The sequence below is a fragment of the Numenius arquata genome, chromosome 3 (assembly GCF_964106895.1).
Source record: "Numenius arquata chromosome 3, bNumArq3.hap1.1, whole genome shotgun sequence".
In the NCBI taxonomy this organism is placed as follows: domain Eukaryota; kingdom Metazoa; phylum Chordata; class Aves; order Charadriiformes; family Scolopacidae; genus Numenius; species Numenius arquata.
The window spans coordinates 65,926,425-66,214,782 of NC_133578.1; the positions used below are offsets into that span (position 1 = coordinate 65,926,425).

The following is a 288,358-nucleotide window of genomic DNA, read 5'->3' on the forward strand; positions in this document are numbered from 1 at the left end:
AAATAAAATGGAAACATCTTGTCCTAGAGCTCTTGCTGCCTAAAACTGTTACAAAAAAGAAGTGGATGAACAAACTGACTGGGGTGGCAATGAGGGAATAAAAAAGATGGCTGTGATCTGGAGTCTCAGACCAGTTTTGGTTTGTTCCTTCTGGCTCCCTTCCACTGATATCCTCCAAGTAAATCACTGAAAGTCTTCTTCCTAGCCAAGGTTCAAGCCTGCACATCATCATCATCCTCATCCTCTCTGACGTACCTGTTGCCCCAACACTACTATTAAACACTTGTGCTTTGATACCTTGTCGCATTGGACATCATGACTTTTTTATGCTCTTTTTCTCTCAGTCTAGACTTTCTCCCAAGCATCTCTCCCCAGAGCTCTTCCTCCCACCTCAAAGTGAGCTCCCTCAAAACTTCTTGGTGCCCCTTCCACCCCACCCTCTGTTTTCTGTCCTTGGGTGACCTCCTATGCTGATGTGGATGTAACTATTACCTCTATGCCAAGTACCTTTAAAATACTTATCTGCTGCTGATCTTCTGCACATTGGTTTCGCATCTCACTGCCTCTCCAGTGCTACATCCTGACAGACAGCTTGCTACCGAGCTCACCGAGATCCAAAAAGGAGCTCATTAAAAAACAAACCCAACAACACAGCTTTCCCTAGCTTCCTGGCTGGCAGCCAGGGTGTGTGTCAATTTAAATGTCTTTGATATTTAAATTTAGCTCTCCCTGACTGCTGATACCATTTGGCAGAAGGTGTACTTACAATATTATTCCCAAAGCTATTCACCAGGCATCTCTGCTACACTCAATCCTTCCCAGGAATTCAGTTCTGTGAATAAAAAAAATGTAGGGATGAGCAAATTAACAGTGCTGTCCTAATTGGCTAAAGGGATGATTTTCTTGTTTTCAATCTCTTCTTTCTTCTCTTTGTAAGTTTGTATGCCGTATCAAATCTTCCCTTCTAGTCAAGGACTGTCTTTAATTGTTCATGACGTATCTTCAGGTTTCTTGGAAAATTAATGTGTGTTTGTGTGCTTCTTTCATAGAATTACAAGGAAGAAAAAAGTATTTTGGTAATAGGACAGTATGACTGTACAGCTGCAATGCTGAAATGTGGTATCAGAGGCAGATGTATTATCTGCCTGAGAATGTTGAACTTCTAGGTCCCAGATTTTACACTAGTTGTGCAAGATAGTGCAGATTGGACTAAAGCTTTTCACATTGTTTAAGAAGAGAAAAAAACAAAGTTACCTGACAGCTAGACTCAATAAGACTCTTTCGATTATTTTTATTTATTTTTTTTTAGGAAACTTCAATGCTCCAGTGTTGTGCAAGTATTTCCTTCAAGTACTTCTTAACTTACGAATTATTCTTCATTGAGGTTCCTAATTTCTCTTTTGAGAAGAGCCTGAAAAACGATTACTCTTGGTTTACTAGGACTCAATTTGTAAAATTTTAAGAAATTACAGAACATTGAAGTTACACAACTGGAATTCAAGTGATTCTATGTCATTTTAGGTGTGTTTGACCAAAATATAGATGCTATTGGTTGTAATAAAAAGAGAAAAATTAGTGACAGTTACTCAGATATTGCCAAAACCTGAAGATATTTATTGTGCCTTGTTACTAACATCTATGTCATTGCAGCACCCAGATACTTTGAATTTAGACAGAAACCCAACTAAGATTCAGGGGACACGTTTTTTGCCTTTCCTGTTTCACCTGCAGGATTTGATATGCTGTATATGCTGAGATCCAATTCCATACAGTCATGGCTGAAAGAGTCTGCCTTTTGTCCATGATAGCTCAGAAGTGAGGCATTCACCTTGACCTAATTCTTCTCCAGGTTAAGTGCTATAATTGCTCAGCTATTCAGGGGAGAAGTTCTAAACTTTGTTTTCCATAAAATGCTTAAATAGTAATAAGAGCTGGGCACAACACCCACTTCTTGAATGCTCTAATGACCATACTGTAGTATCATACTTATTTGCTTTCCTTGTCCTGCTGAACATTCAGGTATGGCACACAAAGCAGAACTTCCACAGGAGACCAGAATGTCCTGCAGCAGATGGGTAGAGTGACAGCCAAGAGGAAGGAGCTCTGGATTTAAACCTCCTCCAGAATAATGGCACCTGGACTTCAGTGTCCCACATCCTGGGTGTCTCACCCGGGCAGCTGGATAATTACTGTGAGCATTTAGGTAAATGGTCAATTCCTGGCTCTCCTTTGAAAGGGCTGATGACCTTCGTGCTATCTCAAAGGAGTTTTTCCCAAGAGGAGAATTACACCTCAGTATGGGCAGAATCAGAACCCCAAATGCAAACAGTTAGAAAGCAGGAGGTACAGTAAAGCTCCCATTGGTAAAGTCTTGCAACTAGATAATTACTCTCTTACGAATGACTGCAAAAAAGGTCTCCCTTTCCTCTTCCTAGCACTTTTTTGTTCATTAAAGCCTTATTATTAAGGTTAGAGAAGACCTGCTCCTTTTAGCTCCTTGGAACTACCCAGCAAGAGCTTTAGCAGGGGACACTTAAAAATGCAAGTTACATTAATTTTATGTAGTAAATTTGGCAGATACAAACATTCACTGGTTCTTCCCGCAACAGCTCAAGAATAGTATTTAGCTGCGAAGTCACCTCTAACCTGTTCTGTATTGCAACTTTTTCTTACATGTTTTTTGTTTACAATATAATCCAAAACCTGTTAAATTCACTGGAAACTGTGTTGTTGCTTCTGTTCCTAAACTGGGGAGTTTTTTTCATGGTGCTTTAAAAGCTCTGCAGAAATACAAGCAGGAAAGTTTCAGTCTGAGAAGACTGCTTGCCATAAATTAATTATTGAACACATATTAATATTCATAAGGGACCCAATTATCCAGGAAAGTCATAGTGATCTTATTTGCTGATTAGCAAAGAAAACACTGACATGATATTTTTCTTAAGTTCACCTTGTTGACTAAAATTTGTGTCAATGAGCAAGTGCAAGGTTAAGATGGAATAAGAGGATAATCACACTGGTGAGGTAATGACTGCTGAATTAAAAGTGATTCTGTGATTGATAGAAATGCAACTTAGTGATTTTTCAGCAGGTAAGAATCATAGAGTTATATGATAGTTTAGTTTGGAAGGACCTCTGGAGGCAGGTTGGCCCAACTCCCCCAACAAAGCTGGGCCAAATTCAAAGTTACGTTCCTCGTTCCTCAGGGCCTGCAGTGTTTACAAAACACGAAACGGGAAATGCTTGAGCAAAGGAGATGGATATAATTAGGTATAAAAGGCACACTTAAGGGTGGTTCTTCGGAGTTTCAGCCAGGGAAAAATGTTTTTTGAAGTCATCAAGCTGTCCTGTTTGGCTAGGCCGTGTTAAAAGTGAGATAAAAGGCTGAAACCTTACCTAAAATGAGTGCTTTAACTCTGATCCCAACTTTTGCTAAAATAAACCTCAAACTTCCTAGAAAAATTACAGTATTCAGGACAGCCACGAATGTAGTAAGTAGCAGCTGGGCCTTATCTAACAATTTAATTGAATAGTCAGCATCCCCCAAACCTCTGGATCACTTACTGAAGGGCCACTGCAGAAGTGGCTGCCAGGAGACACTTGCCACAGGTCTCCAGGGATGAGAAGAGAACTTCACAGCACAAAGGTGTAGGAAGAACGGCCAAGCTGTACCAATGTCATCCTGAGACCTGGCGTGTGAGGAGGAGCAGCCCTACATTCACAAACGTCACTATGTAATGAAAAGCAGCGCTTCCTGCGCACACACACGCCTCCTGACGCATGCTTACCCTCCTCTCCATCACATATATTAAAGCCAGAGAGTGCTGGTTTATTCCCATTCCTGAGAAGGATCACCACCTTGAGATTTTACCTAGGATGCATTCAACCTTGTTACAGCTCTGCCCACTGCTAGTTTTCTGACTCACGTTGAGGGTGAGAATCAAAGGCAAGTGAAGTTCTTGCGGGAGCTGACCTTGTTCAGTGGGGCTCTGCCATCTTCAGACAATTTTCAGGTTGCCTCTATACAGCAGGAAAAGGCTGACTCATTTGGTTGTTATGATGCAAAAAAGGTACTCAATATCTTCTGGGAAGTTTAAAAACTGGATTTGGGTTTATATTATTTCCACACTGAGAATGTTGCCCTTTTTGCAGCTGAGACTGGGCTAATTTGAAAGCTGGCAGGGGGCAGAAATTGTAAAGATTCTTACGGAACAACTTCGATTTTTTTCCCCTATATCACTTACAATTTTTTTGAAAGCCCCAAAAGTAAAAGATTGGGAAAATAACTGACTGATGTGAGACTTTGTGAATGCCTAATTTCTCCTTACATTGGCTTCTTATTTTTCTCCCCATTGTTTGCTTTCTGTTTTGAACTCCCCATGCCAGCACAGCCTCACATCCTTGTGGATGTTTCATTATTTGGGTCTGATGTATTGGTGATGAAATTTTTGGGATCTGCCAGCTCTTCTATTGTCTCATGAAGTGCTGTAACACTTGCTTTAATTTTGCAATGAAGGATTAAAAAGACTGCCAGTCAGAAAGGCATGTAAAAGTCTGATTAAAAGGTTGTCTTTCCAGTGGTAGCTTTTTGGATTTATGTGAGAGCCATATACTGAATTTTTTGTCATTTTGATATATACCAAGACATACGATTATTTTTGTAACGTGACTTCTCCAACACAAGATTTATCAAAAGACTACTGTGGGTACAAAGGGAAGATTCTGAATAATGTTAATTTGCAATTATAATATTGCTAAATTAATCTCAAATAGTGTCGTCTTCTTGCTGTTTTGAATTTAAAGCATTAGAAATTCCAGACTACCTCCCTGAGAAGATCAGCCCCTCAGTCCAGATCTGTTTTCAGTTGGACAGGAATGTGTGTGGCCAGAGCTAAGGAAGATAAATTCGGAAAGGTTTTAGCAGTTGAAAAAAAAGAGGATGGGGTATGGCCTGTAAGCTATGAACATTAACAATAGAAAGGCAGAGGAAAGACTTATGGGTGTGATCTTGAGAAGGAGCTGAAAGATGGCTTTTTTGGGTCCAGGCCCTGGAGTCACACACACCCAATTTTATGGGCAATGAAACTTCCTACGAATGTTTGCTGCTTCTGCCTATGCAGAAACAGGATTTATGCACATTTTTTGCAAATAAACAAGGTTATACCAAGAACATATCTAATTTGTATCAGCAATTTTTATTCAAGTGGGAAAAATATCCTTGCAAGGCCTTGCAATTTGATGATCGACTTGAGCAAAAAGGGCGACACTAGTCAATAACATCTTAAATGCAAAACTCTTCAATAGACCTTGAAATGCTTTGAAGAGCTGAATTTTAGTTTGTGTGTTGCTCTGTGACAGTCACAAAGTAAACTAAAACATCAGACTGCATTTCTGTTTTTTCTCAAATACTGAAGAACAATGTGTGTGATTATGCACAATAATACAAGACTGAAAGGAGAATTGCTCAAACTGATCTTCAGAGCAGGCAAATCTGGACACAGCAGACAAGCAAAGAAACTGAAAAGGTTTGGGAAAGAAATAAATAAGAAATCAGCATAAAGTCTGAAAATGGACCAGAGATCTCGCGCACGTTTGGTACTGCCACAGCTAAGGCAGGACTTTACATAATGAGAACTTCTACAGAACTAATTGGAAATGCTAAAGAAAATTTTAGGAAAACAAATTTCCAAATTCTTAGTATTTATGAATACTGGACACTTGTGAGATACTGAGAGAAATCTTTTTTTGTTTTTAAGGGAAATATATGCTTGTGTGTGTATACACGTATGATTTATTTATAGATAGAAAATTTCAAATTGTGTGAAGCTAATAAAATGAAACATTCATTTACTTCAGGAAAAAGGATAAAGTTTTCATAAATGACAATAAATCAGATTAAAACAAGATTTTCTTGCATCTGCAGATTCACCTTTAGGTGTCTGACACATATGCAGTGACAGATTAAATCTGGTTGGCTGAAATTGTTGTGTCTCTGGCTGTCTGCCAAACCTTTACAGCAGAGCTAGTGCCACGGCGTTTTAAATCTAAAATACGAAAGCAAACTAACCTTAAACACAACCTGCCTTATCACAGTAGCCTGAAAACTGCGGTGGTCCAAAAGCTGCTTTACTTGCCATTTACTTATCCCACACCAGGGCGAGGCACATATGTGGGGTGGGCTGAATCTGCCATCAATTTTAATCTGCCATCAATTTTAATCTGCCATCACATTGTGCTTAAGCATTAAGTACAGTTCTGCTGCTGCCAGCGAAGAGGAAACTTCAGCCAAGAAGTGTCATTGGACAAGACAAACGTGAGAAAAAATGTTCAGTCTGATCTGTGAGGAAAAACACACTGAAAACAAGAGCCAGAGAAGCTGAAGTTTGTGGGTGAGATCGGTTCTGTAAAAGGTGTTAATTTATCTTTAACTATTTAGCCCATCACGTGTATCTTGGAACAGGATGTAGAGGGAACAACAAATACCCTTGTTCATGTAGCTAACTCTTTTTCTTTATAGCACAGTAGCATGAATGTGGCCAAAACCATTTCGACCTTAGCTAATGACTTGTTTCACAGCAGAACTGCCCACTAATTCAGACACTTCTTGCACGGTCTGCTTGTCATTACAATCCCTTGCATGGTTTTGAATGTGAAATCAGGACTTCTCCGGGACCTCCTCTTTGGCTCTGGCTCCAAATGACGAGAATGCCTGCTGGTGTCCCACGCAGGGGAAGTTAATGGAGAGACCTCACTTGACTTGACTCTAATGACCGTATTTTGTCTTCATCACTCTCTCAGTAAAGTCCCAGCACTGTTTTCTCAGACCAGATCTCCCAGGAATATTTGCATCGGTACAGCCCATTAGGTAATTATAGACCAGGATTCTTCAAATGCCAGAACATGGTCTGTGTTCAGGCTGTGTGTAAATCAGCTTATCAAGGCCTGGCAAGCCTGAGGAACAGCCAAGACCATAGGGAAAGCTCAGTCAGCAGCGCAGTAGGCACTGTGCATAGGAGAATGGGCTGCTTGGGCAGCAGGGAGTATCCTGCAACAACTTCCCCGAGGAGCACCCTCTGTGATCCCTACTTGTCCAGTACTGGCTCTCCCGTCAGAGCACCCTTAGGCCCCCTCTCAGTCCCTGCTGTTGCCTGTGTTTGGCCCTTTGGTAAAGAGCGAAGGATGAGGCTCATCTTACTGAGACCCATTCTTAGTAGAAGCACTTCAGCTTTGGCACAGAAGCTGTTGTCCTTCAACACATCGCTTGCTTTCACTCTTGAAGCATGCCAGCTACCAGCCAACAGGACTAGAGACAGCGTGGCTAACAAAATATTAAAAAAAAATAAAAATAGAATATTTCAGTTGGAAGAGACTTAAAATGATCATCCATCCAACTGAGTCTGAATGTTTTCTTGACTCTGGCAGGCTTGAGGAGTGGGCCCATGCCAATCTCACGAGGTTCAACAAGGCCAAGTGCTAGAACAGGTTGTCCAGAGAAGTTGTGGATGCCCCATCGTTGGAAGTGTTCAAATTCAGGCTGGATGGGGCTTTGAGCAACCTGATCCAGTGAAAGATGACCCTGCCTATAGCAGGTTGGACTAGATGATCTTTAAAGGTCCCTTCCAATCCAAACTATTCTATGATTCTATGATTCTTCACATCCAAGCCCAGACTGTAGCAACAGAGAGTAGATGGAAAACAGACGTTAGTAAAAGGGAATTGCTGTAGACAATAAAATGGAAGAGGTCCCCTTTTTCTAGTCTCTTATTTGTTCCTCTGATGCATTTGCTTCAGACTTGCCTTGTTTATTCTCATCTTCTTGCAGTTACTGTATGTCTCTTTACAAGCTCAGCTCAGATACTTGCTTACAGAAGAAGCAGTCCCTCTCTTTCATTCCACTGGTAGGGTCATGCTCATCTTCATTTCATTATGTCAGCTATCAAGAAGTAATAAACTCACTCTACCCTCTGAGGGGCAAAGCTGCATTTTGCTTTCAGGTTGCCAGCCAGCATTTTCAAATAGGATGTTGTAACACTCACCTGCTACTCTGCTTGTACCATCAGATCTGACATTCACATGTGTCTCTGCTACAGTCAAGTACTTAGGTTTTTTATTGGGATTTTTCCCAATTTTTCATTTTTCCTAATATTTCATTTAATTAATATCCCTTGGCATTTTATATAGATGCTCACAGCGTATCTCAGGAGTGCGAGGAGAACTCCTTCCTTCATTAACTCTACTTCCCTATCACACTGGTAAACAGCTGGTTTTGAAACCACAAGAGAATACAAATTCATAGAATTACGTTCCAGGAGGGGACACAGTCATTTAAACTGTCACATGTAATACGAACCATCTTGTGCCAACCAGTTACCTCTGTATTTAACCCAATTACTTATGTTGAAAAAAAGTATACCTTGTGGTTGGCTAAAATATGTACAACATGACACCTGATTTACAGACATAAAGAGATGGCTCTATTATCTCTCCTGAGATCGGTGCCAGGCATTAATCATACTCAGCATTAAACATTTGGGCCTTATTCCTCATTTGAATGACATGGATCAGTTGGCAGCCCCTGCTTTTGAGCCACTGCTGCTTGATTAAAGAAACCATTGGCACACGGGATTTTTTTTACCCAAAGGTGTTTTTCTGCTATAATCCAGTTACTTTTCAGGCGTTTATTTGACAAATTCAAGACAATGAATTTCTTAAATATCCTAGTGAGATGCATTTTTTCCAGTCTAAAAAATCAGGTGTGGTGCTCTTTTGCCTATCTTTTTTTTTCAATTTTTAAGGTTGATTTTTGCCCTTGAGACCACAAATTCCCATGGGCAATTCTGGTATCATTGTCAGCAATGCCATATACCGCAGTAAAATCATTTTACTTTCCCTACCCACTCTTCTTATTTATACATCCAAAGATTATAACTTTAATACCTCTTGCTACAGCCACAGCTATTGTCATGGATATGCATGTTTAGTGATTTTCACAGTTGTTTCTTTCCAGAACACAGTCCTCAATTTATATTGACTGAAGTGTCAAGAGAGCTTCGAAGCCCTAAAAATACAGAAAGCATGAGATGAGCCTCAAGTACCCATTAGTTTTTCAGAAAATTCTGCATCAAGTAGTTAAAAGAAAACTAAAAAAAACCAGAAAAAGCTAAAGACACAGATTGAGAAGTCCCAATAAACAGAAATTAATGATTAAATTAAAGTAAATTGAATTCTTTTACTGAAATCACCTCCCGTCTAGCTTTGGCTTGTTCATATTGCAAAGTAGCACATGCAGGCAGCAGCGTGGCTGTGCATCAGACCTTGATTTAGAGACAAAATATGGGAGAGTTTGGGCATGTAATTTAGCAAAACTCCACAAGAGGGGAGTACTAGCCACAAGCAAAGACTGCTCAGGAAATATGAATGGGATCTGACTGGGTTGTTCTGCTCTGCTCTGGTTTTGCAGGAAGCTTAACTTCCATGGCAGCACTTCTGGGGGCTCTTTGGAGATGGAGATCCAGCCCCGCTGTGGTTGCTGCTTAGACAGCCCTACCTAGTTGTTTTTATGATTCTAAAGCAGCTGAAATACTTTCTATGTAAAATAGTTGATAATTACATGTATTGAAGTAAATGTTGATTGAAAATTTCCTGTTGGTCACTTCAGCTTTTGAAAAATCCCCTTTTTTACAGGGAATGTTACTAAGTCAAAACTAGAGGTCTCATTTAAGCCAACACTGTTTACATACAACTGCACTATACAGAGCAATACTTAAATCCATTTTTAACCTGTTTTCTTACCTTTTGGCCCTAGATACTTTGTGTGGGTGTTTTCCAAACTTCAGAGTTTGAAATGAGAAAGTCTAAAGCTTGAGTCTTGTAAATCTGTATTACATGTCGATTTTCAACACACTTTTGTTCTCTTTTTCTCAATGCTGCATGCTTAGCAGAGAAGTACTTCTGTGATGAGGACTCTCTGATAGCTTTTTATCTGCGGAATAAAAAATTCAACATTAGAGTCCTGTTGGGCTCATTTCCAGACAATCCAGTACATATCGATTTCTCCAGCACTGATGGAAGCTGAAAGCAACCAGTGTTCTTGAAAATCATCCCAGTTTTAGCTAAGAAAAACAAATTTGAGATTGTACCTGAGAGAACCTTTGGGGAAAAGTGCAATTTCAGATAAATTCAGCGTGTTTATGTTTCTTGATGTTTATGTTTCCCCTGCAATACACCTGTACTCATTACACACTCCTTTCTCCTTTTGAAAGCTCCATGATTGCTGCTCATCTCTGCTGATGTCCTGGAGATTAAGCCAACCCGCAGCTGTTGTAACTCAGACCTATTACAAGAGATTGCAGTGGGAAATGCAGTAGCTGTAGCCTAAACTTCTGATCTGGAGGAAAGGGACATGGGCTGCTGTCCCACTAGGTGACTATCAGCTCATCACATGCAAGTAGAGTCCTGTAGGAGACCACAAATGTTGTTAAAGTGCTTCCTACAAGGGTTTCATACAGGAATATCCATCTACAGTTTGACAGTGGGGCTTGAGAGCATCTAGAGAGTGACCACACTCTACCATGGGTACAGCACTTTTGGAGACACTGCCTGTCCCACCAGCCCTTGCTGTGTACCTGCTAACCACCATGCTTTTTCTCCTTGCTCTCAGAGAACAAGCGAGGGAAGGGAGATTACCCAACTAGAGTGTGAGTCCTCTTAGCCTTCCATCAGTCCCCAGTGCCTGTGTTTGTGGCTGGTTGTAGCGGGCAGCTAGAATACAGACAGCAGCTCTACAAAGCCTGCCCTCCTCAATGGCTGTAGGAGGATGTCCATTGCCTGCCCCACACATCATTTGTGAGGGACCTAACCTCTTCCCAGAGGAAGAGGCAGGCCAGGAAGGACTATCAGCAAGCCTGGTTCTGCTCATCAGCCTTGACTGTGCTGAAAGAGGCTGGCATTCTTGAAAATCAGCCTGGTCTGAAATGCAGAAGAGCAAATTTGGGAGCCAGGGACCTGCCCTAAGCTAGGGGAGACAGAATCCGTGGGACATGGACTTGGTATTGACAAAAACATATAGAAGAAGCTAGAGAAGAGGTAGAGCTAGAGCAGGACATTCAGCAGTCACCATGTAGAGGTGGTGGGGTGGACAAGAACGCAAGAGATAGGCTGCAGTTTTGGCAGCTGTTTATAACTGTAGCAGTGAAGCAGCCTTGAGCCATGGTTGTGGGTACCTGAATAGTCCCATGATAGAGAGACCAGGAAGTGAGCTTTCTTTGAGGCAGAGGTAACACCCCTCTGGTGGAGGAACAGTAAGTTAGAAGGCAGTGCAACCTCTCATCTAAGGGTTCCTCTGTCTCTCATCCAAGGCCAAGTTTGATGTAGCACAGCTGAGTGAATTTCTGTCACTTTTATTGAGAAAATTGTTAAGAGGTGAAAAAATACGTGAACTAAAGCCTTGCCAGATAAGAAAAGTAAAAAGCAGAAGTGAAGCTGTTGAAATTGTTAACGGTTATCAGCATAAGGATTAGAGGAGAATTCTGATATGGAAGACATAAAATCCTAAAAAAACAAATCAGGATATCAGAAGACTGCAACTCAGCAACACTAAAGGTGTCTCTGCTCCACAGAGCAGCGGAGGTCAGCCTCTCCCCACCTGACTGATGATCTTATAGAATGCAAAGAGTCATTGGGCACCTTACTTGGGGCAGTGAGCACATGCTTAGACCAGCAGCTCATTAGTTCTAACTCTCTATTTGTTATGTATTTTGGCCAACAAATTTTTGGGTTTTGCTCTTGTGTTTAGCCTGTCTAAAGAGTTTTTGCTTACACAGTGAAGTTACCTGAGCAAAGTGGCCTCTGATACCCTCATTGTCAGGGTGAATCGCTATAAACCAGCATCCTTAAGGAGGTGAAATGAGAGATTAGTGCTACTAAATTTAGTTTGGACTTCAGAGGAAAATATTCAGCTCTATGAACCAAGAGTATTTTGTCTAGGAGTACTTTTTCCAGTCTTTAAAGATCAAGAAGCACCTCCTAATGAAAAATTAGAGTAGATGCAGAAAAGACTGAAAAGAAACAGGGAAGGTGGACAGCAGAGAAAATATACAGAACTGGGTGAAAGAAATTATCTGCACCTTGAGACTATGAATTTTCCCAAGTTTTTATCACATGCTCCTGTAGTCTAAATAGACAATATTTGGTTTACAAAACAACCAACCAACCAACCAAAAATCCTGCTAACTGGAGCTTGCCAGCTGTGTGGATTCTCTCTATCAAGTTTTGTAGTTCAGGCATCTTGCTGTAATGTGCTCCTCCAGAGCCTGTAATTACAGGCTGTCACCATTTTTACTGACAGTTCCAAATCGTAATTTTCAGTGATAAACTTTACCTATCCTTGACATTTATAGATGTCGAATGATTTATGTGTAAACCACTTTTATTGGCAAGCAATATTTTCTGTTATGAAGTCCTGTGGAATTCAGTATGTGGCAATTAACCCTCTTGGGAAGTAAGTTAGCTCAGCAGCAGGAAAAGTTTACTCACAGCAAAGTTGATGTGAATTAAATCCTGTCTCTTAAGTTTTTTTTTTGTTATATGCTAAGCTCTCTCTGCTGTTCCCTTCCGGTTGTCTGGCTTGTCCTGTCTATCTGCCCTCAAGAGCTCACATGTTCTGAAATTCTAGTGCATGGATTGATTATTGTTGATGTGTAATTTGCAATTCCAGCTGATGGGAATTCACAAATATCAGCTGCTTTTCTGTTTATAGAGCTAGTGCATGTCTTGCTTCAGCATCGCTCTATACTGAACTTGGTTGTCCTGTGGGTGAATCTGAGCCCTAGCTATGCAGAAACAAGCTGCTCTCTGAGCAAATGATGGAGAGAAACAGCCTCTGGGATCCAAGCAATGTCTGTTGTAAAGAGAAAGAACCACCTGGACTGCATGTGAAAAGAGACATCACAGAGGCAGCATTTCTGTTAAATCCTGTGTAGCTGCACAAAGACTTCCTTAATAAATGTCATTGCAACATTGATATGCTGCTCCACCCTGCCTCTGTGTTCTGGTTCTTTAACCTCTTTATCCCTTTGTCCTGGTTTGAGGTAAAACAGGTTCTCAAACCAGGACACCGTTTTTGGTGTCTGTAGTCTGTCTGCTATCTATTAACCCTATTCCCATATTGCCACCTTCACACTATGGAACAGAACTTCAAACTCAGATTAAAACACAAAACTCTGTCACTGCCCATGTGAGGATTGTAATTTTTTAAAATAATGAGTTAGCCTTTCCTTTTCCTCCCTTCTGTTCCAGTCAGCTGACTTGCGATTATGAATATCATTGACTGAAACCTTGCCCACTCTGTAGAGTAAGAAAAAGAGGTAAGCACATTGATAATATATTAAAAAATCACAACGTGCAATCCAAGAGATAAAATGATACAGAAATGGACAGCATAATTCCCACCTTATAGGGAAAACAGAACCAAGAAGGGGACAAGTGCTTATAGATGTAGCTGTTGGGGCTGAGACACGGGTGTGTGGCCACTGGCTATACCACAGCCTGTACTGCCTGTACTCCTCAAGCACAAATAACTTTCAGTTACAGCCTGTACTCCCCAGGCATTACAGCTTTACCCTCAAAGAGGTGCCCTCAAATATTCTGTACTATCAGACTGCAAGGAACATAATAGCTACTGGCTTTAATTCCATAATTATGCATTAATGAGAGACAAATTACTTTACAGTCTTCCTGCTAGCACTGAGAGAAAATATTGCTAAGCATCCCTTTGAACACTTTATAAATACAGTATGTCATCAGGATGAACTTTCATGATGTGCTGCATAATATTTTATACTTAGTGGAATTCCAATTCATGCATTACATATATATACTTTATAATGTTTTTGCTGTTGCTCAGACATTAAGCTGTATTTTTTGACATTTATTAAAAACATACTGAAAATATCTGCATAGTTCTTCATTGCGATAGGTCTTGAAAATACCAAACAGTACTGCACTACTTGGTTAGAAAAATTAATTAAGCCACCCAACTTCTCAATATAATAAAAACCCCATGAAGGATAACAGTTTTGTGTTCCTTCACACACCCACTGATATATATGCACCAATGACAGCTTTTTACGCAAGTGGCCTCTTGCTTAAAACTCAAAGAATCTCTAGTTCTGAATAACTGCAGTTTCATATAAGCGTCCTTCTCATTTTTCAGGAACCCTACCACTTTCCTCTTCCAAACATTTACCAGGTTCTGCTTCTTCTCATGATGATTAATGAAACATAAGGATAGATATCTTTCTTTCATCTTTTAGTCTACACACCAGACTTTCTCCACCTACTTACCGGTGTGGGTAGATGACCGCTAACACACACAGTGAGACCAGGCTCTACATCACGTGTAACATGCCCACAGACAGCCAGGCTCAGTCTCGTACAGCACGTGCTGGTCAGTGGTGCAGGATATAAGCAATAGGTCTGATGCCTCCGATATTGGTCCTGATACGTGTGACCACGAACTGGGGGCGCACCTTGTGTGTTACGCGTCTGCATCTTAAGATGGCATACATATGATGCTTGCTTCTGCAAAACCGGCAAAGTCTTCATCAAGTGATTTATTTTTTATATGCTGGAGTTCAGCCAACCATTTCTGGTTGTTCCAACATCACATTGCTGCCCTGCCAACTGCTGGCTGTCTGAGCCTGGAAACAGCATTTCGCTGAGTGAAGCTGCTTCTGGAGAAGGGCTAAGAGGAAAGTCTGCTCAACTCCAGCCTGTTCTCGGCTGCCTTTATTTCCTGGTTGTGAAGCTGTTATGGAATTTCAGAAATTCTTGCTTCAGCCTGTTCATATTTGTCACTGTGAGACTTAAATCATTAAAAGTTGTTTCATAGTCATCATCTTAACAGTGCTTCACAAGTGAAGCAAGAAGTTCCTTATTCTAGAAACAAAATTCTTAACAAAGTTCAAGAATGCACATAAACACAAAAAAGAAAAAACAGATTGTTTTGTAAAGTTGGAAAATAAGGCCATAGCAAAAAAATCAGTAGCTCTACCTAACTATCTACAGAAATACCTTTTGTTTACAATAATGTAAGTAACAAAAGGTAGCTTTTATGGTGAACAAAGAAATGCAAGTATGTCAAGCTCTTCACCCTAGCCAGGACAGCGAGAGCAAATTAAGAGGTAGTCGGGAGCCACTCATTTTCGCTGCCTTGGCTGGAAATATGGAAATATTCTGATGACATCTGAGCCTCCAACAGACGCATCTGTGAGCATTGCAGTCAAAACCAATATTCTGTAATTGCTTCAATTCCCAGCGTTAACTACTCCAAATATAAGTACCAAGAAAAATGACTCATGATTTACATAATCCTGAAAGACATTTTGCATGAATATTTCTTTCATCAACAGGAGGTGATTTCTTGGTGTGGAAGGAGAACAAGCATGCAGTTTTGTTGGTCACCTAATAAGATCTAATTACAGCCTGCAGCCGCAGAGACACCCACACCCACTCCTCCGTACCAGCCATGGATTACTGCCCTCTCCTCTGGCTCAGACATGGTGGCTACAGGGTGACTTCAACGAGACAAAAAGTTGATGTTCTGTAGTGGGTTACATTCACATGTTGTCACATAGTCAATGCAAGTAACCTTACAGCTGCATAAAGCAGGATCCACGGCCGGTGAACAGGTGTTTTGGGTAGTTTGTAGTAAAACAGAAGATGAAATTTTACTCTAATCTTGAAATCATCATACCATTACCTTCACTCACATAATTCTGCTTCAGATTGTTTTTTTCAACACCCTTCCTCTTTCTGTTAGCCACTGAAGCTGGCACTGGTCCTTGTTACAGTTCTGACTATGCACTTGGTATTATTTCCAGTAGTTGTTGGTTCATGTATGTCAATTGACATATCTTAGTCTTCAGGAGGTTTGTGTTGGTCCCAGTAACTTAAAAGCTTTGGTTCTTCTTATGTTTGGTCTCTACCATGAAACACCCAGAAGGGTTAGACGCAGTCCAATTTGCTCTTACAAAGTACTAAGTGACTCTGTGGAGCTCAGTCCATAAAAAAAGGCATTTTTAGCAGGCACAGGGCACATCAGTAAACTGAACATAGGAAATCAAGTGCAGATGTATTTAAGAGGCTCAGTCTCAAGTGGTTTAAATATAAAACTTTCTGACAGCTATAATAACCCTAGTTCAACCTGGGGAAAAGTAGCTCCTGGTGTGAACAAGTTTTTACAGGTAGATGCCTATGAATGCGGATGCCTCTGCTGCAGCAGAGTTCATTTCATCGTTGAGGGACTAAGCATCATTGCTGGATAAGACCCATGTCTTTACCATATAGAAAAACCTGTGCTTGACTCCTTTAGCTGACAGGATCTTTACATGTAGCCTAAACTGACTGAACTGATGAATGACACAAAACACCTTCTCTTACTGGCTCCTGCTTTTGCCTGGATTCATTCAAGTCTACACATTTGTTTTCAGTCTCCTTTTTACTGTATGAGAAACTACTAGTCTTTACCCTCTTCCAAATCCACTCCATTCTGCCACCGCAAGCATCCTGTCTCCTTTCCCAAGCTGGAGCGCACCACTCCAGTTGTGTGCAATTCGTTTTACTCGTTCTTTTTCCAGTTCTGCTGGAGTGGGGTCCTGACATGTTACGTAGCTTCATCACTTTAGGTATAACAGAGAGACCTGTCCAATACCGTTGCGCTGCAACAAGTACATAGCCCAAGGAAGGTCCCTCTCCCAGAGAAAAGGGAGGACCAAAGGGGCCTCTGGCGAGTTCAATGCTAAAAAAGGATCATTTCAGTTTTGTTGGTTTTGTCCAGCCATACAAATCATCCCAGGAACGAATCTCCAAACCCCCCTTCCCGTCGGTAAGGCTGAGGCACAGCAGGCTCTTTCTTATCTTTCTCCCTGCCATTTCTCCCACTAGTTTTGCATTTCTGTGCCCAGTCAGCAGCAGGGCGGCTGCCAGCCTGCCCCTGCCCCCTCGGCTGTCCCGCAGCCGCACCCTTACGGCCTTCCCCTGGAAAATGTTTTAAAATCTCCTCAGGTTGCAGGACGGTGCCGTTCCTCAGGACTGACCAGCGCAGGGACCAACGATGGCCGCTCCCTTCGCCCTTTGAACTGCTCGCCCTCAGCCTCCCGCGCCCTGCAGGCGCCGAACTGAGCACGGGAGACCGCCGTGCCGCTGCCTGAACGCCACCGTCGTCGTCCCCGGAGCTGCCCGCCGGCTCCCGCCCGCCGCCCCCTCAGGCACCGGCGCTCCCCACTGCGCGCATGCGCGGCCGGCCTTCGGGATGAACGCGCGGCATCTCCCCTCATCCCGTCACCATGGCAACCCCGGCGCGCCCGCCCCGCCCCATCCCCGTCGTCACATCGCCCTAGCAGCCCGGCGGGCGCAAGCCCCGCCTTTCCCCCGCTCTGATTGGGTGCCCGGCCATAGCGCCATCTCGGCATAGCAGTGCCGATTGGCCAGCTGCCGCTGAGGCACGGGGCGCGCGGTCCCTGGAAAGAGGCGGAGACGATTTCTCATTAGCATAGCCCCGCCCTCCATCTGGCGGCACGCTTCCCCCGCCCCTCGCATCCCCGCGCTGGCTGTGAGGTGCCGCCAGGACCGGGGCGCCGGGCCGGGGTTTGCCGGGCGGCGGGGCGGGAAGCCGGGCCAGGCGGAGGAGGAGAAGGAGGAGGAAGAAGAAAAAGAAGAAGAGGAAGAGGCGCATCCTCCCTCCGTGCGGCGGCTGCGGGCGGCCTGAGGCGAACAGGTAGAGCATCAGTCGCGCCCCCGCCCCGGATGCGTCACGGGCGGCCGGGGCGGCCCCCTCACGCCGCCGCCGCCTCCTCACTCACCGGGCGTGGAACCTTCGGCAGCACCGCCGCCAAGGGCTGCGCATCCCTCCCGGCAGCCGGGGCGGAGGGGTGAGCCGGAGAGAGGAAGCCTTACGCTGCCTTGCGGAGCTCGGTGATTTGAAGACGTTTTATATTGATTGTTTATTTTTCGCATTTTTGGAACCTCTCTCTTGGCTCCCGTGACAGCCCGGCAAGGTGGGGCTTGCTCCTCTACAGGGTTCTGTGAAGCTCCTCTTTTTTTCGTTGAGACCGACCTCCCTCCTTCCTTTGCATCGCAAAGGAAGTCTTTACGTCTCTATACGTATATTTTTCATACCTTGTGCTGAAACCCATTTTGAGCAGCATCTGTTGACAGGAAAGCTTTTGGAGGAAGCAACCAGGAACTGTGACCAGTCCCCTCACGATGTGGACCTTTCTGGGTATCGCCTCCTTCATCTACGTGTATAAAAAGTGCGGAGACCTCATGACTTATGCTAATAAGGAGGTGCTACTCTCTGTGTTAGTGTTTTTCTCCCTTGGCTTCCTGCTATCGTACAGGTACCACTTCAGGGGTGCTAAGCAGCAGCAGCAGCGGAAGACCCACCTGGGGATGCTCTCTGATGTTCTCTCAGCTTTACCGCTTGTTGGTTTCTTCTGGGCAAAACCCACCCCAGGATCTCAACAAGTCGAACAACCCAAATCCAGAAAGGTAGGTTCTATTCAGACGTGGCGTGTGGGGGTGCAATGTCGTCGTGCTGTTCCCTCTGACTGCTGACTCTCTGCCCTGGTGAGGGAAAGGAGTTTAGGATTGGAGAGGGTTTGTGTTTAGATGCTGGATGTCTGATTTGTCGTGCTTTGCATTAGTTTTGGATGTCAAAAGCAGCAGTGAGACTTAGTTACATGATAGACCAGGGGGTTTGTAGAGTCAAATCAAATGTGTTTGAAGAAAGAATTGTAGTAAAGAATTATTTTACTAGCAGAAAAACATCCTCAGTTGCCAGGCTGATGTAGAGATGAAGGACTGGAGCATCTCTCCTTTGAGGAAAGGCTGAGAGACCTGGGACTGTTCAGCCTGGAGAAAAGAAGGCTCAGGGGGGAACTCAGCAATGTATGTAAATACCTGAAGGGAGGGTTCAAGGAGGACGGAGCCAGGCTCTTTTCAGTGCTGCCCACTGACAGGACCGGAGGCAATGGGCACAGACTGAAACACAGGAGGTTCCCTCTGAACATCGGGAAACACTTTTTTTCCAGTGAGGGTGACCGAGCACTGGTACATGCTGCCCAGAACAGTGGTGGAGTCTCCATCCTTGGAGATACTGAGAACCCAACTGGACAAGGTCCTGGGCAGCCTGCTCTAACTGACCCTGCGTGAGGGGCGGCGGGGGGGGGAGAGGGTTTGAACCAAATGTCTCTTCCAACCTCAGCCATGCTGTAGCTCTGTGATCAGCCTCCTGTTATTTCTGGATAAAACACACATGACTAGACATGCAAATAGATTTATTTGAAAATTATTGGTAAATTATTGCTTGTACATTAGCTACAGGACCTGAGCTCAGATAGCCAGCCTGTTCCACTGAGACCGGTGTGAGACTTGCCGTGAGACAGTGGAAAGAGCTGTAGTTCGTGGCTGGAACTTAGCTGGAGTCCTGCCATCTAAGACTCCCGACTGGACATGCATATTCAGTACATCTGTGGGTCAGCCCTGTTTGGCTACTTTCCTGTGTGCTTCTGGGCATTTTCAGCTGGGCACTGACCCCTTGCACAAAAGAACTTGAAACTGTTTTTGGCTGCAAGTGAAAGGTTCGGGATTTTTATTATTATATTTTTTCTAGTAAAGCCTGCCTTTTATCTGAGTTCAGATAGTTTTTGCACACCCTTGCTGCGTTGTAGATACAAACACTACAACACTATGCCACTAGAAATCCTGGTGCCACTGTTGTTCTGGGCACTTGTTTCCCTGATGCAGTCGTATTTTTACCACTGTCAGCACTGTAGTGCTGAGCCATTTGTGAAAGAGTGAATTGGACTCTATTCTAGCAGCTGGAGAAATGACTTGCAGGTTTGCACTGGAACTGTCCTTACAACTTTTTTTCCCTTTAAAGTTTGTGTACTTAGATGCTATTGGGAAGCTACCATAACATAGTTTGTCTTCAGGTACCAGATTATATGTTAATTGATATGTAATTGATGTATGTCAATTCTTGACAGTTTTAAATGTTATCATGTGGTAATTTTGCCCATACTTTGACTGTCTGAGGAGTTTTCATTTTAGGAATACTTCTTTATAGTGTTTCCCAGGTAGCTGCTTCTGCTGGCACTTTTCCATGCTGAATATTAGCATAAGCTGGTTTTTTGGTAGGTAGGTGCATTTACAGTAAAACTAAAAAGAAATGCATTTTCCAGTGAATCTGATAATTTTTTCATTGCAAAGTGCTAAGGCCTCCATGTAGTGACAGCTCACTGGTATGAAGGCATTGTTATGTTACTTTATAGATCAAGAGTGTGGGGCAGCCTTGACTCACTGTCTAGGAGCTTGACTTTTAGCCTATCTGAAACTATGTTAGTGGTTTGACTTTGATCAGCAGGGCAGTTTTAAGCAAGTATTTTGATTTTGTTTGGGGAGGTGGTGTTTTTTTCTTTTCTCTGCTTGTTGTGGTTTTGTTGCATTGTAGAGTACACCTGATTTCATTTTGGACAAAACTAAACTGGAAGATGCTCTCCAACTACTGATGTGCTCTCAGTCCCCTGGGTCAAAGTAGAACGAGTCCAAAGTCAGCTCTCTGATGGGGTTATGGTACAGATACATTGGCACATGTAACTTTGTTGGCTTTCTTTCCTAAAGGGTAAAAGAGAAGTAAACTTCTCAGATGTATATCTGACAGAGACTGCTGCAAATACAACGTTATCGCCTCAGTACGATCCAGAAATCATCATTGTGGGATCAGGCGTCCTTGGTTCTTCCTTGGCCACGGTGCTGTCGAGGGATGGAAGAAAGGTGACTGTGATAGAGAGGGATCTGAAAGAACCTGACAGGATAGTTGGAGAATTGTTGCAACCTGGAGGTTTTAATGCACTTAGAGACCTGGGTCTTGAAGGTGAGTGCATTTCAAAATGTATATATATCTATAATACAACAGTTACTACACTCAATTATATTTTTAGAAAAAGCTTGCCTACCAGGAAAGTGAGGAAATACATTACCTGTGCTTAATATTTGAACTATAATTGCTTACGTATTTCCATTCTGCCATTTTGCAAATATTTGTCCTTCAACATGTGTGTTTTGATTAAGAAAACTGGACTTTATGTGTAAATAAATACTTTTAATACATAATTAAGCTTTCTTAAAGACTTTTTGTAACTCATCTATTGGCTTATATTTTGCAGATACAGTGGAAGGTATTGATTCACAAACAGTAAATGGTTACATAATTCATGACATAGAGAGCAAGACGGAGGTTGAAATTCCTTATCCAACATCTGAGGATGGCCGCGTGGCGAGTGGAAGATCTTTTCATCATGGCCAGTTCATCATGGGTCTCCGAAGGGCGGCTATGGGAGAGTCCAAGTGAGTCACCTTGTGAATGTCACAGTTGGGATCCAGAAGTTCAGAAGCACTGTTCCCAGCATCCGTGAGATTCCTTAACCATTTCACTGTCCCAACACGGAAGGCTGCAATGAACAAGACTGAGAGGATGTAACAGCTATAGTTACTTGCTCTGATTTCTGTAGACATGTTCATGAGTTGTGTATACATCATACGTTAGCCTTTGGGACAGGTTAATCTTTAAACTACGGAAATACAGGCTTTAAATATTAGGCAAGGTACTGTCCCGTCTATGTGAGAGAACAGTTGAAGGGTAAAGGGTTGATTCTCTTCTACTAATTCTGGGGTTTGGCATTTTACAGAAGTGACGTCTTTTCAGTGAGCAATGCGTAGAACTTCTTTGGTCAAGAAACGAGTGACAAATTTGGTATCATTTCTTAGAATCATAGAATGGTTTGGTCATCTAGTCCAACCCTCCTGCAATGAGCATTGGTGGAAAATATAAATGTCCCTGCTATCTGCAATGCCAGAAATCAACTTTCTTTTACATTGCATGTTGTTCTGCTTTTTCTGATAGCAAGAATTCAAGCAAAATAATGAGAAAGGAGCAGTTAAAGGAAGTAGGTCTTCCAACAGTTATTAACTTCTGTCTTTCAGAACCTTGAAGACACCTTCTCCTTCTAACGAAATAAAAATTAGTCTTTAGTATTTCCTCTTTAACTGATTGCTTTCTTTTATACAAGAGATGAGGAGGAAACTTTTATTTTAACAGAATAGATTCTAGGTGCTGTTTTCTGTGGGGTGTTTTTTTTGTTTTGTTTTGTAGTGGCTTTTTTTTCCCCCTAAACAATGCTTACAAGGGAAACACACATGGCATTATCATCTTTACACCTTACATGTCTTTATTCTTAACTGCAAAAATGCTTTCTCCTATCATAGCTTTTATATCATATGAATTATTAAAATTAGCACTAAAAGGTAGTAGCTCTGTAGTACAGTTAACATTAATGAAAACCATTTACTAGGTATAAAAGCTAAAGCCTTCTTGTTGAGGCTTCAAGTTCAGTGAAATTTGGGCACCAGTTTGTCCAAGTTACGGGAAAACTCTAGTAGCTGTACAGTCTTTGGAGCAGAAACTTACAAAAGCTGATGTTTGTGATTTGAATTAAATTCTTTCCTCTTTTTCCATACTCTCTTTAATGTTCTTTTTGTGTATGTTTGCTTTCCATTTTAATTGTAGCAGAGAAAACTGCATGTTAAATTTAGGTGCGGGAGAGATTAAGGACTCTTAATACTGCCATGAGGCTTTGTTTTTCATCTCATAACTTGTGAAAATATAGGGAGTAATTATTAGTGATTAATATATTCTCTTTATAAGTACTAGGCAATACGAATTGATTTCAGATGAGTAAAATTAATTTTGCAGAGGAAAGAGGTAGGGCATCATTAGTTAATTATTTTTATAGTGGGTGAGAACTGGAAAAACAAGTGAGCACTTGCTTAGATAACTGAAATGACAACTATAATAGAAATGTAAAGCTGATAGCTGATTGATAAAATCATAAAGCTGATAAAGATGATAGCTGATTTACCTGCTATTAACCTGGCATGTTGCTGCACTCCCTTGCTGTTGAAGTTTCTGTTGTGCTTACTCATTTACCATTCGTATTTTGGTACAGCCAACCTGGCTGTGGCCTGGCAAATTAAGCCAGTCACAATCTGCTTTGAAATTCCCGTGCTGTCTGACATGTAGAAAAGACATAAATTCAATTGCTCGTGTTCCCTCTGAGAGTCTAAAATACCAAACTGTTGTATTCTCATGTGGACCTTTAGCTCATTTCGCCAAGTTGTGGAATTTCATCTGGGTATGAAAATATTTGTGAGGGAGAGAGGTTGTCCATTTCAGGCTGCTAAGTCTGAACTGCTGGGATCGGGTCTAACAGCTCAGACTCAATAAGGGATATAAGTTTACAGAGATTTAATTTGTGAACCCCAGATAGCTCTGGTTGGGAGGTAGAAGTAAGGGATGCTCAGTTCAAACTCTGAACATAAGCATTAGAAGAACTTCAAAAGCATAAATAGTGCCCAAAAGAAAAATGTATCCTGAATTTCTGAACTGAAAAGCTAGATGTCTCTGTCCTAAACAGGTTAGATTATTTTGGACTACTCTGAGAACTAGGTACCTCACTTTTACGTACTGTGCATGCCAAGTGTTGAAATGCTACTTTGGATCTTGCTCCTGAGTTCTGCCTGGAGTTAGGTCTCAGCCACGCTGTCAGCATTTCCCACTGTTCAGCAGAGAAGGCTCACTCAGCTGCCTGATTTCTGACCGTTAATAGTTGTCCGACTCCTCTCTGCATGTCTCACACAGCCGTGGAGCACCTGAAGCACAGCTAGGGATTCAGCTAAGTGACAAGGTGTTTAAGATAAGCGCTACAGATTTAGAATATTCTTGTGTCAAACTAAATGGTAGTATTGAACTGAAATTAATGACAAGCATTTTTTGATATTTAATGTGGCTTCTGAAAGTGGTCGAGAACACATCTTTGTAAAGTTTAAACAAAGCGTTTGGGTTGGCAGAGACAGGATTAATTAAAATCTGGTTTTCCTTCTATGCCTCGTGCCTTGAAATGTTGCATCATTAATCATCTTCCATTCTGTTCTAACACTTCTATTTTATTTCAGTGCAAAATTCATTGAGGGCACTGTGTTACAGTTGCTTGAGGAAGATGACTGTGTTGTGGGTGTTCAATACAAGGACAAAGAAACTGGAGATACTAAGGTGAGACAGTTCTCTGTTACAAACTTTATTATTGAGAGAATAGGGGGTTTATATATATGTGTGCGTGTGTATAATTTTTAAAAACTCTGCTGGTGCAGAAATAATGCAGTTATCAACAATGCAAAAGCTTTAATTAAGGGAGATTACTTTCTAGTGGATACAGTCCCGGCGTATGGGAATTCTTGTTATAACTCATTGGGCAGCTTCTGCTTTCATTGTCTCTGGAGAACTCAGTTCATTATTTATTTCAATATTAATGTCTGGATTTTAAAATCTTTTGAGAGTTACTTGTGGAAAAAAACAACAGATTAAGATTTGTGCTTTGCCTGTGTGTAGTGGCCTACATTTCCACATGTGCTTCCACCATTGACTGAGGTGTCTGAAAGTAAGAAGATAGATGCCTATTCATAGAGATAGCTCTGTCTAGTCATTTCTTGGATCACAGGGAGAGAGTTCTGGTGTATTTTAATTGCATTGCTGACTTGGTTAACGTTCTTTGCTTCAAATAATACTAAGCTGTTGGCTAAACACTATGAAACTGCATGAACTTACAATAAAAGGTTTAGGAGAGACCAATGTGGTACATGGGTACCGGAAAGATAGGAGGTTTGGAGGGGGGGAGGCTTTGGGGAAGGGGTGTTGTTTGTTGGGGTTTTTTTCCCCAAATCCAATTGGCTTAATCATCCAGCAATATAGAAGGGGGTGGTTTTTTGTTTTGGGGGTTTTTTTTTGGGGGGGTGGGGTGTGTGTGCATATTTTGCTTTGAGATATATTTTCCAGCTTTAGGCATTTATGGATGATGTTTTTGTTGTAATGTTAAGTATGACTTACTTGACCAGCAGTAAATGTGACCAGTGTTTTAGCCTACATCTTTTCCAACAGCATGGATTTTGTTCTTAAGGCTTTGAGTTTCCTGTCTGTGTAATGAGGATAAACAAAGCCATGTGTTGCTTTGAATGCTGAAGTTCTGTGGCTGGAAAGAGCTGTACTATTTGCTGGCCTAGATCTCCTTTGATTGTAGAAATGTAGTATGAGAAATTTCTGCTAAACTTCAGTTCTTCTAAATGTGTTTCCCTCCCTATCACTTTTTACAGCTGGGAAACTACTTTGGAAAACAAAAATAAAAAATAAAGTCTGTTTGCATTCCTTAGCCTGCTTTCATAAGCAGAGGAGGTTGATCTATGTTGTGACTTGGGTTTTCCTGTTCTCTCCATCCCCGTTGTCCACTATGATACCTTTGAGATTTTTATTCTCTTAAATGAGGTTGAAATTAGCCAGTATGCTAAAGGTAAAGTTACAAAATTTATCAAAGCCAGGCGACTGATTAGGGGAAAGGTCTTTAGTATATTGACTGGAAAAATTGTAGCATGAATTAGACACTAGGGAACCCGTATGGGCAGGTGACCTCCTTCTAACTGCATGAATAATTATAGAGCTTGCAATCATCTGAGACATGAATCCATAGGAAAGGTTTTGTTAGCTCTGTTGTCTCTTAAACTGTTTCTGAGCTCACTTCTATGTGCTTAAAGACCAGAAGTGTGTATTATTTTACTCAGCTGTATGATCATCTGGTTTTGTCTGACTTCTCTTCAACGTAAGGATCGTGTGTCACAAGTGACTGAGTCCCGTTCCTAAGCAGGAGAGAACTGTTTGTGGAGGAACCTGTTCCAGGCAGGGATTTACTATTCACATACTGGCTCACCAGATGCTTCCATCCAATAGTAAAATATCTTCCAGGAGTACTAATGAAACACAGCATGCTTTTTTGCCTTGTTACTTACAACCTGAAAGCTTAGAAGGAAAATATTTTTTCCTGCTCATGCCAGATGTATGAGATTATTGAAGGCCAAGGACTAATGCTCAATATAAATCTATAACCATTTGCAGTTAAATCACTGAATATACTGACAATGAGAAGGCTGTAAGTAGAAGGAAACATCTACTTCTAAATGCTTTCCGGTATAATAATGTTGTTACATTACCATAACAATAAAACACTCAAAAATATATTTTAATGATCAGAATAATTGGCTCATATTAGAGAACAATGTGTGTGTTAAACATTAGGAATTTGTGCATATATTCAGGCTGAACCTAATCAGTTTACTCAGATTATATTTTATATTTTGTCTAGATATGCTATTTGTGCTTATAGTTCTTAAGTATACTAGGAACTGCTCAGAGTTCACTGCTCGGCCTTTTAAAGGTCTTAGTACACTTACTGCATTTCAGTTTGTAACGATTTGTTTCTATTTAGTTGCTTATGCATGGGTCTTCATTTAAAATGTCTTTGTTTTCCTTTTTTTTTTTTTCCCTCCTGAAGACTGTTACAGGCTGAAGGGAGCGATTATTCTACTTTCTTGTCTTTGTTTTATCCACGTTTCTACACAGTGACCATAACTATGTTATCCGAATGCACGTCTGAAAAAGCTGGAGTGTACTGTTAGGCTAACTCTTAGAGGAAATAGAGTTAAATCAAGATGAGGAAGGCAAAAAGCAAAAAAATACTTTATTTCTTATTACATACATTTTAAATTTGGTCTGTGGTCCTCTTATTGTTTTCTAGAACATCTAATGTGCAGTTGAAAATGAGGGCTTGGGAGTTGTTTCCCACTGTTCTGACATAAAATTGAAAATGTCATATCTCTTTTGTGGTTTTTTTTTTATCTCCTTCTTCCATGCTGCAGGAACTTCATGCACCACTTACTGTTGTAGCTGATGGACTTTTCTCCAAGTTTAGAAAAAACTTGGTCTTCAACAAAGTTACCGTTTCATCCCATTTTGTTGGTTGCATTTTGAAGGTAACTTTCATGTATAATACCATATAAGCCAGTTTGCTGCTGTGTCTTAGTGCAGGTCCGAATTTCACTGGTTATGTTGTAGTTCATTACCTTTGTGCATATGCTTTGGTATGTTGGCTGTTTGTGGTGTACCCTGAGAAATGAGAAGAAAAGGGTCTGATGTCTTAGAGAGGCCTTGCAGCATCTAAACGTTCTTGGGAAGATCACTGCAAGGTGATACCGACACCTCCTGTATTTAGGTAATACTAAATACAAACTGTAAGGTGCGTAAATTGCTTTTACTTTAAAAGGAGTTTGAGTATCTGTGCTGGGGTAGGGACAAGGGGTAACAATCAGTATTTCTTAGAGCACCTTTTATTCATTAAGCTGTTGTTATCAACAGAATCACTGCAATTATTAACGGCAGATAAGTATTCACATACTTCACTCTTGCATTCCCAGCTACTTGATTGGGCAATCCTGGGGAGGCCAACCCTGACTATATACTCAGGAGAAGCAGGTTGTAGGGGCATTCCAGGGACTTCTAGTTGGTGTTTGGAGAGTGCCTCAGGTGTTTGTGTAATCCTGCACGCTGTGTTCTCTGTCTCATACAGCAGCCACCACCCTCTTGGTGGTGTCACACAGGCTGTTGTTGATGTGGGCTGGTGGCCTTGTACCAATTCAGCAGACACTTGGTGTCCTAAGTATATTAGCTCTTCTAGATTCCCCAGAATTGCTGGTCTCCAGGTCTTATCAGTCCTTGGAAAACTTTTGCATGCTGTCTTCTCAATACATATTTTTTTCTCTGTTTAGTGGGGTTTTGTTTTGTTTTCCATCCAAATGTATAGGTACCTATAGAACCCTTTCATATGAGATCATACAGAAGAAACTTTTACAGCAGAGCTTTTTAAAAGTGAGAGAAATTTTCAGAAGTCTATGGAGGAGATTATGCAAGAAAGACTTGTCAAATATAGTTGTTAAATAAAGGCACAAAAGTTTATATAGAGAATATGTCTATATGAAAGACAAACTTTTTTTTTTTTAAAACAACCATTGACATTTTGTTCTAAGGACTGTCTTGAATTCTAATATTAAATGTTTTCCAACAGATTCAGTTAGAACTATGCTTTTAAATATTTATCCAGCTGTTATATCAGTTTCTGTGTCCCTTTGAGGAGAGCTTGGAAATTTTGGCCTATGTTTTTAACTCATAAATTATTGATGCATACGCTTTCCGAGGTCTAGGATAGCTCAACTTGTTATGTCAGATTTAAATATTTGGTACAGTTAAAGATCAGGCTTTCAACTCTTAAAACACTTCTAACTATGAGGCAGATGTAAAAAAACCCTTTTTATTAAAGGTTAGGTTTCTGGTTTTAAGAACAGAGTACAGTGTTAATCTAAGCATATAGTTGAACAAGGGAGTGTTTAAAAAAAACGAATTTAGGATTCAGCATAGCTGGTTTAAACTGAGTACTGGACTCACTGGACCAGTTTATGGAAAATTGTTTTTTTAGGAAAAAAAGTTTCAGCATCTCATATAAGGTAGTGCTATGTGTGCTAGTAGTGCTATATCTTATATAGCACTAATCTGTGGATTAGAGGTAGGCACCATGTAAAGTTCGAACCCAATTTGTAAAATTATTTCCTTGGATATAGGTGCTTTGAGTGGTTTGTGCTAAGGTCTCGGTAGCTAAGATGGTGACACTCATTTGTTCACAGTACTTACAGCACTTGTTCAGGGAGCGGAAATCTTGAGTTTTAGATCACCCTAGCCGTTGTGGGTGAAACCACCCGTGTGTTATATTCCAGAAGAATACCCAAACCGTGCTCCTGCCTGAAGGTGGGGTGCCTTGTAACCGGGTACATAAATACCTTCAGGACCTATAAACTTTAAGAGAGAAAGTGAGAATCAAGGTTGGTAGCTGGGTGGTTGGAGAACCCAGGTAGAAATCCTGGCTGGGCCCTCTGCAGCTGCTGCAATAACCATTGGATTAACAGCACAAATAATTAAGCAGAAGGAACCAAAGCTACAGAACTTTCACTAGACTGGGAACACTCACTTGGAGGAACTTGAGCAGTTCTTGGGTCCCTGCCTCTATAGTTATCACTGCCCAAGTGCTTCCTGTTCCTCTACTTTTGGAAACTTAAGTTTAAGACCTAGTTAGATAGGACCGTATGATTCTTCCTCAGTTGGTATCTCCGTGTAGTTGTATTGAAACTGGTGTATTTCTTTCCCTCACACCACTTTATGAAAAGCAAACAAAGTGATCCTACTGAAAACTACTACCCTCATTACAGGTTTTCAATGGCATGTATTACATATTAGTGAGGTATTAAAATGAAATATATGACTAATATATTCTAGTAAATATTAAAATGCCCTGCCAAAAGACTTGGAACTACACTGAACTTTCTTTTGAAACCATTTCTCTTGTCCATTTGAAGAGAAAAATAACACAAACTTAATATGATATGGAATTTTATTTCAAAGCATTTCAGAAAATGAATTTGTGTATCTGAAGTTTTAATATCCTTTCATTAATCAGTCTTAACCTTTCTTCCTCTTCTTATCTTTTTAAGGATGCACCACAGTTTAAAGCTAATTATGCTGAACTTGTTTTGGCTAAAACTAGTCCAGTGCTAATCTATAAGATTTCTTCAACTGAGACTCGGGTCCTTGTTGATATTCGAGGGGAAATGCCAAAAAATTTAAAAGAATACATGATTGAGAACATTCATCCACAACTACCTGGTAAGACTAGAAAGATTTCCATCCATAATTGCCATACAATTAAATGTACCAAAAAAAAGGCATCTTTCATTGAATCCATCGAACTGTGTGGGCTTTTTCCATGTGCACAGTTACTGTCAGTAACCATTCACTCTTCTTTGATTCAACATCAAATAACACTTTGTTCAGCTCACATCCGTGAGGTCAGCAATTCAGAAGGGTTATATCTCTAAGAAGAGGTTAAAATAGGTTGCGTGCAAATTATTTTGGACTCTTAAGTAGCATAACTTAAATATTTTATTATTGCAGATCATTTAAAGGAACCATTCTTGATAGCGGTTCAGAATGATCGTTTAAGGACCATGCCAGCCAGCTTCTTGCCTCCTTCAGCTGTTAACAAAAAAGGTGTGTATTATGAAATAAAAGGAGGGAAAAAGACATTATAAATTTTTTCTGGGACTTGCAGCTTTGTTTTCATGGGTATGTTTGTTTTTCAATACAACTATCTCATAATTCTATGAAAAATAATATTTTGAAAATGCGTACCTTGGGCATAGTTTAACTGGGATGTTTATATTGATTTCAGACTCCAAATCAGTGCCTGCTTTATTTTTAAGTTTAAATTGTTCAGTTGATCATACAAGTGTGATCTTTTTAAGGAAAACTTGATTAAAAAAGGAAAGAAATTACCTTGAAAAGTGTGTGTGTGTTTGTGTTCTTAACACACACATGTGTATCTATCGGAAAAAGGATTTTGACCTTGATCATCTTAAAGCCCTTTTAAGCCTATTAATTTCAAGACATTCTTCTTTTTTCTTTGCATTTTTCTTTTTTAATTTCTAGTTGTTATTCCTCATATTTTCTGGTGGGAATGAATTCTTAGTAAGTTTGATTTTTAAAAAACTAGAGGGTTTGAGTTCTAAGATTACTTAATGGTCATGCAGTATCCCAGTAATTTTTCTCCTCTCTCTAGGTGTTCTCCTTTTAGGAGATGCATATAATATAAGACACCCTCTAACTGGTGGAGGAATGAGTGTTATTTTAAATGATGTTAAAATATGGAGAAGTTTGCTCCAGGGTATTCCAGACCTTTATGAAGATTCTGATGTTCTTAAGGTAAAGCTTTATTTTGGACTTATTTTAGGCAACTTTTGCTGCAATTTAATGACACACTTTTAATTTTTGGGCAACTTTTGGACATGGAAGTTATTAGTGAGACACAGCAGTTTTCAAAGCTTTGAATAGATAAATCATACCAGAACATGTTGACTTGGCTAAATGAAAGCTAGAATAATTGCAGACTACGAGTAAATGATTCAAAAAGTGTATTTGGAAATTGAGAAGCTATTAGAGGGACTCTGAACATCAATCAGGACAGCACAGGACTTACCTGACCAAATGCAGATACATCTCAGCCAGTCACCTCAGACTTCCAGTTATTTCCTACTTTGTCTCAGTTGACAGAGAGAACTGCGTGGGTGTTACCCTTCAAGTTTCTGACCTCTCCCAGCCACCTGCTACAGGATGAGATGAAGCACACCCTGGAACTACCTTTTTTTCCCCCTATATTTAGTGTAAGAGGAGCCTAGATAACTGGTTTGACAAGTTATCCGAAGTTCCTTAATGACCTAGTTTGGAACCCAACTAGTCTGTCACTAAATCCACTCTACCTTTTCCCATGAGTATGACTCTTGCCACCTCTTTGGGAATCTTTTGAGTGCTCATCTGTGTTTACTGACGGAAATATTTATTATTTTTTTCCTTTTTCAGGCAAAAAAAACATTTTACTGGTCAAGAAAAAAATCTCATTCTTTTGTAGTGAATGTTCTTGCCCAGGCTCTTTATGAACTCTTTGCTGCCACAGATGGTAAATACATTTTAAAGATAACTTATGACTAATTACAACTTGGTAAATAAATATGCCTGGGGAGGGGATGTGTATGTGTATGAGCATATATCCATGTGTTTGTGTGTGTATGTATATATGTATATTGATATATATTAAAAATATATTTAATGAGTTAGCTTGTGTTCTCTACCTAGTTGTTTAGTTCTAGCGTTATGTAAACTGAGTTCTAGCAATGTGAAGGGAAGTCTAGAGTTAGTTAGTATTTAAAAAAGCAGACAAAAAATGCACCAGCAAAGACAGACAACACTTATTCTTGTGTCAGTGTATTGAAGAATATGCAGGTTTATAAGACTATCTTTTAGTTAAGTAAAAGTAGCTGAATTTAGCCGAACAACAGCTACCAAAGTTCTAGACTTAATATGCCTGTTGTGTATGCTGAAAAAGTTTTTGGTATGCGTTGAATATATTTGTTGAGTCATTTAATTCCTTTTGTAGATTCCTTGCATCAGCTAAAGCAAGCCTGTTTCCATTACTTCAGACTCGGTGGAGAATGTGTCTCAGGTCCTGTAGGATTGCTGTCTGTGTAAGTTCAGTGCGTGGGTCACAGTTAACGTGAGCAGGGTCGAGCTTTGTGAGCCTCTTGGAGGATCTGATCCCCGGGGGTCAGTACTGGGTCCAGTCCTGTTCAATACATTCATCAGTGACCTGGATGAAGGGATAGAGTGTACCCTCAGCAGGTTTGCTGATGACACAAAACTGGGTGGAGTGACTGATACACCATAAGGCTGTGCCACCATATAGCGAGACCTGGACAGTCTGGAGAGTTGGGCAGAGAGAAACCTTATGAAATTCAACAGGGGCAAATGTAGGGTCCTGTACCTGGGGAGGAGTAACCCCCTGCACCAGTACACGTTGGGGGCTGACCTGCTGGAAAGCAGCTCTGCAGAAAAAGTCCTGGGAGTCCTGGTGAATAACAGATGACCATGAGCCAGCAATGTGCCCTTATGGCCAAGAAGGCCAATGGCATCCTGGACTTCATGAAGAAGAGTGTGGCCAGCAGGTCAAGGGAGGTTATCTTCTCCTTCTACTCGGCCCTGGTGAGGCCCCATCTGGAGTACTGTGTCCAGTTCTGGGCTCCCCAGTTCAAGAAGGACAGGGAACTGCTGGGGAGGGTACAGCAAAGGGCTACAAAGATGATAGGGGGACTAGATCTCTCTTATGAGGAAAGGCTGAAGGACTTTGGGTCTTTTTAGTTTGATAAGATCCCCCCCTCAGTCCTCTCTTCTGCAATGCTTATAAATACTTAAAGGGTGGGTGTCAGGAGGATGGAGCCAGTCTTTTTTTCAGTGGTGCCCAGTGACAGGACAGGAAGTAATGGGCACAAACTTCAACATAGGAAGTTCCATCTAAACATGAGGAGGAACTTCTTTACTTTGAGGGTGGCAGAACACTGGAACAGGCTGCCCAGAGAGGTGGTGGAGTCTCCTTCTCTGGAGACATTTAAAACCTACCTGGACATGTTCCTGTGCAACCTGCTCTGGGTGGACCTGCTCTGACTGGGGGATTTGGACTAGATGATCTCCAGAGATCCCTTCCAACCCCGTATCATTCTGTGATTCTGAGATCTGCTTTGCCACCCATCAGTCAGCTCTGCACAGGGAGAATGGTCTGCAAGAGCCTCTATTTTAAGGATTATATTTCTTGTGTAAGGATTATACTAAAGGATGGAGCTTTATTAGAAGCTATGTCTTTAGATGTTGACTTTTTTTTTTTCATAAGTGCCACTAAAAGCTGGAGAGAAGTTGATGTAGATGGCATGGGAGTTAGAAAGGTTCAGACAAGCAGAGCAGCTGATGGAGACGTTTCATGCTTACAAGTTGAGAACAGTGAGGGCTGAGGTCTCCCATAGAAGAACATAAGGAACAGGGAAATCTGTAACTATCAAGGGGTTTTGAGTGACCCCTCAGAAAGTAATGAATACACAATAAATCATACTACTTCGAACATGTGAGAATCTGTGCTCTTATATTTCTCCCTTTTTGGAACGAGAGCTAAAATCGATAGAGGCTGTTGAGAATAATCCCCTGGGGGTTGATGAAGGCAGACACAGAGCTGGAAATGAAGAGGCGGCAGCAGCCTGTGTTGGCTCTGCTGCAGAAAGGAGCACAGGGTGTGTAGCAGCTCCAAGACAACCAAGTTCATACTTTTTAGTTGAGATGGCGGGACCGGAGCTGCCTAAATCAGAAGACAGTGTATAATCTTGAGTGGAGATGTCTATTTGTAAAATGAAAATTTGTCAGTGCTTTCTGATTCTATTTATTTACGTGTTTTATCTTTTTATTTTTAATGCAGGTTATCTCCTAAACCAATGGTACTGATTGGCCACTTCTTTGCCGTGGCTTTATACGCTGTTTATTTTTGCTTTAAGTCAGAGTCCTGGATCACCATGCCTCGAGCGTTTTTCAGTAGTGGAGCTATTCTTTACCGGAGCTGTTCTATAATATTTCCACTTATTTACTCTGAAATGAAGTGTTTGGTCTATTAAAATCCAGGGGGAAATGACTGGAGGAAGAAAACATAAAAATCACGATGCCTTCAAAATCTTTGGACATGTACTATTTAATATTGTATTATGTTTTCTTCTCTTCAAAATGCAATTTCCTTGATAAGGATGTGACTTAATTTTGGTTTTGTGCTTATATACATATATATTATATGTAAATACTCTCTTCTTTGCAATTAAAGTTCAGAAAGGAGTTAGCTGTTTACAAGGACCGTAATTAAGTGTTGACATGTAGTAGATAATTGCCAGTTTTGTCAGAATTTTATTCCTTGCTTTATCCATTGCCGAGTGCACCACTAATATTAATAAACTGAAAAGTGAAAACTGTAAACCATATGCTGCTATTATCCTTCATGCTTTTTTTCTGTTCAGTAGTTCCACAGACTGTTTCTTTATTACTGTGAAATGTTGTAACATTCTTGATTTGGGTTATTTCATTAGGAATTGCCTCTGTTCTTTTTCAGTTGCAGCTGAGATACTAGTCTTCTGACACTTAAAAGGACACTGTAAAGGATTTCAGATCTTGAAGTGTCACTATGTACAACTTCAGTCACTGTTGCAAGTGCCATGTCACTCTTGCAAAATCATTATTTACACCAGAATTAATTTAAGCAAGTAATAATCAAAGCATAGTTATGTTGGCTGCTGCACTGCACTGCACTCAGGTACTGAAAGCACATGGTTTCGAAGCTTTCTTCCTATTTCCCTTCCTTTTAAAAATTTTGGGGGTTTCTTCTGGTTGACTTGGGGTGTGTGCAATTGAAGTTTAACACTGCCACGAACTGAAGCACAACAGCAAACCACATCCACTGAGACAAATTCAGTCCAGGCTATTTCCAGTAGACACTAAAGTAATCTTTAATGCTACTGCTTAAAATTCATGACAAGTACCACGAAAGTGTCCTTTTAATACTTGGAGTATGGTTTGTTTCCTGTGGAAGTTAGTTCATGCCTTTTGCTGCTGGTCACTATTCCTCTCGAAATTTTCTTGATCAACTTGCTTTCCTTTGCTCTCCTGCATTTTCATTTTTCCTTGCCTTTCTTAGGATGGCTGTGTGTATCCCTGTGTGGCTCCTCTCTTGGCTTGCCTGAGCAATCTCGCATCAGCGCAGCCAACAGCTTACAGAGCAGGAAAAGATCATGTTTTTCTGTAGTGATGAAACTTGGACTGTATCTGGAAAATGACAGATTGCATAAGTTGTGTATAAACATATACATTTTATGTTGAACTGTGAAAAAAATCTCTGGAGAGGCTTTTTTAGTGTTTTATTTGGTGCATATTTCTTTTCCGGAAGCAAAAGTATGTATATTTTTCTAACCATATCACTTTTGATATCCTCTTGAAATTACACGTCTCATGAGTATGTCTATGTTTAAACTTTAGGGTGAAGTACTAATGCTTTCAAATATTATTATACACGGTAACTAAATGATGCCCCTTTAAGGGTATACAAAGTTTGCTGAATTTATATAAGTGTTTTCAAAATTTGTGACAATTTTGAAAATATTGATTAATTTTACATTTTCTATTTTTTTATATTATTTGCAGTCAGTCTCTTTTAAAGTCAAGGATAAACAATCCTGAGCCAAATACGTGTCCTCAGCTAACTTAAATAAAAAGTTGTGATACCTGTAGATTTTTTGTTGTTGTTGTTGTTGTTGTTGTTGTTGTTGTTGTGTATCTCTAGTTAATGAGTTTTGTTAGGTTCTGATTTATCAGGAAATAATTTATCAGGAAATGTGCTTAAATTTACGTATATGTTTAAGCCCTTTTTTTTTTTTTTTTTCTTCTTTTCTTTTCTTGAACTCGGTGCCTGGTTAAGTGTCTTGATGGTCAGGGTAAGGATCGCTTCCTGTTGGAAATTACCGTGGGGGAGAGAAAAATCTTGCGTATGTGTGTAAGGAAGAGCAACCTGAAAATATGACTGATGAAACGGCTACATGCCTCGTCCTCAGGACAGGAGAGCAAGAAGGGTGAGGTTGGCAGAGAGCAGGCAATGTCTATGGGTAGAACGGCATCTAACGTTGGTAGCCAAAGCATGCAGGAGACGGTCTAGTCTGCAAGAGCCCTGGTTTTCATTTTCTACATCTGTACGCAGCGAAGGGAAGTGCTGGGCCAGGAGAGGTGTGTCACAGGCATGATTCGGAATCTGAGAGGAACACGGTGCATGCATAGACAGCTCACGAGTTGCATCACATATATACCTGCAAGCTAAAGAGGTTCGTTCGGTGGATTTTCACCCTGCAAAATTTGATACCACCCTGTACCCTCAGGCGTGCGCTCTGGTAAGGGTTGCGGACGTATCATGCGTATGTGGCTGTCCCCAGATTCCCGGACCAGTGACAGCTACATCTAACCCAGAGCAGAAGGACCGAGAGAAGCAGCAGTACCTGGTGGTGAGATCGTAGCTCCTGACATGGTGCGGGACTACGGAAACTTGCTGGTGGCGGGGAGGAAAGAGGAAGCTGTAGCTGCCTTCTCTGCCAGTCTGGTGGTCTGGGAGCTTGTTCGTAGGTGGGGAGTTGGTTCGTGCAGGCAAGTGTCCCATTTCTTGGAGCTTGTTTGAGAAATGTGTATCATGTAGGTTAAGTGTTCTTGGTCTTCTGGGTTTTGGGGTTTCCTTTGTTTTGAACGAGCCCTTTACTCGAAAATATATGAGGCATTGAGAGGGGTTTTTTATTATAACTTTAAAATGGCTGCTGGTGCCGGCATGCAGTGTTGGATTTCACGTGAGGAGTCTGTGCCTGGGCTTAATGCCTCCTCTCGCTCCAGCGCAACCAAGGGAAAAGCAGAGCGGTGGTAGTTTTCCTCCCACCTCCGCTTTAATCACCTGGAACAAAGAGAAAGCATTTGGTCAGTCCTGGATCAGCTGATGGATTTTGTAATTTATGACTGGACTGTGCTTCTGAGACAGTGTGATGTTAGAAACCTCAAGCATAATTACAGTGTCTCTCTGGGGAAGTGCATCGATAGAGGCTTAAATAGTCCGTTCTGCAACTGAAGAAAAGAGGAGCACGTAATTTTCTTGAGGTGTAAATGACTGTTAGCGATGTCTGAATAGCACTTGGAAGACTTTACACTTAAAGCTATCACATTGAAATCTGCAGTACACTCAGGGAAAAACAACCACCAGTAACAGGGACCAGGTGCTGTTCCTGTTTGGTTGTAATCAAGCTGTTCCAAAGTCTGTGCGACATCAGTGCTGCTTACTAGGGTTTCCAAACATCTGTGGAGATCTGGAAAAAAGGGGATGATTAAAACAGATTGCTCCCTCCCTGATAATGCCAATTTCTGTGTTGTCTTTCTCCCTCGTGTGACGTTGTGGGCCTGATCTCTGCCTTCTGCCGCCCAGTTGCCGCAATACGGGCCCGGGCTGCCGCCCTGCGGAAAGGCGAGATGGGAAGGGTGCGCTGGGCGCGTTGCCTGCACCCGTTTCCCATGTGGAAGCCGTGACCTGTGCTATTTCAAAGGCTGCTCGCATCTCCTCAAAACCTCCGTGTCGGCGTTGGCTGTAATACTGTTGCTGCACGCGGGTTGTTTCGTGTCAGCGGGGCGGTAGCTGACGGTTGGCTCACAGCGCTCGCGCGTACCGCTCTCCTGAACCAGCTTGTGTTTGCTGGAGAAAACCAAAATCCGTTCAATCCAGAATCAATATAAGCAGTTGATAAATTATGCATCCTGAAATTCTGGCTGGCTCAGCGTGACGTTACTACATGGAAAATAGTGTCAGCAGTTCCTAGATCGTTCCCGGGGGAGCTCCAAAGAGCTGTGCAAGCTCCGGTGCTGTGCGCGGTGAACAGCAGCGTGACAGTCTGCTGAGATAAAGTTATTGAAGGTACTGACAATTAAACCTGACGGGGTATTTTAAATAGTTATCCACTGTTAATATAAGCAAAGTAACTAAATAGGAAAAATAATCCTGATGGTGGAACTGGGCTGTCCGTGTCCTGGAACGGCCACGACTGGTCCTCTCCAAGCTCCTGCTCAGTCCACAGTGGCAGTCAAAAAGGTAAACTGGATGTTGGAAATTGTTAGGGAAAGGCTAAAGCAAAAACCCACCCAATTCTGCATTAAATGAACCGTTGCCCCAGGTGCTGTACGGCAGAGCAGGAGGAACGCTTCGGGCAGCGTCAAGAGAAACTGCAGAGTGAAGCTTTGGGCCTTGGCTGGTAGCGGTTTCCAAAGGTAAAGAGGGAGAGGAGAGCCATGGAAGAAGGATCTCCTGGTATCACAGCCAGGTTTTAGAGCTGGTCTTTGTGCAGGGGTCTGCAGACCGGCCAGGCACAAAGAGCAGACCCACAGGTCAGATGCTGAAATGCTTGTTAAGGCGATAGGTACGTATGGAGTGAGCAATTCTGGAGAAGCACCGGGCAGCTTAGTGGGGTGTGTTGCATTCTCATACGTGATTTTAAACGGTTCCACCCATGCTATTAGAGTGGCTAATTTGTTTTTTTATGGGAACATTTGGGTTTTCTTCAGTTTAGCACCTTGTTTACCTGTGGGTCACTCTTAGGCAACTACTGCTTTTTCAGGTTTCTGCGATGCAGCTGGTTTCCTTCAGATGCAGATTCACTCTCCTCAGGCAACAGCATCTTCACGCTGTCTTCCCAGGTGTGGTTTCTGATAGCCCTTATGTAGGGGCTGATGCCTACACCTGGTCCTGAAAATTGACATTGTGTAGTAAAAGCATACAGAATTGTATGTACAGGTACCAACTTCTAAGTGCTGGCTGCTTATGGCCATAGTGTTGGTGTGGGTTTGACTTTATGGGTTCTTCCAGGCCAGGAGATGGGATTTGGGGAGGGACTCTATCAGGGAGAGTAGTGACAGGATGAAGGGTAATGGTTTTAAACTGAAAGAGGGGAGACTTAGATTAGATACTAGGAAGAAATTCTTTACTCCAAGGGTGGAACACTGGAACAGGTTGCCCAGAGAAGCTGTGGATGCCCCATCCCTGGAAGTGTTCAAGGCCAGGCTGGATGGGGCTTTGAGCAACCTGCTCTAGTGGAGGTGTCCCTGCCCATGGCAGGGGGGTTGGAACTAGGTGATCTTTAAGGTCGCTTCCAACTCTAACCATTCTCTGATTCCACGATTCTCTAAGGGCAGGACAGGAAGGGGGAGGTTGCAGTGTTGAGTGTCCATAGTCCCAGCTGCAGCTTGTTGGCGTGAAGGCTTCATCTGCACGGGGGAACACACCAGGACCACAGCTGGCTGTCCCCCTTCACTGGTGACACTGTCCATAATGGTCTCGGCACAGGCCAGTTTGTGCTCTCCCAGGCGCCTCCCGGGAGTGATGTGGAGGGGAAGGGGACTGGTGTGGAGCAGCAATCGTTGCCAACACTGGGTGGATCAGGCCGCCCTGCTCTGTGTGGTGCCAGGTGGCTCCTACATCACAGGATGGGTCCTGACGTGTTTTATGAAGTTGTGGAGTAAATACTGAGATCCTGGCCCCAAATGTCCACATGGGGTTCCTGGGCACAGGGCCAAGCCCAGCAACGACTGGTTCATACACTTTTTGTGTGGGAAGCGCGGCACAAACATATCCCTCGCCTGTATTTCAACATCAATAAAAACCTGCTATTAAGGTTTTAGGTTACGAAGCGTTAGCACCTTCCTTAGGACTGGATATATTTGCTGCCTCTGCATTCTCCGTGCCAGGACAGTGGTCGTTTCATCAAGTGCTTTGTCCTTGTCTCTGCTGGAGGAAACTTGCAGAAGAGGACGCTGGGAGCAAGAAATGGGTTGCTATTTTGGGAATGCGGTGGATGTGCTTTGACCTTGGCTAATCTTTGCTTTGCTTTTTGAAATGGTGGATTGAAATGCATTTTGTGGATGATGATCACATTGTGATGCGCATCCCGTTGCAGGCATTTGAGATGAGATAGTGTTGTGTGCAGGAAACCTTCTGGGGTGTCCCTGCCTCCATCTTCTCTGGAGTCCTTATTGCCACCTCCGGTGGCTGGGAGCGATTCTATTATCTTGAGTCTTACACTGGCTTTTTTAGTCGAGTTTTCTCTTTCAAGTGGGAATCTGCAGGAGGCAGGAGAAGCCTCTGCCGCAGGCTGCCTTGTGATGCCGGGGGTCACTTGTGCTCCCTGGTACCTCACCCCATGCCAGGAAGCTTTTCCGACCAATGACTGCCACATATATTGCGTTTTTCTCCAAGGTCTCCATTTTTTCCTGCCATCACCAGGCACGAATCAGATCCAGTACCTAGTTTTCAACTCCCTTTGCCTTTATCTCTGTCAGAAGTGAGCTGTAAAGCCAGGAGGCTCAGGTTTGGCCGGTAACCACAGGTAATGATGTGGCGGTGGAAAGTGGATGTTGATTTACCATGGTTTCCTCTGTACACAGAGTACAATCGCTAATTGCTATAGAGCATACACGGAGCAGCTCTGTCTCTCAATAATGTATTTGGTGTCTGCATTTTTCATCTTGTCCAGAGCTATTTTCTCCTGCAAACAACGTCTGGAAACAGGTAGTGTGCATAGATGTTATTTGCAAGACCAGCTTGGGGCACTTAAATCAGACGTCTCTTGTTTTCACGTGTCCAATCATATCAGTATCACCCGGTGTCATTCTCCTCCATATAGCGCCTACAGGTACCTGTCAGCTTCTGTATTTGTCACATGCCATCTTTATAATCAGATAAATTAAAGCCTGTAACAGGCAAGGCATTTCCCCTCTCGGACTTCTGCATTGCCAGTCATCTCTGCCTGGTGCTGCTGAGGAGAGTCTTTCAGCACCCTGGAACAACACTCTGGGGAGCTGCTAAAATATCCTAAATAACTAAAATACCTTTATAACCTGCTTTTAAGGACCAGCCTCCCTGTAGAAAGGATCATCTTGATTTTGTTCAGTTGCATTTGGACAAGTAAATGGAAGTGTTTATTCGCCAAATGTGAGGTAGAGAAGAACACAGCATTCAAAGGTTTGAAAGACAGGAGCGTGTGGAAATGAGATTGTGTCTGCATTAGCTGGTGTGTAATACTAAAGATCGTCTTTAAAAGCCCTCTGTGATCCAGCTTGAGGCTTCGAAGTCTTTTCTCCTGGTACAGCCACCGCAGCGCTGGGGAGCGGCCAGGGGGGTGTCCTGCACTGGGGCAGGTTTCTTTTTTAATGCCAAAAGAGTCTCGATGGAGGTTCTTGCCTGGGGCGGAGATGCCTCCTCTCCCCTGGAAATCGTTGCAAATGCCCCCTTAAGGTGCAGGCTAATAAATGCCAGCATCCCCTGGGCACACCTGGGTGTGAGTCCTGTTCTCAGAGCTTATCTGAAGGCAGTTAATGAGCTTCCTTGGGCCTGGGTAACCAACTAAACAATGGATAATGGTGCTGGGAGACAGCACTGTCTGCCACTGTCAAAGCTAAAAGCAATATATCATGTCTTTTGTTTCATGAACCGGAGCTGAGAACTGTATTTTAAATATATTACTAATAACTTGCTCTTAGTTCCCACCAGTGCTGCTGGGAAACAAGGAGCTTGTGGTGGACCTGGCTGTGGGTGGGCTGGGGGCTCTGGGCAGCAGCAGGATGTGACCCCCTGGCTGAGGGGGGGGGGCTACTGCCACCACTGCTGGGCACCCCAGGGATGGGGTCTGCAGTGGTGTGAGGTGACTGGTACCCTCTGCGCAAACCCTCAGCACTCCGTCCCTGGTCCCTGCTCCAGTGGCATTTCCTGGGAGACAGTAACTTAAGTGTTTTTTTCCTCTTGCCTGATACAAATCCTGGGGCTGTGCTGGCGTCCCCAAGGCAGCCCCCGGTGCCGCTTGAAGGCTACAGGCTTGATGGAGGGATTAGCACGATGGTGGGAGCCACAGCCCTCCCAGCCTCCAGGGGCCAAGCTGGGCAGGGACCAGGGGAATATTATGGAATAACATCCCCCACTGGCATTCCCACAGCAGCCCCCAGCAAGAAAAATATGCCAGGTGTAAAACATTCCATACCAAGACTGAAAGTTACCTGAATAAAGACCTTGTCCCCAGCATCAGTCATGCTGGGGTTGCACTAGAAGAAATACTTGTGACTTTTAAATAGCACAAAGGGACTTCTCAGCTATGGCTATTTAATTATTTTTCTGTCCTCTGTAGAGGAAAATTAACTTTCTTTCTGCAGAGGCAGACACCAAACCTCTTTTCCCTGTATATTCAACTCTCACTAATGGTTCTTTTAACAGGAAAATCGATACTTTGGAATCCTCAGTCCTGGCAAACTATCCAACGCCTTTATTTCCAATTTCATCGTTCATTTGTGATAGAAAAGTCAAACTTCCACAAACAGTTCTTCAGAACAAAAAACTAAGTGATTTATACATAAACAATTACATACAGCATTTATAATGCGCAGTACAAAATGTACACTGTTGGGATGAGATACAAATTGCATATTCATGCCAAGTTTTAAACAAGCGTTAATTATATAGACTTGTGCTGATGGTTACGCTTCATAGAGACAGTCGTAGGTACTGCCTCAAAGAACAGAAAAGATACTTCTCTCATCCTCAGTCCCCGACTCCCCGTTTCAGGGGAAAGGCCTGGTCCTTCTCCAGATTCATAGAACAGTTCTGAACTCATCAAAAATGAAGCTTGGCACATGGGCTTCAACCACCTGAAGTGAACAGGAACCACAGTCAGGTATTTTCTTCATTATTCATTCCTATGCTCTATTCAGCCATTAACGAGCGTTTCTAATTAGAAACTAAGCACACAACACTGTTGACCTGAACGACCCTGGCTTCGGGATGTGCTCCTGGATGTGTCCTTGCCTGGAGAAGAAGGGAGGGGGAAAAGGGGAGGAGGCAGCAGATAGATGAGCTGCAAGACTGACATGGGCACTTTCTACTATGTGGCAGTGTGGGCTGGGAAGAAGAGAGAAACTGGAAGAATCCCTCTCTTTTAGCTCTGATTATTCGCTGGGAAATGGCTTATTCAAGAATCACCGAGGTACAGCCTAGAGCAAATGGGATTATTACTTATTTTTAATACTATGTATAAATAATAGATCATCTTCAAATGCAATTAAGTTGCATTTAACCCTAAAATAAACAAGTAAACAAACAGACCCTAAAACAAACGCTCTCTACAAGCCCAGACGTTCAGAACTCCCTCTTCAGAGACTCAGAACAGACTCAGAATTTCAGAACTGGAGATGGTTGGAACTAGATGATCTTTAAGGTCCCTTCTAACCTAAACCATTCTATGATTTTATGGTTTTTCACCAAAATTTAGACTTGCTAATTAGCTTTTTTCCCTGCATTTAGAATACTAAGTTTGTTACTACTTAATTCTGCAACATCTCAGAACTTCTATTTTATTTCTTCCCTTCCCAAAAGCCCCCCAGCAATGTACATGATTCTCTGAAAATTAAATGGAACAGACTCTTCTTAAATCTGCACAAAACTGAAATCCTTTCTGTATTTTGTATCCCTTTTGTATTTTCTAGGTTATTTTTTTTTTCCCCCGTAAGGAAACTATGACTAGTAGAGGAAGTTACACAAAGTATGGAAGTAACACAATTTGTAGTTCATACAGGGCACAGCACTCGTTATGACCCACTCCGATCAGGTAACAGATTCTTCATCTGTATTTCCTTTTGGCAATCTTTTCCAGAACATCTGAAAAGGGTCAATACTGCTTTTTAGGCAGGGTTAAGAAGCCCATTATTTTGGATATTTGTTTACAGATGATGCCACATTGCAGAGCAGATACCTGTGATCGAAGTGCTAGTCCCTAACAACGGCATTAGCTCATGTGAGCAGTTTTCCTGCTCAGCGCCACACGCGGGAGAATAGGAATTCTTTCATACCTTTCTCGGTAACTTTGTGTAGCGAATGTAATCCTCCAGGAACATGAGGGCACCCACTACATCCGCAGGCATTTCTGGTATCTTCTGGCTAAAATTAAACCACGGGGAAGATCATGCTCATGCTAGCTGAGCAGTTATTTGGGTAAAATTACAAGAAAATGCCAGCCTTCAAATAACATCGTTTCCACTAGGTACCACATCATTCCATTACAAAAATAAACAGTATTTTCACCTGATATTTAGTCAAAAACATTGTTATTATTATGGCAAATATACTCTGCTAGAAAAACATACTGAAAAAGCAGCAATACTACTGCTGAAGCCCTCATCACAGAGGTGACACTTAGGGAAAAAGTAACACCCAGGTACCTTGTGCACTGCTCCATCGTTGAACGAATAAACTGACCGATCAGAGCCAGAAATTGTTCTGTGTATCTCGAGTGAAACTGTTTCAGCAGGGTGAGGAGGCCCAGAACTAGAGGAAGCCAGTCAATTTGATCAGCTGGCCGTTTGCACACCACTCCTGCGCAGAAAACACACCCCAAAACATCACATTTATAAACCGGAACATATTCTTCTTAGCAGAGGCAGACATATCAATATGCTCCTGATTTTTTTTGCTGTGCCGCCCCTTCTGCTTGCCCACACATAAAAATTAAAAACTAATGCAACAACTGCATTTCTTTCATAGCAAATGGATTGATATTAACTAAGGCATAGGTTGGAATGAGAAAGTCAGGAGTTTGGATTCCGATTCCTACTCCATTGTATTTGGCTTCAATATTATAATAAACCTGCCCAGACAGGATGGACTAAGCTCAGAAACTGAGTATTTTCTATGCAGATAATTTTACATAGGTTTACATCTTCTCTACAGGTAATTTCACATAGGTTTTCATTAGATTTAGACGAACAATAACTTATTCAATACCTAAATTTCTGTTGTATTGAAGTTTCGGAAACTGGGAAATGAGAAATAGGAAGTTGACAGTGGGAAAATACGGCAGACGTTTTGTTGTTATGTAGATCTGAGGGGAAAAAAGAAAAGAGGAACATAGTTCTTCCACGTTAATTTTTTCTCAGTTTTTTTATTTTCAATAAAATAGAAAAAGCAAACTGTACCAAGCACTGGAATGTAAGCCTGACCTTATTTAATGGATTGTGAATGCCAGCTGCTTCCAGATAAGCTGTGATTTCATATAAAAGAGTGTTGTCTTCTTTAGGATAAGGTAGTGATGGGTTCTGATAATGTGCTTCAATGTCAGCCAGTATTGCTCTAAAAGGAAAAGAAATTCGTTACATTAAATACTTATTTAAACTATCCCCAAATTAACCTTACAAGATGCCATATGTCATATTAATTTAAAATCTTCACAGACACAAAACCTGTAAATGATTACAAGGAAGAATAAAACACCTTCTTCGGAATGTCTTTTTACAAACAACATATTTGTTTCAAAATCAGCACCACACATTTTCATTGTTCTTACTTCTCATCCAAATATGACCTCAAACCCAGGTATAACCAAAGACAATTAAAAGCTGTGCTGTCCACTAGCACGTTCATACAAATTACTTGCCAAGTTATTTATTTTTAATGCGGGTTTTTGGGTTGAAATTCAAACAGTCATCAACAAAAACCTGAATACAATTCGACTCCACATTTTGCTGTATTTTAGATTTTAAGGGTTGCCGAATTGGTAACAACTACATCACAGTGACACAAGCAGCTCTTCAGCACATTTTCCTTCTTACTTATTGAGATTTTCCAAAGCAGCAGCCAAATGCTTGGAGTCAAACCTGCAGGAGTAATTTAACTCATTGGTAATCTGTCTTCTTAAAATCTGCATCTGACCAACCTGTTGAAACAAAGAAAAAGAGGGTGAGGTGTTTATACTGAACGCAACTAAGGAAGAGTAAAGTCAAACTAAGGAAAAACTTCATGAGTAACGATTTAGAGTTGAATAGAAGACACAAAGTCCTCATTACACCTAATGGCCTTTGTGGCACTGCCACAGGATTTACCTGTGAACAGGATTACCACAGAACAGGATTTACCTCTTCATTTTGGTAACAGGGCAGCGATTCAGGCCTAGGGGAGGAGCAGTCCCAGCACTCAAGATTTACACACAGCTCACGGCAGCAAACACAGGCAGTGCGAAAAGGGCACGAAAAAGGTGGCGGGTATAAAAGCCCAGTTGCTTGCTTGTTTTTCAGTGGTCAGTGAAAATGCTTGCGCTCTTTCCCCACCCCTCCCTAGACCTTAGGGTCAGCAATGGGATAAAAACCAGGGAGGCTTGTTGCAGTCAGCCTTCCCCTTCCCTTCCTGACCCTTCCTCTTCCCTTCAGTAACACAAACATCCACAGTGCTCTGGAAAACACTGGTTAGAAAAAGTCATCACAAAGACAAGATAGAGCCATGCTAAGGGGACAGCTTGTTTAATCTTGGGCACGGTAGGCTGCCTTCTGTGTGAACAAGGCAAGTTCAGAAAACGCTGAATGAAATGAAACTGCTCCAAACTTTAGCCTTAAGTACATTATGTTCCCGAGGCTCTGTGGGGAGTCTCAGAGCTCCTGACACTGAGCACTAACTCAAGTCTTCCCGCATCAGGTCTCTAGCGCCACATTCCGTTTCGTTACATATGAATCTCAGTGCTAAGTGCTTTGTGGAGTGTGAGCTGTCTGTGCAAACGGAGCTCAGGAGCTCTTGCAAATGCAGGCCTGCTTCACTTGCGATGTTACAGAATTCCAGGTCAACATAATAAACGTGGTAAATAAGCAGATTAAAGTATGTAAGCAAGGAGTCCAGACTGAATTTTCCGTATCACTAAGTCACGTAAACCAACCTTCATTATGGAGTCTAAATACGCTGTCCAGATCTTCTGAGTTTTTGCAATTGCTGCAGAATAAACCTTGTTTGAATTCGCTGAGAAAAGAAAAAGGGTGAGGCATTAAAGAAAAAAGAATAAGTACAAAGAGAAATAAATGCAAGTTTACAGAGACAATGGCTTTCTTCCATCTTAACCAGCAAGCACTTACCTATAATTCCTTTGAGAGGGCTGACAGCATTCATAAGTGCTTTTAAGGTATCCTGTACTGTCCTGTCACGCAATATATTTTTCTGAAACATGCTGAGGAAATTCTAAATAAAAGAAAGAAAAAAGTAAGTAAAGTCCTTACACGTATACCCCGTGCTTAATCTTGGTGGTACAACAGCCACATTTTTAACAGCAGGGAAAGACCATTTCCACAGATGAAGAGTTGAGGAATTCTGTAGTTAGACTTTGCGCTTTTCTGAGTTATGCTAATCAGTGTTAGGACAATTAGCAGATCCCCCTCATCAACATGTAATACCCACTGTTGACAACTACTAATTCAATTTTTGAGGAAGAACTGTCTTCATCAATACTTATTTTCCTTAAAACCTTTAACCAGGCTAGAACTGGATTCTTCTCAGAAAACAAAAAAACTTGGTTACACGTTTAGGTATTAGGCAAAAATCATTCCACAGAACTCCTTATTTGTATCATGGCAGACCCAAACAATCTAATTCTTTGTTGATCTCTAGAAAGAAAAATAGAAGTTGACCCTAGATCAACTTTTGAGTATACACAGTGTACTCCTTCAAAAGGGATTCCTTGCAAACCACCATTTAATGTAATGCAGAACATTGTGTTACACAGCACCATTTACTCAAAAGCACCAACTTCATAATTGTATCCGTAACTGAAACTCTCACCTTTGGGTTTGAGCACGCATTTTTCTAATTCTCTTCATTTTAATTTACCATTTAAAATTTTAACAGATTTTTTTGTTTCACTAGAAGTTATTAAACATTAGAAGCATCATGACTTCGAGAAACCAAAGTTCAAAAATTACCTGCAGTTCCTTTACAATCATGAAGCACAGCAGCCGGTCCAAACCATTGAGACCAAATGTGCCTAAAGTGTTTTGGATCTCTGAGAAGAGGCGACTATTGGTTACTTCCTGATGAGTTTTGATATCGTACCAGGTGTTCATCTGGTCAATGTAACACGTGATTCTGAAGAAAAATTAAACAAACAAATACTACAGAATAAGCCGCAGATAGGTCCTGTGATAATCTCAGTAACGAGTTCTCTTATTCGGGCAGAGATTTTATAAAGACTCTCTAAGTATCTCAGGTGATGTCTAGTTGCTCCTCTCTCCGCAATGCTTTTCTCACCCTTCCCTGGTTTCCCTCTCTCTTCCATTTGTTCTCCTTCTTAGACTAAAATCACAACTTTTCTAGACTAATATTTAAAATGTACAGGATGGACTGGGTAAATTGGGTTTTAGATAAAGATGGTGATATGACAGCTAAGGAAAAACTATCTGTTGTGTATTTTGTTTGTATATGGTGGAACTGGAGCAATCCACTGCACGGTGCCATAATACAAGCTTGTAACACACAGTACTTACTTTGGGTCCGTGATCCTCAGGATTTCCCTACAAAGCCGACCAATAAATGTTACAGATTCATCCACAGGAGTGAATTTTGGTATAGGAATATGAGTAGACTGGTATATGCTTTGCCAGTCTTGAATCTGAAAAATAAGTTTGAGAGTAACTTGCAGGGTTACCATTGCATGCTTTTGATTCACTTAGAAATTTTTTTCCTTTTGTTTCATTTAAAAGTAGTACACTGTAAAACAATATTGGAAATTACACCAAGCGGAACACTATAAAAACAGAACAACACAAAGAGAAGAATGAGTCTTATCACAAAGAGCAAGCAGAAGATAAGTGTGGAAGGTTGAGAGAACTACCTACACTCCTGGTGAGAATTCCACCTGCTGCTTTCTGCAGTAAGAGTAGCCACCATTTGTTAGCTAAATTTAAGATCTATTCACTCCACCACTTGTGAAATATCACAAAAAGAGCTACTAACTACTGCAGTCTTTCTAAGCCTGCATTCTGATGGAAAACAAGATACAGAGAGAACAACTGCCATTCAAGTAGTTATTTCTGTTTTCTTTGAGACACAGGAAGGATATTGTTCACCGGCAAGAGAGATGAAAATACTCTGGGGTACTTTGCTCTTCTTACATACAACTAATGCAGGGGGGATGCCGAAATCACTCAGAAAAAGCTGGGGGCAGATGTTTTACACAGCACAAGGACTGTGCACAATGGGGTATATACACTCCGTCAGTCACAAGCCTTAACATCCAAATATAAAGACATTTATCAACTTTCTACGCGTTTTTGAGTAACACCTTTGTTCTTAAGAAGTTATTGCACTCCTGTTCCACATTGTAGTTAATAATACGAGACACTTCCTCTTGCCAAATTTTTAAACCATATATGTTGACGTAATCCTGGATATATTCAAATGATCGATGGAACCCATCCATTGTAGCCGCCATTTCTTTCAGTTTGGGCATCAGCTCACTTGGCTAAAGATGAGGGGAAAAAAAACCAAAAGATAAAAACAAAACTGTGAACAGGTTGAACACAATGGAAATGTAAAAAGCTTCTAAATGCCTTTACACAACAACCTCTAGAGGATTTTACTATGTTCCAGCCAAAACTGAGAAGCACTGAGAAATTTCAAAGATACCCAAGGTTATTTGATATCTGAAGTAATTCTTCTTACTAAATATTTTTTCTTCCTGCTTTTAACGCTAATTTTAGGCTTCAGCAGTACTATTGATTGATCTGGGAGACAGATTCCAGAATCTGGACGGGATCACAACAAGGAGTCACACTTCTTATTCTATCATTGCCTTTCTGTGTTTCGTATGTTCTATGTGTAAACATAGAACACATCATGTGTTATCACCAGTTGTCACAGACAAAAACAGAATTGTGAACTCAGAACTGATGGGACACTTGGTAACAAAATAACAATTTTTTTGATTCTACGTACTCTTAGCAATTTATAAACTCACTTTAACATCAAATAAGACATTCCAAATAACCTTTAGGAAGTTCAGAAAGTGTACGTTTTTACAAAAAGGAAATCTGTACAGAAAAGTACAAATTATATTCTAAAAGGTCATATAATAAAAGAAGTCCCAACAATCCCAAGATCTATAAAAAAATCAAATCAAATCAAGCTGTTACACACCTTGGCTCTAGGATTAAAGATGAGTCCCCTGTGAAGAGCTAGAGCTACCCGTTTTACTAGCTCCTTCCTTATTCCATCCTCTAGTAACTGTTTTGGGTCCACCTAAGTAAAAGAAACATTTTTTTTCTTAAAGTCAGAAAGGCATTAAAAAAATATAATGGATTTCGTTTGTACGAATAAAGACATTAAGTACTAATGATGTAATAGGAAAGCAGTGCTAACAGATGCACTTTCCCAGCAGCGCCTGTCCAAAGAATAAATATTTATTACTTCCACCCAATATAAACGATTCCTTTAAGTTGAATGGCAAAGACCTGTAGATCCCATATTCAACCTCTGTTAATTATCTGTTGAGAACATTATACAGTTATAAAAAGCCAGAATGCATTAAGAAGTATATATTTCTTTAAGAATGCTTACTTCTGAAGTCCTGAAAGAGGTATCTTAATGTAGGAAGAGCAGTCTTTGCCAATGGAAGGAATAACTCTTTAGAAAAGCTTGCAGTCATTTTTCCAGTAAAAATTTTTAAGAAGTGTCAATTAAGGTTGATGAATCTATGTACAAGGAAAACTGTGTTCTTAACAACCTCAAATAATACAGTTCTTATCTGGAGGCCAAATTATGCACCACCGTTTGAAAATTTGTATGCTAACTTAGTTTTTCTTGTCTTTTTATCTTTCCTCAAAGTCTTGCTTCATGTGCTGAAATATCTATGCTAAAGTGCTAACTGCCACCAATGACTTTTTCCTACTGGAATAATGGAATATTACCTTGATAATACCAACTAAAGTAGTTTTCATCATGAGGATGCCTTCAGTGAAGATTGAAATTGCGTGGGTTAGCTTGGCAACCTTTAACAGAAAGAAAAAATACAATTTGTTGAAGCAATACAATAGATTCAAATAATTACTCTAAAAAGATATACATCTTCACCAGTGCTAGCTTCCTATTTTAGATTAATTTGCACTGATACACTTTCAATTTTGCATCTTCTTCTAGACTTATAGTACAACAATAATCTTTCTTTTAATTAGATCAATATTGGTGTGTTACCAGTAGGAAAGGACAGGTACCTCTCAGAGGCTTTACAGAGTTTATGGGAGGAAAGACCCAGCCGGCTACATCACATGTGTATGAAACATGATGGAAGAAACTATGAGTTGGTCTCTTTGAGCAGGGCAGGGGCATAGATTGAAGTGGTTATTCCATAATAAAACCTGCTGCCAGCAATGAATCCACTTTAGTATTTCCACTGATTTAATACAGGAGTGCATTCACTTAAGTTTTAAATTATTAGTTGAGCAGCCTTATGCTCAGAGTTCAGACAAGCCAATCTTTTGCCTTCAGGACATTTACAACATAGAATAGAGACAACACAGTTCAGACTTACAATTCTACAGCAATCAAAAGTGAAAAGCTTCTGTGTAAGGTAAGTAGTTTCCCCTCTACCTCCTCGAAATAAATATTACTGAATACTGCCTCCTCCTCCATCCCTGCCCCCACACAAAATAAACTGACTTTACAAAGGTTAATGGGGGTGTCTAAACCTAGTGTTCAGGTCTCAACACCAGCTTAATCAGAGACAGCCAGCTTGTTTGTATAAAACACCTAACAAGTGAGCACTTTGGCAAAAACTGCTGCAAAAAGCTGGCATCTTAACTGATAACGGGAGATACATCCTTTGAGAGAAAGACTTACTGGTCTACTGAGGTTTTTGCTCCTCCTCTTTCTCTCTTAAAAATAAACCCAAGTAATTTTAATATTTGCTCACTCTTCCAGACTGATAAAAGTGCAGGAAAAAAGCCACAGACAAAAAGCCTATAAGCAACAGCAGCTTTATCTGATCAAATCCACATGCCTCCATCCTGTCTTCACATTTGAGAGCAACAAAAAGCTTAACCCTGCTGCCTTATTCAGTCTTCAACCTCCTCCTCCTCCTGGAGGAAGCATTCCAAATGCGGAGGGCTTCATTTCAGACTTGGGTTTTTCCACTTTCCCTGCTCCCTGTCCCCAAAAAAATCCCAAAGCCTTTAACCTCATTTATAAATATATTTAGTTTTCCTCCCCTCTTCTACAAGATCAGGAGCTTAAACTTTTACAAACAGAAGAGCAAAAGTTATTCATCTATCCTCAGGAAGCCTAAGATATAGTCTCGATAACACTAGTCAATTAATCCTTACTCAGACAACAAATCCACCTTCACTGTTAAAGCATAACTCTATGGAGCTGTACCTATTTAAACTTAGGTTGAAGTTGGCCACCTATAAGGTATGCTTTTTCAGAATTCCCTATTTCAACTGCACCTCGTATCGTGGTCCAAGCTGAGCATAATCTCGTAGCTTGTCCTTATCAAGGCGAGTAGGCACTTCAATAATATCATGAGTCTGAAGCTTTATAATTTTGAGAAGAGATGTAAACATGCTTTCTGGAATTATCTGAAGAACCTTTGTAAATGAGAGAAGAAACAAACAGTTAATATATTCTCATTAAAAAAAAAAAAGAATCCTCAATTAAGAAAAAGCAATTACAGAACAGGACAACTGTGCTTCTTCAAATGCTTACCTTTCTGACATAGGAAACCAACTCGCCAGAATAATACTGCGATACACTGAGAAGATCGGGACTGTTTGCTTGATTGATGCGGAGAAGTGGCAAGTCAAGAGCAGAAGCCAGCTAGAAATGAAGTTAACGTTTTAACTTCACGTTTCTGTTTTTCTAATATAAATTACATGCGTGATCTCCCCAGCTCAGGCTCTTAACCTACAACTCAAAGCACTAGATTCTTCCTAAAGAGCAGTGTTACATCAGGTTTGCCAACAGAAGGAAAAAAAATAAATTGTTGAAAGTCAAAAAAGTCTAACAGTCGATAATGCTACATTTCCCTTATTATTTTTTTTAGATCTTACCAGTTCTGTGAGACACTTTATCGTTGTAATTTTACACTCCCCCCATGCTATTTCCCATTCTTATTTTTAAAGAAAATATTTTCATCTGATGCTAGATCATCATGACAGACATAGGTTGTAACCAACATAACTTTTGTAATTCTTTCAGCCTCCTCTGATACATATGCAGAGGATCCCATTTATGCACCAACGGCTCCAGCAAATAACTGTAACGAGTAGGGGCTGGATGATGGAACTGATTTGCCTAACAGCAGCAATATAACTGGTTGCATAAAAACCCCATGCAAAACTTGGTTTTATTTTCTTCAAAACTAATGTTGAATTAATTTAATAGAGTCTAAAAAATCTGGATATAGAAAATGTTGGTAAAAGGAAGTTTTGACTCTTTTGTGACCTCACAGCCTGAAGGCTTATTTAACAAATGCCTTGGTTGACCTGCAGTGTTCAAGTACATTCAACTGCTGTTCATGCTTACCTTCAGGAAAGTGGCTCTGAGTTTAGTTACCATGGATGGGCTGACTCTGATGCTTTCCTGCATAATAGATGTAAAGCTGGGGTAGGAAACAAACAAAACAAATCAGCTTCTTCCCCTGAAACTTATTTTTCAACTGTTAAATCATATGTCACCAGCACCAGTGTAATCTCGAAATGGCACCGGAGATCAGTAAAGAACTTCACTAAAGGAGGATTTTGGTCTGAAGAGATATTGGTTAGAAAAAAACCTACATGATAAAGGAGTGGGTGGGGCAAAAGAAGAGGGCATCAGGGAGCCAAGACAATGAAGTAGCAGCTCAGCAAAATCACACCACGGAAAAGGAATTCTCCAACATCTGCCTTTCCTTATTTATTTTTGGTTGAAAAAGGATCTCCAGTATTTTGGATAACACTTAACTAGACTAAAGTCTGGAGACAGAAGCTTAATGAAATTTTTCTAGTTAGAACAGGATAGACAGACAGATAGTAAGAAGTTACACTATCACTTAACCTGCAGGTAACAACATGACAAGGATGGCTGCTAATTCTTATTCAAGTTGATGAGAGTTAAACATACCCAACAACTCATAGAACAAGGATTCAAAACTGTTTTCAAATTGGTAAGTTTATAGTATTAATAATACTTCTACATGTTATTTCCCACAAGTTTCACAAATGATGATTGACTTGGAAGAAAAAGCTCCTGCTAAGATACCTGTCAATTAACTGCCAAGCATAAGAAAGATCACCAACTATCTGCATGGTGATCAAGACCTCTTCTTTAATGTTGATGGTTCGGATCATCTGATGGAGAAATTTGCGGGTGTCAGCCAGAAACTGGCAAACTTGCAGGTTAGATTCCAGCTGGTGAAACTCTTGGACCTACATTTTAAAAAACAAACAAACAAACCAACTCCATAAAACAACTCCTTATTTATTTTTTTTTCTATTCATCTTTAAGGACAGCAATACAAATAGAATCAGTAAACTGACAGATTTCTTCAGGATGTTATTACACTAAGACACTTAATAAATCCTGGCCTACTTTAGAGTGTGTTAAACAGTAAATTTACTCGAGGAGGTGTACTGTGAAACACTGTACAGAGTATTCTTTTATACCCTGGAAGTAGAAGAAATGTACACAAAACAAATATGGATAATATTTTGCCTTTCAAATTACCCTCTCTAGATTCAAATTAATTTATTTTTGGAATTTCTAATAAAACAAATCCTGTTGTCAAATAATGTTTAACACAATTTTTTCAAAAAACCCTACTAACCCTCAGCTACAGGTGGCATGATTTTTCATGATCCCTTATTTTACAATTATAAGGTCTATAAGCAAGTCCTTCTGATTGCATATATAAAACTGCAAAAATCTAAAGGCTTAAACCATCGTTAAAAAGCAGATCTCTTTTGTAACTCATCTATTGGAAGTCAGTGCACATGTATCAAATGCTGTTTTTCAAAAGGATGAGGTCATTTATCTCAAAATTTCTTTGCCATACCTCCTCCAGTGCCTGTATTAGCTGTACAGTTTTTCTGCCTGCTGCAGTGGAGTCATCGTAGTTTAGAGACATTATTTGCTTGGAGATTTCTCTGAACCAAGCCTGAAGATTTTCTATGGAGGAACAGGAAAAAATTAATCAAATCTTTGCACATATGACAAGCAACAAAGACACAGGGAACCTGCTAGTCAAAACAAACAAGCAAGCAAGCTATACGTGTAGGAGATTATTTAAAAAAAATTCATCTTATTTCCATTTCTAGTCTTTTCAACATGTAGACTTGTAAAGTGGCAAATGCTCAGGTAAGTTTCACATACAACAATAAAAAAACAACTACCAAAACAAATGGGCATTATAAAATCTATACACAGATGATAAAGCCCTAAAATCATAAATTTTTGGTTTATGAACTTTTTTACAGTGTTAATTGCCTTGGCGTTTGCAATTTCTATGTTTTAGCTACAAGTTTGCTGACATCAAAAAGACAAAGAGAAATACTTCAGTAAGGTTATTACTTTTAAGTGGAGCAAGTGAGAAAATTGCCTGTATTTTAAGTTGGATGGGTTTGAGTTGATCACAAACATTGCCCTTACATTGACACTTTATGCAGTGTTGCTGATGAAATCAGAGAGTGATTTAAAATTCTTATTCCTACACCACGTTAAGAAAAAAAAAGATGTTTCAAATCAGAGAAAGAAATCTGGAAAGAAATACAGATTCGACTCTTTCAAGTCCTTGGAGAACACCACTCGTGCAGACGAGAAGTAGAAGCAGCTTTGAAAAAAAATGCTGATACAACAGAAATCCAGGTTACAACAAGGGAAAGAATAAGAAGAGAGATTAAACCATCCCCATATTTAATGGGCGTGATCTTCGCATTCCTTTGCACATGGAACACAGTCATGTGAACTCCATTATACATAGAAAAGCGAACTGGCATTTCATAGTCTTACCTGGCATATCTAAATAAAGTGATAAAATATTTTTAAAAATAGGGCCAGCTAATTATTAGGTACCTAAATATGGCTTACATATGGAATAGATGCAGAAAATCTAAATAAGACAGCACGTAAGAGACCTCTGCGGCAGCTGAGGGATGTGAACATTTTTCTTATTATCAATATTAGCCTCATGTACTTTCTTTTTGTACCAGCTTAGAAACAAAAACCAGAATTATTTTTCCCCGCTGTTTAGTTCTTAATGATTACCATTTTTCTCCACTCTAGTAAGAGGTTTAACTCCTGAGAAGACATCAGCAAGTTCAGTCATCCTTTCAGATCCCTCTTTTTTATAGTTCTCCCATTTTGTTTGTTTTTCTGACAGCATATGCTTGAACATCTATTGAAAAATGAAGCATTTGGTTTACAAAACTGACAAGAAGACACACTGCAATAGATGAAATAAAATACTGAAAACAGACGGAACTGACTTACAGTGACTACTACATAACTTCAAGGTCTTGCCAAAATACTAAATACAAAATTAAAAATATTAAGAAATTCAGCCAGTGTGGTAAACATACAGTGACGGAAATTAATTGTATTTTAAAAAACAGTATGATGCAGGTATTGTTGATTTTTAGTCACTTATAAAAATATCCAGTAAATTTTTTAGCTTAGAGATTCTAGAAGACTCTGGTCTAATGTTCACTTACACTTCACAGACATCTGAGCCTATACAGAGAAATCCAAGTCAAAAAAGCATGTAGGTGAAGTTAAGCATACTCTTAAATAGTCTACCAGGTTAGTACCAGAGCATAACGGGGAATCTTTTAGAAATGGCAGAACTTCATATATAGGTGTAAGAGTTTTCTTAGAAGCTTATCTTCAACATACATAGGCTTTCACCTCTGTTTAAGAGAAAGCCTGAAAAAGAGAAGTATGGCAGGATAAAAATTTTATCAGGATGTTCATACAAAATTCTCAGTAAATATAAACATGTTGGGTAAGAATGAAAACTGTCAATTATTGAGAAGACTGCAAAAGTCACTTTCAAGCAATAGTAGTTTGTAATTTTCTATAGAAAACTCACAATTAACAAATCAAAATAATTGTTCTTTATGTAAGTGGCGTGTGTGGTAAATGTACTACTACTATTCAAGTCGTCAGTTCTGTTCTGCCATTCAGGGGGAAATGCTGAAGAAGGGAAGCAGCACATTACCTCTTTCAAAATGAATTCAAATTGAGCTGTATCCAGAAGAAGCTGGAAAAGGATCCTGGGATTGTACTTGGAGTCTGTTAGAATTTGATCCTTTATCTGGCGGAGACGTTTGTTATTTGGATCACAAGCTGAAAACAGAAAGACATTTCTCCATTGTTACAGAATTTGGCCAAGCTTTTCAATCTTTGTAAATAGACTCTTTTTTTTAATAGCTTGAAAGCAAAAACATTTTATTCTGATATAGAAGTCCCTATTTGTTCTCCATGTGTACCCTTTCTTAGAATAGGAAATTATTAAGGTTTCTGTGGTGCTTCAGCCCTCTTAAAACTCTTCTGTGGGCTTCTGCAAACTAAATGTGAGTTTAGTGCAGCTGAATGAGAAACCCAGAGATCAACATTTCTAAAATGATTACAGAAAAAGCAAGGAGGTGTAACAGAAGCCCTCTCACATACCAAGAAGCCTCAAAGACAACAGAAGCATTCAACAAAGGGAATGTCTAAACAGGTAAATTTACAGACCCAAACTCATGTCAGAGACATTATTCAACAGTTTCAGCTGAATTTCAGTTCAACAAAACAAAAACCTTGGTTTTAAACCATTAATTACTAATATATTATGAAGTTGGCTACTGCTTTCCTTTTGGTGCTAGGTAAAACTTTCAGAATGATACTTTAATTGATAAGACAGAAAAAGATAAAGTTTCCAGACTTTTTCTGCAGAGTACTATTCAAAAGGGTCATGATTTCTCATACTACTTTTTATATCTGTGTCTATCTCACAAGAATTAAGGAAATCATAGAATGGTTTAGTTTGGAAGGGACCTTAAAGATCACCTAGTTCCAACTCACTGCCATGGGCAAGGACATCCCCCACTAGACCATGTTGCTCAAAGCCCCATCCAACCTGGTCTCGAACACTTCCAGGGATGGGGCATCCACACAAATGCACGTTTGCTGTTTCAGCCAAAGACTTCAGGAGACTGTTAGCAAAAGAACAGTTCAACAATGTATTGAAAACAGTAGATGAAACTCCGCTGACTTCAAAAGCAGCGCACACTGAACTTCCCTCCGGATGTAACGTGAAGCACCAGGATAGCAGGGCTGACAGCTCTGTAACAGAAGTCTACTGTGAAGTCTTACCTGTGTCCGCCGTGTGAAGCATCAGCCAGCGGATCGCGACATTGCAGTCTCGCAGGCAGTTCAGCAGCTTGGGAATATTGTCCAGCACCAGCTCCTCCCTGAGACAGCCCTCTTTGAGAAACTGCTGCACCTGAGTGTGCACTCGCTCGGTGACTGCAGCGTATCTGCTCGCCTTGGAATATACAAAGCTTCTGTCAATTTAATCCTTGTCTCACATCATGTACGATGTGACTGTGGCTTCCCAAGAAGTTAAAGGGCACACAGATCAAGAAAGTGCTATAAAAATTATTATCATTACTAGCAGGCAATACCATACACTGCAACTGCATGACAAAGGATGGAAGCTAAATTTTAAAGCAAAGAGCCTATGCAGGAAGCATAATGTTTCAAAAATGTAGACTTGTAAACTTCCTATGTTCACTTATGTACTCTCTAGAAATTATTCCTAAAAAATCATACTAATATTTTATTGCCTAATGGGAAAGAACAACAACAAAAATACATTCCAGAATGGAAATACGTATTATGAATTAAATGTCAGTTCTACTTCATGAACTTCTTTCCCTAAAGACTAAGGAAAAGTTTCTGTTCATATTTCCTAAGTTTACTAGACAATATATAGCACAAGTCTCCTGATTAGATACTTCGTTTGTTCTTTCCTGAGCACCGGGGTCAGATTCTAAGGAGGCATTTAGCTGTCGTCACTCAACTGACTTGTCGATTGGGCAAACAATCACTCAACGCAGTATTACTCACTGTTTTTTAGGCATGGAAAATAGTATTTAATGTAAAAAGAACTAACTGTATGGCCCCATACAACGTTCCAGTATCATTCTTTTAAATAGATGCTTTTTCCAGATTATTGTTTATTTAATTTGGGAGACCCTATTTACAACTGACTGAGTGCCACACTCTGTCAGCATAAATGTGTAACTTCTAAAACTGTTATCTATGGAAGACAAAAGCTATGGTCAGCTTAAGACATCCCAATACCGAACAACATGGCGATGACTGCTACCATCTATTAAGTCAAGTCACAGCTCTGAAACTTTTAGGGGAAAAAAACACCGCAAGGAAGTGAAACAAGCGGCGCTGCGAAGACCAGATTTTGAAATTTTGAAGTATCTTTAACTCAAAGTTATGTACTCAAAGTATTGTACTTGAAAGTAATGCAAATAATTGTATGCAAAAGACCCATGCGTTATTGATGTCATATAATACACTTGAGATGCCCATACAGCTTGAATCTTGCTAAAAATATTGAACTCTGGCTTATGTACCTGCTCTTTGACATTTGAAAGATCCAGCGTGTAGTTGAGGGCAGTTTTAGCAGCTTTGTAGGGCTCCCATGCTTCTGCTAGATTTACAGTGATTCCCATGTAAATGCTGATAACCTAAGATGGGAAGCAGAAAACAAGAAGTTGCATTTATATTTTTATTAAGGAAAACACATACTTTTTACCTAGCAATGTGAGTAGAAAGTGATATGCTGTGGGTATAAATATGAGAGAACTAAACTTTTTTGGTAGCAGTACTTCTTGCTCCACTACCTTTGGAAATCAAGGAGTAAGAAGACTTTAAAATAAAAGGCACACTGTTAATTAGAGGTACCGTTAATTAGAGGTACCGTTAATTAGAGGTCTGAAAACAAGCTGACAGTTCTTTCACTCACTATGCATGAACCTTGGCCTCTATTTTTTCCCCATGAACTTACAACTTCTATTTCCACGATGCTATGCAGAAGACTGATGAAAGCAACTGGGGAAACGACTATGATAAGGGTGTAAAATGATCTGAATGAATCCTACTCTGAGAATGCCCAAAGGACCAAACTGAAATGTAAAGCATCCTCTATGGTGAACACAAACAGAAGGAAATTATGATTCCATGCTGTGATTTTTAAGGAGCAAAGAGGAACTGATTTCAGGCCCCTAACGCAAGTTTAAATGTGATTAAGTGTGTTTGACTTACAAGCATTTGTAGGATACTTGATTAAAAATGAAAGCCTCGGTGTATCCTGACAGATGAAGGATACAGAGAGCTGTGGCGTTACGAGCTTTACCACACCATTGCTCCAATATTCCTCCATCCAGGAATGATCACATCTAGGGGGACACTGTCAGCCTTTGAGCTCTTCTGACAGTGACAAAAAGGCAGCCAGTAAAGGCAAATGGGACACTGGTCTGCTGATATGAGGATCCTGCTCATGTTGCTGAAGTGAAACTCATTATTTCCTGTGGATGACAGCTCCTGAAAAGGCTACACTTCAACTCCTAACGCTCACTTGAAACCAGCCCAAGAGCCAAGTGTTCTGTACGATGCAGCCAACTCATCCATACCTGATTACAAGAAGATAGGTGTTGTCTTAAAATAAGTTTGTATTACAAAGTCAAGTGAATAAAAATGCTGGCATAATCAAAAATTCACAATGTCAAGTTCTCATTTCTAAAATTAGCTTCCCGTGGGTTCTGATGGGTTCTAAAGTTTATTAAAATAGCTGGCTATTACAGTTTCTTCCTTCCTTTCCTAACTGTTCCACTTATGGTCCAGAAGAATACAATTTGAAAACAATACAGATACACAAATTATTTTACAGTTTGTTTAGTCTGATACCCTTTGATATAGACTACCTGGGGACTCTGTTGTTCCATGCCAGACTATTTCAGTAGCATTTTTTGCAGACTAGGACTTCTGGACAGAAATCCTAAATCTCAGTACTGAGACGTAGTAATTCCATTTTGATCACTGCATCTGAAAAGGTCTATAGCATTGCACAGAGTCACAGGTTTTGCTTCTAAGTTATTTGGACAATGGCACAGAATAAATCCTTAAACAAGTTTTCAAATAACATTGGGGGGGGTAGAGGGGTGGGGGGCGGGATTTGTTGGAGAGCAATCTGTCATCCAGAGCAGCCTTGACAAGCTGGAAGAATTCACCAGCAGATACCACATGAAGTTCAATAATGATAAATACAAAGTCCTGTAATTGGAACAAAACCAAACTCTTGCAACAGCACAATCTGGGAACTGACTGCCTATGTGACAATTCTGCAGAAAAGGACCTGGTGAACAAAATGAACATGAATCAGACATGCAGCCCTATGACAACAAAGAGTAATCGTGTGCTGGGCTACGTCAGCCAAACTGTAGCCAGCAGATTGAGGGAAGTGATTCTTTCCATCTAATCAGCCCTCATTTGGAGTAATGTGTCCAGATTTGGGCTCCTCAGTACAAGACAGACAAGGACAAACCAGAATGAATCAAACAGAAAGCCAGTAAGACACTTAAGGGGACCCACTGTGTGAGTAGAGGCTATGGGAGCTGGGTTTGCTTTACCATGATGGTATTAGAGTGTAGTTGATTTAAGGTAATTGATACTTTCAAATTGTTACTTCCATGCTTATCCAGAAGGTTTGACTCAGACTGCTTCTCTCTGAACAAAGTAAAATTTCCACAGAGAAGAATCTATTCTAGCTTTAGGACATTATTATTTTCTACGATGCATATTGTAAAAACAAGCTAAATTGTTCCTATAACATTAAATCCAGGGAACAGTTTTAAAACAGAATTAATTTTTACCCAATTATCTGGAAAGTACTTATCCACTATCTCTCTCATTTTTGCTTGTTGAGTGTGAAGAATAGAAGGGTCGAAATACAGTATCACATAGAGCATCGCAGCCTGAGTAGCCAGGGCAGTGCTGCGGTGTTCTGGTAATGGATATGCCGAAACCTAGAAAAAGGGAACAAAACAAAGCTAAGCATAACATAATGCAACATAAACCACTTGAAAATATTACGGGGCACATTAAAGAGTACAGTAAACAGATACTAAGAGGCAAGGAGGATATTTAGGTAAACTGGATGTGCTTACACATGCAGCATATTTACCAGATATATTTTCTGGAATATAAAAGCTGACTGTGTAGATGTTTGCTAACTTTAACAGGCTTCAGTAAGATTTTACTATGCTGTAAATGAGTCAAAGGAGGGATGAACCAAAGACCTTAAAATGAGTTGAAAGGAAAAGAGCTAGAAATAAGTATTTTATATGGACTAGGCATGTTTAGTTATTCTCAGATAGAAACAAGGATTAATTTAACAGATTAAAAGAAAGATCAAAAAGATTCAAATTATCAACTGAATTTTCATTTAAAAAATACATAGGATAATATATTAAAAGACGTCCATACTAACAAGAAAGTTGGCATCAAAATCACATTCAACATATTCAAAGGAAAACCATTCTCTGCTTTTATTTAGTAACATCCTATTTTTCTTTAATTTTGTTTGGTTATTTTATTAGGTTAAATGTTCAGACTAGCAAGAAAAACCAGGAGGCTTCTGCCCATTGCCATCAAGTATAAGCTGCAAGTATCAAAGGAGATAACACCTCAGACATAACACAATTTAGTAAAACAAGCTGTTTTAAAAAAACAAAACTAAAAAACTAAAAAACACCTAAAAAACAAACCCCAGTTTGGGTTGAGCTGAAGATTTCTACCCTACTTTTTGTACTACTTTTCCCAAAAGTACATTGGTTATACTCATGCTTTGTGCAGAAACATTATGCCTTTCATTATCAACTCTAAGTCCTACAAAATAGAAATGAAAAATTGCAGAATTATTTTAACGCAAAGGCAATAAACCAAAATTATTATATAAAAAAGAGGATAAATAATCTTGATACAAAGTATCAGCTGATTTAAGTAAAATTTCTAGATTAAGTACAAGAGCTGAGTTTCACAAGCACTTCATGGTTTCCTATCAGAGACAGATTATGTCCTAAAATGGGCACTCTTCACAGCTCACCAAGTTATCTTTTGTCTGTTTCTAGGACGCTGCACAGCTGGAAAGGCATTTTTCCCCCTTGAAGGTTATTATGTCTGTCCATAATTTTAAAGTGTTTTCTCTAAGGTCTCTACTTTTAAATTATTACTCCTGCCTAAAGATTTAAAACTTTATTTCTTATAGTCATTCATTAATCTTCAAATGCTGGTTTTCTGGCATCTATAAACTGTTTCCATTATCCAGGATTCCCTAAAAGTGGGCCAATAATTACAGAAATAAGATTGCCTGTCCATTCTGAAGACGGAAGTCTGCTCAAAAGCAAATGCTTTGTTAACGGTCTCTCAAAGGAGTCGTATTAGAGGAGACTGTAAATATAATAGCCATTACTCATACTTCGCTGCGATTATCATTCTTTTCCTTTATTAATACAATTGTCATAGTTAAGAATTGCAATATTAGTATCCCTTTGTAAATGCATTTCTACTAAGGGAGGATAAATTTCTGCAGTAACTAAAAGAATGGGAATCTCTGAAGGAATTAGAATTATTAACAATGAGCAATCATTTATGATTTAAAGACACTAAGATTTAAAGACACTTGTGTTTACAAAAGGTTTTTTTTTACTGCAAGGTTGGCCAAACAGTGGAGCAGGTCGCCCAGAGAGGTTCTGCAGCCCACACCTCTGCAGATACTCAACTGGACACAGTCTGCTGACTCTGCTTAAGACTAGGTGATCTCAAGGACGTCCTTACAAAGCTCCATGGTTCTGTGATTGAGCTTTTTCTGGACTTCCTGGTTGAGTAACTAACATAGGACACCATTTTATATTCAGTTTTAGATCCCTTTTTCATCTCACAGTAACTTACCTGGTTATAAATGTCATCTGACCGTAAGCGGCCAATAACCATGCTAATGAACGTTTCACTTATGGGTACCCTGCTGAAGTAACTCTCGGGGTAGTTTGGAGGTCTTTTAGCTCCAGGTTGGCTTGAGTATCCAGTGCTTCGAAGCAATTTACAGATATCATCTAAATTGGAATCAGCAGAGGATCGGGCTGCACTGTTTTACAAAAGAAAGAAACAAAAATCGAGCTGCGTGACCTAACTATTTCCTCCCCCTCCTCCCCTTGTAATCACGCCTTTCCTCCAAGAAAATGATCAGACACTAAGGTCAGGGAGATTTTTGGTTGTTTAATCCATGAATATAATGTTGACCATATTATAGGAGGACACTGACAAATGTCCATACTGGAATCCCAGATAAGCATATAAAGCACAAACAGAAAAATTAACTTTAATCAGGGACATATACCTTTATATTCAGAGGAGTTTTGTTACAGGGTGTGGTTTTTTGTTTTTTATTTTTTTTTCTTTTTTCCTCCCTATTTCTGAATTGCTCTTGCTGATCCACTTCTACATTCCAGAGTTAAGGAATCCTCTCTCATTATATACTAAGAAGCATAAACATAGTCAAAGAAGCATTGAAACAGATAACTAATTTTTTATATGTTTTAAAGGATTTGCACTGATGCCCTTTGAAATCCTGTCATATAACAAATCTGTCAACCTACCCTGGAAATTCATTATTGATTTGACTAAGCAAGCGCTACTGTAACTACTGAAAAGTAACTTCTTTTCATCAAGATTTGCTCAAATTTTTGGGAACCTGCGATACTTTCATAGCTGACACTTGCAACACTAAAGCTTTAGCTGGAAGTTTATTTGTCAGCGGATTTCAAATTTCTATTGTGACAGCATGAAAAATCTGTCACTCCAGTTTTGCAGCTAGACCGGGAAAACCAGCTAATGCAAGGCTCTATTAACATGCAGAGAGCCCTGCAGAATTATCAGAGTCTATCTGTATGGTCAGACAGTCAAAAAGTTGCTGATTTAACTTAATAACCTAGTTAACTGAATGTACTGCATGTTACATCCTTGCAGTCTTGAGAGCTTCTGAAAAACAATACACATTACCTGTATCTGTAGTAGGAAACCAACATTCTTTCTCTGACTTCTCCTTCAATCTTCTGATCAATGACCAGTAACATGACTCCATATAAATAGAGTGCTTCACACTGTTTAGAAAAAGGAAGAATGAATGGAAGAAATCACGTAAATACTATATTGTAGTAACATACAAAGACAAACAGGTACTGGCAAACTAACCCAATGTCAACTGCATAGTCAATACAATATGAAAAATGGTCTTTGACCTCCTAAAAGTGACTTGTAGCATTTCCATGCATTCAGTAAATTTAAATCTATTGTCTAGTTTGGCACTAAATTAATTGGTTCATTTTCCACTATTGCAGAATTGTTCAATACTTACCAGAAGCTGTTTTCCATCTTCGTTAAGGAGGACCGTTTCTAATGTTTGCTGAATGTAAATTCCTTCATTGAGGTCATCTAAATATCTAGGAATCATAACAAAGAGTTGGTCATTGCTCTCAAATTATACGTCCTCAGAACTCAACTGGTCAATTTTCTCTGAAAGCCAACAGACACACCAGAACATTTCCCTAGTACAAGCAGGACAGAGTCTTTCAGACAAAGAGATGCTCTACTATGAAATGAGAGGCTGGAACTCCTGGCTAGAGCCAACCAATTGGCAAAAGCCTCCTCCATATTCTGATGGTGTATATGGAAGACACTAGAGGATACTTTGTAATTTACAGTTAACATCCTCTTAATCTTCTTACGGATGGATAACAGCCTGAGAAGAGAGTACTGAGAAGGCCTGCACTCCAAAATTTAGTAAAACTGCCATATTTTCAAGTTTCCTCAAAAATATCTCCTGGAAATACCATAAATTGATCTCAATTGGAGTATGTCCATCTCGATTAACAGAAGATATCTTCCTATTAATTAATTCCTATTTTCCAGTTACACTACTTTCTAATAATGTTAAATGTTGAATCTTGTAATTAATCTTTTCATATAATCAATAACAACAGCAATTTTTACGCTTAAGATTCTCTGGAATGTTTGCTTAGAGTATTTCATAAACCTTTCATATTGTTTTTAACAGGTAAGAGTAGTAAACTTGAGAATATGACAACTCCACTGAAAAATTAAGGTCATGAAAATAATGCCAATGAAAGTTAAAGGAAAAAACCTACCTGACATTCTGCTTTGCAAGATCACAAAAAACTTAGTTTAATAATGTGGAGTCTCCTTTTATTAAAAAAAAATCTTCAAGACAATCTCAAGATAAAGGAGAAAAACTAGCTCTAGCTTACAACTGAGGAAATGAGGTAGAGAGGTTAAACGTTTTCAAGTCATACATTAAGCTGGCAAGCAACAGCAGGAGTAAAAGTTAAGTGTTCACTCCAGCAACCCAGGTTTCCAGGTGCATGTGAATATGCTTCAACAGCGGGCACATTGGGTCACTAAGGAAAAACCTCATTATCAAGACTAAACAGTACTCTAGTCTTTAGGAAAATCCACACGTACTTAAGATATCATACCTGTTTAAATCTACAATGTATTTATGTACACTCTGAAAAGCTAGATAAAATCTTGTCAAAATTTCAATGTTGTTTTCACGAAATTCTTCATCTAAGTCCAGTAACTCAGGTTTGGCTTCCAGTTTGCCTTCACATGCCTCAGGCCCCTAAGAACAGAAATTAATTTTTAGAGACAATATTTGACTTCTATTTGACCTCTCTTCAGTAGGACACAGAACACTCGCAACCACCACTGTGTGCACAACACCAGAACTAACATTGCTTACTAAAACAAGGATCTGTAGTTTTCAGAGCTGCTTTATGATTGAACATTGATTCCATAAAGATGCGTTTTACACTTTGTTACGATCTGTAATGATTTAAAATATGGTTTATCCCAGGTAACCAATGCAAAAGAATAATTAACACTTATGGGTAAAGCCCCAGTGCATCTGAAGTCACTGTGTGCATTTTATAGTGCTAACAATCTCCCTGATGGATTTTTTTTCCTCTACCCATTTAATCTGTTTAATTTCTCTGACAGAAATAATAACATTGAAGGCTCACAAAGCTTAGTACTTTCTCATACATTTAAACTTCTTGAAAGTATTAGAGTTCCTTGTTGGTTTTTTTTTGTTTGGGTTTTTTTTTGGTTTTTTTTTTGTTTGTTTGTTTTTACAGACTCTGTACAGTTTACAAACTCTACAGATCTAGCTCAGTGCTAGTCCCCCAAATTAATGCAGAAACTGTCATTAACAACCATGGAGGAAAAAGGGTTGGGATGAAGAGCCTGAATTCTCTAAAGCAATGATACAAACTTTTCTAATCATTTACCGTTGCCAGCATTTCTTGTAACCACCATTTGGTCTTACCATCATGATTTAAATGAAGATACTCTTAATGTTCAGTTGAAAATATTATTAACATCCAATTGAAAATACTGTTAACGTCATTCCACAGACCACTTATGACAGCATGAGATCATGGCTTAAAAGGATTTAGTCAACATGAACTCCATAAAAATAACTTAAAACAGAGTTAAAATAAATTATCAAGCTTAATACCCAGCTGTTATTTTTTTGTGTGGTTTAAAAAATGCTCTTTGCTTCTCTTTTTGTGCAGAATACCTACATAAAATAAAGGATAAAAGCAGGCCCCAAACTGCCCATGAAGTTCAAATGCCCGAAGTAAACAGCCTGAATTTTCAAAATCTCAAATCTCTTCTCATTAGGTAATTCTAAGAATCATGAATATGGGACATTCACAATGAAAATATCTGTAAACTCACTAATCTCTGCTTTATAAGTATGTCTTTTCTAGACTTTTGGGGTGATTACTCTGAAAAGCAGCAGCACTGTTGTGCTTTCTTAACATTCAAAAAAACTTACAATTTTAAGGATAATCTTTAAGGATAATTCTCTCTAATTATACCTGCCTGCTTTTAAAATTTCAAGTAATTTGTTTAAAAACAGCAAGCACTTAGATCTAAATGTATCAGGGAGATAACTTGCGCTCAGGGTTTTCAGTGTCGAAGGCTCATCGTTAATGCTTAAAATTTACAACTCTCACTAAAAAAAATAAATCCCTCCCCCCTTGCTTTACTATTAACACTTCTTGATTGTACAATCCAGATAAAGTCAGATTAGATAGTCTCTGTAGTTCCTTCTTAATCATGCTGGAGAATGGCAGAGGGAAATAGGTACTACAAGAAGCTTAATTTTGTAAGAGAAATAAGGGCTTTTCATGGACACTACTCTTTGATCTATTTGTTTATTCAGCACATGTGACAAGTCCAGTGAATGAACAATCCCAGTACTGTCAAATAGGAAAGCAGAAAGCAGTTTTCATGGCTGCAAAGAATAAGCTACAGATAACCAAAGGAAGATGGGCATACTGCCCGCAGCAGTACTGCTCCAAAGGAAAACAACCAACTGCACAGGCTCAGAACCTGCTGGTGAAAGTATAATTTAACAGTCCTGCAGGAAAATAGTAATAATAACAACAATAACACTACACACCCCCAGCATACAATAGTCAAGTTTTATATAATCAGTATCCATCAAAGTTCACAGGCTAGATGACTGATAAAACATTTTGAAAGGTATAGCTGGGACTGCTCTTGAATGCACCTAAAACTACTGCCTGCTTCTTGCCCCAATACTCTTAGTACTGGTACCAGTTATACTTATATTCTGCCTACGGGGTCTAAGCACAGAACCTTCCCCAGACTCTCTCTGCTCACTGGAATGAGTAAGATGAGGCTGAGTATGACCAGAAGTATATAAAATACAAGACAACCCAGGAGCAGAACGTTAGCATGCAAGCATGTCCCAGTTCCTATCACAGTTCAGTGAATTTTTGGTAAAAACTAAGCAAGTAAGAAGTCTCAATAGTCAATTCTGAAGAATGCTAGTCATAAACACAATAGTTAGGAATGGCTGTTTCATAATGTGATGCATCCTCATTCATGACAGCAATGCTTTAAGGAGAAGTTTAATAATAAAAGGATTTACCTTAAAATAGCTGAAATCAAATATGATGTCCCCATACTTCTGTTGATCAGCCTTGTCCTTTAGCCTGAAAACACCAGGAATAAATTCGGAAAGTCTCAGAAGTTCTGCAATGATGGCATTTCCACAGGAGACAATCCGAAGAATTGCCTGACCACAGAGATTGTTTTCAGCTAGAAAATCAACCATTGTGGAGCTGGATGTGACAGAGCAGCAGAAGTCCCGCAGTCAGATTCCGACCGCTAGTGTTTAGGTTATTTGAAGAAGGAAGTCTGATGAGAAAACTAGCTGCGCCATTAATAACCTGCAATAACAAAATGACACGCATTCAGAGTATTAACATTTTTGACAGAATCTATATGTATTTTTAAGCATACTCTCAAGTTTTTCAGTTTATGAAATCGAAATTGTCCACAGCTTTGTAAAATGAAAAAAAAAAAAAAAAAAAGCACTGAATTAATCTTCAGCACATACCCTGTGTTTGACTCAGTCACTTGTGTGACCAGGCAAGGAAAACACGACCTTTTGTACCAGAAAAGTTGAAGAGAACTATTGAAGAAGGAAACCATCACAACTGCTGAAGCAGCTGAGACCACGCAAGGAGATGGCACCAAGGAATGTAAAAACATGTTACAAGATGCGTTTGTAATAGCCATCCACTTTAGAAATACAGCCACAGTGATCTTAACAGGCTTTAGCAACAAGGAAAACTTTTATAGCAAATGGAAACAATACAGCTCCGCTCCTTTATGTACTGCCGCAGGGCTGGTCAGTTTCCACGCTGTGCTTGCGTTTCCTGGTCAGTTTTATTTATTGACATGTTTCCTGCAAGATTCGGAGTGCAAATAAGCTTTTGCATTCAGAAACATGTACGGGAAGTTAGGAGTTGACTTTTCAGCGACAACCTTCCAAACCACCGAGACGAACTGAAGATGACAGTGCCTCTTCTGCACCGAAACGGGAACCGGGAGCCCGGCCTTCCCGCCCGCCGGACACCATTACCGCCGCAGCAACCTCCTCGGCGGGCCCCAGAGCCCTCGGCGGGCTCAGAGCTACGTCCCATCCCACCCCGCCACCGCCGGGCTCCGGGCCGCCCCGGCCTCCCTCCCCCAGCGCTCTCCCTCACGGTTCCAACCCCGCCTCGGGGGGGGCCAGACCGCCCGCCCGCCCGCCCGCCCGCCGCCTCCCCTCACCCGGCGGCCTCCCCGCCGCTGCCAGCCCCGCTCGGCGGCGCTCACCCTCCCCCCGCCGCGGCTGCGCTGAGCGGCGGCTGCCAGGAGGGTGCTGGGCTCCGTCAGCGCCTGAGGTGAGGAGCAGGCAGTGGCAGGGAAGGAGGGAATGAGGGAAGGAAGGAGGCGGCGGCCCTCTGTGCGGCGCGGCCGAGCCCTCCCCTCACATGATGGCGCCGTCATGTGGAGCGGCGCCGGCTGATGAGGCGGTTCCGCCGCCCGCCCGGCCCGCCTCCCCCGGGCCCAGCTCGCCCGCTTGCCCCTGCTGACGGGAGGGTCGGTGCAGGGGGGACACCGCTGGGTCAGGAGCCCCTTCGGGCCTCGGCGGCTGGGACTAGGTGAGGCGCTGGTGAGGGTGGCTGTCTTCGCCGCCTCCTTCCCTCCTGGCCGAGGGAGCGGGGAGAGGCGGGCGGGAAGGGAATATGGGGCCGATGCCCCTCTGTGCATGGCTGAGGAGGTGCAGGGTGGGCTGGGGAGTGAGGTGGGGGGCGGGGGTTCCTGCCCGGTGGGCTCTGCTCCAGGCCTCTCTGGCGGGGGGAGTAACGTCTCCCCGTGGTAGCTGGTCACCGGGTGTATGTAGGGGATAGGCACCGGTCCTGGTAGTCAGTGAGCACTTGTCACCTCTAGATTTTGTGTTACAGAAGTAACTCTTCCTTTTTCTTATCTCTGCTTCATAATTTGGGATGTTGAAGCATGGAGAAATTAGCTCATTTTCTCAAATATTTAAAACAAGTGGCAGAATAGAACCTGTAATTTAAGCTTGCTGCTTGGTAGCCCCGTCTGGACCATTTGGTCACTAATTATTGAAAGAAAAAAACCTGCCTCAGTAGTCTCACTTGGTCACCTTTTCAACTCTGATTTTGCTGGTTGTATTTTCCAGAAGTGAGGGGGTTTGGGGGTGAGAGCTGCAAATTTTAAGTGCTTCATTGATGCACCCGTTGAAGACCTTCCTGGCAAAAAAGAATGTCTTAAAAACACCGTTGTGAAACCAGTTCCAGTGAGGAATGTGGCTTTTTCGCTGAAGGCAGATGGACAGCTGGAAGCTGAAGAATTCACTTAGAAAATTCAAGAGTGAAATCTTTGCTTGGGATCATAAACAGTTTCTAAGAAAAATAATAGTTTATTTAAAAAAAAGGAGTCCAAGAGCACTAGGCAAATTGAGATTAAAGTACCAATGCAATGGTGTGATTTAATATTGTAAACAATGACTTCTGTTCCTGTGTAGTTTGCTCAGTGCTTCCTCAAATGTCAAGAGAATGAAGAAGGCTTTTAACTTTTCACTGTTGTTTTTTTTCAGATTCCTGCCTTTCACAGTGTGTATCTGAAATTTCCAAAAGAACAGCAGGCTTTCTCAGTGAGTGAGATTTACGAAGTTCAAGAAGGAAATTAGGTTCTCACTAAATGGGCCCAGAAAGATAAAGCTGCTAACGTGGTTTTACACACTATTAAATAGTCAGGTATTTGGATCACAGAGGTTCTATACAAACAGCTTTGCTAAGACGCCAAACAGGTGCTTTAAAAAAAAGTACTGTAACAGCTGAAAGCATTTGTAGGTAAATCTTTTAGAGCATCCTTTTCCTTTATTTTCAAGGAGTTCTGTAAGGAACTTTTTCCTTGTCTTCTGTTGTTAGTTTGACAGCCTCTAAAGATCTCTAAAGGTAGCAATTGCTGTCTTTTGGCGTGGAGAGTGTGAGCTGACATAACAAGCTGCTGTTGAAGGCTGCTGCCTCCTCTGTGGCAAGATGCACCTTTAGAAGGGCATAGAGAGGAAAGCAATTTGTTTGTAATCAAGAAGTTCAAGTATTGAACTTGAACTGTTAAAATGTAGTTGGAAGCACATGACCTAAAAAAGATAGTCTTGAGTGGCCAAGGACATTTTTTTAAATGGAAAAAAGAAAAGATACGAAAGAAAACCTTAGGATAGAAGAGAGCACGACAGCAGGTGTTCAGGTCTCAGAGTCTGCATCATACTTGTGAGGAATGTGGCAATGTCGTTCAGGTTAGGGTGAGAGCAAGATTTAGTTCTGGAATACCAGGGAAAGTAGTAGAAGGAGTATGGCCTTAGGTATGCAAAGCTTGGGCAAAGCTTTGTCCTTTCTGTGAAGATATTTTCCAGATTTCTGTTGGATTATAGCCTGTCAAAGGCTGTTGTTGATAGGACAACTCATTCCCCTGGTATTTTGTGTAGAATTCAGATAAAACTTCTGGTATAGCTGAAATTTGGTTGTGGATTCTGTTCTCCCCCAACACGATCTCAGTGTAGTCCTTGAACTACCAGTTATTCTTTACATGGACTAATGCAGTATTTCTGTCTATCCAAGACATCTGTTTTTGTAAACAATGGTGTATCTAAAGCTAAGCAGAATTTTTCTTATCTCCTGCAACTTACAGTATAAAATTCTGCACACCGGGTTTATGTTTCTTATAATAGCTACATGTTGTCCGAGCAAGTTATGGCAAAGCATGAAGAAGGAAGAACAGAAGTTGGAGTTTTTGAGGATCATGGAATCATAGAATGGTTAGAGTTGGAAGGGACCTTAAAGATCACCTAGTTCCAACCCCCCCTGCCACGGGCAGGGACACCTCCCACTAGACCAGGTGGCTCAAAGCCTCATCCAGCCTGGCCTTGAACACTTCCAGGGATGGGCATCCATTCTCTGGGCAACCTGTTCCAATGTCTCACCACCCTTGGAGTAAAGAATTTGTTTCTAGTATCTAATCTGAATCTCCCCTCTTTGAGTTTAAAACCATTACCCCTTGTCCTATCGCTACCCTCCCTGACAAAGAGTCCCTCCCCATCTCTCCTGTAGGCCCCCTTTAGGTACTGGAAGGCTGCTATAAGGTCTCCCTGGAGCCTTCTCTTCTCCAGGCTCAACAAACCCCAACTCTCTCAGCCAGTCTTCATAGCAGAGGTGCTCCAGCCCTCTGATCATCTTTGTGGCTCTCCTCTGGCCTCACTCCAACAGGTCCACGTCCAGAAGAAACCAGCTGATTTGAACAGTTTGCTTACGCTGTGGGTAGGCTTATGCACGAAATGCACTCAGAGGCTGTAGTAACGACAGAGGAGAAGCAGTTAATCGCCGAAAGGCATTAGGTTGTGGGTCTGTATTAGAAAGGAAGACAGCGGTAAAGAAGCTAAATATGATTCCTGTGTGATGCTATTCTGTGCTAATGGAACGTTTGTAAAAATTTGTAGCATCTTTGGGGAAAGTAGGCATCTGTAAAGTGGGTTTTTATTTAAAAATGGTGCTAGATGTTTTACTGTTAAGTACATTCTTAGAAGAGTGGCCCTTTGTTAGATTACTTTTTCCAAGGGCCAACTGTTGAAAGAGGCTTGTATTTGGTGAGGCTGAATTGGATGCAAGAAGTTATATTTTTTTCTAGCCTAATTGATAATATGCCTAGAAAACACAGACAAGTTTTTGGGCACATGGGCTTTTTTGGACCTGAAATAGAGCAGTAATTTTCAAGTGAACATAATCACTGAGTTTGAATCTCATTGTAGTTTAGCAATAGGAATGAGCAGATGAAAACTGCAAGTTGCTTTCTGTGTTGTAGTTCTGCTAAATAGTGAATAGGAGGTGAATTGGAAACCTCTGGTGAATTGCAGTTCCACTGAAATTACTGGCATCTTGGGAGCTAAGATTTCATCCCTGCTCTCTGATGTTTCAGTGGTTCTGTTGACACTGCTTTATGGGTAGCTATCTGTACTTCTGTTTTCTCTCCCAAATTCTTTGGGTGTAAACTGCATTATAGAATCAAAGAATCATAGAATGGTTATAAATGTTTTATCTGTTATTTCTAGAGTAACGATTTCAAGATGCCAGGCAGTGCAAGAATCTCATTCAACTCTGTGGATTCCTCACTTTCCTCTTTGAAAAACTGCCAGTCTTACATAAATACGGGAATGGATATTGCTACTCACGTTGCCCTTGACCTTGTGGAAAGTTACAGTAAGTATATTCTCTCTTGTATTGCATCCTCAACCTGACAGATGAGTCCTAAACCTACGAATTTTGACTTAGTTATTGTCAATATCTATCTTCATTATAGAAACTGTAGCTCTTCTGGATAGACCGGGGTATTTTCATTCCAATCACTTCATAGTCTTAAATGCTAAATTCAGTGAAAATGTAAATACCAGGCAAACATTGTCCCAGCTTTTGTAACACCCAAGACTAATTCTGTTCCAGTGGTTGTTACCCTACAGCTTTGTAAAAACTTTAATGCTGCTGAACAAGATGGAGAGGGCCTCTTAAGTGGGTGAATAAAATGACTTTTCATTCTAATACTTTGTGTGTGTTTATTTGATGTTTAGGGCAAGATGTATTAAAATAATGCTAATGATTTTGAGTACAAAGCTTGAGACACCTATTAGGGGATGCAATTTTTTTAAATGTTGTCTCTTTCTCTGCTGAAAATCAGGCCCTTTTAGGGTGCTTCAATTTGAACATTTGCAAAGTAGGGTACCGTAAATCTGCAATCACTTCTAACGGTCTCGTCATTGCTATTGCACAATAACAGGTGCACTGCAAAGCTAGTTTTCAAAGGCAAACATTAGGCATCTCATTTCTCTAGAAGTCTTCTTAGATCTGTGATAATGTTTTCACTAGGAAAAAATAAAAACTTTAAACTCCAAAACCTTAATAGTTTTAAATATGAGTGGAGAGTGGAGAACGAGAATCCTCTGAAACAAAAGTTTTGCTGTTCATCCTAAGTCTTGCACTCAAATAAGCCAAGGTTTATGTACAATCAAGATGAATGCTTTTCTGTTTGCCTAGGGTGATAGTTCTCTCTCCTTTGACCTTTTTATCCATACTGCTGTCAGAAACAATTGACATGTCATTTCTAGCAGGGTAGAGGAAATGGAAAGCTTGTCTGAACAGTCAACTGGGGATTCCCTTTGAGGTAAAACTGGTATAACCAGTTCAGTTTCCTCTCTGCTTTTGCAGTCGCCATCTCTCCTACTTTGCCATAAGCAACACGTGGAAGTACACTGAATGTACTGAATTCTTTCAGTCCCAAGACCACAGAATGATCCACAGAAATTAGTTATTTGTACAGAAGTTAAAAGCTTTGATTAATTTCACCTTTCAGTAGAAGCCTCTGTTGCATTCCCATTTGGCGGGGTGAAAGGCAACTTAAGCTTCACTGTACAGGTCTGCAGCTGGAAACCTGTGCGTTGTACTCCTACGAAATGTCGTTTTCTTCCTCACTTACCTGCTTCTGACACGTTAATCTTTAATTACAACCTTGAAATTATTTTGTCCATTTCTTTCAGTAACCAAAAGGACCATATTTAGCATTCTATCCTGCGTAGGAGATTACTTTTTGTGAAATACCTATGGTCATTGTTAGAGTTAAGTTATATCATGTGACTGGAAAACAGCTCCTAGACCATAACACTCATTTTATTTTATCAAGGGAAACTTTCCTGTAGAATCATAGTTATAGAATTGTCAAGCACGACCATTTAAAATAGTCTATCCCATTGCTCTACAGAAAAGGTATTCCAGACTTGTGTTTGTAGTTTCTACCTCTTTGGTCTGGTGTTACGGTGTTAGCTTTTTACTTACAGTAGTTGTCATCTTCACTCTTACGTTTTTACTTGCATATATATGTACACGTTTACCTGGAACAAACAAATGAGTGAAGCTCCTCACTCTTACAAGTTTGGTTTTCACTTCCCTGACTACTCCAATGGGACTTCTAGTTCTTAGGTTCTTTACACAATCCCATCAGGAAAGATACAGGGTTTCTGTGGCATGACATACTGTTGGTAAACAAATACCTTTGGTGTTTTAGAATTGGCATCATCTGATCTGCCATGCTTTACTGTTCAACTCTTACCTCCAACTCATATTTGGCAATTTCTGTTTCTAGAATTGTTGCTCATCTATACTACTTTCCCTTCACGTTCTGAGGCAAAATATAAATTAAATTTTGAGGCAGCGTTAGATGTTTCTGCATTCTTGTTCCTGTCCCATTTGTGATTTGTTTTAATTTCCTTTACAAAATGTAACTGTCCAGCTTCTGACAGGTTTCTTTGTTGGGTTTGTAGAACTGAAGATTTCTATTGTGACTGTTATTTTATTTTACAAGCACTATTTGTGTGAAGGTGTTTTGTTCCTTCAGACTTTCATATTGGACAATGCTGTTTTTTGGGAATAGTACCAAAACTTCTCATACCAAGTCCATGAGAGAAGTTACATTTACATTTGAAGATAAATAACTGAAAAGGCAGGCAAAGTTAGTGCAGTAAGTGATACCTGTTTATTCTCTTAATTGCTATTCTCCACAAGCCCAACCTTAAAAACATTTACTGGTAAGCATGCTAATTAGTACACATTAGTGTTTGCTGGACTGCCTGCTTTTTAATGCAGTATCTTGGAAGGGCTTCCTGTAAACATAACTGATGGATCTAACTGGATCACTTTTCCCTACGTTATTAGGTGTTATAGTGGGTTTGCTCTGGTGCTGTATTTGAGATACTTTCTAGGCAGCAAACACCATAGTTTGGGGTTTATTTTTTATTTTTTTTAATTAAACAGTGATTTGTGAAAGAACTTCTGTGTGATTTTTTTGAACTGAGAAGTATAAATTAAGAATTTAAGTTTTCTTTGACATGTTTAAAGGGATTTTATGATGTACCAATTTTGTGGGTGTTTCCCTGTTCAGTAAAAATCACTTCCTGCATATTAGCACTGTAGGGCTAGAAAAAGCTCTTTGGTTTCTGGCTTATTTAGTGGAGAACGATAAGAAGGATGCTTCTGAAGGATGTAAAAAGAAAACAGTTTGGTGTTCAGCACTTTCATATGCGTGTAATTTACAAAGCAGCCAGATGATTGTTCAGGTGGAGTGAAAATCAAAGCTCACTAGGGGGCAGAAGAAGCTAGGAAGTAAGCGATACTTCCATTTAAGTTACAAAAAGCATTGAAAAGAAACTGACCTCTTTACCTGTCTGTTGAGCTGGCCATGTTCCTTGAGTAGCCTGAAGTCCTCTCCAGTTAAACCATCCAGAGAACAAAGAACTCTTACACAGAATGTTTTTGAATTAAACTGTGTAAACAGCTGGTGGTAGTGTTACCTAGAATAAAGAGGGAATAAAACTCCATGTTTGATCATGAAACTGGAGGGCTGCTGATAGGAAGAGGTGCCAGACTCGTGGGCAGGAATTGTCTCAGGATATTCCATGATTTATAGTAACCTTTTAACCTATGGTAGCCTTTTTCAGACATCTCAGAGGCTTTGTGAACACTGGCTAAGTGGCTCAGCTCTCTAGGAGGTAAATAATGGTTACAGAGATTACTTACTTCACCGCCACTGAAATGGAACTCTTTGGGTGAATAATGGTTGCTCTATACAAACATTGTAATTCTATCATAATCCAAAAGAGAAAAACAAAATTTCCTCCAACTGACTGAACAACTGAGAAAACTTTATTAGAGAAGACAGAGAGAGGTTTTTGAGTTGGACAGCAGATTAAATTGCTTACTTGTTGAATAAATATCACAGTAGATCTTTTACACCTTTATTTTGACACATTTGAAAGTTTCAGAACTAAATCAAACACTGGGTTTTCATTTCAGCAGTAATTTCATATAGAGAATGCCTCCTGTTGAATTGAGGCTATCCTTTCTCTTTGCACCATAATTCCTTTTAGGAAGGTGCTGTCTACCTACTGGCTCACTTCAGTCCTGCTTAAATGGAATTTATCTGTTTCTGTGTAAAGGCAGCATGGCTGCCAGCCAGTGCACGTACTGATGCTGCTATTGATTACTGTGCCTACTGTTCATTACTGCGCTGCTGTAGTTAAATTTATTCTGTTTTAAGAGCCCTACGTATATCTATTCATTATATTCTGAAAAATGAACACTTCTGCTCTTCATAGTTAACTTACATGAGGCCATTACTTTCTGGCAGTAACAACAGAGCTTTTTAGTTTGAATACAGTTCTCAGGTTTGGGGTTCTTTTCTTTTTTTTTCTCCTATGCATTAATTGTGCTCAGAACTTCCTATTAACTTGGTATTTTCCCCTATAGCTTTTGCACTTTCTGTTCTGGAAAGATAAAGTAATCTCACTGGACACAGCTATTCTGAGGAGTATAAACAACCGTTAGAGAAATTGATGGGGAAGGAAGGGTCAATTAAATAATTAAACACTGCAGCGCTGCAATAAGTAGTGGTCAGAGAAATCTAGAAAAGTGAGGGAATCAGTTTCATGAGTATAAATTGCAATTCACATTACTTTGAAGATCTGAAGATTTTTAACCTCATCACATGGTCCTACATTTTGAAATGTAGGACAGAATGTACCAATTAATCTAATTCTCCATGACCTTGAATGAGTTTGTTTTATTATTGTTTGCAAAATAATAATACTAATAAAAGCAATGCTTTCTTTTCATATGAATAATGGAAAGATTTAATACCCAATATTTCTAAGCAGATTCACATTCATCTTTACTTATGCCTGTAGTTCTCTTGACATCTGTTTGCAGTCCACAATGGTAAATTTAAAATTATTCCTGTCCATTTAAGCTTTATTTAACGCTGTGAAATGTTTTGGGAGTCCTAGTGAGAGATAATATGGAAGTATGGATTTTTCACTTGGAATTGTAAATAATAACAGACCTCAGCGGAAGAAGACAAAAGGAAAATTTTTCACAGTAGAATTAAGACAGTCTGAAATGTCTGTGAGGCTTCTAATGCTATAAACACTCAGACTCTTTTCCCAGGTTTGTACTACCTCCCCTTTCTTTTGTGCCTTCTAGGAGCTTGCTCACTGCTGCTGCACTCTGGAGATAAATCTTAAGTTAGCTTTAACCAGTGATTCCCAAGTGTCTTTCCTCTAAGGAATCCACTGTTCACAGTGTGCTGTAAGGATGAGATATTTAGACTGCTGTAAGGTTCTTTGCCAAAATTGCACTTAACCAAGTCTTAATTTCATCAGTGATTCTATTGCTTTGTCCAGTAATAAATTTATGTCCATTTTATTCTGGTCCTGTGTAGATTTATGAAAAGAAATGACTGGTGTTAACTATTCAGTCAGGGATTGCTCATTTATGAACATGTGTGATCTCTAGCAAAATAAGGCAGAGTTCCTGTTAACTGCTGTTAATTTAGCTGAAGAATAATTTTGGTGTATCTCATCCTGAAAACCTTTTATTTCTCAAATAACTTTGTTGATGTCCATGAAATTAAGTTGTTGATTAAGACCTCCCTGCCCATTGAGAATCTGTGGACTTTTAGTATTGAGTAACTTCGTGGTGGTGTAATTGTGATCATGTGCTGGTAAAGAAACAAAACTTTAAAAGATCCTGTAAGGGATTAAGGATCTAGAGGTTAAAATAAGTTTCGCCAAACCGAATGGCAAAGGGAAACAGCCAACTTAAAAGCCCATTTTATTTAATGAGTAGAAAAGAAAGGTAGGTTTTATGTCCAGGCCAGTCTTTCTGCTGATTATCTTGAGACACTGATACTGTCTAAAAGTTGTATTTTGCTCTTCTTTTAAGAATACCATTGTGGTATAGAAACATTTCAAAGTGTTATTATATAAAAAACCATGTAAGCAGCAAACCAGGCTGTGCACAGTTGGTTTCAGTTTGTCCTCCCGGTGCTCAAAACACTCTTGGATGTTCTGTGGTGCAGCCTGGCAAAACACTGAAGGAAAGGATACATTGAAATTCTTGAACGGTCTGCCAACTTTCAGAGGGGTCTGTATATTTTAAATCTTCAGCATATGCTTATATCCTGTGCTGGATTGGAGTCCTAATAGATACGTGAATTTGAAGGTGACGCTGTTTGAAATCAGTTTTAATGCAAGCAAAATCATCTAGGTTCTACTATCATTTGCATCTTCCTAAATTTAGCCTCAATCTGTTGTCTGAGCTTTAGTAGTGTGGTTGAAAAAAGAATTCCCTAAGTCATTACTTCTTTGGCAATGTCTCTTAATTGGCTCCTAGGGTTGAATTTTAAGCCTCCTATTGACACCTCTGCACCATGAGGAACAGCTGTTTGCAATGCTAATTTAACTTCTCTTAGTTGCTGAACTGTCTTTACTTCAACTACGTAAAGTAGTTCTATAGAGTTAGAAAGCGGTGCTGGACATCCGTGTGAAATACTTGAAGGACAAGTCTTATTCTCTTTTTTTTGAATTAGTGTAACCTGCTGTGTGTTGACTGATGTGCTGATAATGGTGTGAATGTGCCGGCCCAGGACTGCCGCATCTATTCCCAGCTCGGCTCAGAGTTATCAGATGTGAATTCTGTCAACTTGCTGAGGATGGCAGTTTTATCTGACTCCTCAGGGGAAAGCAGCAGAACTGTCTCAAGAATATGGGACTGTGAAGTACAGAGACCTATCGATGCGGGCATGAAGAAGAATAACTCGCGGTCACCTCCAGGCTTCCAGCCCAGCAGCTTGCTCTTTAGAGGTGTCTTTTGTCTGGGCTGGAGCCAAAGCTATGTGGGACTGGGAGAGATGTCCAGTACAAATGGGAAGTAACTGGGAGGGCTGGAGAGTATGCTAACTGCAGACAAGGCGCTAAGAATTTCTTGCATAAAACTTCTGAAAAGCATTTTAAAGCATTAACAGATAGGGGTTTTGTCTAATTAGCTGAACAGGTTTTCTAGTAAAGAGCAAGATGCTTCCTTGATGGACTTTCTTCCAACCACACATCCCATTCCCACTGTGAAGCATAGAGGCCCTGGAGTGTGCAATAGCTGGATGGGAAGCACTGAACTCTAACCTTATTTTGGGGGAAAAAATGAGCTGCTTTTCTTTTTCTTCAAAAGCTTGCCCTAGAATGTTGTGGTCAGCTGCTACTGGTGGCTGCTTGCCATCTGTATTGCATACCAGTGATCTTCCCATAGCAAGATCAGGGTCTGCATGAGAATTCCTCCTCTCTGTCTCCACACTTGGAAGGGTTTTTCTGCTCACTAGTATGTACAGGGCAGGCCCGTGGGTCTTACAGAGTGTTAGTGATAGGATTCTTTGGCATGCGCCCCAGATTAAGTTAGCCTTTTTCTGCTCTGGCTCTTCCTGCTTGTCTGCTCGTTTGCTATTGCATACCCTGCTCTCTCTGCCAGCAGAGCTTACCTCAGTCCCGGCTCTTTATCCCATTTGCCTGTTCCCCTTGCCCTGGAGCCATCCCTGTGCTTTTCTTCACGTGTGTTGCACTGCATCTCACATGTGCAATGGCCTCCCTTTACTGTCTGCTTTCTATACTGCAGATTGCTTGGGATCCACGTGCATTGTGATGCCCGTTATCAACTACTGTTTGGCTAGTATTTAATGTCGGATCATTTTTCAATGTGGATTTAGGTCTGTGAGGTTACCCACAGCACTTTGATTTCTCTCACTGCTCTCTTAAAATGGTGTTAAAAAGGAATCAAATAGCTCTAAATGTTGCTGACCCTTGTTGACACAGGAAGGAGTGTAGAGAATATAGATATAGCAGTCAGCCTAATTTTGTGAAAATTATTGTCAGCTTTTTGGTTGGTTCCTGAGTTGGTTGGTTCATGAGTTTCTATGGTATCTGCACTATTCTTATATGCAGTGGCTTTCTAAATACATTGCAGCAACCTATAAGAGTCAGGCTTGAAGAAGTTTGTTCATCACTGAGAGCAGGGGACCTTTCCATGGAAGTTTCACTGACGTTGACCTAAAACTTCTCCTACCTTGTACCAAATGGTACAAACTCCAGTATAAGGATGGGCTCTGTAGCTGTGTTTGAACATAAAATGGTTTGGTTAATTTGTTTCCTTAGTTCTTTTTTTTTTTTTTCCTGGTTTATTTTTCATTGAGAATTCAAATGCAGGATTCCTGCAGTACGATAAGATAACATGAATCTTAACATTGGCAAAGTTCTTGTGCATGAAATGACCATGATGTGATTGTCTGGGGATCCAGAAATGAACCTGCTGACAGCTGTACTTCTAAAATTCTCATGCTCTGTTAGTTTCCATGGTGTTAGAGATTGTTGTGTTTCATAAAAATAATCAAAACATAAGGTACTTGTCCTGAGAACAGGCTTTAGTGTACAGGCTGGAATGACACTTTGCAACCTGCTTGAGTAAGAGTTGGCACAAGGGTCTGCTGGCCGAGGAAATAAGCAGCACTAAACTTTGACTGTCGTTCTTGTCCAGGGAAGATAAGCTGTGCCAAGATGTTTTCTTGCACATCCTACCTTCCTTCGCGTATGAATTGTGGTTTTGTTAGGTCACTTTCCACCTCATAGTGGCCTCATAATGGGCAAAGCTGTGGCCTGTGTTGTAGGGACCCTGCATGAGGCATCAGACCTTGTTTTTCCCTTATGAGCCCATATATCTGTGAAGGTGCTCTTGGGAACCAAATAGCAAACAATTTTATATGCAGTGTAGGAATAGTATTAGAATTGAGCAATCCATTACTTCTTTATGGACATGAAGGAATAATCTTATTTGGATTTACAGTCCCCAAGAGTATGCCTCAGTCTCTCAGAACTTACTTTGTCTTTAGGTTAAAGTAAATTCCAAGTAAGGGTTGCAGGATTATTTTTCTTTTTTCTTGGTGGAGAATCTAAGTGTAGTATGTCAGTCCATCCTGGAGATAAATAGCTTTTCACTGATGCTTGCTGTACCTAAGTGTTTTCCAGCTATGGGAAGGTACTGTAGGAAACAAAGAGAGACCAATGATCCACTAAGTTCAGTAAGTTCTTTGGTGTTAGCCTCTGCCAGATGCTTCCTGTGAAGCTGCAAGAATTCCCTCACACCAAGCTGTTCACAGAGGAAGTTTCTTACTGACCCCAGGCGTTTATCTGCCAGAAGCTGTTTCTTAACTGGTCTGCTTTGTTGCTACACCAGTGTCTGTGGTACTAACTGGTGGCATGCACAAACTCAATGTAGGCAACAAAATTGCATCTTTCTTCTTGGGAAGGTTCTTTTCCTGTTGTTGAAAGTAAACTTGTATTTTGGGATATGTGAGGTAAAATGCTTCAGATTCTCTTTCTCAAAAATACAAATTTTTCTTTCCTTCAAATTCCTCTCTTAAGATTCATCCTTTTAGGAAAGATGTTCTTTTTTATCTTAACTTACGCTTGTCTTCGATTATGTTGTGCTTCTTGAATTGTTTTATAGGTATTTTACCTTTGAACTAACAGTGAGGAAGGTATGTATGTTTTCTTCAAGTAGGCAGGTAAATGGTGTCACACTTTATTTCTTCAAGTAATTTTATTTTTTGAAACAAAAAGGACTGATTGGGTTCTTGTGACAAGAAAATTACATTTTGTGCATTATGCTCTTCAATCGGTACCAAATTTTTGAGAAGAGAGGGTTGGGTTAATTTTTTTGTCCTACCTTTGTGCTTCAGTAATTACAGTGTAAAGATTACTTAGAACGTTTATAGCCAGCACTGATGAGCCCATTGCTGGAATACAGTGGTTGGTTCTGAAGGCTGTTCTTCAAAGAAGCTCTCTGAAAAATGAGAATTTGGAAATATGCCTTGTTTCAAAATCTGGAAAAATATGACTTGTAATGAAAGATTTGTGTTCTTTTATATTTATCCAAAAACCACTCTGACCATAGTCTGTAATCTTAAAAAGTGGAAAGAAACAAATATGTGGGGTTGTTATGATTTCCTAGCTGGAATTTTGACTGTAAAAAGAACACAGTGGAGCAAGGAGAAAGTAGCTATATTAAGCAGCGTGCTTTTGTTCTGCTGGCTCTTTTCCGTTTTGGGTGCTTGGTAAGATGAGTGCATCCAAGTAAGTATCTTTGTTCCTCAACTTCTGCAGTTCTCGAAGGAAGGAGAAACCCATTAGGTGGCAGCAAAGGCTTTCCTCCAGCTTGTGCTGTTACTCCTTCACCTGCTCTGGCACTACAGTAACTCACTCCTAGAATGGATTTAGAGGTGTTGGTGCCATATCACCGTACTCTTGCAATTAGTAACACTAAAATATAAATGGAGGATTACGATCAATAGTGGAGAAAGAGGACTTGTATTATCAGATGTTAGATTTTTAAGGCTGTTTGGGACCAGCATGATCTACTGGTTTGACTTCCTGCATAATACAGATCATTGCATTTTGTACTCTCGCATGAAGCTGGTATTTTGTCATTGAACTAGAGAGTATCATTCAGAGTGAAATCCAGTCCTGATATAAAGCTATCTTGCTGAATAGCTGCCTTTAGTGCATTCTCATGGAAATGTACTGAGAGCTTGCACCTGAACAGAAGGTTGTGCTCCGGACAGTTTCGTTTTTTGTCACAACTCTTGTGAATGCTCAGAAGAAAACCGCAGACTTTATTTCTCAGGTTTCGGTAGGTGGTATTCACATAATGTCTGATTTCAAATACATACATACATATGCATGTATGTGTGCGTATTTATACTTTTTTCTTATGTATTTTCCTAAGGAAGTGGGTAATTTTCTCCCCAAAGGTCATTACGAGTTAGGGAGGTTTGCAGTCACCTGGTGGGTTACCTCATGTACCCATAGTCATTATAAATTTCTCTGTGTCCTAGACCTCATAAATTCTGCACAGTCTTCAAAGTAGATCATAAGTGAGATTTAAATGCTCTATAGACCTTTTTGCAGAGCCTCTGCACAGTAGTGATGTTAACCTTGAGAGAATGAGTGAGCTTACAGCCGTAAGTTATAGGCTTGAAATTGCTGGGTGAGGTTCTTTGGCCTCTACTATGCATGAGATCAGAATAGATGATCCTAATGGTCTGTTCCAGCTTCAGAATGCTATGAAGTACTGCAGAGGTCTTGTGTGGGCTCTTCAGCACAAAGATAAATCAACCTCTTTGAACAAAAGCCAGAGAGGAATATTTTATCTGAATAATTTATTGTTTGAAAATATTCTCTGTAGTATATTAATCTGTCATTTTCTTACCATCATATTTCTGCCACAGAAATGTGGCAATAAGAAAATACCGCTAAATCCTGTTTAAATGTAGAGGCATACAGTATATATAGAAAGTAGTGTGGGCTTTGAAGAACCCATTCTGAAGGCTTTAATTTTTATCAGTTTGAGTAGATCAGTATTTAGCTTTCAGTGATCTAATTGTGTGCCTAAATAACTAGGGAGGGAGGAGGAACCCGCAAAAGTAGAAAAAAATCTGTGGTTGGCAGCATTCAGAAAGATTAAGAATATAAAGCAATTTTATTTCTTTTCTTGATTCTTTCCATTAGGGGAAGATTTATCTGGGTTAAAAGTAAGCATTGTGCTGAGATGTTCTCGATGTTTGGTCAAAACATGAAAGAGAATCCCTTACGCAGATAGATATGATCATTCTGAAACCTTCATCCTGATCCCCTACCAATAGACACAAGACTCGTGTTCCTTCCCCCCCCCGCCCTTCTTTTTCTTTTTCTTCTTTGTTCCTCTCTTCAGTAATTCAATAACTTGTGACTGGTTTTTACCTTTCTTTTTCTTGATACTCAAATAACTTTTTTGTCAGTGCATGTAGAATTAATTATGAGAGGTTTTTAATACTTTCAGCTAAAAATATTAAAAAAAGAAAACTTTAAAATGCATTCTGACTCAAATCCAGGTTTTATGCCATGTTTCCATTTACACCAATGTTATATAGCACACTGACACTCTAGCGAAAAATGAAGATCATAATATGTACTGATTAAATTCCAAGATTTTAAACGGGGATGTCTGCTTTATCAGTCAGAATCACATGTAAGACTTGTGTTTTCCTTGTGATTGCTGACAGTGAGACCTATGAAAAAATTCATCCTTTGGAGGACAGGCAGAAGTTGGTTGTCCGAACTTAGATTATTTAATTATAATTTTAATAGATTTTTTTACTTCCCTTCTCATTTTCTTTTCCATTTTCTCTCAAGAAGAACAAGGAACTCATAATAGTATTATATGAAAGAGATAAAAAACTGAGATGCTCCAAGTCTGATTTTGCTGATGCCTTGAGGGTAGGAACAACTGTACTTTCAAACTGGCATTGCCACCATGTGGCCTTGGGCAAGTCATTAAAGTTCACGAGGCATCAGTTTCCCTTCTATAAAAAGAGGTGTCTGGAGTCTTTCAAAACAGGAGGTATGAACATCTGAATATCTCAAACGCCTGTGTGGATATTCACTCCTGTTGTTGCCTGTGTCTTCTGTGTTTGTGGAAATCATGCTGCAGAAGTCTAGAAATAATTTGGGTTGTCTGTAATGGTGGTAGGTGATTGGAAAAGGTAGGAGATAGGTAGCCAGGAAAAATATGTGTGCAGGGGAAATAAAGGCAGCAGAAAACAGTGGCCTAACAAAAATGTCATCTTTACCTTTTTTGAATTAACAAATAAGAAGTATCACATCTCCAAGAACAATTATAGGTGATATGAAATGGTTTGAACTATTAAAACATACAGAGGACACTAAGCGGAGATTTGCTCTTGGATGAAATTTATGAATGGATCCTTCAGCCATGTTTGCAGGATAGTCTGATGTTTATTAAGTGAGTCAATAAATAATACTATGTGAAGAGAGAAAATATTACACTGATTCAAAAAATGTGCTTATGGAAAGAAAATTTACCAGTGAAACCCACAATCTAGCAAAAAGTCAACTGAAGTGGTAGAGAATCCGTCCCATCTCTGAATAAACAGTTCAACTCTGACAGAACAGAGTTCTGTCAATACAGGACCTTGTATTTTCTTTCTTCATTAGCTTTGTTTCAGTTTTCAGGCACTGGATCTTCTGTTTCTGTCTGATAATCAAAGAGTCCAATATGTTCAGAAATCTTCAGGATGGTAATGGTAGATCACGAGCATGTCACCTTTAGCATCTCTTACTTAAACTTCCCAAGTTGAGCTGCTTTAGTGGGTCTTGATGTAAGTCACACTTTCCAGGCATTAAGTAATTTGTGTTGCTCTTTCTTGGAAATACTGAAAGAGCTTATTGAAGGAAAATGCAATTAGCAGGATTTAGTCTCATGCTTTTTGGTCTAGAAGGAGCCTTTGCCCGGATTATACGCTATGTGCCATATAAAGATAGGGATGCATCTGGAAAAATTGTCAGCATAGAATCAGCCCCTTTTTAAAAAAAAAATGAAAAATTACAACAATCCCTGTACCCCTCTTTAGATGTTGAACAAGGGTCTGGTATTCATCATGAGTATCATACAACACAACCTTCTGTGTAGGGCACACAGTGGTAGCCAGGAGACCTGCCATCAGCCACCCTTTCAGGCATTGTCCGCATTAGGTTGCTTCCCAAACTGTGCACTACGTAGCAGTCACTATTAATGACTGGTGAGCTTATGTCTTTTTTGTTATTGTTGTTACAGTTTGGTTGTTTTTTTGTGTTAATGGACCTTTATGTCAATAAAAAGAAAATCTCTGTTAGAGCTGCTATTATATAAAAGGATGGGAGAAAGTAGGAGGTGACCCTCAAAGATTGTGCTCACCAGGAAGATTTCACTTGCTAATAGAGAAAGAATCAAAAGCAGGCAAGCAAGTGCTCAGGGAAGAAAGAATGGGGGAACTGGTTGAGGAGGAAGAGAAGGGGAAAGGAGCAAGTGGTAAAGAAATGTGTAATGAAGGAGAACAAGAGGTAAAAAATAAGAAAGCCACAGCAAAAGGATTAAGCAGAACAGTACTCTGATTGTGCTCTAGATGACGAAAGATATTTAAATGCCTTCCTAATGATGTTTCCCAAGTAAGCAACTTCTGTAGTTTCCACAAAGGTGTTAGCTTTTCCAAATGGGAAGAGCAGTCTGGAATATAGATCTAAGGAGGACTGGTTCCTGTGGTTGAAAATGAGGAGAGAGATGTGGTCTTTCTGATTAGTCTCACACTAGAGTTGTTCAAGATACGTATGTGTGAACCTCCTTACTTTTTTGACATTATCAACAAATGCTATAGAATGCTCTGAAATATACATGTGCTGTAGCACTCAATAGAAGGTGACAATCTCAAACTGCTCTATAAATTACATATAATGAACTTTCTTATTAAAAAAGACTTAACAAGGAGCCAGCTGGCTTAAGGAGAAGGTGGCAGATGAAAAGAACACAATTCAAAGAAGTGTTCACACATTAAGGAAGTATTTTAACAGGCTTTCCCCAGACTGTAAGTGGGAATGGAATTATACGTTGCATGTAAATGTCAAGTGACAATAATATCTTCTGAGTTAAATCAACCTTGCAAACTCTTTCCTCTTTTTCTTAAGCAGATGAATAAAGTTTAACTTGTGATTTCCTTACTAATCATCTTAGTAAGCAGTGGGTGAGTAGACTTTTTACTGTATGGGTAGATTAATGTGACATTTTCACAAGGCTTTTTTTTTTAAAAAGTTTATTACTTGTGGGTGTGGATCTAATTCACAGCTGTTTTTTCAGTGAATTAGGGCATACCTAATCATCACTCATTCAAATTCTGTATTTCTTCAGTATTTTTAGATTAATCTTTTATCCATGCTTTGTTGGAGGTGTGCAGTCTGTCCTGATGTCTCAAGGTAATCAAGACTTCTCTTCCACTGAACAGAGTTTCTTTAGTGCACAGATTTGGCCCAGGTACTTTTATAGAAGACCAGATTTGAAACTGAACAAGATGCAAAAGCATATCAATATAAAGGGGAGAAAATTCTACAAGTATGTTTCAGCTACACAAATCTCAAGCATAGTCCTATGGTTCTGGATTAATTTATTTTAATGACACAACACCTGATAGCTATGTGATATAGTTTACCAGTTCTGTTTAAGTGTTGAACAGAGGGAGCCTTCTACTTACGTCTTCTATCTAGTTACACAACATTTCCACACTAGGTTTCAATTTATATTCCTGTTTTTTCAAAACGACCCCTTTCAATGCCATGAGGCCCCCACAAAGCTACTTTTTTCTTACTATGGACAAAGATAACAGGGCTGAGAGACTGTCATCTCTGGTGTAGTGTAAGCCATCAAAAAAATTCCTGTTTCCTTTCAAAATCGTAAATACTTCTGCGTGCATGAGAGATACAGAATTACATTGCCCTTTTTTTGCACAGAGATGTGCATTTTTCACATGGTAACACAGTAGCAGCTCCTCATAGTAAGAGAAATTTTTGTATGAAGTTTGTGGGAAATGAAATTCCAGCAATGGAAAGATTTAGCTCTGTCACTTACCAGTATGCAAGCAACAGAATGAATGCCACATACCAGTGATTGGTGCCAAAAAGGGGGAGACCTGCCAATTCACAGGAGTGGTTTTATGGAAAGGAGGCCTGCTAGAGGCAGAATGAATTGCTGGTTTTCATTAGGCTTCCAGTTTGTGTCCAGTCTTTGCCTTTGCCTTGTCTGTGTGGGAGGATTAGGTTGTGGGACATTTTTTTTGTGTTGGGTCGGGGTTTTTTTTGGTCGTGTTGAGGAATTACGGGCTCTGAAACCCCTAGCTTTAGTATTGCTGCATGGTTAGCATGTCAGGTACCATAGCAATTTGTAATTTGTGCCGAATTGGTTATTTTGTGTGGGCAGCATCGCTTGACCTTTGCTTCCATGAGACCTTGGTTTTCTAGACTCCTTTAGTTTAACCTTGGTTTTGTTCTGTCTGTTAGTTCTCTTCAACAGAAACTAGAAAATATCCAAAGCATATGGATGCATCTACATTTTCAGCAAACAAATAACTTTGGAGATGATATTCCTGTCTATTTCTACTAACCTTCGTGTTTCTGATAATCTAACAGATCATTGTTTCTGATTTAAAAACCCCAAACTTCCCATTGTCAGCTGTATATTCGGAATCTGATTCAACTTTTGTTTATTGCTTTACGTGTGTGGACCAGTGTCAGCTCGGTTCTAAGACGCATCACTGCTCTGTCCACAGTTGTGTAGAACGTGGTGTTGCATGCCAGCCAAATTTGTCTAAAAAGCTGACTATAGAAGTGGATTATTTTCCCACCCTGAACTGCTGGCTGCTGCAGCTGCACTCTGGCTGGTGCCTGGCTAGTGAGCCCAACTCCAGCCTCGCTCTGTCTGCGGCTACCCATCAGTTCTCTGGATTCTGAACTCAGTAGTGCCAAGGGTTGTAGAAGCAGAAATATAAAAAGTTAAAATGGGAGACCGCGTGGGTTCAGAGAAAAACAAAAAGTTATGTTTGGAAGTATCTAATAAAAATATTTGACATTTAAAAACCAGACATATTTTGGCATTTTTCCTCCCCAGCTGTTTCATTTTAGGTCAATAATGTTACAGTTTCAGTGCTGGAAGTGGGTTCATTTGTGTCTGCATGACGCTGTCAGTTATGGAAGCTTAGTTTGGATTCTGTGTTCCTTTTAAGTGGGAATTAAATGTGACCACTGAACTGAGCCAAAATAAGTTGATGCTGGATTGTCTTGAAGTGAAGGATTGTCTTGGTTTTCGTGTCCCGTTTGATATGTGTTCTACTGCTTTAACTTAAGCTAGAGCTCATGCTCACTGCAGTCTGCTAATTGGGCATTACAGCAGCTCTCTCAGTTTTAGTGGGACCGGTTTCTTGAGCAGTTCGTTCACAAGCCCTAGTGCTGACACCTGTGAAGGGTGATGGGAGTATGCAATGAGGGACCGAGAGTGAGATTGCCACTGTGTGAAACTGTGTGAAGTGACTCTCTTGTCCTCCTGTCCCACGGCATGGCCCCGTTTTCTGGCCAGGCCATTGATGATCCACTGTAGGACTCCTGTTTCTTGTGCTGACCTATGCAGCATGTGCAGTTACGTTTCAAATCGGATATATCTGCACCAGACATGGATATTATCGCTCTCTACAACTTACTGCTCTCTACGACTACCTGAAAGGAGGTTGTAGTGAGGTGTGGGTCAGTCTCTTCTCCCAAGTAACAAGCAATAGGACAAGAGGAAACGGCCTCAAGTTGCTTGAGGGGAGGTTTAGATTGGATACTAGGAAATATTTCTACACTGAAAGGGTTATCAAGAAACAGGCTGCCCAGGGAAGTGGTGGAATCATCATCCCTGGAGGTATTTAAAAGGTGGGTAGATGTGGTGCTTAGCAACAGGGTTTAGTGATAGTTTTTGTCAGTGTTAGGTTGATGGTTGGATTCAATGATCTCAAAGGTCCCTTCCAACCTAGACACTTCTATGATTCTATGATTCTGGTAGCTTGAGCCCAGAACTAAGATAGTCGCATTTACTGAAATATTATATATCAAGAAAATTTTTGCCCAGATTCTGATGTTACCATATCAAGTTCTGAGAAGAGAAAGTGAGTAGAAGAAGGACAGCAGTAGACCCCTTGGTTTTAAAGATACTCAGCCCTCCCATCACTCATTCTAAGGAAGGCAAGGTCAGCAGCAGCTCGGGGCTCTGAACCACGCTCTATTGTGTGGTGTAGACATGCCCACGCCTCCACAGGCAAGAAGCTTGTTAGTCATAGGAAAATCCTTTCCCATTAAAATTATTAGTGAATGTTGTTTTCAGCCTTAATTTCATCATATGTTGAAACCCACTGAGAAGAGAGGGAGATATATATATATATGTATTTAGGAAAATAGAAGATTATGAGATTGGTCAGATTTCAGTGTGAAGATAGCATGTGCCTTGTACTTGCTTAGAAAATACAGGTGTGGTTCCTCTACCTTTTTCTTGGCAATCAAATTGGCTTAGGAAGTTATTTCCCCCCCAACTCCACTCTGCAACAGTTTGCCACCCCCTCAATTGTACTGGTACAAGTGTGTGTATATCTGCACTTCACATTAAATTACTGGAATACCATGGGTTTGGGGTTTGTTTTGGTTTGTTTTGGTTTGGTTTTGGAGGACAGAATGCTATTTTTAGCTTGATTATTTAATTAATCCAATTTATAGTATAATCCTGTGAAAAGTCCTATTATCCTAGCTGAGGGGCAGCAGAGGAGGAACAGAGGAACAGCAATGATGAGTGCCTGGGGAGATGGCCTGTGAAACTCCCTCTGTTGCCAAAGAAAAGGTACATGAACCTCAGCCTTAGTGTTTTCTTGCTGCTTGTCTGTAAACATCACTTGTGTTTCTCTTGTTCTTGGGCCTGTGGATGTAGATGGTGTTAGGGAACGCTGATTTACTTATTTCTTAAACAGAGCCCAGTACTTGTGGATGGATATCACCATAATGCCAGGACACTGATACTGAACTACTTCAGAGGAGAGCTTGAGTTTCTTCTCAAAGCTGTTGCATCTTAGAAATGTTAATCCTCTTTTCAGTGCTCCTGCTTACTCCTTACACTGTCTTTGTTAACTTTAAATTGGTCTTTCTGCAAAATTAAGTAGGTGTTAATTGGTAAAATGAAGATTAACCTCACCGTGACCTTGGAATTTAGTAAGGAGAAAAGAGGTGTTGGTCAGGTGCTGGTTCTTCTGTTTGAAGGCAGGGAAGTAGCCTGGGAATTGTATGGACCTTAATGTTTAGTCAAGCCAGCATCCCTTTTAATTTGGGGAAGTGTGTACATATTACCTGTCTTCATGTCCTGGTGCTGTGTGCGTGGCACCAAACATAGATGTTACAACAGCAAAAAATATGTAGATAGGACATAAAGACTTTTTTTCTCTTTCTGTTCCGTAGCAAACTGTTTACCTTTATGAGAGATTAGTTGATGTCTTTTTATTATTTGTGTGCCTTAGCCTAAATTAAACCACCTCTATTTGTGTTGAATAGTATTTTTCTTTGGATTTTATACAGCAAAGCATGTCAGTACATGTTGGAGTGTTTTTGCTAAATCAAACTCTTTGGGAGAGCCCTATTTATTTCATTAGGTATTACCATAGTGTCAATAGGTGTTTGGAGCAATCGCCCTTCTTTACCTTGCAGTCTGTTTGGATATCGTGGCAAAAATATCTGGTAAGATAGATCTTTGTTACTGCTCTTATGTCTAAACTGGGATCATTATGACTTTTTAGCTTCCCCTGGTAGTCTTGAAGAAAAAAAAAAAAAGTCCTGTAAGGAAGTTGCTTTCAAAAGCCCTGTTGGCCTAGTTCTGCTGGCAATGGAGTTTAAGGGAGTTTCATGTTGAGCAAAAGTTTCATGATTACTTTATTATAGAATAATATAGTAAGTTATTTTCAAAAGTGATTAGTAATACTGGGTTCCTCAGCTTCTCTGTGCCCACTTGGAGATGACTCTCTTTTTTCAGAATGTGTGTAACACCCACTGGCTGGAAGTGCTGACCCCTTGAGGTGTTTCAAACTGGGCATTCCAGCAGTTGAGATGTTTCAAAGTGGGCACTTAGACCTTGCGTGGTCTGCTGCTGTTGAAATTCTGACCCTCTCTACAATATAATGTACTTGGATTTCATTTCCATGGGACTGGCAGGAGCCTCCTGGGTCACTGGATCTTGTCTCTTCCCATTTCACACTGTCATACCCTACAGGAAAACGGCTTGTAACACTAGATTTTTTTTTTTTTGTTAGTTTGTCAGGAGTAGTCTGTAATGTAACAGACACTCTTGGTTCATCTTACTTCAAAAAAAAATAAGCAGGGAGAAATGGATAATTGAAGATTTTTTTCAGTAGTTTGCTGAATAAAACAAATGTTTAAATCCAGACTGAAAAGCACTGCCCTTTCCAAAATAAAACCTCAGAAGACTTTACTCAGGTACAGCAAAATGCTTGACCTGAATCCAAGTATTGTAGTTTGATTTGCAATTTCTTAACAGAAGCTGAATAGAAAATAAGATGCAACTTTAGAACTAGTCATTCACAAGTGATAGTTCTGGTGTAACTGTGGGCACAGTCAACTAACAGTGTTCTTCTGTGCTGGTCTTTCCTTTGCAAGTTCTAGTAGTCCTGTCTCCCACACTCTTCTCACTTTTATTCCTTCTACTCAGATTTTTTCTTTGATAGAATATAGGAAACTCAGATTCAACTTCCTTCTTTGCTTGAGAGGACTTGAACTTTAAGTCACTTTCAACCACCTTCCAGAAGAACGATAGAGAGATGATGTTGTTGGATATTGGGGAATTTCATAGAATTACAGAATGGTTGAGGGTGGAAGGGACCTTTGGAGGTCATCTTGTCCAACCCCCCTGTTCCAGCAGGGCCACCTAGAGTAGGTTTCTATTTCTGTCATTGATGTAATTTCACTGGAGTGCTGGTATCTAGGTGAAGGTATTGGTCTGTAAAATCACTGATGCACACTTGGTCTCTTAACTCCGTGTATATGAAAGCTTTCTATGCAGCCAGAATGGCTTTATTAGGGAAATCCAGCTCAAAATACAGCCCAGTTAAGGCATTTCCTGAGAAGTTGGAGATTTCTTAGGACTTGCTTCAGCAGTAACTTCTGACTGTTGCACGAAGGGGAATTTTGCAATTACTGTCCTGAGTTCCCCTTTACTCCACCAGTTGCCATTTCCTATATGGTGGTTGGCCCTCTAATCAGCAATAATTTTTCTTCTCTTATGAATTGCAGTGGTTAGTTCCCTATCCAAAGGGTTTTGTGGAGAATTTTGGGCATTCCACTTTCAGCCATTTCTCTGGTTTTAATGTGAGGACACCTGCATTCAGGCGATCAAATTGATTTTCTCCTGTATTTTGCTGTTCCTTTGTATTGCTTCTAATTTCTTTTAGTTTAGATTTTTCTGTACTAGCATTCTACTCTTTTTGCAGCCTAACATAAAATATGTTACAGGTCAGGGAGATGAGATTTTGAAAGAAATCTCCTTTGGAGAGAGTTTTCTGAGGGGCTATCCTTGTATCTGTAGGAGAAAAAGTGAAGATGCACCCTCGGTGCTGCAGAAGCAGCCAGTCTCCTGTTGAAGTTCTTGTTGGTCTGTAGGGTCCGGAGCACCGTGGCAGGGTTCAAGTATATCTAGACAGAGGAGGGAAATAAGTCAGTTGTCTCCTACACAGGTCTGTATCCTCTCACTACTGAGCATCTAGACAGTAGAGGGACATCTTGCTAGTGCCTTCTACAAGTGTTTTGTGAATCTGTCTTCAAAGAGCATGGGTTTGTTGACTGTTTTTTTCCAGATGTTTTGTCCAACTTGAATTACCAACAGTTTTGAGTAGACCAAAATTGGGGGCACAAGGGGGTGTCATTAGCACTTTTGGTTTTGAAAATGAAGTACTTGCTAAAACCAGCAAAAATGCTTAGCTGTATCCTGGATTGAGGATCCTCCAGGAGATGGAATTAAATCAAGGAGTCTGGGAGCTTGTGTTCCTCTGCTGTCAGCAGTAACTGGAAACCTGCTGGCAAAGTGTGTGTTTTATCTGCTGCTGGTGCACATGAAGACAACTGCCTACTCCTGCTGTTGGGATTGGCTCAAGTGACAGATGTTTGTGCTAGGTGTGTTTTAAAAGCCTGAAATCTACTGACAAAATTTGTGGCAACGTTATACCATTCCTCTTCTGCCTTGAATGATGGGAGAGTCTGATAGAAAAAGCAGCGTGTAGCCTTGAAATTCAAAGCAACCTAATATGTAGTGCAAGAGATAGAATGGACAACTCTTTCTTGAAATTGAAAGTTTAGCTTTTGTTAGACAATACCATAAAGATGATATGCTTATATCATGTACCATATGTACCATATACATTAGAGTGTATATATATATTGATGTTAATCCACGTTGTCTGTGCTTATGCATTCATTTTAAGTACTGTTATATTTGTAGCCTTAGAGCCTTCCTGTAATTTCATGGTATTCCAGGCTATTTTGTGTTTGAGATAGTCTGCGGTGGAAGCGAGTGCTTATTTGGATTGCTGTGTGTTGGCCCCAGGACAGCTGTACTACCCTGAAGAACCAAATACTGATGTCGTAACTTTTGCACAGAAAAAGAGGTAGTTGTGAAAAATCTTTAGAAATTTTGCTAACTTGTGGATGTAAACAGGGAACGGAAGTAAATATGAACTCAGATGTTAGAAGGAAATGCAAGTTTTGGATAAATGAGTGGCATTTTATACAAGTGTTAATATAGGAAGTAGTAAGCCAACGCTGACTGGACTCTATCCTGTTATTACTACTTCTGTTTTAACACTGTGGGGTTCGTGATACATAACCCAGCCCTGATTGATTACAGTTTGAATCAGCAGTAAGGCATCTGGGCATGATCAGTTTGATCTCTTATTAGAAATGAGAAACTGAACTCTTGCTAGTCTTGTTAGGTAATTTTTTTTTTTAATACTTAGGGAGACTTTTCAGAATAATATTCCTGTCTCCATTATAAAAATGAGATCATAAAGTCATGCGGGGTGGAATTCATAATCATGAAGTGTGCATATTCAGCCAGCTAATTTTAACATGATGCATATGTGCCTTTGAAAATGAAAATTATGGCCTTGAACTGTGCTTTCTGTGAGCAAAAGATGTAATCTCTGGGTAGCGAGGGTAAGGACTTGTGGAGAAATGCCTACTAAACTCAACGTATTTAGCCTAGATAACAGGGAGAGTTAACTACAGTATGCAACTTCGATGGTATTTTGTGGCAGTAGCTAAAAGCATATGCAGAGAGGTTGGAATGCATTCCTTAGATATGAATTAGAAACAAGATCAGGATAAATTTTGATAAGATGACAGAGAGGCACTGATCCAGCACTTGCAAAGCGTTTGATTTTGGTGTTGAGCCGGGTTCTTGGCCTGCGGAGGGAAAGGTTTGAGTGCTTTGGAGAGTCCGCTGGCTTTGTAGCTGGAGTCTGGCTGGAGGGGATTCAGCAGATAATGCGGTCACAGGCTGCTGGGAGAGAGGCAATGCCTTGGATCCCTTCACCATGAACCTCTCCTGCCTTCCTCACAACTGAAGTAAAAGTAGCGGCAGGGCTTGCATAGTGGGTAATGGAAAACATTTTGAATCTTTCAAAAGCCTGATATAATTATTCAATTTTGATGCTTCTTGATATTATAGTGCTGTTAAACTAATGGGTTGGTGGGATTTGGGAGAGTGAGCTGTGGGATGGTGGTGAGGAGAGAGAAGTCTTTCTTTTCTAATTTCTTGTTCCCTAGTGGGATCAGGTCAACTGGTGTTTTCTGAGTAGTTGGTGGTGGAGTCTGTTGTAAGGAAACATTGAAGGTGCTGGAATCCCTGCATGGTGAGCTATAAATCTTTTATTTACATCCCCATACAGTCACTCACAACTTCTCATCACATGCATCCAAGCTCTGCTCTGCATCTGGTCCTTACCAGGGAGGGACAGAAATGCTGTCAACTCACCAGGGGAAGGAAAAGTGCAGTGGGAGCAGAGGAGCCGTGCACAGTGGGTTATTGCCGTGTGTAATGTAGGACGGTGGGAGGTTTTTAAAGGCAAATAGAAGAGCCTGTCATGTAAGTTTTCTTTTAAGTCTTGTTTAGGAGATGGGGAGATGAGTGGGTAGAACAACATGGATTTCCTCTTAGCTCTCAACACCTTGGACTATGGATTGAACTGCAGAAAGAAAATGGACTCAAGTATCTGTCAAAGAGCACAAATAGGGGATGGACAACATCTGACCTGTATACAGTCCTTCAGATCTATCTTTGTGTCCATAATGCCTTTAAGGGCAGGCTATGGCCATGCGTCAGTGATGCTTTCAGTGATTTCCCAGTATATATAACATGTGCATGTTCTTCATCTGCATGAAGGAACAGCAATAGGGAAACAACAGTGGACACCAAGACTTAAAACAGGCCGGTGGATGGGTGGAACCATCAGGACATAGAGAATGTAGGACAGGATGTAGTCACAGATAATGTCCCTCTTGCCTGAGCTGTGTTCCACCTCTTTGTTTGAGCTTTATTTTAATGCATCTCTCAAGTTGCAACATTATTATTCTTTATCTAAAGATTTTTTTTAAACTTTTTGGAAAGATGGCATTAATACAGCTCTCTCGGTGTATTTGCACTTGTGTTCCCCTAAAAAGAAAAGATTTAGGCCACTGTAGTTTCTTTATGTTGTGGATATGATTCATTTTGGCCATGGGAGGAGAATGACAGTTACTTGCTACACAAACCTTTCCTGTGATTCATGGAGTGCGGTTTGTGTCAGCCTTGAAGGAGGCACTTCATATGCTTCCTAGCAGGGAGGAAAAAGAGCATGATCATAGTTACCAGATAGGATATGGAAACTGGGAGGGAGGGAAAGGAAAGGGGAGACGGAAATGCTGATTATTCAGAAGAAAGTTGCTGGAATGCCAAGATTCTGTCTGTAATATCCATTCATCTACTTAATGAAAAACTGCAAGCCTATATATAATTAAGGGGAACATCTTGACTGTAACTGCCATGTTCACAAAATAGTATGGCTTATTATATACATTTTTTTTTTGTATAAATATATCTTCGTGCTTTTCCTTCTGTCTCCTGGATCCATCACTGCTTCATATGAAGCTCCAGTCCCTGAGTGATGTGTTTCAGCAGCAGTTTCAGGTTTTGCTCTCAAGCTAAGACGGCCGTACACAATGCTTTATGTTAGCTTGCTGCAGAGGCAGGTTTTTGTGCTGTGAAATGCTAATATAGTTAGCAACTTAGGAAATGCACTAGCTTGTCAAATTAGAAGACATTTTCCTTTCTTTACAAAAAAAGTAATTAAAAAAGCTATACCACCATTTTCATCGTAAAAATAACAGCACAGATTGATTGGCTACTTAAGCTGCTTGTAAAGAGGAATGCTCCTTGAAATGACAACCCTTAATGCTGCACGGCAGGCTATGGGGCTTTCTCACTGCTTCCAGCTGTTTTCTCTATACCTGGAAACTGCAGTGTAGGAATAAATGGGAGTAGGAAAGTGGAAACTTACGTTTCCTAATTTCTTAGTTTCCTAAACGGGGTAGGGGCTTGTGGTGGAGCGTCCTCCCACAGCTGGTGGTATTTGGTGTGGTACGTGCACCTGTGTCGGGAGATACAGCGGTGGCTCTTCAGTCCTGTAGCATCCATGGAGAGTCCTTGTCCAGCTGAGCAGATGCACAGCAACTCTAGAATGGGAAAGCAGAGGTGTAGTTAGAGATGAAAGGAGTGAAATTAGGAGGAAAGCAGAAGAGAATAAAAGTGGATGTGAATTACTAGGCGTGTGTCCTGTATTCATTGATTTTCACTGGCAATTAAAATTTTACAGTTTGATTCACCAATGCTGTTCAGTCTCCCATTATCTCCTGGATTATAAAATGCTGGCTGTGTTTTGATTTTGCAGTAGCTGTGTTTATTGGGGATAAGGGGCCTAATTATAGCTGTGAACTATACTGTACTGAGAGGGCATTTAAGTTTCTTCTGACTATTTCTGAGGCAATGTGATGAGTCATGAAATATAACTTTTGCAGAAAATATCCTGATTGCCTAATGACTAGGTGTTGGTTGATGAAATTACACACACTCTCTCTTGTTCATATGAAACCAGGGAAGTGTCTTTCTGAGTAAGCTGTTTGTTCAAGTTACCCAAGAAATGTCAAAGTTTACAGTTGCAAAATAGGAAAAAAAGTGTATGTTTGAGGAGCTTGAAAACACCTGCTGTGCCTTTCAGATGCTTTAGAGATTCACGGCATTAACACCTGTCTTCATATCTGTAAAGAAAAAATGCTGCCTGAAAATAATACAACATACATGTACATAAATAATACAAATCATACATGTACAAAACATTTTGTTTTGCAGATGATGTAGAGGATGTTAACAGTATGGAAAATGTCATGTTAGAATATGCTGCAATGGACAGAGAACTTAACCATTATATGAAAGCAATTGAAGAAACGGTCAATCAGGTAAACTGCCACTTCTATTAAAGTTACGAAAATATGTATTTATTTTTAATAGACACAAATCTTACATGAAAGCAATATATAGGTGGAAGGATAGATCTTTGACAGGTATAAAGTACTAAAGCTGCCAGTACACCTATTAACTTTTCTCCCCAGCACAAATACAGCCTCACACAGTGTCTAATTCCTTCCCACCAGACTCTTGCACCAGTTGGAGCATGGGATGAATAGTGCTTCGGGAATGAGTGAGGAGTCTGTAGTTAAGACACCGTAGTCACCGGTGATACCTCCTCACGTATTGCAGAACATGGAAACTGCGTAATGAACCTGATTTCAGGAACAAGCAAGTGGTTGTGGCAGCGGGAAACCCATGAAGCCTGGTTTCCAGTGGCTTTCTGCCGCGTGTATTTGCTGGTGCTTAATAAGGGGTGAGCTTGTTAATTGCTGGCTCAGTTAACCAGGGTCTCGGTCGCTACCTGACAGCTCCCTTGTGCAAGAGGTGTTGCGTGGCAGCCTGATGGGGGGGTTCTGGCTCGGCGCAGAGTGTGGCCGCAGTTGCGCAGCAGGTGCTGGGGCTGTGGGGATGAAACGCAGGCAGCAGGGGTTGCGTAAGCCCCTTTGCATTAACAAACCGGGCTCCACGCAGGACACCATGGGTCGGAATCACAGAATCATAGATTGCTTGGGGTTGGAAGGGACCTTAAAGATCATCTAGTTCCAACCCCCCCGCCAAGGGCAGGGACATCTCCCACTAGAGCAGGTGGTCGCTCAAAGGCCCATCCAGCCTGGCCTCTGAACATCACGTTTGAGAGGACTTCTCCCTCCCTGCCTGTCGCGGACAGACGGCGTCGTGGAACCAAACCCCTTGTCCGTCCCCGCGGGCGGGAGCGCGGCGCTGGGGGAACGGGCCGGGGCCGGGCGGGGCCGGGGCGCGGCGGCGCTGCGGGCCGCCAGGGGGCGTCGCGGTGCCGTTCCCCGCGGGCAGCGCTCCGGGCCCCGCCGCGCCCGCCCCGCCGTTACCTGCTGTTGTCTCTCGCTTATCGGCCTGCCGGGCCCCCGGGGCGCTCTGTCCCACCTCTCGGGCTCTGCCTGATCCACTCGACCCCGTAACCGCGTTACCCCCGTTCCGGTGCGCTGCTGCCTTCTCTCGGGCTGTCCCCCACCCCTCTCCTACGGTAGCTCCGTGATTTTCTTGTCTCTGATCATCGCAGCCTGGCCGTTAGCCGGCAAGGCATTGAAAGTGCAGGCTCCATGGCGGATCCAGGCACTGAAAGAGTCCATTTCAGTGTAGTCTACACTTGATCACTTATTTTTTGGGCCACTTCGTGCTTGGAGGACTCAACTTTCTAAGTAACCTATTTTAGTGTCTGCAAATAGGCTCTTAGGTGCCGGTTTTGTATGGATTTCTCTAGAACAGGCAAAAGCACATTCCTGATTTCTCTTTTAAGATGTGAAATCTGTGTTTCAAAGCATGAAGGCTTTTCAATTAAACCTGTCTTGCTATTATCTTGCTATGGTTTTTTGCTATTTTTAAAACAAAAATGGGAGCAAAGCAATGCATTTTCCACTAGTCCTATTCTGAGAAATGCCAACAGGTTTTTACTTTGTAGAAAGTTTTTCCTTAAATAAATTTTTTAAATCATCCTGAGTCAGATGCTTAACTAAAAAGTCTTCATCCAAATAATTAAATATGACATGCTTAATAGAGGTTGAAAACTATGTCCACATCAGCATACGTTGGACAGCATTAAAAACAGTCACTGTTCCCTATGCAGTCTTTAAATATATATTTCAACTCACATGGCACCATAATTGCAGACCTCCTAGTTCATATTTGTTGGAAACTGTATGGTTCAGAACTTTTTCCTTTTATTGGGAATATTAATGATTTTTAAAGCTTTCCTAGTAAAACATAACACAGTCGTCACATCATTAGACATTAATGATGTATATCCAGACTTGAGTGAAAGAGTAGGTTTGTATTTTGATTGTAAGCTATTAACTAATTGATGTGTTATTGTTATAATAGGAATTTCAAGTCATTTTCAACAATGTAACTGCTTTCATTATTCCTATGTATCAGCGAAACACTTTCTTCATCCTTAGGAATATAAAGAGGAAGCCTGTGCCTTTGCCAAAAAAACACTCAAATCCTGTGTACTTCAGATGCATTCACTCATGATCTTTTAAGTTAAGCACAGGCTCAGCTGCTTGACTGAAGTGAAGGTATTTTGGGGGGTTTAGGTAGGGCAATGATACATTCATGATTTTAAGGACTGAATTCAGCAGCATCTGTTTTGTGCGTATCTATGCTTGTGTGCAAAAAAAATAAAGTTCTGGAAGGGTTGGTTTTCATTTTTTCCCTAATGTAGCTCATTTTTGATTGTCAGAGACTCCTCCTTGCTTTGCTAAAACAATCTCCTTCCCTGTTCTTTCATTCCTAAGGTTTTAAAAATGCAGCTCCAAGACATTTAACACATTTAAGAGCCTACGTGGATTATAAAGTCAGTAATGGCTAATCTAATATCCTCTGGCCACACTTCTCCTATCTCTGTTTCCTACCTCGCTCTAGGGAATTTTCTGTATTTTCCACTGCCAGCATCCTGAACAAGCCTTTCTGAGTAAGAGAAAGAAATGTATATAAGCTTCTGCAGTAGAACAGAGGTACAATCTGTTCCCTAAACAATAACAGCTAGTGCTTTGTTTTGAAGGATAGCTACATGCCGTGCCTCTAGAACTGCCCAGTGTATCTCCAGTTACCTGTCAGAGGCAGCTTAAAATCTGTTTCAGGGAAACAGATACTATTGCTGAATTTAGGACTGCACCTGGAGGTAGCTGTAGAAAGGCTTGGGTTTAAAATAGCCTCCACTGGCTTGCTCCCCGGTTCTGTCCGAATTCCTTACCTGAGTGCTTTCTCTACGGAGTTACAGCAGGTCATTCATTTTCACAAGCAGACTGTTTTTCAGATACAGTGTTAACAGTATTTGTCTCAAGCTGCAAAATGCATTTTATCTGATTATTTAGTGAGTTTGTATGTTGTCATTTTTTTTTTTTTTCTGGTCTGTAGCTTCTTCATAGAGCAGTGAATCTGAAAGTATGTTATATTCTGTGTTTCACCTTCTAACCACCTGCTTGCAGTGAAACGTCCAACTGGAAGTTAGCAAGATAAGGAGGCAGAGGCAGTTAAAATTCCTGTTTTATTATTTTATTATGTGTACCTTTAAATGACATTGACAAAAAGATGATATTGTACAACAAAAGTATGTAATGTAAATAACTAGGAACTAGCATGAGATACAGTCACATGTTTTTAAAAGCCAAGTTTTTTGTTGATTTAGGCTGCAGTAGGTGGAATGCAGAAGGTGAAACGTATCAGCATCCTCTTCTGCTTGAATCAGCAGCCTGTTGAGCAAGAAATGAGCAGTTGAATCACAGTGTTTCCAACAATAGGCTGTGGGAAACCCTTTGTCTGTGGAAACTCCCTGTGCCACTGGATTTTCTTGTACCTGTGTAATGACTGGACTCCTACTGCTGCTTCTTTTTTTCATTTTTAACGGGTATTTTTAAAATAAATTAGCCAATATTTGAGTCCTTTCCATGCAAAGTCCAGACAGCACTCTTATTTTTAGTGGAACAACCACAAAAGACTGATAGAGTTGGAGTCTTGCAGACTTACACTCTTGAAATGGACCCAGGTGGCTCCAATGGATCCAGGCTGACTTAGCCAGCTCAAGTGTCTCCTACTCTCAGAGAGCCCTCGAGTGGCTGGAGTGTCAGCATATTGTGCCTGCTCTTTCTTGCCCGCTCTGCTCTCTATATTAGCAGGGGTCTTGGCAGTGGACTCTGATCACTATCTCAGTTTTTCAAGCATTTGTCTTGTTTGGCACTGCAGAAGCTGGGGTGAATTTTCTGAAGAAGTCCCCAGCCTTCTCTAAATAAAATGAATCACAATGTACTGTAGATCTATCTACAGAACAGGGAAGACATAACTTTCTAATGCTGTGTTACTCCCACCTCCCTTTTCTTCTTCTCCAGGGAAAGAGAACCTGGGCTATTTTGTTTGTTTTGCAGGTAAGAGCAAAGCGTTGAATGTGGTAGTGGCATCTCTGGCCCAGATTGCTTAGTACTTCCTCTTGTAAAGTACTGCTTTGCTGAACATCAGTCTCTCTTGCTTCAATTGTGTCTGCCTTTTGCTAAGCCTGAGCGCTGTGAGGGAGGATAAAAACTAAACCTGAGTGAGTTGGGTGAAAACCACAGGAGACTTGTTTATGAAAAATTTTATGAGCCCTGTTAAGGAGTGACTGAAAGTGGGAAGAGGCAGACGGAAAGGTAAAGGCTTGGGAAGGCATGAGGTCGTATGGACAGATGGGGAACAGACTGGGTGAAAGAGTCCTGGGAAGCAGGTGATGTTGGGCTGGTAGAAAAAGATGGAAGTATTAGAAGTTGCATTGGTGCTTGGGTTTTATCCCTACTTCTGCTACAGCTTTCCCATATTGTTCTAGCTGAGTCATTTCTGTCACCGTATCAGTAGCTGCTGACATCTTTGTTTTCAGATTGTCCTGCATGGAAACTGATTTGAGCAATTATAACTTTAATTAGATCAAACGTAATTATAGTTTGAACACAGGAAGTGAAATTAAACATGTTCTTTGTTAGTTTTTATCTATAAAACTACATACAACTGGTGTAGGTGTGTGTCTTGCATCTGGGTTGAAGTCTGGATGTGTTGGTCATTCGTGCCCATGTGACTTCACACCTTGTCAAGTGCTCAGTCTGCCTTTGGCAAAGATGAGCGCACCATGTTCCTTATACAAGAGCGTTTTTGTCTCTACAGAATATGCAGGAACTACTCTGATGTTTGCTTTGTGTTTTTGATAATAGTTCCCTTTAGACTAGTAAGTTCATTGGGCAGGAGATAGGAGGGAGTGTTAGTTCACTTTGTCAGTAATTTAGAGCAGATTACTTAATATTGGAATCTGTTACCTTCATGGCCAAGTGTGTAGGTTTTCATCCTGCAGAGGAGTAATTCCCTTCAGTGATGTAGGTCATATTCATTCCAAGTGTACAGCTTGTGAGTGATCTAGGGAGCATCTGCAGAAAAGGAAAGGATCATATTTAAAACTGCTGTACAGGAAATTCCATGGGCTATGTTTGACTTGCAAACTGTTTAGAAGAATTCCAGTTTCTTCACTGGAAACTCATAATATAATGCTCTAGTGACAAGGAAAGTCGTTCTTGATCTCAGAGAAATGGAAGTGACTTAAAGAGAACATCTTTGTAACCCAGCTCTGCCAGCATAGCTGTGTTGGCCATGGGTCCTATTGGAGAAGGTTCTGCTGGTATATCTGGTTACCTCTTTTGACAAAGCAAACTAAACCAATGAAACACTTTCTGTAGTGGTAGCTCCACCTGAAGTGTGGGATGTGAAGGAATAGCAAGGTAAACCAGGGGATGTGATTCCACCCAGTTCCCATCCTCCTTGGTGACACAGCTATGGCAGCAAAACTGATGTCACGACCAAGTCCAGTCTGTGTGGCAGGCACCGACAGTGTCATCTGCTGCCTAGTCAGAGACAGGGCTGTGCTTGAAAATCAGATTGTCATTTAGTTTTCTGTAGGGCTAAGTAACAGGAAGACTATGAATCCCATGGGATTCGTGTGTTTTAATTGATTCAGGACTGTCTGCCAGTGGCTGGCTCTGTGATACCCATTGCAGTGTTGTGAAGTGAAACAATTTTCGACATGGAACTTCCTAGTTTCAGTGAACAAACAGCCTTGTTTGGTGCTGATGCTTTCTTAATGAGCACTTTGCTCTTCTTTTTCTTCTTGCTGCACTGTCATGACAGCATGTTTTAGGGCAAAATCCACTGATAATATCCATATCTGCAACTATGACCTTTACTGTTCCAGCTGAGTTCAGAGCATTTTCTCTGTTACGTGCAGTGCATCAGTGTTTCTAGATTCTGAAATCCTGTATGCTAGCCATGGAAATTTCGAGAGCTTCTTTTTCATCAAAAAAGTGCTCTGCTACACAGAAACAGCTCAGGAAGGTGTTTGTGAAGTCTGCTCCCATGAAAATGGGTTTAGTGAGATGGCTATATCTTTTCTTGGGCTGGTAAGAAAAATAAAAGCTCTTGTAGTCTTTCACTGCATTTATTCTGACTCTGTTTTTGTAGAAGCTGGTGTCTCTGTCCTGAAGTTCACTTACAGTGTACTGAAGTTCACCCGCAGCAGCAACAAGTTAATCCCTTCGTGAAAGACATTGTACCCGTGCAGTGTCTTCTCTCCCATCATTAAATAGATTTCTGGAGAGCTTGCTTCACCTTTCAAGTTTTTGTTAACGATGGATGTCTCCTTGGCCATTGTTTTGGTACCTTGAATGCTACCTGGAATTGCTCTTTACTGCTTGTTTACTTGCTCTCTTCTATTGAAGCCTTCAGACTGATAATTCATCTTGCAGAATAAGTAAAATATCAAAGATATTTTGATATAAAAGATATAAAAGATCAAATCTTTATTATGACTCAGGCAGAATAGTAGGGGAAAATAGTATGTAGCTCTATAGTTATGGTTTTGCATATGTGTAATGCCATAGGGCTTAATAATACTTTTACAGGCAAACTTCATTCTGGCATTTACTAGCTATGGAGTTCTTTAACATTTTGAAGATTCTTCAGTGCAATTTCTTTGATATAGTTTATAATCAATAGTGTAATGATTGCTCTGTCCTATGGCTGTCTCCAAACAGTAATTCAAACAATATTGAACTATTGTGGGCATGTACTCCATTTCCTGCAGAAACTGGGACAGGGATGCATTTCAACACATTTCTAATATTTACTTTCTAATATTTACTTTACTTTTTTTCTGCCTGTCTCTGTATGTGTTGGACAAAGCATTTGATGGAAGCCGCTTTTTTATTTTCCCCGAATTAGTAAGCTGTTTGTATTGTTCAATACAATAATATGGTGGAATCCACATTTGATGAGCTGCAATAAAAATATTGTTTGAGTGAGCAGTATATAAAGAAGTAGGAGTAGTGTTTGATGTTATGTGGGTTATGTAGCACATGCTCAGTAGCATGTCTGAGTGTCTCACAGCAAGCATAAAAACGTGTCCTGCTTTTCGAGACTAAACCCAGGAAACCCTTGCACATGAACATAGGTTTGTTTGACTTCACTGAGGTTACTTACATTTGTCAAGCTAAACGTTTTCCTAAATATTTGCAGTGTCAACACTGCAGTTGCTGAAATGGCCCTTGGCTTCTGTGGCCAGGGCTGGGGCAGCAGGGGCCACAACTGGTTAGCAGGGTGAGGATTTGGGTGAAAAGAAACGTTTTGGACCAAGGACCATCACACGGAACTGGGAGCTCCGTGGGCAGGGTGGCAGCAGGGGTAGTATTTACAACAAATGTGCCAAAGAAATCCTCAGAACCCCATTGTAATTTGAAAACTGTGTTTGTTATGTTGGGCAGCAGCGCTGCCCAGTAGGAAGCAAACTAGCCTGGGATTAAGGAGGACTGGATACTATTTTCAGGTCTACTCGCGGTCTATGTGGTTGACCTTGACAAATTGTTTTGCTCCGTGCCTTGGGCCATGGTCCCGTGTTCATTAATACCACTTCTGTGCAGTAGCACATCACCTGGTAACGCGTTCTCATCAAATAAGCCAGATCACATGAGATCATGTTTATACTGGCTGCCAGCCGGTTGCAGAAGGACAGACACTACCTGATGGAGCACAACTCGGTGCAAAATTAGAATTGGCAGAGTGGGTTGCACTTAATCGGTGCGTCATGCAGCTGTGGTGGTTTTGATCTCGGACTAGACATACTGAAACTGAATTTACTATCATCTAGTTCAACCACAATCTCAGTCACGTGAACAGCATCCCATATCTCTGTCTGTAAAGAGATTTCTTCTACCTGAAGATTTCAAAGCAGTTTGAATTAATTTTTAAAAATTATTTTCTTTTAATACTAAGGATTGTAATTGTCAGTCTGAACTGTTTCTGGAGTTCCAGAAGGTCACAACAGAGAGCAACTGAAAGTCTCTGTGGTTTGGATCCCTGCTTTTCTAGGCAATATCTGCATTTCAGAGTCAACATGAGTTAACTCTGTCTGGCTTAGCTTAGCCTAGAGGAAGAAGATAAAATAATGAAATGTAATGAAATTGGTAGGTGTTGAGGTAGATAGCCAGTGCAAATTAAAAAGGCCATCTTCATCTCAAATCATGGATTATTATTTTTTTCTGTTGATGAAACTTATTACTGGAAACACTGGAGTTGTAGTTTCAGTTGATCAGTAGTGAAAATAGTCTTTCAAATTAACCATCTCATCTAGAAAGCTCCTGCTGACAGTCCAGGGATTTAAGTGCTGGGGCCGGGTGGTGGTGGTGGAGCGCTAAAGGCTGGAGGATTCTCAGCAGCAGGGGTTTTGTCTTGAAATTAATTTCTCCTGTTAATTGAACACACCCAAGTTGATCAGCGTCTTTGGGGAGACACTTCTGGAATACCTTCCAGAAAATGTCTGTTTCCAAGTGTTTAGTGTTGTTTTAATTACTGTAATTGTTTCCAGAGATTATATGTGTATGTTGGATATTTTAATATGCCTCCCTAAAAAGTTAAATGTTAGGTCACTCATTTAAAAACATTTACTCTTTCTCCTAGTATGTTTTTAACTGACCTTATCAATAAAAGTATTTAATTACACAGATTTTCCCTCTGCAAAATACTTAGCAGCTTTATAATGAATCACAGATAAAATGTTGCTTACGGCATTAACTAGAGCATATTTTTATGTAGCTGCTACTACCATGAATTTGGTTTTATTAAAAAATTTCAGTTGAGAAGGAGTTAATAGAAGTTGCTATTCTCTTTCCTATCTTCCTCATAAATTATATTATTTGGGACTTTTTCTCAGTGAGCCTTCCAATACTGGGCATAAGCAGGAGTGTGCATGCAACATGTTACATGTAGCTTAGAATGAACCAAATTCTTGCAGCTTCATAATATGGATTGTTCTGGATGTTTTAACTTTCACAGAACTGCATATTTATGACCTTCATTAGAATGGAAAGAACTGAAGGTTTGTGGAGCATTTCTTTGTTTTATTTTTTGATGTTGGGAGTTTAAGAGCAGCTTTTTGATGTTTATATAATTAAATTATATAATGGGTTTCTCATGATTTTTAACACATGCACTCAACCTGTTCTGCAAATGTGGAATTGTCTTTCTCACCTTTCCCATTGCTCCTGTTGATGGGAGGTAGTGCTTTGATTTAAAAGAAGCAGCATGACTTCTTTGTGTTTGTGATTTGCTGCAGTATGTAACTATGCTTATTTTAATGCCTACTAAACCAAGCCAAAAATCTGCTTAATAGTACGTCTCTATTTTATTATCTTTCCAACTTGAGTTAGAGGTTTCAAAGAAAGACCTAAATCCTGCCAGAAATCAATACCAGATGTCACAGTATCTCCCAAACATGGCCCCATTGTTGATAACCTACTGTGAGTTACAAACACTATGCTTGATAATAAGGTTTGGCAAGTTGGACTAATTTCTGGGCTCTCATCTTATTTAGCTGACCTAAGTGCATAGCCTGAGTAAGCTGATTTAACCAGCTGAAGGATTTCTTTTATCCTTAGGTTTGTGTGTTATTTTGACAGTAAAAAAATATTTTAAAAGACTTAAGAAAGTGTGCACATCAGATACACTCAGAACTTCCCTGTAAAGTGTAACGTTCCCACGTTAACATGTACTCACACATATTACGCCTGATAAATTCTACAAAAACGGAGAAATTAAAGCTCAGTGATGATATTGCTACTGTTAACTCTTCTTACTCTTTTCAAAGGTTTGTGCTTTGCTGCATAGCCACTGCTGCCGTGTGAACAATTCACAGTGGGATTTTTTTTTCAAATAGATACTCATCCTCTCTTTAAAGCTGTTATGATGTTGTTTTTTCCCCAGCAGCCTGTTGTGTGGGGAGAGGAGAGGACAGTAAGGGCTTGGATGCAGTGGTGAGTTTACAAGGGTTGCTGAGAAGACAGCAACTCTAGTAGGGAAAACTTATGGGGTGTGGTTTTGTGGTGTGTGATAATTGTTGTAATGATGAAGTGTGGGCTGTAGATGAAGTGTTTCTCCATGGATATTTTTATGCTTAGTTGGAGGTGATCAAGGGATACAGGCAAAGGCTGGGCTGCTCTAGAGGCAGTTTGTTCCAGTTCAGTAAAACTATCTGTTGAAACAGGGCGTTTCTGGAGTTCGCTATTAACAGCCCCACTGTACACCCTTACTCCCCGTAAAACAGCCCCACCTTCCACCACTGCTGTCTGCTCAGTTCCACTAACTCATCACCACTCCTTCTTCTCCCAGTCACGTTGGTTGTGTTCAGTTTGGTGGGCAGCTCCTCTGCCTCTCCCCTTCCTTCCCCTCTTATTTAGAATCCCTTTCTCATCTTCTTTTGACCAAAACCAGAGTTGGCTCTTGTTAGTTGGTGGCATGCACTTGGAGAAGACTTAGAGAAGCGTTACCTTTCCTCCCATCCACAGCAGTGCATTGTGTCTGTTGGGGCAGACAAAATCTGGCAGAACAGTGGAATCCTGTTGAACAGTGCCTTAAGAGAATCTGGCCTATCCGTTGGATTTGCCCAGAGCTGCCCCATCAATTATAATGATGTATGTCTCTGCTAACTCTCTATGAGCTAATTAGGCCTGGGAGTAGCTGGTCATCCTCCTTAATCCACCAGTTAGGTTTGCATATGCTTGGCCTCCTTCATTGGTCAGGCTTATAAACATATATACAGACAAATCCCATCAACCACGTTCATATGCACAGCATAGATAACTATAGTTGTAATGTGTATCACGGCTGAAAGTGAGTTTACACTCAGCCGTTTCAAAACCCCACAAAACTCGAAGCCAAACTCCTTATATTAGTCCGTCCTTATACTAGTTCTTTGCAGTACTTACTTGTCTGTTAAATTTTAAAGAGAAGGACAGTGGTTTATGGTAAGAAGAAAATCCATCTAAAGCAAAAAGCACCTATAGAGGATGACAGGTGTGGCTTTACTGCTGCTCAAGGAGAAATTGCCAGTTAATTCAGATAAGAGGTGACTATAATAGTGTGTAAAGTCATGGATGGAACAGAAGTGCTTGTTCACAACGTGTCACATAAAACCAAAGAACCATTTAATAAAATTATCCAGCAGCATGTTTTAAACCAACAAAAGGAAGTAACTTTTTACACAGGGAGTAATTAAATTGTGGAATTAATTGCCACAGGATGTTATGGAGACCAGAAGCATTAATGGATTCAAAAAGCTGCTAGACAAATGAAATAAAAACTCATTGACAGCTATTAGATGTAAAGATTCAAATACAGTCACTGTCTTGGGAAATTCGTAAACTGCAAGTTGCTAGAAGCAGGGAAAGTATATGGTGGGAAACAGGGGAATATCTTTCTGTTTGGCACTCATGTTATACTCCTACTCCATCTTTTTGCTTCTGCCACTGTCAGAGAAAGAGAATAGTCTGGATGGATATTTGGTCTGATGCAGTACTCACATCCATATGCAGCAGAAAATGAACGACATAGAAAATACAGAGTCCACGAGCATTACTGCATCCTGAAATTTATGTTGACTGACTATGTAGCTTTAGACAAATAACATTTACGCTCTGTTTCAAACCTATTTTGGAACATAATTCTATCTTAAAAGTACCTTTTGCCTCCATAATTTTAATATTTGGAAAGCCTTCAGGGTATCTAATAATTTAACTCTGTGTTCTTACTCTTATATTTGATGATTTAAAAAATAAGTAAATGAACAGCTCCTGCTCTGGGCATTGTTACATAATTGAAAAATTCTTAATCTCAAAGCTCACTTCAAATCCGTATCGTATAAAACCACACAAACCATTTAATAATTAGGTACCAGCAGATAAAATCCTGCTTGAAGTTAGCAGAGCTACACCCACTTGGACCAAAGAAAGGAGGAATCTTCAGCTAGATCCTTGTCTTGCAGCCAATTTTCTCCCGTAATGCCCAAGGAAAGCTTAGTAACTTGTTCTAAATAACAAATCTTGCTTTTATTATTGACAGGAGGAGGTGAACTACAGCTCTGGGTGAGTATCTTTTGGGACCCCTTCTTACAAATTTGATGAAATTATAATTTAAGTACCTGCTCTGATCTCAACCACACCAAATGGGATAAAATGTTTTCCTGAACGGTTAGGTAACATACAGTGTAGTTTTTAAACTTATTTCAGTAGATCAGAATCTGAAAGTTTTAAGATCAGTCCTTGAGATTCCTGGATTGGTGAACATAAAAGTGCCTTTTATATCCCCATCAACAGTGTTATAAACTAGAAAAGTGGTCCAGCTGGAATTATATATGTGGCCAACTAAGTTGTGACTATGGGCTGCTTATTACAGGAGAGATTGAATAAGAGACAACAAAGCATGTCTTATTTTTTTAAAAAAGAAAGCACTAAGTTGATAGCAGTGTCAGAAAAAAATCTTGATTTTACAGGCACTTTCATTTACTTGAGGAAAGCTTGGCTCCTCCATTTTTGTAACTCTTCTTCAAGTATTTTTTGCCTCTCTCAGCCTCCTGTTTTTTAGACTGAAAAAACCCTGCTGCTTCAACTTCTGTCAGTCATGAGCCCATCGCCCCTCCCCAGGGTCCAGTTTCTCGACATACGTTTTGAACTGGGGAGTCTGATACTGGATGCAGTATTTCAGCTGTCGCCTAATGGATGCTTCATATAGGGAGAGAGTAACTTCCTTTGTCCTGCTGGCCACACTGCTCCTAATGTAGCCAGGATCCAATTTGCCTTATTAGCAGTGAGAATGTTTCCTCACATTTAACTTAGCATCTACCATAACCTCCCTGTCCTTTTCTGCAGAGCTGCTACAAAACCAGTCAGTTCCCAGCATGCACTGGTGGATGGGGTTACTCTGTCCCTGGGAAAGCTGCAGAACTTTTCTTCTTGTTGAATTTGACATTTCTGTTGACCCAATCCTAGATTTTCTCAAGGTCTTTCTTGATTGAAGCTCTACTGTTTGATGTGTCAAACTCCACTAGGTTAGTATTGTCTAGAAGATTGCTGAGAGTGCATTGTGTTTCATCATCCAGGTCTTCGGTGAGGATATGGAACATTTTCAACCCTACTGTCCACCACTATAATACTCTGCTTGGTACTAGCTACCAATTGGATATCAAACTAATGTTTACTGTGAGTGTTAGTCTCTGAGCCCAACCGTCCCGGTAATTTTCAATCTACCTACCAGACCATTTGATTACATCTTCCACCCTTCCCACATCTGCATTTCAGGTCATTTAATCACGTAAGGTGATCAGTTTTATCAAGAATGAACTGCCCTTTGTAAGTCCATGTTGACTGTTGCTGATTACCATTTTGTTCCCTGAGTGTTTGGAGGTGGATTCCAAAAGGATGTGGTATGTAATCATTCCAGGGGCTGAGGTGAAGCTACCTGGCCTGTAGTTGCATGAGTTCTTTTTCTTGTGCCTTTTTTAAAGACAGGCATAGCGCTACCATTTTTCGAGTTTTCAGGGTCCTCTCCCAATGATCGTGCTTTTTTTGGAGGTGACAGGCAGGACTCTTGGAGACACATCAGCCAACTCTTACAGCACTTTCAGCTTAATCTTGTCTGTCCTCATAGATATGAATACTTGAATACATTCAGCTGCTCTAACTCATTCTTAACTTGATGTCCCTAATCTGTTCCTTCCCAAACCATCCTGGTGCACCTGGAAATCTAGGAGTAATCTTTGCCTGTGAAAACTGAAGCAAAAAAATATTGAGTACTTCAGCCTTTTCCATCTGAACAACGACTAGGCTATCTCCCCCATTCAGTAACATCCCCACGTTTCCTCTGAACTTACACAATTCCCTCTTGGTGCTCTTTATATCACTCACTTGTTTTAATTGTAAATGTGCTTTGGTTTTCCCAATTTTATTCCTAACTGCCAAAGTAGTGCTTTTGTACTCCTTTTTGTTACCTGTTTTTGTTTCCTTTATGCTGACTTTTTGCATTGCAGTTCATCAAGCAGCTCTTTGCTTGGTCAAGTGGGTCTTCTACTGAAATTTCCAGTCATCTTATAAAAAAGGATTATTTATTCCTGAGCTCTCAATAAGTTTTCTATAAGAAGTTACCATCTGTCCTGGTCAACTTTTGCATCAACTTCCTGGGAGATTCTGCTGAGCCATTTTCTGAATAACCCAAAGTCCACTTTCATAAAATCCTGAGTCCTACTTCTTCTGCTTACCTTCCTAGTCTTCTTCTGGATCCTGAATGCAATCAGCTTGTGGTCACTGCTCCCAAGCTACTATCTGTGACCACATTTGCCACTTGTTCATGCCTGTTTGTGCGCAGAGATCACATAGGGTATTACCGTTGTTTGGTCTCTCTAGTATTTGCATTAAAAAGTTATCACCAATGCAGTCTAGAAATATCCTGGATTGTTTGCATAATGCCATGGTGCCCACATGGTTGCAATGAGGACCAAGGCCGGTAATCGGGTTGCTTTTGGTTTGTAGACAACCTTACCCTCTTCATCCCCTTGGGCAGGTGGAGTGTAACGGGCCCCCACGGCTGCACGTCCGGTGTTGCTTTTGCCTTTGCTTTTGACCTTAAGATTCCTGTCAGATACGTCTCTGGATTCTCACTGGTCCTCTGCATAGAGAAGGAGGTGCTTTATGAGAAAGTGTAGCTGCCCTTCTTCTTCATTGCTTGTTCTTCTTGAGCAACCTCCATGACACTGTTCCAGTCATAGATGTCATCCCATTTAATCTTTGTGATCCCGATCACATCAGAATTCTCTGACTGTGCATAGACTTCCAGTTCTTCTTGTTTGTTGGCCAAGCTCTGTGCGTTAGTATCCAGACACCTGAGGTACGGCTCTGCATGCCTTGCCTCCAAGTGGAAATGTTTAACTTTCCTTTGTGGCCTTCTCTCACACATACTTTCTCCTCCCTTCTCTTACCTCTGAGCCTAAGTACCCATTCCTCAGTGAATTTAGTTTAAAACCATCCTCACTAGATTAGGAAGTCTCTTCACAAAGATGTTTTTCTCTTTGTCAGGTGGCTTCCATACCTTTGTAGCACTCCATCAAATGGGGCATTGTAATCCAAGAAACCAAAGTCTTGCTGGTGGCAGCAGCTGTACAGCCAGGCATCAGTCTGCTGGTTACATCTGCTAGCCAGGCCTCTCCAGTGACTGGCAGGACTGAAGAGAGCACCACTGGGATTTCTTCCTTCTCATGTTTGCTCTGAGCTCTCTGTTCCGTTTGAGCTGTTCAAGGTTTCCCTTGGCTGTTTTACTTCTGTCTCGCAAGGGTCAGCAGCAACAGGTAGAATCTGGAAGGCTGTGTGAGTCCTGGGAATTTCTCCGCAACATCAGTGATGAAGATTCTGGGCAAGCAACAGACCCACCTGGATAGTAGGGGTGGATTCTTCTGTTTCACACAGGGGAGCATCATCAGCCACTAACACCGATGCTTTCCTTAGTGCTGGTACTAATTCAAAGATTTGAGATACCCACTCAGAATTTTCTCCCCAAACAGCCCCTATTGTTCCTGAAACTCTTAGCTCAGCACAAGTGGAGGAGGAAACAGAGCTTTATTCCTGTTACCTGAAGTCACAAGCTTCCACCTTCCACCCTCTGCAGGTTTGTGTCCTCTTCCTGGTCCTTCAGTCATACCTTTCTTCTTACCCTAATGGGGCTTAATCTTGTGTCTTGGAGAAGTTTCTTCAAAGATCCTGCAGGTCTCCCGTGCAGCACCCCTGAGGCAGCGAAGCCGCTGACCTCTCTTGGCAGCTCCTCACTGATCACAGCCATGACTTGACGAGAACGCACCTCCCCGGGGAGGAGCACTGGGTGTCTGAGCAGCCCAAGCCCTGCATGGCAGAATGTACCTTCAGCACTTCCATAGAGGCTGAGGTTGCCGAAGGGCCAGAAAGGCTGTACTGGTGGCCCATCCTGTGTTACCACCTTTTGGGAGCAGCCTCTGTCGGTGGCATCTCTGGGCTTTCTTTATGCTCCCTGCAGTCCAGCTGCCATATTAACTGCTTTTCTTCTCCGTTTGTGTCCTGGTGGTCGGGCTCCTTGTTGCTGGCATTTCCTAAGGAACACCCTCTCATCTCTAGATGAGTAGGAAGCTGATGCAAGTTAACTCTGTTCCAGGTGAGACTCCCACTTGGCAGGGAGCTCCTCACGCTACTGCTTCTTATCTCCTTCCTTGCCCTGTTTGCTTCCCGTGTGATCCTATCACACGTCGCTTCCTCCTGCACTGCTGTCCAAAACAGGGGTTGGAAACTGGACGCGAGGTAGCCATGCTGCTCTAGGACCGGGACTAGCAATCCTAGTTTTGGGGTGGGCAAATTAGGGTGATTTATGCAGGGTTTGGTTTTATTTGTTTTCCAAAACAACCATTCAGTAAAGTAAATAGATGTTGTTGGTTTTTTCTGTAAAGTATTTTTAGCAAATCCTCAGTGCCCATTTCATTGAATGACTAATGCATTTTGGTACATCTGAATTACATCTATACTGAGTCATTTTGCTTGGTAATGACATATTTAAATGTTTAAATCTCTACAGAAGTTAAATATTGTAAAAGACTTTAACGTTTTGTTCTGGGGGTTCGTTTGTGCCTGTATTATGTCACCACAAGCCACTGCTGTGGGGAAGAACTCCTGTAAGCTGAAGGCTAACAGAATGCTGTATCACAAAAACATTTCTGGAAACCATAAATGAGCCAGTGTGGGTCTGCACAGCCAACATTTTGGTTTTTTGAATCAGATCTTCCCCTGCTTGCTGTGTAATGTTGTTGCATTTAACATTTCACAAGACTGTTGCTGGACTGTTAAATGTTTCCTAAGACACTGTTCACCCAAAATTTCTAAAATTTTCCCTCATCTCTTCTTAGACTGAAGTTACTTCACATTTTGTAACTAAGGCTTTGTTTATGGGGAAGGTGTTGCCAGTGACACAACTGAAATAGTTATATCAGTGTTCCCTGCATTCTTGCTGTGGGATGAGTGGTTGGGGTTTTTTTTGCTTTTCTTTTGGTTTTTTTTTTTTTTTTTTGGTGTAGTTTTATTTTGTTTTGTTTTGTTTTGTTAAACTCTCATATAGGACATGTCAGCTGAAATGAAATAAAAGGATCTGCAAGTTTTATACTGGGATAACTGTAAAATAAATGTAAACATTTATTGCAAACATTTATTGCTTGTGTAGACCAGTTGAGCAGCCTTCCTTGAACTACTTTGTCATGTGTACTACTTCTGGAACTACTTCTTCCCTAGTCTGTTATCTTTCTTTTATCAGCTCACGATGCCCTTACAGTCCTTGAGCAAATGCCTGTTATACCAGGCTGTCCTTATTTTGAAATACCTTACAAGCTTTCACTTGTGCTTCATTATCCTGGATTTGTAATCTGTGTTTCTCCCGATGTGTGGTTTATATTGCGTCTTTGCTTCTGTGCCAGGTCCATCGTTTACTTTGTGAGCTCTTGAGGGCAGAGAGCTGTTAATCACATCATGTGCTTTTTGAAGCCCATACCATATTTTTAGAATTCAAAGAACGATGATCAATCATTGTGAAAGACCAATATCCCTTTATTCTGCTATCTATGGATACTTTTTGAGGCATCTTGTTGCCTTCTCCGAGCAAGGAATCAAAACTAAGAACCGCAGAAAAAGTTGGGTTTGTACTTGCACTAATGGGTTGTATTGTGACAAATGGTTTGAAAGAGACACACCCCCCCCCCCCAACAACAAACAAACAGCCAAAATTTCACCGTTGACTAAGGGAGCTGGTACTATTTATGAGGAGAATGGGAGGTATTTGCAGTGGTAATTCTGAAATGCATGTGACTTTCTGCTCTGTGAATATTTTTAAGTAAAATACCGAGAATAGGATTTTCGAAAGTGCCTACATGATTGAAGAACCTTGCAGAAACAAAATGAGAGACTGAATCCACAGCTGAATGGTTAGGCAATAACCTGGGATGTGGGAGAGTCAGGTTCAAGTGCTTGCTCCAATTATCTTTTAATTAGTTATACAAAGTGGAACAACTTCAAACAGGAGAGATGGAGATGTCTTACCCCTGAATACCCAATAGCCTATGGGCTAGGACAGCCTAATACGGGATGAGCAGAGATTTGAAAACGGGTCACTCACCTCACTGATGACTCTTTCAACCACTGAGATATTAAATTTGATAGTACGTGGATCTCTCTCATCAGTATTTATGAGGAAGGATTTGCCTGGCTTAAGCAACTCACTCCAGGAAAGGGTTTGTGGTGGAGGCACCCATGGCCATTAGAGGAATAGGACTCCCTGTCACTCAGACAATCTTTGCTTAGCTGGCTTTTGCGAGTTCTGGTTTTTGACACTTAGCTTTCTCCACCCATTTTATAAGAAGTCTGACTGTCTAATTTGGGGAGGAAATTCCATTAGGTAGCAGGATCTCTAAATCTAAAGTGCTACGATTTGCATGTTTGCTACAACTTAGGCTTTTGGTGCATCTTGTTGTCTGCCACCATGTAGGGACTTACAATGGTGCCGACAGACCAAACGGAAGGGCCCAAAGGACTTTTAGCAGTGCTGACGTATTAAATAGCAGACATAAAGACGTTACATATTGTTAAAATGTATTTACGGCTAAAGGAGGAAACCATGCTAATATACTAATTACATCATCTTGGGAGACTCATAATTATCTCTACAGGATTTCATGAGTCTGCATCCATTTGATTTGTCCTAATTCGGAGCCTTGTCATCCTCATCTGCAATCTCTTGCCCAGATGGAGCATGGAAATCGACACAAGCGTTCCTAATATGCAAATAGAGATCTGCAGTTCCACTTCAAAGTGGTTGCTTCTGAAGTGGGAGTTTTAATTATTCCATTTTGAGTTAGTGACTCTGCAAAAGAGGTTTTTTTCTTCTGCCAGTGAGTTGAGTGTTCTCTTTTATTCAGTTTTGTTACCCAGCTTTGGAGTAGGCAGGTCTCATTCTCTCTGTCATGCGAACAATGAAATGGTTGACCAGTTAATGATCTATCTGTTTACTGGTTGTAATCCATAACTTCCTCAGGGAGTTGTTTGTCCTGTTCTTGGGTTCTTTCGCGTGTAGTATTTTATATAACAAGATGAGATTCCTCCTTGCCCATCACAGGAGTCTGTCATGAACTTGAGAAACAAGGGCAGATATCAACTGCCCTGTATTTCATAGAGATGAGCTGTGTCTCCTGTAAAGTCCTCTGGATAAGAGAATGTGCTGGTGGAGAAGAGAAACTCATGAAGCAAGAAATATCATGTGACTGTATATTGCATGGCAGAAGGCAAAACCAAAGGGGAGCAATCATGATGGGGACTGATAACAGTTTGAAACGTCAAGTTAATCTGCAGGAACTGCCCAAAATAGCAAGCGATCATCTGAGAAAGGGGCAAAATTTTGTCTGATTGTAAATAACTACAGAGTAGTGTCAAGTCAAAATAGAATATTTTGCTGTGACGTGTACTTATAGAGAAGATCCCTATTGAAGCATCAGATACAATTATAAGGTTTAGTTACAGTGAGTTACATGGTTCCACTTTGGATGGTGTATTTTCACTTTGTAGTGAGGCGGCTTAAGGAGGTCACCAGCAGTTGAGGAAAGCACGCAGCAGTAGCACTCTCAGGATGAAATATTCGTGGGTACCGGTGGGTGCAGTTGGGGGAGCAGGTACTGCGATACCCCACGAAGAGGTCAGGGAAACCTGCCCTTCCTGCAAGACTGATGGCTCAGGCATGGAGGGGAGGCCGTCACTCGCTCCGTCTGCTCCCCAAATCCTTTGCCAGTGACTCAGGAACTGGTGTTTGGTGAGAATGTAATATATAAAAGGAATAGTGGAGGCATCCCATAATTAGGGCTACTAATAAAGAGAGGAATCAGTCTAGCATGTGATATGCAGTGAATGAGTCAGAGAAGTGAAGGAAAAGCGAGTTTGATAGAGTTATAAGAAGGGAAGTGGCGGTACTGAAAAAGTGATGAATGGTGATGAGATGAGCTTCAAAAGAAGCTAAAAAAGGGAAAGCAAAGTAACGTGAGAAAGAGGAAGGACAAGTTCAAAACCAAGAGTAAATATAAGAACTAGGGCTGTAAATTCAGGAAGATGTAGGGAGAAGTTTGAATGGCAGGGGAGGTGTGATCAAGAGAGTTGGCTGGCACAGGTTTATGCTAGCAGCCTAAAGAATTTGGGGAGACAAATTTGATAGCATTGCAGAAACTGAGTAACCAGAAAAAAATGTGTCCATTGAGTTTGAAAATAACAGAAAGGAAATACTTGCATGCATAGAGTGATAAGTTTAGAAGACAATGACTTCTTTTTTATGCTTTAAATTATTGCGGTAAGTGATGGTTTCTGGCCATGGACAACATCACATTTCTGGGCTTGTCAGCCAGCATAATGGAAATGTTTTTGATAATCAAAAAAGTACTGAGTTTTTTCAGTATTACAGCCAAACTCATACTAGTTTGACTTCCTGTGTGAGTAAGTTCTTATTGAGACAAGATTTCTGTTCTATAACCTTTTCTTGTCAGCCAAGACAATATTAAGAGAAGTGTATTTGAGTTTAAGCTTTTTATTTTATTTTGTTTTTACAAATGTTTTTTAATCAGCATATGTGAGAAGTACCCCCATTTAGGAATTCTTCTGTTTCATACTCCTCTTTTTCCTATTGCCATGCAGACAGACTCTCAGGCAGAAGTGTCTCCTTCAGCCTTACAGTTGTAAACAGCAGTTCACAGCAGTTGTGAACTCTTATTTTTACTCTGTTTCTTCTCACCCTGCTGTCACATTTTGCAGAGATGAGTAAGTTAATACTGCTGTCACACACCAGTCTCATTTACAGAAATTGTTATTTTAACTATGAACTATTTAAAAACTGTTTTAAATTAAAGTTGAATTTTAATTAATTTGAACAACATGTAAAAATCAAGGACTTATGTATAATGGAGGAATCTATACTGGCTGGAGAGTTGGAATATGATTTCATTTTTAGTCATAATTTTAAACCTGGTTTGATAATTCATGTTTAGATTTTTAAAAAGGCATATAAATTGTGAGAGTTGCGAAACAAATGTCTCTGAATTTTTAAAAACTCCTGACGTGTTTTCTATACTACAGTCAGCTATCAGATTGCATCCAGTATCCACCTTACAGTTAGATATTACTATTGCTAATGCTGTGTTTAATTACAGCTTATTATATATTGTTCGCAATTTTTCAGGTTTCCTTTAATGTGGAGAGTACGAAGCAAGTTGGTTTTGAGCTAAGATGTGGAAGTCTATGTAATGACCTGTAGTAAAAAAGCTGTTCAGGTTTCATCAGATTTCCCAGGATGCAGTTTTTTGAGGCCCTGTACAGAAAGGGATGCTCTGGAATCGGGAAGCTGGACTCAGTTGTGAAGACAGACAGATGTCCTAGCACAGAAACAGTCAGTTGTGAAGGGGTTTGTGGGCATCATAATGAAGGAAGATGCTTTTAAACAAGGATTTTGAAGAAGGATTTAAAGATTTATTCCCAAATGTCTGTGAGGACCTTTTCCACGGCAGGAGGACCAGGAGGGAAAAAGTGTGAAGGTACTTGTTTTGGAAATCAAACAGGTAGAGTGACAGGGACTGGCATCATCAGTTATCTACCAGCAAGAACCAGCCTCTTGATGCTTTGATAGATAACAGGAAAGGTGTGGATAGACTCCAAGGATTTTGGAAAGGTGGTGGGAAGGATGTGTAGGGCGGTAACGCAGACAAGATTAATCCAGGCTGTAACAGCATGTGTTGTCTTTGCAAAAATTGGGGGCTATAGAGGAACATGTAAGCAGCTTAATTTAGCATACTAGGAAGAAAGGCCCTTTAAATGGTAATTTTCTGATACAGTTCTGTTTCTGAGGCTTTGCTGAAACTGTGTTAGTAACAAAGATGAGACCTATAAGCAAAGAGGAGAAAAAGAACTGCAGTTGAAAATACCGTTCTCTGTCAGATGATACAATGCTTGCAGGGAGCCTGTATAACTGGGGAACTGAGATATCCTGGGACACCTCTAGAGCAAAAAGGGTATTCCGGTGTCCCATGGTGCAACCTAACAGGAAAGAATCACTTGTGCAAGTACTAGGAAAGCACATAGCGTTTGCCAAGACAAGGGAAGAGGTGCAAGGTGTCAGCCACAACTGGTAAATCCAGTAGGGTAAGAATGGAAGTAAGACCCGGGATATAGTGGCTAATAACTCTATTGAGGGCTGTCCCAGTAGGAAGCTGGATAAGACAATGTCACTAATAATGATTAAAGAGTGTGATATGTGGAAAGGCTTGAGGGAGAGACTTGTCTCTAAGGCATTTGCAGTAAAGGGAAAAGTAAAAGGCAGTTTTCCCACAGGGTATGGACTGGGGCTGTTGTACAGGTGTGGTGTTTTGCACCCACTGCAGTGTAAGTAACGTAGGTCCTTCCTGCTTACAAGGAGATTTGGGGGGATGTAGTGCAATTGCACTCTTTGGGGTTTTTTCTGGTTAGTGCAACTCTGCTCCATCACTGAATTCAGTGTTCTGTGTTGAAGGTGGAGCCGACCCTGATGGAACTATTGCTATCTTGATCTGTAAATTAATACAGATATATTAATTTGGTGAGTCTAGGCTGTAAGTGTCAGCCAGGATTTATGTTTTTCAACTAATGTCAATTCAAATAAAGCATGAGTTTGTACTTAGAAATCTTATTGCTGTTTCCCAAAAGTTTAAAGGTTACATTTAGTCTTAATGAAAAATGCCAACATGACTCACATTGCTGTTTTGGAGAGTATGAAGAAGAAATGCTGTCAGTGCTGAAAAACTTTTCGGGGACAAGAATTTCATCAGATGAATGAAGAAAAAATGAGAGGAGTAAAAACTGAAACAGTCTGCTTGACTTTCACTGGAGGTGTACCCAAGGAATATGGAAAACATCCCGCTGGAAAATCAGCTGATTTCAACAATACATGCTGTAAGGAGTTCTCCAAAGGATAAGTCACACTTTGTATTTAAACAGGGATCAGCTTCACAGCTGGCATAAATCAACAGTGTTTTGTAGGAGCTGGTGAAGATAACACTGAATTGTAGTTGTTTTAGGATTTAGTCCTTTATTTCCACGCTGTGGAAAACATGGGGTTTAGTGATCTCAGTTAACCAAGCAGAGCCGTACAAGAGTAAACAGGTTGTTAATCTGAAATCACCTTAGGGCCTGCTTCTGCTCCCACTGAAATCAATGTCTAAATTCCCATCAGTTTGAGTGGGATATTAAAGACCAAAAAAATGCTCTAATATCCATGTTAATGTATTTTCTAAATATGTGAATTAATCAGCAGCTTGGTAAACTGGTTCAACAGCCTGATGCATTTGCTGAATCAACCTTGCTAAAACAGATGCACCATCTGCCTCACAGTTTCTAACATGCTGTTAAAACAAAGCAACATTTTTATAATAATTACTTTTGCTGTTACAGGCTTTAATCTGTGCTCAGGCAAAACTACATGGAACAAGATGCTGTGTATCTCTAGTGCACCAAAATTAGCTTGCAGATAAACTATATTTGTGGCAGAACACTAAAGCAGATAGAGAAGAGGGATTAGTAAATTGATGTACTTTCTTCTCCACTGTGTCTTGAACCATATTTTTCATGTGTTTTCATAAGTTTCTCCTAAATACTGTGGAAATTTTTGCTTTGTCATATTCGTACTTCATATATTGAAAAACTACAGAGAAGCAAGATGAGGACAGACTTCTGTTTGGTTGAAATCATTAAGTAAATTCAGACCAACTGTCACGGCAAACCACAGGCAGTTGGGCTTTCAGAAATGCCGAAGGGACAGAGGTGCTAAATGTCCATTAGCTTTCTTCACTTTGGTACCTTGGGAAAACCTCAGCTTTAATGCTCACATTTATTGCTGTCTTTATGAGCTAGTTTTACAGTATCGGTAGCAAGTAATTTCAATACTGGTATTGCAATAAGATCCTCTTTCATTGCTTCTTTTTACCTCTTTGCACTTTGCAAAGCAGCGCACAAGGGGTCTTGAGGAGAAGGTAAAAGATGTTCACGTTCTTGTCTCTACCATAGTGGGTAACTGGGGAAAATACAAAGAGCAGTTTTTTTCTGTTATACCATGTGCAGATAAAGCATTTTGCCTGAGGTGCAACGTCTTACAGATGGGAACCCCAAGAAATGCTGTTCAGGCTGCAGACTTTGCATTTGCGCCCAGACAATTTTGTTTCTTCGCCTGGTGCTCATTTATTTTAATCCCACTCTGTACATATGGTTCCTTTCTAAAGAGGAGAAAGCAAGCAAACAGGGTGGGCCAAAGTCCATTTTGAGCCTTCCCAAAATGAATCTCATGTGCCACAACTTGTGAGGAGTTAGTTTGGATGTACCCCAGTGTACAGGGAAGCGGTGCTTGCTTTCTTTATAGAGGTTAAACATCTCCAGCTGCGTTCAAAGTAGGGAAAAGAAATGGTGGAAGGTCCTAACAATTTAATTATGAGGGACACCTTAGCTACAACCACCGTATTGACACGCTGCTTGTGAACCATGGCAACCTGGCCTTGCCTTCAGACTGTTACTCTGGCAGAGTTTGGGGATATTTGAAACGTGCTGACAGGCGTTTTCTGTTGTGCTGGCCAGGTTTAATAGGCAGTATGTGTCATAAGTATGGGTCAGCCCTCGTAAATATGCCTCTCTTGGCATTTCACAATTGTCTGCGAAGGTGTTGCTCAACCCGAGCCCCAGCCCTGCAGCCACGGTGTGTAGAGGTGTTGAATCTCCGGCATCAGATGTGGGCCCTCAGGCAATCCCGAGTGCAGCACAGCAGAGCTCCTACTGCTGAATGATGACATCCTTTTCGATTGCCCTTGCAGAGGTTTCCAAGAGCTGCCTTTTATTTGTGCATCAACAAATGATCTGATATTTGGTATGGGTTTCAATCCAGCCATTGAAGAATAATAAATGACTGTTTAGGTTGAGCTGAAATTTTGCAGCCTGATCCAGTTACAGTGGTGACTCACTTAGAGTTGGTTCTCACATGATTCACAAAGTGTATGGGTGACTCAACCCACAAATTTACTTAGCTCCCATGTTATTTTCCCTCTCAGTGAAAAAAAAAAAAATTGGTTATAATAAATAATCACAGCAAACTTTGACTTAACCCTGAGGTAAAATAAATGTGCATGTTGAAAGGCTGCATATTTGTAATAATAAATTATTTAGTGAGGTAAGTATGAAATAATAGGATGTAGGAATCATTAAACAAGAAAGAATTGTGACATGCCTTTTTGGTTGATTTTGTTGCATAGCAGATGGAAATAAAGGAAGAATAGTCATTTTTGTCTGATGGAGATGTTCAGAGAGGCTGTTTGGACAGTGTCCGTACTTACTGCTATTGCCAGCCAATTCTTGGCATTTGTTCTCTGAAATGAGTAGTTTTAGATATGCCCATGTCTGGGTCAGACATTTTAAAGTTATGTCAATTCAGAAAGTGTGAAATACCCAGGTTCTGAAAACTGGGTCTTTGTAGGATGTGTGAGGCTTGTCACTCCAAATCCTTAACTACCTGAAGTTGTCTGTCTGAGAAATCTCAACTGAGTTTCCTTACAATATCAAATTCAGAGAGATGAGAAATTCTGTCCCAAAAGGGGCGTTAAGATACTTTCTCTTCAAAAGATGCAGCTGCTGTCAGTGTTCCCTTAGTGTATGCACAGGCACATGGCTGTAGTGTAAATACAATCTAAATTACTAGAAGGTTAGAGTTAGCTAGAGTCAGCATATCATAGAATCATAGAATGGTTAGAATTGGAAGGGACCTTAAAGATCATCGAGTTCCAACCCCCCTGCCGTGGGCAGGAACACCTCCCACTAGAGCAGGTTGCTCAAAGCTCCATCCAGCCTGGCCTTGAACACTTCCAGGGATGGGGCATCCACAACTTCCCTGGGCAACCTGTTCCAGTGCTTCACTACCCTTACAGTAAAGAATTTCCTCCTAATATCTAGTCTAAATCTCCCCTCTTCCAATTTAAAACCATTACCCCTTGTCCTGTCACTACATCTCCTGACAAAGAGTCCCTCTCTGGCTCTCCTGTAGGCTCCCTTCAGATATTGGAAGGCTGCTATGAGGTCTCCCCGGAGCCTTCTTTTCTCCAGGCTGAACAACCCCAGCTCTCTCAGCCTGTCTTCATAGGAGAGGTGCTCCATCCCTCTGATCATCTTCGTGGTCCTCTGCTGGACCCATTCCAACAGGTCCATGTCCTTCCTGTGTTGAGAACTCCAAAGCTGGACACAGTATTCCAGGTGGGGTCTCACGAGCACAGAGTAGAGGAGTAGAATCACCTCCCGCGACCTGCTGGCCACACTTCTCTTGATGCAGCCCAGAATGCGGTTGGCTTTCTGGGCTGGATCCTTTTTTGAGTTGTCCCAAAAGGATATAAATACCTAGGTAACTGCATACCTCTGAGCTTCTTAGTACCGAGTGACTAATAACCCTCCATTTCATAAATGAAACAACAAAGAATCCGGAAAATGAAGAAATTCTGCCATGTCAGCTGACTTGGCCATTAAAAAGGTCATTGACAAGCAGGAATGTTTCTTTGCCTCAAAATACCAAGTGTCAATAACATCCATAAATTAAACTTTAAAAGTCCACATTTTGTAGGGATTAAATTACAGGGAACAAATAATGTGTGGCTTGAAAAATTAAGGTGAGAATTCTGAGTTCTTTGGAAAGATAGTTCTTTCGCAGATTACATCACTGGTTTGAGGAAACCTCAACACGGTTCAGGTGCGGCAAGAAATTTCTGAGAAATAAAATGCATGGCGCTGGCAAACTTCCCAAAACCAAGGGACATAAAACAATAGCCCTGAGAAAGGGTACCTAGGAACAGGGACAGGATTAAAAGCATGCAACTAAAGGACTCCTGTGCTAGAGAGAGAAGAAAGAAAAGGCTAAAAAATAACTGTGGAGTGTCACATGCTGAACCACTGCAATGCAAAGTCCAGTGGAGCATTTTTGTGGTACGCAGAATGCCGCTTTTTTTATCACAAAGTTTGCCAAACAGCCACAAGCTGTTTCAGACCTCTTTGTAGAAAGTGAACCAGATGCACATGTTAATTTGAACTTTCCCTCAGCTAAAGGAGAAGGTTAAAGGATGACTTTGTGCTCAAAGCGCAGAACTGGGATTTATTTATTCTTGTTCCTGCCACAGTCTCCTTGTGCAACCTTAGGCCAAGTTATTCATCTCTTCATGCTACAGTCTCCCCATTTGTAAAATACAGTTGATGGTACGTATGTCACAATGGACGTTTGAGGCTAAATTCTTCAATGTTTGTAGTGTTTTGGGATGTAATACTGTGAAGGACAAATTACTAAATGCTGCAATGCTGCATGCAGAATTATGCTGACTATGCCTTTTTAGACACTGATCCCTTACTGTCTGTAGACTAATACCACAGGTTGGTCCAATTTTACTCCATGGTGCCTTTGACCTCACTGTTTCTGGGATTGGTCTGGAACAGAATAATGTATTTCCCATTTGATGGTTATGCTAATCGATGAAATAAAGATTACCCAGACTGCCCCTTAAAATACCCTGAGTTTACGATTACCTTAGGCCGTGCAGGCTGGCCTTTCAAAAAGCTTGATTTTTGGAGGCAAAGTCTAACAGTTTATGCATGGAATACACACAGTACCAGTGGAAGAATCTACAAAAGGAAGGCTCATCCTTCCAGATAGGTATTGGCAGAAGTCAAAGACCTGCCAGGAACTGGCTCATTTCATAAGCATTGCCCATCAAACCTCTTTGCACATAGCAGCTGTGACCAGGTGGCGTGCTGGGTTGCCATGAGCAAATGTATCTTTTGTTAGGTAAACCACAGCTACGTTTTTCTAAACAATAATTTTTTTAATGTTTCTAAATGTGCTTTCCTCTCAGCACTGCTGGTAGATCATGTATGGAGTATCATTAATTATCGTGTATAACATGTCTGTTCTTCTTATTGCTGACCTCCCATGTAAATACCCATGTGGTTCTTTGCTGCTCTGGGATTGTCACAGCAGATGCTTTTGCTTTTTCTATTGCTGTAAACAAGCTGTTGTGACTGATACTTCTTTTCACCATATGTCCCAAACACTCCCAGTTCATAGCTATATGTCATTTCCAGGATGCTTTGTAGGGTGTGTGTGCCTCCACCTCATTTCAAAATCGATGTAACTCTCAATGGATTGACTAATGGCTGCAAGGTGTTACTTCGCATGCTGTTTTTGGCTGACAGTGCTACTAAACCAACAGTTGTTTGCTTAACATGTCTTTCATGGTTCCCATGTGAAGTAACTTTTACTGACAAATTGAACATGCCAGTGGCTTCAGGTTTGCTAGGAAGTGTTTATCTGACATGCTGCCGAGACCAAAAAGAAGTATGAGCCCGACTTGTTGCCCTGAATATTGGTTAATTTGCCGTGTCCCTTAGCCATATCCTATGTTTGTATTGTCCTCATACGTTTTGTTGCGCTGATCTCATCGTCACTGCATCCATCATGAATCTGTAGAGTAGGAGTGGGTGGTGAGAACTAACGAAAACTGTAATGTACTTGTAAGGGTGTTGTGCTGATGCAATGTGCAAGACATTGCAACTCTGTCCCACTGTGGAACTAGGACTGATGTCACATTTTCTTTCATTTGTTGTCATCTATGTTGTTGGGTTAGACCATTCTTAACCCTCTTCATGGAATTGGATATGCAGCACCAAAGAGAAATTGCTTGTGTACAGCAAATGTATTTACTTTATTACAGTGGGTGGACATGCCATATTATTCACCTGTGACGTGTTGACCTTCCAGAAGGTCTACCTGGCGTTTCAGTAATGACATATGTGATGGCACAGTATTGAGTATGGTCAGGAATGGTGTCTCTACTAATCATTTTAATGAAAGCAGTCATTGGAGGTGAACAGATACTGAATTTAAATTGTAAATGTGAGAGAAGTTAAACTACAGGAAAGAGCATTCTTTGAGAATCTCTCTCATCTGACTCTTTAGGTTTCTGTATGAGATGTCCTCTATATGAGGAGTCCTCAGCACAGGAAGGACATGGACCTGTTGGAACGAGTCCAGAGGAGGGCCATGATCAGAGGACTGGAGCACCTCTCCTGTGAGAACAGGCTGAGAGAGCTGGGGTTGTTCAGCCTGGAGAAGAGAAGGCTCCAGGGAGACCTTATAGCCCCTTCCAGTACCTGAAGGGGGCTACAGGAGAGATGGGGAGGGACTCTTTATCAGGGAGTGTAGCGATAGGACGAGGGGTGACAGTTTTAAACTGAAAGAGGGGAGATTCAGATTAGATTTTAGGAAGAAATTCTTTACTCCAAGGGTGGTGAGACATTGGAACAGGTTGCCCAGAGAAGTTGTGGTTGCCTCATCCCTGGAGGTGTTCAAGACCAGGATGGATGGGGCTTTGAGCCACCTGGTCTAGTGGGAGGTGTCCCTGCCCATGGCAGGGGGTTGGAACTCGCTCGATGATCCTTAAGGTCCCTTCTAAACCAAACCATTCTATGATTCTATGGCTGGCTGAGCCTATGTCATATGTACTACCCCTGTAACTTAATGTATTGCTATTGGGAAAATAGCTGGTGTGAAAGACTTCCTTTTTTTTTTTTTTTTTCTTGATAACTGGTGGAATTGTTCATGTTGCCTTTATCAAATAGCGTGCTAGCTCTTACTGTGTTAGGTATATGGCAGCAGGCTGTGTGATTATAGTCCCATAGCCAAGGGAGGGTTTGATATAATCATTCTCTTGAGGTTAGTAAAGATGACCACATCCAAATTTTTGTAGCTCCACGGTAGCAGGGGCAAAGCTTATTTGGGTGATATAATGCAGCTTCTCAAACATCTGTCCTTTATATATCTGTCCTTTATAACAGTATAAGTTACAGTTCCTGCTCACATAGGTAGAGTCCTTTAATTCTGGAAGTTGGAGTTGAGAGAACCACTGTTTAAACTAACATCAGCTGTGTCCTTCTCTTCACCTCTCATTCTGAGGGTATGATTGAAGATGCTGCGTTGCTGAATTTCTGTGCTCAAATCTTCCATGAGTCAAGAAAAAGATAAAAAGAGCCTGATGTAACTATATCAATGTATAAAGTAGTCCCTGTGGAGATGAAAAGATTATTGACATCGTCTTTGCTACAGATGGATGTCTGGAATCAATGTCGCATAATGTCTTTTACTCTTTGTGTGAGTATCAGCAACTCAGAAGCACTTGTTTGGGTTTTTTTAGTATACGCAGCTGGATCTTCTATATGGTGTCTGGCCATAGTGCTCTGGTTCATGATGAGGGCAGGTCTTAGAGACAGGTTGTTATTTGGGCTGTACTTGTGAATGTGGGCCTGTGTTTATACGTTATTTTTAAGTTAAAGAGAGAATGTCTGTAAAAACAACCTGATGGAGTTGTTTCAGAAAGGAATATGTTTGCACTACATGTTGTCCAAATCAAATCATTACTTTATAATGTGTTGGATTTTAAATGTATTTTGATTTAGTAACTACTTTCTTGTACTTGCATACACCTGATGGCCAAGTTTCTTCTCCAGCTGAGTACTGAACAATGTTGGTTTTGACTGTGATAGGCCTCCTTTCGCAGCAGTTTGCTGTGATGCTGACAGAGGCAAATCATTTGAGTGTGTATGATTGTCCCCATTCCCCCGGGCACAGGCTGTTCTGTTTTCCTGTGCTCCTTTTGTCAAGTTTCAGAGGATGAGGACTGGACGCTACTGCTTGGCTTTATGCACAGTCTGAGCATCTGTGATGACAGGCTGTTGGTCTTTCGTAGTCACTGTGCTCCTTGGGTACCAAGGTATTCCGGAATCTTTCCCATTCGCAGTTGGGTGTTGTGGTAGGTGATCTTTTCTCTTCAGGTGCCTTTGAAAACTGCAGGCTCTCACCTAGCAGTGCCTGGTTTTTCTTATTTTTCTTCTTGCCACAACTCGCATCTACCTAACGTAAAAGTGCCAAATTGGCTTTACTCTTGGAAGGAATAATAATTCTATGAATTGCTTTGCTTTGATTGAAAGGAAAGTAAAGTTTTCTTGGTTATGTAGCATTCTATATATCTCCACAGCCCATTTTTACAAAAACGTTTATTATTTCTTTGGCTCGTGAAATGAATATATTCTGTAGGATTTCTAAGGTCTCTGTAAACTCTGGAATCTGTAAGGGATTTGATGAAGTGGACCATTTTTTTCTCAGTAGGCTCTTTTTCTGTCTTTAGCCGTGAATAGTGTGGTGGTCTGGTGAGGGGCAGAATTTAATGTATGCGGTAGGGAAGGAGGGGCTCAGCAGAATTGGTGCTTACCTCCTTTTTTTCAGATTGGCATGCTTTGCCATATGCTTGGGATAGAAATAGCCTTTGTCTGGTTCAGAAAATTCGTAGCATTAAGGATTTGACAGATTTCTACCATCTTTCAGAGTTTGTGCTGTTGCTGATCATCATTGCACAGCATAAACCCCACCACCTGTAAGCTAGTTCTTATGAAGACCTGTCAAAGGTACAGTTCCCTAGAATTTAATATTGGCTTGAGAAACAGAAGGGAAAACTCTTAACTATTGTTTTCCGGGGCTTCCCAAAGTGCTTTTTGCATTCTTGGAGTAACTTAATGTTGCCTATGTGATGACTTTCCTTTTATTTCCAGTCATTTATTCTTCAGATCATTCCGGGTGGAATTACTGTAAGCAAATGCTTTTCAAGAAACCGTGTTTTTGCCTGTCTGTACGGCATAATGTTCGGCATAACGGCTACTTGTTCACACAGCACAAATAAATTGAGGTGGTTTCCTTTTATGTTACATTTATCTGTACTGCTTTTGCTGGCATTATCACACTGATCATGCATGCAGATGATAAACTTCTGTAAAGCTGATTCAAAAATGATGAGAGAGTGGAGGTTTTTAGAAAACTCCCTTAGAAATTGTTTCTGTTTCTCAGTTGTCTTCTCACTTTTGGGACAGTCGTATTCTTTGGTTTCATTCACGTTCAGTGTTACACTGGTTGCTGTTAACGTGTTGACCTTTACCACTCACGGAAGTAAATTTGACTGCAGAGGTTCAGTTTTTCCTATTGGTAATGTGAGAAACACCCTGTATACAGCAATGAGTTAAATGACTCTGAAACACCAGATTTTATAGTTGTTTTTGCTGAAATAAGTAATAACCTGGAGGTTGTGACTTCAGAGCAGGAAATCCAGTTGGAGTCAAACTGAGATTATGCTTATGAATTTTCGCCTGATGTCTTTCGCTTTGTATTAAAATGTGTCATAATAAATAACATTCTATTTCCTATTCCTTACAGATAAAACGAGAAAAACCAGAAAATATACCAGATCTAAAATATTTAGTACATGAAAAATTTACTGCACTGGAGAGCAAGAACACAGACTCAGATTTGCAAAAGAATGAAAAATATATATATTTTAAGGATCAACTTAAAGAGATGAGAAAACAATGTAAGTCTTATTTTTAAAAAAATACATTCTTTGCATGCTAAATGGTAAGATGTGACTAACAGCTGTAAAGTATAGAACTGCCAATTAGGGCTCAATCTGAGGTGAGTGTACTTATTTAAAACTTATTTAAATTGATATCCGTGTAGAAAAAAAGGCAGTATAATTACCTTGGTAGTTTCACACTACCAAGGTTAGACTCACTAACCTCACTATTTAGACTCACACAGTTCCTGCTGTGACTGAATACAAATATGAAAATCTTGCTTCACATCTTTTTTTTTTTGTAAGGTGGGCTTTTTCATTTGAAGACTTTTTCGGGTTTTTTTCTTAATTGATAGGATCTTCTGAAAGGATTAGGTGAGCTGTTTTCATTTGTCACTTAAACAAATTGCTCCTGTTTCACAACTGAGGATGTGTTGCAACTCTAAGAAGACCTTTGCTTTAATCGTAGAACTATATTGTTGGAAAATGCTTACTCTGTGTTCTGAGGTTTACAGCTTCTATGCACGCACCGTGTAACACTGCAACTTATTAAAATCTGGTTTTCTTAATTCACATGATTTATCAAGTGTTAAAATTTTAAGTCATTTATGCTTAAATTACCAGAAAAGTCGGAGAGTCAACAGTTCTAATATTTATGCAACGCAACAAAATTGTATGCTTTTATTGCCCTGCACATATAGCAGCCATTAAAATCTCACTCTGATTACTGTTGCCGGGAAAGTTCATGGGCTCTAACACTATTTGTGCTGTTCTTCCCCAATCATGATTATGTTTTGAAATCATATTATTCTGCTTGCTGTCCCTTGACCCCTGTACCTATTCCCTCCCACCCTACATTTTGATTTCAACATAAACTGGTATCTCAGGAACTTCAGGAGTCATAGATTAATGATTTATATGATTTGAAAATGATATTCTGGGTGCTCTCCTGTAGCTGTTCTTGAGTTTTGTTTTTTTGGAGCCCTATCCAAAACCCACTGAAACTAGCAGAAAGAATTTTCCTGCTGACTTCACTGGACTTTGGATTACTTCCCTATAGAGATTTATGAAGTGTGAGGACATGCTTGACAAGGTGAATTTTAGATCTGATATCTCAAGACTCCCTATGATTAGAGCTTGAGGGCTTAATATATTTGTTTCCCATCTTTATGTTTTTTAAGATTTTGGATTTGAATATTAGCAGTGATCTCTGAGTTTAATAGGCTCTTGGCATTACTGTAAGAGTGAAAATACCAAGTTGCAGACCACAAAACAGTGTAATTTTTACTCCCTACATAACCATAAAGTTATTACTACCCCACCATTATGTTGTAATTCCTAATTTCCAGGTGTTTGTAACTGAGAAGATACAATCTTGATAACTGACTTTGGATTTACTTTCCACCCTGTAATTGCCTGAGGAAGGGGTGTATGCCCTAGTAATATATTCAGCTCGGGCTACGGGGCTGAGTTCTAACTGGCAGACCTGTTGAAAAAAAACCAGATTAAATAAACACAAGAAGAGTTATTCTTTAAGAAAAAGCAAAAAAAAAAAAGAGGACATCATTGTGCTAATACTGCCTGAAATCCAGGTTTGTCTTAGTAGCCACTTGGACTTTTGTTTTGGTTGTGCATAGAGGTCAGACTGTGCCCAGAACAAAATGCATGATGATGCTGGATGGGCTGCTGTGTTCAGTACGTGGACTATTGATCGGCTGGGTCAGCTTGGGTTTTGTAGAATTCACGACGTTTTTAATGAGGTAAATCCATCACATTTGCTCCTATTGCAGCATTTAATGCAATGTAAAAGGATGAAGGGAAAATTGTTTGTTATCTTTCACAATCTTGGATGCAATATAATGATCATGTATTCAAATAAACAGCCTGGTTCAGCCCACCTTCTTTTGGAATGGGTAACTAAAGGCCACCTCAGGGCTGCAGATAGGAAGGAGGTGGAAAATTCAAAGTTAAATCTTTCAAAGCAAACTGTTTAATGCCTTAAACTTGAGTTAGTGTTGTCTCTTCTGCCTAAATAATCTGTTGATCCACCCATAAAGTCACTTTTCTACTTCACTTTCCCCTTCAAAAGGCTCTTTTACCAGGAAGGCTCCCAGAAATTCTTGGGTAATAATGGGTGACAGAAGATCAGTAGAGTCTGTTTATATTCACATATGTAAATTTGCTTCTTTATGACCCAGTGACCTGTAACCAGTAAGACTGTCCAGTTTCTCTATTTATTGTAGTTATGTGATCTTCTTGCCATTACCCTTATTCTCCCTCTCTCCTTTTGTGTGGTTTTCTCACTCATAGCTAGCCTTTAAAAACACCCACAGAGCTGAATATCACAAATTTATTCACAAGCTTTAAAATGGCAGATAACCACGTTCTTACAGAATCGGGGCCTCTGGTCTTAACATCTTTGTGAGAGGCTAAACTGACACATGTACTCCATCTGGTACAAAAAGCCGCCTCTTATTGTTGGGCTCTGCATAGTATTTACTATTTTGCTGAGATGTGTAATTGAGCACTGTCAATATTATCTAAAATATCATATATATCAAATACGTAGCACACGATGTGTACATGTTGGTTTATTTTTCTTTTATAAGGAGAACATTAATGTTATATGTTCAGCAGCCACACTTAATTCAAGTCATTTGTGTATTCTTTAGCTTCTCCTGGATGAGTTGTGATTTCAAAAGCATGCATCCTACAATACAGGTCCCATAATAGAGCATATTATAACGTCTGCAATTTTGAGACACACTTTAAAACTACTTGATGTGAGTTACATACATCAATAACTTTATCAACAGCCACCTGGTTAATATTTTGTTTTCAACTATTAGTCTTTCTGGTTTGGGCACAACTCAGTGCGTAACTGTGGCCTGTTTCAAGCACATATCTACAGTACGGTCCAATTTTTAGCTCTTCTCTGGGATTTGGTTTTATTGCTAAATCAGATAAAATACCAAAACTCCAGCCAAATTTTTGCAGAGGAGCTTTCCTGGAGTTTTCTTTTGTCCCAGCCTTTTCTATCTCAAAGGAGCAGATGGAGTAGATTCTAAAGTGATTTGCCTTCCATGATGAGTTACCATTAATCATTACATCTCCTTTATGCAGAGTTTGACATTTCTATTCCAGAATAGCTGAACAAGAAAATGTTATATTCTCACATTGTCTTTCTACTTAGAAATTAGGATTTGAAGGAGAAAAACTTTCTTGACACAAAGTTTTTAGGTACGGTACAGAGTGTGAAGCAGTTAATGATAACCTTATTTTAACAGAAAATTAAGAAAGCTAATCTTTTTCTCTCTTGATATTTGCTGCCACGGTGATGAAAGGGAGCTGCATGGTTGTTCCCTGCCACCTGACAGGTGACACGCAGTGTGGTAGGGAGTACTAATACTCAGGGAAGAGAAAGGCAAAAGGCGAAAGGAGAAAATCACCTTCAGATTGTCCTCTTCTCTAGGCAGTTCTGCAGAAAGAAGACCTTCTTAGCTTTGAACTTCATCAGCAGCTGAGGTGCAGAAATGGGACTGGGAAAGTGCATCTCTATTGCAGTAAGGATAATACTGTGCCTCAGAGCAGTTTCTGCTCATCTTTCAGACAGTTTGCAGGCATTTTCCCTCAATCTGTGAGCCCTTATTATGCAGCTACTTTTGCTGGAATTTGTGCAAAATGATGCAAAATCTCCACCTCTGATGATATGTGTCAAAACACTGTCAGACAGGTTTTATGTGAACAGCAAGTGATTTTTCTGAAGTCTGTTTTCAGAACTATCTTACATTCCTAAATTCCCACTTCTTATTTTTAATGGCAAACATTTTCCTTTTTCTATTCAAACCTGCTTAGAATGTAAGCAGTAGAAAAGAAGTGTTGATTATTTTTTTAAATTTTCTTTTAACCATTTCTTATGCCCCAGAATGACTACATTACCTTTTCCAAATAGCTGAGCACTTGGAAGGATACTCACTAAATCTGATAATATCAGAAGTTCTAAATAATTGCATGTGTTGTTTGTAAGAAGATTTTTTTGTGACCTTGACCCTACATGACTCCTCACACATAAGGGTCCCGGACCTGCACAGTGCTTAGTGATGTCCTTTTGATTAAGTGAAATGTTTAAGCAAGTTGCTTAAATTAAATAACATGAGTAGATCCTTTGAAATGAGTGAGATTGCTGGCATGTTTCACTTCCTTATTGGATGTAACACAGTGCAGAACCTTGCAGGACTGAGCCTACAGGAACTAAGTGGTGATTACTGCAGGAATTCTAACTTTGCATTTTGTAGCTTCTGTAAATTTTAAAATCCCACCTTCTGTTTAAAGTTGTATTACCACGTCTTTTTATTTCATGCCAGTATATATGTATCAAAGGCATCTTCTGGCACAGGGTATGAGAATTCTGGCTTCGCAAAATGAAAGTAAGAGCTGTCTTTAATCTCTACGTATCAGTTGAAATTTCTGATACTCTGTGAAGAGAACTAATCAATAAGTATAATCTCTACGCCTGTGACCCAAGCTGCCACCACTGTATTTGCTGAAGGTTATTTAGTTTCACATTTGGTGCACAAAGGATGACAGGTTTCATGGCCCTTTTATAGCAGCTGATAACATGCACTTTGGAATCCTTGATAACTGTGGTCTGTACGAACGCCCAGCAGCTGCGTGCTTCGGGAGTCATTTGGTAAAAAGTGCTAAGATTTGAGTGAATGACAATATCGCTGGTTATGCCAAACAATTTAAGGAGTGAATTTGGAAAATGTAAGAACCATAATTTTTTTTTTTTTTGATAGGGAACAAATAATTTTGAGACACAATGGTAGTTCAGGCAGCTTTTTGTCATAGGAAACCAATCGTTGTAATGTAGTTTGGAAGGTAGCAGCACTGCAGTTGTAAAGTTCATCCTTGCCTTCTCCATTGAAGAAAAAAAGTCTCAGAGTTGTTGAAAGGAAAAAGTATGTATCATGGTTTAACATTTTGCTAAGAGAGGTTCAAAGTCATTATCAATAAGCAAATATTTGCAAAATAGAAGTTTTAAAATTTAATGTTCAAGCATACACCATTATGCCCTGTTAATAAATGTATTTTAAGCCATGCATTTGCTGAGAGATAATAATGCAGTTTGAGGTAGAAAAAATGACACTGTGAAAAGAATTCTTGTTAAATTCATAAAAGAGTCTATATGGAGATTCCAGGAAAGACTAAAGTCTTTGATTTGGTTTTAATAGGATAAGAGAACAAGCTGCAACATGACACTGTGTAGTATAATGCTTGAAAAGTTTCATCCAATTAATCCTCACAACATTGCACTGAGATAGGCAAGTTAATTTTATTCCTCACCATATAACAGAGGTGAAACTTGAGTAAATAGTTGAAGTTACTTGTGCAGAGTCACATAACTGATTTACAGATCTGGGTTTCTCTTCAGTAGTACCTAACCTCTTTTATGGTCTATTTCATCTTTATTCTTAAACGTGTTGGTAGAGGATCAGCTGAAAAAGTGGCAGTGTATTTGTCTTTGTATTTTTAATATAAAATAATAGTAGAACTTAAAATCCCTTTACTGGCTAATTATGGGAAAACAACTTCAGCACAAAAGTTGAAAATTCTAACTGAAAGAGGGATTGGTGTTATGACAGTTCAGTGATGTGTGTGGGATATGCACTTTTCATTTATGTAAAATTCCTTATAGACAGACTAGTAAAGAAATGAAAGATGGTCTAGGACTCAGGAAGGTCACTTGCAGTTTAGGAGACCTGGCTTTAGTTCTTTGCTTTTTTACAGTCTTGTGTTACGTCAAGTCATTTAGGTTCAGATCAGATCACTGGGAGTTAGGTGCCTAAAATCTTCGTGGGTCTGAACCTTACACCTATGCCCGAAATTCAGCTGTGTATGTATTGTGTTTGTGAACTGTGCAAGGAGAGACTCATGAACGTGAAGCTCATGTCCATGCTGCTGTGGGCTAGTACCCTATGGAGCAAAAGTAGCCATGTCCACTCTGCACTGCAAAACACTTTGCTTCTCCTGTGGCACTCCTCTGGCACTAAAACATTGTTATTATTTTTTTTGTGATTTTTTCCGTTCAAAGAGCTGGAAATAATAACATAACTCTGTTTTAATCTACCGGAGTAATGTTTTCATGGCATGATGCTGCGGGAGCAAATTGCAGCCCCTGCGGAGTGACATGAATATGTTTAGAGGCATTTGTGTGAATGAGATATGACTTTGGGGTACGGTTAAAGGACTACGCTGAGAGAGAAGCTTGGCTTGTTTTTTTCCTTTTGGGACTGTCCTGCCTGGATATATTCTGTAAGAAACTCAGGAGTGAGTTAGCCCACTCATAGTTTTGAAGGATTGGGAGATCAGGGCCTGGGAATGAAATGGAATGAGTGAAAGTGATGATGATCATGCCTGACATACAAAGCCTTTATTTCACATTGTTATTGGAAAGTTAGTGTCCTTCCTAGTTTGCAAAGAAGGGTCAACTCTAGAATGAATTAAACCATCAGAACTTTTGTTTTGCAATTTGGGACAGTTTTTCCAGGTAAAAAATTAGCTATATTGGTAGGATAACAGGAAGAAGCTTGCATTAACAATAATTCTGTTAGTAGATGATGAAGAACATCAATTGCCAATGGATCTGGTGAGGGTTTCTTTGATGAAATTATTACCTTTCTAATGTGATTGATCAAAACAAGAAGTTTCTTGCTTTGGCATTTAGAGCTCTGATGTGGAATTCGTAGTTAAAATGAAAGAGGAATCAACCCACTCCCTCGAACAGCTCTTCTCTGCTGTAAGTAACCCGGAGTATAGGAGATCTAGGTTTCAGTCTCAGCAATTTAAAATCAGAACTTGTCTGACTCTGCGCCTACCAGGTGATTGGCCTGTAGCTCTGCAATCAGTCTCCCTCTCTCTCTGTTCAGTGTGTATTTAACTATATATAAAAACGCAGAAGGAAATATTGAGGGACCCCGATCCATTAGCCCTGTGGTAAAGGCCCTCCGCTGAGGGAGGTATCTAAATCAGAAAGAACATCAGATGTAGGTCTCTCTCCTTATAAATATCTGCCCTTCCAATCAGTGAATACTTGAGGGTAAACTCTTTTTATCTCTTTGTGTGTCACTCGTCTGATCTATACATGTATTTTTAAAGAGATCTACATTTTATTCCGTTGCAAAAGTCTTTGCAAGATATAATTCTTGCTTTTATATCAGCCTGGCTTTCAGATCAGTGCTGAGTATATAAAATATAGAAAGGAAATGAAGTGTTGCATAGAAATAATTTTTTATTGTTATTATACACTTAGGGATAATAATTTGGGTAATTTATTGTTACTGTCATGGGATAATTCTCTCTTAAGTGAGCACATTGATGGCTACCAGCATAGCATTTTTACTGTTTGTAAGAACATATAGGTCAGGAAGGGAGCTTCTGAATGCTGATTCTGTTCCTTTGATGTTGCAGTCAATCACATTATCTAATAAAATGCCATCTTAAGATACATTAATTTTTTCCCCTTTACTTCTGTTGGAAGAGTGATGAAAAAACTTAGAATCTTGCTCAGATGGTGAGAAATTCTCAGACAAAGCAAGTCTGTGACCAAGTTTTTGCTCATTTGTTCTTGTGCCAGCACTGCACCGTGGCTTATATAGATGTTCTCTCTCAATGGTGTTTAGTTCAATTCAGTCAGTTCCTACATATCTTGACTTACGATAATCCGTTTGTGCAACATGGAAACTTCTGACCATATTTGAACTCATCAGAAATGGTTTATAAATTTCAGATGAGTAAGAAGCTGAGAGAGAGAGATGCTAAAGCTTGCCTGTGTCTGAAATTCTGAAAACTTCAATACATGGAAAATTTGCTTTCTGGTAACAAAACATGAGCGATTTCACTAAGAATTTTCATTCACTTCTTTGACGGTGTAATAATACATACTACTTTTCTTGTAAAAATCTGAGCAGTGAAAATGCAAGGACTGCCTTTGCCAGCTCAGTAGAATGTTACTTGCCATTATGTCTTTTGCATGCTATTCAAACAAATTTAAAAGATAGAGGATGGAGGAATTCCATTCTTACGGCATGAGTTTACAGCTTAAACTTCACGAGTAATCACAGGAAAAGAGGTGAAGAACACTCCCAGGAGAAGAAAGCAAAGAAAGACAAAAGGGAGAACATCTCGGTCATTGACATGTTCTCATTTTGAAGTTAGCATATTGAAGACAAAGGAGGAAAGTAAAGCTCAATGGAGCTTTAAACTTAGAAAACTTCATTTAATTTACTCATTGTTTCTGTTTCTTGAGTGCTTGTCTTACTCCTGGAGGGACGGTAGAGTTTTTTTCACCCTTCCTATATGTTCATTTTAATCATTTATGTGTGGGACTTTGTGCCACCAGTATGCGCTGGGATCAAAGGAAATACTGCTCCTAGGAGAACTCTACTGCAAGTAATGCATTTGGATTGAGTGGATTGAGTGCCAGCACAACAAGCATTTGAGGAAGAACAGGGAAGTAGATCTGAGATAATGCTGACTAAATAGTAATCCATCAGTGCATATCACACTGCATGGTAACTTCAGAGTATTCCAGTTCAGAGAAAGAAAAATACTCGGTGTTTTTATGGTTCCTGAAGCTATTTCCCATGTAGCTCTTTGGTGTGTCTTTCAGAAGAGCTGCAGTTTGAGCTAGATCTTGGCTTGGTAAGCCTCAGTGTAGCTTCTGAAATCAGTGGAATTTCCCTGATTTGTACCTGCAACGTACAGTAACATGCAAACTAGTAATGTGCAGCAAGATTAATAAACATCCTCTAATTCCTTATCAGAAGTTCACATGCGTTGGCTGCTTACCGTAATTCTGCATATCCGTGTTGTTTCATTTCCCTCTCAAAAGCCGTAGGCACCAATAACTTCACAGTAAATCATGATTTCTTTCCAACTTGAATTTTATGCCATTAAATGTACTGGAGATCTTCACACCACCCCAAACCTGTAAAATACGTTGAGCTGAAAAGGAGGCAGAGAAGTGGAGAAGTGCTAAAGGACTGCAACACCCATCTTTTAGGTTTGTGGACCTCAGACTGGATGCCAGAGCCCAGAGTTAAGTGTCTTGGCTCCCACAAGGAGGGTTGTGGCACATGTGCGCGAACAACTTTGTTCAGTGACGAATCTCTTCTGTCAGCGTAGCGTGCTTTACATCCGTACATCAATCACGGGATTGCATAAGATGACTAAAAACGTGCCAACCCTAAAGTAACGCAAAGGGAATGAATCAGGGCTTTTACTGTGAGACTGAGCACATTATGCTTATATTGTATAGCTGGAGAGGAAATGGACCATGGCTCTAATCTGTGGAGTCGGGAAGTTCAGGCACTTGAACAGTTACTGGAGTTGTCAGGGGCAAAGTGGTAATTGTGTGTACTGTCTCTTAGGGGTAACCTAAGATATGTTGCTTTCAGTCACCATTAGCACAAAGTCAAAGAAGTCAAACACCTTTGTTGGCATTTACACTTACTCTAAAACAGGCTTGGGGCATTCAGATGTTCCGTCACAACTGAGGAGTGGTTTAAGTTGATGTCTTTCAGCTGTTATTAGCTCTCATTTGAGACACAGCATCTGTCTTTACAAGTGTGGAGAGGTTTATCGTGTCTTACCATCTCAAATATGGATGCAGATTTGTTGTGTTACCAGGCTTGCTGTGAATGATCTCAGGATTAAGGACAAGTTGCTTAACAGGTGTTCCAGCAGGCACCAAAAACACTTCATGAGGGAGAGGAACAGTTAGTGGAGTGATGGGGAGAGTGCTTCTGGTTTATGCCGTAGCACTGTGTCTGCAGCAGTTGCCCAGAAAGTGATGCAAATAAATGCACAAATAAGCATGTAAGAGAAATCCGTTACAGGGAAGATGCCAGTTTTGGCTCCCCTCTGGATCCTCCAAATGCCCCTAACCAGATTACTGGAGGCTGGACAAGAATACCAGGAAAACATCCCTGTAGGCTTTCCCTGCCTCGTGCCCTACGTAGGAATTTGCTATTATTCATCATCAGAGTAAAACTGGATGGGGTGGACCTTACGTCTGACATCACACAGTTGCTCACAGGCTTTTAAGCAACCCCTGGGCTGGAGGCAAGTCTGTAGAGGGCACTCTGCTGCCCTTCAGTTGAAGCAAAATCTGCGCTGTGTGCCGCTGGACATGGAAGGGGTCTAGGAAGGATGCGAAGAGAGTGCATGACTCTCTGCTCCAGTAGTTAACTCACTCAGCAAGGAATGGGAAACTGGGTTCTCTACATCTCCATCACCACCTTCTCTTCCTCCACTGGGATGGAGCTGTGCCTACTTTGAAGAGCCAAAGAGGTCACAGGACAAACAACGTATTCCTTGTTACTCAGGCTGGGGCAGCTCTGGGCAAGTGCAGAAGTCAGAACTTCAGATCCCTGGAGAACCTGGGAGGGACTTAGAGTTAGATGTCTTCAGGGTTAGGAGGCCACTGAACAGGATTTTTCATGATTTTGGGCTTTAGTGTTTGTAGTTTGCTTCAGTTCTTTGGATCTGGCCCAGGCTTAAGTATTTTTCCTCACTCCCTATTGGAAGCTTATGGGTCAATCCAAGACTTAATGAAATCAAGGCTTTCCAGGAAGGCTGTTCGTCAGGATCTATCTATAAACTTCCAGCATAAACTAAGTGGCTGGTTTATAATCAGATAGCAAAACACAGGAAAAAATACCCAGCTTATCACAGCCTGGAAGAAGACTTCATGCAGAAAAGCTAACAAGTTTTCTTTAAGGAGAAAAATGTAAAGGCTTCCTGATTGCTTTATCAGCCTCTACAGTAAAAATAGTAATTACTGCAATTTAAGATTAATGAATAAATCACTGTATTAAAATGTGAACAAAAAAGTTGTAACAAGCAGTCATATGCCATCCATCATTTGCCAGCTCTGTTACCAGTGTGGGCAAAGTAAGCTATTCACCTAACCTTTGCTGCAGCATCCATTGTTTTGGGTTTTTTGTTTTATAAAAACAAAACATTATATAATTTTATAGATAAAATTGTCTCTTTCTGTTCTCCAGCAAAGTTTTGTTATGCCATGTCAGATGTCTGTCTGGTTGGGCTCATGTTCCACAATTTCACCAACACGTCTGTGCAGATAGCTGCATGGAAATCATACCTGCATATGGCTTTTGTCACGTCACAGCTATGTCATGAACAGATATTTTCCAGCTCTGTCGTACTCTCTTTACCACTTCTCTCATTTTACCCAACTGCTTCCCAGCCTGAATCCATCCTTCCTTGTTTGTCTGCAGCTGCTTTCCCTTTTCACACGATGCCACAGCCTTCTTCCTCCCTTCAGTGCTCCACTTCGGCTTTGCTCCCTGACAGCTTCTCCTTAGAAGTGACAAAGAATATGTTACCCATGACTGATGCACTTAGTTTCACTAATGAGAACGTCATGTCAGTCTTGTTTTGTCCTGAAAAAAATATGCGTAATTTCATTATCCTGGTAAATCGTTTGGTTCATTTACCGTTGCCTTTGCCTGCGCAGTGGCTGATGTACCAGCTCCCAGCTCAGTTGTGTGTACACAGCACAAGCCGTAATTTAGAGGAAAGTCGTGGCTATTGACCACTAACAGTACAGTTGGTGGTGTGCGAGCTATGGCTTTACATTTTTCTTAGAGATGGAAAAACTAGTAGCTGAGTGAGTCATGAAACCCAATGTAGCAAAATTCAGTTGTAAATGAAAGAGGAACATTTCCATATTCTTCATTTGGCTTAATTCCTGTGCCTAATGGCTGTGTATATACCATAAACATTGTGAAGGAGCAACCATGGAAACACTTGTTTTCTTGCATTGCTAAATTTACTCTGGGTTGAATATTAACACAGCGCCTGGCATTACTTTAAAAGCAAAAATAGCTAAAGCGTGACTCACTATGAGTCATTTACTGCTAGTCCTGCTATACTGCCTAGAGCTTGACATTGAACAAGTTGGCAGCCTGCATTGCTACATTTTTTTCTAGGAACTTTGAACACATTTCATTCTTGTGAATTCTCTTGTGCAACAATATTAAACACAGCAATGTGTTTATTTTGCTTCCAAAGTCGAATGAATCAGAAAATGGTGAAACAGAGTATTTTTCTTGGAGATTCTGGAAGAGCTGGATTCTGAGAATTATTTTTTAGCTGCAATAACGAAATGATTGCATCGATGTTAAAAGTTAATTACATTTTATTCAGAGTATGTAAGATACACTTTAAACATTTTAACATCTCTCTTCTTTTTCGTTTATTTGCATTTTCGGCAAAGGCAGACGTGGAATGAGAATGCTCAGCCTATAGGTTGAGAGCGTTTTCTCGTTAGCTGGCAGAGGTTTTATGATGGGAAGGCAATCAGCTCTAAGGGGCAGACAAAACGAGGCAACTGTATCCCTATTGGCCTCTGTATTTAAAAGGCACACCCTAAATATGGTGCTTGGTATCTGACAGCGAGTAGTTTGCTGGCTGCCTGTGGGAATGCCTATAAAAGATCAGCTGATTTCAGTCAGATGGGAAGGGGTAATGAGAGAGGGCTGAAACCAAAAGCAACTTGCTGAGGCAACCATGTGATGATATCCTGAAATACACTGGCAGGGCCAAATATCACTCTTCAGTATGCTAAAATTTTGGTCCCAGCTAAATGTCACCTCTAACTAAAAGCCACTTCTTAGAACAATAGATAACAGAATCCTTCGATATTTTCCATAATTTTTTCTACTTAAAAAAAAAAAAATTACTACAATAATTGAAGAAAAATCTTATGCTATGAGTATACAAACTCCTGCATGTGTTTGAAGGAGGTACCATAAATCAAATGGAAATACTAATAATGTAAGTTCAAAACATCTACAAAAGTAAAATCCACATCTGGGTACAGTTGAAAAGCTTGCTATGTATCTCTTCCTTTAACTACGGATGATGGAAATAGAGGCTGTATGGTGCCTTCTTCTGTACATTTAATAACACATGCAGTTGGAGGATTTTTATAAGCTGAAACATTTTCTCTGTCTAATCTGTTAGAACAACTTCAAAAAATTCTCTTGATGTGGTTTCCCTATTAAAAAAATCTCATTATGATGACTCAAGAGAGAAGTAAGAATGATTAATTAAGCTTAACAGTGACATCCTATGCACTGTCCTGATGTGCACTATCCTACATTATTTCAACACGGATTTGTGAATAAAGGTGCAAACGTAACTGCACTGAAGAGACTTTTTCTGTTTAAAACGTAATATTTTTCAGTAAACTTAACTAAAATAAGGTTAAAGTAATTTTTCTTTTAAGTTTTCTTGACTAGCGATCATAATAAAAAATGATACTGTACTATTTTCCTAAACCTAGACTAAAAAAAAAATTATATCAAACAGTGTAAAGTTGGACAGAGTTTTGATTTTTTTCTGTTACCTCTTTGACAGTGACCCCCAAATCACTGTTATTAAAATGGTTTCAGTAGTTACTCATGGTATATGCTCTTTAGCAATCTCTTCAAAGCTACTGAATAGGCTGTACCTCAGCCACACCTCCAGACATGTTATGCAGAATATAGACATGAGAATTTATGTTAGGAGTAAGACTGTGCCATTTAAAAGACAGCTTTGTGTAGGAGGTTTTTCTGCTCTGAGGATCATCAGAAAGATTGGAGCTGCCTAAGGCATGATATCTCTTGGGCATCTCTATACACGTCGTGTAAGTAATGCCTCTATTAAGCTATAGCAAATTATTCCTCTCACATATACGTGTGTTTCTGTGTCCACATTCACACCTATTGACACAGAGAGTATGGGCAGGGCAGTGACGTGGAGTCTTTTTCTTGAGGGCTTATCAGAAGACCATGTGCTGAGCTCGAGATTAAGCACACAGGAGCACAGTAGTCTAGCACTGAATGTGAACTGCATTGCAAAGTATTAACTGTTCTCCATAAATGCGTAAGAAATACTCTGTTGAACTGAAACCAACATCCTGTTCCACGTGCATCCTAAAATGACAGATGAAAATTCTCAGTCCTTACATCGCTTTCTGTTCCAATTATGAATCCAAGATGGTTTTCTTTAATATTTTCACGTGATAGAACAAACAGAACACATTATGAAAAGCTGCAAAGCTGTGCACGGTGCTGAAAGAATTCTTATCTACTTAACCACTACAGGCTGTGAGGACGTCCATCTTGTTGCATTCTTCTTCTGGATCTTGAAATGTGTTTGAGAGACAGAACAGGAACCGATACGTCTGTGAGATGTCAATAGAAAAGTGATAGGGACTTTGCACTAACGAATTGTGTTCTGTGGCTGTACTCAGTTTCAGCACTGCTTTCAACAGCAGAACACAGGCTTTTTTTTTTCCCCACTCTCAAATTGATTTTAGCAGGTGTGTCTAACCCGAGGAACTCTTTTTCATATATAATTGATGGGATGATCAGGATGTGATTCCTTATTCCCCATGAGTTGTGAATAATATTGCTGCTACTAAGCAGATTTACCACTGATTGTAGTACTTGCATAGCGTGAGCTACAGATGGCCAGAAAAGACTGTTCTTTCTTGCACTGTTTTTTTATGTGACTGTGCCCTTACGGAACCAAACTTACTGACTAATATTGTCCTGTGAGCCTTTAATCTTAAAAATAGCCTTTTTGTTGCAGTTTGTCGGAGGTTGATTCACAGGCATAGTCATACAAGATCCAGCAGCATCATTGGACTGACTATTAATCAGTGTCACCTTTTGAGAAGAAGAGACTGCATGTTAAATTGCTCATTTCTAAACAGCTGCCAAATTCTTTTCTTTTTCAAAAGCCGTTAATCTAGCAGATTTCACTGCTTCTGGTTTTTGTTTTTTCGACACTTAAAAAAATCTATGGCAAGCCTTTTATACATATGGTGGCAGGTGTTTTTGTGAAGTATTAGTGGACAGATTTGCCCTGAGATTAACTACAGACCAGAAACTGAAAACAGGTGTTTGCAATTGAAAAGATCTTCCGAGTCATGAGAGTCCTCAGTCTTGGGAGAGTCAAGTCACCAAAGACGATGGGAGTGAAGAGACGGGCTTTTTGCTATGCAAGTTAGAAAATCCTACTTGACCGCAGAACTAGCTTGGGTATTTCAGATCATCTGTGCCAGTTGGGAAACTTCAGATATTGAAAGTTAACTTTCTGCATCAACAGTGCACATGACAAAGTTAGCTTCCTAAAGCCACATTTAGGACTCTAAATCTGGAGCCATATTTTTAGTTTATATATAAATTGGGAGTATCACTTTAGCTCCCTGATTGAAAAACTTGATTATCATCTTTATTATGTTGCCCTCTGTATATTGGGGAACGTCTGCAGCTCAGGATGATTGTCTGCAGACATGTGCAGACATACTGAGTTCCTCTGCCTGCGTTGTCTCTACATCTAGCCGGTGCAGTGCCATCCAAATGCGGCTGTACAAATTCTGAATCAGCACTAGTCTCCATCATTTCACCCAAGGGAATGGGCCAAGGAGCCCTGTTTACACCTACTATGTCGATTTGCCCTCAGATTCTCCAAAATTCCAGAGAACGAAGATTGTAATTAGAACAATGTGCTCATACTTCTGCTTATATAGATGTCTCTACATGTGGGTTAATTTGCTTTTACTGCTTGTACCTCCTGAGCAGAGGTCAAACCTCTGCTTGAGACATTAGCATGATTAATATTACACTGGATATCTAGCACAGCATCATTATTGGGTTTTTTTAAGCAGGTAAAAATAGGTAGCAAGAACTGAGAAGCTTTTAATAGGCTGTGAACCTGTTGACATACCTTCTCTTTAAAGAGGAACACAGAAAAAAGGAAAACATTCTGTATATAGAATGTATGAAGCTTATTACAAAATTGCCTGAATAGAGTCATTTAAAGAAAAAGATCATGATGTTTGAAGTTCAGGTATTGTTTTAGACCTTAGTAAAATACTACAGAATGTGAATCAGTCGATGGTTATCTGTGATGAGCAGGTAAACAAAAGATTTATTTCCCAATGGGTTTTTCATATGATGGTGACAAACTCCATTGCACAACAATGGTTACATTCCACAGCTGCAACCAGGTTCTGGAGGGCTTAATTTCACAACTGCTTACTGTGTCCTATTGCATTACAGTGACCTTTCAATAAAGAAGGGAGATTGCTGGTTTGTTTTTTTGTTTTTTAACTTAAAAACTGAATGAGGATATAGTGCAGTGCCCTACTTCTTCATAGCAAATTTTGTCCTTGACATTTTTAAACTATGTCCTCTGGTAAAATATTCAGAAGCTTTTGTGTTTCCTACCTTTTTATTAATCTTAATGTGTAGATCTATTTAAGGTTTGCATTTACATTGGCAAAACAGTTAACTGTAAAAAAAAGTAATTCTGATATTATGACTGCCATTAAAAGTATGATTTCCTGGTGTAGCAACTTATATATCATCCTTCTGACATATCAACAGAATAAAATTATTTATTTTTTAGTTTATATGTGTTAGGTTTTTTCAAGGTGAACTCGCGAAGCCCCGATTTCTAAAAATTATTTGGTTGAAAAAATAGCTACAAAGCAAAAATAAATCATGTTAACATGATATGAAAAAAGAAGGATATAAAAAGTCCTGTAAATATTATTTAGTTCTTGGCTGTTAAAATTTATTTTCTGCTCATGACATTCCCTACATAGTGACTTGTTTTGGAGTTTGAATTTTAATAACATGAAGCACTCTGCTACAAGTACACTCTTACTTCATAGTGTGAAACGGTGATGTAAGCTTCCAAAAAACTTCAGTGCAAAAGTACTCTGAAGCTGATAAACGAAGACAGTATCCAATAACCCGAGGGAGCAAGCTGAAAAGGCCAGACCTGCCATGAAAAATATGTTACTCTTGGGCCTGAGAAGGCAAGGTAGGGAGAAGCCCAGCAGACACCAGTCATAACCAGAAGAGAGCAGCTGGGTAGGTAGTTTCTTACAACAGCTGGGTCTTAGATCATCTGTGTCTCAAAGGACTGTGAATATCACATCTAGACCTGAGCAGGCATTAAGTGAATAGTATCTAGAGCCTGAAGCTGGAGTAAATGCATATTCAAGGTAAAGGAATAGTAACTATTAAGCCCATTCTCAGCTACAGACTTGCCCATTGTCCACACTGTTTATGTTGGGTGTGAGCTCGGGTGCAGACTTGGGTCTGGTTCTGGGAGATGCCCTCGATGAGGAAAGCTTGAGGCTGCCAGCCTGACCCGACGCTGTCAATCATGTGGTCTGATCTGATCAGGTGCAAGCAGATTTGAACACCTACCAACCGCAGCTCACATAACCTCTGCTGTTTGTAATCATAATTTGGATGCTTTGAGCCTGAGCTACAGCTGTGCTGGCAGCTGGCAGTGCGCTACCAGCTGTGACATCTACAATACTTAGCTTTCAAACAACTGTTGACCTTACGGTGTAGACAGAGGCCAGGAATTACCCCTGAAATTCAGTGAGAATTAAATGGAATGTATAACACCAGCTTCAAAGTGGTCTGTATTGTTACTATCAATAGATGCCTTCAGAAGAGTCCATGACTCTAATGAGATTCCTAGCAGAGAGAAAAGGTCACTTCCATACCGAAAGTCTCCCCCTGATTTCCACACCAGAAGGAAGCTTTCCGTGGTGCCAGCGAGTCTGAAAGCAGTGTAGGCAATTAGCAAGAAGAGCTTGAAAATTCCATCGCAAGAAGCAAGACTGCTCAGGAGTGGAGACGCTTGGGATTTTTCAGCCTGATTACCTCCACTGACAGGGAGGTGATGTATGCTAATTACAGCTCCTTAACCTCCTTAGAAGCAGTTGCATAAAAGCACAGAGCATCTCCATGTTGAAACATAAGGCACTGCGGCATTCCCTGGTTTCTCTGCATTGGTATTCGCAGACCATCTGAGCAATCCATTGACCTGCCTGGATGATGCATGGAAAGGTGTGTCCATGAGCCAACCTGTCAGTGGTTGCGGGTACAGGAATGGGAAAGTTTCTCATTAGGACGTGTGGCTGAGTAATAGAACCCCTGATGTTATCTCTTTGGGTCAGTCAACCTTTGAGAGTGGCTCATGAAAACCGCGGTGCAATATTTAGCCAGTGCTCTGTAGTGTAGGTCTGATCCAAGTAGAAAGAATAGAAAAGAGTTTTTTGTGTAAAATGCCATTTCAGTTTTACTAGGCAATATTTTCTATTCTGGTCTGTTTTTCATGCTGTCTTCATTATAACAAGAAATAATGGCATTTGATCTATAATAGGCAATGTAATGAATTCTGATTGTTTGGTATTGCTTGGAGGGGGAAGGAGACATCAACACGTTATTTAAATCAACTCTTTGTAAATACAAAAGTCTCATCATAGATAATGACTGTCACATTTTTTTTCCAGGAATTATAATGAAAGGATGCTTTTCAACTATTCTTCAGCACATTTTTCCAGGTGGTTCATGGAACAGATTGTTCAAGCCTTAAAATAGAAAAGCAGTCTTTTAGGCAAAAAATGGTTTTAAGACACTATCTTTAAAATAAACAACCAAAGACTTGAACAAAAGATCTCACTTGAAATAATACATTCTGTTCTGCTCTTTTTCTAGGCAGTTCTCTTTAAATTGATGGTAGTGTTGTAACACCAAAAAGTAATTCCCTTATAGAAATTAATTCATAAACAATAATTAAACAATGAGGGATGTTTCACATACGCAGCACTAGAGTTTAATCTGGAAAACCTTGCATATTGCATGGACTAAGTCTTATGAGACACTGCAGGAAATATGTGCCACAGCAAGCGCTTCACACCATCATAAAATATGCCTAGATTTTATGCAGGTCATCAGCATTTAGGCAAATGTCACCCCTACTCTATAGCGAACATTCTCCAAAAGTTCCATACACGTTTGGTTTAATGTTTGGTTTCAAAATTATTTCAGGTTAAAATTAATATTTATGTGAAACCTGGTGACTGTAAACATGACAAAGGGATGCTAGTGCACTTTTTTTTTGGAGAAATTGCATTTTCTAACTGGCTGGGCATTGTGTGCAGGGATCCTTTTGTAACCATTGACATCAACAGTGTCATTTCCCTAGATCCTGTTGTAACCATTGACGTTGATGGTCTTTTTACTTCTCAGTTAACTTTTCTTCAAGAGCTGAACTGGAAGGTGTTTGACTCTTTCTCCAAAAACTAGCAAAAGTACAGTTTTCTGCTGAGGTTTGAGAGTAAATATACGTACGATTTGCTGTTCCTGGATGAGATATATGAATTTTATGTTCCGAAACAAGTATTTTAAGCAGACATTAAAGGAAATACCAACGTACTTGAAGTGCTGTTAGAAATTGAGTTTGAACATACTAGCAACGAATTCAAAGTCTGTCCAGAAACACTGAAGAATGCAAAATACATGAGCTAGGCCTGTACCCATGGCCACCGCGGGACTTGACCCAGCACCATTATTCTTAAAACTTGTGTTGATGGTCTTTCATAGTTATCAGTGTGGTATTTAAGCAGGAATTTTCCCCTTTTACTAATGATTTTAAGGCACCGTGTATATGTTATGTGCTGTGTATACATTCACTTCTGTGACTGTGCTCACTGCCTACTCCTGTCAAGCGGCGTGCCAGCCATGGGAGGTTCACTGATTTGAGGCCTATCTCATACTCTTTCTTTGCAGTATCTCACTTTGCTTTACAACCCTGTGGTCTTTCCTTTTCTGGTCAAGGACCGATGGACGTATTCTGTAGTTTTGCTCTTATGGTGGCGGTGCCATCTAGCCAGATCTCGTGCTTGAGAAGATGTTCCTAGAAGATCCTTTCCCTGAGAAACAGCCTGGCACCCTGGCCCTTGCTAGACATTCAATATGGTTTGTCCTCACTGAGGATCTAGATACCCATTGCCCCGGTGGTATCAGCAGGTACATGGAGACCCATGTGTCAGCATTGAGTTACATTGAGAGATCTCTAATGACAAGTTCTATAATCTTGCTCCTAAATCCTGCCAGCTGTTGAAGGAAGAACAACAGGAGGTGCGCTCCGGGTGACTTCTGCTAATTCAGCTGATAATCCAGGGAGGCTTTTTAACTCTTCTGTATGAAGCCAACAGTCAAAGCTGTTCAATGTGCAGTCCAGTTTGTGTAATAGTAAATAAATCAAACTGCTCGTGACTGCATTGGCTTAGGGAAAAAAAACACAGTAGATTCAAAATACCTGCTTTTAAATTTAGGAAAATAAAACACATAAAAAAATGCCTTTGCTGCTATTATTATTAATCTTGTATTCTTGATTTACTTCTGTGAACTAATTTTCCTGGAAATAGATTTTGTGTTAAATCCTCTTTCTCACCACCACTTACAGTTTTTTAAGTTGTTTTGATTAAGCCATACTCTGATGCATATTAGCTGTTCAGAGATTGCGTGGTGGGGTCGCCCAGCATGAGGCACACGTACGAGCATAGTTCCTTTAATTTCTCAAGGCCTTAGATGTCCTTGCCAGTGCTTCACTGCAACTAAGTTTCCCTTAATTTTCATTTCCTTCATTTCCATTATTTTCAAGAGTAGTCTTACTTTTCTGCTTTCAGTTTTACTCAGTTGTTTTTCATCTTTGACCAGTATTTTTGTTTTGGGATGCCACAAACGCAGACCCACAGCTGTGACAGCTGAGAATTTCCTCCAGATTTTGTCCTAAATACAGCAAATCTGCTGCTGTCGGTACCTATCGTAAAGCTGTGGTTTTCTGGTGCTGGCTACAGGGCAATAGTTGCAGTCATATTTTGCAGCCGCTCAGGGTATCCACCCATAACGTGAGCAAGTGCTCTGACTTTCTTCTTAAGAGCTGGCTTATCCATGCAGAATTTTGCAATACTGAGGCATCAAGTTCAGTGAGCTGTTTTTCTTGTCCTCGTAGAAACTGAAAATGACTTGCATTTCCAGAAAGAAGGGACCATGTAATTGTGTAAAAGACTGTATTTACAGAAAATGTCATGGAATGTGGAAAGTACTATTTTTGCGTCTTTATATTCAGTTGATATGTTGCAATGCTATAATAACTGTTTTTGCTAAACCTGAATTTCATGACCATTTAATCCGTAGTCCCTGCTCACATAATGGAGTGATTTAGCAGAATGAATTGAAAATAAAATCTCAAGTTCTTCACTTCAGAATTGAAGGGCACAGATCTTGATGTATTAAGTTCTGAATCTACAGATTCAGAAGGTTTGAAGGTGAATTGTGTATGACCGTTCTATTTCAACTGCTTTAAAATAGCACTTGTTAGAGTTAGTGAAAGCAGCAGTTCATGAGAGCAGTTCATCTGTTCTGGTTTCCTGTCCTGAGAGAGACAGGCATACTGGTTTGGAAGAAAGGATAGAAACCTGAGCAGGGATCATGATGTCTAAGGAAAAAAAAACAAAACCTTGACTTCCTCATTTAGAGAGGTTCCTGTATAACCCTGGAGAAATATGTTTTCAGTTCTTTTAAATCACTCTCTTGATGTTCACACTTCCAATAAAGACATCTTTATTTCGCTGCAAATGATTTCGGTGCATTCTTAGATTCTAAGAAATACGAAGCAGCTGTTCGACACCAACAGGTTGAGGTTATACCCTTTCAACTAAGACAGTGTAGCTAGAGGTAGCAGTTCCCAGTCCATTGTAAATGAGAAGTAAAACCAGTTAGCTTAAACCACCATGAAGGTGACTTTTAAAGATTGTTCTGACTGTGTGAGCAAAACCTAAACAAACAGAATACACCTTTCTGACCACTGAGCCCTTTCTGTCTGTGACCTGTTATCTCACTACATGCTTGACACTTGCCTTTGTTGCTGGTCTCAATCTTCCACTTCTCCTTGGGCATCTTTATCCTTTCTCTCAGGACACATTACTAAGCGTAGGAGAAGCTCCAAGACAAAGTCCTGTGCTCCTCCAAGTGTCTCTTCACAACTGCTCTGCTGTACTGCAGAGAGAGAGCTCTGATCTAATTATGGGTGGGCAGATGGCATGTTGCGATTGTTATTCCTCATTGGCTGCAAATCCTGTGCATCCTATTATTTGTTACCCCATCTTTGCTACCACCCCCAGACCAACCCACTTGTTTGTCTCCTCCACCTGGTTTGTCTTGCCTTTTAGGTTGCATGCTTCAGAGCAGAGATTGTCATTTTACCTAGTATAATGCCGCTCTACCCCGGCTGGCATTCAGGTGCCGCTTCAATATATTTACTATATCATTGTAATACTTCTGCGGAGATGGAGCAAGTATTTTATATAAAAAGAGATGCATTCTTTTCCAAGATGCACCACATGCGGCAAATATTTTGTGGGCTTAACTATGAGCAGAAGCTTATATCATATACATCTAAATAGAGCTACTTTGGCAGACTCCCTGTGACAGCAGCCAGCATTCTATGAATGTAATTTAATCAATGAACTGTATTTAAACCACTGAAATTTATTCAGTCTAAACAAATCGAGACTCTTTCATGACAAACGTTTAATCCTTCAAGATTGCATAACTGGGGGATTTAGGGATTAGTTAGCTTTGCAAATAGGTCATGGAAAACATCTACATTTGGTTAAAAGCTAATCAGGCGAGGAAATAAATAAAATAGTATGAAAGCTTTAGAAAAAGTCTTTTGCAAAATGAGTTTTATGTAATGGTACAAAGAATGTTTTCTATTTATATAAGAGATGCAGAGCCTCACCCCCCCCCCCCCTTCCTTTACACTGCTAGAATTGAAGGGAAGCTCCACTAAGCAAGTGATGCAAGTGTGTGCAGAGTTAGGAGTTGTGCCTGTTGTTTCTCTTGTGTCCAGTACTTTGGAATAACTTCATACAATTTTATGAAAACTTCAAAATTACTGTTAAGAGCTGTGATTTGCAAGTATGGACACTACTAAAAGTTGCAGTGAAAATAGGGTTGTAATCCTACAAGCTGGGTTATGAAATAAAAGCTTAGGAATCACTGCAGTGGGGCTGTTGACCTAAATCTAAAAATCTCCCCAACCCTTGAAGTCTGAATTCCTTCTTTCAACTATTATTCAACTCTTCTTCCTCACTTCACCTCTTTTGCTCTCTGAAATAGGCTGTCTGCTTTCTAGGGCTGTCTGGCATCGTGGAATGTCTTGTATTGTCAGAGATGATACAGTCTTGTCAGCTCGGTTCATAAGGGGTTTGTTCTGTCAAGTTATTAGAGAAATAAGTTCCAAAATGCCCTACAAGCTGGTGCTCAAAGTTTGATCAAGCTCTTTGTGATACATAGAGATGCTGCCCCTGAGATGCACTGTATAAGTCTGTGCAACTTTGTGCTTTTGAGTGTTGCAAGAAGCAAAAAGGACAGAAATACCTTCAAAACTGTAGCACAGCTCATGATGCAAAATGCTCCCATTAACAGGGATTGCAGACTACATTTTTTCACCTCGTGAAATTTCTGTGTCATACCCTGTGCAGTTCAGCATCAGCCAAGCTAAAATCCATCGCCGTGCAAGATCTGCACAGTCACAGTTGAAGAATGTTAAAAAAAAAATAAATTATTGGCTAAAGTAAGTATCTCCTTCTCCAATGTATCCTGGATTAAAAAAATGAACGTTCTCAATAATTTTTATAGAGTTGCTGTAAAATTAACTGATATTGTAATTCCTATGAATACAATTCCTGCAAACTTATCCTTTCTCTAACAAAACATACATTTGCCCTGACTAAGGACTGTGGGGATTTAGGTTACTGACAAGGTTGCTTCTTTGGTTAAGGTTTTTTAGCTTTCTCAAATTTCATTGATTCAAGGTAACTTGAATGTAACTAACCAATTTATCTGTTTCTTTATACAGTTGTCCTTGGAACACGTGTAGCGTTTTATTTTCTACCTGAAAGAGAGTTTTAGTAAGTGTCAGTTTATGTTGCAGGCATGTGACGATATTGAGATGGCAGCTTTGTTACAGAAGCATTGAAAAGCATGCTAAAGGTTACCTTGAGTTGAGCAGTCAAACTTGGGTAAATTAATAATGAAACTTCTTACTAGGCTGGGAAAATGAGAAAGGAGGAAAAAAATGTGCAGCAATGCATGAATCATTGACTTGTGATCCAAACTTCAGCATTAGAGTCCCTTGTAGCACTATGAAAATCTTTTCTTATGTAGTTCTGTAGAACTGATTTTCTCTATTCTTTGCTGTTTTCAATTCTTATTCTATAGGCTATTATTTTCTATGCTGTGCCTTCTCAGTTACCTCATTTCTCTGTTAACCATCTGATTAGATGCTTTTTTATGCATCTATTTTCTTGTCTTATTAACACAATATGTTAAATTCTGATTCAGCTGAGAAGCAGGAAGATAAATGGCCCAGAGTTTTGATTCCCAGTTCTAGGCTCAGATCTCAAGTGCCCAGATGCTGTGAGGTTGTCGAGGGGCCATAGGAGCAGCAGAGATCAGTGGAAAGCAAAGATAGCCCGTGCTACTCATCTCCTCTGTGAGCCACGCAAGTGCCTCAGAGGGGATTGGTGCTGTTTTGAGCTTTATTAGTTGAGCTGCAACATTGTGGTGTCTGCGCAGATCTAAGTTTGATATGTAACTTTTTTTTATTTAGAGCGTATTTTAGAACTGGAAGTTCATGGGTTGTAATTCCATTTCATTTCTTTTGTCCTCGTGCTTGACAGGTATGGTGAAAATAGCCAAAAAATAATATTTTTGTTTGTTGAACTGACTAAAATAGAGAATTTCCTATGTATTAAAAATTGTGAAAATGCTTGCTGGGAAAAAAAGATGGACAAATTGTTGCTTTGAAGTGATACACAATGTCCCAACGTTGACTTGGACTGTGGTCTCGTTTAACTGCTATGAAACTGGCAGGAACAGCACTTCCAGTTTCAAGAACCCTAAGACTGCTCTAATGCAACCTCTTCTTGCACGACCTACCTCCTGCTTCTCTGGCCTGCCATCTTCCAAGTCTTCAACACCTATGGTCCCTTCTTGGGGCAGTCAGAGAAACTACGATGGCAATGGAGCCTCTCCTGTGGGTCATGGCTTTCAGTTAGACCTTTGGGCTTCCTTGCCTCTTACTGCTGCAAAGTCTGGCAAGAGTAGGATCTTGTGGGCCTTGCAATGGCCAGATTTCCTGCATCTGCAGCAGGAAGTTTGGAACATCTCATAAAATGAGACTGTTTTGCATTTGAACATGTTCCTTTTCCCCCAAGGACTCATCAGAAAATGAGAAACATGTTGGTGACATGAAAAAAGGTGTATAAATCCACAATGTTTTCTTGAAACATATGAAATTGGTCAACTCTATGTTTTTCATTGTAGAATTTGTGGCTAGCTTTAGTTGATAATCAGTTGCTCGTGAATTTAAGACAGAAGCATATTTGGAGCCGCATCTGGTTTGTGGGACTTTCTGCAGCATCCTGTGTAAGCTGGCAGGAATTCCATGAAACTGCAGGGTATCAGAGAAGCAGAGAACTGTCATTTAATACAGATGTCTGAAGACATTTAATTTCTGCTGTTGGGGATTTCATTTCAACATTTATACTCAAATGTTGAGTTTAGAAAATTCCGCTGAGAGTATCCATCTTTGTCTTTATTTTCTGGAGTTCACAACTCAAACTCAGTATCTTCTGAAGACCTTTCAAATTTAGATTAATTCCAAGCATTAGTTTTAGTCATGAATCCCCTGTGCAAGTGTGTACATAAAAATACGGATAAAGTGAAATAATTATTTGTTGAGGACAATTTTTGCAGAAGCCAGCTGTTGAGTCTCTGACATGCTACAGACTAGACTCCCTCACAGGGGCATTCAGTCAGAGCAGCAGGGTTTGATTCATTATGCAGTGGAATATGGTTTTGATGTTGACTTTCACATTCAGTTGTTTATGACCCAAATTTTGATTTAAGTTTTCAGTTGCTGTAGAGTTCACCATATCATCTAATGTGAACTAACACAAAAGAATAATACAGTAGTGGGGGAAAAAGAGACAACAAGCCACCCTTCTTGATACTTTACCATCTAAAGACAAACAAATTAAAATAAAAGTGTTTGATAATGCAAAAGAAAATGTCTTACGCTAAAATCAACAACCTGAACTGCAGTCCCCAAGTCAAGCTATCGCTATAACTGTTTCTCTGTTAACTTGAGCAGAGACTTGTCTTTTATTATCCTCTGACAAATACGGGAACACAAGCACAATGACAGGTCAGTCATAACTAAATGCTATTCAAAACATAATAGTCATTTCACAGTAAACTTTTTATATTTGTTGCGTCACAAAGATTTATTGAAGAGATAAAAGTGGTTATGGAAAACACTGTCCAGTAACTATGGCAACAGTTATTTGATCTCACAATAATTAGCTTAGCATTTGGTTGCACAATACTTTCACAATACCTCCTTGGTTAGTTCATTAAACAAAATTAGCTTTTGTTTGAACTTTCATCATTTGTTGTTTTAAGATTAGTGTGAGTTCAAAAGAATTGAAAAATATATTTTCAAGCCGCTATTATGCATGAATAATTTATGCTATAAGTGAATTTGTTAACGTCATTGTGCAGTAACACTGAGTATATTAGTTCTAGATATATTTTATTGGTTTAACTGAAAATTATTTAATATATAGATACAGGTGTACACACGTTGTCAGTGTGGAAGGTGTGTGAGTGCCTGAATGAGTATCAATATGTGCACACACATAATGTGGACTTAAAAGGAAATTATGAAGGCTGCAAAGGCAACCTTACAAACTTCCTGAATCAAAATTATTACTTTATCCCCTCCTCCTTCCCCACACATGAGCAATCAGGTAGCCTCTAAGTTACACAGTCACAGCTTCCTTTCTCCTCTCAATTCTGATTCACTATTTTGCATTTTCTGCCGTGTTGGCTATATGGTCAGTGCCTTTTTCTTACTGCTGCTACAGGTTTCGCTTACATAAGTCTCTGAGTTATTAAATACCAAAACTTTATTCTGTTAAGATATAAACACAGACAGAGAACAAAAGGCCCATTCGTTGTTTCCTGCAGACTAATCAAACCCTGCTCTGAACGCAGAGTTAGTACTTCTGTTGTGCTTTTTTTATGATACTCATTACTACAGTATCTGCAAGCATTAATGAGTTTGTTTTTACATTCCCCATATGAGAGGATTATTATTATTCCCACTTGACAGATGGGAAACTGAAATTCAGAGAGATTAACATAAATGTTTTTGGTAGCTTTTGAGAAGCCCAGGCCTTGGTTTATCAGTAGTTGTTATACGGCACGCACTTCCCACTGACTTCAGCGTTTATGCAGAGCGGACTGCAGTCTTACGTCAGGTTTCATAGGTCATCTGAAATCACTCCTTTTCTAAATTTGGAATAAGGAAACTCCCTTCCTAACTTCCCTCTTCCTTTGCCTACCAGTCTTTTATTCATTCCATCCCCCTCAGGCTGCTTTTCCCGATCTTTCTCAAGGCTTGCGTCTTATCCCCTTTTGATCAGAAAGCCTCTTCCTCCACTTCGTCCACTTAGTTCAGGCAGGGGAATGATCATCCGCCTTTCTTCGTTCTGGACTTATGCCCAGTCTAGATGAAATCTCAATATAACTAAGCCTGGAAGCCCAGAAGAGAATGTGCAGATTTCAGCTTTTCAGAAAGTTAATGTTGGGTAAAATGGACAGATTCTTATGGGAAAGACAAATATTTTTTCCCAACACAGAGATGACTTGAGCTTAACCTCAGGTCCCTGCTTCAGCACAAAGGGACATTGGAGCTGCCCAAAGAACAAATTGTCCGAATTTTGGAGATAAAGCTGCATAATTTTCCTTAGCTCTGTGATTTTGGTGCTCTGGGTTCACTTTTTTGACTGAAATTCAGTCAGTCAGTCTCAGTCCAAGTGGGTACCATTTAGCAAAATGATAAGCCCTATATTGCTGTGTTACTAACACTGCTATTTGTGATAACACTGCTGAATGTGATATGTTTCTGTATGTTTGAGGCCAAAATATCATTAATTTAGCTTATTTGCTACTGCTTTGTCAGGTGACTTTAAATTGGGGCATGAAAAAATGTATAGATCTCTTTTTCTTAAGAAAATCAATTTTCTTTGATTAAATTGCTACTATATTATTGCACTATGTACAATACGGTATTTGAGCTTCTTTACGGATAGAAAACACAGTAGAAAACATACAGTAGAAAAGTGGCAGAAAAAGCTCAATATCCACAGGAAAGGCAAAGTCTTGGGGCTGATACAGAATATAGTTATCTTCTGTGATGGCATGTTCTAGGGTTGATCCTCTTGTAGCACTTGGAAGGGTCCAGCAGCAAACTGTGGAAAGATTACAGGTCAGAGTTTATCCATATTTTAGCAGTAAACAATGTTATATTTAGTTCCGTCTCAGGCAATTTGTTCATCTGTGCAACTATTCCATCCAGGTACTAGCACTGACTGTATTGGCAGGACAGCAGAAGTACTGGAGGATTCTGCTTGATGTCCTCATCCCTTAACAGAATATATTCTAAGTGGCAGAATATGCACTTATTGGGCATCAGATCTGGTGAGGCCAGAAAGAAAAGGCAAGTTTCATCTGTAACAAATAGCTTGTTTATCCGAAAGTACTGTAAACAGATATCTTATCCTGTAGCAATTCATAGCTTCTGAATTTGTGGGCTGAATTGCTATCACGGCTATTGTTATTTGTTTGTGCTGGATGAAAAAGATAATGAGATTAACAGAATTTACTAGAAAAATTGTTTTTAACTTTTCTGACTGAAGCCAGACTGAACAGAGATGCATATGTAGGTTTAAGGCAAATTCAGAGTAGTGACTGATAGCTGTAAGAACAGGGGTCTTATCCCATTTTTGGAAGCAAAAAAGAGAAGGTGGTGACATTTTTTGCCAAGCAAACCCAGTCTAGACCCATCTCCAAAGACAGCTTGATGAGCTGGTAAATCCAGCAGACAGTACAGACTAAATAATGAAGAGAGTATTAGAGGAAATCCAGGGCACCTGGAATCTCAGAAATAGCTTCTTGTTTGTGGGAGGGCTGGTCTATAGATCCTGGTCCTACTAATCTCGGTGTGATTTGTCTATTGCTAATGCAGTAGTTACCAGTTTCAAATGCAGCCTTCACACAATGGAGATGTTGGCCCTTAGAAAACAAGCCTGTCTCCTGAAGATGAGTTTGGTTCTCTTAAACCCTACAGTCTCACAGACCACAGACTGAAAAACATAGACCTGCAGCCCATTAATGAATGCGGCCTTACCTTGCAAATCCTTGAAGAGGGAAATGTTAATTAATATTTTTAAATAGCATGGATGCACAAAGCACCACAATAGTAAGTAGCATTGCAGGACTTGTGTTATAAATGATACTAAACTACAGATGGAACTTTCAAAATTTAAAAATTCACAAGTCCTTTACACAGCATAATGAGATATATATATAAAAAGGCCATTATATTTAAGATTAATTGTCCAGATTAGTATTTTGAGATTTTTAAAGAAAAGTTACATTCCATACTTGCTAATTGCAATAGGGTTGGCTGTCAACTTCCCAGGCATGCAGACACCTATTGTTCAAAATAATTTGCTTCTATAGTAGCTCCAGGTATAGCAAAATACACTCAAAGTTGAGCTTTTTCTTAAAAAATGTTATAGTTCATGATAGTATTGGCCCAAAACCTTTCAGGTAAAGGATTCATAACTATGCTTAAGAATTAAGGGTATTCAGCTCCTTTGGGGAGTGACTGGATTTGAATCTTAACTTAAATGCTGCAATTCTGGCAAAGAAACAGTATCAGAGGAGATGTGAATGCTGGAGTTGCTTGGGGAGGAATGGATTGGAAAGTGTAAAGGGAGTGTGGTGAAAGCTGCAGGACAGAGAACCCTTTCTTTGCATAAACTAGAACAGAGTCTGATTTGCTGCAACTACATCCATATGGAGACTCACATTTACATGTGAGGTGGATTTCACAAGCAATCAGGTACACCTGTACATCAAAGAACTTTGCATTTGGTACATGCTATTTTATCCTCTTAGCAATCTCAGAAGAAAATATTTGGGCAGAGGCACATCATAGGTTGATTATTTCAGTTGGGTTTTCTGCTCTGGTTCTGGACGTACCTCATGTGAAAGTTATTAAACAACGGTTTTTGATTCAAAAACTTACATGCAAGGTCAGATTGTTTGAAATGTGCGTGCCCAGTCTGGTTCCTCTTTCCTTTTTTAAATTGCATTTGAGAAATATTTTCTTTTTGGATTGGCTTTATTTCAGAGTTGCATATTGAAAGAGTCAGTGTGGTCAGCAGTATGGGAGGAACAATAAGGGTATAAAATATTTTGTTGATGTTTTAATGACTTGTATTATTTGTTCTGAAAGATCAGTTTTCAAGTTAGTTATGGATTTGGGCATCTGGAAGATTTTAATTCCTCTTCTTGAGTTTTAAGGAAGTCTTTACTTATGTTGTCGTCTCCTTCTAAGAAAAAAAAAAAAAGCCCAAATTTCACCAAAATGTGGCCTTCCAGTAATTATTGTTTCTGTAAGTCCTCAACCAAGTTCAACCGATTCAACAAAATCTTTTGATCTAAGAGATGCTTTTATGCCTTAATGACTGTAGAAATTGTGAATGTAAGATATAGCTCAGGATGTGTCCTGAACATGTAATTTTGGGAGTTCTTCCACATATTATGCAGGTAGTCCAGCTGGAGGAGACTGGAGATTTTTTGTATGAGCACCTGCTTAAAACTTAAACCCAAACACCAAAACCTACTGTCTTATCGTTTACACTAATGTAAATCACAAACAAATTAAAAAAAACCAGAATAAACCCCAAGTAATAAGTTACATTATTGAAAATAGGGGTTTGCTTTCTTTTCTTTAGCCTCTAATTCATCGGAGAACTGTAAAGTCAAATCTGCTCTTTAGAACTTTGAAAAGAAGAAAAAGTGTTAAATGCAGTCCCTAATGTACATAGTTCTTATGGACTAATTCACAGTGACAGGTCCCTGCTCCAAGCAGCTTACAGTACAAATACTTTATGGAATGTGATGTGCAAGAGAAAATGCACATTGTTTGTTAATTCTGGAATATTCGCTTTGGTGCATTTATATAGGATTAGCTATGGATTCGGTACCCACACAGGGCAGTGTGCATTTTCAGTCTCTTCTTACAGCACTAGGAATAAGCCTCTTATTTGAAGCAAAAGTGCTTAATTGAATTTTCTATAAGCTGGATCTTTCTTCTGTTGTGTTGCCTTTGATTGGGAACTCTTCTGGGAAAAAACGAACAAAAATTCCACTTAAAAACACCTTGCACAGTTTGGGTGCTACTTGAATACAGATACATGTGGAAAGTAACAAATAATAAACTCGCTTATTCTCTTGCAGCTACACAGAGTGATCAGAAAATATTTCAGCTCATAAAACATCCTTGTGAGAAATGTTCCCTGTCTGTAGTCAGACTGGATCTATACTGTAGACTGTGGTTGGCAAGTAATAGACTGTTCAACATCAAATACTCCTTGTTCTCCACACTTGGAGAGTGGCTTGGGAGTCTCAGACGTGTTAACACAACAGAGATTGGAGCATAGGCATATTCCTGACATAAGCAGCAAAGCTGAATGTCCAACTATGTGTAATCAAGGAAATATTTTTTTATTGCCCTATAAAAGATGGAGTTTGATAGGTGAAAGAAGGCACTGAACCTACACAGCTCGCTCTGCCACTTGCCTAAGTTGTTGATACCCTTACCTAATTCCCTGTCTTGGTCTCTTAATTCTCCTTTTGCTTCTCTGCTTGGTGCCTCATAAAAGGAGTGTGGGCTTGTAGGGCTAAACAGAAGAGATACACACTGAGTTCTGGAAGGGCACGATGAACATCAAAGAACAGTTCAGCAGTGCACGTTCCTCACTCTTGATTTCATCATCACTTTTTCCTAAGCCTGCTTTTTTTCTGTGGTGGAATTACGTGTTTATTCAAGCTACTGCCAGCTGAAAATGGCTTCACATGATGCCAAGTGCATCTGTGAAATAATCTCTTGACAGCTGACTTGTCTGTTCCTAGAATCATGTTTCTTAAGCAGAAAGCGGTAGAATACTCAAATGATCCCAAGCAGCTTCTCGCTTCCTGACAGCTGCAGATGAGGAAACACGAAGAGCTCAGAATGGAAAAAGGCCATCCTGGTAGGGGAAGTAGAAAGATTATTGTTCTATTATTCAGAATGTAGATAAATGCAGCAACATGGAAGCTGCTGCAATGTTTATCTACCAAGAGGAAAACTAAACAGAGATGCTGGGACCCTGCTGCACAGCTGATGAATGTTTCAAGTATTACCCAAGAGGAAAAACGCTTGAAAGCCTGACAGTTAATTTCCTGCAGATGAATTACAGGCACTGTTAAATGGAGAGTTTTGCCTTTCATTTCAGTAATACCAGGATTTCATCCATTTGGAAAAAATGAGTAGAGAATAGTTTGAATTTGCCCGTCAGTGACATTTGGAAAGGCTCTGGACTGAGTTTGGCTTTCCTCTCATTTTTGTACTAGGTGCCTTGGTTGTGCCTCAGTTTCTTCACTCTCAGATGTACGTTGCCTCATCATCACATTTCTGCTGAATGTCTGAAAGCCTGTTTGATTGTGGTTTATTGCTTTGGTGAATGAGGGACATTGCTGATATGTTGGAGGCGATTCTTCTTGCTCTTCACTGCACTTCTGAGAAAGGGCTTAAAAGGTACTGGCAGACAACTGTATGTCATCATCAACTGTTTTGAAATGCAGCAGCCCTTAAGGCCATATTCTGCCTCCCAGGTAGTTTAATACGATGCCTTGTAGAGCCACTGCTTCAGAATTTAGAAAGGAGACTCATCAGTATGCTGGTGAAATACAGACGTGTCTCTCTTTACTCAGAAGAACCTGAAAGTTCAGCATCTCCCGTGAAGTAATGCTTGGATGATATTGCCAGCTGGCTGTGTTAAAGCCACCTTATTTTCAACCCTGGGAAAACTAAAGCGCTGCTGCTGAGTAAAGGTCATTGATATAAGGAGGTTTATTCTGCCTTTGTCTCCCTGTTTATCCAAGCTTTGTGTTCACAAGTAACAAAGCCAAGCTAAAGATCCCAGAATCTCTTAGGACCGTGCCCTTTTCACAGACAATCTTCTGTGTGGGATTATTAGGAAGTGTTTTTTTTCTCACTACCTAGTTTATGTTGTATGGGGTTTTTTTTTGCTTGCAGTTGTGTCAGAAGAGCAGCGTAGACCTTCTTCATCAGTGCTCACAGATGGGATTTTCCGTTCCCTGCAATCAGTTGATTCCGCGCCCCCCCCCCCGCAAGCTGCTCACTGCTTTGCACGAACCTTTACATTTATGACTCGTTTTTGGATTCTTTATACTCACTGTTACCAGAGTAAGAGGTTAACCATAGAGATGCACCATTTCTTTTTAATGAAGTAGATTCTGGCAGTATACCTGTTTCTTTTGAGCTCTTTGTACTGCTATCCGTTACCTTCACAATTAGTGTATCTAATACATGAAACCTTCGTTAGCTTCATCCGTGGAGGCATGTGTACTCATGCTGCCTTCCACTTAGCTACTCTGTGGTGATGTCTTCTTAAATCATCTGCTTGAGTACAATTTCAGTATACTGAGACAGCACAAAATAAATTCAGCTGACAATTTAATCATGAAATGAGAGGCTCAAGTCCTGAAAAGCCCAAAAATAAGGGGCTTTGGCACTGTCACAAGCTTCCTGTATTAATGTGTTTCTTTGAAAAATGGCTTGGGTGCTCTTTAATTTACAATCTTGTAGCCTTAAAATTCCAGCTGTTCAGCAGACTATTGAACACCGTAGACGGTGATTTCCATTTTATGTTACTGAACTTTTTAACACACATTTTATTTTCTCGCAGGACGTGGAATTTCCAAACTCTCCGAATTCCAAAGTATGGCTTTTCAAAAACTTTTGCTGTCATCGAACCTGAGACCCTTTTTACACTGTCTGTTAGAATAGATTGTGACTAATTTGAGCAAATGACGACTGCTCTCACCAGTATGAGAGTTTGTATAGAGAAAACTTTTTTCATACCTAATGAGATAATTCGATGCAGCAAAAATATCTCTGTTAGCTTCACATCTCTGAGACATGCTAGGATTCAACTGCGCTGTGGATTCATAGTGAGGCAATATGAAATAGGTGCTAAAAATAAGCAAAATGTGACTCAGTATAATTCTGCCTTGAACGTCAAATCCTATACTGAAGTGTTGATCCAACTGAATTTGATCAGTATTTTCCAAATAATTGTCATATGTAGGACTTTATTTTTCTCTTAAAGTATCTAACAGTAAATATTTACTATAAATAGCCAGGACAAGCAAGCTGTTGGAACACTTAATATGATTTTGATTACATGCCTGCTGGAAAGGAGAGTTTAAATAGGAACAGCAGGAAGTGGCAATAAATCAAGTGCATGAAACTTAATGACAGCAATATTTTGGCAGAAAATCTTTGATTCTGTTTCAAATGTAGAAATGTTTCCTCTTTCTATTAATTTTTGAAAGGGAGGGTATGTTGCTATACCCTTGCTGGTTATATTTCTTTTTCCCATGCTAGTAGAGCCACTAAGGGTTTTGCTCTTCTGGAATCTTCCTAGCACAGCAGTGTGTCAGAGAAACTGTGAGCGCTGAGACACTGGGACTGTTTGTTTTAGAGAGAAGTACAACTTTGGGTCCGAAATGTATTTTTCTAGGTCTCTCTTTCTCCTGTCTATTTGTGTAATATCCCACACAGCCAGTACTGTCTTTAAATTCTTCTGTGCTGTGGATACTACTGGGGAATATGTGAACTGCTTTAGAAGAAAATACTGGTTTGCAGTAATACCTATTTTGCGGATGGGTACTGAAGACCCAGAAAAACTAGACTTACTTCCACAAAAATATCTTTGTGGCCTTAACTCTCAGGTGTTTCAGTGGAAGATCAGCATATTGTTCTCTTTGTGGATCTGGGCTGAAGTGATTTGTACAGGAGCTTTCAGAAAGTGTGTCAGAACAGAAAATTGAATACACTCCCTTCTGTCACAGACTGATATTTTTTCTTCCAAACTATCCTTTCTCAACCATATCTTTCCTTATTTTCCCTTTCAGTCTGTCTCTATACACATCTTAAAGCAGAACATAGACCTGGAGAGCACTTCCTGCACAATATCTTTGGCCACAAGTAGCCCTAGTAAAATGCCTGCTCACGGGGAGTAAAGCTGTGCAAATGAAACTTATCCCTAATGAACAGAAACATAATTTTCAGAATTAGAGTGCCAGAACCCGTAAAGCTTTCAGAAAGCCTTTAAAGTATTTCTGTTCAGGTGGTGAACAAGTTAACATTGTTGAATTTTCTAAGCATGAGAATAATTTCAATAGAGTGCTATTGAACTACGGAATTAGTCTGGTCTCCTGACCCATTGCACAAAATCTGAAATCGTTGTGGATAATAAAGTCTTTATCAGATTTGGAAAAATTAAGTCCCCAACTATGGCACATGAGAAGCCTTTTATTTCAAAAAGCAATTAAATATGGACCAGGAGAGGATAAAATAAAGAACAGGAATAAGTAACACATTTTGCCATATAGGAGAGTAAATTTGAGGTGACTTAGGGGTCCATTCAGAATAAAGGTCATAACACAGTAACTTATTTTATTGAGTAATTTTTTTTTTTAAATTAACTTAGACCAGAGTAGAAAAACTGTGTGAACTGTGGTAAGCATTACCTTAGATTAATTCAAGCTAGCACAGATAAGTTCAGGGGTAATGTCTACCGAAAAGAGAACTTAAACTATCATAGAATCATAGAATCATAGAATGGTTAGAGTTGGAAGGGGCCTTAAAGATCATCGAGTTCCAACCCCCCTGCCATGATTAAACTCAAAACCTGTCTGGACGTTGGGAAGTGCCAGCCAGGTCCCACAGCCTGGCACAAGCACAACAAGTGGAACGAGATGCTGCTGGTACAGAAAATCAAGGCATTTCAGAAGAATAAATTAAATTATTTTCTGTAAGAAATTTTTTTACTTAAGTCAGTATAAGATACACTTCAAAACACTGACACAGCTCATGAGGCCAAGTAGATGTTACAGTCAGATGGCTTTGTCGTTCTGCACTTGTGTTCTTTAGAACAACTTTGTGGAGGAGAGCTCTGAGTTTCCCAAGAACTGATCCCAGCAACACACAAGCTTCATTGTATAAAGCCATCTTGATCGCAGACTTTTCCTCCCAAACTCTTTAGAAGCAGAAATAATTTCAGCCTAAACGTCTCCAGCAAGATGTTGCCTTGTTTTGTTACCAACAAACGGACAAGAAAAGCCTAAAACAATAAGTGCTTTCTGGTTTTGGGTCCCCAAAATCGGGCTCGGTACAGCAAGAAGAAAAGGATCATATTAAAAATGAATAGAGAAAGCTCAGACATTATATACAAATTATGTATCCTCACCGTGAATGCTGTATTCATCTGCAGGGATCTTATCTTCAAAGAGAAGGCAGTTAAAGTAAAGTTCAGAGAGAGGCAGGAAAAACTATTAAAGGCACAAAAAACTTTCTTGTATGAAGAAATCTAGACTGGAAATGAAATGACAGAAGAGAGGCCTGTAAAGGGATGAATCATGCCAAGAAAACAAATTAGAGAGTACAATTTACTCCTTATTTCAGATAGAGATATGCTCTGCAGTATTCAAGTAGGTTCTGTTCAAACCTGCAGTAAATCACTCTCTTCATTTTAAATGCAGGAGCTTAAAGTAATTCAATATTAAACACAAAAATTAAAGTATGTATTTTGAATACCTCCTCAAATAAACCCAAAAAACTTTATAAGTAGCTTCCAGAAACCAATGTAGTTACATTAGGAAACAAAAGATATTCTGAAAACCCAGAAGCCAAACCTTCAGAAATTCAGAAATTCAGAGACCGAATAGGAAGAAGTCATGTGAGAAAGGTTTTTTTTTTAAGGGCATATAATTTTAGTCCTAAATCTATGATGCTAAATAGCCAGACATTCAGACTGAAAGGCTTCATCATAAATATGTGAAAAGGAGAGTCTTACGAACATTTCTAGTAAATACTCAAAAATTAACACATGGATGATTCTGGGTTGCATTTGAAAAGATAGCTACATCATCAAAAGTCGATCTCATTCAAAAAGAATTACTGGAGGGCAGTGATGCAAGGGAATTACTCAAGACTGTAGTAATATCAGAACTATTGAGAGGAAAAAAAGCATACTTCTATAGTGAATAGAGAAAAAAGAATTTTCATCTATAGTGAATAAGTATGACCAATAGTTCTGGCAGAGTGAGCAAGGTGTATGTGCCTGCATTCATTCCTACACACAGGGCTGAATTTAGTACCAGGGTGATGATCACCCCCAATTCAGCAATGACTTCGACATTGCTCACAGAAAAGGAGGTAGAAAGTGCGCGGCTGCAGCGCGGTTGCAAAAGTGTTCGATGGCCTTTGAGTACACAGAGTAACAGGTTCAGACGATGTGCTGAGTCACGAGTTTTACAGGAAATCAGCAAGGAAATAAATGAACCTTTAACTGACATTTGGAGATGTTTGCTGCAATGAGACAACTGTTGGAGGGTTACAAAGAGAAAAACAACATTGTACTTTTAAAAAATTGGATGTAACATAAATTAAAAACAAGGGGAAATAATTCAATATCTTGATTTCTGCTGTGAAATCTGAAATTCTGCATACATTTGTGCTGTAGATATTCTGTGAGCAATGTCTGTAGCACTGTGTACTGTTCATGTGTGTATTTATGTTTCCATTTTCTAGAAACTAAGGCCACCTACCTGTATTTTGCAGTCTGCATAGTTATTAGGCAAATCTTCAGTATTGTTTGGAGAGTTTTCTTGAGTGATTGCTTTGTTATTCCTATTGCGTCTATTTTCAAGTTCCTCCCCACCCACCAATCTGTTCCCATAGCTGTATTATTCATATTTATGTATGCATTCATAATTTTCGCAGGAATAAATTCTGTTGATCTCAATTAAGATGTGTATCCCATCAGACTGGGTGCTACACATACGCATGATAAGAAGTAATCCCTGCTCAGAATAGTTTATAGTCTAGATGCAGAACAGACAATGGGAAATTCAGTACTATTCCTAATTTCTGTAAAGCAAAATCCCAAAGATTACATGTGGTTATGCCAGATCTGCTGAGTCCTGAACTATTCCTTTGCAACAAGACCAATGCCTGCTTTGGGGTCTTCCTTGGGAGACTACTGATGGCCTCTACTCGTTTGTTTGTTTGTTTTTCATTATTACTACTTTGGGAGGAGGAGAGGGCCATGAAAAGGGGTTTTGTAAGTAATTAGTAATACACACTTTGAGTCTTATTTTGAACTCATGTTCTGAAAACAAGGTGGAAAATGGTGAATGTAAGGTCCAAATCTAAATGAACCAAACAAAAATATCCTGTAAGAAGTTGTAGGGCAGAACAATAAGGGTCACAGAAGTAATTTCTCAATTGAAGTCAACTCATTAGATCAAGGAGTTTATATTAAAATAGAGAAGGAAAGTGTAATCATGTGCTATTTACTCATTTTCAGCAGAAGTTTCATTAAGCCTACTTTATTTCATAAGTACTTGGAAGTGAAGTTTCACATCCTTTCTGAGTCTTTTGTAATATGGGCTCACTTTGATATGCTTAAATATCTAGCAGTCCCTTTTTCTAGCAGCAATTTTGTCATTTTACTGTACAGAAAGTAATACCACTACAGAACATACTTAAATGCAAAGAGATCATCTTCTCTAGGAGTGTAATGGAGGGCATCTGTAAAACCTTCCCTGGGTAGCAACAGGGCAAGTTCTGCTCTTCTCTTCTCTCTTGCGCCTTTGTCCATCACTATTGCCACTATCAGGCTCCAGGCACTGTTGAGAACCAGCAATAAACCCCATTATACGTGATTATTTTCTTTCACTGCTACTGTTTGTATTTTTTTCTTTTGATTGTACATACAACTCCATTAAATATATTGACTATATTTTGGACTTTCTTTAAAAGGTCAGTAAAATTAGTTCCTTGTTAGGAGAATCACTGAGAGCACGTAGCAGATGATGAATGAACTTAGAGAAGTCCATTGCTTTTAGTATCCTTCTTTGCCTGATGTTGGATTTCCTCATTCTTTGTCAGCATCTATACAGAAACCAGCTTCTTTGATTCCTGCCCAGCCTGCTCTGGGTGACCCTGCTTTGGCAGGGGGTTGGACTAGATGGTCTCCGAAGGTCCCTTCGAACCCCCACCATTCTGTGATTCTGTGATATTCATGTATTAACAATAGTCATTATCATGGGTACCATTGTGTCAAGACCAGCAGATGTTCTAAAGACTTGACAGGTCTGTGCACTGTTAAGTACCAGATAACCTGCTTTTACTTAATTACTACTGCATATATACCTTGTTTTTAATCTCTAGTTCTTAGTGTGTTTTCCCAACAAAGGCATCTCAAATGAGGAAATTCAGATACTGAAAGGGAAAGTGATTTTCTGAAGGTCACCCCACCAGTCAGTGCAGCGTCAGGAATACAGCCCCATGGCATGGAAAAGCCTAGGAGGAAATGGGTCTTTCTGTAATTCTGGTTTTGATGGCTCTACTGAATGAGACATTGAACCACACACTGAGTCATGATGATAAAATGAAATGTTAAAGACTGATCTATTTATTGCTCTGCAGCTATCTTGTGCTGTCAATAACACAGACCTCATGGTTGTTTTTTTTTTAAGTATGAAACTGTATAATTAAAGAACTGTTTTGTAATGCATGTGACAGCTTATCTTCAGGAAAGAATGATGTTTTTAAAATGCTTTTTAAAAGTTGATATATAACTTGATGTGCTCCACTGTGATCCTTCAGAAGATGCAAGTAAATCAAATCAAAATTTAAAAAAAATAATATTAGAAATTCATTTAGCTTCAAGTTCAAAGGTCAAATGCACATGGTTTTTAAGAGCAAAACCATAAATTTGTAGTAGAGATTCTTTAGCTTTCTCTTTTGTCATAACTTCCTTGAGAGTTTGTGTACAAGTACTAATCTCCCAAATTTAGATTCTGCAAGTAAAATGGTAAAATGAGTGAGTTTCTTTTTCATCATGTTAAAGCAGTCTCATATTGTGCTTTACTTAAAAAAAACCAAAAAACAAAAAACAAACCTCAGTGCAGGAAAGAGAGAGATGAAGAATATGCATTACAGGAAGAAGAACCCAAATATTTTTTTTTTTCTGAAAGGTAAATAAAAAATGTAAAATATGGCTAAAGTAAGTGGAATAAGCTAAAATAAGGCAGAAAATAAGGCTAAAAGTTAAATTATCGACTTAATAAAAAAAAAAGAGAAGAAGCTTACATACAATCTTTACTATGAAATAGTCAAGACAAAACCAAACCTGAGAGGATAGTTGTGAAACAACAGCTGCATGAAGTTATGTCTAAGGCATTTAGAACATCAAAACTATTAAACAGATCTTAAGTTCTCCTCGCCGGAGATGATAGCCTTGTCACAGTGAGATAGCTCTTCCCATTCATCTGTTCAAAATAATTGTGAAATACTTGGAGGGTAATGAGAACAGAGGACTGGAGGACTCGTGTGTAGTGAACACAGTGCTGCTATTATTAAGATTTATTTGATGTTTTACATCACTGAATTTAAGATGAGCAGTCATTTAAATCACAGGAAGAAGAAGCAGTTAATTGACTTGGTAGTTCTTTTTGTAGCAATAGAATAGGTTTCTTTCTGCCCTAGAGTTTTATCTTACATAGAAATACTGTTAACAAAGAAATTAAATACTTCAGACACTTATCCCATTAATGAATATTCTTGATATAATACGGTATTTCCTACTCTCTTCTTTGGTTTCCAACACTTACAAAAATGTAATACAAAACACAAAGATGGGCAGTGTAATAAATCATAATTTTGGAAGAAATATATACAGAAAGGAGTTTATGTTGGCTGCTCAAGGTGGATAATGTCTTTCTAAGTGAACATACAGGGCTGCTTAAGACTGGAAGAAGATTTATATAAATACTGTTTTAATTGCATGTTTTTAAAATGAAGGACAAGACACAAGTGGCTTCAAAGAGTATTTTAGCAAGAGGTTTCAGAAGAATATTGCACAATTCCAGCACTTCAAGTTGGAAGTATTTAATCACACTTGCTGTTATGAAATATTTTCTTATTCAAGGCAAAACTATTGATATGATTAAGTAAGTATGAATGGAATTATATCTGGATGTGACTAATCAACTTAGAAGATTTTTAGTTTGATAGTATCTTGAATAAAAACTTTTATTTACTTACGCATGAGGTCAAAAGGGTAAATTCTAAATGAGAAACCACAAATATATTTACATAGTTCAACATTTTTAATTTCCAATGTTTTTGATTTTGCTTTCGGTAAAATTTTCAGCCACATATGTTTTAGTAAAAGTGTTATTTTCTGTTTTGGAATATTTTTATTAAAGAGTACACAGGCTGCTCATAGAATTAGATTTGTCACAGTTTTCATCAAAGGAAATCTGTTTTCTTCTGATGAGAAAAAAAGTGATCGATTCTGTAATGTTGTGCCTGGTGTTTTTTATTTTATATTTACAAGTGTTCCTTCTATTTTTCAATACCCTTTCTGTATTTTTTCATACCTGTGCTAAAAATATCTGTCCGTATAAGGTGGCTGCAGTGAGTTTGTTGTCTCCTGACACCAGTTACATGTGCAGAGTGCAGCGTGTTGAAGTCTTGTCTTTGCGTTTTTTCTGGTCATCAGAAACCAAACTAAAAAAATATCCTTATGTCATAATGTTTTACCTTGTAATTGGTACATCTTGTGCAATTCCTTCAGTGGGGATTTCCCTTTCTTTCCTGTAAACTGAAATCTTTCATGTAAGCAGTGTTTAGACACACTCTTTTGTAAAACTGATCTTATCAGAATTGTGCAGAGCTTCCCACTTTTCTACAGGGGTTAAAGAGTGTTTACCACAAATGGGACTAGTATTTCAACTGGAAAAGGGAGATATTTTCAAAAAGAGATGGTTTTTTTTTTCAGTTTTAATTTTTTAAAATGGAACAAAAGCTATTGTATTTCCATGAAGACAGTATACTGAGTAGCATATGTGGAGTTAGACAACTCCCTCTTAGGGATGTAAGGAATCCCTTGTTAGTTTATTATCCGTTATTGCAACAGCTTATAAACAGGCTTGAGTATTTTGTAAGTTTTATTGATGTTAGAAAATGATTCATTGAAATGTCACAGAAATAGCCTTATAAAACTTCAGAAATATGTCTCATTGTTATGCCTTACTCCTCCCTTCCTTTCCACCTACCAACCTTCTGCCAGCCCCTACCCCACTTCATATGTATTGTCATGCCAAAACACGACAAAACTTTTACAAGACTTGCAAGATGAAATTTTTAGTACTTAAACTTAGGAAATACTGGAACTGGCATTGTTTTTTATTTGGTTTTTGGTACCCTCAAACCTGCTGTGGAGGCAATCAAGAAATGTCAGAGAAATTCCTTTTCAGTGTGTTACTTCAGGCAATTTAATTCACATGGAGTGACACAAAATGATTGAAAAGATCAGATCCTATTGAGACCATATGTTACCAGCTGATTTGGTACGTTTGGGTATATGGTGTCCCCTCCCACTAAGGCAAAGAAATACCAGCAGAAACAAGTTTATGGTTCTCTTTTCTGACCAGCCACTACTGAGAGATTTTCCCAGTGCTGAGGTTCTGGAATTTCAAGTTTACTTTCAGACTCAAGATGAAAAATGTTGGGTTTGTAGAAATTATTCTGTTGCAGCCTTGGATACTTCTCCCTGTTCCCCTTTCCAGATTTTCCTGACATTCTTCAACCCAACCCCTGCTTGTGCCTGTCACTCCCACGTCTTCTGCTTCACCCCAACTGCTACTTATTTTTCATCTTACCATCCTAATTCTTGCCCAATTCATCTGCCTTGTGCATTCCTGCCACTTATCTTACTTGTTACCCAAATCTGCCTCCCTTCCCCTTCCTTTTCCTATGCCTAGTTTCCTGTTTTTCACTCGTAGTCTGCAGATTCAGATTCTGGGCTACAGAAGAGTTTCAGCGTTTTTAGTCTCTCCATGTCAAAGCAGTTTGTCCCTTTCCTTAATCGTTCTAATTGCCCTTTTCTGTACCTTTTGTAACTCCACTTTGTCCTTGAGTTGCAAAACCCAGAACTGCAGATAGTACCCTAAATGTGGGTGCACTGGTGTTTTATGGACAGGCAGGAGGGCTCTCGCTCTCATGTTCTTGGTGCCATTCTTGGGGATGCCCAGCAGCTTCTCGGCCTCCTTGGCTTGTCCTGCACATTGAGCTGCTTCAGGACTGGTAGTGGCAACTCCAGGATCTCTTTCCTGGTTTGTAACTGTAAAGTCTGAGTTCAGCACTGTGCAGGCACAGTTTAGATTATTTTTCCCTAAATTAATCACCTTACATTTGTCTACAATGAAGCTCTTCTGTCACCTTTTTGACCACTTCTGTGAAGTCTTAACAGTTTCTCATTATCAGGGCAGCACTTGGCTACCTGAAAGAGTTTAGTATCTTCCCCATACTTGGAGATTTCACCACCTTCTCATTTCTCTGGGTAATTCATGAAAATGTTGAATAAAAGTGGTTTCAGCAGGGATCCCTAGGAGGGATCACTGATCCTACCATTGACTCTTCTCCAGCTTTCAGTAGGTAAAAGCATCTTTCCTTAGTCCTGCAGAAACATAATTTATTTAACAATCTTTGAAGTGGAACCTTCTACATCTCAGCTCCTGCTTGTGAGGAAATCCTTAGAAATTTTAACTTCCTAAGTGATAAAAATTTAGTAAGATATGCACAAAATTTTATTTTTTTTTGCTAAGGTTTTTGCATGCCTGGTTTTGTGTGGGGATGCCAAGTGCCAAATCCATGACACGATGACGTCCCTTTCATTGCCAAATGTCTGATACTGGAGATTCCCAAAATCATCATTTACAACACAATTTTGCTAATCTTTGAAATTCCTACTGTGTCTTGGCCTAATTTCATCTCAGAACAGATTTGTACCACGTTTGCTGGATTTGGTATCAAAACATACATATCAGCCAGAGTCAGGCAGCTGGCTCAGAAAATTTCTGTCTGAACCCTTACAGTTTAACAGCATTAGATCTGCTGAAAATTGCTATCATTCTGCCCAAAATTTCTGTAAATTCAAATTATGAGAGAGCCTGCCTTCTGCTGGGAAGTGATGCAAAGGATTAAAGGTATGAAATTTTGAAAACATAATTGGGGAAGAAAGGAAGCTAATTTACAGTGATAGCATGAGTTTTAGTTAATTCAGATGAAGCAAGATTCTTGAAATGTATTCTGGTCTAAGGGAGGTTCAGGAATCCTCACAAAGTCTTCTGTTGCTTTAATAGTTTTATTAGGGCAGAGAGTTTAGAGGGGCAGAGAGTTTCAGAGGGTCTTTGTATTTGCCGGAATTGTAGAAAAGTGGCCTTTCACAATCTGAGCAGGACAAAATTGATTACTTTTAGTCCTGCACTTAAAATCCTTCTTCATATATCTATCAGGTCAAATACCTAGTGTACCTTCCCCTCCTCCCATTCTCCCACTTTGCCCACCCTAGAGCATGCTTCTGCGATCTAATTTATGGTGGGAACTAGCCAAAGGAGCTAATCAGGGAGCTGCATGGACACTAAGACTTGTTTAAATCAAGTCTTGACTCCTGTTTGGCCTCTTCTGGCAGGTCTCCACAAACGGCAGAGAAGGATCGCTCGATAGCCTGGCTGAGCTCTGCCAGAAATAATTGGCAGGATGCAGGGAGCAGATCCTCCGAGAGAAAATCATTAAGAGCAAACAATGCTAATTTGTGTTGCGAACAAAAATATTTAAAAGCTAGGAAGGAGTTCAAACATTATTAACTGTGCTTTTAGAAATATGGCAGGAATACTTAACTTTCTGTGCTGTTTTTCCTTGAACTTTAGGAATGATCTTGAGCCCACTGAGTTCAGTAGTTTCTGTTAATCCGTTCTTGCACTGCAAAAATACTTAGCTAACTGTAACTGTTTACTTTTAAAAATTTTGTTTTATTCTTAATAACACTCAAATTGCTAAGCTATTAAAGATCTGATTGTTAAGACTTATTTTAAGCTCTTTCTGTAACCGAGGACAACTAATCGTTCTGTTTTTTATTTAAATACTTAGCACATTCATGTCCAAATCTTCTCTCCAACAGGAGAACACTTCTGTGACGAAGGAAATTGTTATGCTCCCATTTTTACTTAGGGGAAAAAAATGTCTCAGAGAAACTGATTATTTATTGAATAAGACAAAATCATTCTATAGTAGGATTAGGAGCTGAAGCCAGAATTCCCTGAGTCTCCAAGTCCACTATTCAACCAAAAGCCTTTCTTGAAAACATGAAGTGTGTTTATAATTATTATTTGGTGAAACCAGGACTCTGTGTATAGTTGTGTACCTTGTTACAGTTCACACATTTCCATTAGCTTTACAGCTGACATACTTCATCCTTTTTGTTGGTGTTCATTTTGAAAATTGAACCGTGTAAGTTAATCTGATTTTTTAAATTGTACAGTTGTTGCAGTCTGATTATTAAGGTCGAGACAAATTAGGGTCAGTACAAGAAGTAAAATGTGTGATACAGTATAGTATGTTTCTAGCCTAGAAATAGTAAAAAGCCAGATTTATTAGGTCAGCAGCTCCAGACTTATGTGAGAAAGATGGATAAACACTGAGGTAAGATGCTCTAAAAGCTACTTAACTGAAAATTGCTGTTGGGCAAACACAGAAGCAGGATTGGGGGTCTTTTTCGTTCTACTCAGCTACTTTACTGAAACAATGGAAAAGATTTCTTGGTGTCAAAAGCTAGCTAAGTATGCTTAATTTAAAATTCCTAGTTACTTGCAGAATTTGAAGGTCAAATCTACATTTCTCAGAGGAGCTAAAGTCATATAATCAGTAGGAGAGCAGAGCTGACTGCGTTAACCTTGAATGTATTTGCCTTAGAGGATTTTGAGCAGATTGACTAAACTTTAATGACATGTATGACTTCATTGTGTCTGTGGAGAATACTGCTATTTTATAGTCTTTGTGTTTATGTCTTGCCCAAAAAAATAAGCACAAAGGGATTTGTTTTGGGCTTGAGAAAAAGTGGACTTCTTGAAAGTAAAGAAGGTCTTTTGGTAGCAGACTTTGTGTTCCTCCTGTGTAAATAATTGCATTCGTATGTGGATAAAGAATTACTTTTGTTGGAACATTTTGTATGAAGACAGGAAACTAATGTATAGATAGATACTTTGGAGCGTGTAGATAACTAGTGTAAACTGAAGGCCAGTTTTAACATAAGGTTTCATTCAATGCATGAGGTAACTAACTATCATTTCTTAGAAGAGATGCCAATTCACTGTTATGGCATTTACTGTCATAAACTGACCCAGTGTTTAGACATGTGAGTAGGTGTCCTGATTTCTTAGAAACACTGAGGCCCAAGGAATTATGCATAATGAGCACCTCGAGAATCAGGACATTTTTGTTCAGGTGCCTAAAAATCAGTTTGCAAATAATATGCTAGACAAATTTCAAGGCATTGGTCTTTCTTCTATAGCTTTTCTATCTTTACAGATACTTTTCTTACAGGTTTTCTATTTATACACCTTTGTTTCTCTTCTGACTCTTAATGAGTTTATATAATGTATTTGCTCGTTGAACAGTATCTCTCATCTTTATTTCCCTTCTCCCATTAGTTTTGTCATCAGTTGAGAGAAAAAGTTGAAAGGCACAGATGTTGGCTTTGTCAAAGTGAGTGTGTGTGTGTACTGTGATCACAACAGGGGCAGAAGCAGTTTGTTCAACTGGGCAGTACGAATACCGACAATAGAATTTTTAGCCCAGCTCAGGCTAATGTGCCCATGGAAAAATAGGTTATCAAAGACAACGCTAATGTAGGCATGACTAGAGGTAATGGAAGAACTATAGGGGCTGGAGAGAAAATGTAAGGGGTGCTCTCTCCCTGGTGGTGTAAAACCAATATTCACTCACTCGAATCCTAGTTCTAAGGAGTGTAACAGGATTTTCTTGGAAGGGGCCGTCATTGGAAAAGCATCCCTGTGTCATCACCAGGCTCCAGAATCGCCCACTGGTATCATTGGTTGCCCTCTTCGAGATCAGCCAGACAATGTGATTTCTCTGATTCGTGTTTGGTGTTGGACTGTAAACATCTTAAGTTTTTTTTACTTTGTATTTGATGTTTTGTAGACTGTTGTGCAAATCTGTCTAAACAGTAGACACTGGCCTAAAAATTGTATTTCAGCCCTTTCTGTGTTGATCTCAGTGTTGAAGTATGTGAAGTGAGACAGGAGAGAGATGGGTTGAGATACAGGACGAAATGAAAAGAAATGTTAGAAAAGGAAAGACGTGTGAACTGCAGGTGGTTGTTGCCGACTTTGATGAAGCACTGCATATAAGACTCTTTGGCACCCAACTTGGTGCTCTCTCTGCCAACACAGTGACTGGGCACCATTGGTGGAATGGCTCGTAAAAGAATCACTTTTAATTTTGCATAGCAGGTACCCAAGCAAAGCATTACTAGAAAGTTATATAAAACATCGAGACTGACAAAGACAGGCCATAACCTGGGTTGGTTTGTGTGTCCTTGTAGTAACAGCTTCTGAGCAGAGCTACCTTTGGCCACGGGATTTAGACAGTTGTCTCAGTCTGTATTGGTAATTACTGTACATCTTCAGTTAGCAATTCGGACTCTTATAACAATGATCCTCTACTGAAGTTTTGTTATCAGCTCTCCCAGCCCACCTGTGCATGCTGAGGAAGGGACCCACGTTGCAATTTGTGTCTCCCAGAGAGATTCACACCCTCAGAAAAGTAGCAAATCCTTGTAAACTGTACTGCATGGCAGACTGGTGTGCCATTGCAACAAGTAGTAATTATAGGCATGATTGAAGCAAGACTTTCATAAAATTGAATTAAAAGTGTGATTCATTTCACAGGAAGACCCACCCACCCATTCAGCCATTGACATGTCTGTCGTCTTCTTTTGCTTCTTCTTTTTTTTAAGTTTCAAAGGGAAATAAAATGTCTGAAACAGAAGACCTGCCTGAACATATTCCTCTTCTGTATTTAAATCAATTTGTAAAATAATGTTTTGATTATAAGGTTTCCTAATTTCTCAAATGTTAATAACACTCTGCATTTCCACCCATCTCTTTGTGTACTAATCACAAGTATTGCTCAATGGATTAAGTCTGATGTTGGCCTCTGATAAGGAAGTTTTCATCATTTCAAGTCATATTTGAGTATAAGTTGCTCTTGCTTGGTTAAGTGCTCTATGTCAAAAATCTTTATGTAAAGCATTAGAGCTGTGCATTATCTCAAGATAGTTAATTCATTTTGGAAAGAAATGAGTGAAGTTGTACTGCTAACTAAGATTTCAGTTAGAAACTTGTTTTTACAATGTTATAATGCTCAACCCACTTTAAATGTTAAAGAGTCCAATAACTAGATCTTTACAATGTTGCATATTAGAAAAGATGCCTGCGGCTACCTAGGCCAGACAAGTTTGCCGGATTAAAGCAAGAGTGCAGTGGGGTGGTGCTGATGCTACTGGTTTGTACCAGTTTTAGTATGTTAGTGCTGCCTGATTTCTGTTCCTTTTTCAGGGTTTTAGATCAGTGTGAGCAGGATTCTAATTATGTTCTTCCAAGTAAAATTTCCCATGCATCTTCAAAAACATTTTTGTATTATTTGATATTTGTAATTGTATTTGTTTTTTCATACATGGATATGCTTTGTCTAAGTGTTACTTAAACTTTGTGTGGTCTATGGCCTAGAAAAAATTCTTCTCAAGCTGTTAGCCATGACAGCAGCATACGTAAAGCTTAGGGACAAGAAGACGACTGTTCAACACAATTGACAAGACTGCCCTTGTGGAGCTCATTTCATGGTCAGGATCATATTAGAGTCAAATTCCCTAGTTAAAAAAAAAAAAAAAAAAACAAAACAAACACTCCATTTGTGATTTTATTGGGAGAGGAGAAAGTATTTCATAAGGTCTTTAGAAATTCACACTTGACAAAAATGAAAAGAGATAGAGTAAAATAACGTACATCGTAAGTTCTATTGCTGGGCCAGTATGCAGACAGCAGAATGCCTAACTCATATGGCACATATAATATTGTATGTGGTCGATACTGATATCTGAAATGCAGCCTCAGTTTACCAAACCTGGCTGATCAAAACACCGAATTAGTCAGAGATTTATTCTTGTCTCCAGAGTAAACTTTACTCTTGTGGAGACCTCATTAATGTGCTTTGGAGACCTATAATGAGGGAGAGCTTAATTATTCAGATTCATCAGCTTGCAAAGGTGTTGGATGATCCCATATAAACCTGCTCAATCAGCATTCCAGAACATGTGCAACCCGCGTGTTTGACAGCGGCTGTGGTTTGTTTTAAGCATACACTTTAAGGTTAACCCCAAGATTTTCAGTAATGTTTTTCATTAACTGAAGAGATCCCCTCTTCTAGACAACTGGTTTTTAATGCTTATTTGAGAAGTTTCACTTTATATACTGAATGAATTACAATTAATTATGTGTATAGTGCCATAAAAGCACTGCCTCTTTACTATATAAAGATGCGTTCCCTGCCCCAGAATGCTTGCGATCCAAGATAAGTGAGACAAGACAATGAGAAAGCCATACAAGAAAAGGAGGGTGTGGAGTGAAACAAGAGACAGATAAGATGGAAAAAAAGAACCTGACTGATAGCACTCCTGGAGGAGCAGGCTTTGGGAATGCTTTACCTGTGAGGACCTTCTGACTCCGCCGCAACCAGCAGTGCCATGTGCAACTTGGTGGAGTCACCCACTTCCCATCGATTGTCCCCTGAGCGTCCCTTTGCTTTTTCTTGTGCTGTCCCTCCCGTGAGAAATACTGTCCAGAAGGGAGGGAGCCCTATAAAATACATTTGTCTTCCCTCAACACCCCACTTTAATGACTTCCACTGGAGAAACACCACTAGTAATCCCTGAAACAGTGCTAAACTAAAGCTAATAATATCTTTTTATTGATTAAAAGAAACTAAAAGTGCTCTATGAGTGAAACTGTATGCCCAGCTAATCTGTAGAAACAAACATGCTGCTTGTACACAATCTCTCACTCCGCCATCTGTTTGCATTACATACCGATTGTGTTTTGTCTTTAGTGAAGTGTTTCTTGGCTTTTCTAGATAAAGTTGTTTTTAAACTTGGACTGCTTTGCAGCTGGTTTCAGTGGCCAGTCCTGCCCAAACCATGACACGGATGGACACATAAACCTGTCGCAGACAAAATGATGAAGAAGAAAAGTGGAAGGTGGCTTTGACAGAGCAGTAAGATACTGTTCTGAGCCCCAGAGAAACATACCCCAAAGTAGGCAGCAGATTTGAAAAGAGCACTAAAGAGGTACAAGAAGACTGAAAGTTGGAAAGAGGAAAGAAAGCCATTTTTCTGCTTCTGACAGAAATCTGGGAATAATGAACCCTGCCGCTCATCTTTTATGAAATCTCCAGGTGTATGTTCTGTTTCTATCCACCAAGTAGCTTTCTGTCTGAGGAAAACTGGGCAAAATTCTCATCAACTTTTATCAGTGAGATTCCCAGTGTACAACAAAGTGAATTCAGAAGTCTCCTGTGGTCACAGACATCAGGGTATCAGGGTCAGAGAGCTAAGGAAATGACCTGCTCCTCCTTTTGAAGAGCCCTTCTGACATACCAGCCTGCATAGTCTTTCATGGGAAAGTAGGCTAAAGCTTTTGATGGAAAAAATATGAATAGAAATACTAACCTATTATTCTGTCTTTGACAAAATAATGCCATGTCTAGGTTTTAGCAAAGTGCGATGGACTAAAAGAAGCTGCTACAGACACCTACTCTGTCTTTGGCTTGTTTTCCACCTTTGTTATAATTTTCTGTATTCTGTTGTTCTTGAGATGGCTGCGGTAGTTCTCTGACAAAGACTTGTCAGAGAAGGTGCTTAGAGACCTATGGATGCCATCAAAGCCAGGGAAAATATGGAGAATTTGGATGTTCGAGGAAGAACTTGTGGACTGCTGAAAACAGTGCATCTTAGGTGTTCCACAGGAACAGCAAGAGAGGTACTGAAGCAACCACATATACATGCAAAGTAAATAGTTTGCTCTGCCACTGCATTAGCAAGGAAACCACTTCAAACAACTCTCTCTACCTAGGGAAAAATGTAGTAATAATAAGCAATAGCATAAGGCTCCACTCCTTGCCCCAGAGGTTGTCTACTAATCCTGAGGAGCCTTTGCATTCTGCAGGCTTCCTTTTTCTATCCTCATTTGTCACTGGAAAAATATTTGTATGGGTAAGAGGCATAGCACAAGCCGAAAAAAATATTATTAGAGAAAAAATGAACAGTTCTCCAATGAATCCCTTTATGTATGAGAAATAAACAACAAACAATTTCTCTTCTCAAAGGAAAACAGAAGCTGGTTAAAGAAGTTAGAAATCCCTACTGCTTGTGAGTCACTGGTAGCCCATTGTGCTGTTGCTTCTGAAAGGAAACTGAATACACTTGCGAGGGTTTTCTTTTCTTTCATTTCAAAAGCGTTCTCTGGTTTGAGATCTCCCCAAAGCTAATTAAAACAGAACACAGAGTGACATTAGTTATGCACCAGAGTGGGAGTCAGAAGATGTGAGTTCAGTTCCCAGCCCTGCCACCGACTTCCTGGGTGACCTTGGGTGAGCCTCTTGATGTAGATTTTCAAAAGACCTCTGGGCCAAATTTTCATATTGAAGTTTGATTTTCAAAGGAGCTCAATATGTAGTGATTTCCATGATGTTGATTATGGTAAGAATTTCAAGCAAGCTCAGCAACAAATACGCTGAGCTCATTTGAAAATCAGGCTCTTAATCTTTTTCTGCCTCAGTTTCCCATCTCTGACAGTGCTGGCAAGATATTTTCCTTGTCTGTCCTGATTGTTTAGACTGTAGCTCTGCAATTCCAGAAATTGTCTTTTCATGAATGTGTATAGTGTCTTGTACAGTCTTGTTTCTTCTCTGCTATGGTTTTTAGGCATCACTGTAATGATTGTTACAGCAGTGATCTGTTTTAGAAAGAAAGAAAGTGTACTCAGAAGAAAGCTTAATTATTGTGTTGTTACTTGGATCTGGATGAAGATCTATACTGATTTCTTTAGTTTGCTCGGGAGAATGTCATATGGAGAACATGAAGAGCTGTATTAAATCAGCATCTATATGTTAGCTGACTTCCCGTGTCCAGTAGGGACAGTTAATCTATCAGAGAAACAGGTTAGATCAGTTTGGTATGATTTGATCTGGCAAGAAACATATTGACTGCCTCTTACTCCCTTTTTATCCTTTAGCTGCTTACAGTTGAATTGTTTGATAATTTGCTGAAGCATATTTTCAGGCACTGATTGGTGTGGAATTCCATACATTTTCCTGCCCCCCGTGGTAAATAACATGATGCCGCTTGTAGTTCCCACTGCACCAGCTTTGTTTGCGCTTTTCCCACACTGCTTGTGTGCTCTTGCAACATCTCAGAGCAGCATAACATTCTCTGTTGGCAATGGTATAGAGTGCTTCTTCCCTTCATAAATGCTGTTTGCTTCCTGGGACCCACTACAACCCATTCCTGAAATTCCAGATCAGCATTGTCAGTGATAATCGAGCTCCTGGTTTCAAGCTCTGTGCTGTGCAAGCCAGAGGCCAAATGTAGTAACCCAGGAATGCGTGATTGCAAAGACTGTCACTTCCCAAGGAACTCTGCTTACTGCTAAATGACTGCCCTTTCCACATACCTGTGGGTGTCACTAACACGGTGACTCTTCCCTCTTGGGTTTGTCATATATGGGTGGACGGCACCTCAAGCAGCTGAAAGTTCTGAAGTGATCATTTCCTATGTTTACAAAGTCAGCATGCGACGCTGCTGTTTTCCAGATTCCCCTGTACTCCCTGGCTGGAATTATTTATTATTCAAGTATGTGCCCTCTGAAGAGCCCTTTTGATACTTTGTATGTTTTCCTTTCTATGAAACGGGATGCTGCACATCAGCTTTGCAATGAAAAAACTCGCAGGACTCCTCTAGAAGTGTATGGTCACAGCAGTTTTTCAGTTAGGCTGAGGGTGTTTTGTCATGGGGAGAGCTTAACTGTGCCATTTGTCTACGTGACTAGCATTTTCTATTGTTGCATTTTTTTAAGGATATAGTCCCTTTATGGTCTTTACTAAAAGTGCTTTTCAGCTTCTTCACCTAACAATTTCCTAAATTGTGTTACGTGTTCTTGTATTGACACGCAGCCATATCACGATCCCGAAGAGCTGCAGTGGCCAGTGGTGGTGTCTGCAAATAAAAGCTTGGAATCAGGGAAATATTATAGAATGGTTGGGTTCAAGGGACCTTTAGAGATCATCTAGTCCAAGCCCCCTGCCATGGTCAGGGACACCTTCCACTAGATCAGGTTGCTTAAAGCCCAGTCCAACGCTTCATGGATGGGGCATCCACAGCTTCTCTGTTCCAGTGTCTCACCACCCTCATACTAAGGAATGTCTTCCTCACACCCAGTCTAAATCTACCCTCTTTCAATTGAAAACCATTTCCTCTTGTCCTGTCACTGCAGGCCCTGGTGAAATGTCTCTTCCCATCTTTCTTACGATCTCCCTTAATATATTGATTCTGTCATTAAAGGTTTTCCATTCCTTCCAGTCACCAAACCCAATTGCCACATATTTTTACTAGCTGTAGCCAAATGTGTAGAAAAGGAGGAATCTTAGTTACCTGTGCAAACCAGAGAGTCTCAGTCACACTGACCTAACCTAGATTCTGGGTTGCAGGGCTGTGCTTGATTTCTGATGTGAAAAGGAGCATTGACAAAAACAGTCCGTGCCTTATCATCATTGGTTTGAAATGGTGATTCCATAGTGTAGCTCTGTTGTATTCAGTTTTGTTTTCCTTCCTTCATTAGTGCAGTGTGATTGTTTCACTCTATATTAAACTATTTATTCTGAGGTAGAAAATCTTGAGCTTTCTCAGCATCCCTGTAGGGATTGTATGTGTTTCTGCAAGAGCTCGTGTGCCAGCCAAAGAGTGCAAGGGAAGTTAATAGTTCTTGAGAGGACAACTGTAATGTTTCTCCATCCTGGTAATAAGACTGAAATAGCGAGCGTAACGTTAACTGTTTTGCTAGAAAGATGAAGACTGTGCAGGATGCCGTGTGATTTAGCGATGTGCTTGTTATCTGTATTGTGAAGCACGAGTGACACTGCAACTGCTGTCCCATCAATTCAACATCAGCTTCCCTTGCTCAGCTTGTCCTGCTGCGCCGTTCCTGTTTCTGCTGCTCTGTGCGTCTGTGCCGAGGGTGTTCGAGTCCTTTCTCACTTCACTGCCTGCTTAAACCTCATCTGGAAAGTGCAGACACAGAGAGACCTCATGGGTTTAAAAGACTTTGCCTCATGCTTGACCTTAGTTAAGCCCCTCACAGTCTTCCCAGTGCATTTGCCATAAAGCAGAGTCATTTCCAGACTGTCTGTTATCTGCACCATGCAAAAATGTCAAGGTGAAGTCTGAAATGCATGTGCTGCTATATAAATGGCACCTATAGAATGGTAATGATTTTCTGATGCATGTAGCATTAATGAAGATGCACTCTGCCAGTTATACTCCTGGCAAATGAGAATCTGTAGAAAGGGATTTGAAATAAATATCAATCCAATTTAAAATTAACTGCTAATTATCATCAGAAGCTATCAGGCTGCTGCAGTTATAATCCATGAGTATTTATAGCTCAGGGCTTTAGTGTTAGATTTTTTTCTACTGACTGCCATTCAAGAAGTCTAATCTTACATCACAGGTTGAGAAAAATAACTGTTCAGCTGTTCTGAGCTGATGATGGTGTTATGTTTAGCTGTACAAGCCCCTCTGACATTGTTTTGGAGGATGCTGTATAAATTGGGATTAGCAACATTTTTTATTTCTTTGAGGGAACAGTTTACCGAGGATTATTATAGTGAAGAACTGCTCAGTGTGCACAGCATCGTTTATGCAGAATGTCTTAGTAGGCACACACGCAATATGTCACTCTGCCTTAACCTAAATGAAAACCTTGCAGTTTTACGATTGAGCAATGGCAGATCTGTAAGTTCCTCTTTAAAAAAAACAAACTGTGAGTTTTATTTCTTAACTTGTTTCAATATGATATTAAATGTTGGGTTGTTGGGTTTTTTTTTCCTTTTCTCATGTAGTTTAGCAAAGAAGCATTAATTTATGAATATGACTTACCAGAAAATACCATGTGTTCGTCAGTGCAAGTGTTAGTTTTCTCAAAATAAACAACCAGATATTGTGCAATTACTGGAGGGTACTGGTTTCTGTGTTGTTTTTTTCACTTTGCTGATGCGTTCACTGAGAATGTATTTGGAAACTGTTCATAGCCTGAGTTACTCAGGGGGGAGGCAGTGTGGTCTAATGGGAAAGACAATGGTCCAGCACACCAGATGTGCCAGTGGCTCAGGGCATATTCCTGGCCTGTGCCTCAGCTTCCCACCAGTGAAATGGTCATGGTAGTAAAAAGGACCTTTTTTATAGTGCTTTGAGTTCGAGAGAAGGAATTGCATGTTAGTACTTCCACAAATGATTCATTGCTTTAGGAAAATTCCCCTTCTGCGAAGGTTGTTGGGGCCGTGGGCTGGTGACCAAAAGGCAGGAGCAGAGCAGGAGATGCAGCCCCGACCGGGTTCCCAGCCAGTGCCCGCAGCAGGGACCAGCTCCGAGATGGATCATCGTGAGTGATCATCGTGACACGCAGAGAGCTGAGTCTTCTTCCCCATCCCAGAGGCCAGGGCAGCAGAGGCATTTCAGGCAGTGCAAAGCTGCAGAATTTGGAATAACTGGAGTGGTAAAGTTTCTATGTAAGATACAGAAGAAATTCTATAGAAAAAGCTTGGGAAATGAACACAACTTCTCTCTGTATACATCTTAATAATATAACTCCAATAAGTTATGTGGAGATATATATAGTGCTTCACTGCACATTGAATTGTAATCACTTGATGTTATATATTTCTAAATTAAGTAAATTAATTTTTGAAGTAGTTAAGAGTTTTAAAAGCGCTCTGAAGGGTTGAAATGCATCCCTAAGAACAGAACTGCAAATGATGCTCACTTCATTAATATTAATTTTGAAATAAAATATATCTTGCCTAAAGGTTTCTTTCAAGTGTTTCAACTTTGGCTTTTAGGGGGTGGAGAAAAGAATATTTTGTCCCCGCCATTTCAGTTTCACTTTTTCTCATTTGTACTCATGACTATTCAAGAGCGATACAGTGCATCTGTCTTTTCCTGGTGAAGAGAGGCAGATCTGTCTCTCCAGCTTCCTTTGGGTGAAGGGGGCAGTGGAGCTGGTTTCCTACACTGCGAACCTGCTGATACCAGATGGCAAGAGATGGCTCTTCCCTCTGCTCTCTCTGCAGTTCCAGGCAGCTGCTGACTCCGTGCCGTCCTCACCAATCACAGAATCAACAGGTTAATGTTCAAGGATTACAGCTTCATGCCCTCTCACCCTACACCTCATAAATTTTCCTACCTGTGCCCCAGCACATGACAAACTTCGTGTGTCTGTATTCACCACTCTCCTGGCAGTAGGGCCAGGGGCATTATTTTGCTGACTTTTTGAAGGTGTTTCTCAACAGAGCTGTTTAGGAAAGAAATACAGTGAAGTCTTTTGTCAAAGAGCCTCGTGAGGAGAACGTGAAGAGACAGATGGAAATGATAATCAGAATGATAATCTTGAGGTGTGATCATTTGGGCCAGCAAGGGGCTTTTCTTCTCACTGGTTCCATCACAGCCTGTCGGATGGGCTGCCAGGAAGCTGCTCTACCTGGTCCGCTTGCCTAATCACTGCTCTTTTTGTTTTCTGTCCCTCTCTGACCCTGGAACAGATCCGTCCAGGAGTGTTTTCTAGCAGAAGCTTGTTCCACCTGAAAATCTGTCACCAGTCCAGCTTTTCAGAAGTGAATGACTACAAGAATGCACAAGTGACATACTGAAATGGGCAAAGCACCTTCCCAGCTGTATAGGTTACAAGATACCTGATACTGCTTCTTGTTCAGAGATGTTGTAGACATGGTTTCTGCTTGTGAGTTAGTATGTAGAGAATACTCGGCATGGATAGTTCTGAGAAAAAGTGAAGTAAATTCACAGAACAGACCATCCAAGAACTGCTGAGGACTCACACATGAACAGAGATTGCTCCAAACTGCTGTCAATACTGACAGCTTTCCTCTCACTGCTCCTCCCCAGCATTAACAGTGCCTTTCTCAAGTCCACTGTGGAAGTGGATTAGGCTGAGCAGCCAAAAGGCACTCCTAGTGCAGAATAAGAGCGTCCACACAGGGAGTGAATACCAAGGAGCTAATGCATTCTCCATTCACACCCTCGCTTATTTTGCAACAGCTTCCCTGTGTAGGCAAGCCCTACATGCTCATGTCATTTGATGGTTAGCGTTGCATCAGTGACATTCCAGATTCTGACCACAATGTTAGTAATGGAAAGTGGTTCATCTTTTGCAACTTTTTCTTTCATGTGTCTGGAGTGAATTTCTTCATTTTTCAAATGTGTGCAATATTCTTCTAATCTCTGATATATGGGATGATGCTCTCTAAGCATGGAAATTGCCTTTGTACAGTATACTTTTTCTTGAGCAGTGTGAAGCAGCCTTTTTTCTTCTGAAGGTGCTGGAGCAGGTCCAGAGAAGAGCAACAAGGCTGGTGAGGGATCTGGAGCACAAGTCTTATGAGGAGAGGCTGAGGGAACTAGGGTTATTCAGCCTGGAGAAAAGGAGGCTGAGGGGAGGCCTAATTGCTCTCTACAATTACCTGAAAGGCAGGAGTAGAGAGGCGGGGATTAGTCTCTTCTCCCAAGTCACGGGCGACAGCACTAGAGGAAACGGCCTCAAGTTGCGCCAGGGGAGGTTCAGGCTGGATATTAGGAAAAATTTTTTCACTGAAAGGGTTATCAGACACTGGAATGGGCTGCCCAGGGAGGTGGTTGAGGCACCATCCCTGGAAGTGTTCAAAAGACAGGTTGACATGGTTTAGTGATGGTGTTGCATTTTGTTGTTTTGTGGGTGTTTATTTTTGTCAGTTAGGTTGATGGTTGGACAAGATGATCTTGAAGGTCCCTTCCAACCTAGAAGATTCTGTGATTCTGTGATTCTGAGCAGGAGGAAACCCAAGTAATAAAAATGTTCTTAACATATATTTGCAATTTAGTAGCTTGTGTCTGATATATTTTCCTCATAAGGTACTCCAGTTTTTGTCTTGCTTTGCTTGTGCTGTGGCAACCCTAGCACTTCTACTCTATAGTCACATGCCTGGCACTCTTTCATGTAGACCTAGAGTTTCTTGATCACTTAAGTAGTCTGTTTATCAGTTAGGTTTATTTTCAGCAAGCCTTTGGTGTTTAACTTGCTTATTAAGTTTACACGCCATTTTGGGTGATGGTAGTTAAGATGGAAGAATATGACCACCTTAGATTTTCCAGAAATAGTGGCTTCTCCGAGCTTACTGATGAGCCTTCATGACATCTTTTTAGGTTGTCTTCGTCTCCGCCAGGAGCTTCTTCAGACAAAGTCCAAACTGCAGTGGTGAGGAAGCTGCTGTTTGAAATGTCATCCATGGACTTTGAAGTGTGGATTTCTCATGCTTGCAGTAACAGAAGGAGCAAGAAAGCTGCCTCTGTGTGTTTGCCCACCAAACTGTTCAAGTTGCATGGTTTACAATCAAAAGATATCCTTTCTGTTCACATTTCTGGGGACACAGCTCCCACTGCGCCAACAGTCTGAATTTCCCAAAATCTAAAGGCAAAGATGATGTTTTACTTCTCCTTTCAACAGTGTATGAGTTGAAGGTTTCACAGGGCACCTCTAGAGTTTGTTTTGGCTTTTTCCTAGGTGGGATTTGTAGTCACATTTTATTCATTAATACATGAAACAGCAAATTGTATCTAGCTTCAAGAGTCTTTCTGTCTCCTTCACTTACGTTTCTGTAATGAGTGTCCCGTAACATTTCCATCAAATCACAGTCTCTCTTCATTTTAAGGTCATTCTGGAAAACTGGCATCAGCCAGCTCTACGTTGTCATGAAAGGACAAAATGGGAACAGTGTTTTCATTTGGAATAGCATATTTTAAAAGGCCTGTAGTTTAGTGGGACAAAATACAGTAAAATGTGCAGGTGCTGTGAGTTTGATGGCATTAAAGGAGTTTTTAGAGGATTGTTGCTTAGTACAGGGTACTGTCCTTTCCTTCCCCACTCTTATTATGTAAAGGAACTAACAATTTACTAATTTGTTCATCTAAGTTGTCTTTCACACTCCCGGAAAATCAGAATGGCTAATATTTACAGGGTTTTCATTTTATTTTGGATTGACCTAATGCATGTCTATGTACTTCTTACACAAGTATGTATGAAACAGGGCACATACAAGGGACTTGCCAGTAAATTACCAGCAAATTGCTTGGCCTGGGCAGGAGCAACTACATTTGCAATTGCAATCTGGAGCAACATGTTAGAGGCCACCTTCCTTAGATCAGCTTACGTATTGCAACACCAGCAAGTAATCAAATTGTAATGTACTTTAATGCAAAGCCTGGTTTGGCTTGGTTGGCAAATTAAACTATCGCATGCCTCTGGCAAAAGCAGCAAGCCTTTGAACTGTTTGACTGCAGCTGCAGCTTGCACACCTTATTTTCCCTCTTAAAAATCAAATTAAACTGTAACCTGCAGCCTCTGCGGTAAGTTTCAAGGAAAATTAAACTGTTGCTAACCTTTCTAGCAAAGATAACTGTCTCTAATCAAGCTGAAAAGTCCAGGCCCAAATTGCCATCTCCAAGTTTAGACAGATTCATTGGAGGAAAACTTCAGGGTTTATTAAGTACAAAGACATTACCTCTGAGTCAGGAAGTCCTTGGCCACAAATTGCTAGAGACTGGGAAAGTTTGCCAGGAAGGTATTACTATGTGCTTCCCCTCTTCTTTCATTCCTCCTGCAGCATTTACTTGGGTCCGTCCCTGGGGCAGGACGCTGGACACTTGTTCTGGTCTGCTTCTCCGGGTCTGAAGTCTACCCCAAATTCAGAGCACTGGTGGGCGTGCTCCCCCACTTGTAAGCACTAACCATGGTGGTCTCAGCGGTGTGTTTCATGGAAAACAGTGTCTGGGCTCATTCCCTCCTTTAGATTTCTTCTTGGACCTTCCTCACCCCGCATTAGCAGTGCCCCAGACTCCCTCAGACTCTTAGAATGCAACTCTTGGATGTGATGATGTCCTTCACCTCCCCCAGCATTCGTTATTTTCTGTGTCCTGCTGGCAGGAACACTTGACATTTGACTTGCCCTCATAACATTCATGTTTTTCTTGGAGCTCACCGAGATAGGATTTTTCCCAGCCTGGCTGAGTTGCTGTTATTTCTAAAGAGTCAGCAGGACAATAGACCCTCTTGGGAGCCAAGACCTTGTCTGTCTGGTGGCTCAGGCTTACAAAGACTCAGTCCTCCATGCTTAACGTTACCCTTTGATTTCCGGGATTAGTCTTTGACTGATGGCAGGTGAAGAGGCAGAATAGAGCAGCACAAAAGGAAAGAAATCCATTAAGTTTACATTGCAACACGTATGCACTCAAGGCCAGGTTAAGGCAAACTTCACCGGCGTAGAGGAACAGGAATTGGGGAGAGGAGGTTGTTGGCACTGGAAGCAGTGAGCAGGCAGCAGTCTGTCATAGAAGTGGCTATGACAACGGAGAGATCTTTAATGCTTTTTTGATACGTATACTATCCATGCTTCATATAATTCACAATATAGCAGTTAATATGTCTCCGCACTATGGTTTTCTTATTTTTAAAAGTTGGCTTAAAAGTTCACAGTCTCTCTCAGCAGAGTAGGTAAAAACCAAGCTAAGGCATATTAGTCATGTTTTTATCAAGAGATGAAAGTGATAGAGATATAAAGTACTACCAGCTTTTAATTAAAATTGAATAAGTAAAAAACAGTTGGCCGTTGCAAAATTCATTATGATGTGTTACCAAAAATAGATACCTTTATGAGAATGCAGTTTTATTACAACAGTGGGCACTAATTAGCTGTAAACATCATTGCTGAGATAGCCAGATAGAAAATGTGTTAGTAATACTCATAACAGGTTTCAATTGCCTGGAATGGAGACCTAGAAACTCTTAAGGCTCTTAGAATGTAATCTCTCAGACTACCAAAATAGATGGATGTACTTCTGTTACTTATGGCAACATCTGAATTTCAGGAACAATAACTTAGTGTTTTCTGCATCTGGTTTTCATTTGCAAGGAAAACTCAATTTTACAAAAATGTAACCTGACTTGGCTGAAATATGTATGACCCGGTGGTTTTATTTCTTCTTTCTGTAGAATAGTCAGACTTGCGAGTTAGATCCTCCAAACTTTCATACATTTAATTTGGTAAAAAATCCCTTTGATCTTAAGAAAAACATGTTCCGATATGAGTTTACAGGTATAGATTTACAGTTTAGAGCATCTTTCTGACCTGTTCAGGACATACGTGTGTTTTGCATAATCTCTGCAAAATTTACTGTAATTGAAAAAAGTTATTTTCCTCTCTCCTCCTGTAATCTAGAACATCAAGCAATAACAACAAATCTGTGGGTGGTTTATCTGATTCATGCTAATTTGCTATTGACATGTCTGAGGTATCACTTGCATCATCCCAGTCTTGAATATTTATTATTAAAAATATTAGCTGCTTATGAAAAGGAAATAGTTTAAATAATTATTCACTTGTCCTGTGATAACCTCTTGAAACCAGGGCTCCACTCTGGTAGCCAGTATACAAAATCATTGCAAATGAAGTGCAGCCTGAAGTGTTTCAGATAAGCTTGCAAGAGGATGATTTGAATTCAGGAAGATTAATGTATCCCACCTACAAGGAGTGGGTCTCCCCTCATGGAATTTCAACCATGAGGCATCTAAATCACCTCCAAAGCCAGTAGAAGAAAGAGGTAAACCCAGACTGTGATTTAGCTCACAGAATTTAGGGATCTGAGACCTTCAGGAGAGACTCAAGCACCAGTGCCCAAGCTTGAGCTCGTATTTTCAAACTTGGATGCTTCAACATGGTCTCCTAAATTCTGGTGTCGGTGCCTGGGGAAGCACACACAGAAGTGATGAGGGAAGCAGTGACTCTTTAGCAAAGTCAGAAAGTGCTGCTCGGGGTGAACACTCTTCCGGAAGAGGCCACTTAGATGCCTAACTTGGAGCGCTGAGCTTTAAAAGTAAAATCAAAGGCACAAGCACCATTTTAAAACTTTACCCACCTTCCTTGGCATCTACATATTGATACAAAAAATATATCCTTTGCAAACAATCACCTGTCCTAGATACTGCTAGTACTGCTGCAGTCTGACTTCCTTAACCGACGTGATGTGCTGGTACACTGGAACTATGTGCCAAGTTCATGAGTGGAATCAGAGTACAACATAGAAAAATAGGAGTTTCCAGATGTTTTCAGCAGGAAAGATTAGAGCTGCAGTATGTAAAAATTTGCAGATACGTGAGTATAAGGATATTCTGAACCTCTTGTTCTTTGTTGGCATTACTCATAGGAAAAAAATCAGTACAGTATTTAAATAAAGCAGCCCATGCAGAAGCTGGCACCTACCAATATTTGCAATATTGTTTGCAGTATTGCCTTGCTGTCTCAGTGGGATTTCACCCATTAATTTGTATTTCAAAAGCTTCATTTAAAAAACCCCACTTTTTTCACCCCGAAGATGTATTTTCTTCAAAATACTATGTGTTCGTGATAGAATAAGCCTTATATCTGAGCAATAGAAGAATAACGTGACAAGTTTTCTTCTCTGAAAACTGGTAACTGGTCCAAGTCTTTTTCTGATCTCTATACTATTGCAGTTTATTTACAGTTAAATTGTGCCCACTTTTTCCTTCTGATTTGCAAGTGCTTACTTTTGTTAGAGGATCAGTATGTCGTAAAGATATGTTAGTGTTCTTGGAGATGGAAGCCTTAAAATGATTATTGACATTGAACATTTGAGCTCCTTTTCCCCCTGCATCTGCACCCTATTGACTGAGTGAGGTCTTAGTAATAGAAACAGAAATACCCTTGATGTTTTGATACCCTGAGTATTGCCTAAGTATTTGCAGGAGAATCTGGGTCAGAAACATTCCTGACTGCTTGGAAAACTCTTGGTATATTGGATTGTAGAGAAGGGTGAGCTCTGTTAAGGAGGAAGGAAAAATACGGAAATCAAACCGTCGTGCCAAGAGGTGCTGCAGCGGAGCGATGGCTGCAGTACCGATGCCAAGCGTAGCTCCACCAGAGCTGTGCCGGCCCCCATGGCAGCGAGCTCAGCCTCGGCTGGGGGTGAGAGAGAGGCTGTGATTGCTCCGAGAGCCGTGTCTGCTGGTATCACCCGGAAGGTGATGGCATGATACAAGCATGCAGGGCTGACCCTGAGTTAGGAAACATTGGTCCTTAACAGATGTGGAAGGCTGATAGCAGGGATGCAAAGATGCAAAGATTGGCTGATAGTGAGCAATAGGAGCAAAGGGAACCACCGCTGAGACTTTGTGGAAGGCAAATCATGAAGTAGCTCTAAACCCTCCGTGTTCACTTGTGTTTCTCACTGCTCCTTGGCACTCAAAGCCCACGCAGGCCACTGAAGCATTTCATCCTCTCCGAGCCCCCTGTTGCTACCTTGCAAGCTACCTTGTGCAGCTAGAGAGAAAAATGTTCTGTTCAGCTTGGGACACCTCGAGGACTGCGCCCCAGGGCACTGCTGCAAAAACATTGCAGAACTTCCCCAAAGGAATGGAAAGTTATGGCAGGCATTAAGTTTGTTGTGATTACCGGATAAATCTTAAAGATAAACAAATGCATTCAACTAAAAGCCTAGATCCACAGTAACAGAGCGAAGTTAGGTAAAGATAAAATAACATGTATACATTTATTAAGGTTATACTTAGCAATGTATCTCCTCCTTAGCTGCTCCTATGTCTCAGATTTTGACTCTGGGTAATTAGTTTCTGCGTGGAACCCTGGGCTGATGTGCCCCTGGGTAAGCAGAGTTGCTTACACCTTGTGAAGGTGGGGATCTGCATCTTCTCCAGCTCAAGGTGGATTTCTTCTCATTTGTCTGGCCCTCCTCCCCTGGCATTGGGCCATTGGGTGTTTTCTGGGAGATTTCAGTATTTCATTCTGTCCCTCCTCCTTAAGGTTACTTCAATAACGTTTCTATTGTCCATCTCAAAAAACACTTTCTTGGCTTTTGTTTTTCACTAATTACAGTCTTGTTAAAATACAACGGCATCACTTTGCAAATTACGCAAGATGATAAATAGTACAAATTCCTTTTAAAGTATATACTGTGTGTACAGGCTATATAGCAAGCCCATTTATGACATTCAAAGACAAACTGATCTTAAGGATAAGGCTGCCAAATCTGCAAAGCTCCACCTCATCATGTGTTAGATTTTGGGGACTCATCTGCACGTTACTGGTTTTTGGTGAACTTGATCAGAGAATAGCAAAGGCTTTGCATCTGTGCAGGCCAGCTTGCTTTCCCTCCCAGCCCTCCCTTCTAGCATTGGCTGTAAATAGCCACACACACAACAAGTGGTTACCGTGTAAAAATCCACATTTTCTAACACAGACTGTAGTACAGTACTTTTTGCAGTGTCTTGTTCAGGAAGTGGTACAGAAATATGTTATGGCATCTTAGATATCCCTGTGAGATAACACTTCGCAAATGTTGGATTTTATTTGTTTATTTTAAGTATTTGCTATCTATATTAAATATTACATGAACAATTTCTTGTTTCCTATTATAGTTTGTCATCAATCAGATAATGATAATGAGGCCATTGAACAAATCGATGAAGATATAGCTGTGACTCAGAGTCAGATGAACTTTATTTGTCCCATTACACAGGTATGCTATCACTGCTGCTGTAATCGATTGGGAAATAGTTATTTCATATTCTTCATTGGATTGTTTATTACAAATCTGCAATAGATGTTAAAAATCAGGCAGTATAAATTACAAGCATTATCAGAGAAGAGAAATATTGCTTGGGAAAAAACCCCACGTAAGTAGGAATGCAGTTTACCATGCAGGACCTGACCCCGTAATTTGAGTGGAATGTCATGTATGAACGGCAAACACACTGCCTGCTCTTTTACATAAAATCTCATACGAAGCATTTTCGTGGGCATTATCAGTTCCCTTAAATCAAACCTTATTGATTACAGGTGGAAATGAAAAGGCCAGTTCGAAACAAAGTCTGTGGACATACTTATGAAGAAGATGCCATTATAAAAATTATCCAGACTCGAAAGCAGCAGAAGAAAAAAGTCCGGTAAGCTAACGAGAATGTGTGGAAAAGCTATTTGCTTTGCTGTGTAAGTGGAATTTTACTCCACTTGTTCTAGGAAATGTATTTGGATTGGCAAGGCTGCAGGAAGTAATACTTCAGTGTCTGCCCAAGTCGCAGTCTCCTCATTAGTACTGGACACGTGAAGGAGCTTTGCTTTTTAATGAAAACAATGTGTAAGGAAATATTCAGGAAGTCACAGCTACTCGTGGTACCTGCACAACAGAAGCGAAGAGATTTTGTATAGCCGTGATCAACAAAGAGAAACTTCAGCTTCCTAAAATTCAGTTGCTCGTTTTGTTCCCACTGCTTATTTAGCAAGCCCTGAAGTTAATGAAAAAAAAATAAACATCTCCTCTGTGCACCCTCTTTTGCAGTTATATTCCAGTACAGCTGAGAAATATTAAAACACATAAATGAGAGTTAAAGTGAGACATTAAAACACAACTTTTTAGGTAGTACAGGGCTTAAGAATGATCAGGCAGGATTATGCCATTCCTACTATGATGCAATTAAATAATTATTACTGTATATCATCAAAGCAGCCTGCCACTTCCCACACAGGACATATTTTTTTGAATGAAAAGATGTAACAGTTGAATTTTTAAACATGAAATCAAAAAAACCCCAAAAAGCTCAAACTTTTTAGACCGAGTTTAGAGGACATATCATTTCACCATTAATTTCACATATGTTTTTACACCATATATGCTACAGCCTCATGCTTTGGGGTTGATGACCTCATGGAAACTTACAAGTTGTGGATTTTTTTAATAAATGTGCGGTTTGCACATGGTCAGGAAGGTCTGTCAGAGACCAGCATCCTGGTTTTCCCAAAGGTAATGCCACAGGCACCTTACTTCCTCCCTCCATTGCTCTTGCATTTCTGTTAAACTCTTCATACTTCACTGTGGGGATACAAAGGTGGAGTGGGACTTTTTATTCCACGCTCCTCCCTGGCTATGGGAAAGCACCGCTGGGAAATCAAGCATCAGCTGAGAAGTCCAACCACTGCCTTAGTGTCAAGACAGCACGAAGAATGAGACAGAAGTACTTGCCTGTGCTGTGAGGTCTAGGGAGAAAAAGTGGAGTGGGTGCAATATACGGGGAATAACAACAAAACCAGCAACATGGATGGACAGAAACTTGGCTGGAAAAATGAACGGGAATTGGGAACTAGCTCACAAGTTGGAGAGAAGAAAGTGGTCATTCTTGAGGACAGGGACAGGCTAGGAAGCGTGTACTCAACAGCCCCAAACCACGGCAAAAATACCTTCTGCAATACGGAACTGAATTTAGGGTGTTCATATCTAAATAATTCTCTGTATTGTTAAATCCATCAGGAAAATGTCGTGGTAGTAGAGGCTGTTGTGGTGAATCAAAAGCTTCAGCACTGCTGAAAAACTAATGGGGGCACATGATTGCATTTTTATTTTACCTTTTAAGAAATTAAAGACACAGGAAACAGAGTAAAAAAAAAATTCATGTAAGCTGTACAACATTTAACTTTAAAAGCCACCTTATACCCAAACTGAAGTTGTTTGTGCAGTCTGAATCCTGGCAGTTCTTAATTTTGAGCTATTAGCTTGCTGCCTCACCGTTCTCACAGCAGTTATTCCAGCACGCGAGAAAGGCAGAAGCACAGCAATAACTCGGCTTCTCCGTAACTAAGTTAAGAAAAGCTGCTTGGTTTTCTCTGCCCAGTCGCACTGACCTGCTGTAATTTTAACCTTTCTCATGAAAATGCAGTCAGTTTTGTAAAACCATAGTCTGCTGTGGTGGGAAGACGGGCCAGTTGATGCAACAAGTTCCCCATTTGGGTACCCCGTTCTGGTGGTGTTCCTGGTTGACCGCGCTCCTGCCAGCAATATTCAGGTGGAAGCAGGTATCGTGAGAGAGCAGCGCCGTGGTTATTAGGGGGCTCCTCTCCATCCTGCCTCTGAAACCAAAGCTGTGGCTCACTCTGGGGTTACCGAAGTGACTGTTTCCTCACAGGCACTTTTCCAGGGGCTCCCGTTGGCGCACTGGGCAGCGCGCTGGCTGACCCAAGCACAGCCACTGGTTTTGTGCCCATAGACTCGCTGTACACTCCTTTAGGCAACTCTTACGTGTCTTGGTTTGCTCACTGTTTTCCACTGCCTGGAAGGACCTACTAATGCTTTATGCTTACAGGAAACATGGGAAGCTTTCTGAGCACTTGTTATTCATTAATCTGGTGAGCTATTGCTCTAATAAGGTGATAAATGGGAAAACTGAGGCACAGAGCAATTAAGTGACTTAGCCATGACAAACACAGTAAGCCGCAGACAAATCTGGAGTAAAAGCTGTGAGTACTGAGTGTAAATCAGTGCCTCAGACAAAAGTTACTCCTCATAGAGGAAAAATTCAGGAAAAGGGTTATTTCTAACTAGAGGTACCATCTGTGCATGTCTGGGCCACTGCCAGAGGAAAATTACTTTTTGTCCCTGAATATCTTTTACCCTCCTGTCTTTATCTGGCTGTTTCAAGTAGCTGTAAGACATTTTGTACTTGGTTATCATTTAGAGGCTGTTAATTTGACCCCATCTCTCCTTTCTGTGATTTCTCGGTTTATAAAACGCCAGGTAAATTTTAACACCAAGTAGGTAGTTCACCGATTCACCTGTCAGCCTTTGCAAATCTCATTCTCTTCTCTCTATTTCCCTAGAAATTAACTTCCTTATTTATTTATCAGTGAAGATTATACTTCTCCATTGCAGATTAATAAGGGATAGTTATTTGCAGTTTGGGGAGGACTGCAGAGAGAAAGCAACAGCGAAAGGTGTCCATGCGATGCTGGCATCGTTACTGCTGCAGGCGGCTTGTGTGTGTGAAGCAAGAGGGTGATCTACAGGTGAGAGGCTCCGTCCCTCCCTGTGTTCCTTCCTTCCTTCAGCTGTTGATTCCCACCGGTTTAGATAAATGGATTTATTTTTCCCCGCAGAGAGCTGGTGAAGAGGAAAAGAGGTAACGAGGAACTGACAGAGAGAGTGAATCCCAGATAAATACAATAAACCAGCAGATGTTATGTAAAAGCCTATATCTGACAAATGCAATTCTTCCGATTTAATGGAGTCTCTCTTTTCTTTTTAACAGATGCCCTAAAATTGGCTGTAGCCATGCTGATGTAAAAGAATCAGATCTTGTGCCAGATGAAGCACTTAAAAGAGCGATTGACAGTCAGAATAAACAAAGCTGGTCAACACTGGAGAAGTCAGCTGGATACGCTGCTGCCACAGAGAAAATTTGTTGTTAGAGGTCTTGTGAGATAAGCTGCTGATTGTGAGTAGGTTGTGTAACTGATTGTTATTTAAAGTGTTTCATTTATAGGCAAAGTTGAAGGTTTCAGCTGTAACTGAAAGCATTTTTTAAACTGGCGAATATGGGGAATTCCAGTTTAACTTGTTTTTTTTAACCTTCCTGAAATTCTAAAAGCTTGTGTTTGATAAATAAAACACGTTTTGCAGCATTTAACTTTCCTTGTCCGTGTGCTAATTTTTTCTGCATATTAGAGATGCAGATTCTGCCAGCGTGTAATAGCGAGTGCTTTCTGCCGGCGTGTAATAGCAAGTGCTTTGCTCAGTATTGCAGATTGTGCTGTTGCTGTCTCAGTAACTGCTGGGAATACTTGGAGTCGGGCACTTTGGCCAAGGATTTACCCAGATCATGTACCCTGCTTGGGAGCACGTCCCTGTTTTAATACAAACCTCAAGAAACTTCAGTAGAGCTTAATTTTCAGGAAGGGTTGCACATCTGTACCTTGTGTGTGGACACACAGAATTACCACTCACCTTTGATAATCTTGGCCTCGTTCTTATAATTATTGAACACTCTGCCCTAACTTAGGCTTTTCTTTTGAGATTCAGAAGCTTTTATTTCAGGCTTTTTGCATTAGGAAGTCCCAGAAGGCTTTACCTTAATACTGTAGGTTAGGAGACTACAATTATTTACAATTTTTTTCCAGTAACTAGTTTGTAGATAATACAAATACATTTTAACCCCATGCCTTGAACTGAAAAGCAGTTCATCTCATTTTCTATGAGCTTCAGATATCTTTGCATTTGGGCACAGAACCGAAAAAGAACTTACACTTTGTGACACTCCGTCTTTATTACTTAAATTGATGTGAACACATCTAACAAATAAGGCACTATGTATATGAGTTAGAAATAGCCATAGGTAAAGGAGCTGCATTGGTGGTCAGATGGCAATTATCTCTTGGCATATGTGAAACAAAAAATACAGGTTTCTTTGAGCTTTGGGATCCTTAGCGGGTTAGATGATGTTTTCCAAGGTCATTTTTCTGAATTTACAATCTGACATTTAGAGTAAAATGTAGCTAAGGTACCTAAATGCTAAGCTTTTCACTCTGGGTTGCTGTTCGCTGACAGCTTTCCTTTCATACACCATTATTAACCCCAATTGCACTTAAGAGTGCAAACCACTTCAAACTGCAATTGTTATTTTGTAATTGAAGAATATTAATCTGCAAGCTGATTTCATAGCTGAAAAAGGAAACCGAACCCTTATTATTTGCACTGAGTTTTTCTGTTTAAAACACTTCATGGGGATTAGCTGGGTAATTTTTTTATAATATGGTCTAACCCCAAAGGTCCATCTTTTCAAAACTGAGCAGTGATCACGAGTGCTTCTGTCTGCGGAAGCCCGGCTGGAATAGCTGAAAGAGGCTGGGGGCGGTTGAGCAGTATGTACTGGTTTGTATTTTATATGTAAAAATCAGGTACCTTTTAAAACACCTCCAGTCTCAAACCTATAGTTTTCAAGATGGGTCACTGATTTTCAGTTCAATAACACAAGAAAGGATGTTAACTATAGGATTTCTCAAAAAAAAAAAAAGGAGGAGGGGGGAGGGAACGTCCGAAACTGTTCATAGCTTTTTGTTTCATCTTTAAATTTGTGGTTAAATGTACTCCAGCACCATGTATAAGCAGAGCACTCAGAAACTTGCATTAGTTAAACAATCTCTGCCGTTTCTGTCAGAGATGCGTTAACTTTGTCCTCATGGATCTAATTCTACCCTCAGTGGCAATCACTCTCCCCAGTCTTCAGGTGGGAAGATGTACACACATTTTGCGTGGCCGCAGTGTCGCACCTCAAATTCAGATCACGTAGGATGAGTTGATGCTTGACCGTACCTTCCAGTAACACGTAGCATTATAAAAACTAAATTATACCCGCATTAATTCGTACCGACAAACTGGTGGCAGCAGGTTTGGGTTGCTACTTGCAGTGTTTGTACCCGCGTACCCTTTGGTAGCTGCAGTTCCTGATTCGGTCCTTACCCTCGAGTCCCAGCGAGTAATGCTCGATGGGAGCTTGCTCTCTTGGTTACACCTTTGTTGTCCTGCGTTACAGAGAGAGGCTTGAGCCGTGGCAGTGCTGGTGGCCCCGGTGGCAGCTGCGCTCGCTGTGTCTCTGTGTGAGCTAATCCACAGGCAATAACGTGAATTGCCTGCTTCAGGTGGCGCAGCTGGGAGGAAAAAACAAACAAAGCTGAAGCAACGCTTTAAATGAGAACAAATAGTCAAGCACTCTCTTATTGCTACTCTAAGTGGAAAGGCACTTTTTCAATGTTCACCTTCCTGCCTCAAAATACATGATCTTCCTTCCCTCCTTTGCTGGCCCGGCCAGGCGGCACCGGTGACTCAGAGAGCCCGAGCACAAGCTCAGGTGCAGCCTCAGCTCTGAAATCCTTCTCGGTCTTCAGCTGAAGGAAACGGACTGATTTTTGGCAGCACTTACCTGCCTAGCTTTGGTAACAATCGCAGAGGAGGTGAAGAGGCATTTGTATTTAAATAGAGGTAGGTTTCTTTCTTTTCTCGTCAGAGGTACCTCTTCTCAAGTACGGCCACAGAAATAATCCAGAAAAAGACCAATACTCATGCACTTTGGTCGGGATTGCTGACGAGAGCACTTGAGTCCCATCAAAATCAGTGATGCACCACAGAGATTCCACTGCTAGAGAAAACTGCCTGTATTTACTGAAATCAATGAAGTTCTCCCCGAAATGTTTGGCATTTCTGAATTTAAACTATAACATCCAAGGAATCCTAGTACGCTGAGTGTATTTTTTTTTTTTCTCTGAACCTGGAATTTGAGCCATCCTGTTGATTTTTCATGGCTGGTTCTCTCTTGTTGGTTCTTACAAGTAATTTTCCTTCTGAAATTGAAATATTACTGGCTTGGTCATCAGGGTGAATAGCAGCTGGCGCTTTACCAGCTGGAAGGACGGACCAGCCCTGGCGATGGGGGAAGGCTTCTGTGCCCGTTGAGGGACCCGGTGGAAGTTATAAACCGCTACTGATCCATTGGGGTTGCTGCAGTTACTGGCAGCAATTTGCTTTTTCGTTTGCAAATTTGGGGTTTGCTATGCAGTTGTGCCCTCCCTGTTCCCATGTCCCCCATAAAGTCCCCTCTGGACAGAAGCAGCTTGAAAGAGTTAAAGAATAGAAATAAGAGTCTGTGATGAATAAGCTGATCTGTATGATTCACAGAAGGGGAAACTCAACAGCAGTTAAACCTTCAAAGCTTAATCTGTTTTGGCTATAAGATATCATATGTAAACAGGCAACAGGCATATGTTAACAGTTCACAGGGTAATTTGTGTCTCATTGTTTGACGTCAGAAATTTTGCAACAATATTTAAGGAAAGAAACTCGGAGGTGAACTAGGTTTTTTTTTTCTTCTTTCCATACGGGGTGCTTTTGTACCAACGCAGCAAACCTCGACGCAGCTGGTAAGGGTCTGTCACTGAAACCTGGTGGGAGTCTGTCTCTGCCGGAGAGCAGAAGTCCCACATAGCATTTTGAGTGATTAAAGAAACTTCTAATCAGACATTAAAATAAAGAAAAGGCAAGAGAGATGTCTGTGCAGCAGCTTTCAGCAGTACCCCGAGGTGGGAGCCATTAACCCAGCTCTCACGTGAACAGATTCGCCCCGTGAAGCAGAATTCTCTGCTTTACAACTAGAGACTCTGAAGTTTTCAAATCAGTGGAGCCGTGACGTGTAAAGATAAAAACTAATCAGGCAGGCATCTCATGGAAGATTTAGCACACTTGTGCTAAAAGGAGCGCACATTCCTCTGAATCAAGGACGTATTCATCATTACTGCTCCCGAGCTGTGATCTTAATCATTCTAGAAGAATCAGAAAGACGAGGCGAAGTCAGTGCTCCCTTGAGAAATACCCGGAGCAAAAGCAGGGGCTGCAGGAAGTGATACCGATGACTCAACAGCCAAGGCCAACACACTGCCTTATTTTAGACAATGTCCTCTTGGACACACTCATGTTTCCTCATGAGTGGCTGATGACAAAGGTCTTACCTACCTGCGGTCACAAGTACCTCCTGACGTTTTTCTCAAGAATAGCTGTAGTATTGTGGCCAAAACCGGCTTAGAGTGCACTGTGCAACATGATAACTTCCACTGCAGTTTCAAGTGAATGTTAGTCTCCACCTTCCCTAAAAAATCTCCGTGGGTGGATCCTGAGGTACTGTGTGGCCCATTAACTGAACGTTTCTATAATGGATAGCACTGTGTTGTACAGTGAAAAGATGCACCTGGGAAAGGGGCTTCCTGGAGTGGAAAACGGTAGAATATCCCAAGGACAGGTCTTCCTTTCTCTTGCTAGAGCCAAAGCCTTAAGCTGATGGCTCCTCACTACAAGTACAGACTAGTCCAGACTGCAAATTCCAAGTCTTCCATAAATAATGATTTATTTTCTGGTCATAAAGTACTTATTGCTAATACATAACTATTTCAAACACACGACGTGGTCACAGCAATGCTCAGAGAATAATCCTGTGTGTAGGTGCCAGCGGATTCTAGGCTGTCAGCCAGAAACTATAAGAAGTACAAACATTAGATCGATTGTTAAGCGAGTAAAATTCTGGGATGCGTGTACATCGAACAGTAGATATCCATGTATGTGCTTAGCCTCTGGATGCATGAGTAATCTCAGCGACTAAACAGGGCTGCGGCAACGTACAGAAAACATGTACGTTTGTTGATGGTGTGTTTCCTCATGTCAAAATGCTGCAGACAACGCTATGGTGGGCTGAGGAGAGGGCCTGCCTCACTGCCTTGTTCTGATGTTAGTCCAGACCTAAAGCCAGAGCTTGAGAGCACGCACATGAATTGAACTGCACGGGAAGCTTACCAAAGGAAGTGTTTGCTTGTAAACTCAGTATGAATAGGATCTTCTCTGACCGCAAGGGAAATGGAGAGACACTCATTCACTGTCCGCTTGTGCAATCGACTTCTGAAGTAAAAACAGGATTTGAGGTTTAAAACCTGAACCTTCACACGTCTTTCAAGCAACAGAAGAAGCCTTCATGCTCCTCAGTCCACAGAGGAACAAAGTCAGGAGGTGCTCCTTATGAGACTACTTGGGTTTGATAATGACTGGCTTATCAGAAGGGAATTATTTAGAGTTCCCAGCAACAGAAACCCTCAGAGCAGCTTCTCCGCGGGCTCGAGGGGAGACATCTGAACACCATTACATTGCACTTCCTTTGATGTCGCTCTGTGCTCGTCATGTGTTTTGTATCTTAACAGTGAATCTGCCGCTGAGTTCTACGGTGTCTGAGGATGGTTGTGGGTTTATCACAGATGCCATTCCTGCTATCAAAAAACATTACTTTTAAGTTCTTTATCACCTGGCCACACAACTACTCTTTGAGGCCTGTCTGTGCAGGGTGGCTCTTTACACGAGTAGATTATGGACAACCTGCTGGTTTTAACTTGCTGGCTTTCAGTCTAGCAGAAGTTTAAGTTTCATTACATGGCTTGAGATATAATTTGTAAAATAAAGATACTTATTGTTCATCATTTGCCTGATAGTTTAATATTAGCCCAAGTATTTGTGTGTCACACCTCTCCCATCCCATAACTAAAATAATGCCTTTTAAATTTCTTCCCATAGAAAGCAGCCAGTTTATTTATAAGTGGCCTAATCTAATAGAGATTTACTCTGTGCATCCCATGAGACGTATTATCCAAGTTACCAGACCTGTCCCAAGCACTTGGGAAGTGGGGAGATGGTTACACAATTCTCATTGCCGCCGGCTGTTCTAGTTACAGAGATAAAGGGTCAGAGAACTGGAGCAGCAGAGATAATTTTGTGAGCATCTAAGGAAAAGCAGCTGATCAGGTGAGTCGTAGGCACTGGCTGAGGGCGAGACAGAGAGATGCTTGAACAGCACGCAACAAATGTCCCCTTAAATAAAATAACATACCAGGAAAAGGGAACGTCGATGCCTGACCACCAGAAACTCCGGATTCTGAAACCTTCATCTGGCAGATGCAGCGGTGCTGCTTGTCTGCTTTAAAAAAGGTGAAAAAAAATATATGAAGAGCAGCATTCAGCTTGCCACAGCAAGGGCAAAACGCTTCTCTCTGCTTTTTGTGCTGGGCAAAACGCTTCTCTCTGCTGGGACGTGCCAACTCTGTGGTACGCATCCCAGAGGATCTTGCCTCTGCTCCAGCCCCAGCTGGGACTCCAAGGAGAGGAGACAGTGAGTGGTCCTGCTTGCCTTGACCACCTTTTTCCAATGCGGGATCTACTTTTTGGAATGGTTTTACAATATCGTTTGGCTGGGAGCTCCTCAGACTTCCTCGCCATTTGGAAGGTGCCTGTTGCACACTGTTGTCCTTTGCCAAGCACAAAGACCACTGATCTGTACTCCCAAAGGCCGTCCCTGCCCCACCTCACTGGTCCCAGGCCCCTGTTGGAGTATCCAAGGCTGGGTGTTTGGTTCCTTGAGGTCTGCTGGCTCACAGCTGTTCATTTTTCCAACACTTGGGTAGCAAGACTCAACCACAGAGTCAATGTTTTACCGCAAAGTTAAGTCTGTAAATGTAATTGTGCACTCATCTGTGCTTCACAATGATTTATCCATCGGGGATGTGTAATACTGCCTTGGTTCGTGTGGAAGGGCTGTTATGCTGCTCAGACTCAAATTCACCTGGGGCACAGATGGGAATCGCCACACCAGTATTTACCTTGTGGATGCTAAGCAGGTAGCCCCCAAAAAAGCCTTTTTTGAGGAAGGGGGAGAGGGAGATGGAAGGATGAAGGCTTTTGCAGGGAAAAGAAGGAAGACCCCCAATGTCTTTTGATTTCAGGAGGAGACTGATGCAGGAGGTATGTCTGGATACTTAAAAGCCTGTGGTGTGACCTACAATGAAGAAGAGACCACTATGGCAAGTGTGGTAGCCCCATATTCTGCAAAATCTTCCAGTACTGAAAGGCTGCAACACTTCTTCTGTACTTCATAAACCTCTTCCTTGAAGTCTTCCTGTGTCCTGCGCTGCTTCATAACCAAACCAGGCTTGCATGCAAGCCCTGGTGAAGATGGGTAAGGAGGACACGTTTTAACCCTCTGAGAAGCATCATGCTGTGCATCAGACACCATCCTTTTTTTTTTTCTTTTCTTTTTGCTCTTTGGGGATCAGCCAAATTTAGAAAAAACAGAAAACAGAATCACTTCTCTGCTCTGCATGTTGGAATGAGTCTGGTGGGGGTGGAGTCTGGATGTGGACCTTTTTTTATGATCCATACCCAAACCATAAGACTAAGGTAGTGAGCATTATTAATTTGGTTAATAATTGCTACTACATGTTTATTCATGACATGAATGCTTTAAGTACCTGAAAGCATGCCAGGCATTTTAAAGAAGCCATGAAGGTTTCCTGCTGTGAAGAATTGGCCCCATTTTGCAAAGACCTGACACCTGGGAGATTTAAGCTTGAGTTCATCTCAGCCACATGTGGACAACTGAAGTTAGGTCTATACAGTCAGCAGGGAGAGGGGGGCACCCACCAGCACTTCTGGGGTGAATAGCCCTGGGGTTACCTTTTTCCAGGTCTTTGGGGACTGCGCGCATGGTTTCTGTGCTCCAGTTGGCAGGGACACCCCCACAGAGTGTGAAATCTGGGGAATCCCTCTGCGAAGAGGCTGCCCAGACCCCAGGAGCCTGTGGGGTGCAATGCTGTGTGTACCTCTGTGCTCTGCTCTCCTCTCACACCCCAGATGGTTTGGAGGGGGGGGGACACAGGATGACAAGAGGGGGCTTTTTGCCCTTCTTAAGGACCAGTGGGTGCCATCCTCCATTTGGCTGCCAGTAACCAAGCTGGTCCTGGTGTCATGGTGCCAGCATGAGGTGACTAGCTGTGGACTCGAAGAGGCTTTGAAGGGGTGGGAGGGTGGGAAGGTGAAGGATACGGCTTCCAACAACGTGTGCAAAAGGACCTTCAGTAGGGCCCTTCTCTTCAGAGGGGACAGTGAGGTGGGAGAGGGGGATCTTCGGGAGGGTGAGGACCAAAGGGCCGTGGTTACCCCAGGTGCACTCTCAGCCTAGGAGAGCTACAGGGGATGCCGTTATACACCAGTATACAGCCATTATACACCAGTAGTAACGCCTATGAGTACATTTATGTGGGTCCATTACTAATTTAATGATGTGTCTACACCCTTCCCCTGTCCCCAAAATCACTGACACACACCCCCCTCTCCGTGCTATCGCAGAAGTCGGAAGCAGCCCACGCAGGCAGAATTCATCCACGTTCACCCGGCAGCAGCGTTCCAGTCATAAAACTTCCAGGAAGGGAAAAGTAAAACAAAGGTCTGATGGATACTCCCGCGTGTTTTACCTATGAGAGGAACGAAATAACATAGCGTGCTTTCAGAGTTGTGGTGAATCGCTCAGAAACAATCTGCTGGCATGAAGGGAACTGTGTTTCTGGGAAAAAAGAAAAAAAAAAGAAAAGGAAAATTAAAATGCAGGCCCTGGGATATCCCTTTATGGCATACGCATTTTATGTTTAAATGCATTAATGGGACTGCTATGCCATGAGTCATCCCGCACAAGAGTTTCATGTGTTTCTTAAAATACACCAGAAGTAGCTGAAGGCGTGCTCGGGTTTGCCGTGCAGTTATCTGTCCGGAATCCGGGCGAATACCTGCACGCCTGGCATCACGGGCTCCACTGCTGGCGGGGGCCGGCCCCGTCCCTCGCTGCTGCTTAAACGGACCGGGGCTGGGGAAACCAAAATGGGATAGGAACCGATCCTACAGAATAACAAAAGGCAGGCTCCCTGTGATATTAGGGAAGCCTCAGCACTGAATTACAGAAAATTTGCATATATGTAAACAGAAAAGCTGGAGAGTCTCCTTCTGAAGCACTCCTGTCAAAACTACAGCTGTCTGCGCTTTTTCCAGGGATGATTTGTTGTCTGGTTTTCTCTCATTATCCTTTCGTTTACTAACAGTCCTGGCTGCAAATCTATTTACTATTCGTTTAAGCCCACGCTTTCTGCGCCTGACGGTGGCTGCTGAGCTCGACTCCCTGCTCCTCACGGGTCACTTTGGCTACTGCTCGCTCTCGGTGCCGTTCCTTTTTGGAGAGCGTTTTGGAGAGAGTTTTAACGTGGAAAACGCTCAGCGCAAAATATTTCTCATGGTGCACGTTAAGTCCACGAAGGTGGATGAACAGTGGTAAAAAAGCAACAGCTTGGTAATGCAAACCTTGGGATGAGCGGTGGTTAATTAGCCATTAGTGAAAAGCAAGAATTGGGGCTGGGGAGAAGCTGTGGGTAAGGTATAAAGGAGAAACTCCGGGGAACGGAGCTGGGCTCGCTTTCTCTCCACGATTAGCCTGGCTTCACTTTTTGTTGTTGCGGGGCGCACCAGGCGATGCTGTCTCGAAAGCGCTACAGCGGCATCCGAAATTTCTGGCACGGCTTCCCCAGCGGCACACGCTGCCGTTCCCGGGGCTGCCTTTGCAAGAAGAGGCGCTCATCCTTAGCATTAAAAAAAAAAAAAAAAAATATATATATATTAAAAGAGAGAAAGAAAATTGAAAAAAAAAAAAAAGTGCCTTCTAACTTTTGCTCCCTGCCTTGGAGGGTTTTGCCAACACGCTGGGCTTGCGAGGGGCGAACCCCAAAAGCAAAGGGTAACCCCCCCCCCCCCCACACACACACACCCCCCCGAGCCCTGCCATCCTCAGGAGGCTGAGTCGGACGTGAGATGACCTTGCTGGAGGACCACGGGTAGGGGGTCCCCGCCGCGTCCCCCGGCCCCCAGCGGGACACGCAGCCGGGCGGGGCGGCGGGGTCCCCCGCCGCCCCGCCCGGCTGCGTGTCCCGCTGGGGGCCGGGGGACGCGGAGAGCAACGGGAGGAGCGGAGCAGGCGTGTCCGAGCATCCCTCCTCCCATTTCCCCGTGCGTCAGGGCGAGGAGGAGGAGGAGGAGACTCCTTTTTTTTTTTTTTTTTTTTTTTCTGATTTTTTTTTTTTTTTTTTTTTTTTTTAAAACCCTTCAACTACTTTAGCGCGCAGCCGGCAGCAGATGGTGGACGCGGCCCTAGGAGAAGGTGCCGGCGGGGAGAAGAAGGGAGAAGGGATGCCCCAAAGCCTCACCGCCCGCCTCTAGCTCCGCGCCCGCTCCCCATCCATGAGCCGCCCCGCGTCCCTCCTGCCGGCCGCCCGCTGCCGCAGCGCTCCGGCCAAACGCCTCCAGCCTCTCCTCCACGACGGCCCCCCAGAAGAAGCCCCCGCCGCCAAAGCCCCTCGCCTGGCCGACTGCGGACCTCCGGATTGCCTCAGCGCTCCCGGTTCGCCTTGTCCCCCGGCTTCCCCCGCCGGCGGGGGAGCGGCGGGTCCCAGCCTCATCGCCTCCTACCTGCTGCTGCCTCTGGCCGAGCGGGAGCAGGTGTCCCGGGCGCTGAGCGTTAGCTCCGGGAGAGAGCTGCGCTGTAAGGTGAGCGCGGAGCTCCGCGGGTGCGGATGGGGAGGGAGGGAGAGCGTTTAGTGTGTGTGTGTGTGTGTGTGTGTGTCTGGGGGGATCCTCCCGGGTGTTTCCCAGCGCCCCGTTAAAGGCTCGACCCGGGGAAGAGCCTTGCAAAACGTCCTCCCGGTTAGAAACGCCCGGCCGGCGGGGATCTGCCTGTGCGCTGGAAGTCAGCCGTAACTCCGGGCTACCTCGGGGTACCGTCCCCAAAAGGCTTTGGGGATGGGGGTTTGTTTTATTTTTTCCTCGCTCCTTTCACTATAAAACGAACAGGAAGGGTCTCAATAACCGCTTTGAGCGGCGCTCCCGCCGAGCCCTGGCTCCCCTCCAGCTCCCTCGTCATTGTTTGGGGAGAGTTGCTACGTGAGCGGCTGCTTTCAACGCCCTTGAGAACGAATTTTGGGTTAATTTCCTCTTTACAGGTGTTCCCCCTCAAACACTACCAGGACAAGATCCGGCCTTACATTCAGCTGCCGTCGCACAGAAACATCACCGGGGTCGTCGAAGTCATCCTGGGGGACACCAAGGCCTATGTGTTCTTTGAAAAGGACTTTGGGGACATGCACTCCTACGTGAGGAGCTGCAAGAGGCTGAAGGAAGAGGAGGCTGCCCGGCTGTTCAAGCAGATCGTCTCGGCTGTAGCTCACTGCCACCAGTCGGCCATCGTACTTGGTGACCTCAAGCTCAGGAAATTTGTCTTCTCTAATGAAGAAAGGTAAGCGGTTGTCACCAGCCAGCCCTGGGGTGAGTGGGGAGGGAGGAGTGCCACATCCAGGGACGCAAAAAGCGTCCCAGGGAGTGGAAACAGCCGTGTCAGCCGGGCATCACCTGCGAGCAATCCAAGTAGGTCCCCATCACGGGTGTGTAGTAGGTCACGGATTTAACCGGTACGCGCTTACTCTTCGTTAGAGCTCGCCTGATGAAAGGGAGGAAGCTCTCCGGGAGCTTCCTCTCATTCAGCAGAAGTTCAGTGAAACCCGCTGTAGACAAAGGGACTATAGTTCAGATGCTCGTTAGCGCCAGAAGATGTCATGTGTGCCACTCAGTCAGCGTGAAATGAATAAAAGGCAGAGGGAAGGAGGGGAGAGAGGCTGAGGCGCTGGGACGGGGAAGGGGACTGACCCGGCTGGGGGAGCAGGAGGTACGAGGAGATGGAGCTCTGGTCCCTCCTGGCACCCGGGAATGCTGCCCCGTGGCCGAACCGCGGCACTCAGGAAGGGTCTCCTCAATGAAATCCCCTGCTGATTAGGGTTACGCTGCTAACGAAAGACAGGCCGTGTCCTTCGAGACTTTTATCCCTCCTCCACTACCGGTGGCGGTGCCTTCTGTGCCCATGGATGTGGGCATGCACAGGAGGGAAGGTGGGACATGGTTAAATACTGCCTTGGGAATCCTGCACTGAGGAAAAGCACTTTGGTAAAACTTAGCCTAAAGCCTCGGTTTATAGAGAGGAGATACAGAATCTGATTGTTAAATTTAGATTAGGGAAATAATTCAGTATTTCCCTGGAGTCCTTGCTGCTCTTCTAGTGCCTCACCACACGTGGCAGAGCCAGAAATACATTTTTAATCAGCAAAACTGACTCTGCCTAGCTGCTTATCCCGTGGAAAGCTGGAAAAAAAAAAAAAAAAAAAAGTAAAAGCTGTAATGGAGTTGTTTTGAATCTGATGAAACTGGAGATGATATTACTGAAGCAGAAGGAAACACATTTTCTGGGCTAACGCTTCTTCAGGATATCATTTATAAACGTGATAAGAGAATTAACCAGCACTGCCCCTCTCGAACAGACACAACCATATGTTGACATGCAAAGAAAGTAACTCCTTTGAAGGAAACTATTGCAGCTTTTCCCGCCCCTGAGAAGATGAAACATTTGTTGAAATGTGACATTGCGCACAGTCTCGCTGGTTTGGAAATAGCGCGTTGCACAGGCCAGTGTCATGTGCATCCCATTTGGCAAGAAGAGGGTTAAGCAATGGCGGGCGGGCTCGGGCTCCCCGGCACAGGTGCAGTTTCAGGGCTCCCGCAGCCAATCCCGGCCCCACGGTTCGCGTTGAGTCATATTTTCCGTTTGCAGAACCAATGGGTATTTGGCGAGGTCAGGCTGAGGACAGGCTGCAGCCAACGCACACCGACACCCGGCCGCCCTCAGCCCTTCCCCGCCCCTGCCAAACTCCCCTTTCCACCCCAAAACGGGTTGTCGGGGTGGGCCCATGTCCGCTTGGGGAGGGGGGGGGCACGGGGGGTACCCTCCAGAGAGGGAAAAAGAACAAGGATTACAAAATAAAACACAAAACTCGGGAGAGCCAGTGGTTCCCACGAGTGCGGGAGGGAGCTGGGCTTTGCGCAGCTGGACGCCGTTCGCTCAAAGCCTGGGCCCCGGAGAGCGGGGTGCATGGTGCTCTGTAGCCCACTAACCCCCTGTAGTTGCCGTGCAGCCTGCGTAGACAGGAGGCGACTTGCTGGTGTTTCTCGACAGCCCTCTGTGTTGTCCCAATCCCCGGGACATAAAATAAGCAGGTGTCGCTGAGGGCCCATCACACGGGTCCAGGAGTCCAGGCGGCTTCCCTGATGCAAATCAAAAAGTGTTTCCTCTCCTTTTCTTCGTGCCGATGTGAGAAGGGGAGTGGGGATTGCCGTGGCGGGGGGCTCGCTGGGCTCGCTTGTGCCTGGGTGTTGCTATTTCTGACCTGTGCCTTCCTCTCCTGCCCCCTCCCCAGGACTCAGCTGCGGCTGGAGAGCCTGGAAGACACACACATCATCAAAGGCGAAGACGACGCTCTCTCGGACAAGCACGGCTGCCCGGCGTACGTCAGCCCCGAGATCCTAAACACGACGGGGACTTACTCTGGAAAATCAGCCGACGTGTGGAGTTTGGGAGTGATGCTCTATACCTTGCTGGTGGGACGCTACCCCTTCCATGACTCGGACCCTAGCACTCTGTTTTCCAAAATTCGGCGTGGACAGTTCTGTATTCCTGACCACGTCTCCCCCAAAGCCCGATGCCTCATTCGCAGCCTCCTGCGGCGGGAGCCCTCTGAAAGACTCACTGCTCCGGAGATCTTGCTTCACCCTTGGTTCGAGGCGGTCTTGGAGCCTGGATATACAGACCAGGAGACGGGAACTTCGGATCAAATTGTTCCAGAATACCACGGAGAAAGTGACGATATTAGTTCCTTCTTCTGCTAACCCCGAAGTCTCAAGAACCTCAGCAGTTCTCACCTCCGGCATCTTTGTAGGGTTTAACTTTTTCCACGTTTGCAAACTCAACAGCATCTTAAAGTGCCAGTATGGTCAGAAAAGTGACCTTGTTTGAAATAAACGCTAACCCGTAGATCTCCGCTCCCCCAGCGTACTCAGAGCTTCATCCTCTTACTCTGCTGGTTGGTCCGTCCCAATGGCCTTGGAGGACCTGTGCAGCTTTGCGAGAGCCACTTGGCTTTTCTCCTGCCTCCCACATCCTCCACCGGTGTAACTGGCCGCATCTCGGCTCCAGAGTCTTACGGCTGATGAGGTGCGAGACAGAAAGGCAGCCCCCTCTGCTTTCCCGCAGTGGCTGCGGGGGTGCACAGCCCTGGCCACAATGCTTTGGAGGTGGGGAGCACGAGCTGCACCTCTGAGTGAAATCTGACCGAAATGTGTCAAAAGGGGACGACTCGGCGTGCCACACCGGCCGGCTTGCAAAGTAGCTGTCTGACTGTAAGCGCACTTTAATGAGGGAAGGAGGTCTTCGCCCGCCACGGCCAGCCGCCTGCTCGCTGCTGCTCCTCCAGCTGGCCTTGCTTTCAGAGCCACGGAGCTCCTAGATCCACCCGCAGGACAAATCACTGCTGTGGCTCTTTCTGAAGCAGAAGCCGGTGGATCTCCCAGACGGATCCCCTCCGATTCCATTTGCTGACCGGGAAAGCATTTTAAATAGACTTAAGCCTCGCGTTACCATGGTGTAGCCTATATAACTTAATGCCCTCTGCGAGCTTGTCAAGTAGCAGGTCTCGTTAGCTCCGAGTGCCAAAACATATCCGTTTACCAAACCGTAACACTATCGGCTGGGGCGCCTTCTCTTGGAAAACGATAAGGGGTATCTTGTACAGTACATGTAAACACGGTCGTGTTTTCCTACAGGCTCAACTCTTAAAAACATCACATCCCCTCTCCTTTTCCTCCTTCCACCCCCCAAAAAGTTAGTCTTAAGAGTAAAATTTCCATACGCCCTTAGTTGATTATTCAGGTATGTTGTTTGCCTCTGGCTACGTATTTCCCCCCCACCCCCCTTAATTTCTTTTTTTTTTTTTTTTTTTTTGCATGGTTATTCATAGTCTGTCCAACGTGTGTGGATAATGAATATATCTAAATCATTAGTTTCCTGGGTTGGGGGTAAGTAAAGCTTAGTCCTGCTTAGTCTGCTTCGTTTCACACTTGTGTCCAGTGGCTTATGCAAAGAGATGTCCATTCGCCTTGGGCGAGAGCGCGGCTTCCGACGTGGCCGTGAGGTGGGTAACGCGTGTCCCCGACATGGCACAGCTCGAGTGAAGTCATTTTAAGGGTTAACCCCCGGCAAGCTGCAGTCCCACCACCCCTTGCGAGAATACCATGTATACCTCATGGACTGTGTACTTTGTACATACCTTACTGTTTGGGGTTTTGTTTTCTCGTTCTGTTGTATTTTGTTTGTCCTAATAAGAGGTGTCGAAGAGCAATTTAATGTGAATTATTGTTGGCAATACTAACTTGACAGAATCATGAGCATTAAGAGCAGGGCGCTACAGCTCTCCGTTGCACTAAACCTCTCATGATTGCTTGACATTTGTATCTGTGATACAGTTTAACCCTTCTATGAAAAACAGTACATTTGTATATATTGGTGGAAAACTCTGCCAGAAAAGCTAAAAACACTATGTCCCACTTGTAAATATGTATATGTATGTGGAAACCTGGATGATAAAGTCTGACTTGTAGAAAGTTTTAATAAACTTGGTTTCATAATGTTTGTCCCCGTTTCTTGCGGTGTCTCGAGGGGAACGGAGCGTGTGTATGTTTGGTTTCATCTGAGAAAATGGGGGTTGGCCTCGAGGAGGATCAGGTCATCTACGGTCCCCGTACGTGCCCCATCGTGCCTGAGCCACCAGGGTCTGCGCCCCAACTCCCACAGCTCTGCCCAGGGAATCCCCATGGAGACGAGTGGGGATGCGGGACGGCTCCTGCCTCTGTGGGGGTGGAAAGGGCTATATTAAATGAGGTGTCCTATTCTTCTGATAAACAAGGGGGAGAGGAGTTACAGCTCTGCCTCTGAACTTCAGAAACCCTATTGCCTTTCAGCACATGCATCCGTTTCCATCTGTGCCCCGTGAGCAGAAAACACGGTGGCACCGCAAGGCTGTCACCTGTCACCCTGCACCGCTGTGCGCGGCGATGCCACGCTCAGGCCAGTGGAAAATCACATCTCAGGTGTCTAGAAGTGAGCAACCAGTGGTCGAGAGCATTGGCTTTAACAGAGAGCCGGAGCCAGCGGGCAGGGGCTTGACCCCGCTGCTGGGAGGCAGCACAGAGCCCACCCCGTGCTGCTGTTAAAAACGAAGGGAGAGATTATTAGAGCTGCTTTTCTTTGTGGTGAGAAGAGGGGAGTATAAATAGCAGCAGTATCAAGGTTAGAGAATGTGCTTCCCTGAAAGAGATCAAACCACCCTTGTAATCCACCCGGAGCGGTGAGATCATCGCTCACAAGTAGAGAGGAGGAGGAAGAGAGTCTTGATTTTTATTTATACTTTGCCTCATGTTTAACTTTGTCCTTTTGCTTGAAATCTGTTCACCGGAGCAACTCCTTCCAGGCAGCTCTTTGAGGAGGGGCAACTTCTAAATCGGCTCTGCTTCTAGAAGGGGAGTGGAAAGGGAAAAGGAGGGAACAGGAACCTGGTCAATGACAAAGCAGAGTGCACAGACTTTAATTAGGCACCTTGACTCCCACTCTGAGAAACCAGCAATCTGTGCAGTAAGCATATTTTCTTAGCACTTGCTGAGCGAATGTCAGACACCAAAATATCTCAAGTTACTTTACTGATGTTATTCTTGCAAGACTTGTAAAAATACATGCGCCACGTAGCCCGGCTGATTAAATTAGCCCCTGGCCTACCATGCTTTCATGCTTGGACAGAAGCCCACATGCATCCTTTTAAAACAACGGCAGGAGGTTCATGTTTTGATGAAACCTTGAAAACTTTCAAAACACCTTTTTCTTTTTCCCCTGCAATTAAGTCACCCTTAGTAGGTGAATGTGTAGGTCATCCCATGACTGTATTTCTCATGAGCTACACTCTAGAGCAATTAAAATAAACGCCAAATTGTAGTAACATCTGCAAACAGCCTCTGTGTTGCTTTAGGGATTATAATGCAACATCCGTTTGTACAGCAGAATAAATTGCTATTGCTTCGTAACCCCATCGTTTGTATTATTGTACACAAAGTTTCAGAGCATGTTGAAAGAACCAGCGTATTAAGTGATTAAACTTTGATGGTGGGTGTGAGAAATTTGATTTATGCAATGCATACATTTCTTTTTGAGAGAGTCATAATTTGTCTATTTTTAAATGGACATTTTGGATAAGGACTGCCTGAATCTCTCGTGTTTTTCTCAGAGCTGGTCACCATCTTCATCTTGAAGCTGCAAAATATCGGCGGCCTCTCTGAAAAGCGCTGGGAGCTTCCAGTCCTCCTCCATTTGCTGTTGAAAACACAAAAAAGTTGAGCTTTTTCACAACATTCTGGGCTCCGTCCTAAACCGGCATCAAACTGCCTCCCAGTCAGGATAGATCTTACATCCTAAATATGTATTTTTATCAGCTCTTGATCCTTTGGCTGCATTTTAGGCATCAGTTCAATAATTTTCTTTTTAAGTAGCACAGCAGAATTTATAAACCAGCTTCCTCTTCAAGCGCCAGGTAAAACAGCCAGCTCAGCAAGCTCAGGTTTAAGGTCAACATCTCTTTGCCAAGCAGGTGATACTGCTGAGGCTATTTGCAGTTAATTAAGAAGGATTGGTCGAGGTTCAGTCCTACCAATGCTAAAAAGCGCCTTGATTTTAGGAGAATGCCTTAAGGTCGGTCAAAAGCACTTCTGCATCAATGTAATATTTATGAAAGAAAAGGGGGAAAAGAACAGTTTTTTATTCAGATGTACAAGATGAAGATTCATTGCACTTGGCTGGATTGCAAACCCGGTGCAACGCTGTTCCCCAGCTCTGCTTTAACGCGCTGAGGGCAGGCCTGAGAGATCACTTGAAAAACGCATTTTATTCAGTCAGTGCTGAGTGCATTCTGTCAAGCAAATCTCTTTACCTCGTTATACAAAAGCAGATTTTTTTTTCCCACTTTTTTCATGCTACTGCATTCTGTCAGGGAAAAAAAATAACCCAAGGTCTAGCATTATGGCACTGCAGGGATTTAGTAGCACAAAGACATATCCTATGCAAAGGCTTCTTACGAATACAGTGTTTTCCTGGCGAGCACTGAGAAGAATAGCTTGCCATGTAACCACGGTCTGAATTAATCCCTTGCAAAAAAACGGCTTTGTTAAATGCAACATCTCTCAGAACTATTGTTGGTAAAAATACCGTGAAACTTGCAACAGTTCTTGCCACGATTCCTCCAGAACTTGCTAAATCCTGTTCTCCAAGTGAAATCCGGAGTTCGGATTTCAGCCAGGATCAATTTTTGTTGCAGCAAAACGACAAATCCTTCAGGATATGAGTTCACAGCAGGAACTTTTTATTTATTTATTTTTTAATGAAGCCAGCTATTTAGAAAATGCCTTAAAGAAAACTCATTAGTTTTCATTGCCCTGTATGTATTTATTTACAGTATTTAACCAGCTAAACAAGCTAATGTGCGGCACTTCATTTCCTAATTTGGCTTTGAAGACGGAGCAGCAGAAGTATCAATTACATTCTGTCAAATGCAAACATTAACATAACTGTATGAAGCAATCATGTTTCTAACAACAGCAAGCGCTGCCCAGAGGACCAAAATAAATAAAATTCATAGAGCAAGAGGTAACGCTTTTCTTTACGGCAGGATTAGGGCTGGCGAGCGCCCGGGCGCTTTCCTCTCCAGGGACATTCGTCTCTCAGGGCTGGGGAGGCAGCTCGGGCGCTGAAACCCAGGTGATTAATAAAGCACTTGCTCACCCAGGGCACGGTCTCATCACAGCGGGTGTGGATTTCTGCGTGCAACTCCCACTGTTATTAACGGTTAATTAATGTGTAATTTGCAGAAAGGGATGAAACCGGGACCTCGGCGGCGCGTTGCAAGCGCCCAGGCGGGCTTATCGTTCGAAGAAATATCAGGGTGACAGGGAGGGTGGATGACAGAAAATAAGTGCGGCATGAATCAGCTGCCCCGTGTTTATCACACGGCGCTGCTGTGGGAAAACATTCACCTCCACCGACTACCGTCTCCTGCCAACAACAAAAGTTGAGTTTGATAAATTATTAGTGGAGATGTTCTCAGTGGCTTTGCTTAGATTTTACTCCTCTTGCGCAAATTGCAGATTAGGAAAGGATTAAGTAACAACAGTGTGGCTAAAGTATTACACATCGCGCTGGCCATTAGCCAAAGAATGTAGCATGCAAAAGCTGACATTGCCTAAGAAATCAAATATAGCTCCGGTCACCACAGAAAATGACTCTTCCCCACCACCTAAGGTAGTTGCTCAGTTTCTCCGATGTCACCCAACGTCTTGCACCAGTAAATTGTTCATTACAGGATTTTTTTTTTTCCGCTTTTCTTTTTTTTTTTTTTCTTTTTTTTAGCTTCCAGGTAGTGACAAAGCCATAAACATTTAGATGAATCACAGAAACCATAAATGTAATTGAGTGTAAAGCCATTGTTGGGCCCTGTGATAACATCCCCGTCAAGTCTCCACTTGTCAGATTTCTAGTCTCGCTGAGGTTCAAATACTGCGAGTTTTCTTTGCCGTGCTGGCAACTGGGGGCAAAATATCAACACAATCTGGGGCAAAAGGCTTGCATGAGACTCTCGTGCCCGATGACAATGACTTTGCAGATGGGCAGTGGGACGCCTGCTGTGAGTAAGTGTTTCCCCTGGTGAGTAAAGGCGGCAGGGTAAAGCTCACAAAGCTCAGCCGGCTGCCTGGGTCTGAAGGAAGGCAGGATGCCGTGGGGCCAACAGGGCCACCTGGTCCCCAGGAGAAGCACCTGCAGATGCCTACAGATGTGCATGGGAGCAGGGCAGGTGCCTGTCAGGCTGGCCCTGTGATATCCCCCCTGCAGCACAGGGACACAATACTTCAAGGGGGCCTACAGGAAAGATGGGGAGGGACTCTTCATCAAGGAGGGTAGCAATAGGACAAGGAGTAACAGTTGTAAACTGAAAGAGGGGAGATTTAGACTAGACATCAGGAAGAAATTCTTTACTGTAAGGGTGGTGAGATGCTGGCATGGGTTGCCCAGAGAAGCTGTGGATGCCCCATCCCTGGAAGTGTTTAAGGCCAGGCTGGATGGGGCTTTGAGCAACCTGGTCTAGTGGGAGGTGTCCCTGCCCATGGCAGGAGGGTTGGAACCAGGTGATCATTTAGGTCCCCTCCAAGCCAAACCGTTCTATGATTCTATGACAATGTGGCCCACTGATGTCCACCTTGGAGTTTAACCATCCTCTGAGGACCTTCCTGTTGAAGAGTTGCTTGGCTGCCTTTGACCCTACCTGTACTCTGGGGCCTCAAAATCCTGCGGCAGTGAATTCCGGAGTAAAGCTTGGCGCTGCTCGGTTAAACTACCTTCCTTGGAAAGAGAATGTGCTCCGAAACACAAGGAGAGGACTGGAAACACTTAAGAGGACCAACTGGCCCAGTTTTGGAGGGACTTTGTGCTGCCCTCGTTCCCCACAGGGACCGGAGGCAACGCAGAGTGGCTGCGCTCTGTGCAGGGCAGCAGCCTCTGGGGGCAGCCACAGTGCCCAGGGCGATGGGGACTCGAGCCCAGCGGGCAGACAGGCTTAATCAGCAAACTCACGGAATTGTTTTATCATGAGTCTTGTGATCCTTAATATGCAAGAGCCCTGTCCACTGAAGTTAATGATCTCCAGGAGATTTTGAACTTTCCTGTGAGGAAAAATGAGCAAGTGTCCGGCCCTTGCTGTTGCAGAGAGGGATTTGAAGGGATGTGTCCTGTGAACCCTTTGGACTATTCCCCGCTCGTCACCGGTGTCCCAGCCAGATGCTCGGTGCTGCAAAGGCATGCTTGACTGGCTGCCTCATTACGGCAGGCAGAGCTTCGTCCTTTTATCTGAGCAGCTGGCAAAACAATAAATTAAAAAATAAGGCAAAGTCAGCAAATAGTTTTCTTTCCCCATGCACGAGGTTAGAGGAACTACTCCCCCTCCTCCAGAATCATTTCCTGACTTGGTAACATTTTTCTCAATCGCCTCTTCTTTTTCTCCGTGTGTGTGGAAAAGCAGAATTTGTGGTTCGGCTGGAGGGGGAGCACCTTTTCATGCCATGCTGTGGCCTGGGTGTTTCATGTGCATCAGTGAAAGCCCTGAAAAAAAAAATCTCCAGTGTGAGGCAAGGATAGTTTTGCAGGGAGAGTGCTTTCAACATGTCAGGATGGGACCTGGACTCCAGCCATGAGGGACCCCCTGCCTGTAGGCTCTCAGGGCAAGCCATGCTTACTGGAGACAGCACCGTCTTTAATAGCCATGGCCAGGAGATGGTCGATCCTGGGATGTTTTTCTCTGCTGGAGGGAAGATACAGGAGTCGCATGTATTTTCAGCCTTGGGTGCTGGGTATGGCTTAGGAGCTCTGGCAGGGCATTGACTGCTGGACTCTGGCAGGGCTGCTCCCGCAGGGCGCTGGGAGCGGAGCTGGGGACCCGGGGCTGGCCCGTGATGCACATCCTGCTCACGCATGTGGGCATGAGTCAGAGCCGGAGAGGAAGAGGCCTCACCCAGCGGCAGGCAGAGCCGCGCAGGGAGCTGGGGCTGTGTGCTGATGGAGGAGATCGCTTATTACTGCTGACAGCCTCCCTTGGCTAAATCCCTGCACCTGTGGTGCGGGAAAGGGGCTTGGAGCTAACCAGCTCGCCCAGAACGTTGTCTGAGGTTCAATGCAAATGTTACAGGATGGGTTTGTAGAGGTGACTCAGAGCCTGCCTTTTGGCATCTGTGTGTCTTACAGCTGAAGCAGAGCACACACATCCCAAGCCACTGCCCATCTCCTGCAGTGAGAAGGCACAGCAAAGCTGAGCAGATCCACCTCCATCCCCCTCTACTCCTCTCTGGTGAGACCCCACCTGCAGTACAGTGTCCAGCTCTGGGACCCCAGCATAATAAGAACATGGACCTGTTGGAGCGGGTCCAGAGGAGGGCCATGAAGATGTCAGAGGGATGGAGCACCTCTCCTATGAGGACCAGCCGAGAGAACTGGGGTTGTTCAGCCTAGAAAAGAGAAGGCTCCAGGGAGACCTTATAGCAGGTTTCCAGTATCTGAAGGGGGCCTACAGGAAAGACAGAGAGGAACTTTTTACAAGGGCATGTAGTGATAGGACGAGGGGCAGCAGTTTTAGACTGAAAGAGGGGAGATATTAGATATTAGGAAGAAATTCTCTACTGTGAGGGTGGTGAGACACTGGAACGGGTTGCTCAGAGAAGCTGTGGATGCCCCATCCCTGGAAGAGTTCAAGGCGAGGTTGGATAGGGCTTTGAACAACCTGGTCTAGTGGGAGGTGTCCCTGGCCATGGCAGAGGGGTTGGAACTTGATGATCTTTAAGGTCCCTTCCAACCCGAAGCATTCTATGATTCTATGCTGGGCAGAGGTCTCTGGAAAAGCAAAGCAGTCTTTACCTCTCTTCTTCCCATTGGATTGACCTCAGTCTTGCTATCTTCAGCACCCGTCAGCTGCTCTTTACTCCGGTGCTAATCTCGCTCGGGCACTGGAACAGCTGAGCCATGGTCCAGCTGGCCCCCCCGCTGCTTGCCAGGAAACAGGTGTCCAGATCTTTTGACCTCTGCAAATGATTGCATTTAATTATTTCTGGGAATTTTCTACTACAGTCTTAGAGTGATTCTTCCAGAAATCAGGTTCATCTTTGCTAGGAAGCCATCGCGTGTCTCAAGCAAAGGTCAGGATGAATCACTCTGGAAAACACTCCAGCTGCAATGGACTCCCAGCACCGCGTGAGTGGAAGCATGTCCATGGTTTGGCACTTAAACACAAAGCCCCAAACATCCCCAGCGCTTCTTGGAGTCAATGGGATGACTTGCATAGAGCAGCAAATGCCGGGTATGACTGTAGGCAGTTCAAAAGCCAGAGGTAGATGGATCACGGCCTCGCAGCTGTGGCTTTAAAAGGGTTATTGATTCATTTGGAAACAACTAGCAGGAGTGACTTGGTAACAGGCAGGATTATTTAGCCTCACCACATGCCAAGAATAGACAAAGCACAGTTCAGCATTGAGATTCTTCCAGTGACCATCACGTTAAACACCCAACAGGATAATGCACCAATGTGCTGGATAACGCACTTTCCTCAGGTACGTCTGCAGCTGCCAAAGGACACGTGTAACTCCCAAAAGCAAGGGAGAAATTCTTCAGTTAAAGACCTAATAGGGAGGAGTTAAGTTGGGAAGCAATCAACCAAAACAAGAGAAGTATGTGGATAATGATACAGCCATGATCCAGGCTGCCGCAGCAGTTCAAAGTAAGGAGAAATAAATCACTCTGTGTGTGCATAGAAAATTCATGCTCTGAAAACACGCAGGAACAGCTTCTCATCTCATATCTGCTTGCTATGCTGGGCAGCTTAAGGGGCTGGGGTTTTCCCCTATGGGCCAGCTGAGGATGCTCCTGGTGACAAAGACACACGGCATGAGTGTGTTAATGGAGCCATCTCATATCCTAGTTGCTCCTCCTTTGCTAGAAAAATGTCAAAAAGTGCCAGGGAGTTGCAGAGGCAAAGACAACCGGGGATAGGAATGACCAGCACGCCCCTGAGTCTTGTCTGCTGTGAGCCCTTGTGGGTCCTACCCCACTGGTGCAAGTTAGAAAGGCTTCACTCGAACCAGATGCCTCTAAGAAAGCAGAGAACTGCAACTAAACCCTGGCAGCCCCACCACGTCTTCTGCAGGGATGAGCCAGCCTCCGTGCATGGGGTATGTTGTCCTGCAGATCCCACACACAGAAAATCCCCAGCCAGATCGTCAGGGTATATCCAGAAGTTTTTCTCCGACATGAGCTATAGTGCAGCTCTATTCAGGATATGCTCAGGAGTTTTGTTCTGGTGTAAATTCTAACGCAACCACTGTAATCTGGAGTGGAGTCAGGCTTGGCCTGCCCAGCAGCCTACTGCACTGCTGTCCTGCTTGCTGTCTGCTGGGTCAAACCTAGAGATCCCAACTCGGTTTTCACCCAGCGCAGCCTGAGGAGCAACCCAGGGAGAAATTCTCCAGCGCATGCAACATTCCTGTGTAAATCAATGGGAACTGCAGAGTCTGGCCTGAAGTCAGGATTTCAGGATTTGACCCAATTTAACCTTGGCATAAATAGTTGCCCAACTCCAATTTTTTTTTTTTTTTTTTTTTTTTTTTTTGTGTGAGGCTCAACAATTAACTTTCAAAACAGCTTTTTTAAAAAAAAAAAAAAAGAAAAAAAAGCGGCTGGGGTTCAGAAGTGCTGTGTTAGCCAGCAGTGTTTTGTTAAAGTTACTTCCACTATTATGGTATTTGTTGGTGTCAGCACTTTGTGCAAAGTAAAGCGCTGCTCTGGGCTCTCCATCCAGGGCAGAGCTGTCCGAGCCCGGGGCAGAAGTTGTGACTCTTCCCATATTCGACCCACAGGCGCGGTAGTTCCTTTTACCAAAGTCAACCGTCGGGTTTTAATTTTTACTTGCTAGAGTGAAATTCAGCCACGTGCAAAACGCAAGGAGTGCTCGTTGCTCAAATGCGATGAGTCCCAGTGTAGAAGGTTTATTGGAGAGGCTCTGGGGGGACTGAGGGGTGGGACAGGAAGATGGGAAGAAGCAGGAGGTGTTTGCAACCTTGCAGAAGGGTGAACTTTAGGGACCCACACCCTCTCTGTCTCTTCTGATTTCTCCGCAGGGAAAGGCTACCGCTTCCCAGGCTGTTTTCAGGAATCTCTTTCAAAGAGCTGATGCAGATATAAAGCTCTTTTTTTTTTTTCACTCACCTTCCACCCACAACAAAAGGCATCATTTCAACCTTCAAGATTTTATTGCATTAATTACTCCACAGCATCTTGGAGTTTACTATGCCATTACTTGTTAATATATTTAATAGAGCAGAAGGGATGCCAACACCACTGGATCCCGCTGACATTTTCTTTCACCTCAGATGCTGACTTGTAACCCTGCACTGGGCACTCCTGTGGCTCCGGATTCCCATGGCTCCGCATCCGACCCAGGCAGTGGCTGCCAGGGACGAGTGTCCAGCTGCGGTGGCAGCTGCTGCCATGGGAAGGACGAGCCCAGCTCTGAGAAGTCACTCGAAGCCCCGTTGTGCCCGTTAGGCAAAAACAAATGTATTTTCAGGGAAAACTGGTTTTATTTCCTGTGGGGCAAACACACGCATCATTTCTTTTGGGTTTAGAATGAAATCGTCAGGATGGCCGGTTGCAGGGTGTTAACTAGGAGTGGGTTTTAATATGTTTTGGTTCAAAACTCCCTTCCCTTCCACTACAGATGAATCTGGGTAGTTCCTTAGTGCTTCACAACAGTTTTTGAGATTCAGACTTAGGGTCTGAATTTCTTTTTGCCCCCCCAAAACATCTTCAAAGGTTGGATCCAGTTTTTTAACACTTCCAGCTGTGAGATATCCCTCTAGGCTCTTCAGCTGCGGCTTTACTTGCAAAGGACCATCAAAATGAGAGAAAAATGGCGATTTTGGCAGTAAAACTAGCCCTCGGAGCTTTAAGAGATGTGGGGACACCCTGTCTCAGCGGCTGAAAAACAGAGACGAGGATGAGGGTGAGACTGGGAGCTGTGGCGGAAGCAGGAGGAAGAGTGTGGATGTGGAGGGGACATCTGGGAGGGGAGCAACTGAGGGTGGGAATTTTGTGGGTGATGCCAGGGTTGGCCAGGCTGCTGGTTGTGCTTTATAATTGTGTGGGTGATGCCAGGTCACCGGCCACTTTGTTCCCATTGCCCCTTGCCTCAGAAAGTGACTGCAGCTCAGCCTCTGCACTTATTCAGACAGGGAGGGGAGAAAAGCGGGTGGCAGGGCACGTGTCTGGATGACTCTGAGGTTGCACCCAGCCTACTGAAAGCCAAGAATCATAGAATCATAGAATCATAGAATGGTTAGAGTTGGAAGGGACCTTAAAGATCATCGAGTTCCAACCCCCCTGCCATGGGCAGGGACACCTCCACTAGAGCAGGTTGCTCAAAGCCCCATCCAGCCTGGCCTTAAACACTTCCAGGGATGGGGCATCCACAACTTCCCTGGGCAACCTGTTCCAGTGCCTCACCACCCCCACAGTAAAGAATTTCCTCCTAATATCTAATCTAAATCTCCCCTCTTCCAATTTAAAACCATTACCCCTTGTCCTGTCACTACGCTCTTCAACTCACTCTCTGGGCTTGCGCGCGTGAGCAGAGACCGGGAGGGTTTCAGTAATAGCGAAAATCTCAGATTTGTGTAGGAAATTTTTACTTTTAGCCTTTTACTTTCCTCCCCCCCGCCCCGCCTGTGACTCAACGCCGTCTCCGCACGGCAGCGTAACTCCAGGCACACAACCGTCCTCCAGATATTACAACTGTCAGGCAAACAGATTGCTCACTCCATCCCATGCTCGGCTGAAAGGATTACAATATAGATTAGGATCAGGATTGCCTTCCTCATGTTCTCAGCCTCAAAACAGGTGTAAGGGGAAAACACGTGAGGGAAATTATTTGCCAGTTGAGAATCTCTCCAGGAGGAATTGTTGGATAAATGCTAACTGGAGATTGGGATCAGGCAGCTGCTGAGCTGGGCTTTTCCCACTCTGAGATATTCTGAGAGCAGCATTACAGGCTGCAGGCCCGTGCAAAGCAAAAATGCCGTTGCATGCGGGCATGACAGTAATTGCCCGTGCACTCACACGCTGCGTCCTGAGCGACTCTGGTAAAATGGTAATAAAATAATGGGAAAAAAGAACTGAGCTCACTCCTTTACCAGGGAAGCCGACAGCATACAATACCCGCTATTGGAGATGGGTTAAAGAACAGAGTTAAAAGCCTGACTGCAGAGCGAGATCCCAAGGATTCATGCATCTATACAACCTTTTGTTCAGGTAATCCTGCATATGCTGAGGTTGTTTGAGAACTGCAAATGCAAAGAAAGAGCCACAGGTCCGAACTCAATCCGTATTATCGAGAGCCTGGCATCTTTGTTACGGAGTATTACCTCCAGCCTGCATGTGTGGTATATCGATTTAGGTTCTTTCCTGTAAATACATCTGTGCTGGAAAGCTCCGACTGGATTCAGCATGTATTTCTCACCTGCTTTTTTCAGCTGGATAGACTTAAGCAAACTGAGATCATGTGACTTGCCAAAACCACCCAGTGAGTCACTGGCTCAGCCCAGATTAGATCTCAGGAGCTTTCTAGCTTTGATCTAGCCACAAGACCACATGGCCTCTTTCTATAGTCTTTGATGAAAGGCTACATAAACACACATAAGGGAGTTTACTAAATTTTTTCGGAGGTTCTGAGAAAAGTTTTGCCCCTGTGGCAAGCAAAATTGGAATGGGCTATAAACGGGTGTCGTGCACGTATCTGCTGGAGTAAAAAAAGTAACAGGGAGAAATGTATATGTCCGAACACCCGAAAGAAAAACTCTGTGCAAACGACAACAGAATGCTCTGGATAATAGTGCTGTGGGTGTTGTACCTGCCATATGGGTCTTTCCACAAGAGCTGGTTACCTTATAAAGAGACGTTGTTGCGTCATCCTTCAGAAAGTATAAACACATTAAGCAACGTTATTCTCTAAAACATCAACACATGAGCTACTTACAATGGACTAAAAAGTCATTGTTGCTTTGAGGATATATTTGTCCCAAGTGATTCATAACAATCTGTGGCACTGAGGCTATGAAGACTTCTAAAGGATGCCTCCACTTCCAGGCAAGTATCCACGGAAACAAGCCCACAAGTTTGCTTTGTTTGCCTCCTTTTACCTAGGATAACCTTTTAAGCTGCTTTGTAGAGAGCCAGGCTTCCCGGCCGAAGCAGATGTCTATCCCCTCCGGATGCTGGACTTCTCTTTCTGTACCTGCTCTGCTGCTGACCACCCCAGCACCCTCCCGCGGGACGGGCAGCGGTGCCCTTTGGTGGGGCCGGATGAGGATGAGGACATCTGGGTGGCAGTAGCTTCTATAGTACAGTACTAACGTGGTTCCAGAGGCAGCTGCCAAGAATTGCTTGCCCATGCTTGCCTGCGCCAGGAGATGCATGGAATGACAAAACCGAAGCTAGTGGAGTGCAGGGGCCATGTCACTGCGACCCGGGGATTTGGAGCAGGACCCAGGAGCAGCTCAGATACCCTCGCACTCTCAGGGTGGGCAGCTCAATTAGGCAAAGGCCATCTTCTGGCAAGCAAAAGCTCCATCATGATCACCAATGCCAGAAGATTGTTTAGGCCTGTAAATCAGCGTTTTCTTTCTTTCTTTCTTTCCCCCACCCCTGCTCTGGCCTCCCTGTCCCTCTGCAATCAGTTCTGACATGTAGGGAGACATCCTGTAATATTCTGGATCCCGGGTAGCCCCCATGGCTGCCTGGAATGTAGCTCTGGGTTTTCAGAAAGACCCACGTCATTAGGGTAAACCAGCGTGTGTGTGTCTGTGTCAACACATAACAAAACACATTGTATGCACCCTGAGCTCAGGAACTAATACGTGCTCTGGCAGGAAGAGCTGTACCAGCAAGAGCACAGGGTCATAAGCAAAGGCAATATTGTCTCCTGTGGGACTAATAAACACAAAAGACAAAGCAACTGTTTACTGTACTATTGAGGGGGCTGTTTGGGACATTGTACTGGGGAATGCGGCAGCTACTGTCACACGGTCTTTAAGCACAGGTAAATGTTCAACCTGAAAAGCACACGGGAACTCAATTCCAAACTGTACACAGGTGTTCTGGGCACTGAGGCAAGCACATAGCCGAGGCACGTCAGAGAAGCTTGTCTGCTGTCCTCCTCTCATACTGTTATTAGCTCGTCCTGCCCTCTTGTTTTGAATTAATTGAAGAGCACGCACATTGACTCACGCTTTCTATTGAGATCGTTTGTAGAGATGCAGAGTCAGAACCTCTCCGATGTCCTGGGAAACCCAGGACCTCTGTGCTTCTTCACGAGGACTGGGCTCTGTGCAGCTGCCAAGTTCTAAAAGCCTGCACAGCATTTGTGCCCAGTACCAGCAGGAAATGTCTTCCTTTTGGTACTGCAAGTAACGAGATGTGATTTATGGAGTGAAGTTCTACTTAATAAAACTGGAAATGAGATACTGATGGGTGGCTGTGGAAAGACCACCTCACTGCACAAGAGAACAGGGCATTCAAGTCCTCCAGTCACCACTTCACAGCTCAGAGGAGGAAACCCCACCAGGATTTTAATTCACTGTTAGTTGGGTCACTTCATCAACCCAACAGCAGTTCCCCAGAGTTTAAAAAAATAGGGGTTCATTTCTTAAAGTTCAGCCAGCTCTGGCTAACTCAAAAGAGGGACTCCTTCTGACAGAAATGGAAGGACTAATCACTCAATCAAAAATTTAGAAGTTGTTTTTGTACCACAGATTATAATCATACTAGATTTATCTCATGCAAGTAGATTAGCCTAATTATCAGCCTATGTTGCAGTGTGCACACACACGTTTGTGAACGTAAACACCCATATATTTCTATATTCAGAAATACACACGAGGTTGAACCCAAAACCCAGGTGGAGGTTATTGCTGTGTGTGGGGAGAAGGATCTCCACATCTGTGGTGCTGGACAATCTCCACTTCATCAATGGTTTTTGATTCTTCAGACATCTGGGCTTTTCCATAAAGATGGTATCTGGGAAGTGGAGGATTTGGCAAAGCTTGTGGCGGTGGTGGAACAACAGTTAAGCCATAGACAAATGTATGGCCTGGTAGGACTGGAAGAGATTGCATTGGAGATTGGGTTTCTGCCAATGAAACATTAGTAACCATGGGGCCAGTTATGCCCTTGTGACCTTGTGGTCAAATTTCTAGCTGTAGCCTCTTCAGGAGAAAATCCAAGTGATGCTGGTGCCCTTGCTGAAGTCAGCAGACCTGAAGAACATGTATCATTGTCAGAAGCCCAAGCACACACTGACAAACTTTGTCACTTCTTGGAGACACAGGCTGGTACATCACATTACTTCACTGTGACTGATGGAACTGAGACCTCTGCGGAGCAGCAGAGAGCACCGTCCTGGAGACAAAGATCACTGACTTTTTTTTAGTAATGACATGACTGAAGGCCTGCTCACCATGTCGAGGGTGGGTTAAAGGCACTCTCTCACTTCAGTGTCATTACAACATGTTGTGAAGAACACATTGTTCTTTGGTGTTCCCACTTCATACAAATTATTGCTAACAACAGGACCATTTTTTGTGGTCCCCTTGTGCCTGAGTTTTCAAGGTTGTGCTGTGTTTATGTGTGTGTGCGTGTGCACATATTTAAAGCAGTTCTGGCATAGCTGACTGGGAACGTAAATGTAAAATGAGAAATGTTAATGAGAATTGGAAATTATCCAAGAAGATTCTACTGGATGTTCAAAAATCCATGATATCACAGAGATGGAAAAGAGACGTGGGGTAAGAAACAGCCTGTTTAAAAAGAGATGTAGAAAGAGCAATATAACATGAAGAAATGATGCATAAAGTATGCAAACCCCCCCGGGAGATAGAACTACAATAATTATAAATTACAAGTTAAAACAATGTAAGTCATTGATAAAAGGAAACCAAAGGATTAATAGACTATCAACAGCCAGTGGAGTGAAAGAAATGCAGAAAACATTGAAAAAATCATGTCAGGAACAATGCTGCCTCCTCTTCCAAACCCATCCCCATGGCAGTATAGATCAATTGCTAAATGCAGATGGTAAAATCATAAACAGTGGTGTAAAAAAAAAAAAAAAGTGTTAAATAGCTATTTCTGCTCTGCATTTGGAAAGGAGCAGGATATTCATCCCATACGATGTTGCAGATAGAATACAGCATTTACCATCTGGAAAAAAGGAGGATGTGAGGCAGCATCTGCTAAAATTAAACATTTTTCACATCATCTGGGCTGGCTATCTTTGCATCTTAAAGGAGCCAGCTAAAATGCTCGGTGAAGCTTTATATTTACAAATCTGGAAAAATTCCAAAGACATCAGGGACTGCTAGGGTAGCTCCAGGACTTAATAGGCATCAAAGGGACACTCTGGGAAGAAACAGACTGGATAACGGGACAGTATCCCTTGACGCAGTCGCCAAAAGTTAATTTAGGCCTCCAGCAACAAGGCATTAGAGGCTAAAAATAAACCCAGTGCTAATCAGCAGGGTTTGGTGGAAGGTAAGTCTTGTCAAAGAAACCTGTTGTCTTTTTCTTCAGACAAGATTAGAGATCTGGTTGACACGGTATTCTTGGCTTTCTCCACCACATGACAGTTTGATTAATGAGCTCCCATTATACAGGATGAATAGGGCACACACTACCTGGATTAAAAGTTGGCTGAGTGACAGATGTAAAAAAAGTAGTTATTAATGGGGAAATAGCAGCAGGCCAGGGATGTTCGAGGAGGTGAAGTCAGCCCCATGGAGCTCAGTGTTTCTGTAGCTTCAGTCTGGGTAACTCAAACATCTCCATCCTACAGTAAAGGGTTAGAGACCCTAATGTTGCACATTTATCTTGGCAAGGTCTTGTCTGTTTGCACAGTGCTAGGATACACCTGAGCAGTTACCTCCATTATCCAGGTATAAAAGCGAGGAGGTAACAGAGACGGGCTGCTATTTTAGGAAGCTATGAGAAGCAGTGGATGCAGAGAAACCAGCTGATTTCTTAAGGGGCAGTTTGGGCAGGCGATATCAAATTTCTGGCCTGACAAACCCACCAAGGCCATCAAGCAAATCAGTAGCAGAGCTGGGAAGAGAGCTCAGCAGTCGCTGGCTCCGGGCCTGACCCGGGATGACTCACTTATCTTACACATGTTGCATCTTTTCCATGCGGGGAGCAGGCATTGACATCAGCACAGCCCAAAAGAACTTCTCCCACTGGCCAGCACCGACTGTTTGCTCTCTTCCCAGCACACGCATCAATTTCCACCAACAAGTAACTGGAGCAGCACTTTATTTAAATAAAAACAACAGCCTCCTCCAACATTAAATGTTTAATAGAGGAGTAAAGAAACAAGTTCTTGTATGCTAACGTGCTCATCAAGTTTTTGCTCCAAATTTATCACTTCACTTGCTCTGTTGTCCCTCCTGACAACTTGACCGTTCAGAGAAAATGTCAGCTTGCAGGGTACCACACAGGCTGATGGGACTGTTAGACACAGTCTCAGGAAGAAGTCAGGTAAGGTAAACTTTATTATGTGCATTAATTTCTTGTTTCTACAGCTGGAAGAGCAAAAAGCTTGCGTCTCAGTTTGCCAGTACCCCATACTGGTATCAGCAGCAGCTGGTACCTGGTTTACTGCTGGGGTCTGGCTGTGAGGCTGCAAGCGGAGTCCTGTTCTGTCCTGGGGATGCTGGAGAAGAAACGAGGAACCCCTTGGAGATGCAGTGCTTATGGCAGTGCTGCTCTGCACCCTCTCTTCGAGTGCTGCTCCCTGCCAGGCTTGTGCACAGCAGGGAGAGCAGCAATAGCTGTTCTGAAGGTGGGGGTGAAATAGTCTTTATAAAAAAAAAAGAAGTGGGAAATGAGGTAAAATAACTGGCTTGCGAATATTTTATTATATGTTGGAAACCAGCAAGATTCATTTTATTTCCTCTGCAGTGCCTCTGCTTGACATAGGAGAGCTGCCAGCTATGACATCTCCCCCAGGATCAACAACCCAGAGAGCAGGAATAACCGACAGCTGGACCCATTTGGGCTTTTCCTGAAAAAAAAACCCACCCAAAACTATGATTAATAAACAAAACACAGGGCAGAAAGCGTCATACTGGGGATGCTCGGGGAAGGGCAGGATGCAGCGCTGGGCTCCTGTGCCTGCCTCCTTGACCAGGCCATTTCTCACCCTTGAGGAAGGCAGGTCCCTCCAAAGCCAGGACAGTTACTGGTAGAATTGGGGACAGCTGCAGCACCAGTGGCAATGAAGATGTGGAAAGAAGTCCCCTCTGGCTCGCCAGGGGCAGGGGAACTGAAACTCAGCGCTTGCCCACACAGCAGCTGAGGTGCCGAGCTCAGAGGGCAATCAGAAAGCCCTACCTGGCTGCAGCCCTGTAACAGTATGTCCTGGCATTTGCTTTTATCAGTAACAGCACCCTCCATGCTGTAATTACATCCAATCGCCCGGGAAAATCAGCAGAAACTGTAAACTCTCCAGCAGTACACCTGCAATAAAACCTAGCTTTGCAGCTGGCAAACCCTGCTGCTGCCTCCTGAGGTCCTGGCACAGGACTGAACCCCTGGATGCCTCATTATGGTGGCAACGGCTTGCTTTTTCTGGAGACCCTGGCATGCACCCACCCAGATCCCATCAGCTAATGCCAGGAGCACACTCAGGGCAGTAACCAAAAGAGACATGGTGGGGCTGAGAGAGTGTCCTGGGGACCCTCCATGTCCCCACCTCCATGGAGGCCTTGCTGGCAGTGTGCTGGGGACCAGGGCACTTGCTGAGGTGTCCCAATACCCCCATTTGTTCACTCACCACACCCTTGGGTGAGGAAAGCCTTATTGTTCCTGGTTATCTCAAAATTGCCTGCAATGCCAGCCAGTATGACATGATGCACAGTGGAAAAAATTAGCCAGGACTCATTTCTAAAGGGTGGAGGTGGAGACCTCCCTTCCCCATCGGTTGACACTGGGACGAAGCTGCAGAATTTACCACCAACGTGGGTACCGCCAACATGCGCTGGCTCTCCTGTGTGGTTGGTGGTGAAGGGGCTGCCATCCTTTTGCCACTCTTACACTCCTGGAGCATCCTGGACAGACCATCTGCCTTCCCAGAGGATTGGGGTAGTTTCAGAGCCTGCCTGCCCCTTGACATCCACTAAGAGGGCCTGGCAGCATTTACCTGTTTTCCCAGAAACTACTTAATTTCTTCCTTTTTCAGGGGAAGGGCTGATAGCTCCTGGCTGAATTAAACCCTTGGGGCTCAGCTGTCAGATGAGTGGTCACATACTGTCCTTCACAAACCAATGGCCAATCCTCTTCCCTGCTCTCAGGTTTGAGTGGGAATCGCCCTTTGCTGGAAGCATGGTACTACAGCACCTGACACATGAAATGTGCACCTGAAATGAAATTTAAACGTAATCAATGTGTGTCTCTGTGTGCTGGCTCCTGATTGAGATCATTCACTGTGAGAGTGGGTAGGGGGTCCCGGCGCCAATATTTTTCCTCTAGGCAGAGCTTAACACAAATTGCAAGAGCACGAGATTCATGAGAGAGTCCCGGAGAGGCAGCATTTCTCTGTCTCCAGCTGGTGCACAGATGCCCCAGTATGCTGCATGCTAAGACATCTCCTGCCATATTTGTAAATAATACTAATTACTGTGAGCTCCTTCAGAAGCACTAGAATTAGAAGGAATAAAGAGTAAACTCCAGAGTCCTCCTCCTGAGTTGGATGCCTGGGTTAAGCAGCCGGTGTTACTGAGCTCAGAAAACTCAGCAGCTTCAGTGGTGCCTCAAAGCCCCAAAGATGAAATGCAGCTGGCGGGGCAGAGCTGGGAGCCCCTCACCTGGGCTCAAGGCCTCCCTGAAACTCCTCAGCAGTAGAGGAGAACATCAAAAGGCTCAGTTCTGAGCTGAGGAGTTCAGATGAAAAGGCTTTTCCTTGTGAAGAAGCAGCAGGAAGCGGAGGCTCCTGGGGAGGTTGTGGGATGAGTAGCCCTGGGGTTGACAGCAGCCCCAGCTTCGCAGCCATTGAAAGGGACTCATGTGGATGCGGGCTCCAGAGCTGAGCTGTCAGATTAGGAGTTTCACGGGAGCCAAACATCAATGAAATCCATGAATCGATATGGAGGATGCAATCAGTCCCTTGCAAGGCTGCAAAGAGGCCAGCAGCAGCTAAGGTTGTGATGCTGAACGCAGGAGGCTTTGTTTCTGCTACCACAAGGCTGTGTATTTTTTCCAGATTGTTTGGTGCTGCTTTTTTCCTTCATCATAGAGAGAAAAAAAAAAATCGATAATTTTCAAAGGACATGATAAAGGGCAAAGACCCTTCTTTTTTGGGGTATAAAATATATATTATAAAAGAAATCTAATGCTTATGGCAAAATACAATCTCATTCATTCATGGGTCAGGCACAATTGAACCTTATTTTTGCCCAAGTGCCAAGATTAATTTAGGTTTGTGCAGCTGAAAACTTGTCAGTCACTGCCTCAGCCACATGCCTTAACCACGGGCTCTCCCTGACACTGACGCTTCATGCTGTGGTCAGTCCTGCGGTGCTGCCCGTGGCGTGGAAATAGCTGGGGGAGCTCCACAGGGTGAGTTTTGCAGCCTGTGCGGAGCTCTGGCTGAAGGCAATCAGTCTCACAATGACCCGGTTGCTCTGACATGGACATGACCAGACCGTGGTGGCCAGGAACTGCACCAGGAGATGGGTGTGGAGCAAGAGCACATCTATGCCATGAACAGGGGTTCAGCGTGGGTCTGCCTGAGGTAGCTGAGACCCCACAGGGCACAGCGAGGGTCTGGCCGGCTCTGGGTTGGAGAAGCCAGGCTGTATTTACACGGTGCCGCCTAGGAGCTCCCAAGCCCTGGCTCTTGGCAGCTACACCCTGATTTGTCTAGACTACATCTGGACTTGACCTGGCTCCTGGCCAGCCCGAATGAATCTCTCAACACTGTGCTTCCTACACATCCAACCCTGGGATTAGCATTGGCAGAAAAAGCTCCCATCTATCTGCAACAGCCAATGCAGTCAGTCCCATAGATGTTGATAATATATCCTGGATTTGCTAGAACACTTACCTCCCAAAACCTTTGAAGTAGACACAACTTGTTTTGCGTCTGCAGCGCGTGCAAGGGTCTCTGTCCTTGGCTGGCATTCCTTGGCAATACTGCAACATAAATACTAACAATATGCACTATAAATATATATTTTCTAGCAGCTGAGCCAAAATTGAATGAAGTCCATAGAGAGGCATAGACAGCCTTCACTGGTTTTACAGTGAGACATTTATTTTTGTTCTGAATAAAAAAAAAATAAGTAACCATCTAACAAAAAGCTTTCAGGTCATAGTTGACTCTGAGGCTATGTCCATATTAGTATATTAAGCAGCACACATTCCTGGGCCCTGATACACAATCATCTGTGCTATTGAATAGTTAAAATGTTCCATTGTGCAGTGCTGGCCGGTTTTAACTAGCAGCCTTCCAAACAATTCCCAGGCACCCTTGTTTGGGAGTCAACACAGGCTATTCAGCTCTCCACGGGCAGGTTGGACGTGGCCACCCTGTTTTGATGGGGAAGGGAATTTAACTGTATGGACTTGCTGTTCCATGCCATTTGGCCTCAGGGCCAGAAATGGTCCCAAGCACATTTATTTTACTGGTTTAGACATAGCCTTTGGTTGTGACCCCTTATTTAAGTGTGTGTAAACAGGTAATTATGATTGCACAATTGTTGCTTGGATTAATTGTGTATGTCAGATCTTTAAAAGGAGGTGGGTGCTCAGCACCCAATATGCACTTTTTTTTTTTTAAAAAAAAAGAAGCAGTAATTGTGAGTAATAAGCACTTGAAAACCTGGCCCCAGGGGTCTATGTAAGGCTGGCAGAATTCAATTGGAGTAGTTCACTTTGCTATTTCCATGGTGGTTTGGGTTGGGGTTTTTTGTTTGTTTGTTTTATCTTTATTGCAGTTTCTGAAATTTGTGGCTTATTGTGGCTGGCCAGATGGATGTGAGAGTAAAGAAAATTGGCTACTCAACATTTTTTCAGAGAAAATTGCCAAGCTAGAAAGTGGAATCCTTGAGAGTCCAGGAAGGAAAAAGAACAGGAATGGTTAAAGTGGAGGCCTGGGGCTATTGGAGCATCGTGAGGTCTGGCTGCTGGAGACCTGGTCCATAGCACTACAATCATGGCAGCAGGTGATTTAAACTGATTATTTAAATAGTGTTAAGTAGTGCCATAACAACGACAAAAAAATTTTCACTGAAGATCATAATAGGATTTTTTCTATTAGCAAAATATGTCTTTTTCATATTTCTTCAGCTCATTACATTACCTACTGCTCTTTAGCTCACATTAGATTAATAGCAAGGAAGATTTCAAATGCAACTTGGTGTGATTTAGCAGCCTGTTTGCTTGGGGACTGCATTCCTTGAACTCTTTCCTGCTGTGCTGGTCATTCAGCACAACCCCAGGACTAGGATAAATCCTGGATTACAGTGAGTTTCTGTCAGACTCGTGACCCCGCTTGTAGTTGCAGACATTCTAGTTGGGCTTTTGAGCCCTTTATTGGGAATCACGGTGTTAAGTGTCAAATTTTTGAAAATGCTCTTCAGTTCCAGTTGGCTATAGTTTAGATGTGCAGATAAGGTTGAGGGTTTACTGATTCAGTTTATGTGTTTACAAAATGAATGTAATGCTAATTAATTAGTCATGGAAAAAAATATTTTTTTCAATATCAATCTTTTTTTTTTCCCTCCTTGTAGGATTTCAGAACCTCTTGAAAATGTCACAAATAGTTCTCAGAGGTCACTTTATCTCCTGCTGAAGTACAGCCAGCTATGGAGTGATCTGGGGCAAATATTTAACATTCCAGAGCAACAATTTAGGCTAGGAAGTGGAAAGGAAAGCCTTGTTCAATTGAAACTAGAGGGAGATTTCAGATAGGTGAGATGTAAGCACCTCAATTGTGCTTTGATTAATTACGGCTAACTCCCTGAGGTAGTCATAAGCTTGGTCACCTTTTATAAACAGTCATAAGAGGAAAGGAACTATAGAAAGGGAATTTCAGAATCATCCTTTGCAAACATGAATAAGTTAAACACTATCTGATAAGAAGGCAGTGTTTTGGGTTTTATTTTCAAAACATCCCATGTGTAAATGAGTAATGCAACGTTCAACCTCTTGAGCAAGTGGCCATGTACATAACAAGCTGTTTACTCAAGATACTTCCATCAAACACAATCAGGTTGCCTAACTAAGTTTGCAAGCAAATGTTACAAGACCCCCATTGCAACAGGTACCGACTGCAAAGGACTCGCACAAAAGTCTAAGAAAGGATTAAAGCTAAATGTGACACAGATAGATAGTGAACATTGACGTACAGAAATGTTATCTCTGGGAAAACAGAGCCGGTGACAGGCGGACTGCTGGAAAACAAAGCCTGACAGGGAGCCAGTGAGTGTAATACTGGAGGGAAAAGCTGCCAGTCAGGGGAAAGGTGAGAGAGGGGAAAGGTTTAGTGGGAGATTTTGCCCTTTTCTGCGACTGATTACATCCTTCACAGCACAGAGCCTGCAGCAGTTTGATTTCATTTGACTGCTCAAAGCAGTCTGGCCTGGAAGTACACGTGTTCTGCAAAAACATGCACGATTTACTTTTAAAACTACATCTGATAAATGAGACCCATGATATAATGTACCAGCTTATCTCAAGAAAGCCATAAAGCGGAGCAGTAATCAGGAAAAGATTCATAACAAAATGCCAGGATGTAGACATACTATTCTGAAACCAATTACCTAAAGTACTAGAAGTTTAAGATACCTGCATATTAGAATTCTTGGTCTTTCCAGATTTTGGCACAGGAGCCATCAATTTCTGCCAGTCAGACATTATTCTCCAAGCGCTGACATTTAAAGGTGTGCATTTTGAAAATATTCAAATTTACCCCTACTTTAGTAGGTCAATGTCCTCTGTTTATGCCAGCCAGGAGAACCAACTCACGGATCGGCAACTTGGAGCTGGGAGAAGAGTCTCATAGGCCTGGCTAGTCCTGAGGTTCCAGCTCCAAGCTCTATCACATCTTCCCACGTCATTTCCCTCTAGACTCTTCCATGAAGTAGACATCACTTGGGCCGTATTAAGGTTGGCTATATGTTTAAAATGGGTAATAGAAGAGAGGAGAAGGACGAGGTGGAAGGATGACCACTTTCTAAACCCTGGAAAACTCTGGAAAAACAAACAAACTGTCTGCAAGGCCAAGAGATGGGCAGCAGTCATCATGGATTTGTTAAAGGCAAGTCATGTAAAATGACCTTTCGTTTTATAGTAGGGTAAAAGGTTTAGGGGATGGGGAGAAGGTAAAGATCTTCCATCTTGATTTTTGTCTTGACGTAGTCCCATGATAGGCAAATATGCCCTAGAATAAATCACTATATAGTATCTAGCAAAATGGCTTGTGCTTGGAAAGTGGGCTATTATTTTAACTATGAGTTAATCACCATAGATACGGAAAACTGTAGCCAGTGGAGTTGTGTAAGGGTCTGCCTCAGGTCATCTTCTTCTATAACAACTTGGGTGATGACAAAGCTGCAAATACGCTAGAAGACCCAGTCAGAATTCAAAATGTTCAGGACAAGCTGCAGAAATGGGATGAAAAAGGAAGAGTTCAGTGGTGCAGGTGCGAAATGTTACACGTGAGCAGAAATAGAGTAACTACACCAATATGGGACAGGGAACAATTGTTTAGCTGACAGTTCTCTTTCCAGAAGACTCTAGGGTTATAGTAGATCACATGCTGAACATGAATCAGCTGTGTCACTGGATTGCAAAAAAGGCAGACATTGTATTGGGTTCTGGTAAAAGGAATGCAGCTTGTGAGACAGATGAAGTCATCCTTCTGCTCTACTTATCAGTGGCGAGGCCTTGGCTCGGGTATTATGTTGAGTCTGGGGCACTTCAGTAATGATGTGGGTCAGCTGGGGAGAGCCCAGAAGGGGGAAATAGGAATGACTGGAGATCTGAAAAGAGTGACTTTTTCATGCTTAGACTGAAGAAATTGTGGTCAGCTTAGAGAAGACTGAAGAGGAACACAACAGCATTGTCCAAATACAAAAAGAGTACTTAACATTTCTTTAAATGTATAGTTCACTATAAGACTGGCTTAAATTTTGTTAGAAAAGATTCAGATTAGTCACTGGGAAAAAACCCTAATGATCAAAGATAATAAAACAGAATCAACTGCAGAGCTTGAAGGACAAGCTATGCAAACATGACGGGAATTACGTAGGTATAGTTTATTGTTTTAAAAGCATCTGGTTTTGAAACAAGATGGATCACCTTTAGAGATCTTTCCATTTCCAGTTTACCTGGTGTGCTGGACAGCATATTTTAGGTAACCCAGTGTCACAGTATCACATCATGGTTGAAGTTGGAAGGGGCCTCTAGAGATGGCCTAGCCCAACCCACTGCTCAAAATGGGGGTAACTAGAGACGGTGTTTCAGTGCCACATCCAGTTAGGTCTTAAATATCTCCAGGGTTTTAAACTCCACAATGTCTCTGTGCAACCTGCTCCAGTGTTTGACCACCCTCACACTAAAAAAGTTTGTTTGTTTGTTTGTTTGTTTTCTGATTTAATGGAATTCGCTGCATTTCAATTTGTACCCATTTGCTCTTGTGCTGTCACTGGGTGCCACTGAGAAGAGTTTGGCTCCACCTTCTTAACTCCCCCCATCAGGTATTTATTCACATGAATAAGATGCCCCTGACCCTTCTCTTCTCCAGGTGAACAGTCCCAGTTCTCTCATCCTCTCCTCATATGACAAATGCTCCAAACTCTAAATCAACCTAATGACCTTTCTCTGGATTCACTTCAGTATGGCCAATGCACCCAGCACTGGACACAACACTCCAGATGTATCTCACCAGGGTCGAGTAGAGGGGTAGGATTAACTCCTGATGACATTACATCATCCAGGTCATCAATCAAAATCTTGGAGTATTGGCCCCAGTATTGACCCCTTAATGACTGGCCTCCAGCTGGGTTTCTGTCAGTGGTCACAACCTTTTAAACCTGGCAATTTAGCCAGTTGTCAGTCCACCTCACCATCGATTTGTCTAGCCTGTACTTCATCAGTTCATCTATGATGTTTTTATAGGAGGGAATGTCAAGAGCCTTGCTAAAGTCAAGAAAACAACATCCACTGCTCTCCATTCATCTACCAAGCTAGGCATCTTATCGCAGAAGTCTATTGGGTTGGTTAAGCACAATTTCCCCTTCATAAACCCATGCTGAATACTTCTAGTCACCTTCTTGCCCTTCATACATTTGGCAATGTTTTCCAGGCTTATTTGTTCCATCGCCTTCCCAGGTACTGAAGTGAGGCTCACTAGGTTGTAGTTCCCCAGTTCCTCCTCCTTGCCCTTGTTGAAGATAGCAATGATATTCGCTTTCTTCCGGTCCACAGGAACCTCCCTGATTGCCATGACCTTTCAAAGATAAGTGAAAGTGGCCTCAAAATGACATTGGCCAGCTCTCTCAGCACTTGTAAGTACATCCCATCAGGTCCCACAGACTTGTGTATGTTCACTTTGTTTAAATTCTCTGCCTTGGTGAGGTGAAGTGGCCATTGAGTACCTTTGCCTTTCCCGTGCCCTTTTCAACAGGTCCCCTGCCCCATTCAGCACTAGGCCTACATTTTCCCTAGTCTTCCTTTTGCTCCTGATATATCTGCAGAAACCAGATGGCCAGGTTGTGATCCTGCTTTTTGCCCTGCTCTCAGGGCTCTGTACCCCACCATCTCATGGTCACTGTAGCCTAGACTGTCCCTGACCTTCATATCCTGGATTAGCCTTTCCTCGTTTGTCTGCATGAGGTCTGTCACTATACAAAGGTGTGTCAGTGCGTGGGGAAGGGGGAAATTGCCACGTGGGGAAGTTCAGAAATCAGAGTCATTTCCTAACTGCGGTCTGTAAAATAGAGAATTAGGGTATGGATCTCCCTATTTTCAGTCCATCTGTCTATCCCACATATCTGCCACTGCATCTGGACAGGAGAGACCTCTGAATTAATTTTTCTGTCTGGCAGGAAAGCAGGCAGGGTTTGGCAAGTGTCAGTGACAGACTTTTGAGTCCAGTCCACTACAGTCAATCTCAATCACCTTTCCCAAAATCCTCTATCTGGGCTAGGCAAAGAGACTTATCAGAAACTTTTGCTGGGGCTGTGAAGGGAGGTGAGTGGTCTCAAGAAATCATGAGGATGGGGATTGCAGAGGGCATGAGTAAGGGAGAAAAGGCAAAAAGGCGGTAAGAAGTAAAAAGGCAGGGCAAGAAAACCTTCCTGGGTGTAGAACATTACCCTGAGAGCCATAAGGCCAATTCAAGTCCATATCACCACTGACCTAGGATATACCTTTAGTTAAGTCCTGTCATTTCTTTGAGTTGTTCTTCCCCGTCCCTCCAGCTGCAAATGTGTTGAGGGCAGGAGAGGGAAGAGGCAGGGTTTGGCCACGGAAGATCTATTTATGCGTCCATGCCACTAAGCCTGCATGTGGTAAGCATGTGTCTCCCATCGCATCAGGTCAGCAGTTATGTGGCTGCGTAGATCCCTTCCCTGTCGGCCTCAACCAGATGTATAAGCTTGTCTGCTGCAGGAGCTTTTCCTCATTCTTGGTAATAAGATTGTAATCTCAGGTCCCAGTGATCTCCTGGCTGAGCACTGGATTTCCACTGCAGAAGGCCAGGTTTGGTCCATCTTCTCCATACCTGGGAACGACCTGAGTTCAGTGCTGTGATGGCCCCTCTTCTTTTCTTGGTTTAGCAGAGTAGGAGGATGTTTGGGAGGCTGGAAATGAATGAGGTGAGTTGGAGGTGACTTTGTCAGGGGAATACAACAGGTTGGTTTATCTTTCCTGTTTCCAGGGAAATATTTTCTTTTCTCCTAGGGCAGATAGGAGAGGTTATTCCTCTGCATTGGCAGCTGCACTTTATATGAGCTTGTCCAGCATTTGAGATGGCTGCCCTGAGGTGCAGTCACAGGAATGAAAAAAAAAAAAAAAAGACAGAATTCCCTTGTTCTGCAAATAAAACATGCAAATTAAAACTTGAATGGGATGTAAGGGAGAGGAGGATGGGTAAAATTATCACCCTCCATAGTCAAATGGCACAGCCCCAAGACGGGATATAGCTTACACTTGCATAAACAGGCGTTACCTTTTGCCCTTGCTAGAAGTGACTCAGCTGCAAATATCCGCAATTGATTGTTACCCCAGAAAAACAAATGATTCAAACTTTGTAGAAGGGCATGTGCAAGGCACTGGAGTCCGGCAAGAGGACACAAGAGAGATCAGAAGACTGCTTGCAAAAGACGTCTTTCTACAGACCACAACAGACTTTGAAGCACGTTTTAAGGCAGAGTAGCACTACAGGCAGGCAAATTAAACCTGGCTGTCCCCGAGGTTAATGAAAGTATTGGCACTAGCTAACTTCTTGGGGAAGAGGCTGGGAACTATATTTCAGCCTCTAAACTGGGATTATATACACTGCAGCAGTACTTACTGGCCTTGGCATGTGAATAAACAGCAGGAACAAACTTCTATGCAATGAGCAATGGAGAAATATTTACCTCCCTGAAAAGTCAATATTTTAGCACAAACACCATTGAGAGAGTTTATGAAGGTATTTTGTTTGTAAGCAAACTTCAAAGCTTTTTATGGGTTAGTTTTTTAGCTACTATTATTTACATTTTTTAATGGCAAAACAGTTCCAGGAAGACTGAATGGGATGAGTTTATAGCTCCAGCAAACAGAGGGAGTGACACACAGCACTTGAGTGCAGGCTCTGCAGTGGAAGTGAGTGTGCTAGGATGCTGGGCCAAGCTGTTTTCCAAGGAGATGTTCAAAGTGATGTCCTCAGCCTGGGCTTCTGGCCCCTGCTAAATGACGTGGTGTGCAAATACTCTGCAGATTAAAGAGAGCTTTCCAGTGCTCCTTGCTTCTGAAAACTGTGCAGATAGCTAGAGTTTTTAATTGTGTCCTATTCATTCCTTCAATGTACTCCTCTAAGAGAATACTTTCTGGTATCTCAAGAGCTATTTTAAGATTCTCAATCCTCCTGTCAAACAAATGGAGGGACCCAAGAAGGGTGACCTTGGGCACAGAAGGAATGAGGCCAGGCCACCCAACTTTAGTAGTGGGTGTCCCTACAGCTGATAGAGACATTACCCTAAATGAGTTCTCCATAGCCCCTGCCTTTTGGTAACAATTCAGCATTATTATCTCTTTCCATTGACAGTACAGGGAGCTGAGGTAATGATTTTTCCAGCTTAGTACCAAAAGCTGAGTGAGGAAGTGGCTAACCTGATGCTACTTGGCAAGCCAAAGACAGGATTCTTATTCCCCAACTTCCTGTGTGCCTTACTGTGCAGACTCCCTGCTCAGCTCTGTAAAGCCGCTTAGAGACAAACATTAAGTGCCTCTTCCTCTGGCTTCCTTACCAAAAACTCTCACTTTAATCTTGAAATGCTGTAAGAAAATGGATCCAGACATGTGCTTTGTACAAAGCCCTGCGGCTCTAAATAGAGAGTTTAAATAAAAGATGAGGTGCAAAACCGAAAGGTCATGGAAAGATCATTAACTAAGCGGAACTGTAGAGTCTGCAGTTTTTCTCCTACCTCACAAATTATTCGTTTCCTGCTTTGACAACTTTAAGCATAAATGTTATATTAGTGTGGCCTTCCTGAGCACCTCTGTCCCATAGACTCCAGAGATAAAATGCGTTGTGATTTGCATCACTTTGCTGCATACAAAAAGAAGAGCTATTTCTCACATACAGCACGTCAGAGCTGCCCCACTTAAAATTGTCCTGATAACTCTGTCTAAGCAAATCCCAGCTGTATAGCTGTTGCTGCTGCTGTTGCTATACCCTGCCCTGTGGATGGCTAACATGACAGAGAAGCCAGGGTTTCCTGGAGTATCTCAGTGGTTGGGACACTGGCAGATGACTCAGGCACAGAGGGGTTTAATTTTGCTTCTATTCAGTGACCTTGCATAAATCATTTCCCACCCTCTGAAAGTGCTTTGAAAATGATGGCTGACAAGTGCTATATAAGAGCTTGGTGTTTTAGCAGGGCCTGGTAGTCATTTCAACACAGCCATTTTGTAATCAGAGAGACAATGGTTTATACTGGTGCCAATGTATTTCATTAGGCCCCTCCAGTACTATGCGGTTCCCAGTGGTACAGCTCACTGCTGTGCCGTGAACACCTCAGCTCGCTTTCCCACTGCCCCAAGCTCCCCAGGCCTGCGTTACTTGATGGGAGTGATGACCCTGGCTCTAGAGGAAAGCTAATATGGTTGGTGGGCAAACACAATTTTTGATTCCCCTGACCAAAGGAAAATGTGCAGCATGGGAGGATGGCAGACAGAGAAAGGGAATGTGAAGATGGATTTCAGGAGAAAGCTTTCCGACAATGAAATTTGAAGCAAGAAGCTAATGCACCAAGGACCCAAACCACATGGAAATTCCAGGCTTGCTTCTGAGTGTTGAATCAGTGGGAACCCTTCTCGGGAGCAGAGAGGAGAGAAAGCACTCGGCATTCAGAGGAGTCCCTGCATCTGGGGCAATGGATGCCTCAGTGAATGTCTGCTCTTTACCTAAGCTTCCCTACTTGTAGAAAAAAACCAGTATCTTATACTTTCTTCAGAGACTTCAGGTTTTGATTACTTCTGGATACTTTTGGCCTTTCTATTGCCATGAACTAAGTGTTCATGATGGTATTCTGGAAAAGAGAGAGCTCAGCCAGGCTGTTAGATTGAAAATCTGGTGGGGCACGAGTGAGATTTATACTTTCCTTTCTGTCACTTTATCTCACATGTGGGAGTATTTTCACATTAAGCTGTCCAGATATTTCTTAATCTGTATCCCTCCCTGTCATCCTTCCTGTTCTTCTTGGCCTTCTCTTTTTTCTTCTGCAATCCTGAGGCTTTTTTTTTTTTTTTTTTTTTTTTAGGGAAAAAAAAAAAGATTTATTCAGATGAGGTGGCTTACTTGCAGAATTCCAGTTGTGGGATAGAAAAACATGACCTCTGAATGGTTGTGCCTGTACAGCTCCAGTACTGGCTGACTACAGAAAACACGGATTATTAATTACCAACTGAAGGCTGCTCTCTGCTCTAGAAGAAAGGGAAGTTTTCCAGTAGAAAGCTGTCTATATGCAAATTGCCATCTCTGTTGGCATTAGAGATCAGATTGAATAGGCACAGGGGACATCTCTCTGAAGGATATCTCTCTTTTTCAATATCAGGAGACACAGAGAGCTGAGTAAGAAGAATGTTGACCTGCTACATCTCTTGTCTCTCTTCTGGGAGAGTAAGCAAATACTCAGTTTTGGAGCTAAAATTCACCAATGTCCTTAACTAACATCATGTTGCATCACATTGCTAGAAAGGATAGGAAACACTAGAAAAGAGCTTTTTGCCCTATGTCCTACCTACCTCTTTCACATCTGAATGCTCTCTGCTGTTCCTCATTGCTTCAGGTAGGTTCCCAAGATCCATGGGCTATGCTTTTTTACACTGCTGCCTGATTGTGCACTCTGGGAGGCTGTGATCTAATCTTGTAAATTGTTCTGAAACACTGCCCATGTAAAAGTGATGTGATGGCCCTAAGAACCTCTTTTCAGTGTTTGCATTTCAAGTCAATGTTCTGCCCCGACTGTGTCTCTGTCTGAGTGCTCCTTTTCTTAACACCTAGAGGCCTAACAAGTATCTCGGGATTAAAGCTAAAGAATCTTCCAGTGTGTTAAATATATGTGCTTAATTGCTATGTTACTTTTCTACAAAACCCATGTGTCTCTACCATGTAGCCCTGAAGAAACAAGCTGTTGGGCCAGTAGGGTGTAAGTTGTATCTAACCTACTGAGAAGCCAACACCACTTTTGCTTGAGTTGTGCACCTTGAGCTCTGAAATCCCATTTCCATGCCAGGATGAAGAATTAGGAAGAATCCCAGAGTGAGAAAGTGAAGAAATGTTCTGGCAGCTGCAGCAGGACTGCAGTGAGATTCAAACAGATGGTAGATCATTGTTACCTATTTGTGATAAGGTACCCAAGTTCAGCTTATGTACATATTATTGTACAAGTTGGCATAGGTACAATCACTCATTTTTCAATTCCATTTTGCATGCCTGCCTTGCTGCAAACGAGAAGTTGAGCAGTACTCCTTCAGGCTTGATTTCTATAAAGCAGTTTGTCGTTTGGGTTTCCTTTGTTGTGCATGACAGATTTTATGGCAAGATCTTTCTGAACACCTTCACCTAATACTCCTGCACACACTAATGATATTCCACTCCAGTCCCAGCAAATGGGTGTTTTGAGAGATCACAGTCCAAAACCTTGTTTTCCAGTGTGTGCCAAATGCACAGAGCTCTACCAATTTCAGCTGGATTTCAGATGACTTGAAAAAAAAACAGGAACAAACCCAGTCCAATCTGGAGTGCTGAGACTCAACTTTCACACCAGTGTAACTCCATGGATACGTTAACAGCACAGTTTCGAGGCAATATGGGAGCGAACAGGAATCCACACGATTCTTGTGACAAAGGTGCCCCTGTCTTGATAGCTTGGACCTGTGGGCTAACCTCTGTGTTCCTCACAAGGGCCCCAAGTGTGAACCACGGCTCAGTGGACAAGGTCTGGCAGGTTGCTTACGTGTGAAAGGGCTAAACCTCATGTGTTTATGAGGCATCTTTTAAGTGATCCTCATCAGGGTGCTGCTGAGCCGACACACACTAGGCTGCGAGTGCAGCAAAAAGTGCAGAGCTGGGCCCAGGCAGAAATGGAGAACTGGACAGCACTGGTGGAAAATGTATTCCCCATGGGTGGAAAAACGTATGGTCCTTCATACCTTCCAGCCATGCCTTAGCTGCTCAGTTGAAAAGTAAAGAAAAACATCAGCTCGGCCAAATACAAAAAAAAAAAAGCTCTTTACAGATTTGTCTCCTTTTTTTCATTGAGTTTGCACATTTCACTTCTACAGGGGGAATAACAGCTGCAATCTTTCCTCATCACAATTGCAAAGAAATGATCATCCCCTTTCGTTGCATTTCCTAACTCCCCCAGTTCCTCTTTCAGGTTTATGCCTTTTCTGTATGAAGTTCTCTTGGTGGCATGGAAATTAATTGAAACGAGTGTGACTAAGAGGGGAAGACCCAGTAATGTCAGGATTTCAGTAGTAGCTCCTGAGTTGCGTAAGTACTATTTTTACAGTGATTGCAGACAATCTCATGAATCATTGCAAATGTACACAGCTAAACACAGGCTGTTTCTTCCCAAAGGCTGGGCCTGAGTGGTTAAAGCTTGTATATCCATGGTGCATGGGTGCTAATAATAAACACTGCATTTAGACAGCGCCGTGAGCTGGTGTCACTCACAAACATGATGGGGCCTGATCTACAGAGGTGGTAGCGAAACCACAGCATTCATTGAAACAAATCTACTGCAAGCAATTAACAATTCCTATAGCCTCCTTGGACTTCCTGCAAAATACCTCACCCCCACAGACCATTAAAAATGTCCCTGCCAGGAGTCTAGAGGCAAAAACATATCCAAATCTTCACCTGCTGTATTATTCCTTTCCTTCCTTTGCCTGTATATTATTTAAGCATCTTCCCCTTGCCTTCAAGGTCAGCTGTAACCCTTAGAGGGCCCTATTTGAGGCAACTTCTGTACTCTACATGCCATTTGTCTAATTTTCCTTTGGAGGCATTTGAACTTTCTTCTGTCTGCATGTCCTGCCTTCTGTAACGGGAACTTCTTCCTGAACTGAGATCAGCTCATTGTTCAGTGCCCATCTGCAGAATTATCTGCCTCGGCTACTTCTTTTGAAAGAATTTAAAAAGGAAGCGAGAGAGAAAAAGCTACCTGCTTTACTACATGACAGGCAGTAATCCTTATTAAGTTCCACTGTAATCTTTATTGCTATTACTGCTTGCTTCTTCCCTCTGCTCTGCACTCCTTTTTTCCTTCTTTCAATATGAACAAGCTGGGAGTTTTACCCTGGCGTGCTTTTACATTCACACTGACCTTGAGATGGCATATTTCATTTTGGGAGAGGCAATATTAATCAGTGTGGCTGCATGAGTATCTCTAATGCCTCATGGAGAAGGCTTCCTGTACTTCCAGTCTTGGCTCCTCTTGAGCCTCTCGGTCCCATGGCCGCATTACATTACCCTTACTTACCTCACTGTAGTCTCCGTGCTGTCTACACTGCCAGGATGCATCATGGCAATTTGATGACTGCAGTGCATTACAGAGATCCACTCCAGCCAGGGAGTCTAGCTCAGGCAGCAAGAAGCAGGCGTGAGGCTGGTAAATGATGGGGACTGGGAAGCAGAAATGACATTAGCTGGGACAGACAGGTATGGAAACGGATGAGAGATTCACTTTCATGCAAAAGCTATGCTTGGTCCCTTCCATACTACTGTGTGAGGTTGTGCAATGGGGTCAGAGAACCATAAAATAGAGGGTCAGAAGAGACAGTGTGTCCATTCCCCAGCTAAAAGGTGGGAATTGGTGACTCAGTGGTGAGGGACAGAGGAATGTCATTCTTGCGCCATTTATATGGCTGCCAGGCTGTAGCTCAGAAGATGAGATTGCTTGGAGTCACTTTTACAATGCCTCCTCCAGGCATTTGTGAAGCATAAGGGTGTATGCTCAGAACATTGCAGATTGAGAACGTGTTTCCATCGAGATGCATATTTACAGTTTGCTGTTGCTCTTAAACCAGATTGGTTTCCTGTTTTTCATCTGGCAGTTCTGGCTTTGGACGGCCAAGTATGCTGCTTGTCTTTAGCTGCCTGTTTGCCTTTGTGCTGAAGAGCAGTAGGACACACTCTGAAGATCCTTAAATCTAAAGGCTAAAGTAGGTTGCAAATTGCTTCTCCTAACCCTATTATTAGGATTAACAGAGAGAGTTACCCATAAATCATGACAGATTGTTTTTTTCTACAGAAGATATACAGCTGTATTTATAGGTTGTGAAGTCACTGCAAGTGTGCTTCCCCAGCCAGAAGCAAAAGATGCTTGGATGTAAATTGGAGTATGGTATTTTATTACTAATAATGCATCTATTTGTGAAAACACTGTACAGCAGTGTCGTAAAATGTTCTGCTTTTAAGAAGTACATGCATAGCCAAAGGGAACACAAAATGTTTTATATCTGTGTATGAGGCAGAAATACAATAACAACAATGCAATAGAGATGTGACTGTGTGCTTACGATAGTATGTAGCTGTACTAGTCTCAAAGCACTGGGTATGCAGTGAATAAAACATGGGCTTCTGGGCTAGAGAGCTGGGGCTCTGGGACAGTGTGGGCAGTGATACGTATCGATGCAGTGTCTGATATGATATGCACATTTAATAAAATCTCTCCAGCTCTGAGCCTTCTGCTCCCCTCTGGCCATCTGCACATTTGCTTGAATCATTTTAGTTTCTTTAATTTTGAATAAACCCCAGGATTTTAAATTCCATGAAAAGGGAGGTTATGAACCTCCTCTTCCAGCCTTTCCTCTGTGCCTCACTGTCTCTGAAAGGTGGGCAATACATTACATAAAGGTCACTGAGAAAAAGTGCTAGTACTGTTTCTGTGCTTTTAGAGGTGAATGTCTCAAAGCCCAGTGAACAAGTTTGTTGAAATTGCTGCTCTAACGAATCTCCAAAATACTAAAGATGGTGAAGATATGAGGAACGATAGTGCTTAACTGTAACATACATCAGTATTCAAGGAGTATTCCTACTGGGATCACTGATAAATTAGCTAGCTAGCTGCTCCTTATCTTAATCTTACCTAATACTAATTATAGCAGCCTGGTCCCTGTAGGGACTGGGGATTTGTGGTAGGAGCTACACAAGGACAAAACTGTGGAACCCAAAGACTTAGCAATGTAATTAAGAGCAATCTGCTCCCATTCCTCCTCCAAAAGAGCCCATCCGAGGTGCAGGCCGGGGAGGACAGTGGGGCTGTACAACGCTGAGAGGGGCTGGGCTCTTCTGGGGGGAGGTGGTGAGAGCCCACGGGCCCTGAGAGGGTCCTGTCAGCCCACAGGGGTTTATGCTGGAGCTGGGCCAGTTTGCTGGGATTAAAAGCTTAAAAATGGTGTCAGGGGGTCACTGCGGAACAGAGGCAGCCAGTGCCCGTGCCCAGGGCGAGCGGGGCAGGCGCCGGTGGGGAGGGAGAGCTGTCTGGCACGGCTGGTGAATCACCCGCACTTGGCCTTTGTTGTCCCGCCTGGGCGCTGGCCAAGGCACCCAGCCATTTTCTCTGAGGTGATCTGATGAGACCGCAGCGCGAGGAGGGCAGGCCAGCTGCCAGCAGCTGGAGATTCCTTTCTCTGCAGATGCTGGTCCTGGTCCTGCTCCTGAGGACAGGTAGCAGCTTGGCCCTGGAGGCCGTGTCACTGTCCCACAGGTGCTGTCGCTGCAGAGGCCTGTCCAGTTTTGTGGGCCGGCGGCCATCTGGGCCCTCATCTTGTGTTTGTGGCCTGTGGTGATAGCAGTGTCTCATAGAGGGGGTCCTGGCTGGCCCACATCAAGCCCCAAAGCTGAGAAGGGTGCCCCTTGTGGAGTCCCACTGCCGCCATTCAGCCTTTGACCCGACAATATCTGTCCCACTCCCTCCAAGCCTTAGCCCTCACTACACCTTTCCTCCATTGCCTGCCTATGGCTGCCATGTCCTGGGGCTCCTGAAGGTGCCCAGCTATACCAACACAGCCAGGGCTGTGGTCGTGTCCGTCTGCCCCTGGAAATATTTACCATTGTCCTTTCTCCCTGCAAATATGCACACAGTAATCTGTACTGCAATCCAATTTGCTTCTCTCATCAAGATAGCTGCACACCCCAGCTCTTATTAATCACACCGCCTGCAGCCATTCGCCGAGATGGCTGCTGTGTGTGCAGATGGGCAGCTGCTCTCCTCCCCATACCGCTCGCTCTGACGGCAGGCTGGGCTGCTCCGGCACACCATGAAACGCCCGCCTGGATGCACTGAAGGGCTCTCAGTACCTGGTGAAAGTACCTGGGGCTTTGCTGGCTTTGTATGGCCCCTGTGTATGGCTCGAGGCAGAGATCCAGGCAGGCTGCCCGTGGTTCTGTCATGGTCACGCTGCATGGTCTGCTGAGGAAATTTGGCAAGAAAGCAGAGGTACAAGGCTGCAAACACTGGAGGACACATACAACCTCGTGAGGTGGATCCCAGTGCATTACAATGCAGGTTGGGCGGGAGAATTTGACATGTATCTTGCTCTATCTTTTCACCCCAAACTCTAAACACTTAAAGATGTGAATATTTCATTCTTCTGCAATAAGCGTGTTACAGACCAGGTGTTCCCTCCTGTGCACCATGATGCCTTTGGTGGGACAGGTGGGCACCAGGGAGGTCTGTGCATCACAGTGCAGAGAGTGATGTTTTCTCCCTAATACCTCTTGTTGACAAAAAAATGCTTTGGGGGATGTTGAGAAGAGAAACAACTCGACTCTTTGCCTACATGGCTCATGGTTTAATTCTGTTTGCTGGGGAAGCAAATTTTTCTTGCTGGATGAAATCCACCTCTATGGCAAGGTGCAAGTGAGCGTCTTGCCATTCTGCTGAGCTGGCACCCAGGGGTGAACGACCTGCTTGGTGAATATAAAAAGAGGCTTTCTAAAATGCTGTGTAGTGAGCTGTAGGACAGAATTTATTTCCCTGAATTTAAGGTGAGTCTGTGGTATTGAAGATGTCAGGGACAATGATACATGGTTAGAAGTTCACAAAGTGAGAAAGAGCACGAGAGACAGTCATTTAGTTTAATGTGTTTAATTTGTGGTATGACAATGTATTTCATTATCCACAGACATAGTCCACATAGGTTAGAAATCCCCTGGGGACAAGATAAATCAGAAGAGTGCTTGCTTAAATGTCATCTGTGGGGACATCCACAAAGTGAGGCAACTGGCAATTCCTGGGGAATGCAGCAAAAAGAAAAGTAAAAAGTTTTCAGATTCTCAGTAGTTACTTGGCATCCCTTCCCAACTGATGTTCCTGCTGTGAGGATGGCAAGGCACGAAGAGGGTTGGTGGAGTAAACTTCAGTAGAAGACAACGTTGAAATGCCTTGAGTCAGCGCTGAAAAGTTCATTTGTCCTTACTGATATGTGATGCCAGGACTCTGCTGTGGTGTGCTCTATCATACCACCTCCTACTTGAATGTGAAATAGTAGGTTTCAACAGGCAGCCTCTTTCTTCATGGGACGTTACTCCATTTCAGCGGCTTTATATCGCTATGTACTGTGGAATTTCTGAAATGTTCTGGGGGACAAATGATGACTGCTTGGAGCTGATTATGGATGGGCAGGAAAAGAGCAGCTCTTAATGTTCAACTTTGCTTCTGGTACAGTTCTGGGTGTGGGGAAGTAGCAGGATTGCCTTTTTCCTAAAGCGCCCTTAGGAGCGTCAAGCAGCAGGCTGCCTTCCCATGACACATACTAAAGCACGTTACAACAGGGTTTGTCGGTTATGTCACACAGTGTGATGTGGTGTGGTAACACAGCGTGACAGCAAGACGAAATGCAAGACCCTGTGTCAAAGAGTCTGCTTTCAAAACATAGCCTGCTCCTAACCATCCCACGGTGCAAGAAACTTTTCACCCAGATGCCACATGCTCTCGTGTTGGTCTGCCCCTCTGTTAGGATTGTATCTCTAGAGCTTATTTGCCATGGCTGAGCAGGAGCTGAGGAGGGATCAAAAAGGCATAGGGAGAAGACACTGTGGTTTTGCCGCTTACCTCCTTGCCTCCTATACCCATGTCACTTTAAGAAGCATAGAAGTGCATTAGCAGCTCTGAACATGTTGTTGGGCATTTCTGAACGCTCTGCTTGTCACAAAGTTTTTGCTCCAAATTCACTAGATTTAGACAGAAAACACATGTTGAAGTCTAATGCTTATGAAAAAATGCCCTTAAGTCCCCCAAGGAGTATAGCGCAAGTTATTCTCCCTGTGCTGCGCTGGTGTTGGCCCTCAGCTCTGTCCTGGAGGTATTTGCCTCTGTGGGCAAGACTGTGGTGTTAATTATAATGCCTCAGGAAATAAGGTAATTGTTTAATATGTTAAGGAATAGTGCCTCTCGACCCAATAACCACTTTCTATTTCATCTTGTTACCTTTTCCAGGCAGGATCCAGCACTTATGTTTGTGTCTGAAGTACATTATATAATGATGCCTTGAACCTAATTGTCCTGCCTGACTGCATGCATTTATGTCCACGCATTTAATGGATATAATAGTTTATTTACCTGTTTCTAATGACCTCATTTGTAGTTGGCTCCATTGCTTTCAAGGGTGATGTATGGAGACAGCAATATCAATATTGCTTCTACAAAACAAACATAGTGCAGAAAGGTGCTGAGCTGCTCTAAGTAGAAGTACACCTAGAGTCCTCATAATCTAGAAGGATGGAGATGGACTTGAAAGAAGGATTTAAATGTCTAATTGCCAACTTAGACCCTCAGAACATCTCTCTCATTTTTTTGTTTCTAGGCCATTTCTGCCAGGAATTTCTCTGTTGCTTCATTACTTCTACATTTGCATCCCTGGATAACTCTGTGGAGAAAGCAAGCCATGGTTTGCTCCTTCATTAATGAGAATCACAAGGTAGGTATACTTCTACCTGTCTTGCTGTCATGGTCCAGTCTGACTCTTAAAGAATATATGAAACTGTATCCCTCACATCTGGAGAGGACGAGAGTGTTGGGGAGCGCTTAAGGCATGTGGGGAGGCCAGGGCTCACATCTCCTTTTGGCCGGTGGTAGAGCACTGGGGCACACATGCAACTCCATGTCAGTTGGGACTTTGTGATTCATTATGAATGCCTCTGGATGGTGGGCTTCTGTTTTACATGAAAATATATTATTCTGAGCAGGGACTGGAATGTGACTCTCCCAGATGTTGGTATTGGGCTCTTAGTACACCAGCCTTTTAATTATAATCACGACGAATTCACAGAAAGACTTCAGCATTGAAGTCTCACCTCTAGAGGAGAGCAAACTCAGACATTAAATGAACTCATCTACTCATTTCCAACAAATTAGAAGGTACATAAAGCTAGCAGGTATCAGGTTTTCATCAACAAGTTTCTGTCAGTCCCTAATGTCTCTGCTTCTAGGCATGTCTGCTTCTGCTTTGAGTAGAGGAGTGCCTACACCCCTGCATGTCCCACAATCCCTCCTGCTCATATTTGTCACCTAGGGCCTGAGCCAAAAGGCATCCCAGAGCACACATACGAGATCAGAACTTCCCCCTAAAAGTTGCATCCAGCTATTCCTGCGGTTAAGACACTCATCCAGAATGCGGGACACACGACCTCCAACTTTTTCTCTACCGGAGGAGGTCTGAACCCACAGCTCCCAACCAGCAGGTTAGAAGGTGTCTCAGGGTGGGACATTCTCCATCCTGCTGCTGTGTATAGTCCCTGCAGCACGGGGTGGGTGTCCGTGGGGCCAGAGGGCGAGTCCCGCTCCACAAGCAGTGGTCAGGGCACTGCCTGGAAGGAGGCTGAGGCTCCTGCACCGCTGTACCGCATGAAACCTCCCTGTTTGGGGAGGACGCGGCCACACTGCCCGGGCCGGGTGTGAGTGCGGAGCGGGGCCTGACACATGGTGGCACTGCAGAGCTGGCTCCGCCGCAGAGGGAGCCCCGGGCGGCAGGGCTGGCGGCGGTGGGGTCCCTGGGGAGCTGCTCCTCCGGACAAGGCCTTGGCACGCTGCTGTCTCAGGGCTGGAGCAGGTCACCTGGGAAGGATGGACTCTCAGGGAAGCCACAGTAAGAGTGCGAGTGCCCTGGCGATGGCCAGACTTTCTCAAGCCAACCCTTTAATAAGAGCAACTGGAATAAGAAGGTGGACCGAATTCCTGATGCACAGATTAGACTTGCTTATTTTCTTCTTTGTAAACATACAGAGGACTATCAGATGTCTTGCTATTGTTTTCCCATCAAACAGAAAAGTACGTGTGACTCCACATTCCTAAAAGCCTTTTGAGAGATGGCAAAGGTGACCGAGGAGGGTAATTTTACTTTCCTAGAGCCACTTGTGGGTGGGAGCTCGCGCTGTAGTTTTATTTAGTTAGCCACAAGGACCTCTAAGCTGGCTAAGCAAAGGCATCAGAAGTCCTAAAGAAAGGATTTCTCTCGGAAATGCACCATGAAAGTGCTTCTGTGATTTGGGCAATAAATGACCCTCTTCAGAGCAAGTGACATTGGGCTTCGTGCTATAAGGTTTGGCCTTTTCATGCTAGTGAGACTTGGGAGCTGCAATCAGTAGTCGGCACGTTTCGCTGCTGCTAGACTTTTTGGGAAGATGTAGTTAGTTAGGACTATCTAAGTGGCCAGTCACGCTGTCTTTTGTCTGACAGAAGAGATAAATAAGATGATACATTTGCTGAGGAAGCAATTTCGGAAGGTCTTGATATAATGTCGGGTAGAGTGGTACGGTGGTCCAGTTCCTAGGTCAGGTTTTGATTAGGGATGTCAGGAGGAAGCCACTTACTAATGCTTGTATATAGGAAGCTTACTTGGAAGGATAATTTGGGAATATCTCAACCTTGGTGGGATGGAGGAATGGAGACTGTTTTCTTTTTTTTTATATTAGACAGGGATGAAAATATTAAAAATTAAATATATTTAAAACCTTCTTGTTTGCCTATTGAGTGGAAAGAGCTCATACTCCAGTAAAACCACTAGGTTCTTTAACCACCAAGGAATCTGAGAAAATAACTAATTAGCAATATAACATAAGGTGAGTTGCTTTTTTTAAATGGGCCTAGTTTGTGTCTGTCATGTAGAAAAATCCACACCAAAATAGAAAGCTTCTGTGCTAGCAAACCTGAGATTTGATGTTATGATATCAGTTCTGTAAGATGTGGAAATATGAAGGGAAATATAGATCTAAACCAGATGATCCCAGTGGTGTCTATAGTGGGAGAATCCATCATACTCTGTCCTTTTCAAATCCTGTGAGACAATGATCTCCCAAGAAACTTCCCCAAAATAATCCCACCGACTCTTCTCACAGCGGCCACTGAGTAGTTATCAGGTATCTCCTTAGGAAAGTAGGGGTTTCTGCTGGATTAAACGTGGCAGACTAAAGCTCCAGTCCTCCAAATTGCCTAATCCTCTGCATTTTACAATCTGAAGAGGAAAAAAAGAAATCTATGAAAACCAAGAGAAAAGCATCAACCATATATTTTAAAAACACTGGCAGGGTTTCCTACTGACTGTAGCACTATCTGGTTATCAGTTTTACAGTGGCTCGTATTTGACCTCCATGCAGAGAATTAGCTTCAAGCAGGCACCACTTGAATGGGTGAATTTTAGTCTTTATAATTTTATTATTCCTCTGACTATTGCAATCAAGGACATTAGCATAGAGGGGCACACTTTGAAGAGGTTATTACTGAGCACTCATCATTTGCTTAAATCCTTGGATCTTTTTCATGTAGCTATAGAGAGAACACTTTCATGAGCTTGAAGACTTTTTCTTCTGGCTGTTTTTCATTTCCAAGGAAACAAATAAGAATGACTTTGAAAAGCCGATTAGCCTATGAGCTAATTTATGGATTTTTCATAGTCTAGTTCTTTTGAGGCTCTTGCATGGAACTGATTTTTGTTTGGAGTAAGACTGTAGATTTTAGTCAATACAGACAGGATTTTTAAAGTAGCTTAGCACTGGCTGCAGTGTTCTCCTCGAGTTTAATGGGAGTTTTGCTGCTAATTTTAATGAAAACAGCAGCAAGGGCTCTTGAAAATCCAATTTTTCCTGCTTGCTGAGCCCTGTGTGTTCACATAGGAGATTTATTTAAAGCTCTTTTTATGAAAGAACAGACCATGTTCCATCAACAGTAAGTTAGCACTAAGATATTTAATGGCAAAATCTAGGTCAGGATATTCAGGGAAAATGCTTTGCACTGAGTAGGGAGGAGAGGGAAGGGCCGTGCCGAGATGATTGGGAAAAGTCCCGAGTCCTTGGTTTCTGCAGGTGAACACAGGCAGAAGTGCCCAAGGGCTGACGTGTGGGATGTGTCACAGCCTCTGCTCATGGTGGCACTTCACGGGATTCTCAGATTTGCCATTCTGGGCTATATTTATCTATGCAGTATCTTTGGAAGACACCTAGGACCAGGTCTGTTATAAAATGCATTTGGAGAAAGCTTGGCAGTGCTGTCTAGGAGGTGGCTAGTGAATATTGCAAATACACTGGTGCAGCATTGCTCTGGCACACGGGAGCCTTAAATTCAAGTCCATTCCATTCCTTTTGACTCAGAAATCTCAGAAATCTGAATCCAAGAACTATAACTGTATGATTAGGTGGTTTTCTTTAATTTTTAATGTTGTTGGTGGTGGTTTTTTGTCTTAATGAGAGAAGGTTGGTTTGGGAGCTTCACTCTAGGAACAACTCCTGACTGACAATCCTGGGAGCACATAGGTGTGTCCTTCTGACGTGGAATCAGACAGAAATGTCTCATTTAAAACATCTCGCATTCAATTAATTTCTGCTGAACATAGAGCTTCACCCATTAAAATCTCTCCTGGGTCCCTGGCAGGCTGCCTTGCCTTTGAGAACTTACTGTCTCTGTGAAAGTGAACATGGGGTTGTCCAACAAAATTTTTGCCCAAATAGTGACAAGAATCTGAACCTTAGAGGGCATTTTAGGTGTCCCCTTCCCCCTTTTGTCCCTGTTGCTTTCTTGTGGATACTAGCAAAGGCAGCAATCAAGGACCCATTAGAGCAGAAAATGTACACTGTTCCTTGTTCTTGTTGTCTTTAGCCTTATCATTTTATTTTGAATGCTGTATGTAGAATACAGTTTTCTAGAAAACTATGCATATAGCTCAGAGGCTGTGAGAAAAACAGTCCTAGTCCTACCACTGAGCGACTGGATGGCCTTAAATAATTTGGTCCCCACTTTCTCATCTGCAAAACTGGAAAACTAATTATTTACTGACCTTGCAGGTCTGATGCAAGATGACCCTCTCCACTGTGCTCTATTCAGATAAAGCACTGTGTTCTGGCTGGCAGCTTGGTGTCTTATTGCAGCCCTGGGGTACTTTTACCCTCTTTTTCTCCTTTTGCATGTGGACAGTTCTTTGAGGCTCCAACACAGCATCAGCTGCTGCCCCTTATTCTGGTGGCAGCATTTTGCTCTGCTGGCAATGATACTAGCTTTTTCCTTTGGTTTCTCTTAGCAGACCCAGGAGGGGCAAATTTGTGTTTGTTTGCCTGGCTAAAGGTAATGAAATGGATCTGCAGTCTGTAAATGCCAAGGACCTCAAAAAATAAGAGAAAAAGGGAGAATAAGATACATGATTTTTAAGATGACCAAAATGTGCTGCAAAGGAAACATCCTTCATGGTTTTTGGTTTCTTTAAGTATCCTGGTACATTGGAACCACAAACTATAATACAGAGAGTGAAGCAAAGTCAGCCAAACAGATAAACTGATGTTATGAATCCAGGACAGGATATGTCTGATTATCCTTTGCAGCTTAACTGATAGGGTTTGCTCTATTTATGGCTGAGCTGTTCTGTGATCTTACAGGAAATTGCTTCCTATACACACCATTCTTAATAGATTTTTAAATTCATGGCTGCTCTAGGAAAGTGGATTATAATACAACAGATTATGCATTTTTCCCCAGCTTTTAAGGAGCAGTCTTAATGATGGTTATTGTTGATGAGGGCATTACAGAGTGTTCGCGTAGCAACCACCTTGAATAGCTTAGTGTTGAAAGCTTTAATTTTCCATTTAATAATAGTGAAACTAGTTAATACTAATTTTATACAATCACTTCCTAAGCTTCTTAGAAAGCATGCAGTCATGGATTTAGTCTGTGCCATGGGGGAATGCCATACATCATGAGGCTCAAAAAACCCCAGAGTTATTAGAGCTATGTGTAATATTTTACATCCCGCCTCAGATCCACTTTGTAAGGCCTCTGATTCATGGGCAATGATGACTTCCCCGGAGGTGGCTGCAGTGATTCCTGCCGCCGGCTGTCTGCCCCACCTCTATCTCGGAAGTTTTCATTCACGCTGTGAAGGTGTCTCAGCTCTTTGGGAGGCAGCTGTTGAACCAGCACAGTTTGCAGACCAGTAATATTAACAGAAAAACTGGCACCGGCTTTGTCTCTCCTTAATACACCAAGCTGTAATTTGCAGTGGTTCAATTACTGCCACACTAGCAACTGAGCTGTCTCGAAGCACGGGCAGGGCTCAGAGGTGAAGGTGGGAACCCCTGCAGCCATCCGCTGCCATCCCTATTCATCAGACAGATACCCAGATCTGGGTTGGGGTTTGTAAACATGCGCAGCTGTTCCTACATCCATTCAACCAGCTCTTTTCTCAGGCTGACTTCCCACCTTGCCCCATGAGAACCTGCAAGGGACTATGGTCTTGCTGCATCCCATAGGGATCTCCATGGGAAGGAGGCGGTTCTGCCTTTGGGACTAGGACCCCCGTGGAACACTGGAGCCTTGGGAGGGATGAAATATGCTTTCTTGCATGGGGCTGGTACAGGACCAAAGCCCTGCATGTGTCTCGCTGAAACCTGCTTTTGAGGTTTCTGTGGTAACTTCTTCAAAAGCAAATGTCAGAGGGTAATATTGGGTTGGGGATTTCACAATTCACTCTTACCTAAGATGCCCAGCCAAGGGGCAGAGTCAATACCGTGTTATTTAACCAGCTTATGTGGGACATACCAGCCTGTTACTGGTTCACGGGAAAGCCTCCCCCTCCTGTGGCCGTCTCACTGTGGGTGCCAATAATCAACACCCAAGACAGCTTTGCTGCTGAAAATCACTCACATTTTTTCCCTGCAAGTCACTCATGGGATGACGATCTTTTGTGAACAGCTTGTGCTTTCTGTCTGCATTTGGTTTCAACAGCAGGACAGAGCATCACGCTTGCCATCCAGTCAAACAATAACTCACAGCTGCTTTTAGAAAAAAGGGAAAAAAAGGGAGGGAATGTAGCCCAGTTTTGAGGGCTTCAACAGCTCCCGCTTTTCATTGGACATGTCCTTTGCCTCTCTTTTCAGGTGCCATTGAGGGAGATTTTTTGAGAAGTGCGTCTGATGTCCTAATTGTGTCCTTCAGAGCAAGGACCAAAAGTTGTTTATGTAGGAAGAGCAGGCCAGGTTCGTGCTTGGTTGTGGTAACCAGCCCTGTCAGCCCCAATTACTGGCCTCCATAGGGCAAAGTCCGTTGGAGGGTCAGCATCCTCCTCCTATGGATGTGCAACCAGTCTGAGCCCTGCACTGTCTCTGAGTAGGGGCAGATCAGAGGAGGAGAGGGGAGTTCAGGGGTAGGCTGCCTAAGTCATTGGGGCGGGCTGAGAGGGGATGTGCAAGTAAAGAGGGGTGTTTGACAGAATAAGAGAGTAGGGCTTTCTAGGGCTTGTTGCTGAAAGGGGTAGGAGCTGCTCTGGTGTCAAAGCTGGGAGGCAGGGGTTGTGGGAATGGAGGGGCTACAGTGGGAAGTCTAAATCATGGGGACTGCAAGGTGACAACCATGACACTGAAACAGGACAAGCAGGGGGCTTAGAGAGTAAAGCACCCTGTCTCAGGCTGTGTTTGAATTTTCTATGGGGCACCCCTGCTTCTTCCCAAAGCCTCAGCTCTTCTTGGCTTTGAAGCAGGATGCACACAAAAGCCTACCAAGACGTTCTCATCCTTTTTTTTTTTTTTTTTTTTTCCTGCAGGAAGCAGAGCAGTCCTAGTTGCATATTCAGTAGTAATTTACATGGTTTTGGTTAGTTACACAAGATCTGTGGAGTTTCTCTTCCCCTAACTTGAATGTCTTGCACAACTAGTCAGCATAGTGTGAATTGTCAGTGTGAATTGTCAGCCCTACAATCAGGACTACCAACTGCAGTTTGCCCTGACAAAGGAGACAGCAGAAACACAGGGGGGTTGAGAACAGGCAACAAAAATAATTAAGCACGGACAGACTTCCCTCAGGAAGAAACCGAAAAGAATAGGAATACTTTGTTAGAGAGCAGATGACTAAGCTATACAAATTAATGAATGGGATAGAGAAAGTCGGGGGGGTGTTCCTGTTTACCCTCTTGAGCTGTAAAAGAACAAGGCCATGTTCAATTAAAGGGGAAGCAAAAAGTATCAGGTGACAAACCCCACTTTGCTTAGGATGGGATTGAGTTGCGTTTGAGGAGTCTGTCTCACCACGGAGCGTGGATGGAGCCTCGAGGACTGCACAGCTTGTGGGCACTTAAGCTGATGAATCTCACAGTGTTGGTTTTTTTAAGGAAATATTTGTTTAAATGGGAAATGAGGGTTAAAATAAGAGATGGTATGCATTTGAAAGCATTAAGATTTCATTTTCTAACTGCTGGTTTTATGAATGCAGTGTAAACATTTCCTTTGTGGACAAATATATATTTTTTGAGCATCTTTCTCTACTGCAGCAGAGTGCATTTTATTGGTTCCAGCAGTCCTCTCCTGTCAGTATCTGACAGTTATATAGTCATTGAAGATGACATTTTCCTTTGTGCTAATTTCCTGCTATTAGCCTCCTAGTATTGGATGTCTGATTATTGGCTCCCTTGCTCACAGCAGGTATAAGCATTTCCATTACAGGGCCTGGGAGCAGAAGCTGTAAGAACACAATGAAAGGCTGATAAACACTCAAAATAAAGACTTTCTCTCACACAAAGAGCTAGTATTCAGAAAACAAGAGGCAAAGGATGAAAAAGATGAAGAGCATCTAGCATCTTAGTTAATATTATAATCATGCTTAGAGCCATAGCTTGAAACTGGACCTGTACTGGAAACTTCAGATATATGGCAATGCTGTGTCCCAGTGAATCTAAAATGGTACCCAAAATTCATCTGAAATGCTGGGTCACAGCAATCAATTAATCTTAGATGCAGCAGATGGTATCAAGGCTCTCCATTACCTCAATCAACTAGAACTTGAATTCTTTGAGCTATTCTCCAGTGTCTTGCACAAACATGATCTGATGCCTACAGGCTCCAATTAGGAAAGGGAGCACAAAATGAGCTGCTTACCTTATTGAAATGGTGCTCAGCTACCAGAGTAAATATGGGTGAGGTAGAAACAAACTGATTACTAACTACATGGGAAGATAAAGGACTTGGCAGAACTGGACTAGTGCCCGAACCAGCCTCAGTAATGAGAGAGGGTAGGTTTTCCTTGCTTGTGGTCACATACTGACATATAATCACCACAGAAACTCACTGTGTGCTCGCAGGGCTCTGGGACAGTTCTTCTGGGACCAGAGGTCATGCCCCAAGTGGGTTACAAGTGGCATCCTGACTCAACAGATACTAAACTGTTTGGATTAATATTTAGAGCCATTAGAATGTCAGAAACTGAGTTATAACAGGGAAGTGTTTGAGAACTGCTGTGTGAAGAGCTTTGCCCTGGAAGGTGTTGCATACCTGACATACCTGTCCTAGCAAAGTCAATGAAGACATACCTGTGCACTGAGTTGAGCATGTGCTTAAGTGCTTTGCAGGGTCATTGCCAGCACACATAGCTAAGAGTCAAGTCTTGGGGAATTTCTGGTGCTTCTTACCCCTCCATATTTAAAAATCTTTGGATTTTTGGATTCAGTGAAGAAAAACATTATCCAAAAAGTTCTATATGAAAATATGTTTTCCAATAAACATGAATAGCCAATATCGACATTTGCAGTGGTCTTGATGTTTCAGACAGCTTACAAGATTATAAAGCAGGACACCATGCTATAGGCTGAAACATCCTGACATTAGAAGAGACTGAAGAGCTAGGCGGAAATGTCAGGGATATATTCTTTCCCTACGCTTTCAATGGGGTTATAATGAAAGCAATATTTGGCTTAAAGACACTGAAGACTATATTTTCAGAGTAGCAGCCTGAATTTTGAAATGTGATAAGTGGCTTGGCTTTCAGAGACACTGGTCATAACAGTTGTATCTGGAAGGTAGGGCATGTTTTGTAATTTTTAGGGTCAGGCAGATCAGGCAGATGATCTCATCTGGCTATTTGAAACGGGCCATACCGTTTTACTTAGTAATTCTTTCAGCTGAAGGAATTCTCCTCTGTGTGAGCAAACATGGCAGACCTCAAGAATACATGCTAGTTTTTCAGTTCCTTAACGCCTACAGTTAACAGGACTGATTCTCCTGATGATAAGATTAAAAACAAGGATTTAGTTCTTGCCTGATATTTCTCTCCCCAGTGCATACAGGCAACATTCAGCTTTAATGTGTTTTCTTCTATTAACAATATACTTTTTTAGTTTCCAGGCTAAGTCCTTCATGTAAACTCTTCCTACCTTTTTACTTCCTGTGGCCCTCTATGCCCAGCTCTCTGTGTCCTATCCCTACTGTAAAACCCACAAAAAGCAGTCAGTGAAACAGACTGGTGATCTTTGGACTTCACCATAAATAAAACCAGAAGAAAATGTACTGGGAAATAGTGAGAAACAGGTGAAATGGGACTAGAAAGTTCACTTGGAGTAGAAGACCACAGGGAAGATATCTACAGTCAATACTTGATGAGAAGGTTACTTTTTTGGGGGGAAGGACAGAGGCTTGTTGAATTATATGCTTATTTTCTACTGTTTGAAGGAAAATTATGCCACTTAATTAATCCTTCAAAAATGCAAATAATTTTCTGTTTGTTTGCATGCATGTGTTCAACTGAGCAGCAATCTTACTTGTTGATCTGACTAATTTTTTCACTGAATTTCACTGAATTTTTAGAGTTGGAAGGGACCATAGAGATCATCTAGTCCAACTCCCCTGCCGAAGCAGGATTGCCCAGAGCATGTCAGAGCACGTTACTCAGGACTGCATCCAGGCGGGTCTTGAAAATCTCCAAAGAAGGGGATTCCACAACCTCCCTGGGCAGCCTGTTCCAGTGCTCTGTCACCCTCACCGTGAAGAAGTTTTTTCTCATATTTGAGTGGAACCTCCTATGTTCCATTGTGTAGTATGAGTACTACAGCTTCTAAGTGTTGCTCCTATGTGCCTCATACTATAGTTCCAAAATTACTTGCATGTAATTTGGGGTCCCCTCAGTTTTCTAACAGATCTTCTACTTGGATCAAAACCCTTGCCATGAAACTGGAAGGAGAGTCCACTGTGCTGACCAGAGGAAAAAATCCTACAGTATTGTGAGACTTAGTCCTCCTGGTTGCAAAAGTAGTGTCCCTTTCATGATTTTTGTCACTTCATGTAGCATATCTGGCACGTGGCTCAGAAATCTGACATAACAAAGATTTTAATATGTACCTGGATTTAGATGGCAGCCCTATTTTTGTCAGTACAAACAGTGCTCACAAGCAGATGTATATCCTAAAATTTTCTGGGATATGTTTTTGAATGCTTGAATTCATAGCATGTTCCCAATCTTCTGCTGTGTGCTGGAAAATCAGGACTTACCATGAAAAGAAGAAGATATTTTGAATAGCAATATAGAGAACTGTGTAGCAGTAGACAGATCTTGTAACAAGAAGACCTCCATCAGTGCTGAAAAGCATGTTCAATGCTGAATCTTTAGGTTCACCTTGTGGTTTTCTGCCTTGTCACTGCCCTGCTTATGGGTCATGAAAATCTAGGTTCTGCCTAAAATTTCATAGAGTCATAGAATACTAGGTTGGAATTTGATTCTTTTTCCAGTTATGCTCATCACATTCAGTATAGCTACTCCAGAAGTTGTCAAGTGAAGGGAACTGTGGTGGTTTTTTTTTTTGTGTGGACACTTTAGGTTTATTGTTATAATTTAAAAACCTTTTTCTGTTAGCAATCTGAATCTCCTATTTGAATTTAACTCTTGAAAGCATCAACCACATTGAGTACAAAGGCAGGTGTGATGATCTGCACCTCAGATATTACTTATAATGACAAACCTGTGTGAGTGCACTTGAGCAGTATGAACAGGATCATGGAATGAGAAAAGAGCTGTGATGGCCTTCATTCCAACTTCCAGGTTTAGTCTCAAGGATGTGTGACTAAGCCATCATTGGGTGTGTGATGGAAGGTACATGAATGTGTGTCACAGAGAAGACATCCAAGTATGGCCTAGTCAATGTTGAATCTTTTGTATTAAGTCAATGGGAAGAAGAAATTTGGGTGAAATTGCTTCTGACTCCCCATATAGTGATTAGAGAAGACCTTGGTGTTTAACTTTTGGAGAGTGAAGTGAAGGTGAAGGAATCCCACTCATGGGGACTAGCTGCCCGTCATGCGAACCTGACTCAGATACAGCAGCGTCAGCACTGTCAGATCTGCTGAAAGCAAAGATGCTGTATTGCATTCTGAGGATTTTGCTTATCTGGAATATTTCTCAGAGCTGTAGTAACTTATTGCAGCCCACGGTAACAAACTGCTCTTTTCTGAGGAAATCTGAGCTTGTGCAATTTACTTCTAACAGAAAGTGTATTCAAGGTTGAGACAGTGCAGACTTCCCATGTGCACTGAAAGCTTCTCTTGCATGCTGTGGAGTGTTAAAAGATACTTACTAACTTCTCTACTTTTCTGGGCATCTTATGTAAATGGAATGATGAGGGCTTCACAAAACCATCTGTCTTGGTAGTATACAGGCCTCCTTCTTGAAATCCAGCTACTGCTGGCTGCGTTCATACCAGAACTGGAAAATCGAGACATACAAACAAAATGGTAGGATTGATTTCCAGTCTCTTGATATTGCTCCAATGCTGAAAGAAGTTCCAGCCTGAGGATCATGTTTTAGTGTATCATTAGTAGTTGGCATCTTCATATTCCCCTAGGTGGGCAGTTGCATCATTTAAGCATTAAAACTCTCCAGTTTATATCAGGCTTCTTCTAAATTAAGTAAGAGTTCTTGCTAATGAGAAGCAGTCTTTCTCTAGAAGAATTCAGTCTAACAAGTGCAAGGGATGGCAGAGCTGGGGAGGGAAATGGATTCCCATGGAGATGAAGGTCAGGCAGTGAGTCAGTGTCAGAGCCAGGATCAGAACCAAGTTCCTAGTGTACCAGGTCAGGCTACTCTCAGCTTCTTCTGTCAGCTGGTGGGCTGGAAAGAAGAGTTTAAAAGAGGCTGCCAAATGCAAAACAGAGCAGTTACCGGCTTCACTGACTTTACTGACAGAGGTTCTTGAGAGAGGTTTTTTTTCTAACAAGGAAAGTGGTTTCATTAATAGTAGGGAAAAAGGGAAAATAAAGCATTTACAACATTTTCAGCCTGTCGTGGTTTCGGCCGACTTTACCAAAACTGGACTGACAGATGGCCCTTCCCCCCCCTTCCCCCCCAAAAAAAAAGAGGAGAGAGGAGGAGAAAGAGATAAGGAGATTCAGAAGTTTAGAATGAACTAAACTGCTTTAATGAAGAATTAATATTAAAATAAAAATAAAGAAGAAAATAATGAAATAGATACAATATATACAAAGCCATATCAAGCTCCCAGGATGACAGTCACATCACTGGCAGGCACTGGGGAAGTCCCAGACTGGACTCAGCGATGAATGGGAACTGGATTCCAGCTCTGGAGTCAGGAACACACGGATCGGGATCAAAGGCAGATGAACAGACAGAGTCCTCTCTGGACGTCGGCCATCGCAGGAAGGGGGCTGACCCTTTGATCCCTCAGCTTTTATACTGAGCATGGGGCAGATGGGATGGAATACCCCAGTTGGTCAGGTTTGGGTCACCTCTCCTGTCCACTCCTCCCCACCGATGTGACCCCTCTACTTTTTTTCCGTTTCCGACCCTCTAAGGGGGCAAATAACGAAATTGGCTGACCTTGGTTGTTATAGCAATAAGTATAAGCAAGGGCCTCTCTGCATATCATTCCTTGGCATGGAGCACAAACATTGGTCTTATCATTCTGAGAACGAGCAGTTTTCTCCACAATATGCCGTTAATTTCAGAGAGTTAGAGGAGGCCTAGCTAGGATGTAGAGTTACAGAACAGAAAATTGGTTCAGTTTTACTTCAAACCAGGACACAGCCTAGTGCTGAGGATGTTACAGTTTCAAGGCATGTGTAAGTAGAAAGCACAAGGTGCCAATGCTTGTGTTCACCAGCAAGTTTCTCGCAAAATCAGCTGACTTTGCAGTTTCTGATGGCAAGTGTTGCAATGGTCAGAGAGACTGTTTCGTTTCTCTGTCAAATACCTCTGGGGCCCTTTGGGCTAACTCCTTGTGTGATCATAGACATCGTATTGCCTAACTTTCAGGCACCCTGCTGTCTCGTGGTGTCCCCAGCCCTGGGTTAGGCACTCAGACTTCCTTCCCATGCAAAGCTGGGGGAGCGTTAAACCTCTAGCACAGGGTTTAGCTCTTGTTTTCTTGGTAAGAAAAGCCAACAGTTAGGGCACTTAAATGGGGTGCCTTCCTCCAGGACAGTCCTGATATAGACTGTATATGATGAAGACCTCTTGCGTTGTTAGAACTTGCCAGAACTATCCCTTCCCATTGAACATCCCTTCCCATGTTCCCAAGGGACATGTATTCTTGCTGTTACCAAGATATTCAGAGCTAGGTCTGTCATTTGGGAGACAAGACACCTGCTTTCTAGGGAATAAATGTAGATAACTCCCATTCCAAAGCTTAAAATGGGATGGTGATAAACATAAAATTGCCTTCTCACCAGTGGTCTGATCTCACCAGTGATTCTGTGGTCTTTTGTATGAGGCCTGGCCATGAAGTTGTGCCCATGTGTAGAGTATACCTATTGTTTGGGACCTTGGAGACAAGTGGGAGAATACCTAGGTTCAATCCTGCCCAGACAGGATTTGGGCATTAGTTTAGATGCTATCAAAAAGCTTGATAGTGGCAGAAGCAAGAGGTTGCTTCTGGCATGAGCCTGGTTGCCTATAGTTCTGAATGTCAGCTGCGTAGGGTTTTTGAAGATCTTAGTGATTGTAAGATACCTTCTGAAGCCCTGCTGAAAGTAGGCCTTTTTTGAGTCACACCCTCCTTGTCCAGTCTTGCCACTATTTTAGTTCATCTTGCAAATAATAAATACAGGTCTTGTTTGGTACTAGCAAACTCTGAAGGACAAAATGTTAATGTCCCAATCTGAACATGAATAATTCCCTTCACTGAAGTTTAAAAGGCTGTAGAATTTTTTTTTCTACAACATTAGCTGAAGGCTAAAACTGTATTTCAAAGCCTGACTGGCTAATTGTAACATGATGCTCTTTTAATGGAGAAAAGTACTTCCGCACGTGGCAGGAGAACTGTGTCTTCTGTAGTGAGATATATTTTTTTTCACAAACCAGAAGTATTCTTGACTGGATAAGTGAGAAGCACCCTGAACTTTTTGTTTACTTCAGAAGTGTAATGTTTATGGGCAAAAACTTCTGACTGCAAATATTTTGAGGGATCAGGAAAATGTATGAGCCCTGTTTTCTTCCTTTTTCGGTAAGAAAGTTGCCTTGTGTGTATAGAAATATACTGTGTGCTGTTGTCCTTCAAGGAAACAGGCAGTTGTCTTTCCATTGCCCTTTGCTTTGCACAATCCTTTATAGCAGATGGACCATCATTTACTTGTGATCGCACAATATCCTACCTCTGTGGCACACAGCTGTAAATGGAAGCATCTGGTCCAGGACAACAAAAGGATGAGGACAACAGATAGTGCGTGTGGAGTGAGCTGGAGATGAAGAAATGAACCTTTACTCCATAAGGAGATATTAATAAAATGTAGGGTGTAATAGGAAGGTAGCTGGTAGAGGAATGCAATCTTTGAAGAAGTTAATGACCCACCTACGCTACAGGTAAACAGTTCCGAAAGTGATGTTCCAGCCAAGGTGTTGCCTCATGTCACTGCTGTTGTAGCATACCAACAGTTTATGGTCCTCTAGTAGCTGAAAGCCAAGTTTGAATTCAAGATCTTGGAAACTGGACAGAGTTTCTAATGGGTCAAAAAAAATACAGACAAAATGTCAAACTGCTGAGATACAGCAGAGGTTGGCAAATATAGTGTGGACTGTCCCTGTGGGGTGTGACGCTAGTCAAATGGGAGGAAGATAAGCACAACCTCTGAGACAAAACATATATGAACTCTGCTGATCTAGGTATCATTTAGGACTATTCACTTATTAAGATTTACAATATCCGGTAGTGGTACCCTTGAGGGACAAAAATGCAACATCTGCTCTAGCCTGTCCCACTGGGGTTGGGGTCATGGAGGTGCTGGAAACGTTTTCCCTGCAAAGAGTTATTCCAGCCCATTTTTCAACTGAAAGAGTAAGATCTATCAAACTCATATTTGAATACTCAAGCCCTACAGCTGATGGAAGCACTAGGATATTCTGGGGAGGTTGCTGGTCATCATTTCATACATAGCTTCTTGTCCAATTAATACACCTTTTTCTTAACCACACAAACAAAACTCTATACTTGTGGGAATAAATATGCAAATACCAACTGTCCACAAGAAAGCTCTCATTCTATTTCCCCCTTTTTTTTGAAAAAGAAGGAAAGAAAGCTTTTACTCCTTGCAATTCACACTCTGTAGCATTCAGCTGATTTGATGCAGTTATTCCTGATTTGCATGCATATGAATGAGAAAAAAATCAGGCCTTGGTTGAGAAATATGTGTTTCCACAGCACCACATTACAAGAGTCCTTAATTCCCTGATCCTAACCCTGGAATGCAAGGAAGACTCGAAGTTTGGCAAAGGTTGTAGCCAGATGCAGTGTGCTTCTATGTTCACACCCTCCCTAATTATTACTCTTTAAAAAATAATAATAAAATGCAAATAACTTACACCTGGTAAAGCTGGAAAGGCAGAGAAAAGCAGTAAAGAACCTGGAGGTTGTGGGAGTGTTGTTATTATTATTATTTTTAATCAGACAAATACACACCTGTCTAAAAGTTCCTCAAACATTGTCTGCTATTGCTTTGGTATCCCCTGTTAATGCGTTGAGGTAATGTCCTTTGGTTGTGTTACTTATTTGACCAGATGATGGGGACTGGAGGAAGCTATGCAGGGAAACATGCTAGAGATAGGAGAGAAGAATTCCCACCCACGCAGTAGGCATGTACTGTAATAATGGAATAATTATGTGCAGTTTGTTTATAGCTGTCTTCTCCTAGCGTCGATGCCTTGGGCTAGAAGTGAAGCAGGACGGGTCCTGCAATCAGTTTTCACAATCATGTTTTCACCGCGATTTGTCTTTTATTCCCCATTAGAAAGCAGAGCATGTCTAGAGCAAGCACAGTGGCTTCAGCCCTTCAGGATACTGCAAATTTGCTCAAATTTGGGGAGGGAGGGGATCTTCGTGAGTGACTGGTTTGGATTTGTCCCGTGACCTTTGGACCCAGAAATCTGTAATGATGATTCTCACTCCATGCTCCCAATCTGCCCAGAGTTGCTCAGAGCTAGATCAGCCTTGGCCCGAGACATTTGCCAGCCTTTCAAATAATGAATGCTGGGTTGTGGATAGAAACCAAAGCCAGATGGCTTTGTGTAGTGAAGATGGCTAAGGAACTGTTACTGCAGTGGGCTGTACAGTGAGGATCCATTCTTGGTGTCTTTGAAGCAGGTTAGAAATTGTTCTTGTGGATTCTTCCTGCTGCTTGTTAATAAAATTAATCAAGTCCTGTTTTTTGTGTTTCATCATGCCCGCTCAAAGTGCTGATGGTAAAATGCTGATGATTTTCCTTCTGCTGTCCCTCTAGATTTATTACAGGCTGCTGTAGGCTTCAGGCAGCTGCCATTTTGTGTTCGGTTCAGTTGCAGTCTGCCACAGAGGTATACACAGCATTTCATTTCCACTGGCATTTAGGAAAACATTTCCAGAGAAGCGGAGTATCCACATGATGAACATTATCTTCCTCTTGCAGAAGACTGCATACCATGCCTGTGCAGTCAAGAGGAGAAATGGGAAGCATTCACAGATTAACTGCAGGAAGGTCAATAAACAGGGAAACAGTTGGACTGGGAAACAACTGGAGAACTCCCAAGATAATTTTTGACACGATAGCCACACCTGCTGCACTGGATCTGTCACACAGGTTGTGAACTTTGGCAGCAGATGGCTTATTTCATATGCATTTGTGCAGCACGTGATGTGATGAGGGGCTTGATTGGAGGTTTAGTGAATATAGCTGTATCAAAGCAACCCTCAGATATTAACTAATGAAATACCTCCACCCCATTTATATGCAGAGTAGACAAGAATGCGTACACCACGTGCTGGCTTTGGAAATGCCCTGGAAATTCAATAGAGCTGTTATTTAAGGGGTCAGAAAAGTAATAATCATGAGCTGACAATGAACAATATACGAGGCAGCTGTTAACATCACCTTACACATGCAGCAGACGTATCCCTTTCCTGAGGATGTTACAAGCTGGAGTGCTATTTTAATCAGCTAAAACTGTTGAAAGGAATGTAGAAAAGCATGATTTTGTTATCAAAACTGTTCTAAACAAGCTGGAATGAAAAATCAGCTGTGCCACATTAAGAAAAAAAAAGGTTGTCATAGATCTTATTTAAAAAACAGTTTTGGAATATATCGTTCCTAATTGGTTAAACGGTCCTGGTGCCCATGCCTTGGCTTCGGTAGGGGGTTGCTGGAGAGATGGGGCAAGGGGAAACCTGCAGGGTTGCAGGTAGGTGCCAGCCACTGCTGAGGACATACCTGTTCCCTGGAGTGCTGCTCAAGTTGAGTAGCTGGAACGAACCAAGCAATGGCTACGCCAGCCACCTTGACTCCCACTGAGGATTTTGATAGAACAAATGCACTTTTGTGTGATACTGATCTCACTTAATCAGCCCTTTCTGATGGGCAGCCTTTCTGCTGAAATGCAGTTGATATGTCTCATAGTTCTGTCCCTCGGATCCCATCATGGGTAGAACCATATGGTCGTTAACAGTGGTCTCTTCCTATTCCAATAGCATATGTAGAAAGTTACCTAAAGCAAATGGGTGAATCAAGAATAAATAGCAAGGTGTGGTGGGCTAATAGAAATTTAGGAACTAGCATTTCGCTGTTTGACTTGCTATGAATGATTGACCATGGGGCCTTGAGTAAGTCACTTCATATTTCTATGACTCAGTTTCTGCCTCTGAAAGAACTGTCTGCTGATCTCACTGGGGTAGTTTTAAAGCTTAATTTACTTATATTTTATGGCACTTTGAAGATGTGAACTACACCATATTATGGGAAACACTGGGAGTCATAAAAGAAAGAGTCGGTGTTGCAAGAGGAGGTATGATAATGAAGCCTAAAGTCAGAGACTTAATGCCTCAGTTCTTTGCTGAATCAAAGCCTAAGACTGCAAGTTCTTTGAAACAGACTCTTCTCAATTAGAGGCCTGCTCAGAGCTGAGCATAATAGGGCTACGACATAGCTGGGGCCTCTCAGCCCTTCTGTAATAAATGATCAGGAACGTAAGCTTGAAGATGGCACCGGCTGCAGGACTGCTACAGGTCCCTGTAGGGTCTATCTCTTTCTCTCACGGCTCTTGGGTTTTTTATTATCTTCAAATCTCTGTACCTTGTTCCATTCTCCAGGTCATTAAAGCATTGTTCATGCTATAAATAAAGAAGATGAAATTACAGGGTACTTATATGCACGCTAGCTAGGAAGCTGAATGGGCATGAAAGGGCTTCCTGGTTTCCTTCCAATTCGAAATGTTATTGAGTTACTATGTAATCAGATAAATGAGTTGTTAATCAAAGTGATGTCAGCTTGGGACATACTATAGAAAAATGATTCTGTTGTAATCAGAACTGTATAATTAAGCAATGAGGCATGACAGGGCTTGAATTATAGCACGATAATTTTCACCTCAGTGCTACTGATCAGAGCCGTGGCTGTCTGCCATCCAAGTACCCGACTATGTCTTGCTGTACAGCAACCCCAACGCTGAAACATCTGAGGCAAACTGGAGTAAAAACTGTTCTTTCATCTTCCCCCTTCCCCCACCCTGCTCCAGGGTGAAGTGTTTCTGTGATCAGGTGGGTCAGATTGAGCCCAGTGCATCTGGGAGCGAGTCTATATGTCTGTCTGCTGTTAGAATATTTATATCATGAATGCATTTTGCTTAACATGATTTTAATGTGACAGCAGGGTATGGGATCCTTCGTGGGGCCAATGATTTGATCAATAGTTACTATTAGTTAAATGTCAGCAAAATGCTTAATTTTACAGAAAAAGCCCATAAAAATGATCCTTACTAAGCGATGCTTAGATTTTCCTAGACTTAAGCCCCCTTCTTCTCTAAGCCTGATAAATTTAAATGATGAATTAGCTTAGACATTCAAAGTTCTCTCTTTTCACCCCCTCCACCCTTGGGATAGAGAGAAAATTGGATAGACTTAAAGGAAGAGCTCTGAGGAAGCATCAGAATAACCTGAGCTTTGGCAACCTCTTCCGTGAGCAGGAGAGAAAGCATCTTGTGAGTTAAAACTACTTCGTATGGAGCAGTGACCAAATCCTGCAGTCATAGCTTGGGCAAAACTCCCACTAAAAGCACTGGGCGTTTGTCTGAGTCAGCAGCTGAAAGTTTGTTCCACAGACTCAGTTTGGAGGCGAAAATGTTGGGGCTGAAAAGTTCCCCTTTCTAACGGAGGGAAAAAATGTCACCTAAGAAAAATAAAACCGTGCCACCTCATTTTTCCCCATCAAGTGCCGGCTTTGCTGAGGCGGTGGGAAATATTGTGCAATTTACCCTCTCCCTTCAACGAACTCTCTCCCATCACGTCACCCTCAGCCTTGCTCTGCATGGCCATTGCTCACACTACTGCTTAAGGAGTGGGATTTGCTGGTGAGCCCATGCACTGCACCGTTAGCCGCCCGGGCAGCACTTCCACGCTATGCTTGTGGTTTGTGATCCCTGGGGCTGCGGAAAATAATGTTCTCCCCAAATAAAGTATTTTTGCACCTTCTCCAGAGCCTCTTCCAAAGCATCCCCTGTGATAGCAGGGCGTGCAGCCTTGCAGGCACCTTTGTCTCGTTGGAGGTGGAGCTGGGCTGGTCTGCCCCAGTGCTGGCAGGCATGGGCAGCCCAGCACAACTGTGTCCTGCCTCGGGACAGAGAAGGGCAGTGCTGGGCTCCCATGGCCCTTGGCACACCTGCACCGGACAGTTTGGCTCAGGTCCTCTTTGTGACGGCTGCAAAAGCAGTTATGAACTCCAGTCAAGACCAGTGAAGCACATCATTCTCCCAGTGCTGCCTCTGTTGCAAAAATGATGTGCTTTTGGCAATACTGTCAGGAAACTCTGTTCCTGAGGCTAAATGCATGCAAAGCAAAGCTTCCTTTGTGACAAACAAAATAAAAATATCTTGGCTGCGGTAGCAAAAATGCTCCTGGCCTATTAAAATTATGTCATTGAAAGGTGTCTCGGGTGTCTGCTGGTGTACCTGTAAATCAGTTCAAGTGAACGGTCCTTTGAAACTCATTTCAGCTGATATATATGCTCTTGAGGATGAATGAACTTTTGAGCTGCTAATGCTGCCATCTCTCATAAGTCAAATCTCTTCTCCAGATACTTGAATCCCACGATGATAGTAAAAACTGGGAGTTTACAAGATACATCAGTATCAATTTTTTGAGAGTTTTCACCTTGGAAGGCAAGCAGCGTCCTTGGGTTGAGTGCCTGTCAAATGAGTGCCATCACAATAGAGGAAGAGAGGGATTTTTTTTGCTCTCTCCTTTCAGTGCTGGCAGAAGGAGCTGGCTTGAGAGATCCTCCATTAACGAAAGAAGAGGTACAAAGAGGACACTCATGATACAAGCTTCTCTCTGGCTTATGATTATATTCAGGTTTCTTTGAATGTGGCCACCAGAGAAGCTTTAGTTATGGTATGCTCAGAATCCTGCCTGGCTTCCTTTCCCATAGTAAGGAAAGCAGCAAAGCAGCATATCTGGGGGGAAAACCAAAGCTTGTCTGGACTGATAGCCTGGATCGGAACAAAGTTTTCTGGGTAGGATGTGTCCCTGCCAGTTACTGTTCCTTATATCTGATGACAAAAGGAACCCGTGAAACTGAGGATGATAGGTCCGTAATTGGTGCAAGAGGAGGATGTTTTCGTAACATAATGTCTGACACGTGGGACTTCCTGCCACATGATGCTCTTGAAACAAAAGCTTTTTCAGGACTCTGAAAGCTTATGAATTTACCTACACTAGTTAAAAAAAGAAAAGCACTGACCTTCACAGGACAGGTTACATATTAGATATTAGGTAGAGTTAGCAGGCAAATCGGCATTTATTGCTGACATTTTAATATGGACTTGCATTTGCACAGGATTGTCCTTCTAGTGTCAGCCCATTGCTAAGCAGCCCACTGACGACTTGGTGAGGTGTTTTGAAGGGCAATTCTTGTACCCTCATTAACTGTACACTCTGCAGATGCACTGTGGTTCTGTTGCATAGGGGTTTGAGACAGGGTACCCAGGGCTGATGTGGGGTGAACAGTCCTCAGAGGGATCTGTCCTCTGCCCTCAGATGGCCTCTTTTGTCCACTGCCACTTGGATTTTTCCATCCTTGATTGACTGTTCTGTTTTGCTGTAAGTACCAGGATTTGTCAGTAGGGCTAGAAAAGGAGAAATGGTTCTTCTGCTGGAAAAGGAGCATCTTGGCACTTCTGGTACTCTCACAGAACTGTTTGTGAGGCACGGAGATTGCTAGCAGAAGCCAACAGTAGGCAGCATTTAACCCAGGCCAGGAACTGAAAGAGGAGCGTGTGTTTTATACTGGAGGCAAGGAATGACTCTGACGCATCCACATATCACTGTGTAACCGAGAAGGGAGAGATCCTAAAATTGTAATAGCAAGAGCAGATCAGATCCAGAATTCTCCATCTGGACTGAATTCCTAGCAGGAAAGTATTCAGTTGATGACATGAATAGAAGTCTTGACCTTACACTTCTTTTTCCCTTAGACTTTCACTGAATGCAGGATCAGGCATAGACTCCTTTGTGTCTGCGCAAGGCACGCTGCTGTGACAGGGAAATGACTTGCATGGTTTAGCTTTTCCATTCAGATAAGATTACTAAATGATTGAGAACTTAGTCAGAGTTCACAAAATTCACTTTTGTTAAAAAATTTAGCAGTGCCACCTACAGGAAAGTCCCAGGAAACTCAGCGACTGTCCGGGTGGCTGCAGGAGGAACTGTCCTTCTCTGACTCCTCTGTAAAAGGAGATTTTGCTCTCAGTGTGGTGCTCCCCTGATGAGCAGGTTTCTCATCGACATCAAAGGGAGATCTGCATGCACAGATAATACAGAATACCTGAGAACAGAACTTTATCCAGAAACCACTGTCTTTGATAGCTTTGCCTTTTGATTTTAAGAGACTCTTTCTTTCCCCCCCCCAAGAACATTCCCAAACACTATATATAACCTCTGGTCCAACTCCCAGTGGAAATGATGGCAGCTTTCCATTGAGTGCGATCCAGTCCTTAATGCCTTTCATGTATGCCAACGAAAACTCTTTACATTGCATACTAGCACTCTTTAAAGGCTCTCGAGTAGATAGACAGATTAGATTATTTAGCACTATACAATGCAGCATAAGTGCTGCTGCTGGTGAGTCATTAAATGGCATTCTTCCCTCTGACTCAGTGCAGAGTCAATGCCTGAGCATGTTGCTATGGGGCTCTGTGTTGTTGGAGGTGCTCTTTTTCAGACGAGAAACAAAACCCAAGATTCTGACCCACTATTCTTGCTTCAAAACCCGTTTGCCTGTGAGCGACTTGGTTGAACTTAGAAGAATTTTTCACCCTAGAACAAGTTATCCTTAGCTTCCAATAGAAAACTATTGTTCTCATTGCCAGGAGGGAGCAGGGTTTTGAGCTATCTGGAACAAAATGTTTTAAAAACAAGAATGGGTTATTATGAATACACTGTGGGGTTTAAATCCTTAATATTGAAGGAAAACCTACATGGTCACTTACTGCACATTAATATTTAGCGTTCTGGTTTTGTTTACCACTTCAATGGCTGTTTTCAATTACTGTTCCCTGCATGAAACCACTTTACTCAGGCCTACTGCATATGCAGGAGAACTCACTTAGAAGATGACTACTCTGTTTTGCAGTAATTTTCAAGGTTTCAGACTGTTTTTTTGTTCCCTATCTTTAAGGCACTGGGTGCCTAGAGTGTGAGAGTCTCTTGTTTAAGCCCCATCTGTCTTCCTGGTCAAAAGATTTCATTGCAGCTCTTTCTCAACTGAGCAGGGAAAGGAGTTTCACCTGGCTCTTTCATCTCCTGGCCGCTGTCCTAACTACCAGGATGTAAATTACATGACTCTCTTGCAAAAAAACTTTCTCAAAACCTGATGTCTTGACAAGAACACTTGAGTTTTGAAATCTCACTTTGTGGAAAATGTCCTGACCAGCTCTGGTATGCAGCCAAGTTTGCTTAACAAATGACATAAGCAGCCCTGAGATGTCCGCACGGCTCCTTCTGAGGAGAAGAGCTGCCCAGGCAAAATTCCAGTGTGCCTTGGGGCAGCTCTATTCTCTTGGTAATGCCCCAGATTCCCTTCTCAAGATGATAAGTGGTTCCCTACATCTCTTCTTGAAAATAAATCCACTGCAGGATAGGGAGCACTGAGTATTTGTCAGTGAGGAATTGGCCTTGTTTAAGAGGGTAGTGGATGAACCTTAGGTATGATGCCATCTTTTCCCCTGCGTTCCTTTGCCAGACTTGCTTCCAGCCTCAGAGAAAGTATTTTAAATCTAGTAATTGAGATTACAAGGAGTTATTCTGGGTTTGGGCTATTACAAGTGAGGCAATCCGTTATCTTTGGTAAGGACTACTGAGATGGGGAGGGCTCCTTAGAGGCACATCAGCAGAGGCGAGATGGAGACCAGGGGGTGAAGCAGTTCCTTGCTTGAGCATACCTGTTTCACAGTATGGCATTCCTGGCTAGCCCAGTGACTGCCTTTGCTCCTTGTAACATTTGTGCCAGCCCAGTATGGTAAATCACCTGAGTTAGCTTATTTTATCTGTGTTCAGTTCTTAATTTTGCAAATTCTTATGTGGTCCTACAGAAAAACAGATAACCATCCCCTCCAAACATTAAAATTATGCTTCATCTGGGACAGGCATCTTAATCATCTTCCAGTGCAGTTATTGTCTGTAACTCCAGTTAGTACTGTTAATAATTAGCTGTGCAATCCAGAGTATTCAGAAACCTAGACTTTTTATTAAGAATCATTTAATCAAGACAGGTTAAAGAAATTACACCAAATGCTCGGTCCCAAAGCTTAACTTGGAGAAGCTATTTTGAAGGGGGAAAAGCTGTATTTGAGACCGTGCTCACTGATAGTTTTATGAAAAATTCAGAGCAGCTGGAGGAGCTATTTCCTCATTTCTTTGGAGTGTAAGCTCAGCTGTGTAGATGCTTTCTCAGAACCTAATTGTTTTCATATGAACTCAGGGGGGGACGGGACAGACACAGAGCTATTGAAAATATTTCGATTGCCTGGGGAAGCATTCAGAAGTTCCAAAGAAAAGTTTTATTGCAAGATCACATAGCCAATAACACTTACCTCCTAGAAGTCCTCTTGCTTAAAAACCCCATGGAGTAGGCTGATTAATGCTGAGCAAAGCAAGGAGACTGACATTCTTTAATGCCACAGTTATGCCATGCAGGGATTAACTTGCATTTATTATATAAAAGCACACTTAACGCAGTACATTTTTCAACCTAGTCAGAGATATTTTTTAAACACCTACTAAGGGGCTGTCCCTGTAATGAAGAGTTGATAAATGAGAGAAGTTGCGAGGAAAGCAATTACCTGTGTTTCCAAGAGGCAGAGCTGATTTGGGACCAAGGGAATTAGAGAACAGAGCCCGTGACAGAGCCAGGAGCCTGATGGAGATGCCCAGCCTCAAGGTTAACTGCAGAGCCACTCGTCCTCAGTGACTTTTCAGCGCTGTGACATTTGCATTGTGGCTGCTAAATCACAAATATGGCTGGGTGAATTTAGTACCGGAGAGTCTCGGGTGTGTTGAGCTGAGTTCCTCTGGATTTATACCACGTTAGATGAGAACAAGAGTTTTGCCTTGAAGTTTGTGGCTTGTGTGATATATGGCATATACTGCTAGTAATGACAAAAGATCCTCTAGTGCCTTCCTCTGAGCTATTTCTGATTTATATCCAAAGACATTAAACTTTCTCGATATTTATATCCTGGTAAATGAAAACACTCTGGGGTATGTGATCAGGAAGGGAAGTCCATCACTTCTGTTCTGCAAGATCAGGCCTAAAATTGTTCAGTATTTTGGTGCAAATTTTCTCCCTCCCTAAGTCGACTGTGAAGTATTCATGGAAGAAGACATAAAGATGCTGCAGAACAGATATGTGGTTACTAGATTGAAGTTTGCTCACTGTTCACAAGGGGAGGAAAGTGAGTGTGAGATGACTCATGTACATATCTCCAACAGATCAGGCTTAACTGCTCTGAAAAGCAAACTGCAAATGATCCTTCCCTATGTGCAAATTCTACCCTCTGTCTGCAAACACCTGCTGGTGACTTCAGTGGGAGCCACATATCGGGAGGCAGCATTTATATCTCCAGACTTTATCACGAGGAGAGGCTGTTGCAGGAGCAGAAAAAAGGACTGCCTCCTGCACGAAATCCCACACATCAATTCCTGTAATATCTAGGCTTCATTTGGCTCAGTGTTTTTAATTTGGACTCTCCCAGATAGATGCAGACACCACTGAGAAACAAAAATACTATAAGACGAATGAAAGATTCATTAATTTAGGAAGAATGAAAATACAGTAGGAAGAGCATGTGTAGGAAGAACAGGGTCTAGTCATTCCATTGCTAGGAGAGGGGAGGTCACAGCCACATATGTGAGTGCATCCTGAGAATAAGCTGGTGATAAAAACATTGCCATTGTGTCATGTCACTGTTCCTCATGCTCTTTCTTTGGACAATATCTGTCCAGAGCAATACAATCAAAGCCCATGATGGCTGCTCTGCTCTGAAACCTGGGAATTCCTAGGGCTGAAAGCCTCTAGTCCTTCCCCCAGCAGCTGAAGAGCCATTCTGTCAAGCTCTAGCTGCTCCAGGGTTGCCTCCATGTACTGGGAATATAGCTTCAAACCAGACGTGCAGTGCAGTTTCTTGCTGAATTAGAGAGCTGGGGACTATGTGCTTGCCAGTCACTCAGGCTATGTCTCATATTTAGCGTTAGAAAAAAGGTGCAAATCTGGGAATACAGCCTAACTTTCCAGGGCAGAGGACGAAAGGGTTTTATATGAAGACAAGTTTGTTGCTTTTTAAAAGGGGCAATTACATTGCGCTAGCAGAAATGAAAAAGAGTTCTCACAGTTTTTTTCCACAATTGCTGTGAGTAATGTTTCCAGTCGCTTGGTTTGTGTTGTGCATAATGAAATATAAATACTGCGTGGAATGCTTTGTCATAGAAAAATATTTATTAATAGCAGATTTGCAATCATCATCTCGTCTTTGATTTGAGCAGGTTTCTTCTTCTCATAAGGTTCTTTCAGGCTGCTGAGCTGTGACTGATGTGTGTTTATTTCGGTTGAGTCATCAGTATCATTAATATTATCTTATTTACCAATGTTTGTCATTTTATAGCGTTTAACTGGTAGGGTGACTCACCTCAGAGAGAAATGAGAACATGAATATAACAGGCTTTTTTCCTTCTTCCCCTTTGGCTTGGGATAGGAACCGAGAATGACCTTTGAGGCACAGCCTGAGTCATGCAGTTATCATATTTACCTCTGCTGTTGTGAGATTAATAATTACAAACATCCCTACACACAAGGAAAAAAAGCTCAAGCTTTTGTCCTCACTTTTGCTTGCCTCTCCGCAGCTCATGTGGAGGGAGACCTTTTCAGCAGGCCCCCGAGAAAAGGAAGCTCTCGGTGCCTCTCTCCCCTTCACCGGAGCAAAAGGAGGCAGCAGAGAAGAGACTGAGAAGGAGCTGAGGAGGAAGGCTCCCCAGAGGAGCCATCCTGCTGGCCTGGCTTGAACTTAGTGAAATTTGCTCAGGGCACTATGAAACATTTGCATTTGCTTTTCGGCTCAAGTGTGGGAACTGACTTAGCAGAACCTCAGCCAAACCTGCTTCTTCACAACTAGAAACAACCTTTTCCTCTTCATATCTGCCTGGTATTAATTACGGCAGTGTGCTGCTTGCAGCGCAGCAACCCGCAGAGAAAACGTGGGCCCTTTTGTAACAGGCGTTGCAGAAACAGCCTGAGAGTGCCACGAGTCAGTCCCACTGCTCTGTAACTCCTGGTGAGAGGGGATTAAAAGAAGAGACCCAGCAAAGGTCTTAAACATCTAAAAGTCAAGTGACAAGAGGGACTAGAGCAGAATCCAGGTTCTTCGCTGTCTCCAGTATATAAGAAGGGTTGTAAAAAGTAGCTTACTAAGGAACCTCTTGGCATCTCCTTCCTAAGGACACTTTCCTCTTATCCAACCCCCTCACAGCTATGTCGTCCCTCTAGCTGAGGACTGAGGCAAAGAAAAGTTGATGACCCCAAAAGCTGGTGCATTGAGCAGGGAATTGCCCAGAGTCAATGTATTCAGCACGCAGCTACCTACAGCTCATTAGTCAGAACAGCTGAGAACAGGGGTGGGTGGTAAATCCCAGCCCCAGAAGCCTTAATTTAAGCCCCTCCCTGTAGCCCTGTGCCTACTTAGAAACCCTTGCTCCAAAATGAGGAGGGGTAGCAGGAACAAGAAACAGTAAGGTTGGGAAAGGCATGTTCCTGCTATCTTTTGAGGGGGATTCTCAGTGGGATTCTCATTTTTCTGTTCAGTGAAGGACTTAGAGGGTGCCGCCTACCCCCTTGTACCAGTCCAGCAGCTATGGAGCAGCTGTTCTCCCCTGAGCCTCAGGTCTTTCAAATCTGCAAGTAGCAATTCTTTGAAAAATGCCCTAAATATGGCAATACAGGCTCCTATATGGATATGGCACCCTTCTTTTCTTTTATAGACTTGCCGCTGTACAGAAAGTGTTGTTAGACTTGCTGGCTCAAAAAGGGCATAAAACAGCAATCGTTTTGTGTAAAACTGACCCCAGACTGAAACCTGGCTTGTTTGTCACTACAGGCAAACTCCCCAGCTCTTGGGGTAGAATCACATCTATACCTCTGTTTTGGGAACAAGTGTTTGTGTTTCAATATATAAGCTTGTAGGGGAGAAACAAGGCTTTTATTTCTGCTAGCAGAAGAAATAATTCAGATTTCAGTTTCCTACTTATTGGCTGAGGGTTTTAATCATTAGACTGTTGCTCTGGAAGAAAAGGATCTGCTGCAGCTTTCCCTGGAGGGCCTGATCCTGTTTGTGAATGAACACCTGGATTCTGGGTTTAGGTTTGAACAAGGCCTGAAATTGTTCAACCTCACAAAAATCCAGCGTTTTGTCAGAAGGTGTTGGGTCATAACCTGAGATGTTCACGTCGCATCTGAGCAGGGATGTTCACGTTCACAACTTTGAACTGAGTTGACAATTATTTCTAATGTGGGTGCTGGACCCAGAATAAAAGTAGTATTTGATGATGTGCTCAAAACCATGCAGGCTGGTAAGGGATTGACAGCAGCTTTTCTGTGTCTTAGCTAAGGGCTGTGACCTGAGAGGCCTTTACTTAAGAGCTGTTTTCTAGCAGTAGGCTGTTGCAATTATATTTCATTGCAAACCTTTGTCCTGTAGATTACTGCTACATGTAAGTTCAGTGATGGGATCCTGAGTTCATTTTATCAAACAGCCACACCTCACTGCTCTGCTCTTCAGAGAAAACTCTGGGATAAGAGGCTCTTTTTTACCAGTGCCTACCTGCTTCCTAATAAATCTGTGTATTAATAAGGCTGGCATCTTAAAGGAGTTTCTCTCTAATGTGCTTGTCAAGCGACTGATAACTTGGCAGATTTAAGTAATCATAATCCTAATGTTGCCAAACGGAACTTTCTAATTCTGGAACAAAACTTCCTTTTTGTCCCAGCAGACGGAGTTGTAATTTCTCCCTTTCTTAATTTTGCCATGCAGGCTCACCCAAGGTTTGATAAGCCAGAGCTTTGATGTACCATATTCATTTTCTACCCACATACAGCTAACTTTTACAGGTTTCTAAAAATTTTCAACTGTGTTAAGGATACATAGGAAGAAGAAAGGATGGAAGAAATTCTTTGGTTTTATCTACTTACTTTGGGTGTTTTTCAAAATGTGGCTCTGTCTGTTGAAAACTTTCCATATTACTCAGTGTTGTCTCACACAGGGACAGTAATTTTCTTTGAACGTTTTATCAAAATTCATTTAAAGCTACATGATAAACTGACTCATCCGTAACCACTTGGAGAACTTTTTATTTTCAACTGGTTCAAATCTGGATGTATTTCAGAGCTGGATTAGGTTATTAAATAAAGCCTTTGCTATGCTGATGTGATGAGCCAACTAGCTGAGCGTTACTACCCTTTTATTATCATGTGGGAAATAAAATCGCACACCTAGATTTGGAGGGCATGACTCACGGCTCACCTGTACGTGAGCACAGAGCTGGCTCAGTTCTGGGGTATTTGCCTCAAGACCTTCTGGCTAGGTGGTTGCAAGCGCTTGGTGCGATGGGCCACAGGGACAGGTATTTCTGGCTGACTCAAAGCCTTGCTGGAAGCTCTCAAGGCAGGGAAAGCTGGGGAGGTCTCAGGCTTTTGCTTCTTCCTGCACTGCCTGTGCACCAGGCTGATACAGAAGACAGGATGCTGCCGTCACCGCTCCCCACCACTGCCATCTCAGCAAGGGGGAGAGACAAGCATGTTTGCTGAAACGCTGAGAGCCCACACCTTGGATGTCTAAGCCTTTGGCTTTCCCTTTGCAAGCATAAATTGATGCGTCTGTGCTAGAGGCTTTTTGCCATGAATTGACTGAATTTAGCTCAAGACTAATATTTGCCAGGGGCTGTCTGAGTGTCTATTTTCCTAACCCTGACCATCCTCTGCAAATACCTGCTCTCTCCTTCATTGCCTTTCACCTGGCGCATTCCACAACAGCCCCAGTAATCAATCACAGGGCCTAATTATCCTAATCTGCCTCCTTTTCTGACTTATTAAAGCCTAATTAGTTTATAACAACATAGAGGTTGGAGGTAATTGGGAAACTCAGAGGAAAAAAAAGCCAGCAACAATTGAACTGTAATAATGAGGCTTCAGTAGAGCCCAAGTCCACAGCTGTGTTTACATTGCCAGTTTGTAGGAAACCTGGATGCAACTGCCCAAAGGGTGTAAGGAAAGGACAGTGGTGTTGCTCTGGGGCAGGTTAAACAACTTTGTGTTATAGGATGCTACAGGCTTTCCTTGGTGCCTCTGTGTGCTGCCCGTACACCATGTGGTGTAGCTGTGTTTATTGGTCTGTTAAAGGTGTGTGATAATGCTCAATGTGGCCAGAGCACTCAGGTCTTGGTTAAGCACCTCTAGTGCCTCTTGAGGTTGGTGGGTAGAAAAAATTGTGCAGGGAGCCTATTAGTTATTAACTAAGCTGTGGTAAGAGCAAACTACTGGGTGCTGTTTGCCATTGTGCTAGAGGAAGGAATAGGGATGGAAAGATGCTCTTTGCCTGATGGCAAAACTGAAGGATTTTTACAGCTGTTAGTACAGTGATACTGCTAAATGGATTTGGGAAATACTTGTTGGAGCTGGAGAGACCTACAGTAGTGGTATATAATGGGGGAGTTAAGGTGCAGATAGAAACAGGGTGGTAGGAATAAACCTCTTCTTCCTATTCCACCAGGAGTTTGTCATCTGAACAATGGTGGGGCAAGGAAATACTGCTCAGAAACTTGTCCTGCAGAGGTAGTTGTCTAAGATTAGAGTGACTGCTAGCTATCAGGGATGGCAGTACAGGCTTGTCAAACATGGCTTTTGAGTGGTTCAGCTTTCATTTAGCTTTTCAGTATTAGCAGAGTGTCCCACATAATGCATGTTGTGTATCTGAGTACTAAAAGAGACGTGGAAACTTTTGCACCTCTAACTTATTTAGGTTTTTGATGGTGCACATAGTAGCTGGATGAAGGTCCCTGATTCCTTAGGAAGACATGAAGATCAGGCAAACCTTGCTGTACTGCCCGTGAATGTTGTGATCTGGCAGTTGGTTTGAGCTCTCTCAGTTCATTTGAATATGAGGATTGCAGAATAGAATTCAGCTGGACAGATAGTTTTGCTAAACTCTGCACTCAGCAGGGCATTGACCTTGGTTTTGTAACAGCTCTCAGTTTTTGCAACCCTGATGCTGTAAAATAAATAAAAATGAATAATGGAGAGACTCAAAGTGGTATGGGAAACATAAACAAAGCAAGCAGTAGCAATGTGTGGCTGACTCATCCCCTCTGTTATCATCCAGATGCTGTTACAGATTTCAGTTTCTCTTGCAGAATATCTCTGTTGCAGTAGACAAAGTTTAGAAGTTGAAGAGTTGTTTTTTTCTCAGCATCACTAACTTTATTTTCTTCAGAAACTGGTGCTGATATTCCAGGAATGCAGTGGCCAGGGTAGCTGGGGTGAGATCTCAAAAATACCAATGACGCCAAGCTCTTGCTTCAGTAGCTCTCATCAATTTGGATATCTCCATTTACTGTTTGTACCCGGCTCCTTTCGTGCTGCGTATACTTGGAAGCTGGGGAATTCTTCCAAAGAAAACAAGTGCTGTGTGACCTTCCTGCCCATATCACAAAGATGTATCTAATCTACTAAAACTTTCTAGGAATGACAAAGCTCTGCCAAAATGGCTGTCTTGGTGTAAGTACTTTCTGCATCAACAGCACAGCAGGATTTAAGTGAAGTAGCTTCTGATTGCTGCTCTTTAAAATGGAACCCAAATGTAGACAAAACTGTACGGAATCCCCCTTAAAAGAGTGATTCATCACTGTGCTGTGATAGAGGAACAAACTGAAGTGCAGAACAATGCTTTAAATTTTTTTTCTTACTGTTATGGAGCAAGTATTGAATCTCAAACTGCAAGCTGTTTCTCCTTTTAAATTCCCACCCAACTCTTTTGATTGTTAAACTGACTTGAAAACAAGCCAGACTTAGCCTGCCCTTTCACATATGTTAGGCAAAACCACAAACAACAACTACGCCAAAACTTGCCTGGAACAAGTTCATTAACACAGCCTAATGAGACCTGACATACAACCAGAAAAACAGGAAAATATTTAGCATTTGGGAATCTTTATTAGAATAACTCTCCTTTATTTTGCTTTATTTCTTTTTCTTCCCCCCTTGAGGTTAACATCAGTGAAAGACGTTATTTTTCAAAAGCACCAAATGAGGTGGGGAGATCAAGGACTGGTGCTGAAGGCACTGGTGCGTCTCAGCTGGCTCAGGATCTGCCACGCTCTCCCTGTCTGGGCAGCACAAGGGGTTCTTCCAGAGGGTGATTTGGAGTATCTAATTTAGCCACCCCTGGAGAGCAGTTCAGAGGTGTCTGTCTCTTTGATGAGCGAATTAAAAGACTGAGGGCAATGACTGGTTAATCTAAGGGGAATTCATACCACACACCAAGGTGCCAGAGGCGTTTTAATAATGGGAGTTGAAACCTTTGGCTCGTGATAACCGGACTCTTTTCACTTCTGTCAAGGTGAGCATCCCCAAATCGTTGATATCCCTAGCGTAGGCCTGTGCCCTGTTGACTTAGAGCTGTTCTGGCAGGGGGACTGGGCTTTCTTCCAACAGCTTCAGCTCAGAATATTTTCACA

General features: G+C 41.7%; 4 protein-coding genes across 7 annotated transcripts; 3 read left to right on the forward strand and 1 right to left on the reverse strand.

Annotated features, from left to right (window-relative positions):
* The first annotated feature begins 18,264 nt into the window (after positions 1 to 18,264).
* Positions 18,265 to 34,423, forward strand: SQLE (squalene epoxidase). Its single transcript, XM_074145695.1, has 11 exons — positions 18,265 to 18,549; positions 20,683 to 20,935; positions 21,228 to 21,408; positions 24,073 to 24,169; positions 26,857 to 26,970; positions 29,533 to 29,704; positions 29,993 to 30,088; positions 30,657 to 30,799; positions 31,454 to 31,550; positions 32,028 to 32,115; positions 33,885 to 34,423. Exons 1-11 carry the CDS (start codon positions 18,265 to 18,267, stop codon positions 34,075 to 34,077), a joined length of 1,719 nt encoding a protein of 572 aa, XP_074001796.1. The 3' UTR covers positions 34,078 to 34,423.
* A 7,873-nt stretch (positions 34,424 to 42,296) lies between these two features.
* WASHC5 (WASH complex subunit 5) lies at positions 42,297 to 70,212 on the reverse strand. The gene is made up of 29 exons (XM_074144791.1): positions 70,113 to 70,212; positions 68,923 to 69,223; positions 66,431 to 66,576; positions 65,293 to 65,377; positions 64,938 to 65,038; positions 63,831 to 64,023; positions 61,754 to 61,906; positions 59,456 to 59,569; positions 58,176 to 58,347; positions 57,037 to 57,164; positions 56,085 to 56,214; positions 54,877 to 54,989; positions 54,084 to 54,250; positions 53,370 to 53,445; positions 52,551 to 52,661; positions 52,292 to 52,432; positions 50,759 to 50,839; positions 49,989 to 50,090; positions 49,135 to 49,314; positions 48,338 to 48,462; positions 47,777 to 47,939; positions 46,937 to 47,039; positions 46,744 to 46,823; positions 45,653 to 45,756; positions 45,044 to 45,173; positions 44,829 to 44,925; positions 44,267 to 44,420; positions 43,898 to 43,985; positions 42,297 to 42,700 (listed from the first exon to the last, which is right to left on the reverse strand). Exons 2-29 carry the CDS (start codon positions 69,106 to 69,108, stop codon positions 42,644 to 42,646), a joined length of 3,480 nt encoding a protein of 1,159 aa, XP_074000892.1. The 5' UTR covers positions 69,109 to 69,223; positions 70,113 to 70,212; the 3' UTR covers positions 42,297 to 42,643.
* Positions 70,182 to 201,246, forward strand: NSMCE2 (NSE2 (MMS21) homolog, SMC5-SMC6 complex SUMO ligase). 4 transcript variants are annotated; one of them, XM_074144792.1, is made up of 7 exons: positions 70,182 to 70,225; positions 73,954 to 74,101; positions 99,632 to 99,738; positions 132,146 to 132,299; positions 197,213 to 197,313; positions 197,634 to 197,740; positions 200,870 to 201,246. In XM_074144792.1, exons 2-7 carry the CDS (start codon positions 73,969 to 73,971, stop codon positions 201,027 to 201,029), a joined length of 762 nt encoding a protein of 253 aa, XP_074000893.1. In that variant the 5' UTR covers positions 70,182 to 70,225; positions 73,954 to 73,968; the 3' UTR covers positions 201,030 to 201,246. The 4 variants fall into 4 exon arrangements, with proteins under 4 accessions (XP_074000893.1, XP_074000897.1, XP_074000895.1 ...); XM_074144796.1 differs by lacking the exon at positions 70,182 to 70,225 and adding an exon at positions 70,239 to 70,486; XM_074144794.1 differs by lacking the exon at positions 70,182 to 70,225 and adding an exon at positions 71,474 to 71,502.
* Positions 201,247 to 211,131: 9,885 nt separating this feature from the next.
* On the forward strand, positions 211,132 to 216,565 carry TRIB1 (tribbles pseudokinase 1). The gene is made up of 3 exons (XM_074145490.1): positions 211,132 to 211,554; positions 212,007 to 212,299; positions 214,305 to 216,565. Exons 1-3 carry the CDS (start codon positions 211,249 to 211,251, stop codon positions 214,771 to 214,773), a joined length of 1,068 nt encoding a protein of 355 aa, XP_074001591.1. The 5' UTR covers positions 211,132 to 211,248; the 3' UTR covers positions 214,774 to 216,565.
* The last annotated feature ends 71,793 nt before the right edge of the window (positions 216,566 to 288,358 follow it).

Excerpts from the sequence above, each read along its gene's own strand:
- WASHC5 (XM_074144791.1), bottom strand. The coding sequence starts at position 69,108 with ATGGTTGATTTTCTAGCTGAAAACAATCTCTGTGGTCAGGCAATTCTT. Across the intron at positions 46,824-46,936 it reads CCCTCTCAAAGGAATTATAG|CGAATTCAAACAAGGTTTAT; the intron begins GTAAGTGCTTGC and ends TTCTTTTCTCAG. Across the intron at positions 45,174-45,652 it reads GCTTTGGAAAATCTCAATAA|AGCAATACTGGCTGACATTG; the intron begins GTAAGAAGGAAA and ends TTTTCCTTTTAG.
- NSMCE2 (XM_074144792.1), top strand. The coding sequence starts at position 73,969 with ATGCCAGGCAGTGCAAGAATCTCATTCAACTCTGTGGATTCCTCACTT. Across the intron at positions 99,739-132,145 it reads TTGAAGAAACGGTCAATCAG|ATAAAACGAGAAAAACCAGA; the intron begins GTAAACTGCCAC and ends TATTCCTTACAG. Across the intron at positions 197,314-197,633 it reads TTATTTGTCCCATTACACAG|GTGGAAATGAAAAGGCCAGT; the intron begins GTATGCTATCAC and ends TATTGATTACAG.
- TRIB1 (XM_074145490.1), top strand. The coding sequence starts at position 211,249 with ATGAGCCGCCCCGCGTCCCTCCTGCCGGCCGCCCGCTGCCGCAGCGCT. Across the intron at positions 211,555-212,006 it reads GGAGAGAGCTGCGCTGTAAG|GTGTTCCCCCTCAAACACTA; the intron begins GTGAGCGCGGAG and ends TCCTCTTTACAG. Across the intron at positions 212,300-214,304 it reads GTCTTCTCTAATGAAGAAAG|GACTCAGCTGCGGCTGGAGA; the intron begins GTAAGCGGTTGT and ends CCCCCTCCCCAG.
- SQLE (XM_074145695.1), top strand. The coding sequence starts at position 18,265 with ATGTGGACCTTTCTGGGTATCGCCTCCTTCATCTACGTGTATAAAAAG. Across the intron at positions 20,936-21,227 it reads TAGAGACCTGGGTCTTGAAG|ATACAGTGGAAGGTATTGAT; the intron begins GTGAGTGCATTT and ends TATATTTTGCAG. Across the intron at positions 31,551-32,027 it reads ACTCTTTGCTGCCACAGATG|ATTCCTTGCATCAGCTAAAG; the intron begins GTAAATACATTT and ends TTCCTTTTGTAG.